The 288,358-nt window shown below is 41.2% G+C and overlaps 5 protein-coding genes and 3 long non-coding RNA genes across 16 annotated transcripts in view; 3 read left to right on the top strand and 5 right to left on the bottom strand.

The window, feature by feature from the left end:
• The window catches only part of spam1 (sperm adhesion molecule 1), an 8,778-nt gene extending 2,184 nt beyond the window's left edge, over positions 1 to 6,594 (top strand). For both annotated transcript variants that reach the window (XM_047383903.1, XM_047383899.1), the window contains exons 2-4: positions 1,519 to 2,431; positions 3,150 to 3,239; positions 6,116 to 6,594. In XM_047383903.1, the coding sequence (XP_047239859.1) occupies positions 1,529 to 2,431; positions 3,150 to 3,239; positions 6,116 to 6,445 (1,323 nt within the window). In that variant the 5' untranslated portion in view covers positions 1,519 to 1,528 and the 3' untranslated portion in view covers positions 6,446 to 6,594. The remainder of the gene's footprint in view (positions 1 to 1,518; positions 2,432 to 3,149; positions 3,240 to 6,115) is intronic.
• A 22,845-nt stretch (positions 6,595 to 29,439) lies between these two features.
• On the top strand, positions 29,440 to 32,144 carry LOC124883004. The gene is made up of 11 exons (XM_047389801.1): positions 29,440 to 29,713; positions 29,891 to 30,058; positions 30,260 to 30,396; positions 30,545 to 30,656; positions 30,727 to 30,807; positions 30,971 to 31,151; positions 31,230 to 31,319; positions 31,409 to 31,495; positions 31,713 to 31,773; positions 31,970 to 32,008; positions 32,108 to 32,144. Exons 1-11 carry the CDS (start codon positions 29,588 to 29,590, stop codon positions 32,142 to 32,144), a joined length of 1,119 nt encoding a protein of 372 aa, XP_047245757.1. The 5' UTR covers positions 29,440 to 29,587.
• A 4,921-nt stretch (positions 32,145 to 37,065) lies between these two features.
• On the bottom strand, positions 37,066 to 38,353 carry LOC124879379. The gene is made up of 3 exons (XR_007041024.1): positions 38,124 to 38,353; positions 37,549 to 37,659; positions 37,066 to 37,454 (listed from the first exon to the last, which is right to left on the bottom strand). It is a non-coding gene; the product is annotated as an uncharacterized LOC124879379 (long non-coding RNA).
• An 81,097-nt stretch (positions 38,354 to 119,450) lies between these two features.
• On the bottom strand, positions 119,451 to 126,803 carry gpr37a (G protein-coupled receptor 37a). The gene is made up of 2 exons (XM_047388435.1): positions 124,789 to 126,803; positions 119,451 to 121,255 (listed from the first exon to the last, which is right to left on the bottom strand). Exons 1-2 carry the CDS (start codon positions 125,650 to 125,652, stop codon positions 120,437 to 120,439), a joined length of 1,683 nt encoding a protein of 560 aa, XP_047244391.1. The 5' UTR covers positions 125,653 to 126,803; the 3' UTR covers positions 119,451 to 120,436.
• Positions 126,804 to 128,948: 2,145 nt separating this feature from the next.
• Positions 128,949 to 247,519, bottom strand: pot1 (protection of telomeres 1 homolog). 5 transcript variants are annotated; one of them, XM_047388399.1, is made up of 21 exons: positions 247,433 to 247,451; positions 243,778 to 243,929; positions 211,362 to 211,495; positions 210,902 to 210,974; positions 198,624 to 198,721; positions 194,126 to 194,233; positions 193,805 to 193,876; positions 191,902 to 192,028; positions 189,479 to 189,609; positions 188,558 to 188,854; positions 187,537 to 187,692; positions 150,110 to 150,294; positions 149,553 to 149,644; positions 147,313 to 147,339; positions 145,815 to 145,971; positions 140,300 to 140,508; positions 140,023 to 140,158; positions 138,197 to 138,279; positions 137,888 to 137,982; positions 129,418 to 129,523; positions 128,949 to 129,298 (listed from the first exon to the last, which is right to left on the bottom strand). In XM_047388399.1, the coding sequence occupies exons 2-21, from the start codon at positions 243,782 to 243,784 to the stop codon at positions 129,180 to 129,182; spliced, it is 2,412 nt and encodes an 803-aa protein (XP_047244355.1). In that variant the 5' UTR covers positions 243,785 to 243,929; positions 247,433 to 247,451; the 3' UTR covers positions 128,949 to 129,179. The 5 variants fall into 5 exon arrangements, with proteins under 5 accessions (XP_047244355.1, XP_047244346.1, XP_047244374.1 ...); XM_047388390.1 differs by having other exon boundaries at positions 198,624 to 198,724; positions 247,433 to 247,450; XM_047388418.1 differs by lacking the exon at positions 243,778 to 243,929 and adding an exon at positions 211,598 to 211,694 and having other exon boundaries at positions 198,624 to 198,724; positions 247,433 to 247,447.
• On the top strand, positions 140,712 to 149,063 carry LOC124882199. The gene is made up of 2 exons (XR_007041827.1): positions 140,712 to 141,739; positions 148,471 to 149,063. It is a non-coding gene; the product is annotated as an uncharacterized LOC124882199 (long non-coding RNA).
• Positions 247,520 to 282,710: 35,191 nt separating the features above from the next.
• On the bottom strand, positions 282,711 to 285,337 carry LOC124857467. Its single transcript, XR_007035604.1, has 2 exons — positions 284,992 to 285,337; positions 282,711 to 284,832 (listed from the first exon to the last, which is right to left on the bottom strand). It is a non-coding gene; the product is annotated as an uncharacterized LOC124857467 (long non-coding RNA).
• A 3,009-nt stretch (positions 285,338 to 288,346) lies between these two features.
• Positions 288,347 to 288,358, bottom strand: part of grm8b (glutamate receptor, metabotropic 8b) — a 348,353-nt gene continuing 348,341 nt past the window's right edge. For all 4 annotated transcript variants that reach the window (XM_047348689.1, XM_047348680.1, XM_047348696.1 and 1 more), the window contains one exon: positions 288,347 to 288,358. This exon is cut by the window's right edge and continues 521 nt beyond it. The gene's annotated coding sequence lies outside the window, so the exon portion shown is untranslated.

Raw genomic sequence — 288,358 nt, 5'->3', positions numbered from 1 at the left:
TTTTGTTTCTTCCCTTTCACAAATTGATTCTCTTGTTCTGCTGTTACTTCCTCATTGCATGGTGCATTAGGCATTAGAGACTGGGTCCTGGGTTAATTCAGAGCTGCATACTTTAAAGCACAATGTCAGAACATTGGAGAGAAAATGGCAATCTACACACCTTGAGGATTTCTACTTAATCTGGAAAAATAGTCTACTGTTGTATAAAAAGAATAACCCTAGGTTTCTTTTTAGTACAGTTGCTAAACTTACACAGAGTCATAGCTCTGTTGAGCCATCCATTCCCTTAGTTCTTAGCAGTAATGACTTTATGGGATTAAATAAAATTTTAATTCTATTAAAAATAAAACGATTGGCATACTCCTGAATATGATTACCGTATCCTTAGTAAGTGAGAGGAGATTGGAGTTAACTTCAGAAACAGATCGTGTTTCAATGGTTTTGATCCAGTGGAGCTTCCTGAGTTATCAAAAATATTATCTTCATCTAAACCTTCAACTTGTATGTTAGACCCAATCCCAACTTTGATTACCACCCCCATTTTAGATATGATTAACCTGTCCTTAGCAAATTGATATGTAATCTTCCGTTCTTATCTAAAATTCTTGAGAAAATAGTTGCTAATCAAGTGTTTGAGCATTTACACAGCAATAATATGTTTGAAGAGTTTCAGTCAGGCTTCAGAGCTCATGATAGCACTGAAACAGCTCTTCTGAAAGTCACTAATGATATTCTTCTGGCCTCAGATAATGGACTTGTGTCTGTACTTGTTTTGTTAGATCTCAGTGCAGCATTTGATCCCAAAATTTTGTTAGAAAGGCTGAAACATGCTGTAGGGATCAGAGGAACAGTACTAGGCTGGTTTAAATCTTATTTGTCTGACAGATTCCAGTTTGTTCGTGTAAATGATAAATCATTTTCAAACTCCGGGGTTAATTATGGAGTACCACAGGGTTCAGTGCTTGGGCCAATTCTCTTTACAGTCTACATGCTTCCAATAGGTAAAATTATCAGGCAGCATGGAATACATTTTCACTGCTATGCTGATGATACTGAGCTCTATTTTTTCTATAAATCCTGATTAGCCCAGCCAGTTGGACAGACAGCAAGCATGTGTTGAAGACACAAAAACTTGGATCACTTTAACATTTCTGCTTCTAAATTCGGACAAGACAGACATCCTGAAAAAGAAACTGCCTTGTCAATCAATTAATGTGGACCTTCTTAAAATGACCTCAGGTAATGAAGTAAAAAACCTTGCTGTTATGTTTGACCAGGACCTGTCATTTAAATCCCATATTAAAAAGGTTTCTAGGATTTCCATCTTTCACCTCTCGAACATTGCCAAAATTAAAAATATCCTATCCAGGAGTGACGCTGAAAAAGTAGTCAATGTATTTGTTACACCAAGGCTGGGCTATTGTAATTCTTTACTATCATGATGTAGTATCTTAAGTAGTATCTTATGTGATGTATAATTCCATCCTATTAATTTACTTTTCTGTTGTCTTCTCACAGTGTCATAACAATGGCACCTTTTCATTCTTGTTTTGGCCTCTGTATGATCATATCAGCCTTTGCATTACCACCTACTGAGCCACCTCTGGTCCGTGATCATCCCTTTGTGGCCATATGGAATGCCCCCACTGACCAATGCAAACAGCTTGAAATTCCACTGGATACCGCTGCCTTCCAAGAAGTGACTACACCTTCAGCTGTGCCAGGTCAATTTCTTACCATCTTTTATGAAGATCGCCTTGGCATTTATCCTAAAGTTGACATAATCAAGCAAAAGATCTACAAAGGTGGTATCCCCCAAAACGGCAACTTGACAGAACATCTTGCTAAGGCCAAAAGTACAATAGATCACTATATCTCCCAAGATTCCTCTCCTGGGCTGGCTGTGATTGACTGGGAGTCCTGGCGTCCTCTGTGGGACCAAAACTGGGGATCAAAACAAATTTATCAGAAATTGTCTATTACTCACGCTTTGCAGCTGGCTCCATTTTTGTCAACAAAGCAAATTTCCCAAATGGCTAAGAGCCAGTTTGAGGAAGCTGGGCGACGCTTCATGGAGAAAACTATTAGCTTTGGCATTGGGAAGAGACCAAGCCGCCGCTGGGGATTTTATCTGTTTCCTGACTGTTACAACTATGGATGGGACAAGCCAGGATACACAGGGGAGTGCTCCAGTAAAACTCAGAAGCAGAACAACAAGCTGCTGTGGCTGTGGGAACGAAGCACCGCTCTTTTCCCCTCTGTCTACCTCCACATGACTCTGGGAAACTCACCCCAGGCTGCGCTTTATGTCCGCAATCGTGTCCACGAGGCGCTGAGGGTGGCGGCACTTCCAAAACGCTCCTATACTGTGCCTGTCTATGTCTACTCTAGACCCCTGTACCGGGATCAGACCAAAAAGTTTCAGACTCAGGTGATTACTTTCTTAACATTACTTCTATAATGTTCAGATTTACTTTTAAATGTAAATATTCTTTTAGAACAGGATCTGATATCCCTCTGAAATGGGCTCTGGGTCTGTATTGGCTGCCCGTGGACTCCATACTAATTCAATATTAATTTTCTGTGCTTTTACATAGCTTAGAGCACGTTATTGTGTATCTGACTGTCGAAACAGCGCCGACAAAGACTTCGTTTTCTGCTGCACGTTGAGAACACTGTAAAGGATGGGAAGACTGTGATGTTATACACTAATGAATTATTGCTGATCAAAAACCATAACTATGTTGTTCAGTATCTAACCTGCTCTCAGGAGAGCATTTAATCCTTTCAACAGCTTACTATTTCTCTTTGGTGGTCAGTCGTAGATGAACCTCAATGTGGGGTAATGATTTTCCTCTGGGGGAAAATTAAACGTTTTGGCATCTCTGTCTCTCCGACTCCTGCCTCTCGACCTGTCAATCAGCCACACTTTATGACATCACCCCCATGTTCCTGGTGGTGGTTTGTAAATGAGTCTCTATCGTCTATCCCTTGTACTGAAAAGGAGCTGCTGCACATGTATAACTTATAACAATCAGACAACATCCTTAAACAAAACCAAACAAAACCCTCTTATCATGTGTCAAAGTGCCTGGAAGAAGCTGCTCTAAAAATGTTGTACTTGTTACCTGTTGTTTTTGCTCTTTCAGACAGATCTTGTTAACACTGTTGGAGAGTCTGCAGCTCTTGGTGCTTCTGGAGTTGTTATATGGGGAGCTACTAGGGACTACAATAGCAAGGTAACTTTAGGCTATTTTTATTAAAAACAATCTGTAAAATTCAACTGCCAGCATACATAATGAATAATTGTCATTTGCCTGAGTGAAGGAGATATTATTTCCCTCATCTCTAAAGCATAGGGAAAAAGATGAGCCACTGAAGGTTTCTGTGTTTGTTTTACGACATGATTACAAAACCTCTGTTGAAATATCTTAACAGGAACACAGATGACCAGGCTTTAATCAGCAATAATCTGAATGTCTTCATTTCCTCTTTTAGATCGGGTGTAGAGAAAAGACACTGAGGTGTTCTTATCTCTGTTAACAGTTATGTAAAACAGCCAGGCGAAATTTTTTCTTTCTTTCTTTTTTTTTTTTTCTGGCTTATCAATTAATTACTGTCAAGCAAACAGTTTTAAAACCTGAATTAGGCAGCTTTATGGTTTGGTAGTAGCACTAATGTCATACGGTTTTTACTAAGTTTTAGGAAATTAGTTAAAAGCTGCTCTTTTTACATAATCCCAATACACAAAGCTCAAACCAGATATTTACATATGAGTAAATGTTTTTCTGTTTTAGGTCAATTAATATTTTTACTTTGGCAAATTTCAGCTGGCAATGATTCAATAAAAAAAGCAAATAAAGAGCGTGAGAAGGGGCAGCCCTGTCTGGTCCTTTTTTAAAAATTCATTCTGTGAGAAATCCAGTTACAGGTCCTTCTCAAAATATTAGCATATTGTGATAAAGTTCATTATTTTCCATAATGTCATGATGAAAATTGAACATTCATATATTTTAGATTTATTGCACACTAACTGAAATATTTTAGGTCTTTTATTGTCTTAATACGGATGATTTTGGCATACAGCTCATGAAAACCCAAAATTCCTATCTCACAAAATTAGCATATCATTAAAAGGGTCTCTAAACGAGCTATGAACCTAATCATCTGAATCAAAGAGTTAACTCTAAACACCTGCAAAAGATTCCTGAGGCCTTTAAAACTCCCATCCTGGTTCATCACTCAAAACCCCAATCATGGGTAAGACTGCCGACCTGACTGCTGTCCAGAAGGCCACTATTGACACCCTCAAGCAAGAGGGTAAGACACAGAAAGAAATTTCTGAACGAATAGGCTGTTCCCAGAGTGCTGTATCAAGGCACTTCAGTGGGAAGTCTGTGGGAAGGAAAAAGAAGGGCCGATTCCAGACCTTGGGGGACCTGCGGAAGCAGTGGACTGAGTCTGGAGTAGAAACATCCAGAGCCACCGTGCACAGGCGTGTGCAGGAAATGGGCTACAGGTGCCGCATTCCCCAGGTCAAGCCACTTTTGAACCAGAAACAGCGGAAGAAGCGCCTGACCTGGGCTACAGAGAAGCAGCACTGGACTGTTGCTCAGTGGTCCAAAGTACTTTTTTTGAATGAAAGCAAATTCTGCATGTCATTCGGAAATCAAGGTGCCAGAGTCTGGAGGAAGACTGGGGAGAAGGAAATGCCAAAATGCCAGAAGTCCAGTGTCAAGTACCCACAGTCAGTGATGGTCTGCTGCTGGTGTTGGTCCATTGTGTTTTATCAAGGGCAGGGTCAATGCAGCTAGCTATCAGGAGATTTTGGAGCACTTCATGCTTCCATCTGCTGAAAAGCTTTATGGAGATGAAGATTTCATTTTTCAGCACGACCTGGCACCTGCTCACAGTGCCAAAACCACTGGTAAATGGTTTACTGACCATGGTATCACTGTGCTCAATTGGCCTGCCAACTCTCCTGAACTGAATCCCATAGAGAATCTGTGGGATATTGTGAAGAGAACGTTGAGAGACTCAAGACCCAACACTCTGGATGAGCTAAAGGCCGCTATCGAAGCATCCTGGGCCTCCATAAGACCTCAGCAGTGCCACAGGCTGATTGCCTCCATGCCACGCCGCATTGAAGCAGTCATTTCTGCCAAAGGATTCCCGACCAAGTATTGAGTGCATAACTGTACATTATTATTTGAAGGTTGACGTTTTTTGTATTAAAAACACTTTTCTTTTATTGGTCGGATGAAATATGCAAATTTTGTGAGACAGGAATTTTGGGTTTTCATGAGCTGTATGCCAAAATCATCCGTATTAAGACAATAAAAGACCTGAAATATTTCAGTTAGTGTGCAATGAATCTATAATATATGAATGTTAAATTTTCATCATGACATTATGGAAAATAATGAACTTTATCACAATATGCTAATATTTTGAGAAGGACCTGTATTTGTTTTCACACAGGCATTGGTTGAGCTAAACAATATTCTGATCGATGACAGAAAATTGTGTCCAAAACTCCTAAATTATTTAGGGTTGCAAAAATATAATCCAGTGCAGTTGTACATTTACTAAGGAATCGTTGTTGTATATGGAATACTTTGCTCTGGCTTTTGCCATGCCATCTACAGGTACTGGTCATTTTCCCATTTCATTCCTTTGCAGTTCTGGTCATTCTGTACCCAACTTTTTCAGATAAAAGTGCTGCTATCTACTGCAGAATGTTTCATGCTGTGCATTGGTTCTATATTCATGTCAAAGTCAGCTGTTTATGATCATTTGTTTGCATAATTTCTGAAAATACTGAAGTACAATGAAGAAAAACTGATGAGAATGAGATTATTTGTTTACAGGTATGAAATGGATGCAGGGAGAGATAAAATGTCAGTGCAAAGGTACAAAATCGAGTTACGAATTGGCACAGGGACAAGTAGACCCCTATTAAATTTGTAATGTCGGTGAAAATTTTAAATGAAATCTTTACCAAAAAAAAAAAAAAACCATATTTTCTGAATATTTAGGATTTAATACAAATATTTAATCCGAAGCCACAGTAAGAATGTGCACACTGATCCTCAAATTTCTTTCCAACGTTTAGGCTGCCTGCGAGTCTCTGTCTGAGTACCTGTCCTCCACGTTTAGCCCATATGTTGCCAATGTGACTGCGGCTGCAATGCTCTGCAGTGAGGTGCTGTGTCAGGGCAATGGCCGCTGTGTGAGGAAGAACTACAACAACCCTCACTACCTACACCTGAACCCCACCTCGTTCCGCATCCTGAAGGCTAGCGGGAAGTACGTTGCTGTCGGTCTCCCAACTGCCAGCGACCTTAACGACTGGGTGAAAAAGTTCACCTGTCAGTGCTACGCTGGGTGGAGCTGCTCTCCTAAGTTGCAGATTCCAACTGAAGTTCAACTCATTCGGGTGTAAATTGTGAGGGGAGTAAATAAATGCCCCTTTCTGCCTCTCAAATCTGGATTTGTAGTTATTCCTATAATAAAAATATTTCACATAAACATTCTGTTTTTACTCACAAAATAAAGATATGAGGCAAGATAATAAATTCATGTTTTTCTGCATATTGATTTTTTCTCTTTTTTACACAGTAATGCAGTGCACTGTCTGTTGAAATGTAAAGAGAACACTTGTTTTTTACTTCAGCTTATTTCTATAGCACTAATTCAAAGTACATTTAATCTCAAGACACTTTAAAACAAAAAAAACTGTTCCAGTAGTTAATAATTATTTACTCATATCAACACAACAAAACTGACAGATTCTAATTTCGTTAAATGCAGTCCAACTCACTCTTATATACAATGCATTTAAATTCAGTTAATTATGTCTTTCCGTCCCTCTCACCAAGCATGTGGTGACAGGGAGAAGAATGTGCGGCCATCGGCATGACTGAAGGGGCTTTAGAAGGACAAAAAGCAGGCACAGTAAAAATAGTAAAAATACAGAATCACTGGTCCAGGAACACTGTCTGTATACATTTCTACTCTGTGAGTTAATGGCAGCAGTAGTTCCTTCAGTGGCTTCATTCAGGAGAGAAACACAGTTAAACAGAGGAGTGCTCAGCCTTAAATGCTGCCTATGGGGTGAAAGAGAGAGAGTACATAGAGTTTCGTACAGCGTAGCTCCTACAATGGATTTGTCAAGGAAGGATATAAGGTTAGGCAGAATGACAAGATACATGGTATCTTGGACATGAATTTCAACTTTGTGATTTTCTGTAATTCTAACAGGTTTAGTATTATACATGCAGGCTAAAATACATACAGAAATCACCAGGAATATTTAGTTAAAAGTTAATTTTGAAGGTGAACCATGACAGCTTTCTGCAATAATGAACAAGCAGCAGCCCCCAGCACTCTATCCATTGTTTGTATCTGTTTATCTGTTCCTGTCTCCAGTGATCATTGGCAAGAGGTGGGTACACCCTTGACAGGTCACTGTCAATGGGTGTACAATGACAGGGCAACACAGGGATGAACATGACAAACAACCATGCACACACACCTAAGGGCAATTTTAGAAGGACCAATTACTGTAACATGCATTTTTTTGGACTGTTGGTGGAAGCTGGAGTACCTGGGGAGAACCCACACATGCATGGGGTGAACATGTACACTCTATGCATGTGTGGGTTCTCCCCAGGTACTCCAGCTTCCACCAACAGTCCAAAAAAATGCATGTTACAGTAAAACTAAATACAAAGGAATAAACCAATAATGTATTAGAGAACACAAGCAACAGGGATATAAAGAAAACAGAGGCACAAAGATAACATTAAACACCTAAGGATAATAACACAAGGGCCTTTTTGCTGCAAGACAGCAGGCCTAACACCTGCACCCCTTTGCACCCAGCCTTCAACAAGCTTCTGTCTTTAATAAGGCTGTGTTGGGACCCACAGCCACGGCTACAACATGAAAGATACGGTACAAACGTTTCTGGAACTTTCAAAATAGATTGCATTTAACCTACTTCCGGCACAGCCAATGGAGTGTAACAGCTGACTTCCCATGATGCCACTGGCCGTATAAAACCCCACCTTCCCAAGGAACTGATCTCTTCCACGCCGGTGATGATCGGGACAGGCGAGACAACGTGCTAATGTCTGTTTGCTGGCAAACAGACATAAACTTTTCAACTGGATCCAAGAGTGTCATACGATCACCGATCATATCCACAAAGTTAAGTACGGATGAATTACTGTCTGTGTATCCGGCATATTCATTCATGAAAAGGGGTGATAATTAAGGTATAAGCGTGGCTTGATTTTTCCCTCTGAGGTCTACAGAGATTACAGAGAGTTCCCAGCATGACGCCGAGGGAAGCAGTTTTCCAAGGAAGGACAACGGAACGCCTCACCATGGTAACGTGCAGTACGCCGGCAACAGACCAAAAACAACAGCTCGGGAGGTTAGCCGAAGCTAACCTTCGTTCAAAGTGGATGTTTCTTCAAACTTCGTCGTCGCCCGGACAACTCCTCCTCAGCACGGTTAAAACGAGGTTAGGGTTTGGGCAGAGAGAAGTGATTTAGGATTAAATGATCTAAAGGATTTTCATTTTATGAAGTTTGGTTTTGTTTGTGAAACTCTGCTATCTTGGTACTAACAGGCTATCTGCAGCACACGTGCTCAGATTTGTGTTCTGTGTTTGTGTGTTTTAAAGTTAAGACCAACTTTATTTTAAGGGTGATTTTAAACACAGAAGATTGATCATAACGCGCCATCGGCGCTTTGCATTTTAACCCTTTTATTGATGGTATTTTTAAAGGTTTGTGTTTGATTTTGGTGCTAAGCTATCAGCTTCTTTTGTTAGCTTTAACTGCTAACAGGTAAGAACAGATGCTTGCTGCTAAAGAATATTTACCCAGAAAGGTTGTTAGTTTTCAATCCAGTAAATAATAGTTCCCTAAACATTATTTTACTAAACTTGAAGTAAACACCATTAAGCCCCATTTCTTCAGAAAGATTTGGCTCTTTTCCAAAATACCTCCCTAAATATTTTACTATTTCCTTAATAATATTAGTTTAAATATTATTTCAATAAATAAAGGCAGCTTAATGAGACACCGTTGAGAATTGGTCATCCAGAAGGTTGGTTTTATTCAGCATATCATTCTTTAAAACATTATTTTATTAAAATAATATTTTATCTGATCTTGCATTGTGAATGGTAAATTCTTGTATGTTAAGAAAATGTGTGAATACATTCCATGTGTGTGCAGAGTTTTGCTGTTCAATAATGTCAGAACTTGGCTCACCCTTTTCGATTTTGTCCTAATACCACCGCCTTACTGGGCTGGTATTCACAGGACAACCCTTTACAGAGTGAAATATTATTTGATAAACTATTAAAGTCAGTCAGTCAGTCAGTCATTTTCTACTGCTTATTCCATAGTGGGTCGCAACCCACTAAAATATTAAAGTATTAATATTAAATATTGAATAATATATTCAGATTCATAGTCACAACACCTGGATAATGAAATCTATTTAAATTGAATGGCTAAGTTCAGGACTTTCGTCAGGTCATTCTAGAAGCAAATTGTTTGCTAGCTTTTGTCAGTTGATTTGGGCAGCCGTGGTTTTATGTTTTTTGGATACAATCCAGGTTAGCACCCGAACATCCCTTTCAGACAGCTTCCTCTTCCACAGTTAATCCTGTTGGATGTGGTTCGTCCTTCTTGGTGGTATGCTGACATTACCCTGGATACCGTGGCTCTTGAGACATCATAAAGACTTGCTGTCTTGGTCACAGATGCGCCAGCAAGACGTGCACCAACAATTTGTCCTCTTTTGAACTCTGGTATGTCACCCATAATGTGTGCATTTCAATATTTTGAGCAAAACTGTGCTCTTACCCTGCTAATTGAACCTTCACACTCTACTCTTACTGGTGCAATGTGCAATCAATGAAGACTGGCTACCAGGCTGGTCCAATTTAGCTATGAAACCTCCCACACTAAAATGACAGGTGTTTCAGTTTCATTGTCCAACCCCTGTATGTGTTGTCCACTGTCGAATTAAATGCAATGGAATGCTGATAGGTTGCAGAGTTGCAGAGATTTCCATTTCACTGTCAAGTACAGGCTTGGAAAGGAAAATGTGGATGCAGACAGTTTATCCAGAATGCCCTTTGATATGGAATCTTTTATGAAGGAATGTTTAGAGGAAATGCCATATGACATGATTGGAGCAACTACAGAAGCTGTGACGAATCAGGATGAATCCAATGTGTCATGGTCAATGTGTTTCTCAGCATAATCTGCAGGTATAATAATCTGACTTGTCCATCATGCCATTGACATCAGGGTAGATCAAGGATGACCAAAGAAATGATCCTGGCCTGGGACCAGTGATCCAGTTCAAGCCACCTGAAAATAAGCCAAGGTGTCCACAACTCAAGCAACTCAGTCACAGAATAGATGTCCTCTTAGAGAGTAGGATAAGTTAGAAAGTTTGGAAAGTGGAGTCTTGCACAAAAAGACAGTAAGCCGAAAACAACTCGTACTCCCAGTAAAACATAAAAATACAGTTTGAGGAAACTCCATGACAAAATGTTTCGACAGGACAACAACTATGATATGAGGCAGGTTTTATTGGTTGTATATGCAAAACAATATTGAGAGCTATGTCAACTGCACCTTGAGAAATGACAGGGTGCTTACGAGTAAATCTCGGTAATTATTGATCATTTCACCCATTATGCCCAGGCACCACTTCCAAATCAACCAAAAGCGTGGCAGTCAAGATCTTTAATGATGAGCATTGTGGTGAATTTGAAAATCAACTCTTCACACAACTGAAAAAATACTGTGGAGATGCTGGGTCCAGAACCACTCCCTTTCACTCGCAAAGGAATGGTCAGGTTGAAAGATTCAAGCCGATGTTACTCCAGTTGTAAACGACACTCACAGAAGGAGAAAATTAGATATTAATAGTTTTACCAATCTGAACACTTAACTGAACTTGACTGCATTGTTTAAAAGCTAGGGTCAAATTAGATTGTACATAACTGACTTATGATTGATTGAATCTGTGTGAATGATGATATTAAATTAACTGCATATTTTTGTTAATAAATTGGATTGGTTATTTTTGGTAAAGTGTCTTGAGATGACTTTTGTTCTTTTGTGGCAGTATATAAATAAACTGAATTTAAATGAACTGAAATGAGAACCATCTGAGAATCACTTGTTGAAAGCAAAACGGCCTCGTTTTGTTTTCATGCTATTAGTTCAGTTCGCATGTGTAACCATAAAAACTGGCATAACATGTATTGTGAGCCTGAGTGGGAGACGTCAGAGGTCACAGCAGGCTTCAGGTTGGAGAAAGGGTTCATCTCAGGTTAAGAGGTTCCCAGCAGCTGTAAGCAGTAAAACGCCGGCTGTATGGGCAGTAAATCAATAAATGTCGGTTGTTGGGCATGGTATAGATAATAAAGTACTCACATTGGGTTGGCTAATTTACAGTGCCGACAAAGACTTCGTAATAATTTTTGGAGGGGAGAGTCAGTCAGTAAGTGTGGAAGCAAAAGGTATAAGAGGTTTTAACATTTATTGTAAGACAGAGCACTCGGGTATACGGCCTCGTTTTGCTGACCGAGTCTCTCCAAGAGGGCCCTTTGGTAAACTCTTTTTTTGTCTGTATCCTTCTTTTGTATTCAATATGCATTAGGAATTATTGGACTTATCATTTACCAAATTAAACTTGTTTTAATCTTAATTTCCTGCTCTTCATCTGTTCTTTCTCACGACATACGGACTGGGGTGTTGAGGCTGTACTGTGATATCTGGTGGAATTATTTTATCTCAACACACTGCAATGTTAATTATAACTGAAGTGAATACTTCCTTACTTCAATGAGCAATATGTCAAACACAGACTTTCATTAGTGACAAAGTGGAGACAATACTCATATTTTCAATGTGAGCTACATAGATAATTGACTAACTTTTTGTGGAAAGCCTGGTGTGATTTGGAAAGATGGCATCCATATTTTGGACAGACCAGCCCTTCTCCATCCAAAAAGCCGAATTTATTAGTTCTCCAAAATATTGACCACCCACGGTCCAGAACTGGAACTGGGAGTCATAGTGGGTAGCTTAGCACACCTCTCTGCGGCTTCTGAAGTGTTAACAACCCATTACCCCATTGAGACAGTGTCTTGCCCACAGCCCACATTAAATAGATTAATAACCAACCTAAAAGGAGTAGTTCATAAAAATCTCATAATTGTAAATCCTTCTTTAACTAAACATAAACATAAAACAAATAACTGCTCTTCAAATACTTTTTAAGTTAACAACTTCTCGTATTCGTTGTACTCGTACTCATCGTCTTCCGCTTATCCGGGACCGGGTCGCGGGGGCAGCAGACTCAACAGAGACGCCCAGACGTCCCTCTCTCCAGACACCTCCTCCAGCTCCTCCAGGGGGAGCCAAAGGCGTTCCCAGGCCAGCCGAGAGACATAGTCCCTCCAGCGTGTCCTGGGCTGTCCCCTGGGCCTCCTCCCGGTGGGACGTGCCTGGAACACCTCCCGAAGAAGGCGTCCAGGAGGCATCCGGTATAGATGCCCGAGCCACCTCAACTGGCTCCTCTCGATGTGGAGGAGCAGCGGCTCTACTCCGAGCCCCTCCCGGATGGCCGAGCTCCTCACCCTATCTCTAAGGGAGTGCCCGGCCACCCTACGGAGGAAGCTCATTTCAGTCGCTTGTATCCGGGATCTCGTTCTTTCAGTCATGACCCAAAGTTCATGGGCATAGGTGAGGGTAGGAACGTAGACCGACCGGTAAATTGAGAGCTTTGCTTTTTGGCTCAGCTCTCTCTTCACCACAACGGACCGGCACAGTGCCCCCATTACTGTGGCAGCCGCACCGATCCGTCTGTCGATCTCCCGCTCCAGTCTTCCCTCACTCGTGAACAAGACCCTGAGATACTTAAACTCCTCCACTTGAGGCAGGAACTCCCCTCCAACCTGAAGAGGACAAACCACCCTTTTCCGGTCGAGTACCATGGCCTCGGACTTAACACAAGTTAACAACTTGATTTGTTATAATCAGTCTGATGAACATTCCAAGGAATGTTGTCTCAGTCACAGACATCAGATGAGATATTTCTCAGAGTGGAGCGACCTTCAATGCTGACTTGCACCACGAAGCTGAGGGGGTCAAACAGGTTGTTAAAGCATTCAATGTTTTGTAAGTGGTTCTTCAACAACATTCAACTGGAACATGAATAGGTCTGTTGACAGGTCCCATCTCCAACCTAGAGTACATTGCATGGATGGTGTACTTTCTCCAGGCTCCAGGCTCTGATGGTAAGATCTTCATCTGGAAAGGTGCTTGTGATGGTGGGCCTGTTGGGTAAAATCTTGTGCAGATGTATGTTTGACTGTGCCAGCAGTTTCTGAGTCTTGTGCAGAACATCAATAGCTTCAGTCTCAGAAGAGAATAATTTCAATCCATCATCCACATAAAAATTGTCTTCAACGAATAGCCTTGGATCACTTCCATACTCTTTTTTACTTTCAATGGCAGTCCTTTTCAGCCCATAAATGATGACTGACAGTGGTGGACATTTTCCAAATACATGGACCCTCATTCGAAACTCTACAATCTCTCCATTCAGGTCATGATTTTGGAACCACAAAAAAAAACGAAGGTAATCACGGTGCTCCTATTTGACAATAAAGATGTGGAACATTTGTTCCACAGCAGCCATCACTGCAAAAGGCTTGTGTCTGAATCGGATCAGCACACCAACCAACGTGTTGTTGAGGTCTGGACCCTTAAGCAGCACATCATTAAGGGATACATTGTTACACCGAACATTTGAGTCAAAAACTTTCCTGATTATCCCTGGCTTTTGTAGATGGTAAATCCAAAGACTTGGAGGATACCAGCATTCCCAGTCAATTCTGATGGGAGTAGTGTGTTCTGTGTGGCTCTTGCTAAACATCTTGTCCATGAATTCCACATAATGATCTATCATGTCCGTCTTCTTTTTCAGTGTCCAACGGAGTGACATGAAGCGATTGGCAGTTGGGCAGGCGTTGTCGAGTGAACCGAAAAAGGGAGAGGGGCCATTCAGTTGTTAGGTTTGTCTTTGTAGAACTCTCTGTTCATGATGTCCCGAAACAGCTGGTCTTCGACAGAAGGGGCCAACTTTTCATCATCTGCTGTTTGCTTGAAGATGAGTTTTCCTACATCCTCCTTTGCCTGCATCTTCCAGAGGAAAGGACAGGTGTCTGAGAGCTTCTCTCTGATATGAATTTTGCTGTCACAGGGGGTTTAAAAAAGTAGTGTAATGGAAAATTATTTTAAAGTGCTCTGATATTCCCTTCACCTCTCTCCTCTGACCTCTGTGTTTTATTAGTGTTCTGTTATTTAGAGCAGATGGACTCTAAATTCAAATGCTGGAGAGTTTTATGGTTAACACTTCCTGAAGTGTATATTTCAAGGGAAGGTAGATGGGTGCCCTCATAAATAACTTTGTTAACTCTGACCCGGGGAGGGTCTAGGGGCCATATTTCTAAAACTCTTTGCAGTTGAGATAACACTGTCATGTTCTGGTATAAATACTGTGTGTAAATGTTGATCGGGGCTCTGTTTCACTGACTAACCTCAGTGTCAGGGTCTTCAAACGCTGAATGCTTTTGAATAAAACTTATAAGACAAAGTCCGGATTTTCTCTTGTTGTGAGTCAACTTCTACCCACTTTGATAAGAAAATTCCACAACAATTTTAGCGTCACGAACAGGATCCAGCGTGCCAGAGGAGACCGCAGGATGGGACACGGACGCCTGGCCAGCCTGGAGACGTTGTCCTCAGTCCACTTCCATTTTACGGAGGGGAGTCCTCATGTCCGCCTGCGGCTTCTGGCTGATTAGATCCGAACAATTTGTCTTCAAATATATCTGGGTGAGAAGTTGCTCTGAATGATATAATGTATATTATTATTTTTATTACACATTAACCATCATCTCCTAACTAATTAATTAGGTTCCAGAGTTGCGAGAGGGAGGACATCAGCTGAGGGCCCGGTTACCCTGCAAAAGGAATTGCAGGGAGGTTCTTATTGGTAACAATAAGATAAAGCAAAACACAGGGTTTTGCGGGTGGTTTTTAGCAATTTTCTACACCTCATAAAGGAGAAAAGCCAGTGGGCAGACGTGCCGCTGAACAGGTAAAAAAAAATGGTTCCGGAACCTTGAGGCATCGGGGGTGTCTCCTTCTTCATACTCTGATTTATAAAATAATGAAAGGAAAAAGTGGGGATGATTGTGTTAAATGTGCTTTAATTTGGAAGATAAGTTTGGTTTTTCACAGCGTGGAAGTTTGAGTGTAAATAAGTAAAATAGTTTAAAAAGTTTCAAGTAAAACAGTTGATGGAAAAATAAATAAAAAAACATAAGAAAAGATTAAAAAGCACAGAGTGCATCAATTAAGGGGTTAAAGAGTTCAAACTTTCCTGAAGGAAGTTTTGTTTGTCTTAAATATTGCGATCAGTCGGAAAAGAAGGTAAAATTGAAAAGGGACATTAGAGATGCGAAAAGAAAGTTGTTTTAGAAAGGAGTATAGTTCATGTTGTGGAAGGAAGTGACAGGCAGGGGGACAACTGACTGACTGACTGATAATATGTATTTGTACAAAATCTGAACCTATACTAAACTTTTCTTTTGCCTCTCTCACACACAAATACACACATATATGGGATTTAAGTTCAACATCTGCGTTTTTGAGTCTGGACCTTAGAAACCTGCCCTTCTCCATGGCTACTCCACCAGAGACGCTTCTCCAGCACGGCCTGAAAGAGAGAGATCTGCCTTCCTGCATGTTGAAAATCGCAGTGTGACTTTCTACAAGGAAAAAAAAAAAAACGAAACTCAGAAGAAGTCTGGACCCACTGAGATGGACAACGATCCATGCTGTTTGCAAGAGCCAGAAGAGCGATACACTGGATTTATATTGAAAGCACATCTTATGCGGGCAGAAGAGAAACCGGAGCAAAGTTTCTTCTTTCTCCCTCCTGGAGAAGTTAAAGTGGACAAAGAATGATTGAATGTCTCACCAACAGACCTGAAGGGCCTGGTTGTTTTTTGGACTGATAGAGGACTGTGTGCCATGACAGTCTGACTCTGGAGCGATTAAGAAACTGATGGGGGTAACGTACAAACACACATTTGCATAAATCTTTTCCTATTTTCTGCAATGAAGAACGCTTATTAACCGCTGCTCATGTTACGCTTGCTTGACGTTGACAGATATAGCGGGTTAAAATATTATTTTAGGGTTAGAAAAGTATCTTTAAAAGGGTGATAACTTAACTCATTTGATACTTTCCAGTTAATTATTTCAGAGAAACAAGTTCTCTTTCGTCGTGGAATATTCAGGATCAATTATTATAGTTATTAAAAGTTATGAAAATGCAGAGGAAGTTACAACAACAAGTTACAAAACTCAGCAGTAACCAAGTGTTTCTATGTTATTCTCAGGACAGATCTCATGAAGGAGCATTTTTAAAACCAAGCGCATGCGTAAAACCTGATGGGTTTCTCCTTCAGATATTATTTTCTGTTGTCAGAGTTTGTATCCCATAAATCTAATGGGTAGAGACCTCATTAAAACAGGCTTAGTTCTACTGCAGATGGTCTTCATACAGTCTCTGACACAGTATTTACAGTTTGGTGCAGTTTTTGTCCACAAGTGTTAACTGACGCTTGTGGAAAGTACAAATTCATTGTTTTTCACAGCAGCTGCTGGGATGAGGTTATATTAGGTTTTTCTTCCCTCTTCTGATTCATGCAGCGTGTTTATTTACACTGTACCTTATATCAGGTCCTGACAAAAACTATGAAAGGTTTGGTTCTGCAGGTTCTTTTTTCTCCCTTTGGAGAAGGAAAGGACACCTGATCAGTTCTGTGTTGCATAGAAATATTAAAACACTTGTTGTTTTCTAAGATATCACCAGCTAAAAACTTTTAAAACTTTTGAGAGTAATTGGTTTTGTTAAACACATTTTCCTTGGTAAAACAAACCTTTAAAATGAGTATGAAAAAATTGGGTTATTTAGAAAGAATCTGTTTGGACAGTGGTACCACACAAAAATTAAACTAATCTCATGTTTCCTAAAAGACTCTGCATGAAAAGGCCTTCAGAACCGTGGAGTTATTTTCCACCACAGTATCAAGTTTTTAAGGATGCTTTTTCTTTATTTTAAAACAGATCTGGGTTTTGTTTGTTTTTGGCTTTTTAGCATAATGTTTGTCTGAAGCTTCTTATGAACTGGGTTAGAAGCAAATATGATCTGAGGTAAATTAGGAGCTGTGAACTAATGATTTTAAATCTGATTATTGTCCAAGCAGAAATAATATATTTAGCCAATCCTTCAATCTCTGCAGAAAGTTAACACCATTGTTCAATGCAGTAGTACTCAACTTGTGGTTCCTGGACTCCTGAAGCCTGTAAGCCATAGATTTTGGGTCCATGAAATTATAATACTTAATTAAAGGTAGACCGATTACCTATTAGAATAGATCTAAGTCAATGATGAGTTCCAGTCATTTTGGTGACTTTGAAATGCAATAATACTCAAAAATTCTACTCTGGGGACACAGATTGGGGTTGAAGAGTTTAGTTTTGGAACCAAGGTTAGGATTTTTATAACAGAATCAAGACAAGTAAAATTCTTTATTTTAGGAAAATAAAAGAAATAAATGCTCTCTTAACAGTAAGAGGATGGTCGGCTCAAACTCAAGTCTCCTTGTTTGATTTCTTAAGGTTTAAAGATTAAAAGAATACATATGAGTACAAAGATACACAAGGTAATTTCAGATTATTAAGAGATAAAATATTGAAACATTTATCAGCATTTGGATTATTAAAGAGGGGTTCTAGTAATAAGTTTTCCCCAACTCTCAAAATTTAAATAGCCAAATTAAAGAAAATGATGTTTGTTCTTTTTTAAACACTATGTGGGAAAAAGTCCAGTTTGGAGACAAGCTTCTTATCTTAATTTCTGATTAAGTCAAACACTGCAGTTTTGTTTAGTTTGGGTATAACATGAAAATGTCAATGCCGACTTTTCTAATTTCCCCTCGGGGATCAATAAAATATCTTTGAATTTGAATTGAATTAAATAAAAAATACTTCTTTGCATTTAACTTGAAATTCTGCAATGCAGCTGCGATCAAATTGAGCCAAACAAAAAGAGAACTATAACAATAACTCTCAGGATTGTAGTTATTATTACAGAGTTACAGTATAAAGAATTAGCAAAAGGTTTCAGCATCAGTAAATTTGGATTCATATAAGAGAAAACTGTTGCTGTGCTTCTAAATACTTTGAGATCTCTTTGGACTATGTGCACTCATTTTTAAAAAGGATCCTGACGATTGTCATAACAAAATTGATCAATTATAGCATTAAAAGATATGGCTGAGAAAATATATTCTGAAAAGAGATTGTTAAAAATTTCTTTGAATTCTTGAAGCTTCAAATTTGGCCATTTGTCTGTCTTTGATGTTTTGTCTTTGTTTTGTTGGACTGAATGTTTGATTATATGTTGCATGACAATAATTCATGTTTAGAATAATGTTTCTAAATCCCAGATAGATTAAAACTTTGAGTTTTCAGGAGAGTTAAGAAGCAGCTTGTTTCTCAGGTAGGTGCATGTTAATAGCTAAGCAGTTTAAGTTACACTAATGTGGGATGGGATGTAGAAACTGTGGGTCCGCCCATAGGCTGCCCATCAGAGGTTAGTTCTGCCTGACTCCGCCCACTTACTAGGTTGGTTCATGCCTTTGTTGTCATGGTAACGCTCAGCACCTCCCTTCCTGAGTTTTAACATTGTTTAAGAGACAATAGAGTCAAAATGCTTGTAGTGATTGTTGCCTTAAAAACATGTTTTTTTTGTATAATAATTAAGGATGTAGCATGACTTTTAGATTTATGTGTTTTATTACTAAAAGGTTAATGAAATAGTTTAAACTAGTTTGAAGAATTAGTTTTGCATGCAGAATCATTGGTGATTTATTAGATTGAAAGTTTCCCTGGTGCCATTAAGCTAGCTGACAGTTCAAGATATGCAAAAGTAAGGAATATATTTTTGATAAAGAATCAGAGTCGTGCCTTTATACTTGGTGGGAATTATTTATTTGATTCAATTTGTAGGGTTTATTCATCCAAATTACATTGGATGTCCATTAATCTAATACTCATCTTTGTACAAGACAAATTAGGATGATGTGTGACTAATTTCTAAGTGAGACATTGATGACGTGAATAACTAAAGTTTGTGTTTAGTTGTTGATGGAACTGAATTGCAGTTAAAAACATCTGGATTTTCTTTATGTTGCTTTTCTTAAATTCATAGTGACACATAGTTATGTCAGAATTCATTTCTTTGGTTCTATGTAATGTGATCTTGGTTACTAGAACATTTTTGTACAAACTTTTTGCTGGATTGTCGCATGGGTTGGACCCTGCGCCAGAAGAGGGGAATGTCAGAATAAAGTAACATGGGGTTCCAAAAGTTTTAGCACTCATGGGAAAAAGGGTAGCTCAGACCTCCAGTGAGGACTTAGTGACAATGCGAGAGAGACGTTGTACTTTGTTATATAAATGGTGCATAGCTCCCTAAGACCACATTCTGATAACCTCTCTGAAATTATGGTGTTGATTTTTTGTGAAATTTTACATCTCCACAGATTAGACCATTTTTGAAATTCTTTTCGGGTATTCTGAAACTATGAAATGTTGACCTGTAATCAGACCTTCCTCAAACATCATGTCACCCTTTTGATATTCAGAATATTTAGCTGATGGTCACTGCTAGTATATCAGGTGAAGTCAGAAGATCAATTCTTTGGATTTTGTTGGATGTTTTGATGGAGTTCATGTAGTTAAGCACTTAGGTTTGAGAATGGGACTTTGAATTGAAAATTAGCCAAGTGTTGTGAAGGCTCTACCTATTGTTCTCACTTATATGAGATTGAGACAAAGGACACAGGTAAATCTCAGTCCTTTTGAAGTGCTGTGTGGCAGGTCTCCTAATTTGGACATGGGGATATTGCCAAGATAATTTTCTTCCACATCTTTGTGTGAAGATAGGATGTTGTTTTACTGTCAAAACCTGTCCACTGTGTTTTCTCAAGTTTCACAGACGGTGAAGGCTGCATTACCAGAAACAGCCACTTCCACCCTCCAGTCCGTTATTCCTGGCGACTGGATTCTGGTCAGAGAATCTAGGAGAAAACACAGGAAGTCCAGGCGCTGGAATGGCCCATATCAGATCCTACTAGACACCCAGGAAAGCTGCAGGAAAGCTGCAGGAAAGCTGCAGGAAAGCTCCAGCTCCTCCAGCTTCATCTGGCTTCCAGGACACGAGTCATCTTCCAACTGGATCATCCACGGCTGAAAGGTGTGAGGACAGCGGACCACCACAAGACAAAGAACTGTAAGCTGATCACTGGCGAGTGATTGAAGAGGTGGTTGAAGAACACTGTTCTTACAAGGGCACAATAATCCCTTGGGCAGTGCAACGTTATTTCAGAATCTACTTAAGGCCATCGCATTGCCTGAAAGTTAGAAATCATAAGGTCATTTGCCTCACTGCACACACACCACAGTGAGAGATTCTTTCCTCCCACTTTGACAGCAAGACTGACTCTGAGGAGGAAATCTCAGATGCTTTTATCTAACTTTTATGTTTATTGCTTGATATTTATCATTATGGTATTATTACAAATTTGAATGTGTTCATTTCCACCGTTGTTTAGTTGGACTATGGAAGCCTAACTTCCAGCAGGTTAGAGTTCCTGTTTCTAAATATATTTCTAGAGGAGCTTCCTACGACCGCCCACCTGTACCAGACTGGTAATAGGGCAGCTTGGAGCCACTCAGGAGAGGCAGCAGGATTCTTTGTTTTTTAAGTTGTGTTTATAATTTGTTTTCTTTAAAAAAAAGAAACTGTTTGCTTTCAGTACCAGAAGAAAGGACATTCCACTTCAAGGTCACGATGCAGTTAAATGGAAGATAGTCTGTTCTGATGCTAATAATTGGTATTGCAAATATTTTTTATAACTCTTGTGTTCATTTTGGGAAAGGTACAGCAAAGACAATGTGTGGTTAATCTGACTAATAATATTCATCAGCAGATTCGAAGAGAGATTCATCACTTTTCTGACTACTATGAACATGCTGATAATGTCTGGTGGCAACTGATGCATCAAACCGTGAGGAAGATAAGAAATGATTGTTGTTATGTTTGTTGTTTGATTTCACGTGCTATTAATGATCAACCATTTTTGGTACCAGTTCCTATTGATACTACTTATGCTCTAGCTACTTTCTTTCCAGATAACAGGTTGGTGGAGGTCGTTTTTCCTTGGGTGATGGTTTTGTAGAATTTTCTTTTAGTTATGTGATTATCTTGTAATCAGAAGAAAGGAGTGTAATGGAAAATTATTTTAAAGTGCTCTGATATTCCCTTCACCTCTCTCCTCTGACCTCTGTGTTTTATTAGTGTTCTGTTATTTAGAGCAGATGGACTCTAAATTCAAATGCTGGAGAGTTTTATGGTTAACACTTCCTGAAGTGTATATTTCAAGGGAAGGTAGATGGGTGCCCTCATAAATAACTTTGTTAACTCTGACCCGGGGAGGGTCTAGGGGCCATATTTCTAAAACTCTTTGCAGTTGAGATAACACTGTCATGTTCTGGTATAAATACTGTGTGTAAATGTTGATCGGGGCTCTGTTTCACTGACTAACCTCAGTGTCAGGGTCTTCAAACGCTGAATGCCTTTGAATAAAACTTATAAGACAAAGTCCGGATTTTCTCTTGTTGTGAGTCAACTTCTACCCACTTTGATAAGAAAATTCCACAACAGTAGGCCACCCATTTTCTAGTATGTTGGTCTTGAAGGAGCTCACTGAAGGTTTATGAGCTTCTACAATCACCCACCCCAGATCAAGGCTTTGAGCGTATGGTGTGTTATGTGGGCCATTAACCTGGCTGCACACCTTGTGAGCTCGAATGATGTCCCTTCCTAGGAGAGGAAGTATCTCTGCTGAGGGGTCTAGTGGTTGTATGTGAGACACGATGGACTGCAAATGATGATGATTGGTCGTAACCTCAGGAGTCGGTATTTATTTCCTATTACTGGGAACCTGGTTACATTCAGTTAGTGTCAGCAGTGACATAAACACTTTTCCAGTCAATCCCTCAATAATGAAGCCACTCACCCTTATTCCAGTGGTGTACGTTATACCTCAGCAAATCAGAGACACATTGCCCTGGTCATCTAACATTTTTCTTTTCAGGGAACCCACTGGGATAAATATAGACTAAGCAGATTTTTAACCATGACTTTCCATGTAGTTCCTTTCCACATACCTCTATGCAACTGGATGAGGTCTCAATGGAGATTGGGCTACCCCGCTCCCCGCACTGACCCTCCGGAAGTTTTTGGCTCTTTCACTGACCACGGGGGTGGGCCACCATGTAGTGCAGTAGTGTGATTGTTGCTGTTGCAATCTGAACAGTGAATCACTGCTTTACACTCTATTGCCCGTACCAAACGCTGCCCGTGCCTGGACTGCAATGTGAATGGCTCTTGACTTGCTTGACCCACGTGAACTTGACGTTTTAGCTGATCCACAATCTGATCTAACCTCCATCTGGGAAACGGGGGGAGTGTCATCAACACAGGACATTTAAGCAGGTCATAGATGTAGTACTTTATCAATGGATCTTTTCACCCTTCTGCCCTGAGCTATGTGTCACTACATAAGCTAGGCAACAAGCTAAACAAATGGTCCAAGAGTCCGAAGAGCTTTTAAACTGTTCACTCAAACCACATTTTGTGGAACTGAAAGAAATTACAAAGAAACAAACATATATATCAACTCATAGTGCTTTCATTCTTGGAAATATTTCATTTGTGCATAGTTAAACAACATTCTCACTACCGTCCTAGCTTAAAACTATTTTATTAAAGTTAAATGAAAGTAACTACTTGAGTTATATGTAAATTTGTAACTCGCAGTTTCTCAACATCAATAGCTTGTTAGCTATTAGACACTGTTGAGGATTAAAATCATTTAGTTTCATATATGAGTTCAGTTCGCCTGTCTAACCATAAAAACTGACATAGAATGTATTGTGAGCCTGAGTGGGAGAAGTCAGAGGTCACAGCAGGCTTCAGGTTGGACAAAGGGTTAAACTCAGGTTAGGATGTTCCCAGCAGCTGTAAGCAGTAAAATGCCAGCTGTATGGGCAGTAAAGCAATAAATGTCAGCTCTTGGGCATGGTATAGATAATAAAGTACTCACATGGGGTTGGCTAATTTACAGCGCCGACACAGACTTCGTAATAATTCTTGGAGGGGAGGGTCAGTCAGTAAGCTTTGAAGCAAAAGGTATAAGAGGTTTTAACATTTATTGTAAGACAGAGCACTCGGGTATACAGCCTCGTTTTGCTGACCGAGTCTCCCAGAGGGCCCTTTGGTAAACTCTTTTTTTCTCTGTATCCTTCTTTTGTATTCAATATGCATTGGGAATTATTGGATTTATCATTTACCAAATTAAACTTGTGTTAATCTTAATTTCCTGCTCTTCATCTGTTCTTTCTCATGACATATGGACTGGGGTGTTGAGGCTGTACTGTTATATCTGGTGGAATTATTTTTACCTCAACACCACCCACCTTGACCAAGAGCACAACGAGCAGCACGACTAGCATGTTTCACTGTCTCCCTCCATGTGCACAATGAAACAAAAAAATACCTGACGATGATACCTCATGCGGCCACTAGTTGGGGGTGTTTTAACACAAAACCAGAGCATTACTCATCACCAATTTAGGGACAAAAAAGCCGTTGTAGATGCTGATGGCTGTGGGCGAGAAGGATCTCTTGAAGTGCTCTGTCTTACAGCAGATCTGAAGAAGCCTCTGACTGAAGACACTCTGTGGTTGTAAAACAGTCTCATGAAGAGGATGCTCAGGATTCTTGTTGGAAAATATTTAAAATATTTAATAGGGTCTGCATTGCTATGCTCAAGTTTGGTTTAATAATGTGTGAAATAAAATATATTGTGTAACTTAGTGGCTTGCGCAAAACAGTGTCTGACTTGGCTGTGGTCTGCCCGGCACCAGTGAAGATATTTCTGTACATGTCTGAAAATAACAGCCAAAAGTAGAATAACAGGAATGTTGTGAAGGTCGAACAGACAGCTGAATGCCAGGTGTAAGAGTTCAACTGACACTCAGCTAAAAATATGTGTTTTTTCTTTGTAATTGTACACGCCTTGCTTTTGAATAAAAACCCTGTTCTGGGGAGGAAAAGTCAGAAGTGTTTCTGGTGACTCAGCTGGAACACCTCTCCCCAGCCGGGCAGAAGAAACTGTGCAGACTCTGTGCTTCCTTTTATTATTTAGTTTTACCAAAACGGTATAGCATATGACTTAGTTTTTCCCACCCGCTTCGAATGTTATCAACTCATTAAATGGCCGTTATTAGCGGTTATCACTCCCATAATATGGCTCCAGACGGTACCTCCTGTACCTCCTAGTAGGTTAGAAGGTACTTATTAAGAACTCGTATCCTTGATAACAAGCATTTATAGCCCGACTCGAATCCAAAACCGGAAGCCTTTTTTTGTTTTAACTTTATTTAAAATCTTTATTTACAATCTAGCTACTAAGCGCTGTTCCAATCCACACACTCCTTACCAGATGGTGGTGGTGTTGTGCACTAAATGTCTGTTTGCAAACCGCCCAAAAAAACTTAAGAAGAAGAAGGCGAAGAAGAATCAGAATCTAGCTACATTAAGGGTGAGTTATATTTATATTTTGATAAGATTTTTATGTTAGATGTGCTACGTTCAATTGTCTTGTTAGCTTAGTTTGGCTTTTTTCAGTTCATCCCACTATTTAGTCTATAGTCCATTTGTATGATTAGCCTATATAATTCAAACTAAAGACAGCTAACCACATGTTAGCATGATTTTTCTGTGTCCATTTATTGGCAAAACTACGGTGGCCAGGGGGTGCAAACCAACATTACAAAATCTAAAACACTTTTACAAACCTATAGACAAATTAACTTTTCAGAAAACAATTTAACAAGATGCAAAACACTTTTACAAGTACTGAAACAAATTTACATTTGACAAAATCAACCGGAAAGGGAATGTACCAACACCGAGGCTGACCCGGAAATGATAATGATAAAGTGTTTTAGATTTTGTAATGTTGGTTTGCACCCCCCGGCCACCGTACAAAACATTTATAAATTTACAAGAATTGAATGTTAGCCTTTTTCAATTTTTTGTTTACCTGCACTGTTGTGTTAAAATGACTGCTATGGAGGTTGAAGCTAGTGGCATTGCATTAAACGACTGCCTTTCTCCTTGATTCGACTTTTTAGGTTTTTTCATTGGTATATCTGTTCAAATGATGTCAGCATGGATATATATTTAATTAACCAACAATCTGCTCAGCTGCTTACTGTAATTGTAATTGAGTAATTTTTTTCTTTTCTCTCCCACTTTAGAACCATGCCAAAACTCAAGAGCAGTGTCCGCCGCAGGACAAATAGGATAAAAGTAGTGCGGAAAACCATTGGTGGTGGTGTTAAATTTTCTTATCTGTCATCACATCCCAGCTCAAATCATACAGACTCCCCTGTGTCCACACCAATCACACCTCTCACAGAAAACCCAAATAATACCGTTTCTAACTCTTTTGATGAAGAGACAGCCTACTGTCAGGCTAAAAGAAAAGAACTAAACTTGTGGGATTTACTGAAATATGAGCTAATATAAGTGTCATATAAATCCTCAGCACCTTCCTCTAACATCTGCAGTATTTGCAAAGACCTTGCTGAATATTGCTGTTTGGAATGTAGCAGTACCAGTGTATTTTGTAAGACATGCATTGAGAAAATACATAAGAATTCTCTGCAACTTCCAAAGAAATGGAATGCAAGTTATTTTTTATGGGTTTTATTAAAAAAATGTTTGACCTATTTAATAAGTTCTTAATTACTCTTAAACGTATTATTCCCTTTGTCTCTTTAGAAAACCTACTATGGGGCAGCTTGGCAGCAGTTAGTTCTGCATTTATCAGGGGATCACACTACCCATGGAGTGTACTCCAGGGATATCAACATTTTTGTGAATACGGGTTTGTTCTTTTAAGAAATATTTCTTAAGAAGCTATTTTTACTAAACTTTAAAAGAACAACTAAGTTTAACTCAGAAACATTAATGACTATATTTACTTTATTCCACCTGAAATCTTGTTTAGGGTGTATTTTTTATTGTTGCAAGATATTTGGGATTACTAGTTATAATTTTTTTTATATTGAAAGTGATAAGGATAGAAAAGCGTATGAATTATATGTCGGAGGGCAAGCTCAGATTTGGAGACAAGGTAAGAGTGGGAAGGCTGAGGTGGATGGACATGTATAGAGAAGGGATAGATGTACTTGACAAAGGATTATTAAGATGTAGTTGCTAGGCAGGCGATAAAGCCAAAGCCCATGTAAAACATTCATGGATGTAGTGAAGGAGGAAATGCCGAGGGTTGGTGTGATAGCGGAGTATATCATAGACAGGTTAAAATGGAGTCAGAAGATCTGCTGTGTTGTTCGTTAAAGAGAGCAGTAAAAATAAGAACTCTATGGAGAGCATGGAGTTATTTTACAGCCTAGCAAAATAAAGCAAACATATAACTCACAACATGGTGCGGAATTAAATACAAGTTGCAGAAATACCTACATTAATGTTCTTTTATGTTCTCCTTTTTTTAGGACAGCTATGCAACTGTAGAGTTGCTTTTTGTGCGTGTGAACCCGAGGCTTGCACCTTGTTAAAGTATGGGCTTTGGCCTGCCACACCAGAGAAGCCTCAAACAGCCATTTCAGTAGCTCTTCTTGAGCTGTTTCATCATTACTCTTTAGAGTGCCAGGTCTCTGTTGAGGGATTTTGCAACACGTTATGGTGGAAGAACAATCTGTCTCTTGTGGAGGTAATGTAAAAACTGTCACTATTGACATTTCCAATATATTAGATGGTTAATCTATTAATAGTACATCAAAAAATGAGGACTGTAATATTTTTTAAAAATTTGAATGTCATCATTTCACAAACTGAAATTCATATATTAAATAGATTCATTACACTTAAGTGCAAACAATACTTTCATCTGAGAAGAGAACTTTTGACCACTGAGCAGCACTCCAGTTCTTTTCTCCTTAGCCCATGTAAGATGCTTGAAGCCAATGTGTAGGATTCGTCTGTCTGCAGTGGCTCTTGATGTGCTGACTCCAGTCCACTCCTTGTAAAGCTACCCCAAATTTCTAAATGGATTTATCTTGACAATCCTCTCAAGGCTGCGGTAAATTTTTTGAAACACTGAATTTTGGATTTTTATTATCTGTAAGTCAAAATCACCGCAACAACAAGAAATAAAGCCTAGCAATATTTCACTCTATGTGTAACAAATCCATATACAGGTCCTTCTCAAAATATTAGCATATTGTGATAAAGTTCATTATTTTCCATAATGTCATGATGAAAATTTAACATTCATATATTTTAGATTCATTGCACACTAACTGAAATATTTCAGGTCTTTTATTGTCTTATTACGGATGATTTTGGCATACAGCTCATGAAAACCCAAGATTCCTATCTCATAAAATTAGCATATCATTAAAAGGGTCTCTAAACGAGCTATGAACCTAATCATCTGAATCAACGAGTTAACTCTAAACACCTGCAAAAGATTCCTGAGGCCTTTAAAACTCCCAGCCTGGTTCATCACTCAAAACCCCAATCATGGGTAAGACTGCCGACCTGACTGCTGTCCAGAAGGCCACTATTGACACACTCAAGCAAGAGGGTAAGACACAGAAAGACATTTCTGAACGAATAGGCTGTTCCCAGAGTGCTGTATCAAGGCACCTCAGTGGGAAGTCTGTGGGAAGGAAAAAGTGTGGCAGAAAACGCTGCACAACGAGAAGAGGTGACCGGACCCTGAGGAAGATTGTGGAGAAGGGCCAATTCCAGACCTTGGGGGACCTGCGGAAGCAGTGGACTGAGTCTGGAGTAGAAACATCCAGAGCCACCGTGCACAGGCGTGTGCAGGAAATGGGCTACAGGTGCTGCATTCCCCAGACCTGGGCTACAGAGAAGCAGCACTGGACTGTTGCTCAGTGGTCCAATTACTTTTTTCAGATGAAAGCAAATTCTGCATGTCATTCGGAAATCAAGGTGCCAGAGTCTGGAGGAAGACTGGGGAGAAGGAAATGTCAAAATGCCAGAACTCCAGTGCCAAGTACCCACAGTCAGTGATGGTCTGGGGTGCCGTGTCAGCTGCTGGTGTTGGTCCACTGTGTTTTATCAAGGGCAGGGTCAATGCAGCTAGCTATCGGGAGATTTTGGAGCACTTCATGCTTCCATCTGCTGAAAAGCTTTATGGAGATGAAGATTTCATTTTTCAGCACGACCTGGCACCTGCTCACAGTGCCAAAACCACTGGTAAATGGTTTACTGACCATGGTATCACTGTGCTCAATTGGCCTGCCAACTCTCCTGACCTGAATCCCATAGAGAATCTGTGGGATATTGTGAAGAGAACGTTGAGAGACTCAAGACCCAACACTCTGGATGAGCTAAAGGCCGCTATCGAAGCATCCTGGGCCTCCATAAGACCTCAGCAGTGCCACGGGCTGATTGCCTCCATGCCACGCCGCATTGAAGCAGTCATTTCTGCAAAAGGATTCCCGACCAAGTATTGAGTGCATAACTGTACATGATTATTTGAAGGTTGACGTTTTTTGTATTAAAAACACTTTTCCTTAATTGGTCGGATGAAATATGCTAATTATGTGAGATAGGAATTCTGGGTTTTCATGAGCTGTATGCCAAAATCATCCGTATTAAGACAATAAAAGACCTGCAATATTTCAGTTAGTGTGCAATGAATCTAAAATATATGAATGTTAAATTTTTATCATTACATTATGGAAAATAATTAACTTTATCACAATATGCTAATATTTTGAGAAGGACCTGTAGTATGAGATTCACTTTCTAAAATAGGTGACAGATAATATTGAACTTGTATCATGATGAGATGTACCTGTAAATAAAAAAAATTATCATGAAACTAATAATCCACTGATTCCCACTGTAAAGTATATTGTATTTTAATACAATCCTAATTATTCAAGTACATTCTCTCGGGATTTCTTTTAAAGTAAAGATGTTTAGTAAGAAAACTGAAAATTTCACCTGTAGATGCTGAGTATTAAAAATATTCAGATAAATAGGCTAGTTTGGAGAAACCAAGTACATGTTACAATGATGGAACCTATTTTCACATAGGATTATTTTTTAGGATCATTGGAATTTTACAGTCTTGTGCTCTTAAAAAAAAGGTTGTTATAAAGTCTATCACCAAGTTTTTCCATTTTAGTTGTTTACCTTTTGCATTTACAAAATGAAACCTTTTTAATTACTCTTACTGTTTTTACCATAGGTTAATATGTTCTACAGAGCCCTGGTGGGAGAATCCATTTCCCAGTTTCGTCACTACCACTCCCGACGAAGAAGCTTAGCCGGTCTATGTGACTTATTTGATGATGGGACAGCATGCCCAGCATGTCCAAAGGTTGGACACAATGATAGAAATTGCATTTCATATTTCTTAGAAAGGATATATGTTAAAGTCTCATGCAAGGCTCATGTTTTATATCCTTTCAGGTGTCATCTAAATTATTTTATTCTTATTTGAGAATTTACTAATAAATCAGAAACTCATCAATCGTTGTTGCTGTTTATGTTTTAGGCTGATGGCACCATGATTGTGACTATGGATGCCAACTTTGGCCTTGTAAGAAAAAGGAGCTCCGGAAAAAGTGTGACAGAGCCCTTGCATGGTAACAGCATGTTTGTGAGGGATGAGGATGTAGAGGAATATCTCCTGTCACATCCTGATTGCACCAAACCAACGGAAGTGAGTAAATACTGTTATGTTTTTTCTTGTCATTCCTTTATCATTAGTCCTTATTACCTCTTAATTAACAAAGTTATTTCTACATTTGCAGATGGTAAGTGTTGGGATTTAGGATCTGAGTATGGGTGTCTTTGAGGTTTACAGTATGTTATTACGCTTATAATGGCTTGAATAAGTACCTCTGTTTTCTTAACTAATTAGGACTGTAGCAACTTCAAAGCTGGAAATTTACTTCAGTCGCAAAACCAACAAAGAAAAATAGATGTGACTGGTGTATTTGGAGCCTCATGCCGCCATGAAATACCATTAACGTTTTTGAACATGACTCATGGAGAAAGGTGCGTTAATTTAATTTAATTTTTTTAAGAAGCTTGTGTTCATTAATCTGTGCAGAAGTGGTAAAAAATCTAAATGCTTTCCAAAAATGCTGGATTCTGTGTTATCCATTTGTCTTATGTATTTATCAGACTTTTTCTCTTGAAACAGGCTTGCATATCCAAAGTTCATCATACGTGAGCTGGAGAAAAGATATAAGGACAAAAACGTTAATCTGCATTTCATATATGGTGTTGCATGTGTACTTTTTACACATATGCATGTGAGTATCTTCCTTTATAATTTACACAATATTTATTTTTTTGATAATAACACACTGAATTGTTGATCAGAAAACCGGAGAAGGAATTCCTCAAGGTATTTCCATGGCTGTACCAGCATTTCATGTTTATGGACATAAACTGCAGTTTCAGGTATTTATATATATATATTTTATTTTTTTTATTTTTAACTTTTAGCCAATTTGTAACAAACATTTAATCTTAGATACATGCCCGCACATGTGCAAATTATTCAATCCATACTTTGTGTGCACAGTTTAAAACATTGTACTGTGACGGTTTCTGTTATTCACAGATCATGTACAGCACACGAAGGCTTCCTGGATTTGGGCTAACAGATGGTGAAGGCATGGAAAGGTTATGGTCGTTTTTGAGAAGATTTTCACGAGTGACTAAAGAGATGACTCCTTCCCATCGGCTTGACCTTCTGACTGATGCCTTACTCTATTATGGAAGAAGAAAATCAACAGATCTAGGTTAATATATTTCTGTATTTGCTGATTAAACATAATTGATAAATTTGGATTCAAACTGAAACTGGTCACTACTTGCAGAAGTGCAGCTCATTCAGAGATGGGACAAAGCAGAGAAGGTCTGGAGTTTTGCTGAGAAGGAGATTTCTGCAGTTCTGAAAGAGGCACCAAGTAACTTTGCCTTTTATAGAACGTATGTTATTGCAAGAGTAGCCTCTCTGACTAATAAATTTTTTTATTTTATCTTGTCTTTTTCTAAGTGTGTATTTCAGAACGTGACGTACAACAGTGGATGGAAACAGAGATTGAAGTTGCCCAACCTGCACGTTTGAAAACAAGACCCACAGGTATGCTGATGTACTTGATTCTTTCATTTTGCAGAAACTGTATTAAGGTAGTTGACAGTGGCAGCTTCCATAAGTATGTTTTATGTATGTGTAAGTTTAAAGCTGTTTTATTAATATTACAGAGATGTATCAAGCTGGAAGCTCCATGACAATTCTCAAATTTTTTTTAATGTAATGCAATGTCTTGTCTGGAAATGTATCGTTCCCTTTTCTTTAGACACTGTTCCGAGATGGAAAAGGAATTATGTCATGAAGTTGACTAAATTCAATCAGCTCCGGTAGGAGCCTTTTTTTAAAAGTTTCTACAGTACCCTTTCACAGTAAACATTTACTTGTTTTACTATTGAAACGTCCTTCCACCAGAGGTAAAATTGTAGCACTTTAATCACAAAAGGTTTCAGTTGTGCACAATTCTGCAGACTATATCACTCTAAACCCTTGCTTTCAGTTTTCCATGTGCATTTGTTTTTCTAGATCCCTGAACCAGGAGTACCCAACTGGAGATGAAACACAGTAAGTTGGCTTAATGTGTATTGTTCTAAAAAAGACAAAGAGTACTGTCATTTGAAAAGCAAGTTGGGGTTGTTTTATTTTTGTGTTTATTGTGTTCAGGCTGGAGAGTGATCTTCAAGCAAACACTATGGAATAAAACAAAGATGGTGTCAGTCAGATGAGATTTTCCAGTCCACATTGAGAGACCTTGACCAGGAAGTCAGAGGTCACCTGATTTTACAAGCACAAAATGAAGCCAGGGAGAGGGTCACTCTTATCAACCTGAAAAGAAAATATCCTGGTACAGTTACATGTTTTTTTCTTCTTTTTTTTTTTTTGCTTTTATTTGTACATTATAATACTGTGCCTTTGATATTTAATTGGACATATTGGCTCCCTTGTTGCAAAGGGTTTTTATGCACTATGACAAATATGTAATCACAATAACAAATTGCTCTAGAACACTGTGGGTTACAACATTCTGAAAGTAAACTAGTCTTGGCACAAAACACAAATTCCCTTTGCAAAATTACATAGCTTAGTTGTCGTGTTTAAATTTAGTGAAAGAACAGGTAGCTTTTATCATTAACTGAAATAGTGTTCACCTAATTAGCCCATCTATAATTTTTTGTAGGCCTTTAATAATCCGAGACATAGATCACATATCAGTATTGCATGTCTTCATCATGTGTTGATGGTATTTATTTTTGGTGTTTATTTTTTAGCCATTTTCTATTTTTATTCTTTGGTTCCAGATGGACAGGGAATTGCTATTAGGCTGTCCAAGCAGGTAAACGCCTGCAACAGGAGACTGAAGAAGGTTATTACAGGGTACAATGGTCTGCAGTGGCCATCACATTTAGAATTTCCAGATGTGCGTGATGTCTCCTTGCCCCTATACTCATTCATTGATGAACCAGTAAGTATAATTTAAATGCTAGTTGTCAGTAAATTTATTAGTACTAATTATCCTGTTATTGGTTATTGATGCTTTGCATTTGAAGACCAGAGCAGCTGAAGAAAAGCTTCTGCTTCAGAGAGAGATGGACACTCTGATTCATCACCTCCATCAGCAACATGAACATTTACATTCAGCAATAAATGACACTACGGACCCTGGTTCCAAAGCTGTTCTTCATCACAGTATTATCCTGTTGGAAAGGAAACTGTACAATGCCATGATAATGTTCACAAATCATATTACAGTTGTTGTTCCTCCTCCAAATGTTCACCTGCCAGAGTTTACCTCCGTTTCCCAATCAGTTATTTCAGCTGATATGCATATTTTACTATGTGATGACAGCAGTCATGACAAAGAGGATGAAGCTGATGAGAATGATGTCGATGATGAAGTTGATAACTGCAATTAGTTTTGTAAAACAATAGCATGACCTCGTTATAAGTTTAGAAAGCGCATTCTCCAGTCATTCATGTCGATTCGACTTGCAGTCCATGGAGTTTGTGTATTTCTTTATTGTATTTAATTCCAGTGTTAAAAAAAATGAATTTGATGTTAATTGTTAACAATGGGATTTGCTGTTGAAAAAACAATTTTGTTAAAGTCAAACATGACTCTTAATATACCGTAACTAGAAAATAAACCTATCATTTTGATAGAGGTTTATTTTTAATCAATAAAGATGTATGATGTAGTTTTGATGTTTTTATTGGGCTTGTGTTGTGTATAATTGGTAGATTGAATTGGAAATACAAATCTCATAAAACACTGATTAATATAGATCAGGGATGGGCAATGTGTCCCTGCTCCAACACACCTAAATCAAATGGTTAGCAGGACTATGGAGAACTTGACTGCATACTGAAGAGGTTATTTTGAGTCAGGTGTGTTGGACCAGGGTCTCATCTAAACTTTTCAGGACACCAGCCCTCAATGGCTGGAATTGCCTATCCCTGACATACAGGTCCTTCTCAAAATATTAGCATATTGTGATAAAGTTAATTATTTTCCATAATGTCATGATGAAAATTTAACATTCATATATTTTAGATTCATTGCACACTAACTGAAATATTTTAGGTCTTTTATTGTCTTAATACGGATGATTTTGGCATACAGCTCATGAAAACCCAAAATTCATATCTCACAAAATTAGCATATTTCATCCGACCAATAAAAGAAAAGTGTTTTTAATACAAAAAACGTCAACCTTCAAATAATCATGTACAGTTATGCACTCAATACTTGGTCGGGAATCCTTTGGCAGAAATGACTGCTTCAATGCGGCGTGGCATGGAGGCAAACAGCCTGTGGCACTGCTGAGGTCTTATGGAGGCCCAGGATGCTTCGATAGCGGCCTTTAGCTCATCCAGAGTGTTGGGTCTTGAGTCTCTCAACGTTCTCTTCACAATATCCCACAGATTCTCTATGGGGTTCAGGTCAGGAGAGTTGGCAGGCCAATTGAGCACAGTGATACCATGGTCAGTAAACCATTTACCAGTGGTTTTGGCACTGTGAGCAGGTGCCAGGTCATGCTGAAAAATGAAATCTTCATCTCCATAAAACGTTTCAGCAGATGGAAGCATGAAGTGCTCCAAAATCTCCTGATAGCTTGCTGCATTGACCCTGCCCTTGATAAAACACAGTGGACCAACACCAGCAGCTGACACGGCACCCCAGACCATCACTGACTGTGGGTACTTGACACTGGACTTCTGGCATTTTGGCATTTCCTTCTCCCCAGTCTTCCTCCAGACTCTGGCACCTGATTTCTGAATGACATGCAGAATTTGCTTTCATCCGAAAAAAGTACTTTGGACCACTGAGCAACAGTCCAGTGCTGCTTCTCTGTAGCCCAGGTCTGGGGAATGCGGCACCTGTAGCCCATTTCCTGCACACGCCTGTGCACGGTGGCTCTGGATGTTTCTACTCCAGACTCAGTCCACTGCTTCCGCAGGTCCCCCAAGGTCTGGAATCGGCCCTTCTCCACAATCTTCCTCAGGGTCCGGTCACCTCTTCTCGTTGTGCAGCGTTTTCTGCCACACTTTTTCCTTCCCACAGACTTCCCACTGAGGTGCCTTGATACAGCACTCTGGGAACAGCCTATTCGTACAGAAATTTCTTTCTGTGTCTTACCCTCTTGCTTGAGGGTGTCAATAGTGGCCTTCTGGACAGCAGTCAGGTCGGCAGTCTTACCCATGATTGGGGTTTTAAGTGATGAACCAGGCTGGGAGTTTTAAAGGCACCAGGAATCTTTTGCAGGTGTTTAGAGTTAACTTGTTGATTCAGATGATTAGGTTCATAGCTCGTTTAGAGACCCTTTTAATGATATGCTAATTTTGTGAGATAGGAATTTTGGGTTTTCATGAGCTGTATGCCAAAATCATCCGTATTAAGACAATAAAAGACCTGAAATATTTCAGTTAGTGTGCAATGTATCTAAAATATATGAATGTTAAATTTTCATCATGACATTATGGAAAATAATGAACTTTATCACAATATGCTAATATTTTGAGAAGGACCAGTACATTCCAATTAATCCTAATCATTGAACAGTGCAGTTAGATTCAGTTATTTATTCAAATTGGATCATAAGTTTTTCTGTCTAAGGAAACCCAGCAGATTGCATCGAATCAGAGACTTGTAGCATTCACTCCTCCTGGATGAGCATGTAGCGACAGTGGACAGTCCCTGGAGTTGACTTTGCAGCAATCCCTCATACTGAGCATGCATGTAGCGACAGTGGAGAGGAAAAACTCCCTTTTAACAGGAAGAAACCTCCAGCAGAACCAGGCTCAGTGTGAGCGGCCATCTGCCACGACCGACTGGGGGTTTGAGAGAACAGAGCAGAGACACAAAAAGAACACAGAAGCACTGATCCAGGAGTCCTTTCTATGTAAAGGAAAAGTAAATGTTAATGGATGTAGCTCCTTTAGTCATTTCAACTAGAAAGAATGAACAGATAAACTCTGAGCCAGTTTTCAAGGTTAGAGTCTGAAAGAGAGCACATAGAGTTAGTCACAGTAAAAGATCAGTCATTTGCCATGTCTAGGAGAGAGAAAGGGTTAAACACTGTAAGACAGGGCCATGTGGGTCATCGGTAGAGGGTGAGCATTAAGTTGTTGCCCGCAGAAGCTCGGACAATTCCCCTCTCCAGAAAGGTGTCACAGTTAGACACAGAGTCAGGTCAGTTGTAGCTTCTAGGTAGAGAAAAGAGAGAGAACATAAAGTTGAAAACTGAAATAACAGCAAATAATGCAAAATTGGAGAGTAGTGTGAGAATGTAGGAAAGAGGGTGAAAGTGGTCATTATGTCCTCCAGCAGCCTAAGCCTATAGCAGCATTACTATAGAGATAGCTCAGGATAACCTAAGCCACTCTAACTATAAGCTTTATCAAAAAGGAAAGTTAAAAGCCTAGTCTTAAAAGTAGACATTTTGTCCATCAAGAGCCCACTGATGGCCATTGCTATACTAAAAACCACAACGATTGGGATACTTCTCTCTGTCAGATTGACCATAACCATTGGAAAAGAGAGGGGTCATACAGGTAGCAGAGATGGAGGGTGTGTTTGCACCTCAACCATAACTGAGCCGGTTTAGGCTAAACCTGACTCCCCCTTACTCCATCCAACAGGGAGGGAAGAAGATGGAGGTAAAAAATAAGGAAAATAGAGTGGCTTAGGTTATCCTGAGCTAACTATAAGCTTTATCAAAAAGGAAGGTTTTAAGCCTTGCCTTAAAAGTAGACACGGTGACTGCCTGCCTGCCTGTCCATCCTTATAGTGCATAGGAATAAACAGATATTATATGGGGACTGTTAAAACCTTTATTTTACGGTTATCAGGTGAATCACACGGGTCTGGGTGGGTTTTTTCAAACCCCCAGTTTGTCATGGCAGATGGCCGCTCACACTGAGCCTGGTTCTGCTGGAGGTTTTTCCTTTCCACTGTCGTTACATGCATGTTCAGTATGAGGTATTGCTGCAAAGTCAACTATCCACCATCTTTACATACTCATCCAGGAGGAGTGAATGCTGCAAGTCACTGACTCAAGCAATCTGTGTCATAGTTTTAGCTGCCAATTTGACCCACATACAGCGACACTCGAGACACTGAGAGCAGTTTAGGAGTTTATTTGACCAGACACAGGGGCGCAACAAAAGCCTATGGACTAGAACCACGTAACTGAAAGGGAAAAGGGCTGATCAAATACAAGTTCACTTAGAAAATGGTTCAGATTATTTGTAAACAGCTTACAGTGTGCCGGGAATGATCCACCAGGGAGTGAGGCTGTCGAGTCTGGGAATGATGTTTTGGTCCGCACTGCGGCCCGCCGGAGCTGAGAGTGATTATCCTAGCCGGGCAACGTTGGAGGGTGGACAGGGTTTGCTCGGACCGGGGGGCCAGATCTACAGACTGCCAGCTGGGACTGATCCAAGGCAACGGTTACGATTCAACTCTGACTGTGGTCCTCCTCCGAGTGGGAGTGTGGCTTGGTCCTGAAACCTGCCGTGAAGACAAAGCAATGTTAGTTAAAGGCTGTTTACAAAAAATAGCTCAAAGCTGTGGAACGGTCAGAAATCTGGCCAGACTGTGATACCCTGATTAGGCAAAACACCGTGTGCTGGCAGTCTGCCTTCTTATAGCCCCCCGGCTGATGAGGGAATGAGGAACACCTGCTGCTGCTTCGGCTGCCAGGCTTCGGCGGTACCTAGTGGTGGAGGGCAGTTAGCAGCAGGCAGACAAAAATCCCAGACTCTGACAATCTGCTGGGTTTCCTTAGATAGAAAACTATTTAACCAATTTGAATAATAAACTGAATCTGACTGCACTGTTTGATAGTTAGGATTTAGTGGAATATGTGAACCTGACTTGAAATCTGTCTGATGATTTGATTGGATTGACTTTGTAAATTGCCTTGAGATAACATGTGTTGTGAATTGGCACTATATGAATAAAACTGAATTGAATTGGGTATTTGTGGGCCAGCTTGTCTCTCTCTGCGTCAGCCTGCACCGTGTCACTACAGCATTCACTTACAATATACAAGCACAGAAATAGACCCATGTTAGAATACGGCTAACTGTTGGTTAGATAATATGCATGTTAGTAAAATTAACATAATTATCAGCTAGAACTAAATGGTAATACATAGTTTGTCAGCCTTTCACTCACCTCTGCTTCCTGTTTCTGGTGTTTTTAACGGGGAAAATTGTTTACCAGAACCTGTAAACTGTTTACCGGTTCTTGAGAGAGACACGGCCATGATAAAATGGTATGGGAATTGTTTTGTGGATTATCGTTCGTTATTATTTTAAATGTGTGGTGGTTTGTAAATGTTTGTACATAGTGGAATTTTATAAATATTTGTGGTATTATTAAAAATTTCATTATATCAGCTAGTGTGTACTAAAATGTTTAGTCCAGGGGGGCCCAAGTCCAGTCCTCGAGAGCTTATATCCTGCAACTTTTAGGTGCACCTCTTGTCCAACACACCTGAATCAAATGTCTGATTTGCCCCATCAGCATGTCATTTTGCATTGCAGAGGCCTGATAATGAGCCATTAATTCGATTCAGGTTTGGTGGACAAGGGACGAATGTCCCTAAAACACAAACCTTTATGCTACTATACCGCTAAACAAAGCACAATAGGAGCATTCAGTCATATTTTACAAATATATTGATATTTAATTGGATGGAAACAACAGTGGAAAAAGAATTGTTTATATAGCAAAAGCAACAATTCCAACCATAACATCTTTTTTTTAATTTCCAACATCAATGTCAATAATACATGTGTTTAGTTTAGTGAAAAGGTTAAAGCATACACTGTCTTACACTGATTTATCACCTTTTTCACCATGTGCGCGTCAGCAGATGATCACTGACAGCGATGTTACACTGGAATGATGTTGAAGGAAGTCTTGCAAGGAGTTTTACCATAGGAGAAATATCATGGCTTCTGTTTGTGATTGGCTCCAAATCAGAGCTTAGATAATCCTACACAGAATCCTCTATCATCGTCTATTTTTTATATTTTTATTTTTGAAATCTGTTGGCAAATGTACAGAAGATTATCTCTCCCTGTCATCTGTCATTCTGTCTACCCCTCCTTCTGGCCAAAGTAACAGCAGACATTTCTGTGTCCCAGTTAGCATCTGCATTTAAAATGTGCTAAATTAATTCACAAAAAGTGAGCCCGCAAATCGTTTCAGGCTTTGAAAATCCCCTTGAGGGCGGTAAGGAATTTGCATATCCTTCTCCCATGAATTTGCGCGTTTGGGTCATCATATGTTTTGCATAGTGATGAAGACAGAAATGCTAAAAAGTTTGCGCCTGTAGTTCCGCTGATTTTGCACACGCTATCCAATTACCACCTCGTTGTAGATCAGCTTTGCTGATGAAAACAGGTTTGCGTGCGGTTTTGTACACGTAAACCTTTTGAAGATCAGGCCCTCAGTGATCTGATTGAAGTGTAGACAGATTCATAAGAACTAGTTATTATTCTGTGCCCAATAGTACTCTATTCATTGGGCTTATCAATCTGTTGGCTAAACCTTGCCAACATTTTTCTGCAACTGATGCTTCTTCCCAAAATGTCCACAGTGGTTGTGGTGGACCCTGTGGTTAACGCTGTTGGCTCACAGATAAAAGTTTTTGGCTTTATTCTTTGGGCTTATTATGTCCTTGCTGTGTTTGCGTGGGTTCTGTATGTGTCCCATGTGTTTTGTGCCTAATGTTGCCTTGCTAATCCCCTGTTTAAAATTATAATTTTAGCTTTCAATAAATTCTAGGAAGTTTTAGCTTTCATATCTTTGGCTACATTTGGGGCAATATACATAGGACATTTTAATATGAGGCTGTATAGTGCGCAGCTCTACTCAGCTATTTCTTTTTTGGATTTTGCACAGTTGTGAAGGAGCTTTATAGTGCCTCCTGCCTGTGAATGGCACAGTTGCGCCAGGTCAGGTAGGGGAGGACACATTTTAGAAGGCCAATCAAGTTTCCCCACATCAAACTTTATACACCTGCAGCCATAGAAGTGATTGGAACATCATAATTAATTGATTTGGTGGTGTGAACGAATACTATTGGCAATATAGTGTATATATATTTTATGTTGCAGGACTATTATGAAAGCCCATCTTCATTCTACACTCGTGACTGACTGTTTTGCAGTTTGACCTTGTCAACACCATTGGAGAAGCCGCTGCCCTTGGAGCTGCTGGTGTTATCTCCTGGGGAGACATGAATGTCACAGATACAGAGGTAAAATTGACTTTTTTGAACTGATTTTTACTACTGTTTTACAGTTTCACCACCAGCCACTAACTGACTATGCAACAATTGTCTAGAACTCCTGCTTTGTTGCACTGAAATACTTCGAGCAGGTCATGAACCCATACATCCTGAACGTCTCCAAGGCATTGTGTCTATGCAGTGAGCCACCATGCCACAGCCAGGGTTGCTTTGTGTGGAAGAACTGGAACGATGACGTCTACCTTCATCTCAATTCACGTTATTACACAATTGAGCAGTGCTTTCAGGGAGGCCCACTGACTGTCACAGGAAGACACTGACTATTTTAACCTCAATTTCAACTGTATGTGCTACAGCAAGGCACTGTGTCACTCTGTCCTTACCTTGAATGTCATCTCTGAAGCTGTGGTCAACCCAAGGAGTGGAAGTACGGGCAGGATGTGCTCCTTTTTGTTGTTGTTTATACTAATATGCCTAAAGTTTTTCATAATGTGAATTCAGCACAAACTTACAAAGCAACCCCTCTCAATCCCAAACAGTAGGGGAAGTAATATGCATTTGTAACATCTAAAACTATTAAAAAATATTATTCAAAACACACAGTGCGGTTCTGTCCACAAGGAGCTAAAAGCAGCACACAGCACTAACATAAGCAGAAAGCACAATGAAACTGCTATCAAAACAACGACCAGGATGTCATTTTAACACACAATAAACTCATGTCTAAAATAAAGTTTGTTGTCATTTTAGCATTATTTGCAGCTTACCGCTTTGCTGTGTCCATCGTTTCCATAGACAAAAGGGAACTGACCCCTTAATCAGATGAATCCTTCTTGATACTGGCGGAGGTTACTGAAGCACTCGTCCTTGAAGTGCCAACAACCAAACATTTAGATTTATCCACTTGCAGCTTCGGAATATTTGAGTTTGAACTAAAAACATCGCCGCAAGAAATACAAATGGCAGATACGTGAAATTGGTAGCCGGATGTCCATGACCTTGTTTAGCTGTATAATAAAGAATAGAGAAAACTGAACGGACTGAAAAATATGACCCAAACGGAATATAATGATATCTATGCACCACCTGGAGAGACTAAATTAAACTTTTCTGAACTCCTACAGACTCCAAGTATACAACAAAATGTTTTTAAGGGCTAAAAAAGTGGATTTTGTATTATATGTCTGCTTTTACTCATCCCTTTGGGGATGAGTGAAAGCAGACATATAAGACAAGTTATTTTGAAAATAAAAAGCTACAGCAGTATGTTTTATTCTTTCTTTCTTTATATACTTATGTTTATATTATTCTTCCTTTGTATAAAAAACAGCTAGACATGTTTTCAACATCAAAAGAAATATTTGTTGCTTTATAAAAATAATTGTTCCTTTCCACTGTCGCTACATACTTGCTCATGAGCAGAGATTTGACTGTGTCATAACTAGGATCAAATTAAACTTTATATAGTTGAACTTGAATCTAATTGGACTCGATTGAACTAAACTGATTGAATAATATATTTCTTAAGCACATATGAATTTCATCTGTCCTTGTTTTGAGGGATTCAAGGAACATCTGACCTTTGACATGTGATCAGTGCTGTGCTTTGTCTTGTACATTGCTTTGAGATTTGTTGTGAAACTGTGGTGTGAAAATAAAACTGCATTGAAATGGATGCATATATTTGTCAGGAAGAATAAAAGCACAATCTTATTTGACCTGTCCTATTGGTAGGTGTCCAGCAGAGGGAAGTAAAGTTCTGTTACTAAATATACTGCAACTGTCACCAAACTCTCACATCTTAAGTACTTGTATGAAGGCATAAAAACCTAAAAATGTGAATGATTTCACAAAATCTTCAGCAAACCCACAGGGTCATTGCTCCAGTACTGACAACAGAACAAAGTCTTTTAGAACCTGGACAGTGTGACAGGACAGGTTAAGTGTTCAGCTTTGTTTCCATCCATATTACTTCCTGTGAGACAGAAACTCTAATCTATTTATCAGTTTCTTTTCAAATGTTTCTTCATATGTTTTTGGGAAGCTGTGTGTAAAAACTAAGCTTAGATTAACTGGTGTAAAACCAAGCAGAACTTAGTTTTCCCCGTCCATCCACCACTGTTCCTTTCACATGAATGTAACATCCACAAGGCAACTTTGATTTCCTCACCTTTGAGAAGAACGTACTCTAACAAAATAGACATTACACTTGAGTGGTCAACATAAACTACAGAAGTGTCTTGCAGGACATCATTTAATATACAAATGATTTGCTTCTACCCGTTGTGTTTCTGTAAAATCACTTCATCTGTGTTTCAAAGCTGTAATCCAGAAATATGAAGACAAATGTAACAGGTTTCCCCATGTTTTTCTCTATGTAGTTTCATGAATGAGGAGTAAAACATCTTTGTTAAAAATGACAATGAATTCTGCTGGTTTGTGGAGTGTTGAGAGAAGATCCAGAAAAACATACTAATTGTTTAACTGTGTAACAGGTTGAAGTTCAGTAACATTTGATCAGCAGCTCAGTTCCTCTCAACCCTGACTTTAAGTTCTGTCTTTGCTTAAATCCATCATTAATTTCTTCTCATTTGGTTAAAAAAAATTGGGAAACTGTGTTAGGAGTCACAAGAGGCATCCATTTTAAGTTTTGTGATGTCTCCATGTTCGCATTCCTTGTATTAATGTTATGTAGCTAAAAGGATTATATAAAGTTTAGTTTTAACACCTTTTCTGTCTTTACAAACTTGTGTTGGAATCGTAAGGCTGGACCTCTACAAAGTCAATGCAGATATTTTATGTTCGAGGGAACTGAAGACCTTCCCTTTGCACATTTCCAGAGGCTCACTCCATGTTTAGGATGGAGTAGGGATAAGATACTTTATCTGTTTTTGTTGCTGTTTGAATTGTGAACGGCTTTTTAGATGTTGCAAAAGCATATCACAAGCTGTGTGACTATTCACCTGGCAAAACATTAAGAACAATTTCTTATTTACAATGTTAGCCTGAAAGTCCTCAAACATTTCAAAGGGAAAATGGGGAGAGGACAACGAACATTTACAAACATACAGGTCCTTCTCAAAATATTAGCATATTGTGATAAAGTTCATTATTTTCCATAATGTCATAATGAAAATTTAACATTCATATATTTTAGATTCATTGCACACTAACTGAAATATTTCAGGTCTTTTATTGTCTTAATACGGATGATTTTGGCATACAGCTCATGAAAACCCAAAATTCATATCTCACAAAATTAGCATATTTCATCCGACCAATAAAAGAAAAGTGTTTTTAATACATAAAACGTCAACCTTCAAATAATCATGTACAGTTATGCACTCAATACTTGGTCGGGAATCCTTTGGCAGAAATAACTGCTTCAATGCGGCGTGGCATGGAGGCAATCAGCCTGTGGCACTGCTGAGGTCTTATGGAGGCCCAGGATGCTTCGATAGCGGCCTTTAGCTCATCCAGAGTGTTGGGTCTTGAGTCTCTCAACGTTCTTTTCACAATATCCCACAGATTCTCTATAGGGTTCAGGTCAGGAGAGTTGGCAGGCCAATTGAGCACAGTGATACCATGGTCAGTAAACCATTTACCAGTGGTTTTGGCACTGTGAGCAGGTGCCAGGTCGTGCTGAAAAATGAAATCTTCATCTCCATGAAGCTTTTCAGCAAATGGAAGCATGAAGTGCTCCAAAATCTCCTGATAGCTAGCTGCATTGACCCTGCCCTTGATAAAACACAGAGGACCAACACCAGCAGCTGACACAGCACCCCAGACCATCACTGACTGTGGGTACTTGACACTGGACTTCTGGCATTTTGGCATTTCCTTCTCCCCAGTCTTCCTCCAGACTCTGGCACCTTGATTTCCGAATGACATGCAGAATTTGCTTTCATCCGAAAAAAGTACTTTGGACCACTGAGCAACAGTCCAGTGCTGCTTCTCTGTAGCCCAGGTCAGGCGCTTCTGCCGCTGTTTCTGGTTCAAAAGTGGCTTGACCTGGGGAATGCGGCACCTGTAGCCCATTTCCTGCACACGCCTGTGCACGGTGGCTCTGGATGTTTCTACTCCAGACTCAGTCCACTGCTTCCGCAGGTCCCCCAAGGTCTGGAATCGGCCCTTCTCCACAATCTTCCTCAGGGTCCGGTCACCTCTTCTCGTTGTGCAGCATTTTCTGCCACACTTTTTCCTTCCCACAGACTTCCAACTGAGGTGCCTCGATACAGCACTCTGGGAACAGCCTATTCGTTCAGAAATTTCTTTCTGTGTCTTAGCCTCTTGCTTGAGTGTGTCAATAGTGGCCTTCTGGACAGCAGTCAGGTCGGCAGTCTTACCCATGATTGGGGTTTTGAGTGATGAACCAGGCTGGGAGTTTTAAAGGCCTCAGGAATCTTTTGCAGGTGTTTAGAGTTAACTTGTTGATTCAGATGATTAGCTCGTTTAGAGACCCTTTTAATGATATGCTAATTTTGTGAGATAGGAATTTTGGGTTTTCATGAGCTGTATGCCACAATCATCCGTATTAAGACAATAAAAGACCTGAAATATTTCAGTTAGTGTGCAATGAATCTAAAATATATGAATGTTAAATTTTCATCATGACATTATGGAAAATAATGAACTTTATCACAATATGCTAATATTTTGAGAAGGACCTGTACAAGAAGCAATGTGTTCATTCAACAAAACAATTACATGACTCCTTAAAAAGGTCCATTACTTTGTGTTTAAAAGCAGAAAATAAAATTTAAGATTGCAGATGCAGTGGGTTTTGATAAAAATAACAATAAACCAAGCAGAAATCTGCTAAACTAGTGAATTACTTTTAAGAATATATTAATTCATCAATACACCGAGATAGATTTTTCTCAAATTTGACACAAATATTTAAAAATTGGGGCAATAAAAGGCAAATATTACAGGCAGAAGATTTTTATTTTGCCGAGAAATATTTTTCCCATCTTGCACCTTGTTTTTATCTGGTCTCCAAAATAAATTGATCTGGGACCAATATTCAAATACTGCCCTAATTTAACAACTACATGGCATATTGACATGCCCCTCGTCTAAACAATTTGTAAAGGCTAAAAGGGTGTCCACATGAAGACAGATGTCTAAATGTGGTTGAAAGTTGTTAGGATTAACCAAATGAGCTAACCCAGCCTGAGTCCCTCCTTGGGGCTGGGCAGTCTCGCTCCCACGTGCTTCTCCATGACCCTGTCTGTTGGGGTGAGCCGGCCTCAGGGGTCACTGGGGGGTGACTGCAGTGCCAGGTTAAGAGCCTTGGTGTCCTGTGTGTTTCCGTCTGCCATTGGCATGAGGCTGCAGTTATTTTTCTTTGCCTTTGGTTCCCCACTAGGTTGTATGACTATCCTGTGGTAGTGCATGGGTTCCTGCTCTCTGAAATAGATGCAACGCTTGCAGATCCATGCCAACCTTGTGTTCCCTAAGCCTGACCTTAACTCAATTCACACCTTACTCCTAAACCTAACCTCTAGCAAAATAGCAAATAAGGACCATGAAAATGTCATTACTTTACAACTAATGGTCCACACTTTGATGGTGAAATACAAAAAATGGTCATCACTCAAAAAAGCAGGAGCACAAACACAAACACACCATAGAAAATACTATGTGATGCATTAATAATTTATGTCTATTTTTTACTCCTGTCTACTTTGATGCCAGAAGCAGTCTTTCTCATGAAAGTCACTTATGCAACAAGGGGACAGTCTCAGAATCCCCTTTAAGTAGACAAAAACTGCTCTGAAACAAGTAGGCAATCATGGTAGACCTGAAATGCCAGGACAGGACATGTGGAAAAAGAAATGACAAAAGACTGATGCACATGGGGATCGAAGACTGGCATGTGTGGTCCAGTCCAACAGCCAAGCTACTGTAGCTCAAATTATTAAGAAAATAAATATGTTCTGGTTCTGATAGAAAAGTGTAGTGTTGTGTATGGGACTGCATACCCCTGGCTACCACTTAGAGGACCAACAATGGACATGTGAGCATCGTAACTGGACGATGGACCAATAGGAGGAGGGAGCCCGGGGTGAAGAATCAAGTTTTCTTTTACATCATGTTGATAGCTGGGTGCATGTGGAGAATTGGGCAATGTTCTGCTGGTAAAACCTGGGTCCTGACATCCTTACAAAATTGAAAATAGGAGTTGCTTTTAACGGCAAGTTCCAGCTTTATTTCTTACTGCACACAAGATCCCGTTGAACATAGCTAGGAGCCCCGAACCTCCATGGATTACCATCCCAGTGGGAAGAAGCATTATAGCAGCATTAGTGACCAGCAAAGAAAGCACCATGACGCTGTGCACATTACAGAGGGGGACTTCAAAAATGCAGACTTAAAGGCAATGCTCCCCAAACTACACCAGCATTAAGTTTCTACCAGCGAAGCTAACACACTGAACAAGGTCCACAGCAACATCAAGTGGGCTAGGCCACTACCACACCTGGGCCAGTCTGACCACTGTCCATGTTTTAGTCCCTGCTTATGCCACCCTCAGGAAAACTGCTCCTACCATCAAATAAACTTTAAAAACGTATCCCATGATGCCTCTGAGCAGCTGCAGAACTGCTTTGATGGAACTAGCAGGGAGATTTTTGAATACAGAGACCTGGAGGTGTTCAGAGACAGTGTTCACATCAGGGTCTACCTCAACAAGAAGCCCTCCATGCTTTCTATATGGCTATAGCTCTGGATTCACTGATGGACAAACTGATGGACGTTGGACTGCTACACTCCACCTGCATGTGGGTCCACAGTTTCCTGTTGGGTCGCAGGCAGAGGGTCAGATGGGTCAACACACATCTTCAGCAATTATCCTCAGCACCAAATCTCGACAGGGTTGTGTGTACACCTACAACTGCATCCCCACTCACCACAACAACATCAAGTTTGCAGATGACACCACTGTGGTTGGGCTCATCTCTGGGCTACCTATGGGGACAAGGTGGAGCAGCTGACAGCGTAATGCACAGAGAACAACTTGATGCTCATCATCTCCAGTACCAGGGACATAATAGTGGACTATAGAAAAAAGAGGACAGACATTTTACCGCTGATCCTCAGTGGGGACTATGTGGAGAGGGTGGCTGACTCCTGCTTTCTGGGAGTCCACATCGAGAAGGATCTGACTTGGAGTGTGAAGACCTTTGAACAGCCAGCATATATTGTACTTCCTAAGGGTTCCTAGGAGAAATAACACCACACATAGACTGCTGGTGTCCTTTTATCTGTGCTCTATTGAGATCATAATGACTTACTGCATCTGTGTGTAGTACACCAGCTGTACAGTGGCTCGGGGGAAAGCGCTCCAGAGGGTCATTAGCGTGGCCCAAATGATTGGTGGCTGCAGTCTCTCCACACTTGCAGAAATTCAGAAGTTCCCACTGTCTCCAAAAAGCCCATAATATCAAAAAGAACACTTCTCATCCAGGTCACGCTCTGTTTGATCTGTTATTGTCAGACTAATGCTACAGATCAATAAAAGGAAAGACAAGAAGATTCAACAACAGTTTCTATCCATCAGCAAAACCTAAACTCATTACTGCCAGAATGTAAAGGATATGCAGTAATGGGAATGCGCTTCAGTGTCAATATGTGTACATGTGTTTTAATTTTATCTTTTTAACAAACTAGTTTTATTTTTCTGTTTTACATAAATTATTTACTCATGCACAGACCAGATAGCATTTTTTCCTCAATTTCATTGTACTTGTGACAATAACAACAAACGACCATGACAATATATAATTGTTCTTATGATTATCAGGCAGTTTCACAGCCTTTCACACCTTGGAACACTTTCTGTGTTGTTCCTTTAAGAAAATATCTAACAAGTGACTGGCAGGATGCAGAAGTGGGTCTGTGTGTCATATGACCTCATAGACCCCATTTGCGTGATTGTCCTAATAAAATGCCCAGCTCATAATCAGAACTGAGGAAGCCTTTCAGATGAGAGATAAAAATTACTTCAACAGAAATTTCAGTTGCATTTGATTTAAGCACTGAGAGGTTCCTCTAACCAGCATTAAAGTGATAATTGCAGATTTTTTGAAAATTAAACTTCATAAAATTAGGTAAGTTTTGGTTGGAATCCGCACTCAGCACATTCTTCAAATGCTCCAATGCTGATGAAGACAATGCTGATAAAGACAGTACAGATGTATTTATCAGCATTAGGGCCCTAAGGAAGCAAATTCAAAAATAGTCCAATTACAACAGTTTTGGATAATTCTGGGATCTTGCTGTAGATCAGTTCATTTATGCATAAATTGTGTGCATTATGAGTAATAATATTGCATTGGACTGTTGTAAAGTCCTACGTTGTGGAAGAATGTTTCTGGAAGTGAGCATACCTAATAAGCTGCAGGTTTTAGAAACAGCAGTTTGGCAGACTAAAAGGCTATTTTTAGGACTTGTTTCATTTTCCAATAAATCCAGGCAGTGATGATACTATTAACAGATTACCTGGTTTTTGCTCTATAAATATTTCAATTCTGTGATATCATCATGGTTTAAACTATGGTCTTCAAATCAACACTTGAAACTAGTATGACTACTTTTTTCAAGGTCTATCATCTCAGCAGACCTGAAACTCCTAAAGTTTGCAGATGATACTACTGTTATTAATCTGATCCAGGAACATGACGTGTCTGCATACAGACAGGAGGTGGATTGGCTGGTCTACTGGTGCTGTCAGAACCACCTGTATCTTAACCTGCACCAGACTGTGAAGATGATAGTAGACTTCCAGAAAATCCCCCACACTGCCTCTCTTCACCATCCTCAACATCACTGTTGATCACTTCTGATTCCTAGGAACCAACCTTCTCAGGACCTGAGATGGTCATCACACATAGACTCTGTTCAGAGGAAGGCCCATCAGAGACTGTACTTTCAACAACTGAAGAAGTACAACCTACCACAGGAGCAGCTGGTCATCTTCTACACTGCCATTATTTAGTCTGTCATATGTTTGTCCATCACTGTGTGGTTTGGGTCATCTGCAAAACCAGACAAGTCCAAACTACAACAAACGATCAGGTCTGCAAAGAGGATCATCAGGGCTCCATCCAGGAATTGTACAGGCCTAGGGTCATGTAACATCTCTACAGACCCCAGACATCCTGCTCACAGACTGATTAGACTTTTGCCTTCAGGTTAGCGCTGCAGAGCAGCTTTTGCAAATCTATCTACCACAGAGACAGTTTCTTCCCCCAAGCTGTCTATCTGAACACTCAACAGTCAGTGCTCAGATCAATACCATGCAGATTTGTACTAATTCAACTAATTTCACATTTGTAAAAACACTGTATAAATATATATTTACAAAAAATATGTTTTTATTTCCCTTCTTGAGAAGTTGAACCAACGTCAAATTCCTTGTGTGTGTGCACAAACATGGTGACTAAAGCTGATTCTGATGGTAATCGGCAACTAAGAAGTTTTGAAGGAAACTTTTCCTCTAAAAGGTGTGGTCCGAAAACTTTGAGAACCACAGATTTGAGGAAATTGTAGGTTTTGCTCATATCACAACAGTCGGCTAAGTCACAGTATCTTCTTATACCATGCCCCTCAGTACTCTGGCAGCCCAGCCGGACTTGGCTCGGCTTGGCTCAGCGACCCCTCTGCCAATATAATCTGCTCTGTCAGATAAAAGCTGTTTTCCGCTGGGAGAAATAAGAGCCTTATTGTCCTGATTCTTCTCCTTTTGTTGGGAATTTCAACAATACTTTCTAGGTCACTGGCTGTGACAGAACGCCCCACTGCCCCAATCCATGATTTTCGTAGGGAATTCACCCCCTTCTCAAACCAACTTCACCCTGCCAGTCTCATATTTTAGCCAACACTGTAGGGGGACCATAACAAGAAATCTGCTCTTAGCAACAAGTGAGCCACAATCAGTTAAAGGTTCCAGCTTCTGTTTTTTTGTCAGGGCACATACATTATGGATGCTGATTCAAACATTTGTCAAAGGGCTCTTTCATTGTGAAAATTGGGCAGACAAGTCCTGAGATCCTTTCACCATTCATATTTGTCCTCATTATTTTTAAACTTCTGCCATGCTCATTTACACCAGAGAAAGAGTAAGAACACAATGCAACAAACATCACTTAATTGCTGTTTTAGCTGCAAAGATTACAACTAAAATGATCAGACATTTTAAAGCTAATACTCTCTCAAGTTTTCAACCATCTTGATCAAAATAACAGTTCAACAGAAAATATAAACTAACACTGAGCACCTGATCTTTGCTTAAACTATGAGGTTAAAAATGCTGCACAGTGTAAACCCATTACCAGCTATCTGACTAAATGGATGCAGAGGAGACAGATTATGAACAGCAGAAATAAATTTATAAATACATTTATATTAAAATACATTTATAAAAAAATACATTTATACATTAAAATACATTTATATTTAAAGAGAGATTAGAGTCCTTTTGTTTAGTTTCGTAACTTCCTGGATTCCTATGTTTAAATATGTTAGTTTATTAGTTCCTCTCCTAGTTCATTGGTCCACTCTCCACTTCCCTCAGTATTTAAGTTCTCTAGTATTCATTGTTGTCTATTGGTTCCTCCTGGAAACTACCCAGCTTGCTACTCTGGTGCTGTCTAAGTCCATGTCCTCCGATCCCTTGCTCCTGTTGTTTTCCTGCTCATATCAGTCACCTGCCTGTGTTCCTGGTCAGATGTAAGTTTGTTTATACTGTAATTAAATCTTTATCATCTACTCCGCTGTGCTCTGCATTTGGGTCCTACCTCAACACACAGCATGACAGAGCCACTTTGTCATTGTTTTCACTAACCTCCCATTATCCTGGTAAATACACAGATCATCTCCAAATTGTGCCTGGACTGCTAAAAGACATTACTTCCTGAAGATGTTCTGATCTGGCTCTTTATTCAGTTGGATGAGATGAAACCACACACATGCACTGTGTCAGGATATAGACCAATCTAGAGAAGGCTGGCTATTTCTCTCTGAAGAACCAATCATAAACAAACTAAAAAGGAATCCAGGAATGCCAAAAAAATAGCAATAGCTATTCCGTTCTAGAGCTGAGTGAAATCAATTTACCAGACCACTATGCAGAATTTGGCAGTGTATTAGGTTGTCAACCAGCTAAACAGCTGACTGGAGCACTGCAAAGCAATAAACCACCACTGCCATCCACATTACCGGCCACTAGTGATGTAAGTGTACCACATTATCTACTTTTCTAAATGTTGTTTGTGTAAATGTGACATATGTTCATAGTTTCTGTGCATATATTTTTTTCTGCTGTAGTACATTACATTTACTTTTAAAATGTAATGTGCATTATGAATTATGAATGTAATTTATTGTGTGTGTGTGTGTGTGTGTTTTGACAAATTGAAACGTCCGTGCAGTGTTAGTGTAGCAAAAAATCTTGCCTGTATGTCCAATGAATATATTTGTACAAGGTCCTGGGTTCGATTCCCAGCCAGGGTCTTTCTGCATGGAGTTTGCATGTTCTCCAAATTTACATGACTTGTTGTCCATGATGAGAGGAATAAACAGGACTTGATGAAAAAATAATTTGTTCCAATGTTATAGAGGGGGAACTGATTATTTCAGCTGTCTGAAATATTCTGTTCCCCCCTGTAATTCTGGCAAATAAAGAGTAAATGTGTCCACATTCAGAAGAATAGTTGTGTATGATGTGCGGAATGACCAACCCAAAATATACGGTGATTGGTTAATCCCTGTCTCATGGGGCAACAAAACATTACGAGGTGTGAGCGTCAGGCTGGAATACTGTGTTCCCCTATGATGTTCCTATGAAAATGTTCCCCTCTTTTTAAAAGAGCGGAAATATGTTCTCATACATGACAGGGACAGTGTGTTTAATATGGGAATATGTAAAGTACTTAAATAATACTAGAGCGGATTATTTTAAACAAAACAACATCAGACAGTACCATTATCAAAGCAGTAAAATGTCTTTTATAAATCCAGTATTTTGTCATATTTTACATTAGAACGCAATTTACCAGAAAAATAAGCTACACTCTCATCTATTCAGGAAGCCAACAGAGTGAGCATCCATTGTTTTATATCAGTAATAAAAAGTATAAATAAACACGTCGTGTTGGAAAACAGTGTTTGGTGGCTGACTGATGTCTGTCAGGTTAAAGTGAACATGACACAAGTTGGAAAAGACATGGATTCTTTCGGTGAAACAACACGAAACTGTGCAAAAACAACCTCACAAGACCAGGTTCATTTTGTATTTATTTATTTTTTAGAGGAGCTGTTGATTAAAAATTAAGTAACAACATTGACATGAATATGTTTCGTCGTTTTACCGACAAATCGATCAGAAAAGCTGTGAAGACGTCGGATCTGCCTCTCTGGCTGCAGTGCGCGCTCCCGACACAGGGGGAACAGAATATTTCAGGGGGACAGAATTTTGCACAACACCTGTATTGTAAATCAGACATTCATATTCACCCTCACATTTATAAAAGCACGATTGGCTGGAATTTCCAGCATTTGTTTCCGAATCCGGACACAGATGCCTTCAGTTCACAAAAAACCTCCGACAGACTTTGGCGATAGGCTGATGACAACTGATTACAACCACACATTCACAGAATGGTGAAATTATCGTCCATTTGGCCTTTTTTAGGAATATTGATCGTACATCGTACAGAGCAAAATTATCGTACAAATACGATAATTATTGTACACCTGGCAACACTGAATACCGGTAATTGAATTGTGAAAGTGCTCTTGATTTATCACACAAGTTCATTGGACCTCTGTGAACTACTCATCAATTTGATTGGTCTACTGTTACCAGGCAAAATGTTTTTGGCGGCACGAAAAAAAACATGCATTAGCCGCACCGTTGTATAGGCTACGGAGCCCGGTACCCGCGATGGGACATAGGGGAATTTTTTTTTTCTTTTGCATCCCCACGCAATACTTTTGCGTTCACTCGCAATACTTTTGCGTTCGCTCGCAAAAATTGTTAATCACCTTGAGAAAGCTGTGCATTGGTATGGTATATTTATCATATGCAAGTTAACATGCAGTCAACAATGCGATTAAATGCTTAGGATAAGACAAACCGTTCAAATCACTATTAAAAACAAAAGTGGCGTGCAAAAAAAAGTACACGTCATGCAGCAGCAATAAGCAAATAAATTGTCACAGATGTGGTTTTGTGCAGTATTATTGTCCAGAGTTCTGTAGTTTGACAGCTTGTGGATAATAACTGTCTTTAAGTCTGATTGAAGATCATTTTATTTAAGGCCAATTTCAAAATAAAACTCAATAAATCTCAAGAATGGGTGTAGTGTTTGTTGCATTTTTGCAGTTATCTGGTTTGGAAACTATCCCAAAAAGTATTGCGAGATAACGCAAAAGTATTGCGTGGGAACGCAAAAGAAAAAAAATTCCCCCATGTCCCCTTGCGGGCACCGTAATAGGCCGCAGTGTTCAAAGTGTGTGAAAAAAGTAGCGGCTTATAATCCGGAATTTACGGTATACACAACCCAGTATATCTCAGTGCATCCGTGGCTTGTGGAAAACACCTGCTGGGGAAGCAGCATCAGAGCCAGGGATTTAAAAAAGCTGACCACCAGATGAAGCTTTTGGGATGAAGCTCTTTTGAGTTCATCTGTCTTCAGGTCCACTAACTTTGCTTCAGCTTTCATGGTCCTCTCCTCAACTTTTGAGAGCTCAAGCTTTGCAGCATTCTCTCTTTCAAGGGTCATCTGGTGGTCAGTCTGTAATATCTTTTAGCTTCCAGTTGTGATTTCTGCTGATACAACAAGGTAAGCCTACCAACAACATCTGAAATCAGAATCTCTCTAGTTGGATTTTCAATTAGGTCAAGTAATTCTTGAATCTTTTCATCACATGCAGCAAGGTCAAAGTGATTTAAACCATCCCGCAAATCTGGAGACAAACGGATGAAATCAGCAACAACAACCTTCTGCATCTCCACGTCTCCTGAATTCATAATTGTTAGAGTTAGATATAATGATAAACTCAGAGAAGGTATGCAATGAAGACACAAGCGAGTCAAAGTTATCATTGGCTGGCCAGGGAGAGACAGTTCATTTTCTCAAAGGACCTGCCCTGTGTCACAGCCTTTTATTAAAGAAAGAAAAAACACTCATGTTACAGCATCGTGGGTGTGGCTACATACAGTTTCACAAATACAAGTCCTACTGAATAAAACTGGTTCTGGCCAGATACTGATACAGCACACACGTCCACATCTGGCATCCAAGGCCACGGAGATTGTCTGGGGTGTGAACAGTATTCTTCCCAGAACTCCTACACACACACAAGTTCTTGTTCAGTCTGCATAGCAACCACCCAAATGCAACTCCGAGGCAAGATGACAGTTCTGTTAATAGTTCATAAAAGTACTTTGAAAACAAATGTGAAAAGTATTCAAACCATTTCTATCAAAGCTCACCCAACTAAATAAATGAAAATATCTTTTAATGGCAAGTCATAAAGATAAAAAACCTTTTCAAACTAAGCAATGATAATTCATGTACAAATCTTCCAACAATTCCCTCCTGTTTATTATTGATTAGTTTAATACAAGTCATCCATGTCTACACTTCCTTTCGGATTTATGCACACACTTCATTTAGTACTAAACTATTCCGTGTCGTCATCAGGATCTGGATCATCTCTCTCCAACAACTGGTAATCCTGGGACAGCATTGTTTCAACTATGCCTGCAATCATCTTGGAAATCATTACTCTGATACAAAGAATGATACACATGGTGAAAAGGCAGAACAGTGGTAATATTATAAGAAATGGTGTCATGATATTCAATAGCAGTTGCCACCTGTCAAAATAAGGTGAGATGTTTCCATGTAATCCATGCAACATTCATTAACTGCTCACAGTTAAATCCATAAAAATTACAATAAATATCCTTTTGTGTAATCCATGCAATAATTCTTAAAATGCACAGTTGAAGCAGGAGAGAGGGAAACAAGCATGTATTAATTTTCTAGAACTGAGAGACTGGAGAGGCCTGTGTGTCATCACATATTAACTGTCTTATATTTTGCAGAAGTATAACCAAGAAGCGTAACCAAAGGAATAATGTATGAAGATTTACCATTTTCTACAAGTATTAAATGAAATTAGTAATCTTTGATTTTCAAGTGAAAACACATATGATTGAAATATGATTGAGAACTGATAATTATTAAGGTTTGGAAATTCTCAATCAGCTATATATGAAAGAGATAATGTTGGGTGGTGTATGAATAAAAAGGATGAAGTTTAAGTAATGGTTTTAAACTGTAAATGAAGTAAACTAAACTAAACGTTTGAGCAGCACCGATGTAAGAAATAAAGCCTCTGTTTAAGAGGAAGTGTAATGTTGAGTGAGACAGAAATAGAGCAGATGTTCAGGAATTGGGGAAGAGAGACCTGTAGCTTACAGCACAAGGCTGATGACTGAGGTGGGGCTCAGGTCAAAGAAGAGGCCAGCAGGCATGGTGACCAATGGGACAGCCATGGCAACAACCACTGGTCAATGAGCACAAAGAGTTTGGTGAAAATGCTCTATAAAATGGGCAAGAATAGAGGAACTACAGGGTTGGAGAATGAAACTGAAACACATGTCATTTTAGTGTGGGAGGTTTCATGGCTAAATTGGACCAGCCTGGTAGCCAGTCTTCATTGATAGCACATTACACCAGTAAGAGCAGAGTGTGAAGGTTCAATTAGCAGGGTAAGAGCACAGTTTTGCTCAAAATATTGAAATGCACACAACATTATGGGTGACATACCAGAGTTCAAAAGAGGACAAATTGTTGGTGCACATCTTGCTGGCGCATCTGTGACCAAGTCAGCGAGTCTTTGTGATGTATCAAGAGCCACGGTATCCAGGGTAATGTCAGCATACCACCAAGAAGGACGAACCACATCCAACAGGATTAACTGTGGACACAAGAGGAAGCTGTCTGAAAGGGATGTTCGGGTGCTAACCCGGATTGTATCCAAAAAACATAAAACCACGGCTGCCCAAATCACAGCAGAATTAAATGTACACCTCAACTCTCCTGTTTCCACCAGAACTGTCCGTCGGGAGCTCCACAGGGTCAATATACATGGACGGGCTACTATAGCCAAACCTTTGGTCACTCATGCCAATGCCAAACATCGGTTTCAATGGTACAATGAGCGCAAATCTTGGGCTGTGGACAATGTGAAACATGTATTGTTCTCTGATGAGTCCACCTTTACTGTTTTCCCCACATCCGGGAGAGTTACGGTGTGGAGAAGCCCCAAAGAAGCGTACCACCCAGACTGTTGCATGCCCAGAGTGAGGCATGGGGGTGGATCAGTGATGGTTTGGGCTGCCATATCATGACATTCCCTTGGCCCAATACTAGTGCTAGATGGGTGCGTCACTGCCAAGGACCACCGAACCATTCTTGAGGACCATGTGCATCCAATGGTTCAAACATTGTTTCCTGAAGGCGGTGCCGTGTATCTGGATGACAATGCACCAATACACACAGCAAGACTGGTGAAAGATTGATTTGATGAACATGAAAGTGAAGTTGAACGTCTCCCATGGCCTGCACAGTCACCAGATCTAAATATTATTGAGCCAGTTTGGGGTGTTTTGGAGGAGCGCGTCAGGAAACGTTTTCCTCCACCAGTATCACGTAGTGACCTGGCCACTATCCTGCAAGAAGAATGGCTTAAAATCCCTCTGACCACTGGGCAGTACTTGTACATGTCATTCCCAAGACGAATTGACGCTGTATTGGCCGCAAAAGGAGGCCCTACACCATACTAATAAATTATTGTGGTCTAAAACCAGGTGTTTCAGTTTCATTGTCCAACCCCTATAGTTGGTTGTTTCCTCGCAGAAGACCGGCGAACAAGATCGGAGAGACGCTACAGATGAATCAGAGGACCAGAGACACAGCGCAGCTGATCGATTGCATTAAAAAGAGGATCAACCCGTTTGCCTTAGAAGGACTGTGCCTCAAGATGAAGAATCTGATTTCATCTAAAGCCTTTTTATCCAGACAACAGACGTTAACTTGATCGGTGAACAGCTGATTGCTCTAGGTTTCAGGCTTCTGGAAGTCCTGAATCAACCTCATTTATGTCTCCGGGTTTCCTTCAACTCTTCAACCTCTGGAAACTACTGTCTTCGGAGACATATGACAACAAAGTTTCTGTTTAACCATCAAAGCCTGGAGCATCAGTGCCTGCCACTTAAAGGAAGAAAACTGAAGATTGAGTCATATTCCCTTCAAGAAACCACTCGTTACCAGAAGAAATATCTCCATCAGGTGCATGGATGAGCCTCCGTCTTCAAAGCCTCTCCAACCTCATTAGTTTCAGCATCAGGGTAAGACAGGTTGAATTGATTGATTTATTTCTATTATTACACTTATTGAAATTATTACATGTTGCCAAATTGAAGCTGTTACTGACCCCTGCGTTGCTAATTAAAGAAAGCATATAAAATTCTAGATAAATCGTGGACATTCAATTAATTGACTCACCTTATTTTTGGTTTTTCATTGGTGGTAAAAAGTCTTGTTGCCTGGTTGTAAGAAATTTTAGGAGGTTTTTATAGGTTGCCTTAGCCAAGTTTATTAAAACAGCACCCTTGGGGCTCCTGCCGAGTCACTAAAATTAACCTAGCCCATATACCAAGAGCCAGTTGTAAAATTAGGGAATGAGCAGCCGTGAACAAAAGTGACTGTTGAAATGTGAATGACTGCGGTAGGCTACTCAGTCGTCCAGACCTCCAGTTGAAGAAGGGCGAGACTTTTGTATGAAGGCTGTCAGAGGCTAGGCGAGTCATTTCCCGACACCAGCTTAAACAGAACTTTCAGTAAACCTGCTTAGTAAGGTCTTTCAGGTTTAGGGAAGTCCGGACCTGTTGGATGGAGAGCTGGATTGAGCAATCCCTTTAGACATAGGGAAGTAGGAGGGAGGGGTTAGCACATCGGACAACGAAACACCACGGTCCAGAGGTAAGCCATGCGAGCAGGCCTCCTTGTCCCGAGTGTACATCCTGCTGCATACCTTTTCTTATCTCTTTGAACTGAGCTAACGCTTCATTTACAGTGTGACCATCTCCGGTTTCATCAGGGATGTAGGTGCAACAGGTCTCGTTCAGAAGAGCGCACACTCCCCTAGACGGGACCGTTACCAAATCCAACACCATCCTGTTTTGCAGTACTACTGTGCGGAGTGCTGTTATTTCCTTGGACATTCCTGTAAGAGCTTTATCAGAGATATTAACAAATAATCCTAACCTATGTTTCCAATCTAAGCATGTTTTTTCCTACTCCTAAGCATGGGAATAGACCTAACAAGATCTTATCTCCTGTTGATACCAAGATGGCGCCGCAGATGGTCGCCTCGGCGTGTTGGTGCGCACTGTTTTGTTTTGTTTTTTGCTTTAAAACAGTATTCTGTGATGGTACCCGGAGCTCTCTCACCAGAGAAGAACTCATGAACATCAGGGCTACTACACCAGAGGAGTTATTTCCCACTTTTCTGCCTACTGCTCTGGAATTTTTGGATATTCTGGTCAAAGGTGCGCTCACCTTTGTTCACGCGGTGAAATGCCGGAAGAGAGGGAAACGGGCTGGGGTGCTGGTACATCTTCGCCAGCGTGGACTACGAACACCGTTACCTGGAATATTTCTCTCTAACGTGCGCTCACTTCCCAACAACATTGAGGAACTACAACTGCTGTTGGGGAAAAACAGGGACTTTTATTCATCGGCAGTTTTGTGCTTCACGGAGACGTGGCTGTGTGGATTAATACCGGACTCTGCGCTGCAGCTGGCAGGATTCCAGCTCTACAGAGCGGACAGAGACACGGAACTCTCCGGCAAAGCGAAAGGTGGAGGAATCTGTTTTTACCTCAACAGTGGTTGGTGCAACGACGTGACAGTGATTCAGCAGCACTGTTCTCCAGACCTGGAATCCTTCATCATAAACTGTAAGCCTTTCTATTCCCCCCGTGAGTTCACTTCGTTCATACTGGTCGGTGTTTACATCCCGCCGCAAGCTAACGTATAGGTCGCACAGCGCATGCTCACCGACCAGATACTGAGTGTGGAGCGGACCAACCCGGACTCCTTAGTAATTGTCGTTGGCAACTTTAACAAAGGTAATCTCACCCACAAACTCCCCAAATATAGACAGTTTATAAAATGTCCGACCAGAGAGGACAACATTCTGGATCACTGTTACACCACCATCAGAGACGCTTATCACGCCGTCCCACGTACTGCACTGGGCCAATCCGACCACATCATGGTCCACCTGATTCCTGCATACAGGCAGAAACTAAAGCTCTGCAAACCTGTTGTGAGGACGACAAGGAAGTGGAGCAGTGAGGCTGTGGAGAATCTCCAGGCGTGTTTAGGCTGTACTGACTGGGATGTGTTCAGGACTACTACCAACAGTCTGGACGAGTACACAGAGGCTGTGACTTCCTACATCAGCTTCTGTGAGGACAGCTGTGTACCATCATGCACCAGGGTGAGTTACAACAACGACAAACCCTGGTTCAAAGCTAAACTCAGAAGGTTAAGACTGGATAAGGAAGAGGCCTTCAGGAGTGGGGACAAAGACATATACAGAGAGGCAAAGTACAAGATTGGCAAGGCAGTGAAAGAGGCCAAACGACTGTACTCTGAGAAGCTCCAAAACCAGTTCTCAGCCAACGACTCTGCGTCTGTCTGGAAAGGGCTCAAGCAAATCACCAACTACAAGCCGAAAGCCCCCCACTCCATCAACGACCGACGCCTCGCCAACAACCTGAACGAGTTCTACTGCCGCTTTGAAAGACAAAGGGACAGTCCTGCAACCATCCCCCACGATGCCCCCCAACAGCTGCAGCCACAATCCACCACCCCCACCTCCCCAACCTCAAGAGGGGCCTTGGCACCTCCAACCCCCACCCTGAAGTTCCCCCCCACCAGCCCCCTACCCACGCCGAGGACGGCTCTTTCCATCCAGGAGAGGGACGTCAACAAACTCTTCAGGAGACAGAACCCCCGGAAAGCTGCTGGTCCGGATTCTGTCTCACCAGCCAGCCTGAAGCACTGCGCTGATCAGCTATCTCCAGTCTTCACAGACATTTTTAACACCTCACTGGAGACATGTCATGTGCCAGCCTGCTTCAAGTCCTCCACCATCGTCCCTGTTCCCAAGAAGCCAAGGACCACAGGGCTTAATGACTTCAGACCCGTCGCCCTGACCTCTGTGGTGATGAAGTCCTTTGAGCGCCTTGTGCTCTCACACCTAAAAGACATCACCGACCCCCTCCTGGATCCCCTGCAGTTTGCCTACAGAGCCAACAGGTCTGTAGATGATGCAGTCAACCTAGCCCTTCACTTCATCCTCCGGCACCTGGACTCCACAGGAACCTATGCCAGGATCCTGTTTGTGGATTTCAGCTCTGCCTTCAACACCATCGTCCCAGTTCTGCTACAGGAGAAGCTCTCCCAGCTGAGTGTGCCCGACTCCACCTGCAGGTGGATCACTGACTTCCTGTCTGACAGGAAGCAGCGCGTGAGGCTGGGGAAGCACGTCTCTGACTCCCTGACCATCAGCACCGGTTCCCCCCAAGGCTGTGTTCTCTCTCCTCTGCTCTTCTCCCTGTACACCAACAGCTGCACCTCCAGTCACCAGTCTGTCAAGCTTCTGAAGTTTGCGGACGACACCACCCTGATCGGACTCATCTCTGATGGTGACGAGTCCGCGTACAGATGGGAGGTGGACCATCTGTTGGACTGGTGCAGCCAGAACAACCTTGAGCTCAACGCTCTAAAGACAGTGGAGATGGTTGTGGACTTCAGGCAGAACCCAGCCCCACCTGCCCCCATCACCCTCTGTGACTCCACAATTGACACTGTGGAATCGTTCCGCTTCCTGGGAACCATCATCTCCCAGGATCTCAAGTGGGAGCCAAACATCAGCTCCCTCATCAAGAAAGCCCAGCAGAGGATGTTCTTCTTGCGGCAGCTGAAGAAATTCAACCTGCCAAAGACTATGATGGTGCACTTCTACACAGCCATCATTGAGTCCATCCTCACCTCCTCCATCACCATCTGGTACGCCGCTGCTACAGCCAAGGATAAGGGCAGGCTGCAGCGTGTCATTCGGTCTGCTGAGAAGGTGATTGGATGCAGTCCACTGTCGCTCCAGGAACTGTACACCTCCAGGACCCTGAAGCGGGCGGGGAAGATTCTGGCTGATCCCTCCCACCCCAGTCACAGACTCTTTGAGACTCAGCCCTGTGGCAGGAGGCTGCGGTCCATCCGGACCAAAACCTCACGCCACAAGAACAGTTTTTTCCCATCTGCCACCAGCCTGGTTAACAAAGCCCGGAAACCACCCTGACACTCTCCCTTTCCCCCACACGCCCCCCCCTTTTGTTGCTGACAGGACACCTGTAACCTGTAACTCTATGCGTTACATTAACGCTCAGCATGGACTCCTGCTTTACTTGCACTGCCATACTTGCACAATGATCACCTGCACTGTTGTATTGCTCTTGCATCTTATACTGCTCTATATTTACTCTCACTCACTTAAAACTGTGCACATATATTTATATTATATTGTAGATATGTTTATACTGTTTAATTTGTACTATATTGCACTGACTACGCCAAAACAAATTCCTTGTATGTCCAAAAACGTACTTGGCAATAAAGCTTTTCTGATTCTGATTCTGATTCTGATTCTGATTCTTGATCTATGTTTAAACTCGTCAGGGACATCTCTTCCCCATATACTATCATGTGGTTTGACTTGAACAAGTTCTCTCTTAATTCTATTAAGTGTGGAAAAATCTAGGCTGATAATAAAAGTATGGTCATTTACATACACAGGTGCACAAACACCACTCCAATTATAAGGTAGCTGTATGTACAATGCATGGCCACACATATAACAATATCCATCCACAGCAAATGTACCTCAGTCTTCCATGGGTGTGTTATCATGTGCATTGTGATATGATGTCACATTACACAGACAGCTCGGGAGGGCACCTACTGGAACACAACCCCTTCCCCCTACACAAGGGAGGGAACCGAGAACCTGCTAATAGTTCAACATAGTTAGAGACAGGAGCAGTGACATTTAACTTCTTAAAATTGTGAAATTACAAGTGTGAAATTTAGTAAAGTTTACTCCTAGTACCAAACAAAAATTCTCACTGTTTCCTTCAAGGCTCTGCCTTATGAAACACATATCCTCTGGTGTCGGCACCGGTCTGCCTGTTAGTCTGGGTTGGCTGGAAGAAATGGGAAGTCTGGGGCACATATAACAATCAGAGACATTTCTTTTTTTTTTCAATGACTTTCCCATATTGATACCATATATTTGTTTCATATACATGTGCTATATCTTGATAAAAATGTCATGGAATCCTTCATCGATCCACCTTCTGACCTTTTTCATCAAACAAAATTAATAATGCTAAGGTACACAAACCAACTATGATTAATTGCTTCAGTAACATTTTTCAAAACCCTCTTCTGTTTTTGTTTTTTTTTTGTTTTTTTTCCCCAGGTGTTATCAGTCAACTACTTACCTCCCCTAAGCTCTAGGGAGAAGCGTTGGTTTCTTCACTGACATTGAGACGAAGCACCTCTAAACGGTTACAACCCCTTTGTAGTCAGACTTTGTCGCCCCCTTGTGGTCGGGAGAAAGTATTGACTGACCCACCTTTTCACAATGTGCCTTATGTATCCAAGTTGCTCTGTCCTGGATTTTCACTGCAGTGGGAGTTGTGAGAACCACTTGGTATGGACCTTCCCACTTCGGATCAGACCACGTTTTCCTCTTTATGCACTTGGCAAGCACCCAGTCTCCTTCCTTCACATCTGAGGTGGTCAGTGGGGTGTCAAAAACATCATTTGTTAGATTATTTGCACTTTCTATTTCTCTAGAGTTTAATGTTTTCCTCATATAATCTGCCAACGTTCTATCTGATTGTGGGTCTTTTAATTCCTTCTCCAAATCAGGAATGTAATATGGTCTGCCATGTATTATTTCAAAAGGTGTTAAACCTCCTTGAGTTGATGGAGTTATTCTCATACTAAGTTTTACTATATCCAAGCATTCAACCCAGTTTCTTTTTGTTACTTCCATTGTTTTTCTTAATTTATTTTTAATTGTGCCATTAGTCCTTTCTACAAGTCCTGCACTCCGAGGATAACAACTGCAACGTGTTTTTAGCTCAATGTTAAAACATTTTCCTAATTCCTGTATTATTTTATTTAGAAAACGCGTTCCATTATCACTATAGATTCTTCTTGGAATTCCAAAGGTTGGTATTATATTTTTGCACAAAGCTTTTGCCACAGTTATTGCATCAGGTGATTTACAGGAAAAGATTTCCACCCATTTTGAAAAAGCATCTATTATTACCAAGCAATATTTATACTGTCCTTATTGAGATATTTAGCTCAATAAAATCCATGTGGATTGTGTGGAACGGGTAAGGTGAGTGTGGAAACTTTCCTGGCCTAGGACGCAAATTTCCTTGAGGGTTATGTTTTACTTATGTCAAACAGGATGCACAAACCTTTTTTGAATAAGTATTGAAGCCATACGTAGTAAATTGTTTATTCACCAGGCCCACCATTCCTGTTGCTTTGCCCATGGCTGACATTAGCAGCCCAGTGAAACATTGGTTTAGGTAATATTGGTTTACCTTCAGGGCATCTTGTAATCTCTTCTTCATCTATTGTAGCACCTTGTTTTATCCAGTATTGTTTTTCACTCTATGGGGCTTGTTCTTGCATCTGTTTTAATGTATGATCTACATCTAACATGAGGTCAGATTGTTTTTCCTGTCAGGCTGTATATAGTTTTTTTGCTGCCATTTTTGCAGTCTTATCAGCAAGATTATTGCCTACAGATATTGGGTCATTTAGTTTTTTATGAGCTTCACATTTACACACAGCTAATTTAGCTGGTAATAGCACAGCATCTAACAATTTCAGTAATAACTCTGCATGTGCATCTTTTTGCCAGTGCTTGTTTTCATTCCTCTATTTTTCCATTGTGCTGCAAAGACATGTAATGTGGAAAATGCATATTGGCTGTCTGTGTAGACAGTAACTGACTGTCCTTGGAAAATTTCACAAGCTCTGATAAGGGCTACAAGTTCTGCTGCTTGTGCAGAGTGGGTAGATGGCAGGGCTTTAGCTTCAACTGTTTCTGTTAAAGTGACAACAGAGTATCCTACTTTATTTTTGCCATTGTAATCTTTTCTCGCTGATCCGTCAACAAATACTTTTAGTGAGTTAGGTATTGGGGTATCTGTGAGATCAGATCTTGGTAGAAAAAGTTTTGTAGTTTCTTCTAGATAATTCTGTTGTTCACCTTCTGCAGGGTGTGGTAATAATGTGGCTGGGTTCAAACAGGTACTTCTTTTGACCTCTATATGAGGTTGTGACATTAATATTGCCATGCACGAAAGATGCCGTGCAGGGGAGAGAAATGTAATTTTAGTCTGGAGAAGTAGAAGTGAAACTGCATGGGGAACCAGCAAGGTTAGTGGATGATATAAGACCACTTCTGCTGAACATGTGACCGCGAGTGCTGCAGCTACAACAGCCTGCACACAATGAGGTAAAGCTTGCGCTATGGGGTCTAACTTCGTAGAGTAATAAGCCACAGATCTATTTTTATCTCCATGTTTCTGCAGCAACACAGATGTCATATAACCATTTCTACAATCCACAGTTTGGGTAAATGGTTTCTCATAATTAGGCAATGCTAATGTAGTAACTGATCATAAGACCTTGTTTATTTTGCAAAAAACCTCCTCTCCATTTTCTGTCTATGTTATCTTCTCATTGGTTCTTGATAAATTAACTTCGAAAGAGGCTCAACTAATTCAGCATAATTTGGTACCCAATATCTGCAGTAATTGCACAGACCTAAAAAGGACATCATTTGCTTTTCTGTTACAGGTTTTGGTGCTCTCAGAATGGCTTGTTTTCTATCAGCTGTCACAGTTCTGCCTTCACATGAGAGTTGATGACCCAAATATCTGACTTCTGTTTTCCATAGTTGCAGCTTATTTTTATTAACTTTATGTCCTTGTTCTGCTAGATAAGTTTATAGGGACAAGATATCATTTTCGCACCCTTGTCTATCTGGGGAGGCTATCAAAATGTCATCCACATACACAAGTAATTGGCTTCCGTTTGGTGGGTCAAAGTTTGCTAGACAGTTTTGAATGGTGGTGGAAAAAATTGTGGGGCTTTCACAATACCCTTGGGGTAGTCTAGTGTATGTGTATCTTTTCCCTTTAAAGGTGAAAGCGAACCAAAATTGACTGTTTTCATGTAATGGGATAGAAAAAAATGCATTGCTTAAATCTATCAGAGAGAAATACTTAATTTCTGGCTTTAAAGAGTTTAACAAAGTGTAAGGGTCTGGTACCTTCGGTGCTCTCTGAATTACTGCTGCATTTATAGGCCTTAGATCCTGTAACATCCTCCATCCTACTGAGGGCGCTGCTTTTTTAAGTGGAAATATGGGTGTGTTACATGGTGAATCAGGGCATTCTATTATCACTCCAGCTTCTAATAACTGTTGAATAACTGGCTCTATTCCTTCTTGAGCATCAGGTTTTAATGGCTACTGTTTTACGTTTCTCATGTCATTTTTTGGTTTAACTTCAACTGGTTGACATTCTCTGATCATTCAAACATCTGCAGGCCCTTTTGTCCAGAGGCTGTCTGGAAGATTCTGTAACACCTGCTCTTCTTCTTCAGTAAGCATTAATCATTTTATTTGCAAGTCTTGTAAATGTACTGTTGGTTGTGTTATCACCACCCAGTTTAGCGCAACCTTACTGTAGCCTATTTGTTTTGACACTAGACAATGGCCTGTTTGTTTCCAATCCGTTGCTTGTTTCACTTTTTCAGCCTCATATCCTAAATTTTCCACCTGTGCTTCTTTGTCTTTGTCAGAGAAACATGAGGAGGAGTGAGGTTTCTCCTGATTTTCATTGCTTGGGGAGTTAAGGAGACTAAGCAAAAACTTTCTCCTTCAGGGGACCAGCACAAATCTGTGAGAATAACACTCTGAGGTCCTAATTTATGGATCTGTTTGTCATACTCATAACCTGGACCTGGGGTCTTTTTAAATCTCATTGTGACATGTAGCTCAGTGGGAACCATTTTGTCATGGCCTGTTCCCACTCTATCGAAGAGGTGTCCTTGTCACTTCGTCTTTTCATTTGTCCTCTGCCACATCCTCTAAAACCACCTCTTCCTCTAAAACGTCCTCGTCCTCTGACACCACCTCTTCCTCTGTTTACTGGTCCTGCATAAAAAATGTCATCCTCTACATAAAAGGTGTCAGTAGGAGACTTTTTTTTCTTTGAACTGACTACTTTTTCTGCATGCACGGCCCAATTCTGCCACTCACTCACAGTGCATGTGGGCAAGTCAATATTATGTTTTGATTCCCAGTTTCTGATTTCAGGCAAAGCATTTGCCTGTAAATTTTTTTTTAGTTGTTGTTGGTAAGGGCTATCATCTTTGTTATCATGTTGAACTCCACTATTTTGTTTTAAAATCTCTTCCATCCTCACCTTGTACTCTGTGATAGGTTCTCCCATTCTGTGTTTTGTTTGATTTATTATAGTGTAGTCTGCTCTTTGTTTGAACACGTCTCTAACGCTCTGCTCAAATGACCTTGCAGCTGCAAGGTCATTTGAGCCTTGAGGAAGCGGCTCATTGTTATTCCCCATAGGATTATAGTTTCCTTGAATTCTGCCCCAGTCTATTCCCAGTTTAGTCATGAGAACCTGCTGCATTTCCACTCCATTCAGGTGATAAGTAGTTCTTAGGCTATTAATCCCTGTGATAAATCCCTCTGGACCTCCCTTGGGATGTGGAATGCCTTCCACAGCCTATTTAACATCTTCTAATGTCCAGGTTCTATAAACTAGCACGGTAGGGCGCTTTCCAGGATCATTATTGGGATTCGGAACTTCAATCATGGGGTAAGCGTTCACTAAATCCTCTGTATTTTTTGTTATCAATTTTCCCCTAGTATGGTTTGATACGGGAGAAGGCTCAAGAAAAGGCTGAGAACATCTTTCACTGTCCTGTATATTAGGATGAAGCTTCTTCCCTTGTGCTTTCTCTTGTTCAGTGCGGGGTGATATGAGTAAAGGTGGTGCAGATGGCACTGATGCTGCTGCAGCATCCTGGGGTGGTGGTTGTCCACGCCTCCCTCTGGTTACACACATTTCATTATCTTCTTCCCTAGCTACTGCAATAAACGTTTCTCCTTTTCCTTTTTATTTTTGGTTTTCATTTTTCCTGTCTTTCTTTTGTATGCTTCAAGGAGCCATTTTTCAGTTCGAGTTGTACTTCTACTGGGCTGTCTTCTGTTTTTTAATTTATCTTTTTGTTTTAATCTGTTTACCAAATGTGTGCATGCAGGGACTGAGAGGTCCCCATTGAAATTATAATCTTTCTGCCATTTAGCAAGGTTTTTTACTGTATTTGTATCTTTTGAATGCATGAACTTTGCATCTCCCTCCAACGGGGGCTGCTTCTGGACGCAGCTGCCCATCTTTGGAGAAGTTATATACTTTGTTTATATTTTAATTAATAGTTCCTAATCAATAACTTTTAACTATTATTATTAACTTACTTTAACTAATTATTATTATTATCTTTTTTATTTTTTTTATTTAACAACTTATTATTATTATCTAATTTATTTTTAGAACATGTGCATCCACCAGCAAACAGCACGCCGCTCCACATGCAGTTCAGCCCCAAGAGGCGCCCTTCCCAACAACCACGGAGGTTAGCTACAAGCTAACCCTTTGTTTACCCACATGTGGATGTTTTCCTCAACGCCCATGGTAACTTCTCCTCAGTACGGTTCACATAAGAGGTAGTGTTCGGGCAAAGAAGATTAGTTTAGAGTTTAATAATCTAAATAATGTTGGTTTAACGACATTTGTTTTTGTTTGTGTTGAGAAACTCAGCTTCAGTAAGTACTAGCAGATTAGCACTTAGCTAAGGTAAGGTAAGGTAAGGTAAGGTAAGGTAAGGTAAGGTAAGGTAAGGTAAGGTAAGGTAAGGTAAGGTAAGGTAAGTTTATTTATATAGCGCTTTTCAGCAACGAGACACTCAAAGCGCTGTACATACAATTACAATACATTCACAAAGCAAATAAACACAGATACAGACACAGAAAAACAAATCAAATGATAAAATCAAACAACAGAAGTAATTTTAAAAAGTAAAATAAAAGAAAGAGAATAGAATGATGGACAAGAAATTGAAAGGATAATTGGACTGAAAACGCAACTAATCATGCCTAGATGGCACAGTCAAAGGCCACTCTAAACAAATAGGTTTTTAATCTTGATTTGAAGCAACTTAGGCGCTTTTACAGTGTTCTGGCAGTTTATTCCAGATTAGTGGAGCATAAGAACTAAAAGCTGATTCTCCATGTTTAGTTCTGGTTTTGGGTATGCAGAGTAAATTTGAGCCAGAAGACTTGAGGGGTCTGGGTGGTTGATACACTGACAACAAGTCTGTAATGTATTTTGGTGCTAAGCCATTCAGTGATTTATAGACTAACAGAAGTATTTTAAAGTCTATTCTCTGAGCTACAGCGAGTCAGTGTAGGGACTTTAGAACCGGGGTGATGTGCTCCACTTTCTTAGTTCTAGTGAGGACGCAGGCAGCAGCATTCTGGATCAACTGCAGCTGTCTGATCGACTTTTTAGGCAGGCCTGTGAAGACACCGTTGCAGTAATCAATTCTACTAAAGATGAATGCATGAATTAGTTTTTCAAGGTCCTGCTGAGACATTAGTTCTTTAATCCTGGAGATGTTCTTTAGGTGATAGAAGGCTGACCTACTTACTACCTTTATGTGCCTCTGAAGGTTCAGGTCTGAGTCCATCACTACACCCAGGTTTCGAGCCTGACTGGTGGTTTCTAGCTGTATTAACTTAAGCTGTGTGCTAACTTTTAAACGCTTTTCCTTTGGTCCAAAGACCAAAGCATCAGCGTTTGCATTGTTCTGGTCCTTTCTGTACTGGATGTCAAACTCAAAGGATGATAGTTGAGAAACTCAGTGTTGTCGTGTGGCATCAAGCTTGGCTGTGGTCATTACATATTTGAGGGGATTGTTATCAGTAAAGTTAGAGAAATTACGTCCATAAAGGTGGTCATAGAACTTGTCTGCGATCGCTCACTTCAATGCGAGAAATTCCAGTTTATGAGCTGGATATCTTGTCTCGGGCGGGCTTAAGCCTATACTGGCATAGGCTATGACTTTTTCAGCCCCATTCTGGACCTGGGCCAATACAGCACCCAGTCCCTCCCCAGATGCATCAGTCTGCAGCATGAATAGCAAGTTATAGTCCGGATAGCCCAGCACTGTAGCGGACACCGGCCTTTCCTTTAAACACTGAATCACCACCTCACAGTGATTAGTCCACAGAAAGGGTTCAGAATAAGAAGTGTTTCTGTGCCCCCTTTTTATTTCTTTTTGGGGTCCCTAGAGTTGAATTGGTAGAAGGGAGCCACCAGTGTGGAATACCCCATTAGATAACGGCTGTAGTACCCTGCAAATCTTATAGAACTGCAGGACCTCCTTGCAATTAATGGGGCTTTTCCAATCTTTAACCCTGCTGATCTTCTCTGGGTCTGTCCTAATTCCTTCTTCGGATACAATGTGACCAAGATACTGCACCTCCTTCTTCACAAGTTGACACTTTGAGGGCTTTAGCTTTAGGCCATGTTCCTTGAGTTGATCAAACACCTGCTGAAGTTGTTCCATATGGTCCTCAAATGTTTTAGAGAAAATTATAAGGTCATCAAGATAGCTAAGCAGGTGAGTGAAGTTAAAATCTCCAAAGCAGCAGGTCATGAGTCTCTGAAAGGCTGATGGGGCATTCTGGAGTTCACAGGGCATTTGGTTTGCTTGTTGGAATGTGAGTTGTAAATAAAAGGTTGGTGCAAGGATTTTCCCTTTGTGAGAAGGAAGTCGCTGTTCTGGCAGAGGACTGTCTCATCCTTGCAAGTCAAACTTACTTGGTTCACTTGTGTCTTATTTTACACTTGTCTGTATTTATCAGCTTTCTAACTAACATTTTTTTGGTCCTTCGAGCCGGATTGCTAGAAATCCACCGCCCGGTGCACAGCGGTCCGTGTGGGGTTCCAGTCTGTGCAGCCTCCAGAACGTATGGAGAACAAAAATCCTGCACAGTGAATTCTATGTTGGTAACCGCCAAATCGACCGAGGGGCACCTGGAGAGGGTGGATCAACGCGTTCCGACAGACAGTGTGAACGAACGCACAGGTAAGACAGAATCAACTAAGTATTTTACAAAAGTTTAGTGGTACTCGTAATTTCCCCTAAGGAGATTCAAAAGCAACCAACTCCATGGAAAAATCCTGAGTTTAAAAGAAATAGTGCATAAAATATGGAAAACCTAGTCTAGGTGATTTAGGCCTATGAGTGATTGTGTGTTGGTGCATGTGTGTGTGTGTGTCTGCAGAATCATACGGCACTCTCAGTGAGACAACCTGAAACCTTGCTGGTGTTAACATAAAGTTGTTGACAGCTGAGAGGTGTCGTAAGGAATTCTGATTTGGATATTAGGTGCCATAAAATCTCAGTCTAAAACCCCTGCATTCTCCGAGAGTAGAACTCAAAACCGGATCAAAACTAGGTGTTTATCTAGAAGCCTGTTTTCCGGGAGATGTTGGGGGCCCGTTTGAGGAATTCTGTTTTGATTTGATGGTACAAAAAATATATAGAAATACTATACCCCTGTTAGATAAAAACAAAAGAGCGGAGTCTGAATAATAATAATAAACTAGATTAAATAGGATAACAGTTTATATAATAAAGCACAAAGAATTAAATAAACAGTGCTAACATAGACTAGTAGAACTCAGTTCTTAACAATAGTTTTTAATAGATAAAAAAAAAAAGAAACAGCTTAAAATGGCGAACTGAGTCCAGAAGCAGCCCCCGTTAGAAGGAGATGCAAAGTTAATGCACTCAAAAGATCCAGATACAGTAAAAAATCTCGCTAAATGGCAGAAAGATAATAATTTTAAAGCACATCTTTCGGTTCCTGGTTGTACCCATTTGGTGCAGAGATTACAACAGAAAGACAAACTTAGAAGAAGGAAAAAACCTAGCCAAGAATTAATAAGGGCATAAAAATTTACTTGCTGAAGCTTATTAAAAAAAAGCAGGAAACAATAAAAAAAAGCAAAGAGAGGTTTAAATAGCAGTTGCCAGAGAGGAAGATAATGACACTTGTGTACTAAGGGGGAGGGGCAGGCAGCCACAGCCCGCTGCTGGAGCTGCGATAGTGCCTGAACCCTCAGCGCCAGTGGGACAAATAACTACCATATTCACCACCAGTTTTTTTTTTTGAGTTCACAAACTATGAGAGAGGGATCCCCAAATTTAATAACCAGCTTCCCAGTAGCAAAAATACTAGGCGGAGAAAACAGGCAATTAAACTGAATGGCCTCAATGATAATGCTGATGACAGTCCCTATCAACAGCAGTTAAAAGATGCCCTCCAGGCAAATGCTTTACCTGAGATTCTTAACTGGGTAACAAAACATAATATTGATCTACCCACCTGCTCAGTTAACAGTTGGCAGAACTGGGCAATGCATGTTGAAAAGGTGGTCAGTGGAAAGAAAAAACAACCCCCTACTGATAACTTCTATGCTGAAGATGAGATATTTTATCCAGGACCAGTAAGTAGGGGGAGGGGTAGAATCAGAGGAATTTTCTGAGGAAGAGGAGGCCTTAGGGGGCATGGACAGAGCCAAGTGAGAGGGAGAGATGATGGAAGAGATTATGTATGCTGGGCTTGTGGGCTAGAAACTGTCAAACTGGACAACCCAGTCAATAATGACTGGATAAGGGAGAACAGAATGTTGTTAAAGAAGGAAAAGGGGAAGTTGATGAGAACAAGGAGATGATAGACAATGCAGCAGCATACATGGATAAGATGAGATCCTCTCCATGTGCAACAATATATGTCAGTCTACATGAGATACTAATAACTTCACCTACTGCAATGTTTAATGATCTGATTGAATATGTGAAATAACTGACTAATATAATAATCAGGTTTTTCAACAGGTGATGCATATCCAGGAGGAATGCAGTGTTCTAGGAAATGCAGTTCATTTATTAATAATAAAATCTTCTCCAATAGGTGAAAGCTGGAGAAAAAACGTCACACTTTGTGAAAGTTTTGTTGACTAATCATAGGCTGGATCTATGAGACATTTTGTCCACAGACCAAATAACCAAGGTTTTGACTGACTTATGAACCTCGCTGACATGACAATGATAACCTGATACTTCTCCAGACTGAACGGACCCAAAAGACAACACCTTCAAGGTGGACCCCACAAACACCACCTTATTGATCCTTGGTGGATAAAAAAGAATTGAAGCATTCAAAACAGACCTAGTGGAAATAAAAGGGGTTATGAAAAAACAATGTGCATTTTAAAAATATAAAGAGGAAATTATATTGGAATTTTAGCAAATGAAATTGCTCTGATAGAGAAATAAGTAACTAAGTAAAATTTATTTGCATAGCACATTTCAGCGGCAGGGCAATTCAAAGTGCTTTACATTTATAAAAATACAAAATCCTAAAAACCATCAAGTGGATATTCATGACAATCATGGGGGAAAGGCTGTCAGTGTGTGAATGTGTGTGACTGGGAATGACTGATTTCATTATAGAGCATATATGAGGGACCTTAAAAGCACTAATAAAGGTCTGGTGTTCTAATGATCATTGCCAAACTTTTACCTCAATAAGGTTTCCAGAATTTTTCCAAAATCATATAAAGATAGCAAAGACTCTACCTGAATTGAAATACTGATAAACATAAGAAAGCTAATAGACCTGTCTTCAATTTTTCAAAATTCTTTTACAAACAAAGTAATTACATTTTTATGTGGCCAATGTCTGTCCATTTTGTCTGTTTGTTTTTGGGAAATGTCTGTTTTATGTTATGTAAAAATTAGGGTATATGTGCACGATAATAATTAAAGCCTACAAGAGCAAGTCTGATCCTCAACAGTACAATGATAATATTAGGTCAGTTCTTTATGGTAAAACAAAAGGATTTTAACAGATATTTGGACTTTTTTCCAGTCAGGTTCAGAATGATCAAATTTGACAAAAGATTTAACATAAGACAGAATTACTGGACTGGACTGAAATTGAGAAAACTTTAGTTACTTGAAATAAATACAAAGTGTAATTAAAAAGGGAAAAACTGTAGATGACTGAAACTGTACAGTGTGTTTATAAAACTAGGTAAGACAAACTAAGATTATAAGACATAACATGCTCTTCATTTTTATGTTCATCAATTTTATTAAGCCTTCTAAACTGATGAGGAGTGAGTTTTTTCCAGAACTAATGAAACCTAAACTAAACCAAGCATTATTAAAATACTAGCAACTAACAGAAATAGTGACCTCGTTCTTAAATTATTATAAAAGGAATTATTAGTATTCATCCAATCATTGTTAAAATTGTCATATACAAACAGAAACTTCTTGGTTATTCCAGTAAATGTTTTCTCTCCAGTGTTTATGTCGGGCCGAGGTGATCTGTATATTGAACTTATTATAACATTTCTACTTGTTTTTGTATTGATTTCTATTGTAATATTTTCAGGTATATTTTCAATGACAGTTGAAATATTATTAAGGACTCTGGTGTTAAATGACTTAACTGTATAAATTGCTTCCCCACCTCCACCTTTTTTTTTCTGTTCATAAGCCATAATTAATATCCATCAAGCTGAAAACAATAAGCATGAAAATATATGTAAATTTTCCTTGAGTTTGTTGAAGTTCAGACTTGAACCTGGTGGAAAATGAAGTTGTCTTCAGATGTAAAGCTGTGACTATATTCATTTGTGCAGTAACTGCAGCTAGTGTCGGTGGCTGAAATAAAGTTCATATCTGGGTCTATTTAACTTCCAAGATCCTGAGGGCTGTTTTCTGTTTACTCAGATGACGCTATTTCCAGATGATTGTGTATGTTGGTCAGTTGTTTGCTATCAGAACGTCCAGATGTGTTTATATTAACGGCGTTCATGTTAGGTATGCTTGTGTGTATAATGTTCGTACCTTTGTGTAATGAACTCTATGTGTATTTGTTTAGTTCCTCTAGACGTCTCACCACCAACACTTATGTTCGTTTAGTTTGATGGAGGTCTCGCAGCTTGATGTCCATGTGCTTTGTATTTTCCACTGTTTCTTTAGTTCCATTGATTTTCTGGTGTTGGTAGCATTTACTGTCGTTAGGTGTTTGTTCAGAAACATGTTAGTCCACTTCAGTATTCTTCCCTGTTTCAGAAGCGCTGTCTTGTGTTTTCTGTTCACAAACCCCAGGAAGACAGCAGGTCTCTACCCCTCTCTCCTGGGCAGCGGATGACAAGCCTCGGCATTGTTAAGGTCCAGCTTGATGACCTTAGACTGGAGGAATGCAGCCACTTGTTGCTCCATGTCCAGGTCTGCTGGCTCTTTCTCGCTGTCACCACTAACATCCTGAACATAGGAGCGCATCTTGATGATCGCATTGTTGATCTTTAAATACTGCTCTAGTTCAGACACCCGGGTCTCAAAGAAAGCTGGTTGCTTGTCTTTTTCAGCATTTTGGACCCTCAGGCCTTTCACCTCCTCCACCAGCTGTAGCTTTGTTCTTTGACAGGTGCTGCAGCCAAACTGACACCTCTGTCATGAGGAAATTCAACGACTTTTTTATATTTTCAACATTCTTCACTGGTTGCTGCTTCTTTGGCCTCGTGTCTTTAATGTCAGCCGTTCACCCATCACCTGTTAGGTCACACAGGATTTGGAACTATGCATCACTCAAATCTCTAACTGCAGTTAGCTTCGCTAGTGGTTATCTCCACTATTGCTTCTCCAGCCAACGCCACTTGCTGGTATAAATGAGATTTCTTTATTCTGATATCTGTTTGCCAACATGAATATGAAATATTCTGCTTTGTGGCCATTACATGTAGTTTTCTTACCAATTCTACAAAGAGTCACACATTAGCATCTCCAGGGATAATTAAATCTGCTCAGAATGTATTTTCTTTTCTTAGATGATATACAGTCTATTGCCAAAAGGATTAGGTCACACCACCAAATCGATTAATTCTGGTGTTACAGTCAGCTGCAGAAAGTTTGGTGTGGAGAAGTCCTGACCTGAGTCCTGACCTCAACCTTCTTGACAACCTTTGGGATGATTAAGAGTGAAGGCTGCACTTCTGGTTTTCTAATCTAACTGTGAACACACTCCTAAACAGTGGAAGATGTTTACACAATAGTTAAAGTTGATGTTATTGGTAATGATAGGTCTATCAACAAATTGGACCTTTTATATTAAGAATAGGATGTCATCAATGTACATGTAAAAGTAGACAGACGATACTTCCTGCAATATACAGGTCCTTCTCAAAATATTAGCATATTGTGATAAAGTTAATTATTTTCAATAATGTCATGATGAAAATTTAACATTCATATATTTTAGATTCATTGCACACTAACTGAAATATTTCAGGTCTTTTATTGTCTTAATACGGATGATTGTGGCATAGAGCTCATGAAAACCCAAAATTCCTATCTCACAAAATTAGCATATTTCATCCGACCAATAAAAGAAAAGTGTTTTTAATACAAAAAACGTCAACCTTCAAATAATCATGTACACTTATGCACTCAATACTTGGTCGGGAATCCTTTTGCAGAAATGACTGCTTCAATGCGGCGTGGCATGGAGGCAATCAGCCTGTGGCACTGCTGAGGTCTTATGGAGGCCCAGGATGCTTCGATAGCGGCCTTTAGCTCATCCAGAGTGTTGGGTCTTGAGTCTCTCAACGTTCTCTTCACAATATCCCACAGATTCTCTACGGGGTTCAGGTCAGGAGAGCTGGCAGGCCAATTGAGCACAGTGATACCATGGTCAGTAAACCATTTACCAGTGGTTTTGGCACTGTGAGCAGGTGCCAGGTCGTGCTGAAAACTGAAATATTCATCTCCATAAAGCTTTTCAGCAGATGGAAGCATGAAGTGCTCCAAAATCTCCTGATAGCTAACTGCATTGACCCTGCCCTTGATAAAACACAGTGGACCAACACCAGCAGCTGACACGGCACCCCAGACCAACACTGACTGTGGGTACTTGACACTGGACTTCTGGCATTTTGGCATTTCCTTCTCCCCAGTCTTCCTCCAGACTCTGGCACCTTGATTTCCGAATGACATGCAGAATTTGCTTTCATCCGAAAAAAGTACTTTGGACCACTGAGCAACAGTCCAGTGCTGCTTCTCTGTAGCCCAGGTCAGGCGCTTCTGCCGCTGTTTCTGGTTCAAAAGTGGCTTGACCTGGGGAATGCGGCACCTGTAGCCCATTTCCTGCACACGCCTGTGCACGGTGGCTCTGGATGTTTCTACTCCAGACTCAGTCCACTGCTTCCGCAGGTCCCCCAAGGTCTGGAATTGGCCCTTCTCCACAATCTTCCTCAAGGTCCGGTCACCTCTTCTCGTTGTGCAGCGTTTTCTGCCACACTTTTTCCTTCCCACAGACTTCCCACTGAGTTGCCTTGATACAGCACTCTGGGAACAGCCTATTCATTCAGAAATTTCTTTCTGTGTCTTACCCTCTTGCTTGAGGGTGTCAATAGTGGCCTTCTGGACAGCAGTCAGGTCGGCAGTCTTATCCATGATTGGGGTTTTGAGTGATGAACCAGGCTGAGAGTTTTAAAGGCCTCAGGAATCTTTTGCAGGTGTTTAGAGTTAACTCGTTGATTCAGATGATTAGGTTCATAGCTCGTTTAGAGACCCTTTTAATGATATGCTAATTTTGTGAGATAGGAACTTTGGGTTTTCATGAGCTGTATGTCAAAATATCCGTATTAAGACAATAAAACACCTGAAATATTTCAGTTAGTGTGCAATGAATCTAAAATATATGAATGTTAAATTTTCATCATGACATTATGGAAAATAATTAACTTTATCACAATATGCTAATATTTTGAGAAGGACCTGTAGTGTATATGCCTTTTAAGCAATTCCTGGATTTTTGTGTTAAAAAATGAGGGATCCCTAAATATCAAGTTGTCTGTTACACTGCTTCTTATGTTGTCATGTCATGTCACATATTCAGCTCTCCACAGGAAACGTTTTTGTAAAGAAAGGATTTTAGTTAAAACCGCAATGTTGGTTTAGGTGAGTCTCATGATAATCTGCTGTGCACTGTATAAAATGCTTCATAAAGTGAAAATTATTTAACAATGTACTTTACTGACATCAGCTGTTGCTCGGACAGTTATGGTAAAAGTTAAGGCTTTATTCGTTTCTTGCCTTAACTGTAACTCCAAAATGTGTTGCTGATATTCACCAGTACAATGTGTATAATTACCCATGTGTACAAGTATAGGTAATTATTAAAAAGCTTAATAAAAATATGTCAAGACAAAAAACGTCATTTTAATTGTTAAAAGTATTACTGCTTTAAGTTTATAGACATGACCACAGAAATCTTAACCATCGTGTACAAGTGGTTTGGTCATTGAGGAAGCTTGTCCAGGGGCACCAATCGCAGCACATGTCTCATCCCCAAAAAACAGTAATGGAAGCAGTTGGGAGAAGGTCAGTGAGCAGCTTGTTCAACATCACATCCTCAGTGTACCCATAGCTCTTTTGTTTCTGAATGAATGGCACTGTCTAATTATTGGAGCAGCGACAGGGGCTGCCAGCCTCATTTACAAAAGACACAAACAGCCAAGGCCAGAGGCAGAGAACAAATCAAAACCAAATGGGTGATTAGACAAGAATTTGGTTCACATACAAAGACAGCCCTTCAAGTGACTATGTAGACAACACAATTAAACAGGAATGCCATGTCCTTACCCAAAGACATGCACGGAAGATTTAAAAAATATATTTTTTTAACCAAAGGATGTTAATGAAATTATTACCAATCGTGGTACCACCTGATTATCAAGAATTAACAGCCAAACAGCTCTCAGCCTCTGTCAGTTATTGTTTCATGAATATCTGCTTGGTAATGTGTGATATTACAGAACAATAGATGAAGGAATAAATTTGCGAACTGGTGTTCTTAAATAGCAATCACTACACACATTTACATAATAAACACTAACAATTTCTCTCCAAACTACATACTTCAACTTCTAGGTAAAATACCTTGGTCAACTGAGTAAAAATGAAAAGAACAAGGAAAACTAATACACTACAAAAAATTGCAAAAAGGAACAAGTAAAAATAAAACTGAAACCAAAACATTGCAGGGATATCACAGTTTAATGTGAATTTGTATATTTAAGAACCAAGGTTTTTTATGAGGAATTTGGAATGAGGCCAAATTAGCTTTAAAAGCTAAACAAAGAACAACCGTTTCTAGGTGTAAACAACCAGCTCACAATTCAAAACAGAAGGGTAGAGAAACATTAATTTAATAAAACAATGTTTCAAAAATAATTTTCTGATTAGAAATCAATAACCCTTTGAACAATTTATTCTTAAAATTGAGTTAATTAACTCTCAGTTTCTGACTGACTGGAGTAGGGGACCACCACGATTGTGGCTTCAAACGAATATAGACGAATTTGGCCAGCGTTTGCCGGGCATGATGATGTTACATCTGGAATTAGTGACTCAGCTTAACAACAAAGAAAATAGGGGCTGCTGCAACATTTAGCAGCCCTTCTAAGTCCCACGTCTACTTTTAGGTACTATAACTACAAATATTATTGCGTGTAAGAGCGTTGGCAGCGTGGTACAATTGATCACCATATGAACAGAATGAGCTGTGTAGTAAACACTGCAGAACTAATGGTGGCTGGCATTAGCAGGGCTTAAGCAACTGAGATAATGGAGTCTCACTTTAGTGCATAACGCAGACATACTGTATTGTATGCAGGCAAGGAAGAGAAGAAGGGAAAACACAGGTGGGACAGAATAAAATCACATTGCAGGAGTAAAGTGACTCTTTACCTGCCATCAACTTTACTAAACAAATTTGTAGCATCATTCTCAGTGGTCTGACTCAAGCAGTTAAACACCACAAAAAAGCAACACACAATGAAATAAACAATAGTTAAATTGTTTTATCCTAAACCGTTTTTCTCTGCTCAGACACCATCTCTTAAGTGAACTTTCCGTCTTTTTTTTGTTTTTTGTTTTGACCTGTCCTGTCCGGCAAAGTCGCACTTAGAATTGTCTGAGTGCCAAGATGAAGCCCAACAGATTTCCTTTCACAAGTGGAGCATTACGGCTTTCGCTACAATGCTTCGCTTCATCTACACTACTGGTCAAAAGTTTTAGAAACACTTTCTCAAGTAAGGGTTTTCTTTATATTCATGACCAGTTACATTGTATGTTGATTCTCACTGAAGGCATCACTTGCCTTTCCAAGCTAATTTTTTTTCTCACTTGCCTTTCAGGGCATTTGTAGGGAAGACACACCTGTGAAAGTCTTAATCTTGAAAAAGACTGCATCTTCAAAGAAAACCTTGGATCCAAAGTAAAGTACGATATGCTGCATGTGTAACCAGTGACCGTTCCCCAGGAAAACATAACTATGTTATGACTAACCTCCTAAAACTGGCTGCCTGAGCTTCTGCAGAATGAATCTGAGAATAGATTTAAACTGTGATATCCCTCTTTTAATTTCCTTCTTTTAATTTTAGAAATTCCAGCATTAAGGCTAGGAACCAACAAACTGCAATACAATAATCACAACTATGCAGCTTGAGGCACTAAAAATCAATAGACAGAATGGTGATCTTTGTAGCAGGGTAGGTATACCTGTCAATACTGGAATGCACAGTTCGCACACTGCTTATAGATTTATGTTCAAGGAGAGTACATATTTCTATGTATCATAACATTAGGAATTTTCTCAGCTTAAACGTGAGCCATATTTTAAAAAGAGTGGATAAGCAATAAGGGCGCTATGACAATTTTTGTGACAGTTGCATGGTCATCCTGCATCAGAACAGCATGGTTTTGTTGACATTCTCAATGCAGAGCAATGACGCCTGCATGAGCATGTCGCTGTCTATAGCGGCTAATAGATGGCGATCAATCCAGGATAACATATATGAATGATAACCACATTAAGAATCACTTGTCTGAAATGTCATTGATTTCTGATTCAGCAACTCATTTTTGAATAATTACTTTACTAAAATACTATTCTATTTTCCCTTCTGCTCTGCATTGTGAACTGGTTTTTTGAACACCTATCAGCAGTGCTTTTTTTTTTTTTTGCTTTAAAACTAATTTGGTCTCATTCCTGATATCTTAAAACAAACCCTGATTCTTAAACATACTGTAAATTTTCACATTGGACTGTGACATCACTGCATGGTTTTTATTAGGTATTGGTGTTGGGACTGTGGAGATATATTATGTGTGTGCATCATTATTATTACTATGTTCATAACCAGTGTGGGAAATAAAATGTGTAACATGTGTTAGTATAAAACATGGTGTATTGTGTGGTCTGCAAAAGTATTTCTCACAGGAGAGGTGAAGTGGAAAATTACTGAAGAGCTGCAGGAGTGTGTGAAAAATAGAGATAGTACAACTGACTGACTTACTCCCTTCTCATATCAGTAGAAAACAGGGTGCAGGTGCAGGACAATAACTGGCTAAATATGGTCTGCCAGAACAATGTGTACATGACTATATGTGAGAAAATATTGTAAACAAGGGCGCTGCCCATTTTTCGTGTGTGTTTTAATAAAAGAAATGAGCCCAGTCAGGAGAGTCAGAAGAAGTCTCGGTGTATCCTACCTACATGAGCTTCTCTCACTGGGCCCATGTATTTTTGAATGACATACAGCTGTGTCCGTGTGATTTATTCTAATGTGTTGTGAATTCCTCCAGGTTACAGTGAATAAACAAACGCGCAGAAGGCCCCTTTAAAGGGGTACTTCAACAATTTGGTGACCCTCGACGTGGACAAAAACAGGGTGTGACAGACGGAATCTTCTAACACCGGGCGCCCATAAATCATCAAAGGGGAGGTAGAGCCTATTTTATTAAACTCTCCGATTGAATTTATATATAGGCTAAATTAACCAGGTGTCAGTTGGTTCTGTACATCATTTTACTCTGCAAAACTGTGAGGAATGTGCATTAAATTAATGCGCTAAAATGGAGTCAGATACGAAAAGCTGAAAAAGGTTAAAGTCCTTAAAGGTTAGAGGCCTAATTGCTGAGGTTGGCGTCTCAACTTATTTTTTGACGAAGCAGTAAGAAAAGCTGGGTTGAAGGCCCGTAGTTTGGCAAACCATAAAGTTTATAAACTGGGAGGTTAAAAGTCCTCACAGAAAAGAGTTAGAGGCTCATCTGATTTTTTTAACAGGTGATAAGCTCATACAGAAATCTCACGAAGGGTTAGAGGCCCATCTAGCGGACACACGGAGGAATTACACAAGCGACTGGTAGTGCAGTCCATGTTAAATTATTGAACACTCATTCTGAATTAAAAATGCGGTTGGATTTTTGATTATTTGAGGGAAAATAAAATGCATTTATTGAATATAGGGTGAAGTGGCTTGTAGTGGATTGTTTCTGCATATTTGTGCATATTTCCTGTGTGCGAGTGTCTGTCACAGACAGTTGTGTTGTATTGAGGAAGTACGAGCTGGAATGTGTGTGTGTGCGACTGAGCTGGATGATTATTTGGGGTAAAATAAAAGACAAAGTACTAGATATAAGTGTCTGTGGTGTGGATTATAGAAGAAATGTGAATGTTAAGTGTTTTTGCTGATATTAAACGGGAGTGACTGTCACAAGCGCTGACTGTGTGTGTGTGTGACCGGCTGAAGCAGCAAAGCGCTGTCTCAACATTGCGGTTGTGTAAAAGCACTGTGTTGTTAACAAGAACAATACAGTGATAAGTGGATTTTATATGCATATTGTGAAGCGTAGATTGCACATTAATTTCACAGGATTTTAAACAACATGGAAGGGAAATTTCCGGAAACATCAGGATGGGTGGATTTAGAAACCCAATTGACTAACATACAAGCACTGGTTCTCCAGACGAGAGGTAAGGAGGAAGGTGATAAAATCAAAAAGAAGATCGAAAAAAAGGTAAGACAACCAATGAAGGCGGATGGAATTAATTTGACGGACAACTAGAATTTAGGTGATTGGTTTAGAAAGAAAATGCACACAGCAAAGAAAAACAGACAGGACGCACAAGGTAAGTTGAATGAAGCTACTGTTTGGTCCAAAGGTAGGTACAAGAACAACAAAGATAAATGTGAAAAGGAGGAACGCTTCTGGGGAGACATGCTTTTGATTTACCAAGGAGGACTTCACACAATGCAGCGGAAAGAGACCAGAGGGGGAGACAAGAAGGAGGGGTCAAAATCAGCTCAGGAGATGGGCCCAGACACACCTCCCCCATATAGACCCTCCTCCCCATGCAGCTCCCTCACTGGTGCACCCACACCGCCCCCTGGTTGATTGTACCCCATATTGGAAATAGAAAATGGAACACTTGTACTGCATGGCTTGGAGATTCCAGAAGGGGGGACTGAATCTGTCAGTGGAAGTTCCGGATTATCAATGTCAGCATCTGTTGACTCATTTCTGGATGCAGAAAAAACACCATTTCAGGACAGAGAGGTAAGAGAAAGACAAGAACAACATCAAAGAAGCCTGAGCAAAACAAATCCCTTTCGCTCACCCCCACAACAATCCTCCCAACCTGCTTCTCTAATTTCAGAGGCTGGGGCACGGGGGCCACCCTGGACACCCAGCCCAGGCTCTGGCTTACAAGTAGCAGGGACTGATCCGGTGGGATCAGGGGGTTTACTGCTAAGTGGATCCTGGAGGCCAGATAGGGTTTTGTGTCCCAATCATTTTCTCACACCCACACCTTGTTACACCTCTACCCCAGCTGTAGATCTGCAGGAAAACAGGCACAGCATACCACAGGAAGATGGAGAAGACAGAGCTGATCCGCAGCAAAACCATCCTGAGGACGGATCCCCAATACGCAGTCAGACAGTTGGACAGTTAAGGGAACATTTAAACGGCAAATCTGCAGCTAAACCAGAAGGCTTTAGTTATGCCCCAAAAACCAATTATCCCCTTTTACAGCAACAAGGCTCTGGAGCCCCCCCTAGGTATAAACCTTTCTCTCTGGGCAACATTACGGCTCTCTGTGACAAGTTGCCCCCCATAACTGAAGGAGCAGCAGTGTGGCTCCAGACTTTAGACACCCTGACGGCAGGCACCACGCTAGCATTGGGAGATTATAGAGCAGTGGCAGGACGGTGCATGCCACACCACACATGTAGAGAGATTGAGACTGCTGCTTACACCTCGGGAGCCCCGGATTCTGACCTATTCACCCAGCATGTCCACTGGCTAGGTGATGCGTTGAGAACAGCATACCCTGTAACCAGGGGACGCACCATCCCTAAGTTTTAATGGGACCCTAAAATGAACCCCAGGGAATACCTGGACCAGTGCAAATCCATGTGGCAAACTCAGACAGGAACTAACCCAGCTAATGAGGGGGCACAACGAGACTGGTTCAGAGATGCTGTCCTTAAAGGACTACCCCAACAGGTGAAGGCCAGTATGGACGACAATCCTGTCCAAAATAAGAGAGGACCATAACAAAGATGAGGAGGAACTTAAGACCCTGCAGACCCAATTGCTAAAAATGCAGTTAGCTGAAGCAAAGCAGAAAGCAGGAGAAAAGAAGAAAGACAACAAAACTCCCAAAATAATGTATGAAGGTGAGGTGTCTCAGGTCCCCCAGACTCCTCCCTTTCCTGGCCATCAGGACACGATTGCACCGAGGTCTGCAACCTCTGGTCCTTATCATGCCCAACCAGGCCGGTTCAGGGGCAGGGGCGGGCCAAGGGGCCGTGGATTCCGTGGGGGACCAACAAGGCGATGGGGGGGTGCTGACGTTTGCTACTATTGTGAGGAGCAGGGTCATTGGAGCCGAGAATGTCCGTACAACCTTGAGGCATATGGGCGTGGGTATGGACCCAGAGGAGGCCCAGGGCGACGCCCGTATCGAGTACGGGGTGGTCCACCACCCGGGAGGAGTGAATGCTGCAAGTCACTAACTGGATGCAATCTGCTGGGTTTCCTTAGATAGAAAAACTTTTTATCCAATTTGAATAAAAAGCTAACTCCGACTGCACTGTTCAATTGTTAGGATTAATAGGAATGTATGTACCTGACTGTTGTGAAGTGCCTTGAGACAACATGTGTTGTGAATTGGCGCTATATAAATAAAACTGAATTGAATTGAATTGAGGTCAACAGCAGCAACCTTCACTTCAGCTGCCAGCCTGGGATGAACCCAGCTTTGGGCCAGACCACTACTGAGGGCCCCCACAGAACCCCCCAGACAGAGGGACATAGGACCCCTTACTTTCCGTGACAGTGTATGGACAAACTCTTCCTTTTTTGGTGGACACTGGGGCCACATGCTCAACTATTCAACGAGCCCCTCCTACCACCCTCTCCACAAGGACTACCACTGTCATGGGGTTTTCTGGGGCTAAACAGGTCCTACCTTACACCACACCCCTAAAAACCGAGATAGGGGGACAGACTTTGAACCACAGCTATTTGGTGTCAGCAGACACACCTGTCAACTTATTGGGCAGAGACATGGGAGCCACCATTTTATGTGGACCTGATGGACTGTCTGTGCTTCTGCTCAATGGAACTCAACTAGCCTGTGGCAACAATTCCCGCCTCTCTCACGGACAGTATCTCATACAACCCCTGGCTGACCCTATGGCTGACATATATTGGGCCCTCCTGCATCCAGAAACCACAGCGGGCGGAGGCATCCTCTCGTCCTTCCTACGGTGGAAATCCTGGATCTCGACCATGGCGCCCTACGTCTCTCCCACTGACCCGCCACATGTCACCCTCTTCTATGACAGGAATAACTGGGATTGTTATCAGGAAAGCTTTGCTGAGGAGCTAGAGGGGACTTCCTGGGAGATCGCCACCGCAGACATTTATGTAGCCCCTGAAGGTGTCGTAGCCTCCGTGCAGCTGTCTACAGAACAGGAGAACTGGTTTAAAATGTGGTCTGATGGTGTACCCCATGTTTCACTGGCGCTCCACCCTGCTCACGAAACGAAGCCCGCGAGCTGGGAGGAGTGTTAAAACGCTCCCTAGCTCTCACTGACTGGCATTCTTTATCCCCACCCAATCTATCTTATTGCCCCTCATGTAACACCTACCGCATTACTAACATGTCCACAGACATTGGCACCTTGGAACATGTGCAACTTGAAAGACATCATGGGAGAGAAAAAACAGATCATCCAATGGCTGCAGCTGTAGTTCAGAGCATGCCATCTTCACTTTGGGCTGAGGGCCCCACGGACGTGGGACTCATTCAGTGCTCTCCCATCACTTTCCAGCTTAACACTGACCGACCCATTTGGAAATCCCAGTACCCTCACAAACCACCAGCCGAAAGTGGAAATTCTGACACCATAGAAGGGCTGTGGAACGCTGGGGTGCTGGAACCAGCTGACGCTCTTCTTGGAACACACCCATCTTACCAGTAGAAAAGAAGGGCACTGGGAAATGGAGAATGGCTCACGACTTGAGAGCTGTAAATGCAGCACTTTCCACTCCTACAGTTCCAGTGCCCAATCCTTATGTTGCTCTTACCAATCTAAACCCCGAACATGCATGGTTCACCTGCATTGATCTGGCCAACGCTTTCTTCTGCCTGCCTCTAGCTGAGGAGTGCAGAGATATTTTTGCATTCACATATAGGTCAAACAGGTACCGCTACACTCGTTTGCCGCAGGGTTTTGCTCTGTCACCTGGGATATTTAATCCCAGGTGACTCCTTCCAAGACTGCCCCCTCCCACCGAACACCACATTGATTCAATATGTGGATGACATTCTTTTGGCGACACCAACTGTTTCTGAATGCTTGGAGGCCACAGCTGTGGTGCTCTCACACCTAGCTAAAGCTGAGTACAAGGTCAGCAAAGCCAAACTACAAATTTGCCGGAAACAGGTGGATTTCTTGGGCAGGATAATCTCCCAGCCTGGGACAGGAATGTCCCCTTCACATCAATCTGCTGTCCTTTCTCATCCAAAACCGGTGCGGGTGAAGGACATGCTTTCCTTCTTGGGACTCACCGGATACAGCAGGTCATTTATTCCAGGATACACTGACCTAACTGCCCCACTCCACGACTTAGTGAGGAAACAGGGCATGCGCCATTTGACAGCGCCTTTAGAATGGACAACAGAAGCAGAGGAAGCATTTATTGCTCTTAAAACCAGCCTTTCCCAAGCTGCTCACTTGGCACATCCAGACTACACATTGCCCTTTCACCTGGATGTTTCTGTAACAGCACACACTGCGAACGGAGTGCTGTTCCAGAAAAAAGGGGGAGTAAGAACAGTGCTAATGTATATTAGCGTGATGCTTGACAACATGGAATAAAGACACCATGAATGTACCAGACATGCAGCAGGGTTGGCAAAAATAATTCAAAAAACAGCACATGTGGTGATGGGACATCCACTACACATTTTAACATCACATGGGGTAGTGGCATTTCAATTCCAAAACTTTCACACTCTCGCCATTGAGACAACAGAGATTGAGTAAGGTGCTGGAGGCGCCATATATCATCTACAGCCATGAAGGGATCAACATGGCAGACAGAATGACAGAAGGAGAGCCCCATGTATGTGCCGAAAAAGTTAAGGTAAGTGAGAAAATCAGACCAGACCTACAAGGAGAACCACTGACAGAAGCAAGAAACCTGTACACAGATGGCTGTTGTTTTAGACATGACACAGAGGGTCTGAAAGCAGCCTATGTGGGGGTGGAAGACACAGGAACGAACTTTGTGACTCTTAAGGCAGAAGAGCTGACAGACACCCAATCAGCACAGAGAGCAGAGGTGCTAGCAGTAATAGCAGCCCTAGAACTAGGGGAAGGACAAAAAGTGAACATCTACACAGACTCAGCTTATGTCACGGGAGCAGCGCACGTGGAACTGAAGCAATGGATGAGAACAGTGTTTAGAACAGCAGGACAGAAACCCATTAAACATGAGCAAGAAATGAGAAGATTAGCTGAGGCCCTACTACTTCCCCAAGAAGTAGCAGTCATAAAATGCAAAGGACATGATAACAGCTACACTAGGGTGGCTCAAGGAAATCAAGCTTCAGACCAAGCAGCCAAAACCAAAGCTGGATATCTGCCCATACACATCTTGATGAACTCTGAAGTTGAATGGACACCAGAACCGACTCTGGAGGAGGTGAGTAGACTGCAAAAGGGGGCCTCACCGGAAGATAAATCAGTCTGGAAGGCAAGAGGGGGAAGAAAAGACCAGGATGAACTATGGAGAAGTCCAGACGAATGTCCCATCCTACCCCCAGGGATGTCCACAGCAGTGCTGGAAGAAACACATGGACCGGGACATGCAGGAACTGCACAAATGATGAAGAGTCTTGAGCAGTGGTGGCATCCATACCTGAAACAGACGGTAGGTCATTGGATAAGCTTGTGTAGCACCTGCCAACAATTCAATGTGAGACCCACTCTGAAGCCTGCACCAGGTAAGTTTCCTGTGGACCCGGTAGCAGGTAAGGAAATCCTCATAGACTGCACAGACATGACTGAGAGAGTGAATGGGTTCAGATATCTTTTGGTGTGTGTGGATGCGTTCACCAGTTGGCCAGAGGCCTGGCTAGCAAAAAAGGAAGACAGCAAAACAGTGGTGAAGTGTCTGATTAATCACTACATCCCCAGGCACGGTTTTCCTGCGAAAATCAGGTCAGATAACGGCACACACTTCAAAAATGAAGAACTTAGAGAGGTTGAAAAGTTCCTGGGACTGAGACATTCTTTTGGAACAGTGTACCACCCCCAATCCCAAGGGAAGGTGGAAAGGATGAACCAGACAATCAAAACCAAATTGGCTAAAATCTATGCACAGACCAAAATGAATTGGGTGACAGCATTACCTTTAGCTTTGATGTCAGTAAGGAGCTCAGTGAGCCAGAGACATGGGTTGACGCCCCATGAACTACAGACTGGAAGACCTTTTCCAGGCCCAAAAACCAGGTTACCTTTTCTGACTGAATGTGAACAATCTATGTCTCACCGTGATTACTATAGATCTCTCCACAGCTTGGTTGCAGCAATCTCAAAACAGGTGGCCGCCCAACCATCCGAGGCTTGAGCCACCACCTCAGACGCGGAGTGGATCATTCTGAAAGTCCTCAAACGGAAGTGGTCAGAGCCCAGGTGGACGGGTCCATTCCAGGTCACAGAGAGAACCTCACATGCGGTGAGGGTCAAGGGCAAAGGAGACACGTGGTATCAATGGAGCCCGTGTGCAGCAGCAGAGGCACCACAGAGATTGCTGCCAGAGGTCCAGCAGAACCTGAGGGACAACACCAGCACACCAGAAGACCTTTCTCACCCAATTCAAGGGGCAGAATAATCCCCTAGTGTGAGAAAGCATTCATTTACACCTAAAGGTTAGTCTACACCTTAGGTGCACCGTCAGATCAGTGGTCCCACCAATAGGGGCAGAATAATCCCCTGGTGAGACCACTTAGCTCCAGGTCAGTCTACACCTGTGAGTGAAGACCAGTACATCACACAGAAGAGGCGGATGTGATTGAGCTTTCCTCTCTTTCACTTGTGGTCGTAGCTGCTCTCCCACCGAAGAACTGAACTGAAAAAAAAAAAAAAAAAAGAGGTATTTTGTGTTTCACCATATTGTTAATCCTTATCTTCCTTTGCAGGTACCTTTGAAAAGAATGGGAGGTAAAAATCTAGGACCCAGGCCCCTTAAGGGTTGGGTCACGGGAGGTATAGGTGTTTTATCATTTTTCATTGTCACATTGATTCTAGGTTTGTATTGTGAACTGCCTTTCCAAACATGTACCAGTCATCATCAAAATAAAATATCCAGGCGGAGCGTGTCCCCTCCTCCCACAGACAAGTGCCTTGGAGATTTTGGCGGAATTGAGTTAAATTACACCCTATGATCGACTACCACCTTCCAAATTGACCTCTGCAATGTCATAAATTGTGGCGACGAGTTCACTCATTTCACAAAAGTAGAATTTTACTTATGCGCCAACGAACAAACCTCAGTTTATTGCGCGGATAACACCACCAATAGGGTAACAAAGTCTGGTAATCCTGTATGCGGAGGGACGTGGGGAGCAGTTATAACATGGAGCGGAGGCACCTGGATCCCCACCAAATCTTCCTTGAACACACAACAAAAAGCTCACTCTGAAAAATTCTTTCTGACCCGTGGAGTGCTCCCAGGGAAAGGCGAAGGCGTTAAGATCCCCTTATTACTGACCATAAAGGGTCTACAACAGGGTTTGTTGGAAGAATCCCATCAATGGAACAAAGTAGTATATCTGGCTCTAGGTATTCACTTCAACACAGGATGGTATATGGGGTATGACCCTCAGGGACTGATTAAAGTTAATTTCAATAAAAACACCACCACTGACCACGGTAAAACCATCAAAATAGATTATTCCACCCTACAACCTTTAGACATTATTCAGATGGCTACAGGATATTCAGATGATAACTTATGGTTTAAATGGATCGCTCAAACAGCAAAAGAACAAAGCAAAGCTGATTGTGTTGCCTGTGCCTCGGCCCGACCACATCTTACCACAGATCCCGCCCCTCTGTATCCAGAAGACACGTGGGGTTACAATTGTATGATACAACTAACTAAGGAGGCCACACCAGCTAGCTGCACCACACTAGCCAGCATTTTTCCTCCCATCCCCAATAACACTAAAACAGGACCATTTACCCCTCAATGAAGAAATGGCACATACACTTGCTTTAACTTCACTTCCACAACACCACAGGCAAATGTAGGACACATTCCTTGCGATTGGTGTAATATCACGGTGCCAGGCTCAGTGATAGGTCCCTGGGCAAGATCAGGACTCTACTATTATTGCGGAGACCATAGACTGCTCACTAATATCCCACAAGAGACTGTAGTATTGTGTGCCATGGTTAGGCTACAGGCACCACTGCTCTTGATAGGACCTAATATAACATCTGCCACGACCACTCATGATAAGACCAGGGCGTTAACACATAAAAGAAGAAGGCACGTCATGAAAAGGAGCACAGGAACCTTTGACCTGAGTCAAGGCTCCCCCACTTACATTGATGCCATAGGAGTACCACGGGGAGTGCCAAATGAATATAAAATTGCGGATCAAATCTCAGCAGGTTTTGAAAATATCCCAATAATTGCAGCCTTTTTTCAAATAAAAACATAGACCGCATCAACTACATCCATTACAATGTTTTACGTCTAGCTAACCTAACCAGGGATGCAGTAGAAGGCCTGTCTGAACAGTTGGCACCAACCTCCCTCATGGCTGTGCAAAACCGAATGGCATTAGATATGTTGTTAGCAGAAAAAGGGGGCATCTGTTCGATGTTTGGGGATATGTGTTGCACTTTTATTCCCAACAACACTGCACCTGATGGTTCCGTCTCAAAAACTCTAGAAGGGTTAAAAACACTTTCCGCGACCATGCATGAGCACTCAGGAATAGACAATCCGTTAGAAAACTGGATGACGGGCATGTTTGGACACTGGAAAGGGTTGATTATGTCATTGTTTATATCCATTGCTGTTTTTGTAGCTATTATGGTTACCTGTGGATGTTGCTGTGTACCATGTATAAGATCTTTGATTGTTCGATTTATTACTACAACCATTGAAGGGAAAACCGCACCTCCTCCTTCCCATATGATGCCTTTGCTTGTGGTTGATGCTAACGAGGAGGAGGACGAAGATTAACCCGTAAGACTAATTGACAGGGTGTCTGATATGTATTACTGTCTAGGGAGCAGAAGGATGGTAGAATATTATATTGGCATATTTGGACAGACTATGGAATAAAGCACGGATAGACACCCTCCAGTTAGAGGGGTCAATATTCCCTGTCAAGACTTAGAAGGTTGTAAGCATCCTTGGGACTACAAAGGCCAGACAGGCAATAGTCCCTGGGCACATGGCAAGGCATTGGAGGCAGGGTCAAAAGGCATGATGACAAACATTTCCTTCTGCTCCACAGGTTGTAATGATTGTTCAACTCTTTTATGAAGCATCTCCAAGTAGTGGTGAAGTCTTAGGAGACTTCAAAAGGGAGAAATTGTGGAGATATATTATGTGTGTGCATCATTATTATTACTATGTTCATAACCAGTGTGGGAAATAAAATGTGTAACAAGTGGTAGTATAAGACATTGTGTATTCTGTGGTCTGCAAAAGTATTTCTCACAGGAGAGGTGAAGTGGAAAATTACTGAAGAGTTGCAGGAGTGTGTGAAAAGTAGAGATAATACAACTGACTGACTTACTCCCTTCTCATATCAGTAGAAAACAGGGTGCAGGTGCAGGACAATAACTGTCTAAATATGGTCTGCCGGAACAATGTGTACGTGACTACATGTGAGAAAATATTGTAAACAAGGGCGCTGCCCATTTTTCGTGTGTGTTTTAATAAAAGAAATGAGCCCAGTCAGGAGGACCGAAGAAGTCTCGGTGTATCCTACTTACATGAGCTTCTCTCACTGGGCCCAGGTAATTTTGAATGACATACAGCTGTGTCCGTGTGATTTATTCTAATGTGTTGTGAATTCCTCCAGGTTACGGTGAATAAACGAACGCGCAGAAGGCCCCTTTAAAGGGGTACTTCAACAGGACCCAGCCACAGGTTACAACATTAAAGGCCATTAAGAACTTTTCTGAAACTTTCAAAATAAATCGCATTAACCTACTTCCAGCATAGCCAGGAACAGGAAAAAAAAAGGGAGTAACAGCAGACTGAATAAAAACCCCACGTTCCAACAAACAGACCTCCACACAGTTCCCCAGCTGGAAGGAGAGACAGCACATGGCTCCTTGCTGGCAAGTAGACATAACTCTTCAACTTGGAAAAAGTAATTACGATCACATACAACAAAGTTAAGTAATGATTTGCTGTTCAAGTATCCGGCATTCATTCATATAAAGGGTGTAATAAGACCAGCTTGACTTGACTTTTCTTCTGAGGCCTCCTGAAGCAGCCCTATTCGAATAGCCTGGAAAAGAAGGCCGGGACCACATCGCACACCTTCCTGTGTGCAAGTCCAGGTAGCAGGAGCTACCCCGGTGCATCGCGGCCACTCAAGGAGCCGAACGTGCCTTTGTGGTATGGTACGGCCGGGCCAGCTAAAGGCCCTTCCCCACAGCTACAGAGGTTAGCTGCAAGTTAACCCTTTGTTTATCCACACTTGGATGTTTTACTCAATGGCCAGGACAACTTATCTTCAGCACAGTTTACGTAAGAGGTAGTGTTTAGGTAGAGAAGATTAGTTCAGAGTTAAATAATCGAAATAATGACGTCTGTTTTTGTCTGTGTTGAGAAACTCAGCTACAGTAAGTGCAAGCAGACTAGCACTCAGCTAAGGATGTGTTCTGTATTGCCTTTCTAAAATTAAGACAAACTTTATTCAAAGGGTGGGTTTTAACTCAGAAGATTCGACCATAAGGCGTCGTCCACACTTATGCATTTCAACGCTTTTATTAGTTGTATTTTAAAGGTATGTGTTTGATTCTGGTAACCAGTAATATTTCCTTAAATATTATTTTACTAAATGTGATAACTAATTAGACACCATTAAGACCCATTTATCCAAAAGGTTTGGTTCTTATTCAAAATATGTTTTTAAATGTTATTTTAATATTTCTCTAATATTTTCTTAATTATTATTTTAATAAATAAAGGCAGCTAATTAAACACAGTTGAGAATTAATGACCCAGAAGGTTGGTTTTATTCAGCAAATCATTCTTTAAAATATTATTTTATTAAAATAAATATAAAATAAAAAATATATATATATTTTATACGATCTTACATTGTGAATGGTTGTCTAAAAGTATGCCAATTATTGCCTAAGTTGGTTCCAAGACTAACTTAACTTCATTTCCAGATTCTTCAAGATAATCCTTGGTTGTCAAACATAAACATTGCATGGTAATGTTGCATCACTGTTTCAGTCATGGTTTTCAATCATCTTTCATCAACTTGTTTATATTGTACAAAGCCCATGAGTCTTTGTTATTCTTTAATTCTGCTTGGTAGTTTGGTTGGATTGTTTTAGCATGGTGAAGAGTTTGTTGATTGAAATATGTTTGACTTTGAGTTGACTTATTTGTGTTAATAAATTCTTGTATTGTAAGAATTTGTGTGAATTCATTCCATGTGTGTGCAGAGTTTTGCTGTTCAAAAATGTCAGAGCTTGGCTCATCCTTTTCAATTTTGTCCTAATGCCATCACCTTATTGGGCTGGTATCCACAGGACAACCCTTAACAGACCAAAATATTATTTAATATAACATTAAAGTATTAATATTAAATATTGAATAATATATTCATATTCATAATCACAACATTGGTTTCAGTTTTATTCCAGTTTGTCCCTTTTTACTATTTTTGGTCTGAGGTTTATTAGTTTTCTAATTCTTTTCTTTTTTACCTATTAGTTTACGTGATTATTGCTAGCCTAGTTAAAGAAATTATCGACTAAAGTATTTTAACTGGAAGTTGGAGTGATTTTGGTAATAAATTCTTGTATTTTGGACAGAAGTTTTTTGTGTTTGTTGGACCACTTGTTGGCTGAATATTGGACTATTTGCACGGTGCTGGATGCCACCAGGCCTCCTGGTGTTTTCGGCCATTTTGTATCCAGGACAGTCCGCTCCTACAAAATCCCGTCGGACACTACGACTGATATGACAGGGCGTCCCAAGTCTGATGTCACAAGACGCTATACAAGTCCTTCTCAAAATATTAGCATATTGTGATAAAGTTCATTATTTTCCATAATGTAATGATGAAAATTTAACATTAATATATTTTAGATTCATTGCACACTAACTGAAATATTTCAGGTCTTTTATTGTCTTAATACGGATGATTTAGGCATACAGCTCATGAAAACCCAAAATTCCTATCTCACAAAATTAGCATATCATTAAAAGGGTCTCTAAACGAGCTATGAACCTAATCATCTGAATCAACGAGTTAACTCTAAACACCTGCAAAAGATTCCTGAGGCCTTTAAAACTCCCAGCCTGGTTCATCTCTCAAAACCCCAATCATGGGTAAGACTGCCGACCTGACTGCTGTCCAGAAGGCCACTATTGACACCCTCAAGCAAGAGGGTAAGACACAGAAAGACATTTCTGAATGAATAGGCTGTTCCCAGAGTGCTGTATCAAGGCACCTCAGTGGGAAGTCTGTGGGAAGGAAAAGGTGTGGCAGAAAACGCTACACAACGAGAAGAGGTGACCGGACCCTGAGGAAGATTGTGGAGAAGGGCCGATTCCAGACCTTGGGGGACCTGCGGAAGCAGTGGACCGAGTCTGGAGTAGAAACATCCAGAGCCACCGTGCACAGGCGTGTGCAGGAAATGGGCTACAGGTGCCGCATTCCCCAGGTCAAGCCACTTTTGAACCAGAAACAGCGGCAGAAGCGCCTGACCTGGGCTACAGAGAAGCAGCACTGGACTGTTGCTCAGTGGTCCAAAGTACTTTTTTCAGATGAAAGCAAATTCTGCATGTCATTCGGAAATCAAGGTGCCAGAGTCTGGAGGAAGACTGGGGAGAAGGAAATGCCAAAATGCCAGAAGTCCAGTGTCAAGTACCCACAGTCAGTGATTGTCTGGGGTGCCGTGTCAGCTGCTGGTGTTGGTCCACTGTGTTTTATCAAGGGCAGGGTCAATGCAGCTAGCTATCAGGAGATTTTGGAGCACTTCATGCTTCCATCTGCTGAAAAGCTTTATGGAGATGAAGATTTCATTTTTCAGCACGACCTGGCACCTGCTCACAGTGCCAAAACCACTGGTAAATGGTTTACTGACCATGGTATCACTGTGCTCAATTGGCCTGCCAACTCTCCTGACCTGAACCCCATAGAGAATCTGTGGGATATTGTGAAGACAACGTTGAGAGACTCAAGACCCAACACTGTGGATGAGCTAAAGGCCGCTATCGAAGCATCCTGGGCCTCCATAAGACCTCAGCAGTGCCACAGGCTGATTGCCTCCATGCCACGCCGCATTGAAGCAATCATTTCTGCAAAAGGATTCCCGACCAAGTATTGATTATTTGAAGGTTGACATTTTTTGTATTAAAAACACTTTTCTTTTTTTGGTCAGATGAAATATGCTAATTTTGTGAGATAGAAATTTTGGGTTTTCATCTGTATTAAGACAATAAAAGACCTGAAATATTTCAGTTAGTGTGCAATGAATCTAAAATATATGAATGTTAAATTTTCATCATTACATTATGGAAAATAATGAACTTTATCACAATATGCTAATATTTTGAGAAGGACCTGTATAACAGGGCCTCCATTTTCAACACTCGCCTTCAGCTGGAGACCGGGTCCAGTTACCAACATCTGAAGCATCACCTGGAGAAGAGTCCCGAGTGGATCTCATTTATTCTCTCTCGTTGGCCAACGAACAATTCATTACTGAGGTTTCTGGACTAAGAAGGCCAGAAATTTCACTTTGCCGGTTGAAGACGTGAGTTTAACACGTAACTAAAAACACGGAGTTTTGAGGAGACGAACCGCCACCGTGTTTTATCCTAAGTCGACTTTGATGGTCAGATCATATTTTTCCCTTTTGCCAAGGAGGCCAGAGGACGAAGATTGACCGCTTTTCCTGAAGTTAACTGTGGACGCACAGTAACTTCCAACTTTCCCCTTCCTCCTTCAGCCCCGCTCAGAAGAAAATCGACAACAAGTAATATCCATCCTTTAATTTTATTTCTTTATTAGGAATAGCCGGGCAGGGTAGAGGAGATTTTTAGTGCAGTTAGAATCTAATGTGTTCTGAATGATATGTGCAAGTAACCTTGTTATTGAAACTTTGATGTGCCGTGTTGATGTCTGGAAGCCGCTACGCTCACAGCTTTGTGTGTTTTGCGGGGTCATGGAGCCCCTGAGAGCAAGCGCAGATGTGAGACTGGACTGCTAAAATAACCTTATGGTGAAATTCCCCATTTTCTTTGTCTTCAACCTCACTGCTTGCTAGCTTGCCGCCAAAGGTTTTATAACTCTTTGTCTGCTCAGGAGTTGGGGGAGGTTTTATGACTGAGTATAACTGAGTTACAGTGGAGCTGCGCCCCACCCTCCTCTCACAACCATATCCATTTGTCATATTATCATTTTGGCCATAACTGCTGGTTGATCCCATTCGCACCCACTGCTGTTTTGCTTTATTTTTGTTTAGTTAGATATTTTACCCCTTTTGTGTAGAGCTTTGCGTGTTGAGTAGGTGAAGATTATTAAATCAGAAGAACGGATTGTATCAGGCTGTGATTTAATAAATATTCACATAGATAAAGAGGAGGCGTTTCTGGGTTTATTTTGTGCAGAGTGATTCGTCAGTCAAGATAAGGTTAAAAGTTCCACACGTTTCGGCGGAAACGGTTGATTAAACAGTGACATCTCTGGTAATAGTTATTAATTATTACTGAGTATTTAACGGTTGTAATTATCAAAAGGCGTTGAGCCACAATTACAACACCAGAAGACATATCTGGTCTCGATTCATAAATGAGGATTTTGGTGAAGAAATTAATTTTGTCAAATTATAATTTTTAATTATAATTATTGATAAGGATTAATCAATCAATAATCATAATTCCTAACAGTTTATTATGTATCTGTGTGCAGGGCTTGCTGTTTGAGAAGGTAACATACAGTAGACTCACTTCACTTGGCAGAAACGTGTTCTCCCGGATTGCTCCGGCCTGGGGGGGCCACTGCTTTTTGTGGACTCCCTCCTGGTGGGTTCCATGTGCTGAAGAGGGTGCTGGTGGGACAGGAGGGGCCCAGTTGAGGAGCTGGCCCCCAGGGGGATTCATGTGGGTCCTCATCCCTGCCTCATTTACATATGCAACAACACGTATGCAAAGGAGGGTCTTAATATGTAGGATTTTCATTATGACCTGCCTACTTTCATGCTGCATCGAATCTGGATTTAATGATGCAATTAGGATTTCGTCCTGAGATATTATTTTTCTAGAGCAAGTTTTGTGTAGTTATTCAGAGCCAAACCAAATCTATTATTGCACAACACCACCTAACCAGCATCTGTGGTGCACCAGCTTTTTAGGTTTGAGGTGTGGTCCTGAAGTCTATTTCTGCAAGATGACACTGGCAGGTCATACCTCTCATATTCAGCATGCGTAGAGGCAGCTCCAGCAGAAACATGTTTTTACATGCACTGTAGTAATTACAGTCGACAGAGCTTCAGCCATGGGTTCATCTACCTGTAATGTGTCTGTGTTTGTTCCCCAGTGACCAGGCCAAACTGGTTCAGACCAGAAACAATCAGTGACAGCTTGCCTCAGACAAAATGAGGCTCCATATTCTGTTTGTTTCACTGTAACTCTGTTCACTCCATGGGCGAGCTCACAGGCAGACTCAACTGGGTCGTTATGACAACAGCAGGCTAAGACAATGGTGCACTATGTCCTCCCTGGCTGGGTGGCGACTATGATGACGAAATGATGGCGAGAGAACAGCCAGCTAAGAGATGCAGTGAGAATGATGGTGCAGATCTATTATGAGAGGAGTAGAAGTGTTTTTTACAAAAAAAACAACAATGTTAAAACCTTGTCCCCACAGCGACACCCTGCTGCTTAATCATGCGTGACAAAGATTTTACAGTTTATTGGACTGACTAAGTCTCAGAAGGACACAGTGCTTTGAGTCTGAACTGTAAAAACAATGAAAGCTGTGTACTCTGGATAGACAGCGATGAGCTTCAGATTCTCTTCATCTGGACATGTGCTGTGCTTTCATCAAAGAAGGACAAACTGTTGTTGGCAGAATATTTCATACTTGTGTTAGAGTTAAATCAGAAAAACTTTTATTGTAAAGCTTCTTCATATAAATGAATGAATATTAATCAAAAAAGGAAACATCTTAATCGATGTTAAACATCAGTTCAGTTATATATATAGTGCCGATCCACAACAAAAGTCGCCTCAATTTACAGAACACACAGATCCAGTTTAAATATAGTTAGTTTAATTCAGTCATACAGACCGATTCAAAGTCAATTACATAAGTTCTGAACTGAGCCTAGTTATCAAACTGTACAGTAAAGTCCAGTTTATTATTCAAAATGATAAAAGGTTTATCACAGGAAACATTTTGCATCGAGTCAGTAATCTGCAGGAATCCCTCCTACTGAAAGAACATGTAGCAACAACAGACAGCTGGTTGCATCAAGTTATTCACTTTGCAGCAATCACTCATACTAAGCATGCTCAGTGTGAGTGACCTTCTGCCACAACTGACTGGGGGTTTGAGAAGACAGAGCATAAACACAAAAACTACAGGAAGACTGATCCAGGGATACTTTCAATGTTAAAGAAAAAGTTAAAAGTTAAAGGCAGCGGTATCCCTAACCCTTTAGTGGCTTCCTGTAGGAAAGAAACACAACTGCTCTGAGCCAGCAGTGAAATCTATGGGATGAAATGAAGAGTACATATAGCACAAGTAATATCTCCTTGAGTTACTTCATCCTGGGCAGAGACTTGGTTAAACACAGGAAGATGGAGCTGGGTGGATCACCTATAGAAAGAGAGTATTAAGTTATCGGCATCAATAGCTTACCCAGCCCCCGTTCATAAACAAACCTTTTTGATTGGTTAGAATAAATACCAGTTAACTGACCTGTAACAGTTCCTTTATCCATTCAAAAGAAAACATTAGTTACTGTAGAGCAGGGGTGTCTAAAGTGTGGCTCAGGGGCTATTTGTGGCCCTCAGAATGATTAAGAAGGGCACGAATGTGGTTGGCAGTTGATGCAGTAACACTGTTTAAACAACATTTTGGTGGGAAGTTTTCACTGATGCAAGGCTTTTCAAAAAAATTGCAGTCAAATAAAAATCAGTTCGAAAATGGGGGGGGGGGGGGGGGGGGGTCAGAAAGGTTAGGGTTCATGTCTTGATTTTAAGCAGAGAGAGTGTGAGTGAGGACTCGTACCAGTCCCTAGATGTTGCTGATAAAAGCATAACTCACTCTTCTGACCTATCTCCCTTTCTGTGACATGTAAGGAGGGAAAGACACTTAGAGCAGACATGAGTGATAAACAATACAAAAGTTTTCAAACCCCTAACAGTCCCCCCTTTTTTTATCACAAATATAGTCATGATTAAATACAAATAAAAGAAAACACTCTGTGTGAGCACAAACCCATGGACGAAAAGCAGATTATATTGTGGGAAAAATACTCACACGCCCCTCCCCCCAAGGGGCATGGTAGATTACAACACTAATAAAACAATACAATAAATCAAAGTAAAACAAAATGTAATAAAAGTAAAATAATTAAAACAAGCCTTGTTCATGTCATCAGTGTACTCTGTCTCATTTAACTTAAATAGCAACTTCTTTCGATTTTCTGCTATAAAATCAATTTATGAGATACAATTATGAGTACACTCAGGCGTCAAAGATATTTTCATTTACAACATGTCATCATAGGAGTAATGGTCTTTATTTTGTAGCTCGGTGAAATAAACCTTTTCTGTGTCTTCATAGTCATCTATCTTTGGGTTCAGTGTGGTGTCAACATTTACACACAGTATTTAAAGAGTATGTGGGTGTTATCTCAACTAAAAAGAGTTTGTGCTTTACGACCCTAAACCCTCCCCAGGTCAGGGGTAACAGACCATATGCTGGTTCCTGAGACATCACCCAAAAGGAATGGGTTTTAGCCATTAAACGTCTGATACTGGTTTTACAGCTTCCTCCTCTAATACAGATGTTCTGAAGAAAGAGAGGTAACCTAAAGGTCATACACTTTGGAACACCTTAGAGCACTTAATACAAGAATTTCCATTACAACTCCTTTCTTCTGGTACTGAAAACAAATTATAACAACGGCAGAAATGAACACATTTCAAATTTGTAATAATGATAGATATCAAGCAATAAACATGAAAGTTAGATAAAAACAGCCGAGATTTCCTCCTCAGAGTCAGTTTTGCTGTCAAAGTGGGAGAAAAGAATTTGGCTGACCCTTGCTGTCCAGGCAAAGGAGCGCCTAGTAGCCACCAAATGTTAAGAAATTAAGGAGAATAAGCATCATGGCGCCTGTTTGACTGTCTCTTTGTTGCAGACGTCACCAGTCCATCATCCAGAGAAAGGTTATGTGCAATGTGTAGAGGTCTTCCCTGTATGTTTCCTATGTGTCTCTCACTGTGGTGTGTGTGCAGTGAGGCAAATGACCTTATGATTTCTAACTTTCAGGCAATGCGATGGCCTTAAGTAGATTCTAAAATAACGTTGCACTGCCCAAGGGATTATTGTGCCCTTGTAAGAACAGTGTTCTTCAACCACCTCTTCAATCACTCGCCAGTGATCAGCTTACAGTTCTTTTTCTTGTGGTGGACCACTGTCCTCACACCATTCAGGCCGTGGATGATCCAGTTGGAAGATGACTTGTGTCCTGGAAGCCAGATGAAGCTGGAGGAGCTTTCCTGCAGCTTTCCTGGGTGTCTAGTAAGATCTGATATGGGCCATTCGCGCCTGGACTTCCAGTGTTTTCTCCTAGATTCTCTGAGCAGAATCCAGTCGCCAGGGATAAAGGACTGGAGGGTGCAAGTGGCTGTTCCTGGTAATGCAGCCTTCACTGTCTCTGACACTTGAGAAAACACAGTGGACAGGTTTTGACAGTAAAACAACATCCTATCTTCACGGAAAAAAATGTATCTTGGCAGTATCCCCATATTACTTTATTCTGACATTCCCCTCTTCTGGCACAGGGTCCAACCCCTGCGACAATCCAGCAAAAGGTTTGAACAAGAATGTTCTAGTAACCAAGATCACATTACATAGAACCAAAGAAATGAATTCTGACATAACTACGTGTCTCTATGAATTTAACGAAAGCAACATAAAGAAAATCCAGATGTTTTTAACTGTAACTCAGTTCCATTAACAACAAAACACAAACTTTGGTTATTCAGTTCATCAATATTTCACTTAGAAATTAGTCACATATCATCCTGATTTGTCTTGTATGAAGATAAGTATTAGATTCATGTAAATCTAATGTAATTTTGATACACTCTACAAATTTAATCTAATAAATAATTCCTGTCAAATATGAAATCATAACTCTGATTCTTTATCAAAAATATATTCCTTACTTTTGGCATATCTTGAACTGTTCGTTCGTCGTCTTCCGCTTATCCAGGACCGGGTCGCGGGGGCAGCAGACTCAGCAGAGACGCCCAGACTTCCCTCTCTCCAGACACCTCCTCCAGCTCCTCCAGGGGGAGCCCAAGGCGTTCCCAGGCCAGCCGAGAGACATAGTCCCTCCAGCGTGTCCTGGGCCTCCTCCCGGTGGGACGTGCCTGGAACACCTCCCGAGGAAGGTGTCCAGGAGGCATCCGGTATAGATGCCCGAGCCACCTCAACTGGCTCCTCTCAATGTGGAGGAGCAGCGGCTCTACTCCGAGCTCCTCCCGGATGGCCGAGCTCCTCACCCTATCTCTAAGGGAGTGCCCGGCCACCCTACGGAGGAAGCTCATTTCAGCCGCTTGTATCCGTGATCTCGTTCCTTCGGTCATGACCCAAAGTTCATGGCCATAGGTGAGGGTAGGAACGTAGACCGACCAGTAAATTGAGAGCTTTGCTTTTCGGCTCAGCTCTCTCTTCACCACAATGGACTGGCACAGCGCCCCCATTACTGTGGCAGCTGCACCGATCCGTCTGTCGATCTCCCGCTCCAGTCTTCCCTCACTCGTGAACAAGACCCCGAGATACTTAAACTCCTCCACTTGAGGCAGGAACTCCCCTCCAACCTGAAGAGGACAAGCCGCCTTTTTCCGGTCGAGTACCATGGACTCGGACTTGGAGGAGCTGATCCTCATCCCAGTCGCTTCACACTCGGCTGCGAACCGCCACAGCGCATGCTGTAGGTCTTGGCTAGGGGGGCCAGCTTAGTGCCGGCAATGCGGACCAAACTCCTGCTCCGCTCGTACAGGGACCGGATGGCCCCTAATAAAGGGCCCCCGATTCCATACTCCTGGAGCACCCCCCACAGGGCATCACGAGGGACACAGTCGAATGCCTTCTCCAGGTCCACAAAACACATGTGAACCAGTTGGGCAAACTCCCATGAACCCTCGAGCACCCTGTAGAGGGTATAGAGCTGGTCCAGTGTTCCACGGCTGGGACGAAAACCACACTGTTCCTCCTGAAGCCGAGGTTCGACTATCGGTCGGACTCTCCTGTCCAATACCCTGGCGTAGGCCTTACCAGGGAGGCTGAGGAGTGTGATCCCCCTGTAGTTGGAACACACCCTCCGGTCCCCCTTCTTATAAAGGGGGACCACCACCCCAGTCTGCCAGTCTAGAGGCACTGTCCCTGACCGCCACGCAATGTTGAAGAGGTGTGTCAACCATGACAGCCCTACAACATCCAGGCACTTGAGGTACTCAGGGCGGATCTCATCCACCCCCGAAGCCTTGCCACCGCGGAGCTTTTTAACCACCTTGGTGACTTCAGCCTGGGTGATGAAAGAGTCCAACCCCGAGTCCCCAGCCTCTGTTTCCACCACGGAATGCGTGATGGCAGGATTGAGGAGATCCTCGAAGTACTCCTTCCACCGCCCGATAATGTCCTCAGTCGAGGTCAGCAGTCTCCCGCCCCCACTATAAACAGTGTTGGCAAAGCACTGCTTCCCCCTCCTGAGGCGCCGGACGGTTTGCCAGAATCGCTTCGAGGCCAACCGGTAGTCCTTCTCCATGGCCTCACCGAACTCTTCCCAGGCCCGAGTTTTTGCCTCTGCCACAGCCCAGGCCGCAGCACGCTTGGCCTCACGGTACCCGTCAGCCGCCTCAGGAGTCCCACAAGCCAACCACAGCCGATAGGATTCCTTCTTCAGCTTAACAGCATCCCTTACTGCCGGTGTCCACCACCAGGTTCTGGGATTGCCGCCACGACAGGCACTGCAGACCTTACGGCCGCAGCTATGGGCAGCAGCATCGACAATAGATGCAGAGAACATGGTCCACTCGGACTCTATGTCTCCAACATCCCCCGGGATCTGGTCGAAGCTCTCCCGGAGGTGGGAGTTGAATACATCCCTGGCCGAGGGCTCCGCCAGGCGTTCCCAGCAGACCCTCACTATGCGCTTGGGCCTGCCGAGTCTGTCCGGCTTTCTCCTCCTCCAGCGGATCCAACTCACCACCAGGTGATGATCAGTGGACAGCTCAGCCCCTCTCTTCACCCAAGTGTCCAAAACATGCGGCCGAAGGTCTGATGATACGACAACAAAGTCGATCATCGACCTCCTGCCTAGGGTGTCCTGGTGCCAAGTGCACTGATGGACACCCTTATGTTTGAACATGGTGTTCGTTATGGACAATCCGTGACTAGCACAGAAGTCCAATAACAAAACACCACTCGGATTCAGATCGGGGAGGCCATTCCTCCCGATCACGCCTCTCCAGGTGTCACTGTCGTTCCCCACGTGGGCGTTGAAGTCCCCCAGCAGAATAATGGAGTCCCCGGGAGGGGCACTATCCAGCACCCCCGACAGGGACGCCAAGAAGGCAGGGTACTCTGCACTACCACTCGGCCCGTAGGCTGAAATGATAGTCAGAGACCTCTCCCCAACCCGAAGGCGCAGGGATACAACCCTCTCATCCGCTGGGGTAAACCCCAACACGAGACGGCTGAGCTGGGGGGCAACAAGCAAACCCACACCAGCCCGCCGCCTCTCCCCGTGGGCCACTCCAGAGTAGAAGAGAGTCCAACCCCTCTCAAGGAGATGGGTTCCAGAGCCCACGCTGTGCGTGGAGGCGAGCCCGACTATTTCTAGTCGATATCTCTCGACCTCCCGCACAAGCTCAGGCTCCTTCCCCCCCAGCGAGGTGACATTCCACATCCCTAGAGCCAGCCTAAGCATCCGGGGATCGGGCCGTTGAGGTCTCCACCTTCGTCCGCCACCCAATCCTCTTTGCACCGGTCCCTCACGGTTCCCCCTGCAGGTGGTGGGCCCACTGGGGGATGGCCTCGCGTCTCTCGTTCGGGCTTGGCCCGCCCGGGTCCCGCGAGGAGCAACCCGGCCACCAGGCGCTCTCCGACGAGTCCCGACCCCAGGCCTGGCTCCAGGGTGGGACCCCGGCTCCGCCGTACCGGGCGACGTCACGTGCCTCGATATTGTGTTCTTCTTGAGGGGTTCTTGAACCATTCTTTGTCTGACCCATCACCTAGAACCTGTTTGCCATGGGAGACCCTACCAGGGGCATTTAGGACCCAGACAACATAGCCTCTAGGATCATTTGAGCACTCAAACCCCTCCACCACGTTAAGGTGACGGTTCAAGGACTGAACTGTCAGTTAGCTTAATGGCACCAGGGAAAACTTTCAATCTAATAAATCACCAATGATTCTGTATGTAAAACTAATTCTTCAAATTAGTTTAAACTATTTCATTAACCTTTAATAGTAAAACACATAAATCTAAAAGTCATGCTACATCCTTAATTATTATACAAAAAACATGTTTTTAAGGCAACAATCACTACAAGCCTTTTGATTCTATTGTCTCTTAAATAATGTTAAAACTCAGGAAGGGAGGTGCTGAGCGTTACCATGACAGCAAAGGCATGAACCAACCTGGTAGGTGGGCGGAGTCAGGCAGAACTAACCTATGATGGACAGCCTATGGGCGGACCCACAGTTTCTTCATTCCAACCCATTTTAGTATACCTTAAACTGCAAAACTGTTAACATGCACCTACCTCAGAAACAAGCTGCATCTTAACTCTCCTGAAAACTCAAAGTTTTAATCAATCTGGGATTTAGAGACATTATTCTAAACATGGATTATTTTGTCATGCAACATATAAACAAACATTCATTCCAACAAAACAAAGACAAAACATCAAAGACAGACAAATGGCTAAATTTGAAGCTTCAAGAATTCAAAGAAATTTTTAACAATCTCTTTTCAGAATATGTTTTGTCAGCCATATCTTTTAATGCTGTAATTGATCCATTTTGTTATGACAATCTTCAGGATCCTTTTTAAGATGAGTGCACATAATCCAAAGAGATCTCAAACTATTTAGAAGCACAGCAACAGTTTTCTCTTAAATGAATCCAAATTCACTGATGCTGAAACCTTTAGTCAATTCTTTGTACTGTAACTCTGTAATAATAATAACTACAATCCTGAGAGTTATTGTTATAATTCTCTTTTTGTTTGGCTCAATTTGATCACAGCTGCATTCAAGAATTTCTCTGCTCAGGTTAAATGCAAAGAAGTATTTTAAGCCGGCGTTGACATTTTATGGTATATAAAAAAAAAAACTGCAGTGTTTGACTTAATCAGAAATTAAGATAAGAAGCTTGACTCCAAACTGAACTTTTTCCCACATAGTGTTTCAAAGGGAGAACACATATAATTTTCCTTAATTTGGCTATTTAAATTTTTGAGAGTTGGGGAGAAAATTATTACTAGAACCCCTCTTTAATAATCCAAATGCTGATAAATGTTCCAATATTTTATGATTTAGTAATTTGAAATTACTTTGTGTACCTTTGTACTCCTATGTATTCTTTTAATCTTTAAACCCTAAGAAATCAAACAAGGAGACTGGAGTTTGAGCCGACCATCCTCTTTAGTGTTGAGAGAGCCTTTATTTCTTTTCTTTTCCCAAAATGAAGGATTTTTTTATCTTTATTCCGTTATAAAAATCCTAACCTTGGTTCCACAACAAAACTCTTCAACCCCAATCTGTGTCCCCAGAATAGAAATCTTGAGTATTATTGCATTTCAAAACCACCAAATGACTGGAACCCATCATTGGCTTAGATCTATTTTAATAGGTAATCGGTCTACCTTTCATTAAGTATTATAATTTTATGGACTCAAAATCTATGGCTTGCGGAGTCCAGGAACCACAGGTTGAGTACTGCTGCATTGAACAATGATGTTGGCTCTCTTGGAGGATTGGCTAAATATCACCAGACCTGTTAGTGTATTATTTCTGCTTGGACAATAATCAGATTTAAAAATCACTAGTTCACAGCTCCTAATTTACCTCAGATCATATTTGCTCCTAACCCAGTTCATAAGAAGCTTCAGACAAACGTTATGCTAAAAAGCCCAAAACAAAACAAAAAACATAGATCTGTTTTAAAATAAAGAAAAAGCATGCTTAAAAACTTACAGTGGTGGAAAATAACTCCACGGTTCTGAAGGCCTTTTCATGCAGTCTTTTAGGGAACATGAGATTAGTTTAATTATTGTGTGGTACCACTGTCCAATCAGGTTCTTTCTTACCTTCAAAAATAACCAAATTTTTCCCATTCTCATTTTAAAGGTTTGTTTTACCAAGGAAAATGTGTTTAACAAAACCAATTACTCCAAAAGTCTTAAGAGTTTTAGCTAGTGATATCTTAGAAAACAACAAGTGTTTCAATATTTCTGTGCAGCACAGAACTGATTAGGTTTCTCTTTCCTTCCCCAAAAGGAGAAAAAAGAAACTGCAGAACCAAGCCTTTCATAGTTTTTTGTCAGGATCTGATATAAGGTACAGTGTAAATCAACACACTTGATGAATCAGAAGAGGGAAGAAAGAACCTAATATAACCTCTTCCCAGCAGCTGCTGTGAAAAACAATGAATTTGTACTTTCCATAAGAGTAAGTTAGCACTTGCGGACAAAAACTGCACCCCACTGTAAGTACTGTGTCAGAGACTGTATGAAGACCATCTGCAGTAAAACTAAGCCTGTTTTAATGAGGTCTCTACCCATTAGATTTATGGGATACAAACTCTGACAACAGAAAATAATACCTGAAAGACAAACCCATCAGGTTTTACGCATGCGCTGGGTTTTTAAAAAATGCTCCTTCATGAGATCTGTCCTGAGAATAACATAGAAACACATGGTTACTGCTGAGTTTTGGAAATGTAACTTCCTCTGCTTTTTAATAACTTTTAATAACTAGAATAATTGACCCTGAATATTCCACGATGAAAGAGAACTTGCTTCTCTAAAAGAATTAACTGGAAAGTATCAAATGAGATAAATTATCACCCTTTTGAAGATACTTTTCTAACCCTAAAATAATATTTTAACCCGCTATATCTGTCAATGTCAGGCCAGCGTGTCACATGAGCAGCGGTTAATAAGCGTTCTTCATTGCAGAAAATAGGAAAAGATTTATGCAAATATGTGTGTGTTTGTACGTTACCCCCATCAGTTTCTTAATCGCTCCAGAGTCAGACTGTTATGGCACACAGTCCTCTATCAGTCCAAAAACAACCCAAGCCTTTCAGGTCTGTTGGTGGGGTATTCAATCCTTCTTTGTCCACTTTAACTTCTCCAGGAGGGAGAAAGAACTTTGCTCCGGCCTGTTTTTCTTCTGCCCGCATAAGATGTGCTTTCAATATAAATCCAGTGTATCACTCTTCTGGCTCTGGCAAACATCATGGATCGTTGTCCATCTCGGTGGGTTTTGGCCAGACTTCTTCTGAGTTTCATTCTGGTGGAAACTCACACTGTGATTTGCAGCAGGCAGACAGGCTCCCTCTCTTTCAGGCCGTGCTGAATAAGCGTCTCTGGCGGAGTAGCCATGAGAACGGCAGGTTTCTAAAGTCCAGACTCAAAAACGCAGATGTTGCACTCAAATCCCATATATGTGTGTATGTGTGAGAGGCAGAAGACAAAGTTTAGTATAGGTTCAGATTTTGCACACAGAAATATTATCAGTCATTCAGTCAGTTGTTCACCATAACATGCACTATACTCCTTTCTTTTCCGACTGATCGCAATATTTAAGACAAACGAAACTTCCTGCAAGAAAGTTTAACTCTTTAACACCTTAATTGATGCACTCTGTGCTTTTTAATCTTTTTCTTATGTTTTTTTATTTTTCTCATCTCCATCCATCAACTGTTTTATTTGAAACTATTTAAACTATTTAACTTATTTACACTCAAACTTCCACTCTGTGAAAAACCAAACTTATCTTCCCAAGTTAAAGCACATCTAACATAATCAACTCCACCTTTTCCTTTCATTTTTTTGGAGATGATGGTTAATGTGTAATAAAAAAAATTAAAATAATAATAATACAGAGCAACTTCTCACCCAGATATATTTGTAGAGTATGAATGTCCCAGATAAAAAGTATTTTTAATCTGGGCAAAAGAAAACATGACCAATAGAATCTTGCTAAAATTCTTCCAAAAATGTTTAGTCCTCCAAACATACACAAGAGCATTCACACAGTTAGTATTTCAACATATTTATGTCCCTTCAGCAATATGTAGCTTAGTTTATGAGCTCCCTTATTATTCAACATTTAATTTCATTTCCTTACGGCAAAATGTTACCAACCAAATTATCCAGTTCACTTTACGGCGGAACCACCTAGTCGTTTTTAATCTCCTTGTGGCGAGATCCTAGCTAAATTTATCACTATTTCTTTGCGGTGAAATAAAACTTTCCCAATGCAGTGTCCTTACGGCGACACACTACCAACGACTTTTAAGTACTTTTCTTCTTTTATTTCTATAGCGCTTACTCTTATCTCATGTACTGTATTTTAAAGCTGTCTCACCTCGGAGTTGACTTCTAGGTGACTCTGTCGGATCCCCAGGGTCACCTGGCATCGAGCAAGACGATAACCCACCGGCCAGATGCGAATGTCACACACCAGGACTTTCAGCCACCAGGCCTAGGTGCAGCTGTGCGGCAGCGCTTAACTTGACGTCAGGCTGTTCCCGGACATCCGCCAGTCACTGCAAAGAAAGATAAAATCAGTTTAGTTCTTATAATCTCCGGCTCGAAGGACCAAATTAATGTTAGGTATTATTTAGTCAACTCAGAGGCAAGAATGATACAGTCAATTTACTTGCAAGGGTAGCTCTGCAGTACAGACTACTACAAAGTGTTGGCACCCCTGTCTCTTTATTTATACATGCTGGTTCACACACAGTTCAACAAACATTCAGGGTGTGTGTGTGTGTGTGTGTGTGTGTGTGTGTGTGTGTGTGTGTGTGTGTGTGTGTGTGTGTGCGTGAGGGGTCAGAAAGGTTAGGGTTCATGTGTCTTGATTTTAAGCAGAGAGAGAGAGTGAGTGAGGACTCGTACCAGTCCCTAGATGTTGCTGATAAAAGCATAACTCACTCTTCTGACCTATCTTCCTTTCTGTGACATGTAAGGAGGGAAAGACACTTAGAGCAGACATGAGTGATAAACTATACAAAAGTTTTCAAACCCCTAACACAAGGTAAAACACAAACCATTAATCTCATATTTGAAATTTTTATGTTTCAAAAAATCATTGAAAAAGGACCACAAATACTGTGGTAAGCCAGAGCTTATGAAGAAACAGAGACCCATAATCCTGTTCTTGTTGCTGAGCACACACACAAATCAAACCGAGATGACTATAACAGAAGGAAGTGACCCAAAACATTTGGAAAACTTAATTTGTTTGTTTCATTAAAATATCTGGTATTTAGTTTATTGTTGAGCAGGTAAAAAGAAAAACAAATGTTACAGTACAATTGTTTTTGCACTTTAAATACATTGTAATAAAAATCATATTTTTGAGGTTCTTTAAAAATGAAATATAGTTCAGGATCTGATTTCAAGATATGCCAAGGCTTTCTAAAAATGACTTAATAGTGGCAGAATGAACTGAAAACTGTCTTATGTAAAGACAGTAACTGAAAACTTTTTTGTTAAAGTAAATCAATGCAATCTTTCTAGAAAGTTAATTCATAGGCTTCCATAAGCCATTAAAAGGATTAATCTCTCTGTTTAAATCTTTTTTATTTATTTCCTCAATCTTTTCTATAGTCAGGGAGGTGATTTTTAGGTAAAGTTTGGTGAAAACTTGTGGCCAACAAAAGGGAATTTTATCAGGTTCTATTCAATAGATGACTGTATCTCCTGGACTGAGAACACCTCCCACCTGGTAAAGAAGGCCCAACAACGGCTCTTCTTTCTCAGAAAGCTGAAATGGACTGGACTCTCTACTCAGCTGCTCACAAACTTTTACAGGATCCCAACTGAAAGCATCCGTTGCCTCACTGTGACAGTGTGGTATGGGAGCTGCACGGCAAAGGAGAGAAATGACTAAGCAATATGGGTGGTGAGGACAGCACAAAGGATCATGGGATGTCGTCTACCGGATCTGGACTCCATTTATGCTGCATGAGTCCAGAAAAGGGCCAGAAACGTTGCTACAGACCTCACCCACCCGGTCATTGCACTATTTGTCCCACTTCCATCAGGAAAGTGATTTAGGAACATCACATCAAAAACAAATAGACTCAGAAACAGTTTCTTTCCCAAAGCAGTGAAGGCAATTGTCCCCCTGCAGGCAGACTAAACATCCCTGTTGACAATCAAACAAACAAAAGCCCATCTTATAGACTGTTTCAGCACAAACTGCACTTTATGTAAATACTAAATATAAATACTAGATGTCACATTCCATGTACATATGTTCTCTTTTTGAAATTTTGTAAGTGTTTTTAATTTATGTCTGCGTACTATATGAACCGGTGTCTCAGCAAAATTTCATTATGGTGACATAGTGAAAATAAAGACTCTGGAATCATAAATCTTGTATTTAAGAATCTTTCATCACCTACCTGTCCTGATTATCGGTTGATGCAAAACTTAATTTGCTTAAGCTGTTCAGGAAAGTAGCACAATCCAGTAATTTTTCACTATTTTTAATATAGAGGCAAAGAATATTGTCAGTGAAATTAAAGCACCTGATTATGTTAGATAAATGGATATTCACCAGTGGGTTAAAAACAAAATGCCTTTTCGTAAACCCAAATGAACTGAAACTGAAATGTTTTAGCCTTATTTCATGTCAAACGGGGCAAAAAGGGGTTATTTGTCTGTTCATATCTGGTTTCAGCTGTACCAGACATTTTATTAGAGGTGTTGTTTTGTTTAAAAGTAGCTGTTTCCGATTGGTTCTGATTGACCTTAAATAGAATCTGTCTCTGATTTATGAAAACTTTATCATTCCTGAGGAATATTCAGTGTATGTAGCTATTTTAAATACACAAAAATTCTGGGCAAGTTTATGTCCATGTCCATGAAAGAGGGGCAGTGTTTTAGAAACACCTCACTCTGTTATGATTGTCATTTCAGTCCTATAAATGAAAAAAAGAAAAATGAACAAATTAGAAAAAGTACATTGCAGCGGCATAAAGGTAATTAAATAATTAAAGAGAATAAAAATGAATAATTAAAAAGATGATAAGAAAAAATAAAAGATTTATGATAAAATGATCGATAAGAAAATGAAAGGAAAGTTGGACTGAAAACTGTAACAATGTTTAGATGGCACAGTCAAAGGCCACTCTAAACAAATACGTTTTTAATCTTGATTTGAAGCAACTTAGGGTTTCGGCGCTTTTAATTCAATTCAATTCAATTCAGTTTTATTTATATAGCGCCAATTCACAACACATGTTGTCTCAAGGCACTTCACAACAGTCAGGTACATACATTTCTATTAATCCTAACAATTGAACAGTGCAGTCGGAGTTAGCTTTTTATTCAAATTGGATAAAAAGTTTTTCTATCTAAGGAAACCAAGCAGATTGCATCCAGTCAGTGACTTGCAGCATTCCCTCCTCCCAGATGAGCATGTAGAGACAGTGGACAGTCACTGTCGTTGACTTTGCAGCAATCCCTCATACTGAGCATGCATGTAGCGACAGCGGAGAGGAAAAACTCCCTTTTAACAGGAAGAAACCTCCAGCAGAACCAGGCTCAGTGTGAGCGGCCATCTGCCACGACCGACTGGGGGTTTGAGAGAACAGAGCAGAGACACAAAAAGAACACAGAAGCACTGATCCAGAAGTACTTTCTATGGAAAGGAAAAGTAAATGTTAATGGATGTAGCTCCTTTAGTCGTTTCACCTAGAAAGAAAGAACAGATAAACTCTGAGCCAGTTAGAGTCTGAAAGAGAGCACATATAATTAGTTACAGTAAAAGCTCAGTCAATTTCCATGTATAGGAGAGAGAAAGGGTTAAACACTAAAAGACAGGGCAATGTGGATCATCGGTAGAGGGTGAGCATTAAGTTGTTGCCAGCAGAAGCTCGGACGATTCCCCTCTCCAGAAAGGTGTCACAGGCAGACACAGAGCCAGGCCAGGTGTAGCTTCTAGGAAGAGAAAAGAGAGAACAAGGTTAAAAGCTGAAATAACAGCAAACAATGCAAAATTGGAGAGTAGTGTGAGAATGTAGCGAAGAGGGTGAAAGTGGTCGTTATGTCCTCCAGCATCCTAAGCCTATAGCAGCATAACTACACAGATAGTTTCAGTTCAGATTATTTAGTTAAACGGCGCTTATTTACAACAATGTCGTCTTAAGGCACCTCACAAAGGGTCCCACTGATGGTCATTGTTATACTAAAAACCACAATGATTGGGATACCTCTCTCTGTCAGACTGATTATACCCATTGGAAAAGAGAAGGGGTCATACAGTTTTCTGGCAGTTTATTCCAGATTAGTGGAGCATAAGAACTAAAAGCTGCTTCTCCATGTTTGGTTCTGGTTCTGGGTCTGCAGAGTAGATTTGAGCCAGAAGACCTGAGAGGTCTTCACTGACAACAAGTCTGTAATGTATTTTGGTGCTAGGTTATTCAGTGATTTATAGACTAACAGAAGTATTTTAAAGTCTATTCTCTGAGCTACAGGGAGCCAATGTTAGGACTTTAGTACCAGGGTGATGTGCTCCATTTTCTTAGTTCTAGTGAGGACGTTCTGGATCAACTGCAGCTGTCTGATCGACTTTTTAGGCAGACCTGTGAAGACACTGTTGCAGTAATCAATTCTACTAAAGATGAACGCATGAATTAGTTTTTCAAGGTCCTGCCGAGACCTCAGTCCTTTGATCCTGGAGATGTTCTTTAGGTGATAGAATGCCGAACTTGTTACTGTCTTTATGTGCCTCTGAAGGTTCAGGTCTGAGTCCATCACTATACCCAGATTTCGAACCTAATTGGTGGTTTCTAGCTGTATTAATTCAATGAAGTTTTCAATACAGTTTATTTATATAGCGCCAATTCACAACATATGTTGTCTCAAGGCACTTCACAAAGTCAGGTACATACACTCCAATTAATTCCAACCATTGAACAGTACAGTCAGATTCAGTTATTTATACAAATTGGATAAAAAGTCTTTCTATCTAAGGAAACCCAGCAGGTTGCATCGAGTCAGAGACTTGTAGCAGTCACTCCCCCTATTAACTGAAGCTGTGTGCTAACTTTTAAACGCTCTTCCTTTGGTCCAAAAATTATTACTTCAGTTTTGTTTTGATTCAGCTAAAGAACATTTTGGCACATCCATGCATTGATTTCTTCTAAGCATTTACCCAGCGCTTGAATGGGTTCATAGTCACCTGGTAACATCATAACGTATAGCTGTGTGTCGTCTGCATAGTTATGATAACTTACGTGGTTGTTTATTAAAATCTGAGTTAGGGGGAGCATGTAGATATTGAATAGGAGGGGCCCTAAGATGGACCCTTGCGGAACGCCACATGTGATTTTTGTGGTCTCTGCTGTAAAGTTACCTACTGACACAAAAAAGTCCCTGTCCTTCAAGTAGGATTTAAACCAAGCGAGCGCTGTATCACAAAGGCCGACCCAGTTTTCCAGGGGCTCTAATAAAATAGTGTGATCAACAGTGTTGAATGCTGCACTAAGGTCCAATAATACCAGCACTGTGGTTCTTCCACAGTCTGCATTTATACGGATGTCATTGAATACCTTGACAAGAGCAGTCTCTGTACTGTGGTGAGCACGGAAGCCTGACTGGAAGACATTGAAGCGGTTGGTCGTTGTTAGGAAGTTGTTTAACTGTTGAAACACAGCTTTTTCAACAATCTTACTGATGAAGGGGAGGTTTGATATAGGCCTGTAGTTCTGCAGTAGCAGCTTGTCCAAGTTGCTCTTTTTCAATAGAGGTTTGATAATTGCTGTTTTTAGGGCATGGGGGAAAACACCTGACAAAAGGGACATGTTTATTATTTGTGTTAAATCAGATGTTATTACGGGCATAGCTTTCTTAAGGAAAGCTGTGGGTAAAACATCGTGACAGCAGGAAAAAGAGCTTAGTTGCTGTACGATTTCTTCTACGTTTTTGTAGTTTATTTGGTGAAAATGGGAAATTTTGTCGAAATAAGTTCTAGTTAGAGGCAACATTGGTAATGGAGTTGATGTGGATGCCCCTCTGATCTTTTGGGTTTTTTCAGTGAAGTAGTTAGCCAATTCATTGGAGGCCCTGGTAGAGTGGATTTCAGATGCTACAGTTACAGGAGGGTTTGTTAACCTGTCGACCATGGCAATAATGCACGAGCATGTTTTTGCTGAAGATCTCAGAGAAGAAAGATTCTCTCGCATTTTTCAGTTGTAACTTATATCTATATTGTCTCTCTTTATAGATGTTATAGTGAACCTGGAGTCCAGACTTTCACCTGCGTTCAACTTTTCGACACTCCCTTTTTTCACTTCTGACTGGTGAAGCTCTTCTCCATGGAGACATTTTCTTCCAAGAAATGTTCACTTTAATTGGAGCAACTGAATCAATGATGTCCGAGATTTTAGAATGAAAGTTATCTACCAGCTCATCTACAGTGTTACAGGGCAAAGTGGAGGTAGAAGAATAAATCTGGTTAAAGGTTTCAGCAGCACTGTCCTTAAAGATGCATTTTCTTATCATGTCTCTTTGGCAAACTGAGCCATTGAAGATGATGCTTTCAAAAATAACAGGAAAATGGTCAGATAGGGCAACATCAGTTACAGACACCTTGGAAATGTTTAGACCCTTAGTGATGATCAAGTCCAAAATATGTCCCTGTTTGTGCGTTTGCTGTTTAACATGTTGAGTCAAACCAACATTTCTAAGAGTGTCACATAGATCTATTGTACTTCTGTCTTCAGGATAGTCAAAGTGAATGTTGAAGTCTCCCACAATAATTAAACAGTCATAATCAACACATCACAGCTTAAAGTTCATTAAAGTCACTTGTTTTTGACTTAGGAGTTCTGTAAATATTCAAGAACATGGTTTGGACAGGGTTCTTTACCCTTTAGAACCATTAATTCAAAAGAGTCAAATTTGCCCAAAAATACCTTTTTACATTTTAGCAAAGCTTTAAACAAAGTGGCCACCCCTCCACCTTTTTTTTGCTGTCTGCTCTCACAAAGTAAATTGTAGTTCGGAGGCGTAGACTCTATCAGAATGGGAGCCTCATTAAATTCGTGTAACTATGTTTCTGTTAAAAACATAACATCAAGATCATGGTCAGTAATGAAGTCATTGATTAAAAATGATTTTCCTGACGGAGATCTAATGTTCAATAACGCCAGTTTATATGACTTAGTTGCTGATATTAACTCCGTGTCTGGTTGTACCTGACAGTTTATGGCTTTTAAGTTTGATTGTTTATTACTGTCTTTTATTCTTTTAGTTTTGTTCTTTCTGTGACGTATAAGCATAGAGATTTTACAACTATCTCCCACCAGGGGCCCAGGTTTTTCCTGGAAATGATCATTTATGATAGAGTTACCCCTGGGACCCAGACTGTATCACAGGGAAGTGACTTGAAGGTCCTGATTAGGAGGAGACAGATTAGGAGGTGGTGGGGCTCTGCGGCTTTTTTAAGATGTTGGTTTAGTAGCAGGGCCTTGGCCACGGGGGGTGTTGAAGGGAGAAGATGTCAGAGTCATTTGGGTCCCAATCTTAAAAACTTGTTTAATGGTGTCGTTGAAATCTCACAAAGCAAATACCAGGCTCCGTGGAGAGAGGGTATTGTTCTGTGTGGTCTGGGTCGGGGTCTGGGGTGCGGGTCGTTTGAGGGGGCCCACCTCCCCTGTGGAATTTGACTGAGAGACCTTTTGTGATGACCTCTCTTTCTCAGCCAACTGCCTGTTTATCTTTATCTCTGCTGGAGCTGTTGGCAGTCACCTTATCATTGTTTTTAATACTACATGTTCTCTGCTGGTTGAGGCTGCTGGCGGAATATTTATTGAATAGAAGAGATTAGATGAGAAACGTCTGGCTGCCGGCTCGTTTAAACAGAAACCATCTTGCTTGAAGAGGTATCTTTTTTCCCAAAAAATATTAAAGTTGTCAATGAAGTTCACAGCTGTAGTAGCACATGCTATTTTTCAAGCGTTCATTAATCATTAGAAGTTTTGAAAAAAATCTCATCTCCACAGAAAATTGGTGCAAAGGGTCTGCTGAGAAACACCTTGATGTTGAGACCTTCAATTTTATTCAGCAGACAAAATAAATCCTCCTTCAATACTAATGATATTTTCTTAGCTACGTCATCCATGGCTCCAAAGTGTAAGACAAGGTTTTCTAGGGTCGGGTGCTCTTCTGTTATTGCCAGAATATTGTTTAAGATATTGGACACCATGTCAGTGGTACCAATCACAATTTCTGTGTTTTTCTTAATGCAGAAATCTTCACAGCTGTGTTGCCCACTATTAGGGTTCTTGGTCCGGTGGGGCGCTTTTTCTCTGGCACCTTACGAGAAGACAGTGAAGAATGAAGATTGTTCTCTAACCTTTTATTGTTCTCAGAAGATGGATCATTTTCCTGGTTTTCATTCTGTAGTGAGGCAAATCTGTTTTGGAGGGGAATTCCATTATTTCCAGCTGGCTCACTGCTATCAGTTGTTGTGACAGCAGCTCGCTGTCAAAGTCTTCTTTTCCCAGCGGAAATGGGGGCATTGCTCTGTAATTCTGGTCATTCTGATTTATTTAATTGCAGAGATCTTGCAGTGAGTTGTCTTCCTTGATTTTTTGCCTTAGACCTAAAACATTCCAGGGGGGGCTGCCGGTGGGTTCATTCTCGGTGTTCTGTTTGCTGGCATTGAGCTTGCTGTCACTGTTTGGGATCACAGGCAAAGTTGAATTATTGCTGTACCTCATATTAACCTCCACATTCACTTCTAGTTGAAGGATTTTCATCTCCAAAACAGCCAATTTCTATAAAAGTTTGTCAAAGTCCTCTGTGGTGAAAGAAGGCATCTTGTGCTGGTTAGCTGGTGACTTGTCAACACCAGCACTCACCTCTTTATCTGTGATCAACGCCAATAGCAGTTCTGTCTTAAATAACATGTATTTCATACCAACATCTTCAGCAGGTTTGGAGGGATGATGGTAAAGGGTGTACTACACCAGACAACACCAGGGGTTTATAAATATGTAGCTGAACTCATGGTATGATGTTCCTTTTCTGAAATGCTGTGTGACTTCCATTCCAGATGTAACGAGACATATATATTCCACAAGGTTCAACTTTTGTCTTGTCAGTTCACAGATGATTTTCCCAAGAGTCTTGGCCTTTGTGTTCTTTTTGCTCAGCAGTGATTTTGACGTTGGAAGGGCCATCTCATGGAGGCCATTCCTTTCCAAAGGTTAATCCCGCTATCTCAACTGGAAATAACTATATATGGGTTTTATTTACTCTTTTATATATTGCTGATGGCTTATAAGCTTGTTTTCTTTAAAATTGTTCTTGTTTTATTCATTTTTAAATGTTATTCTTGTGCATTAATCAGCCATTTAAAATGCCCAAAATAATTTATATGTTCATAGATATAACAAATATCTGTTTAAATAAAAAACATTGATGACAAATACTATTTGTTTCATTTATTTAATTTTTAACAACTTAAATACTAACATATTAACTTTTTGAACAAAGTTTAAATCAATATATTTGTAGAGCATAATAATAATAGATAAAACGAACGTTACCCGTTAGATATCATCTGACCGATTACTTTCCACTCATTGGGAAAAGCCAGAGGGACAGCTGGCGAGGTGAGCTGGTTGTTAGCACAGCGGGAATGAACATGTCTGAACATTTCAGAGAACTTTTGCTACTATGCAATATCTTAATAAACCTAGCAGATATTTCAGGTTTCCAAAGCTACATTCCAAAAAATTATAAAAGATAATTTTCAAAGAAAGTGTAATATATTCAACTTTATTCACAGCTTTTCTCTCTCCTCTGCCATTGGTACTTCCGTTTCAACAATTTGCTTCAACCCACTATGATTCATGGGGTGGGCCACAAAGGATACACCGGACCCATCCTTCACATCTGGGGAGAAGGACACATTTGGAGGAGGCTTTGAATTTGGACAGCCTTCGTTGCATCGCTGTGATATAATCGGCCTACAATGTGGCCTTCGATGGATGTAGCCCCTGAATTTGGACCAGCTTTTCTTATGTTGCATCATGAACGCTGACCTTAACTGAGGCAGTGAAACCTGCAGAGATGTTGACATTGTTCTGGGTTCTTTTGGAGTAATTTTGGCCAATCCTGGGAAGTTTCTCCTCTGTTCTATGTTTCACACTTTGGTTTTGAGTAATCCCAAAGCCTTGGAAATGGCTTTGTAAACCTTTCCATTCTGATAGAGGTCACTGATTACTTTAGATCAGGGCATGGTGTGTCTTTTTAGATCTTTTGGCCTACTTCATGTTGTTAGACAGGTTCCTTTTAAGATTTTTATTGAATCTACAAGTAATTGAGTCTGGGTGTTGCTATTAACAATGATCCAAAATAGTTGGGTTAATCAAAGTTAATTTATGATTTAAAAAGGAGGGCAATTATTTCTTCATATCAGATCAGGCTGGTTTGGATAACTTTTTCCCTTAATACCTAAACTCATTTAAAAACCACTAGTTAGTCAGGGTTTGTCTAACACAAATATTGATGTGATGATTTGAAAGATTAGTGTGACAAAAATGCAAAATCTAAAGAGTACCTGTTTACTACTGTTTTCCTCTCTAAAACACTGGTGAAAGTAAAGGGGACTATTTATATGAAAACCACAGTTCAAAATGACAAAAGAGGCTTTTATAAACAGATATGTTTTAATTCTTGACTGTAAAAACAAAATAGAGATACTCAAACCATTCAAGAGGTAATTTACTAAAACATCAGCAAACAGCCAGTTTACAAACATAAATGGATAATTTTCTCAACAGTCTTTTTGTGCTTTGATATAGAATTAATGACTGATAAAAAGTGATAAAAATACAAGTAAAAGCTGTACAAACACTAAGTTAACTAATACTGACTGGATTCTTTCACGTAGAAAGTGAATCAACAAGGACCCAACACCTCAATTTTTATAAATTGAGGTTTTACTATCTATAAGTAAAATGCATTGCATGCTAGATGGTCCAACATCCAAGGCATACATTTATTTATTCATATATTTATTTATTCTTCATGCATTTTATCAAAACAGGCTGGAATTAGGGTACAGTTGAAGGTGTTTTTACATAGAAGTGGCAGCAGTGGCGATTCAAGTTGGCCGCACCCGAGGTAGGCTCCATGGATGTACATTTAATTATTTATGTATGTTTGGATATGTCTATTTCATGACTTCATCTCTGGTCAAATGTGAAATGAATTTTTTTTCCCTTCAAAAACAGAAAATGATCCCCTGTGATGAGATGAAAAATCTCAGCAGATGCAAATTAATGCTGAAAGTAATCTGTAGTTGACTTTCAAACTAGCCTCCATTTATGTGAAGTACCACCACACTGTGTAATTTATTGCCACTAGTAGGCTACAATAGATGACAAAGGTATGGTGCTAAGAGGACCGCAATACATTTAGAAAATAACAAAAACCTCCTGTAAAAAAAAAAAAAAGGTTTCATGGATTTAGGCGTAATTGAATCCACCTGTTCAATTCAGTAAACATTGGTTCAACAGACATGTGCATTATGAGTCTGTCAGCTGACATAAACAAGTTAAACTTTTGGAGAGTCTCAGAATTAAACAGCTTGGAGCTGTTCACCTAAAGATGTTCAGTCATGTAGCTATGATCTCAGCAGTGTGTCCCTACAGCAGAGTATGCAGCTGAGGTGGAGGGCTGCCTGTTGATGGTGTTGAATGGAGATAGCTCGAGGTCAGTGGTGGCACATTCATTTTCAACATCGCTGTTGCGGGGTGAGCCACACTCCTCGCAGCAGCAGCAGCAACAGTCCAAAAAGGCTCTGGTGAATGGCTGGCACAGGCAGAACAGCAGGGCGGGGGTTACTGCAGACTTGCAGAACAGCAGCAGCTGGCTGACCAAATGCAGGATGTCCAGGGTCCTCCTAGGAATGCCAGCCGCCATGTACACAGTGACAATGTTGCAGATGTTCTCAGGAATTATGCAAAAGCCATAAATGATGGCCAAGGCCACCACGGCACAGTTCATCTGGCTCTCCAGCTGGATTTGCTTCTTGCTCCCACGTACACAGGCTCGCTCAGCACGACGGATCTTTCTGGCAGTAATCAGTGAGCTGAAAATAGTGAACAGTGTTGGCAGACAGAAGTAGCAGCCGAAGTACCACCAAAGGCGTGCTCCGTCATAGGTAAGGCCCAGGATGTATAGCGTGTCTGGTAGCTCGGTGGAGATCCGAACCACACAGCGTTCACAGGGTGTCACATCGGGTAAATCACTGTCCTCAGTCACTAGCTGTCGGATAAGCAGCTCAGGTAAAGCCAGCAGCAACGCACCAACCCAAATGACTGCAAGCTTGGCCGTGGTAGATGCCCAGTTCTCAATCATCTCATAGTACATCTTCACATTGGTGGCTGCGCGAAAACGATCGATGCACAGAGCGCACAGCGTGAACGTGGTGACCCCGAGAGATGCCACCTGGTAGAAGAACAGAAACAGAATATTAAGTGATATAAACACCAGTCCATGAACATCACGACACTAGCCCAGATCTTCTGCAGTTTTCCACCAGCCACAAAACCTGTTATAGACATAGTTTTCTAGCGCCTGAAAGGTGTTTGCACACTCACAGGATTACACTCATTTTAACAAAGGAAAAAATAGAATTTCTTTACTTTTGACACTGACTGTCTGTGGGCACAGCAGCTTCTAGATGATGAGGAACAAAGAAAAGGAAACAATAGCTTCTTAATTTATGTGAAATCATTTAAAATATCACAGGACAATATTATGAAGGAAATCAACTGTCCCTAAAATAATGTCAGCATATTTTAAAATTCTAGCTTCTTGGAATGTAGAGGCATCTTACAATATTTATTTTAATTTCTTTCACAATAAATTATTTCACAGAATCAACATGTCAAGTCTTAATTTCCTTATTTTTGATCAATAGGACATTATTAGGTCTGAGCAGGGAATGAAGCAGGCTGGGGATGTTCCTGCAGTGATGAAGACCCAATTCTCAAGGGGAGGTTGTCCCAAACACAAAGGTTAGATTTTCACCATAGGAGGGAATAACAATCCACGTGGATGCAATTAGCAGTCAGCTCTGCTTCTGTTTATTCTTCCATGGTGTCACCCACCACCAGTGCTGGTCCCCATTTTTGGAAGAGGCTTCTTAATGTTAACGCTTAATTTTAATGTTTCACTTGTACACCTTTGCTATTTAGTCAGGCCTCCACTCTGATGACCACTGCAACACAGAGACACCAAGGACAAACAGGCATGCATGCACATGCTCATACCTACGGGCAATTTAGAGAAACCAATTAACCTAGCAGTCATGTTTTGGGATTATGGGAGGAAGGAGAATGAAGGAATGAGAATGTCTGGCCATCTGCTTGTCATCTTAAGCTCAAGCTCACTTGGGTTATGCAGCAGAAATATCCAAAGAACCACAAGAAGGTCCACCACTGAATAACTTTTAAACCCCCCAAAAGGAAGATTTTTAAGTGGCCTAGTAAAAGTCCAATCAGATGCTGTGGCATGAAAAGCCGTTGTTGCTGGAAAACCTTCCACATGTCTGAATAAAAACAACTCCGCAAAACAGAGGGGGTCAAGTTCCTCCACAGAGATGTTCAAGACACTGCCAGTTTTACAAACACTGTCGCTGCAAATGGTGAAGCAACCAGTTATTATAGGGGGTAATTACTTTTCCACATGTCAGGTTAGACTGAATAGATGTTTGCCCCTAATAAATGAAATCATCGTTTGAAAACTATTTTTTGCATTTCCTCAGGTTCACTTTGATATTAAATGTGTTTGATGATCTCGAAAATTTAAGTGTAACGAACTTATACCCAGAAGAAAGGTGTAAGATAACGTTTTCAGCACTTCCACCTTGATGAACTTCCAACTAGTGTGCTAGTGTGTTTCTTTGCTCTGTGCACTGCTGCTCTTTGGGATTCTTGTTTTACTCCTTCAGTTTACCTTCCTACTCAATCCCTCTCACAGTTTAGTTTTTGGGTTAGACAACAAGAAAAATAATGTCTGTGTGTGTGTGTGTGTGAACATTGAGTGACTGCAGCTCCCCCTTATACTGACTGTGGATCATTTTAGAGTTATCTTTAAATCTAGATGAATAAAAAAGAGTAAATGCAAAACAGATGAAGTAAATGCTTCAAATTTTGAGTCGATTCAATCTGCTGGGTTTCCTTAGAGAACTTCTTAACCATTGTCAATAAGAACCTGAACTTGACTGCATTGTTTGATAACTGGGGTCAATGTAACTGACTGAATATCTGTCTCTATGATTGGATTGTACCTGGATTGGAAAGTACCTAGAGACAATTTGTTGTAGACTGGCGCTATACAAGGAAACTAAAATGAATTGAAATATATCCTGTTAACAGCACTGATTTAAACCTCTTTGCATCTCATCTGTAGTGAGATGTAATCACTGAGAATCACAGATTTCTGGTTAAACTGGCTTCCAGACATTTGTACTTTCAGTTAGTGGGGTCTGGCACTGGGGTTCTGTGAAGGTTGGCACATTATTTCTAGCTGTTTATTCTAAATCTTAAAACCATGCTGTTGTTGTTGCTCTGAGGTTCCTGTAACATTTAATCCATTTTAGTGCTTAAGGATTGAGATGTTTTTACATCCAAAATGACATGGTCATAAATGACTGTTGCGTTGAAGCTAAATTACAAATGAGGCCTAAAGTACATTCAGAAGAGCTTATGGTTGTTTACAGTGATGCAGACAGTCCTGAGGCCAGAATGGGGTCATGGTCTAATCTCAGTCTGAGAGGGGACTCAGTAATCCCCCTCCCCAGTCTGATGGAAGAGCAGATTGTAACACATCCAGGGGTTTTTACAGTGTGATGTGCCACTAATCAGATCAACAACTCCTCATTTCATTTTGGACCATTAAACCCGATTTAGATCTGAATCCACTTATCTGCTCACCTACTTCTCTGATCTTTACATCTTCATAATGACTCCAGTTCTATTGCTGCAACAGTCAAACAGACTTTTAATCTGTCATATGTGACTGATCAGTTTAACACATTTAGAGGCTGAAGGATTGAGAGCAACCCTAAAACCTTACAGCATTCATACCAATGGATTCACTTTTCATAAACAACCTTTAACAAAAATAAGAAAAGAAATAGTCCATTAATGTTAGAATCATAAAATACTTTTAGTTTGTCTCCCTGATAGATAAAGTGAAGGAAAATTTACCTGAGCCCAACATGCGCTGCTGTAAGACGGCCTGTCAAGATATTACATGTCTGATAACACACCCTCAACCCTCAGGCACTGCTGCCTTCCCTATAGGTGAGTGTGTGAACCTAACTTTAAGTAACAAGAAATGCTCACTTTGGTAAATCTTTTTTGTTTATTGTGCATTCAATTACAACTAAAGTGCATATTTGAGAGAACATGATGCATTAATAGCATAGACAAAGTAAAATCAGAACTCCAGACTTTCCAGTCCTGAAGCTGAGTGAAATCAGCTGGATGTGATTTAGGGATAAGATACAGTGCTTTGCAAAGGTTTTCACATCCCATATACTTTTCCATGGTTGTCACATTCTAACCACAAATGTCAGCATATGTTATCAGGACCAACATAAAGTAGGCCATAATTCTGAAGTTAAAAGAACTTTAACTTCAGAATGAACAAATAAAAATCTTAAAAATGTGGCATTAATATACAGACCCCTTTATTCTGACAATCCCAAATAAACTCCAGTGCAACAAATTGCCTTCAGAAGTCATCTCAGTAGTAGACAGAGTCCAGCTGTGTCTGAGTAAAGTGAATCTGACAGCAGCTGTTCTGTTTCTGACCTCAGAGCTTTGTTAGAGAACATTAGAGATCAACAGCTCAGGTGGAAAAATCTGCCACTATTAATCATACACTGCACATATCTGGCCTTAACGTCATCTTACATTCAGCATTGTTACTCCCACAAGCAGACCCCCTTCCCACCAACCCCCTCTCACCTCCAGGTAGGGGACAATCCTGCAGGAGAACTCTCCCAGCAGCCAGTTCTCGGTGAGCTCGTGGAAAACTACGAGCGGTAGGCAGAAAAAGACAACGATGAAGTCCCAGAGCGCCAGATTGGCCAGGAGGGAGTTGGAGATGCTCCTCATGTAGTAGTTGTGACACACGATACACATGAGCGCCATGTTCCCGATAATCCCCACGCTGAATATGATGGCAGCCACCATTAGCACCGCGTAGGCTCCGTAGGACACCGGATAAAACGGGTTCTTCATCTGCTTGCGTCTGGTCCGCGGGTTCACTGGGCTAAACGGCGTGGTGTCAGGGATGTCCGACGGGAAGTGCTCCTCTTCATCATAGCTGCTGCTGTTAAACATTAAGGGGAACAGTGCACCCTGCTCCTGCGCCATGGCGACAGACAGAACCTTCGGTGAGTCCAGAAGGAGCCCACTCCGTCTCCTACGGTCCTGCATGTGCCTCGGATCGTTCTCATCGGTTCTAACTACGCATTTAGGTCCATTCACGGTTTGTTTCAACACTTCTCCCACATTACACTCGCCTTTTCTCTTACTTTTCTCCGTGCGTAAATCCCCATTTTTTGCAGAGCTTTTACGCACAGACCGTAGGGACTGTGCTCCCAGCCGCTCAGATGATTCTGGATTTACTCTACCCAGCGATGGGACCTTGGCAATGGCTCCTCCATTGTCCCACCAGCTGACTGGCCGCCATTCCTGGCTGTGCGCATTCCTGTCGGCGGTGGTGGATTCATAATGAGGACCGAGTCTCGACCTTTTGTTCCGGAGAAGCTGAATCGCGCCGATCTCGCCGCACAGCAACAAGCAGAGGACCCGCTGAGGCAGCATCTTGGTTCAGGCTAAACCGAGGGGGAGTTCTGGGTGACCCAAAATGCTCGACCCATCTCAAGACTGGTATCAGATCAAATACGTGTTGAGTTTCTAAGGATATCAACAGCACCACAAGAAGTATCCAGTACTGGAATAATCACGTAAAAGTGAGACGGCTTCCAGCTGCAGGTTGGTCCCGGAGCGGTTCAGTCCAGAGGTGACCTTTGTGGCGACACTCAAATCAATACCAGAACGACGGAAGTCACCAAGTTCCAACAGTTCCAGCTCCTGGAGCTCTGACCCGAAGAGGAGAGGGTCCTAGCGAGGGAAGATGGTCCTGGAGGAGGAGGGGGAGGAAGGGGGGCGGGAGAGAAGAGGAGGAGCAGTCATCTTCAAACTTCCCTTATCCGACATTATTTCTGTATTGGGCCGCCATTTAACAAAACCATGTCGGTAACTGCATGAATGCTGCGCAAACAGAACCAAACATAAACTCCCCTGCCAACCATTGTGCAAAACAGGAAAATGTTTATTATTTAACTTATGAGATCCATTAAGAACTAAAAAGCGAATCGACTGTCCCGACACTAGTCTTCTGCTTTACAAAAAGAAAAAGGTGATCCTAGTGCTAAATAAAAATAAAAAACTTATTGAAAATGCAACTGTCATGATTTTACAAATAAAATAAAGATTTCGTAAATCTATTTTTAACGATTTTGTGTCACTTGTAGCCAGTGATGTCTCTCATATAACGCGTTTCTATTTCATATCCAGTAATCAGATTAAAGTTACTTATCCAAATCACTATGCGTTACTATTTTTGTCATTTTCTCTTGTAATTTCATTTTTATTCCTCTATGCGTCTCGGGGAGTGACGTCTGATCTATGTGACAATTCAGTCACGTTATCATCACCTGTGATACTACGCCATCACAGAAACGTAAATAATGGAGGGAGGAGAGAGATACGCATTTTGTAGCTGGAAATACAGGAACTATTTTGAGTTTCTGTCAGCGAAGTATGACAATATCAAGGTTCGTTGTACCCTCTGTGCTGGCGAGAAAGTGCTGTCTAGCTTCAAAAACACCACATCAAATCTCAAGAAACATTTGGAATCGCAGCATGGGACAGTCAGACTGACGGAGCAAGTCCCGCCAGGTGCTTCGAAGCAGAGGGATGCGACGGGCCCTCCACTAATCAAACAACAAAATCTGGATTTCGGTGCAAAACCAGCAAGTGGGGAAGAGTTAAAGAAGTTGGTCGGACGGTATGTAGTAGAAGAAATGCTGCCCTTAAACACGATTGACTCGCCCTCGTTTCGTGCCATAATAAACAGAATCCCCACTACTGTAAATGCCGAACTGCCTCACAGAGGAGCTTTTCCTGCATATCTGGAGGAGTATGCAGAGATGGTGAGAAATCTGAAGGCCGCACTGAATGAGGTCGACTTTGTGTCAATATATATATGGACACCATAAGGGCTACAAGTTGTAGCCCTTATTCACAGTAATCAGACAGAAAGAAGGGAGGAAGATAGCAAAGCTGCTGCGTTAAGGATCAACAGCCCCACACATGGTGCAGCTCTACGCCATGCACTGCCCGGTGAAAGCAGAATCTCAGTCTACATTTAACCAGACCAAGTGTTTTGGATGCTTGATCAGATGTGGTACAAATTTATTTAAGAAACTCTAGCATAAACCTTTCATTTGTTACAGACTCAGAAGCTGTAAATAATAATAAAAACAAAATCATCATTGTAAACCAAATTCAGCTTCATCAGACAAGCATTGTACACACATATTCTCTTAGAGCCAACAATAAACCTCCTGAATTAAATTAAGGGGAATAGTGCACCACACCGTCAGGGGAATTGGACACTGCACCAAAATGGTTCTAGGTGCTGAAGCCTCTTAATGTAAACTGTTTGTAGATTTCTGTTGTTGGCAGGTTTGATCAAAATGCATTTCCTTCCTTGTATTTTGCAGAAAATATGAATGTCAACAGTCTGTCCTATTAAAATAACAATTTCATACCTTTTAAAAGCAAAGAGCCTTACACAAGTGTTCACACCTCTTGACCTTTTTTTACATTTGGTCTTTGTGTTGGGCAGTGGATGGAACTCAAAAGGAAGGAACATGGTTTTCACTTTTTGTGTGTGTGTGTGGTGTGCATCTAAACATCAGTCCTCAAGTTTTGCCACAGATTCTCAGTTGGATTTAGGTCTGGACTTGGGCCTTTCTCATACATTCATATGTCTTAGAATGGCCATATCTACTGTGGCTAAATGGGAAGAGTACCGTAGTTGTCTTGCAATCTGAAAGTTGTGGGTTTGATTCCAGCTTTCTCCCCTACCATGTGGGTGGGTGGGTCAGTAAGATTTCTACGGCACCTTTCACACCCCAAAGTGCTTTACAATAAAAACACATATAAAGACACAAGCAGTAAAAACATGCATAGATACTGGCAGCATGTTGCCCAGTGGGGAGGATGTTATTAGGGAAGGATAGGCCAGAAAGTTCAGTTTTGGCCTCATATCTGGACCACCATTCGAAATGAAAATAAAAAATTCAGATTAAGACTTCTTGTAGTTTTCTGTTATCAATGGCTTTCTTCATGCCACTCTTCCATAAAGGCCAGATCTTTGAAGCAGACTAAGTTTTGTGGACAGATTATTCCACCTGAGTTGTGGAGCTCTGCAGCTCCTCCAGAGTTAACATGGGCCCCTCAGCTATTTTTTTGATTAATGATGTCTGTGCTCAGTCAGTTTAGGTGGAGCTCCATGTCTTAGTAGGTCTGCAGTTGGTCCAGCCTTTCTCTATGTTCAGATGATGGGTTGAACAGAGCTCTGTGGAGCTTTAAACTTCTCCACAACGTTCTCCCCGACCCGTCTGCTATGTACCTTGGTCTTCATGATGTTGGTTGTTCTCCTTTGTTGTCTAACACACCTCAGTCTCAGAAGTCCGTAATGCTTCTTCACTTTATCTGAATCTCTCATGACTTTAGTTATTAATAGAATCACAGCCGGAAAAGAAACAAATTTTACTTACATTATGGTATGAAATCAGTAGCATCAAGTCAGGAATCCTCTCCACATGACTCATGCTGTGACTGACTGAGCTGCTCTGCAACATCATAGCTTTAGAGTTCTTCAGTTCTGATACATAGAACTGCAGCGGTGTTAGGATTATAGTACGGAAAGTTACAGCCAGCGATCCATGTTTCCTGGCCCTTTGATAAATTCAAACCTCCATCCACACTTATGAGCCAAAACTTTATGAACACCAATAAAAAATCTGATTCAGACAGACACCTAATTTAATACTTAAACTTACTGATTTACACTTTATTTGGAAAGTCATTACAAAGAGACGGTGAGGTGAAGAAAACCTTGGAAATGGAAACAATAACAACAAAAATAAAATCACATCAGTGCTTTAAACAGGTTTGCTATCAAACACCTCATCATACAAACCGACAGATCATTCGTCTATTTTCCTGAAGGATTCTGTTTGAATCTGAAACATGCTGCTTTGGGCAGGGTCTGATCATTTAGACGAAGGTTTGACGATAACAGTGTTGCAGATCTGGTAGCAGGTCTGGTTCGTGCTCCCGTCCTCCTCTGTGTAGTATGCCATAAGACACAGGTCGAGCCATGGGCGCTTACCTGTAAACGGGTTCAACATGACACTGTGAGACGTCATTAGGCTCATTGGACTCTCAGGAGAAGTAAAAATAAATCAGGCTTGAAGCTGCACAGTGCTTGTGTTGCCATAGTTGACATACCCATGCTGCCCTCTGCTGGACAGAGGATATCCATAATTTGATGAATGCTGTTCTGAGCCTCCTGATTGGCTGACATGTCCTCTGCTGTCACACTGAAGAAAAGCTCCTAAATTTGGAAGCACATCAACTTCCTTTCACTCAGACAGCAGGAAGTCATTCATTTTATCCCTACAACGAAAGCTTTATTTGATACTCTGAGCACTGTCTCCAGTTTATTTATTTATTTCAAATCTGTTTGAGGAGGGACAAGACATAAAACAATGCTACATTTAAAAGAAACCATTGTTAACTCAGAACCTGGTTAGGATTTTGGAAGTTAACCTTTAAAACTAATAATATAATAATGTTTGATTTTTTTCCTGGTCATGGCAAAGGAAATACACCTCTTAGTAATTTATGTTTATCTTGGAATGTGTAGCAGTTTATAAACGGCACCAAGGGGATTTTTTCCCAACTAGCAATATGTAACAACCAAAGCACTGATCAGAGAATTATAGACAAATTCTGATCTTTGGAATGCTTTGATCAACAATGCCCCAATCACAACTACAATTTACAGGCTTCACACAAGTATATACAGGTCCTTCTCAAAATATTAGCATATTGTGATAAAGTTCATTATTTTCCATAATGTCATGATGAAAATTTAACATTCATATATTTTAGATTCATTGCACACTAACTGAAATATTTCAGGTCTTTTATTGTCTTAATACGGATGATTTTGGCATACAGCTCATGAAAACCCAAAATTCCTATCTCACAAAATTAGCATATTATTAAAAGGGTCTCTAAACGATCTATGAACCTAATCATCTGAATCAACGAGTTAACTCTAAACACCTGCAAAAGATTCCTGAGGCCTTTAAAACTCCCAGCCTGGTTCATCACTCAAAACCCCAATCATGGGTAAGACTGCCGACCTGACTGCTGTCCAGAAGGCCACTATTGACACCCTCAAGCAAGAGGGTAAGACACAGAAAGAAATTTATGAACGAATAGGCTGTTCCCAGAGTGCTGTATCAAGGCACCTCAGTGGGAAGTCTGTGGGAAGGAAAAAGTGTGGCAGAAAACGCTGCACAACGAGAAGAGGTGACCGGACCCTGAGGAAGATTGTGGAGAAGGGCCGATTCCAGACCTTGGGGGACCTGCGGAAGCAGTGGACTGAGTCTGGAGTAGAAACATCCAGAGCCACCGTGCACAGGCGTGTGCAGGAAATGGGCTACAGGTGCCGCATTCCCCAGGTCAAGCCACTTTTGAACCAGAAACAGCGGCAGAAGCGCCTGACCTGGGCTACAGAGAAGCAGCACTGGACTGTTGCTCAGTGGTCCGAAGTACTTTTTTCGAATGAAAGCAAATTCTGCATGTCATTCGGAAATCAAGGTGCCAGAGTCTGGAGGAAGACTGGGGAGAAGGAAATGCCAAAATGCCAGAAGTCCAGTGTCAAGTACCCACAGTCAGTGATGGTCTGGGGTGCCGTGTCAGCTGCTGGTGTTGGTCCACTGTGTTTTATCAAGGGCAGGGTCAATGCAGCTAGCTATCAGGAGATTTTGGAGCACTTCATGCTTCCATCTTATGGAGATGAAGATTTCATTTTTCAGCACGACCTGGCACCTGCTCACAGTGCCAAAACCACTGGTAAATGGTTTACTGACCATGGTATCACTGTGCTCAATTGGCCTGCCAGCTCTCCTGACCTGAACCCCATAGAGAATCTGAGGGATATTGTGAAGAGAACGTTGAGAGACTCAAGACCCAACACTGTGGATGAGCTAAAGGCCGCTATCGAAGCATCCTGGGCCTCCATAAGACCTCAGCAGTGCCACAGGCTGATTGCCTCCATGCCACGCCGCATTGAAGCAGTCATTTCTGCCAAAGGATTCCCGACCAAGTATTGAGTGCATAACTGTACATGATTATTTGAAGGTTGACGTTTTTTGTATTAAAAACACTTTTCTTTTATTGGTCGGATGAAATATGCTAATTTTGTGAGATAGGAATTTTGGGTTTTCATGAGCTGTATGCCACAATCATCCGTATTAAGACAATAAGAGACCTGAAATATTTCAGTTAGTGTGCAATGAATCTAAAATATATGAATGTTAAATTTTCATCATGACATTATGGAAAATAATGAACTTTATCACAATATGCTAATATTTTGAGAAGGACCAGTATGTGTGGACGGACGGACAGACAGACGGACGGACCAATCGATCGATAAAAAGTGAAACTCATATTATATAGATTCATCACACACAGAGTAATGAATATTTCTTATAGCTCTGATTATTATGGCTTACATTATGGCTTAATGGTCTCAGTCTGGGTCAGTAGGAGACACAATCATGGGGAAGACTGCAGACTTGACAGTTGTCCAAAAGACGATCATTGACACCTTGCACAAGGAGAGCAAGGCAAAAAATGTCATTGCTAAAGAGGCTGGCTGTTCACAGAGCTCTGTGTCCAAGCACAATAATAGAGAGACGTAGGGAAGGAAAAGATGTGGTAGAAAAAAAGTGTACGAGCAATAGGGATAACAGCACCCTGTAGAGGATTGTGAAACAAAACCCATTCAACAATGTGGGGGAGATTCACAAAGAGTGGACTGCAGCTGGAGTCTGTGCTTCAAGACCCACCACGCACAGATATATGCATGACAAGGGTTTCAGCTGTCGCATTTCTTGTGTCAAGCCACTCTTGAACAAGTGACAGCGTCAGAAGCGTCTTGCCTGGGTTAAAAACAAAAAGGACTGGGCTGCTGCTGAGTGGTCCAAAGTTATGCTCTCTGATGAAAGTAAATTTTGCATTTCATTTGGAAATCAAGGTCCCAGAGTCTGGAGGAACAGAGGAGAGGCACAGAATCCACGTTGCTTGCAGTCCACTGTAAAGGTTCCACAGTCAGTGATGGTTTGGGGTGCCATGTCATCTGCTGGTGTTGGTCCACTGTGTTTTCTGAGGTGCAAGGTCAAAGCAGCCATCTGCCAGTAGGTTTTAGAGCACTTCATGCTTCCTGCAGCTGACCAACTTTATGGAGATGCAGATTTCATTTTCCAACAGGACTTGGCACCTGCACACTGTGGCAAAGCTACCAGTACCTGGCTTAAGGACCATGGTATCCCTGTTCTTGATTGGCCAGCAAACTCGCCTGACCTTAACCCCAAAGAAAATCTATGGGGTGTTGTTAAGAGCAAGATGCAATACGCCAGACCCAACAATTCAGAAGAGCTGAAGACCACTATCAGAGCAACCTGGGGTCTCATAACACCTGAGCAGATCCACAGACTGATCAACTGCATGCCACGCCGCATTGCTGCAGTAATCCAGGCAAAAGGAGCCCCAACTATTGGAGTGCTGTACATGCTCATACTTTTCATGTCCTTACTTTTCAGTTGGCCAACATTTCTAAAAATCCTCTTTTTGTACTGGTCTTAAGTAATATTCTGAGATACTGAATTTGGGGTTTTCAAAATTAAAAGAATTAACATTTGTAATATATCAGTCTGTGTAATGATTCAATATAATATACAAGTTTAACTATATATATATACATATATACAGTACAGACCAAAGGTTTGGACACACCTTCTCATTCAAAGAGTTTTCTTTATTTTCATGACTATGAATATTGTAGCTTCACACTGAAGGCATCAAAACCATGAATTAACACATGTGGAATTATATACTGAACAAAAAAGTGTGAAACAACTGAAAATATGTCTTACATTCTAGGTTCTTCAAAGTAGCCACCTTTTGCTTTGATTACTGCTATGCACACTCTTGGCATTCTGTTGATGAACTTCAAGAGGTAGTCACCTGAAATGGATTTCCAACAGTCTTGAAGGAGGTCCCAGAGATGCTTACCACTTGTTGGCCCTTTTGCCTTCACTCTGTGGTCCAGCTCACCCCAAACCATCTCGTTTGGGTTCAGGTCCAGTGACTGTGGAGGCCAGGTCATCTGGCGCATCACCCCATCACTATCCTTCTTGGTCAGAACGCAAACCGGATGGAATAGCATGCCGCTGCAAGATGCTGTGGTAGCCTTGCTGGTTCAGTATGCCTTCAATTTTAAATAAATCCCCAACACTGTCACCAGCAAAGCACCCCCACACCGTCACACCTCCTCCATGCTTCACGGTGGGAACCAGGCATGCAGAGTCCATCCGTTCACCTCTTCTGCGCCGCACAAAGACACGGTGGTTGGAAACAAAGATCTCAAACTTGGACTCATTAGACCAAAGCACAGATTTCCACTGGTCTAATGTCCATTCCTTGTGTTCTTGAGCATAAACCAAGTCTCTTCTGCTTGTTGCCTGTCCTCAGCAGTGGTTTCCTAGCAGCTATTTTACCATGAAGGCCTGATTCACACAGTCTCCTCTTAACAGTTGTTCTAGAAATGTGTCTGCTGCTAGAACTCTGTGTGGCGTTGACCTGTTTTCTAATCTGAGCTGCTGTTAACCTGCGATTTCTGAGGCTGGTGACTTGGATGAACTTATCGTCCACAGCAGAGGTGACTCTTGGTCTTCCTTTCCTGGGGCGGTCCTCATGTGAGCCAGTTTCTTTGTGGCGCTTGATGGTTTTTGCGACTGCACTTGGGGACACTTTCAAAGTTTTCCCAATTGTTTGGACTGACTGACCTTCATCTCTTAAAGTAATGATGGCCACTCGTTTTTCTTTACTTGGCTGCTTTTTTCTTTCCATAATACAAATCCTAACAGTCTATTCAGTAGGACTATCAGCTGTATACTTTATCTACCTCCTGCACAACACAACTGATGGTCCCAACCCCATTTATAAGGCTTGAAATCCCACTTATTAAACCTGACAGGGCACACCTGTGATGTGAAAACCATTTCAGGTGACTACCTCTTGAAGCTCATCAACAGAATGCCAAGAGTGTGCGGAGCAGTAATCAAAGCAAAAAGTGGCTACTTTGAAGAACCTATAATATAAGACATACTTTCAGGTGTTTCACACTTTTTTGTTCAGTATATAATTCCACATGTGTTAATTCATAGTTTTGATGCCTTCATTGTGAAGCTACAAGATTCATAGTCATGACAATAAAGACAACTCTTTGAATGAAAAGGTGTGTCCAAACTTTTGGTCTGTACTGTATATATATATATATATATGACTCTACATGATTCAGATCACTCTCCATGGGACGTGTGTGAGGGTAAGCTAATGATACCTGATGCTAGCTTGTTATGGTGGTCTTATACACAATAAGCCCAGTGTACGATGTAATGGTTAATTAGTTATCTTAACGTGTATGCTGTGTGTGTTTCAGAGGGCTGTCCTGTAGCAAATTTATGGCTGCAAACCATCAGTCTTTGTGTTTAACAGAGCCTCCCAGTGGTGGGATGTTTTTGTATAGTATTGTTTGCAAACAATAAACTATCAGGACCCCCTTCACTTTACTTGCCAGTCACTGTGGAGTTGGAGTTGAAGATCTCATCATACACCTGCTTCAACAAACCCACTGCCATCTGCACAAAGCCAGCAGCACTGTGAGGATCATGCTCTTAACACAATCCAACCTGATTTGCTTTGTCAGAAACTCCAGAAGACTCAGGTGGAGGCCTCAACAATCTCCTGGATCAATGACTACCTGACAAACAGACCACAGTTTATGAGAATGAAGGGTTGTGTGTCTAACCAGGTAGTCAGTAGCACAGGAGCACCACAGGGGACTGTACTCTCAACATTCCTTTTCACTCTGTACACACTCTGAATTTGAATTGAATTAACTTTAATTGAATTGTTATAGGTTTCAGGAACGTGCAATGCTTGCAGAATGTCAGGATGTCTGAACACGTTTCACTTCCTGTGCAACAAACTACATCCAGCTGGGGAGCAGCAACACACGACTCTCACTGAATATGTGTCCTTAAACAAGAGAGGGGCATTGCACTGTGGAAGCTAGCTACCGGCTCAGACTACAGGAGTATCTGGGCTTATTTTTGGAGTCAGCATCACTGTGTGCAGAAGACTTGTACTGCTGCAGATCTAAAAACATTCAGTTGCCTTCCCAGCCCTGAGCCCAAACATGAATCTCACTATGAATTGTGACAATAAACTTTAGTTTTGTCCATATTACAGAGACTTTATGAGAAATGAGATGCTTCAAGAAAGAAAATAAAAATAATCCAACACTTTTGATTTGGTATAATTTGTTCAACAGAATTATGAACCATAAAATAGTCGGTTAAAACTAATTAAATTCCATTTATTACCAGCGCAGTATCAGGAAATTCAGATGCCAATATGGCACAGAATTCCTTGACATAAAGGTGCTATCACTGAAGAGTATCGTTTCGTCTGAAATGGCACATTCAAGAAATGAATCGTTTGTTTGATGACTTCACACAGTAAGAAAATTACTTATTCAGAATCAGAATATATCCTATAATGTCTTTGTTACAAATACAATGGAATTGAGAAAAAGCTTTCTGGCCAGAACTGAGCCATAAATAAGGTTAAATTTACTTTGATAAATGCTTGGGCAGAAGGATAATAACTGATAATAATAATAATGATAGTTACATATAATTATTCAAATCTGATATTTATCTATAATCATCTTTTTATATAGTGTTTAAGACTAAAAAAAGTGTTATGTTTGGACATTGCTTAAGCTCCAAATTCAGACTGGTCCAGACCTTTTTCTTGTTCTAATCAGCGGTATTTGATAATGACATGTACCTCTAACCGCATAAACTCCTTCCCTTCTCTTGAATCATATTTGAATATTTTGCGGCAGTTTATTGTTTTTAGCTTTACACATTATTAGAGCTGTTTGTAGTTTAACTATGTCAGCCGCCAAGGACAAAAATGTCTGGACCACGGTGTTAATTTCAGTGCCGCCATTTTCTTTAAAGCTCAGAATCTGCTCAGTCACTGTTATGAGGTTTAACAAATGGCAGGTCTGATTCTTGTAATTGAGTAACTCGAGTGACACAATCAGTGACCCCCGACCCAAACGGTGACCGACATCGCATTTTCAGCCCAACTCAGCTCGCTTTGAAGCCCGGCCAAGTAGGTACTAAAAAAGTGCTGGTAAGCACTACTATTTGGAAAACCTAATAACTGAGTAGAGCCAAGTCAAGTCATGCTGTGTAAGTACTAGTGGAAAGGGCCAGAAGAGACAAAGAGTGGTCGTGGGTGGGAGAGAAATTTAAAACATGGACCTGCGCATGCCTCTAGTTTGCGTTTCATTTGCAAACCAAGGTCCTAGCATCTGGAAAAAGAGTGGAGAGGCACAGAATCCACGTTGCTTGAAGTCTATGGTGGAGTTTCTGCCGTTAGTGATGGTGCCATGTTTTCTGCTGGTTCTGGTCCACTGGGTTTTCTGAGGTAGAGTCTATTCCTGGTAGATAGCTGCACAGTCAATGCAGCTATCTACCAGGAGGTTTTAGAGCACTTCATGCTTCCTTCTCCTGACAATCTTCATGGAGATGCTGATTTCATTTTCCAGCAGGACTTGGTACCTGTCCACACTGCCAAAGGTTCCAAAACTGGTTCAGTGACCATGGTGTTACTGTGCTTGATTGGCCAGCAAACTCACCTGATCTGAACCGCACAGAGAATCTATGGAGGATTGTTAAGATGAAAATGAGAGACACCAGACCCAACAAGGCAGATGACCTGAAGGTTGTTTTTAAAGCCACCTGGGCTTCAGTTTCACCTCAGCAGAACCACAGGCTAATCTCCTCCATCCCACGCTGCATTGATGCAGTAATTCATGCAAAAGGAGCCCCAACCAAGTACTGAGTGGATAGAAATGAACATACTTTTCAGAAGCCTGACATGTCAGTTTAAAATATCATTTTTTATTGATTCTATGTAATATTTCAATATTCTGAGATGCTGAATTTTCACTGTGTGTAGAATGAATCTATATAATGAGTTTCAACTTCTAAAAAAAATATTGAACCTTTTCACGATATTCACATTTTTTAGATGTACCTGTGTTATATGTGGTCCATCTATTTTTTCCCTGGTTCTAATGGTAAAGCCCTTTTCTAAATGTGGAAATATAAACATATGGATCTCACACACACATACAGCATATCCCCGTTCAGACTAACACAGAACCTTAAAGACCAATTTATAGCACATTAGGAACTTTGAGGATCCTATCAGAAACATGTTTTGTTTCAGTTAATGTTCAATGGACAGTTTGTATTACAGTATTCTTTATTGATGTTGGTGATGTTATGTTAGACAGCTCTAGGATGGAGTGGTGACCTGTCCAGGCTGCACCCAGCCTCTAACCCAATGACCCTGCAGGATAAGCAGGGCATATACAGTGGATGGATATTAGGCATAAAGGTGCTGTCATCTTCTACGCAAGTCCTAACTCCTGCATGAAAATAAGTTTTCTGCTCTTGCAGGTAGATTTTCTAGCTAAGGATTGTGACTTGTATCTGATTGAGTGAGAAGGACATGAAAATCAGAAACTCACAGCATGTTTCCACAGGAAGACATCCAGGGTGTCTGTGGCATCCTGCAGCTCCAGCTTCATTAGTAAGACCAACTGCAGCAGCTGCACACCGAGAGCTGCAGAACACAGAACCAGACACAACAGAAGCTTCAAACTGATTTCAGAAAGTACTGACCTGAGATCACTCATGTTAAGCACTCTTGTTTTAGGATTTTAGTTCATTCAACATTCAGTTGTTTTTTTCTTTAACTTGTAGGCATGTTACTGTGGTTACTGCTTTCTGTCTTTTTCATCTTCCTACAACAATCCAGGAACTGGAACTTGTCTCACCCTCTGCTATGATCTTCTCATCGATCATCTGCATTCCTTCAGTGCTTGGCTCCCTTAGTGCAGCCTCAGAGCACCGTTTACACCTACAACACACGAAATTATTAATGTACAAGCTGCCAGAGGTACTGTCCTTTACACACACAGCTGTAAGACTGTTTGGAATTTCAGTTCTGTTATTATGAGACATTAGCAGGAAAGGGGAAAAATGAAGTTGTTGAGGTAGAGTCAGGTGTTTTCCTATTGTTCTCTCCTCTTTAAAGAAAGAGCTTACACAAAGCTGATTATAGAGCTTACAGTGGCTTTAACACTAACAGCGACAATCCCAGACAAACAGAAGGAGCAAATGTCAACTACACTGTTTGGTTATTATGAGCCTCCTAAACTGGTCTTAGTACTTGAGTCCATAAAGTTTTCTAAAGGTCTCTTTATATTAGGGTCCAAAAGCATCAAAGTCCTCAAAACATTTTTTGGTGAATATTTATACATCTAATACTAAAACAAATTGCAATTAAAACATTAATTATTTATAGTTAATATATCAGTAATTTCCCTTTTTCATCTTGATATTAATTTTAATGAATAAATAAAGGTTGATATTAATATTTCAAACATTAATTCATTATGTGCTGAAAAAGTATATTATATATAGCTATTTCAGTATTTACAAAATTATTTTATAATTTCCAAAATATACCATCATAAAATTATTTCAACTGTCACTATGGCTCATAGAACAGGGCCTTACATCTGATTGGGCAAAAAAAATACCAACTCAGGTGTAGACCAATCACCTTCTGTATGCTAAGGGTTGGCCCGCCCACCAACCTTAATGAAAAATCTGGTCACTCTCACAGGACAGGAAACTACCGAAGTCTTGGTTGGATTTACTGACACTGATGAGGTAAACAGGCAGACATGTTCGTGAAGCTTTGTCAACGCGTACTCCGCACACCCTTGCCCTCAACCCACCTGGCCAAAGTCCGCTCCCTGGCATACAAAATGGACAAACTGCTAATTCTCATTTCTAAAAACCGGGACGTTCGAGAGTCTTCCGTCATCTGTTTCACTGAAACTTGGTTCCAGAACCACCCTTTCTCGGGACCTGAGATGGTCTTCACACACAGACACTGTTCAGAAGAAGGCTCAGCAGAGACTGTACTTCCTGCAGCATCTCAAGAAGTACAACTATTCAGAGGAGCTGCTGGTCATCTTCTACACTGCCATAATCCCATCTGTCCTGAAGACCAAATAGTGTCCAGATTCCTTGCATATTTGCACTGATTCAATCTTGTCTTTTTCTTTGGTTAAATATATATTTATATTTAAAATGGAGAAGAACCAAAGTCAATACCCTTTTTTGTGTGCACAAATTTGATCAATAAAGCTGATTATGATTCATATCTTGAGGCTTTAGGTACCGAATCTGTGCTCCAGGATTTTCCAGACTTTAAAAGTTTTTATATTCAAGTATTTATTAATCTAAATATTGTCAAAGATCGAGACAAAGTCTTAACTGGCAACAAAAACAAGAAACATTATGGTTGACAGAGTTTGTTGTTTACCAGCAACTTTTTAACAAACTGTACTGAATGTTTCAGATACAACTGTTTCTTATTGGTCAGTGTTTCAACTTAGGCCTGGGCCTGGTTGCCTTACAGTGTTGGGACAGATTTGCCCTTTAAAAGGGGGATGGGGAATTCCCCCCTCTGGCATTACTGACTTTATTAAAACCAAGGCAACAAAGAAGACAGGCTGCAACTGGTATAAAGAGACAACAATAACAAGGAGAAAGGGTGGGGGGCAAGCTGTGTGAAGTTCTCTCAAACCCGTAGTATCTCTTCCTGCCTCTGAACAGCAAAGGCGCAGACAGATCCAGCAGTGCCAGCTGGCCCCCAGATGACGACACTGGAACAATGCTCTGGTAGGTGGCTGCAAGGTGGCATGTCTCCTCTAGAGAGCAACCTGGAAAATGATTTTGAAAAGACGATTTCATTTGTTGCAGATTTGATGAGTAGAAAAAGATGTAGACTTGTAAAGGTTTTATCTTGATAAAAACTAATGAAAGCAAGAAAGGTGCAGAGAATTTCTGAAGTCAATTGTTACCCATGAGAAAGATGAGTTGGTCAGTTTTGCCCTCTGTCATTAGCTTGGTGGATATGTGAACACTTCTAGAGAGCTGTTGGGCTCCTGAGGTGTCTCCTGCAAGGTCAACATGTCCAGAGAGAACCCATGGTGGAGGACTGTAGGCTTCAGAGCGCTTGGATGCCTCAGAGAAGATAGCTGCCACCAACTCATCATCTGGGATGTCCTGACTGAAAGAGAGCAGCAATGAATTGGACCTTTAATTCTATACTGGGCAACATGGGATAACCTTCCATTATTATGTTGGTGTTATCCAGCAATATTTGACCTCATATTCTTCTGCAGATCACCTCCACATTGCTTAGTTACCCTCCTAGGCATTATTTAGTCACCAGCACTAGGTGGGTTTGATATTTTAGGACCTCCACTCACTTAGACAATTTTGCCAAAATCAGAAACATTCGTCCGCTGGGCCATTTCTCTAGATTCCCGTAAAATCCAAATAAATCTAAATGAAATGGATAGAAATAGATTAATTTTAACATGCTGAAAAATTGCCAAGGAGCAGGAAAGAGGGAGGGAGAGAGCTTTTTTTCATGACTTCCCCAAGAACTACTCTCTGAAATTTGTCTGTTTAGTGTGCCCCCCCAAAGTAAAATGGGATTTTTGTCCCTGGTTTGGCAGTAACATAATCTGTCCTGGAACACGTTGAAGGACCACATACTTACATGACTTGACTCCTTCAAGCAGCAAGCTACCCGGACAACTCTAGGTTAAAAACAAAATAAAAATTTTAACTTCTAAAAACTATTGCTAAAATCAACCAATTTAAGACAGTTATACAGCTATCTGGAATACAGTAATGACTTCAATTCAAGTTGTACTTGCTTCTATGATCCTCAGTGGAAAAAATAGAGCTCTCTCGTGCAGCTGAAATTAGGACGCTGAGTGATAGCTTTGATATGTAGTTTACAGCGGTGGCTGGCCCATAGGGGGCAATGGGGCACCGCCCTCCCTGATCAAAGACTGGGAAATGTACTTAACAAGCGAAGTGCAGGTTCCACTGAATTCTGTGAGATCGTTATTTATCTACCCGTTCGTAAGGACAGTGGAGTAAGGAGCTGGGACCCCACAAGCCTGACATTATCATCAACCTGCAGATCAAGGGGAAAAATAAAGTCTACAACCGGAGTTTTTCGAAGAGTTGGTTTGAGTGCAAGTCGTGGCTGACCGGTGTGGAATAGCCAAGGCACTCCACGATGCAATATTTTCCCTGCATTCTTTTTAAAAGTGTCAAATATGATTTAGCGTGGACACAGTCAGGACAAACCGGCTTGAAGCGTCTCTCTGAACGCATTATGAAGCATGAACAATCAAGAGTTCATATGGAAAACTGTCAAGCTAGCTGTGCTCAGAAAGATTAGCATAACGGCACAGCTGGATGACGGACATTGTGTTGAGGTAAGCAGGCACAATAAAGAGGTCTATAAGAATCATCATATTTGATCTAAACTCATTGACTGTATTAAGTCTTGTGGTGCTTTTGAACCGGCATTGCACGGGCATGATGAAAGGGATGCTGTGCAATTGTATTTGTCATCTCACTGTTGATTCCATTTCATATATTGGAGTAGGTAGAGAAATGTATTGTTACATCAGCCCCACCAAGAATATTTTTCATCAGGCGCCAAGCTGAGGTAAGGTAAGGTAATTTATATAGCGCTTTTCAGCAACGAGACACTCAAAGCGCTGTACATACAATTACAATACAATCACAAAGCAAATAAACACAGATACAGACACAGAAAAACAAATCAAATGATAAAATCAAGCAACAGAGGTAATTTAAAAAAGTTAAATAAAATAAAAAGAATAGAAAGATGGACAAGAAATTGAAAGGAAAATTGGACTTAAAACACAACTAATCATGCCTAAATGGCACAGTCAAAGGCCACTCTAAACAAATAAGTTTTTAATCTTGATTTGAAGCAACTTAGGCGCTTTTACAGTGTTCTGGCAGTTTATTCCAGATTAGTGGAGCATAAGAACTAAAAGCTGATTCTCCATGTTTAGTTCTGGTTTTGGGTATGCAGAGTAAATTTGAGCCAGAAGACCTGAGGGGTCTGGGTGGTTGATACACTGAGAACAAGTCTGTAATGTATTTTGGTGCTAAGCCATTCAGTGATTTATAGACTAACAGAAGTATTTTAAAGTCTATTCTCTGAGCTACAGCGAGTCAGTGTAGGGACTTTAGAACCGGGGTGATGTGCTCCACTTTCTTAGTTCTAGCGAGGACGCGGGCAGCAGCGTTCTGGATCAACTGCAGCTGTCTGATCGACTTTTTAGGCAGACCTGTGAAGACACCGTTGCAGTAATCAATTCTACTAAAGATGAAAGCATAAATTAGTTTTTCAAGGTCCTGCTGAGACATTAGTTCTTTAATCCTGGAGATGTTCTTTAGGTGATAGAAGGCCGACCTAGTTACTACCTTTATGTGCCTCTGAAGGTTCAGGTCTGTGTCCATCACTACACCCAGGTTTCGAGCCTGACTGGTGGTTTCTAGCTGTATTAACTGAAGCTGTGTGGTAACTTTTAAACGCTCTTATTTTGGTCCAAAAATTATTACTTCAGTTTTGTTTTGATTCACCTGAAGAAAATTTAGGCCCATCCATGCATTGATTTCTTCTAAGCATTTACCCAGCGCTTGAATGGGTTCATGGTCACCTGGTGACATTGTAACGTATAGCTGTGTGTCGTCTGCATAGTTATAATAACTTACGTTGTTGTTTATTAAAATCTGAGTTAGGGGGAGCATGTAGATATTGAATAGGAGGGGCCCTAAGATGGATCCTTGGGGAACGCCACATGTGATTTTTGTGCTCTCTGATGTAAAGTTACCTACTGACACAAAAAAGTCTGTGTCCTTCAAGTAGGATTTAAACCAGTTGAGTGCTGTATCTGAAAGGCCGACCCAGTTTTCCAGGCGCTCTAATAAAATGGAGTGATCAACAGTGTCGAATGCTGCACTAAGGTCCAATAATACCAGCACTGTGGTTCTTCCACAGTCTGCATTTATACGGATGTCATTGAATACCTTGACAAGAGCAGTCTCTGTACTGTGGTGAGCACGGAAGCCTGACTGGAAGACATCGAAGCGGTTGGTCGTTGTTAGGAAGTTGTTTAACTGTTGAAACACAGCTTTTTCAACAATCTTACTGATGAAGGGGAGGTTTGATATAGGCCTGTAGTTCTGTAGTAGCAGCTTGTCCAAGTTGCACCTTTTTCAATAGAGGTTTGATAATTGCTGTTTTCAGGGCCTGGGGGAAAACACCTGACAAAAGGGACATGTTTATTATTTGTGTTAAATCAGATGTTATTACTGGAAAAGCTTTCTTAAGGAAAGCTGTGGGTAAAACATCGAGACAGCAGGAAGAAGAGCTTAGTTGCTGTCCAATTTCTTCTAAGATTTTGCAGTTTATTTGGTGAAATTGGGAAATTTTGTCAAAATCAGTTCTAGTTGGAGACAACATTGGTACTGGCGTTGATGTGGATGTGCTGACTGCCCCTCTGATCTTTTGGATTTTTTCAGTAAAGAATTTAGCAAATTCATTGCAGGCCCTGGTAGAGTGGAGTTCAGATGCTACAGTTACAGGAGGGTTTGTTAACCTGTCGACCGTGACAAATAATATACGAGCATTGTTAATGTTTTTGCTGATGATCTCAGAAAAGAAGGATTCCCTTGTATTTTTCAGTTGTAGGTTATATCTGTGGAGTCTCTCTTTATAGATAATATAGTGAACCTGGAGCCCAGTCTTTCACCACCTGTGTTCAGCTTTTCGACACTCCTTTTTTTTTCACTTCTGACTGGTGGAGCACTTCTCCATGGAGACATTTTCTTCCCAGAAACGACTTTCACTTTAATTGGAGCAACTGGATCAATGATGTCCGAGATTTTAGAATGAAAGTTATCTACCAGCTCATCTACAGTGTTACAGGGCAAAGTGGAGGTAGAAGAGTAAATCTGGTTAAAGGTTTCAGCAGCACCGTCCTTAAAGATGCGTTTTCTTATCATGTCTCTTTGGCAAACTGAGTCATTGCAGATGATGCTTTCAAAAATAACAGAAAAATGGTCAGATAGGGCAACATCAGTTACAGACACCTTGGAAATGTTTAGACCCTTAGTGATGATCAAGTCCAAAATATGTCCCTGTTTGTGTGTTTGCCGTTTAACATGTTGAGTCAAACCAAAATTTCTAAGAGTGTCACATAGATCTATTGTACTTCTGTTTTCAGGATTGTCCATGTGAATGTTGAAGTCTCCCACAATAATTAAACAGTCATAATAAACACAAATCACAGATAAAAGCTCATTAAAATCACTGATAAAGTTTGTTTTGGACTTAGGAGGCCTGTAAATATTCAAGAACATGGTTCGGGCAGGGCTCTTTACCCAGAGCCCTGTCCGAACCATGTTCTTGACAGAGAGCCAAATATTCAAAAGAGTAAAATTTGCCCAGAAATACTTTTTTACACTCTAATAAATCTTTACACAAAGTGGCCACCCCTCCACCTTTTCTTTGCTGTCTGATCTCACAAAGAAAATTGTAGTTTTACACCGAAAGGGAGCTTCATTAAATTCATGTAACCGTGTTTCTGTTAAAAACATCAAGATTGTGGTCAGTAATGAAGTCATTGATTAAAAATTATTTTCCTGACAGAGATCTAATGTTCAATAAAGCCAGTTTATAGGACTTAGTTGCTGATATTAACTCTGTGTCTGGTTGTACCTGACAGTTTATGGCTTTTGTTGATTGTTTATTACTGTCTCTTATCATTTTAGCTTTGTTCTTTCTGTCACGTATAAGCACAGAGATTTTACAACTATCTCCTATTAGGGGCCCAAGTTTTTCCTGGACATGCTCATTTCTGATAGTTACCACTGGGGCCCAGACTGTATCACAGAGAAGTGATTTGAAGGTCCTGATTAGGAGGAGATAGATTAGGAGGTGGTGGAGGTCTGCGGCATTTGGAAGATGTTGGTTTAGTAGCAGGGCCTCGGCCACGGGGGGTGTTGAATGGAGAAGATGTCAGAGCCATTTGGGTCCCGATTTTAAGAGCTCCTTTCATGTTATCAGAATCCAGTAAAGCAAAAAGCGGACTCAGTGTGGAGATGGGAGAGTTCTGTGCAGTCTGGGTTGGGGTCTGGGGTGAGGGGGGTTTACCCGGGGTGTCGGTCTGGGTTTGGGGGGATGGGGGTATAATGGGGGGGTCCACTTCTCCTGTTTTTTCAAACAAATGCAGCTCAGGTGAATCTTAACTATATGAATGTTGGCACAATAAAAGAACGCAGATGATAATGGGATTTTACAACATAAGTCCTGATGGTCCTGCTCACAGCTTACAGAGTAACTCGCCTAGTTGTTTATTTGCGTGTAAAGCAGGTAACTGAGATCTGAGTGAACGGGTCACACTTTTCAATCTGGTGGGGTCCAGTTTTAGCTAAACCCAGGACCTTAGCCTCAGTGTGTTCACCTACATTGATGTACACCTGCTGCAGAAAAGTTTCAGAGCCTGGTGCAGTCTGTGGGGCTCATAAGATCTCAGCTGGACTCTAACATGATGAACTTGACCCGCATCACTCTGCTTCACCTGGGACAGTGTTACAGGTTGGAGCTGATGTCTGCAGGTTTTCACTGAAAAACATAACAAAATTGTTACCTTAAAAAGTAGGATAAAAGAATTAATTATGAATCCTCTAATTTTGTTGATTAAACAATTGTTGAAGACGAGAAAACATCCTTCCATCCTTTTTAAGAAAACGTACAGAGCTGTGAAAAAGTTTACCTCCTTACAGATTTGTTCTTGTTACTTTCCTGTCAAAGTTAAATGTTTCAGATCATCAAAAACATTTTGATATGAAAGAGAGAAAACCTGAGTAAATACAAATAACAGTTTTCGAATGATGATTTTTATTATTGAGGAGAAAATCTATCCAGACAAACCTGACTAGGTGAAAAAATAAACCTAATGACTGGTTGTTCCACCCTTGGCAGCAACAACTCTAATGAATGATTTGTGAGAATTGGCAATTAGTCTTTAACATTGCTGTGGAGGAATTGTGGACCACTTTGCTTTCTAGAATTGTTTCACCTCAACGACATTGGAGGTTTTGGGATTTTCAGCATAATTTATTGTTCCATTAATTATTGGAGACTGTCCAGTTACACACTACCACCATAATGTTTGACTGTAGGCAGAATGTATCTCTTCTACAAATATTTTAGTTTAAGACCAGATGTAACATGACACACCCCTTCCAAAAAGTTCCCCTTGTGATTTATCAGTCCACAGAATATTCCCTCTAAAGTTTTGGGGATCATCAACATGTTTTTTAGGTAAAAGTGTGGAGCCTTCATGTTCTTTTTGTTCAGCAGTTTGTTTGACCTTGGTACTCTCATGGAGGTAATTTTTGCCACATATAGTTCAATCATGACCTCTGACCTTAACTGAGGTAGTGAGGCATGCACAACTTTAGATGTTGTACTGGGCTCCTGGTGAGCTCACCGATGAGTCACTGATGAGCTCTTTGAGTAACTTTTGCAGGTCAGCCTCACCTGGGACGTTTCACCACTATTTTGTCTTTTCTCCATTGGTCGATCATGTCTTTTGCTGTGGTTAGTAGTGGCTTTATAATCTCTTCCAGATTGATAGATGTCAGTGACTTTGTTTCTCATTTCTTCTAGGATTCCTTGAGATTTGGACAAGATGTGTTACCTTTCAGCCTACGTCATGTTGTCAGACAGGTTTTATTAAATAGATTTACTGCTTCTACAGGTCTGGCAGTAATTGGGCCTGGGTGTGGCTTTTTGAGATCCTACAGGGCTTTTTGATGATCTGAAACACCGAAGTGTGGCAAAAGGAAAAAACAGTTTACAGCTCAAGTCTATAGCCCTCTATAGACTTCAGCTGTAAGGATTTTCATGGTGCTATACATTCAGATTTTTCTAATCTGCTGTAATATTTAATTTTCATACCGGTTTGACAGTCCACTGCCTCACCATCTGAAACAGAAACAAGAAGACACAGGATGGATAATTACCAAGTATTACAGTTAGAAATCTTGGAAAAAACACATGTCAAATTAGAGGTTTTTACCATTAAGAAAGAAGAAAAAGACTGACTGTGCATTTCAAATAACTGTTCCAAATAAACTGGCTTTGTTGTCGTGCCGTCAGACCTTCGGCCGCATGTTTTGGACACTTGGGTGAAGAGAGGGGCTGAGTTGTCCACTGATCACCACCTGGTGGTGAGTTGGATCCGCTGGAACAGGAGAAAGCTGGACAGACAAGTGTATAGTGAGGGTCTGCTGGGAACGTCTGGCATAGCCCTCGGCCAGGGTTGTATTCAACTCCTACCTCCAGGAGAGCTTTGACCAGATTTCAGGGGAGGTTGGAGACAGTCTTAGTGGACCATGTTCTCCGCACCTATTGTCGATGCTGCCGCCCGTAGCTGTGGCCATAAGGTCTGTGGTGCCTGTCGCGGCGGCAATCCCCGAACCCGGTGTTGGACACCGGCAGTAAGGGATGCTGTCAAGCTGCAGAAGGAGTCCTATCAGCTGTGGTTGACTTGTGGGACTCCTGAGGCGGCTGACGGGTAACGTGAGGCCAAGCGTGCCATGGCCCGGGGTGTGGCAGAGGCAAAAACTCGGGCCTGGGTGGAGTTCGGTGAGGCCATGGAGAAGGACTACCGGTAGACCTCGAAGCAACTCTGACAAACCGTCCGGTGCCTCAGGAGGAGGAAGCAGTGCTTCACCAACACTGTTAACAGTGGGAGTTTGCCCAACAGGTCCACATGTGTTTTGTGGATCTGGAGAAGGCATTTGACTGTGTCCCTCATGGTGCCCTGTATGGGTTGCTGCAGGAGTATGGAGTCTGGGGCCCTTTATTAGGGGCCATCCGGTCTCTGTACAAGTGGAGCACGAGTTTGGTCCGCATTGCCGGCACTGAGTCGGACCTGTTCCCGGTGCATGTTGGACTCCTGCAGGGCTGCCCTTTGTCACCGGTCCTGTTTGTAACTTTTATGGACAGGATTTCTAGGCGCAGCCAAAGGCCGGAGGGGGTCTGGTTTGGTGACCAGTGGATTTCGTCTCTTCTTTTTGCAGATGACGTGGATTTTGTCTCTTTTTTTTGCAGATGACGTGGTCCTGCTGGTCCCCTCTAGCCAAGACCTACAGCATGCGCTGGGGCGGTTCGCAGCTGTGTGTGAAGTGGCTGGGATGAAAATCAGCTCCTCCAAGTCCGAGGCCATGGTTCCCGACCGGAAATGGGTGGCTTGTTCTTTTCAGGTTGGAGGGAAGTTCCTGCCTCAAGTGGAGGAGTTCAAGTATCTTGGGGTCTTGTTCACGAGTGGGGGAAGAATGGAGCAGGAGATCAACAGACGGATCGGTGTGGCTGCCATCCATTCTGCTGTGCATTGTGTACTGGTTGTATGAACACCTAGCAACTGTTGTACTTTGTTAGCATTTAAAGCAAATTTGGCCTCATTCCAATTCCCTCAAAACAAACCTTGGTTCTTAAACACTATATATTCACACTATTGCTTATTGGTGTTCTAGTTTTATTCCTTTTCGTTCTTTTTTACAGTTTTATCCATAATTTATTAGTTTTCCTTATTCTTTTCATTTTGCTTAGTATTTTAGTTGAATTTTACTAACTTAGTTAAACAAAGTTAAAAAGTATTTTACCTAGAAACTGAATGTTTTGTTAATAAATTCTTGTATTGTGGAGAGAAGATGTGTTTATTCCATATGTGTGTGAAGTGTTTGCCATTTGAGAACACCAGTGCGTGAATGCACCCCTTCATCTATCGTCCTGTAATACCACCCCTCACCAGGCAGATTTTCATAAAACACCTGACATGGACTGAGGGCTGTTTGGCTGTTAATTAATGATAACCAGGTGGTGTCCCGATTTGTGAAATTCTGATTAAAATGACTAACTTTGTTAATAGTTGCCTTTTGGCACTGTTAACAAAAGTCAGATTTGTTTCCCAGGGAAACAGGAAGTAATTGATTGCTAGTTAAAAGTTTCCTAAACACCCAATAAAATATGTTTTATTAGTTTTATTTCAAGTTACCCAGTAAAAATGTATCAGAGGAACGATGTTTAGCAGACCCTGGTTAAAACATGAGCCACTTCTTTTGACACTCTCTGTGACCTGCCGCTAAAGAGAGTAGAGGCCCCCAGAAAGTTTGATCTGCAGATGTCTTTCATACCCAAAAACTCTGGCGGAGTAGACCAGACCAGCTCTGAGTCGTTCAGCTCAGTGAATTCATCCTCTTGATCCTGTAAGAATTCTTCCATGACTCTAAAGAACACAAAATAAAAGAAAGGGAAGACATGTTTATTTATTTATTTAGCACCATTCAAACACAAGGCAATTAAAAGTGCTTTAAAGGACATCAAAAGGAAGACAGAAATAAAATTACAATACCTTTATGAATATAAAAGCAGATGTTAAAGGCAAATTTAAAACTTACTTTAGATTGAATCAATTTTAAATGTATATCCCATCCAAATCTAATTTTTAATGTCATGCTTCAAACAGGCAAATAGATTCTTTAAACAAAAGCTGCTGCAACCAAAAATGTTTTCAGGCCTGCTTTAAAGGAACCAACAATTTCTGACAGATGTCCCCCTGTAACGTGCAAACCCTGGAGTAATTTGTACTTTACAAGCAACTCAGAAAAATATTTGTGTATAAAGATCTTGGTTTTGTGGTTATAGGGTATGCCTGTTTCATCTACATTTATCCTGACCTTTGCTAACATACCTTTTGAGCTCTTGCACATCTGGGCTGTTTTCTGGTAGAACCCGGATGCCTCTCCCGTATGACGTTCCCCCATGAAGATGAAAAGCCAGGTGACCCATCTCCACAGGCTGGCTGCAGGTGAGGCCCGGCACTTTGCTGGATCCTAGGATCGCTCGCAAGTTGTAGATTCTCAGAAAAGCACCAGGCTGATGGGACAAACGGATCAGTTTAACAAATAGAAAAACAGCAAACCACAAACAGAACAATTCTTTTAGAGGAATGTTGATGCAAAAACAGATATCCACTGTTCTGAATCAACAGGCTCTGGGTGATGATTCGGATCAGAACATGTTCTCTTTGCAGTTCCTCTTGATCATGTGTGAACTAAACTTACAGTCAGAGCTGTTTTCCTGCTTCACAAATGACGGCCTTTGCTTTGCAGGCCGTAGTTAATAATGAACAGAGTTATGCAGCAGTCAGATTTCTGTCAGATGGCTGTCAGTCTGAGGAAGAGTCCCGGTTCTGCTGAGTTGGTCACAGAACAGGCTGAGCAGTAACAGCAGACAAGACCTGCTCTCTGTTACTAACCTATCACTGTAAATGTTGGTGTTAAGGTTCATTTACAGGACACATGGTTCTTGGGACAACTGTTATATCAAATGCACAAATTACCAAATTCTATGAAATTTCTTATTTTTAAAGGTCAAATTCTGTAGTTCAGCCCACACTCTCATGGGATCATGGCCAGGGTCTGGATTAATGCCCCATTTGATTGAGTGACCAGACTGAAGTAGACAAAAGGCAGAGGTAGAGTGGTGTGCGTCTATGACAGAGTTAACCTCCCTTCTAGCTGACAAATCTAGACTGTAAAAGCATTAATTAGTGACAAGCCAAGCTGCAATTATATTGTTAGACTAATAAATGCTTTATTTAAGAATGTGATTCTGACTTGCATGATTTTCAGTACTTCTAACCGATTATTACAGTAACAATTTTAATGTGTAAATGTGTTATTGTACTAAATTTAAAAATCATATCTCCCATTTAAAAAGGCTTGCTAAGGTTTAGGTGAAACTCTAACTCTTCTCTATGACAAATACCCAATATGTCTCATCAACTGGTTGGTTAGCTCTGCATGACATGGTATGAATCTTCAGGGGGGTCTTCAGGGGATGACACTTCCAGGGAGCAAAGACACATCAGTTTTGACCTCAAGATCCACACAGAGACACACTACGAAATGAAATTGTAACATTGCTTGTTTTATGTCACTGTTTTATGGTCAGATTAATTCTTAAAATTACATTTTTATGCTGAACAAAGGCAGGTATAAAACATTTTTAAACCAACTAAAGTTATTTAAATTAATTCAACGTAATCCTGTCACTTTAAACTAATATATATTTATGCAAATGAATATTGTCCACAGTTGCTTTCCGAATTCTGCCATTACGCCAGTTGCGTATGCCTCTTCTCGCAACTGCACGACTCACCACAAAAGACACTGCTTAGGAGTAACAGGTGGCTTTCATTTGCCAACATCCTCGTGAATACAAAACTGAAATCACCAGGATATTTCAAAGCAGTATTTTATTTCGTATATGTGATACATACTTATTCAATTGTACACTTTTTGTATGCGTTAAACAAAGTTTACTATTCCAGGAATGGCTCCTCTAACCGTTTAACAAAATTTTTCAAAAAAATTCAAAATCATTTTTATATTTCAGAGATTCAAAAAGATAATTTTGGAGTTTCCAGATTCTGAAGGGAAAATCCCAAGTGTATTTTTGAAGTGACTAGAGTAATATACTTAATTAGTTTGGACATTTGAAAATGACTGAAAGGATATGTGTGTCTTAGTTTAGTAGTTTTGGTTTACAAATATACAGGGGTGAATCGAGTAGCCACAAATTTTACTCAAGAGTAGCACTTCTTCCACATATTTTTCTCAAGAAAAAGCTAAAAAGTTAAAAGCTTTAAAGTAGACTTTGTTTTAAATATGTTAGATTTAACTCTTTGAATTATTGACAACGATACCAGACTACTTTGTTTCTAGTTTATAAATGTGGAGGTGCAAACTGTTCTTTCATTGTATCTAAGAGATCCAACTAAATAAAACATTACAAGTTAAAGCATTATCATTTTAGTCAAAGACATTCCTATCCATCCACATACTATCAATGCTCATGCACACTTAAAACATGGAATGCACTCAGAAGTCATCTTAGTCGTTACCATACTAGCATTTCACATACAACGAAATAATCTTTAACCTTTACATGTTTGCTATGCCCTGAAAGATGTCTAACATCAAGTAAAGCACACTTCAGTCATACTGGCACCCATCTAAAGCATTATAAGTCTATTACATGCATGTTTCAGACATGTTCTGTTCAGACTAATGCTTAAGGTATTTTTAGATCTCATGAGAATAGAAAGCGTGCAGATTTTGCATCAAGTGACTTTAAGCCTGGAATCTTCCCAGCTTGGTACAAGTCTACAATTTTCTTCCTGGTGTCCCTTCAACAGCTCTTTGGTCTTGGCCATGGTTAAGTTTGAAGTCTGACTGTTTGAGGCTGCTGACAGGTGTTTTTTATACAGATAACGAGTTCAAACAGGTGCCATTAATACAGGTAACAAGTGGAAGACAGAAGAGTTTTTAAAGAAGTTACAGGTCTGTGACGGGTCAGACAAAGAACCCCTCATGACGACAACGAAATCGAGGCACGTGATGTCGCCCGGCACGGCGGAGCCGGGGTCCCACCCTGGAGCCAGGCCTGGGGTCGGGACTCGTCGGAGAGCGTCTGGTGGCTGGGTTGCTCCTCGCAGGACCCGGCCGGGCCAAGCCCGAACGAGAGACGCGAGACCATCCCCCAGTGGGCCCACCACCTGCAGGGGGAACCGTGAGGGACCGGTGCAAAGAGGATTGGGTGGCGGATGAAGGTGGAGACCTCGGTGGCCTGATCCCCGGATGCTTAGGCTGGCTCTAGGGACGTGGAATGTCACCTCGCTGGGGGGGAAGGAGCCTGAGCTTGTGCGGGAGGTCGAGAGATATCGACTAGAAATAGTCGGGCTCGCCTCCACGCGCAGCGTGGGCTCTGGAACCCATCTCCACGAGAGGGGCTGGACTCTCTTCTACTCTGGAGTGGTCCACGGGGAGAGGCGGCAGGCATGGGTGGGTTTACTTGTCGCCCCCCAGCTCAGCCATCTGGTGTTGGGGTTTACCCCAGTGGATGAGAGGGTCGCATCCCTGCGCCTCCGGGTTGGGCAGAGGTTTCCGACTATCATTTCAGCCTACGGGCCGAGTGGTAGTGCAGAGTACCCGGCCTTCTTGGCGTCCCTGTCGGGGGTGCTGGATAGTGCCCCTCCCGGGGACTCCATTATTCTGCTGGGGAACTTCAACGCCCACGTGGGAAACAACAGTGACACCTGTAAAGGCGTGAACGGGAGGAATAGCCTCCCCGATCTGAATCCTAGCGGTGTTATGTTATTGGACTTCTGTGCTAGTCACGGATTGTCCATAATGAACACCATGTTCAAACATAAAGGTGTCCATCAGTGCACTTGGCACCAGGACACCCTAGGCAGGAGGTCAATGATCAACTTTGTTGTCGTATCATCAGACCTTCGGCCGCATGTTTTGGACACTCGGGTGAAGAGAGGGGCTGAGCTGTCCACTCACGTGGTGGTGAGTTGGATCTGCTGGGGGAGGGGAAAGCCGGAAAGACTTGGCAGGCCCAAGCACATAGTGAGGGTCTGCTGGGAACGTCTGGCGGACACCTTGGCCAGGGATGTATTCAACTCTCACCTCCGGGAGAGCTTTGACCAGATTCCACGGGATGTTGGAGACATAGAGTCCTAGTGGATCATGTTCTCCGCATCTATTGTCGATGCTGCCGTCCGTAGCTGCGGCCGTAAGGTCTGCAGTGCTTGTCGCGGCGGCAATCCCCGAACCCGGTGGTGGTCACCGGCAGTAAGCTGAAGAAGGAGTCCTATCGGTTGTGGTTGGCTTGTGGGACTCCTGCAGGGCTGCCCTTTGTCACCGGTCCTGTTCATAACTTTTATGGACAGGATTTCTAGGCGCAGCCAAGGGCCAGAGGGGTTCTGGTTTGGGGACCAGAGAATTTCGTCTCTTCTTTTTGCAGATGACGTGGTCCTGCTGGCCCCCTCTAGCCAAGACCAACAGCACGCACTGGAGCGGTTCGCAGCAGAGCGCGAAGTGGCTGGGATGAAAATCAGCTCCTCCAAGTCCGAGGCCATGGTTCTCGACCAGAAAAGGGTGGCTTGTCCTCTTCAGGTTGGAGGGGAGGTCCTGCCTGAAGTGGAGGAGTTTAAGTATCTTGGGGTCTTGTTCACGAGTGAGGGAAGAATGGAGCGGGAGATCGACAGATGGATCGGTGCGGCTGCCACAGTAATGGGGGCGCTGTGCGGTCTGTTGTGGTGAAGAGAGAGCTGAGCCAAAAAGCGAAGCTCTCGATTTACCGGTCGGTCTATGTTCTTACCCTCACCTATGGCAATAAACTTTGGGTCATGACAGAAAGAACGAGATCCCGGATACAAGCGGCTGAAATGAGCTTCCTCCGTAGGGTGGCCGGGCACTCCCTTAGAGATAGGGTGAGGAGCTCGGCCATCCGGGAAGGGCTCGGAGTAGAGCCGCTGCTCCTCTACATCGAGAGGAGCCAGTTGAGGTGGCTCGGGCATCTATACCGGATGCCTCCTGGACGCCTTCCTCAGGAGGTGTTCCAGGCACGTCCCACCGGGAGGAGGCCCAGGGGACGGCCCAGGACACGCTGGAGGGACTATGTCTCTCGGCTAGCCTGGGAACGCCTTGGGCTCCCCCCGAGGAGCTGGAGGAGGTGTCCGGGGAGAGGGACGTCTGGGCGTCTCTGCTGAGTCTGCTGCCCCTGCGACCCAGTCCCGGATAAAGCGGAAGACAACGAGTTCGACGAGTAAGAGTACGAGTTCAAACAGGTGCCATTAATACAGGTAAAGAGTGGAAGACAGAAGAGTTTTTAAAGAATCTTGCTCGTTTGTGGGTGACCAAATGCTTATTTTCCACCATAATTTACAAATAAATTCTTAAACAATCCTACAGTGTGATTTCCTGGATTATTTTTTCTCACTTTGTCTCTCATAGCTTTAATGAACCTATGATGAAAAATAAAGACCTCTCACATCTTTCTAAGTAGGAGAACCTGCAGTGCCAGACTAAATACTTTTTGGCCTCACTGTATGGCTACAAGAAAATATTTGAGCCTGTAATTCATTATATTATAATATTGGAGCATCAGGGATTGCTCATTCCACACTTTCAACACTAATCAAAGGCACTGTACAGTTTGTAGTAGCAGGTGACCTTTGGGCTCATGGATTGGCAAAATTTGTAAAAAGTATTTCAGCAAAAATATTTTTGTTGCTTTTGTACAGCACAGATGCCTGACATCCAGGACAAAGAGGTGAGGACAGGAGCATTTTAGTGTACAACTAAGGATGTTCATCATCTTCATGTCAGACAGACACAAGAAACAGGGATAAGCTGCTTCGGTGTGAAAAAGGCCTGCATCCTAACTGATAGCCTAACACACTTTGATGCACTGGCTGGTTTTCCTCCTGATATTGTCCACGACTTACAGGTCCTTCTCAAAATATTAGCATATTGTGATAAAGTTCATTATTTTCCATAATGTAATGATGAAAATTTAACATTCATATATTTTAGATTCATTGCACACTAACTGAAATATTTCAGGTCTTTTATTGTCTTAATACGGATGATTTTGGCATACAGCTCATGAAAACCCAAAATTCCTATCTCACAAAATTAGCATATTTCATCCGACCAATAACAGAAAAGTGTTTTTAATACAAAAAACGCCATCCTTCAAATAATCATGTACAGTTATGCACTCAATACTTGGCCGGGAATCCTTTTGCAGAAATGACTGCTTCAATGCGGCGTGGCATGGAGGCAATCAGCCTGTGGCACTGCTGAGGTCTTTTGGAGGCCCAGGATGCTTCGATAGCGGCCTTTAGCTCATCCAGAGTGTTGGGTCTTGAGTCTCTCAACGTTCTCTTCAAAATATCCCACAGATTCTCTATGGGGTTCAGGTCAGGAGAGTTGGCAGGTCAATTGAGTACAGTGATACCATGGTCAGTAAACCATTTACCAGTGGTTTTGGCACTGTGAGCAGGTGCCAGGTCGTGCTGAAAAATGAAATCTTCATCTCCATAAAGCTTTTCAGCAGATGGAAGCATGAAGTGCACCAAAATCTCCTGATAGCTAGCTGCATTGACCCTGCCCTTGATAAAACACAGTGGACCAACACCAGCAGCTGACACGGCACCCCAGACCATCACTGACTGTGGGTACTTGACACTGGACTTCTGGCATTTTGGCATTTCCTTCTCCCCAGTCTTCCTCCAGACTCTGGCACCTTGATTTCCGAATGACATGCAGAATTTGCTTTCATCCGAAAAAAGTACTTTGGACCACTGAGCAACAGTCCAGTGCTGCTTCTCTGTAGTCCAGGTCAGGCGCTTCTGCCGCTGTTTCTGGTTCAAAAGTGGCTTGACCTGGGGAATGCGGCACCTGTAGCCCATTTCCTGCACACGCCTGTGCACGGTGGCTCTGGATGTTTCTACTCCAGACTCAGTCCACTGCTTCCGCAGGTCCCCCAAGGTCTGGAATCGGCCCTTCTCCACAATCTTCCTCAGGGTCCGGTCACCTCTTCTCGTTGTGCAGCGTTTTCTGCCACACTTTTTCCTTCCCACAGACTTCCCACTGAGGTGCCTTGATACAGCACTCTGGGAACAGCCTATTTGTTCAGAAATGTCTTTCTGTGTCTTACCCTCTTGCTTGAGGGTGTCAATAGTGGCCTTCTGGACAGCAGTCAGGTCGGCAGTCTTACCCATGATTGGGGTTTTGAGTGATGAACCAGGCTGGGAGTTTTAAAGGCCTCAGGAATCTTTTGCAGGTGTTTAGAGTTAACTCGTTGATTCAGATGATTAGGTTCATAGCTCGTTTAGAGACCCTTTTAATGATATGCTAATTTTGTGAGATAGGAATTTTGGGTTTTCATGAGCTGTATGCCAAAATCATCCGTATTAAGACAATAAAAGACCTGAAATATTTCAGTTAGTGTGCAATGAATCTAAAATATATGAATGTTAAATTTTCATCATTACATTATGGAAAATAATTAACTTTATCACAATATGCTAATATTTTGAGAAGGACCAGTATGCTTAAGCACGAGATCTAAGTTTTTGTGTTCTTTGTTTAAATTAACTTTGAAAAACTTTACCTGTTTTGTGCATTTTATTTTGTCACCAACTGCCATGTTTGCATTTACTGTTCTTAAATTTGACTTTTTAATAAAGTTGTTAAGATTTAATTGATTTAAAGAAACAAAAAATTTAAATGTTACTATTACTTAATCTATTTGTCAACTGGTTCCACTAAACTAGGTTGTTTAACTGAAACATGAGTATATTTAATGCAATCAATAAAATCCAGTAACTTTAATGCAACTAAATAGTATTGAATAAACTGAACTAAACTGGCATAAGTAAATTAGCATCTGTTAAATTTAACTTCACAACATTAAGTTATACAAACTTAACTCAATAGTGCTTGATTTAGTTAACTTAATTTGTTTGTCCTTACTTTAATTATTAGGTTAAAAGAAAATTTGTAATACCCTTTACATTTACAGTGGTTGGACAATGAAACTGAAACACCTGGTTTTAGACCATAATAATTTATTAGTATTGTGTAGGGCGTCCTTTTGCGGCCAATACAGCATCAATTCGTCTTGGGAATGACATATACAAGTCCTGCACAGTGGTCAGAGGGATTTTAAGCCATTCTTTGATAGTGGCCAGGTCACTACGTGGTACTGGTGGAGGAAAACGTTTCCTGACTCGCTCCTCCAAAACTCCCCAAAGTGGCTCAATAATATTTAGATCTGGTGACTGTACAGGCCATGGGAGATGTTCAACTTCACTTTCATGTTCATCAATCCAATGTTTCACCAGTCTTGCTGTGTGTATTGGTGCATTGTCATCCTGATACACGGCACCGCCTTCAGGATACAATGTTTGAACCATTGGATGCACATGGTCCTCAAGAATGGTTCGGTAGTCCTTGGCAGTGATGCTCCCATCTAGCACAAGTATTGGACCAAGGGAATGCCATGATATGGCAGCCCATACCATCACTGATCCACCCCCATGATTCACTCTGGGCATGCAACAGTCTGGGTGGTATGCTTCTTTGGGGCTTCTCCACACCGTAACTCTCCCGGATGTGGGGAAAACAGTAAAGGTGGACTAATCAGAGAACAGTACATGTTTCACATTGTCCACAGCACAAGATTTGCGCTCCTCGGACCATTGAAACCGACGTTTGGCATTGGCATGAGTGACTAAAGGTATGGCTATAGCAGCCTGGCCGTGTATATTGACCCTGTGGAGCTCCCGACGGACAGTTCTGGTGGAAACAGGAGAGTTGAGGTACACATTTAATTCTGCCATGATTTGGGCAGCCGTGGTTTTATGTTTTTTGGATACAATCCGGGTTAGCACCCGAACATCCCTTTCAGACAGCTTCCTCTTGCGTCCACAGTTAATTCTGTTGGATGTGGTTCGTCCTTCTTGGTGGTATGCTGACATTACCCTGGATACCGTGGCTCTTGATACATCACAAAGACTTGCTGTCTTGGTCACAGATGCGCCAGCAAGACGTGCACCAACAATTTGTCCTCTTTTGAACTCTGGTATGTCACCCATAATGTTGTGTGCATTTCAATATTTTGAACAAAACTGTGCTTTTACCCTGCTAATCGAACCTTCACACTCTGCTCTTACTGGTGCAATGTGCAATCAATGAAGACTGGCTACCAGGCTGGTCCAATTTAGCCATGAAACCTCCCACACTGAAATGACAGGTGTTTCAGTTTCATTGTCCAACCCCTGTATATATCTAGGTTTAGAGAAACCAGTTGACATAATTTAAATAAATTCAACACTTCATTTCTCATTTTGTTTTGTATTTTTTACACTTCATTTCTTAGAGTGCATGTGCTACCTACGGACCTTTCTGGTCAGTCGCTAAGACTTTTGGGAACATTCGCAGTTTGCACCAATCCTCACAGTATTCCATTCCAGCCATCCTGAAAAAGGAGAGAGGGAGACATTCTTTGCCTTGCATTCCAATGTTGGGAGACTTTACTGAAACAGTTTCCCCTTTCGCCGATGGCTGCAGGTTGCTCTTGGTCTGCTGCTACAAACACTTGTGCTAAGAAAGATAAACTGTAGCTGGTCCTGTGTGGAGAGATGCCCAAGGCCAATTCAACTTCGTCCCAGTAATTCCCAGACTTGAGAGTTGGATGTGACAGAGTAAAGACTGACAACCCCCCCCGACCCCCCATGAGAAAAATAGAGATACATTTTCCACACAAGGTCTTGGAAAAAGTCTGATAAAGAATGTACAACTGTAGGAGTTTCAATTAATTTAATAATAAATTGTTGAACTTATTCAGTACTAGATTGTTTATTCTTCATTAATCACTATTATTTTTATGTTAGGTCTATTTGTTACCTATGTAAGTATATACTATATAAGTACATACATACTAATATAGATTACCGTATTTTCCGCACTATAAGGCGCACTTAAAAACCATTAATATTCTCAAAAAATGACAGTGCGCCTTGTAATCCGGAGCGCCTTATATATGGATCAATTGGTTAATTGGTTAATCCATACTGGTTGTACACGGCGCTCTGTCAAAATGTTTCAGTACGACTGGTAAACTACAAAGCCGCACCGCTTGCAGCATTACGGCTACCGTAGTCAGGGGTGTCGCCGAAGTAATAGCGGTAAACACCTGTACTGTGCTTACTCCTAGTCCAACACCACTTGTGTGTGTATAACGACCCCAAAATTGCACCTTTCAAGAGACACGCTTACGATGCTGAGTTCAAACTCAAGGCTGTCAGCTACGCAGTCGAACATGGGAATAGAGCAGCAGCGAGAGAATTCAACAGTTAACGCTACTATATTGTGAATGTACTAACGTTTGATTTAGTGCATCAAACTGTTTCTTTTACGTGTTTACTGAATCAGGGAAAAGTTCCCTTTCACGTTTTAACTAACGTTTGATTTCAACTTCAACTTCATAGACTCCAATGCATTCCTAACGTGCGGTTGGCTCTATTCAATAGAATTCTATGTAGAGGAGACCTTACCATGAGAGTGAATGGAGTTATCTGAACGCTGGTTTGTAGTGTATTAATAAAGTTTGACTGACTGACTTATCTGACTGTTTTGTTGACATTCTCTTTAGCACAGCTCCATCTAGTGGATGCATAACGCAACCCCAGTCAAACGTTTGACTGCAGTAGCTTCTATTCTATGCGCCTTATAATCTGGTGCGCCCTATATATGAAAAAAGTTCTAAAATAGGCCATTCATTGAAGGTGCGCCTTATAATCCGGTGCGCCTTATAGTGCGGAAAATACGGTAGTTCGATTAATAATATTCATACTTTGGTTTAGCTGACAGCTCCTGGTGATTTGTCTCAGTCTATGTTCATACGTTTTAAGTCTATGTTTTACCTTATAAGTAGCGAACGTCACCCATCACATGTCCAAATAACCATGGCAACGGTGCTATCAAAGAACCAAACTGGTTCCTTTTGGCGGAAAAATGCCAAGGGATCATGAGGGATGTTTGTAGTCAGTTACAGCAAACCAAAAACTACTTGAATGATAACAGCGACTAAAGCCTGACTGAAAATAAAGCGTTTGTCGGCTCGAACCCGTTTAGTTCTACAATGTCTGCATTAATCCAAACGGCGCTGTCTAGCTGCTGCTCAACGCTGATCATTATGACGGGAATATGTCTTCTATATTTCTATTAGGAAGACTGTCACCACACATACTATGTGAAGTACTTTAAATCTTTACAACCATTCAGGACGTCACATAAAAAATTTAAAAGTATCTAGAAACCTGCCATCGCACACGGGGCTTTGTTCCCAACACAACTATTATTTTGATAGTCTAAAGGAATCATGAGTTGAGGAGGCCGTCGTGCCACTGCATTAGTGAGACACTTTTTCGCATTACAAATAGGTTGCATAGATATTGAATTAAATTCATTAAAGCATTTTCACTCACAGCTGGTGCCCTTATAGCAGTATGAGTGTATGAGTGGGATGACTCGACCTGTCAGTCAGCTCCCTCTGAAAAGCTCCAGTAAAGGACCGCAGTGTAGTGAGACCTGGAACTGACACCGGTGACCCATGGTTCCTCCTGGTTTCCCTCTGTAACACTGAGGCCAGCTCCATTCAGAGCTCTAAAATAATTGCCCTGGGTAATCTAAATTGGCTGATAAGCCATGCATCATCATGTGCCAGTAGATCAGTACGATCTCTGAATAAAACGCTCCTTCCAACTTCTTTTAATGGGGATGTCCTCCAGCTGAACCAAAGCTGTCATCGTTGCACAATAACACGCAACTTTACGCAGCTATTTATGGACATGTGTGGTTGTCTCCAGCTTGCTCACCTTATGAATCATAAAACCTGGCTTGTTTGGAATTAATCAGCTGATCTGACACAGTTTTTTTCTCAGTGAGAATGCAAGTGCCCCTTAGATGATTCACATGCATTTTATGCTCCTCAGCACTCAGACCGATGCACATTTCCTTCTACAGGAGACAGAAACAGAGGAAGTTTCCATCATTTTCTGAGGTGTGTTATCTTATTGTATGAGGCTACATGTGATTTAGTTTAATCGGTCTGGTTTAAACCATAAAACCTCAAATTCATGAAAAAAACATCAAGTTTGATGCTCCATGAATTAAATAAAACTGAATAGAGTCATATTTTAGTTTTCTGTAGTTTATTATTGTCAATTTAAAAAGTATGTGTGGCTTCAGCACATTTTCATGGCAGGTCAAACGTTTGTGTGGATTTACGCACACTTTCACGCAATGTTCATTTTTGTACATGTCGAGTTGTGTGTAAAACATTGAGCAGCAAGACTTTTTGTGCGTAATTACGCTTCGTACATGAGGCCCCTGGTCTTTACAAATATAGAATAATTGATTGTTCAAGGGGGAAGGAAAATAATTAAAATGTTTAATTAATTGTGTCCTACATCAGCAACATAACCAGTTGTGTTTTCGTTGGAGTTTCAACATTCCGCTCAGAGGTTTTCAGGACCTGTTATGTGGCATCTTTTTAAAGCTGCTGGCTGTACAATAAAGAAATCAAAGCAAATTAAAAACAACCCTTAATGTCTGTTGGATTACTGGTTTTAAATGCACATTTTGAAATACCAACTTAATGTTGGTTTCATGTTAGGTTAAAGCAACTATGTTGGGTAACTAATCCAACTTTATTTTAATAAGATGCTTTGCAATGCAACTATGTGCGAGAGAACCATCACAAGATGGCGGTATTGTATCAGAGCAGAATCCAGCAGAAATTCCTCCTCAGTTACTTTTCTCAAACATTCACTGAGAACATCAGACTTTTTACGGAAAGGGGTTTCAACACATTCTTTTCCGTATAAAGTCCACAGCCTTTTAATTGCATTATTGCTGGAGAGCAGAATAAAAATACAAAGGGAATTCTCTCTAAACCGCAACTTATTTAAATCCATTGTGAAGGACGTTGGAGCCAAGGACAAGGTGGATTAGGTCCCCTGACACCCCCTGCACTCATCTCATGATTTAGTAAAATAAAAAAAGAAATGAACTGAAATGTCTGGAGAGTTAAAGTCACACTAAAAAGAAAGAGTGACTTTGGCATTCATGGAAAAAAATGCCCCCTTGCTTCTTTCATGGGATTGAAGATGAAAAGTAGTAGTATTCAATGAACTTCTACAAAACCAGGACTGGTCCAGATAAAACATTGCTTAGACAATGGCAAGAAAACAAGATGTCAGCATTCTATCATGAGAACAATCATTCACAAGTGGAAAACCTTTAAGACAGCTGCCAGTCCTCCAGGCACGGATGTCTCAGCAAACTCACTCTACTGTAAAGACCGTGCAATGCTCAAAGAATCACAAAAAACCCAAGAGCTGTGTCTTACATGCACCTCAATTAGCATATTAAATGCTAAAGTTAATGACAGGGCAATTAGAAAAGTTATAAATAAGCAAGGCTTATTTTTCTCCAGTCTGTCAGAAGAACAACTCTTCTCTCTACATGGCTACATGACTTCAGTTTGCAAAGTCGAATCTACGTCAAAGACCTGTGCATTAATGTTCTCTGGATTAATGAAAACAAAGTGGAGATATTTAGTCATTATGCACAGTACCATGTTTGGAGAAAACCAAACACAGCATATGGGCACAAACATCCCATTTCCAGTGTCAACCATGGTGGTGGACAGAATTCAGTGGCTGCTCTCTCACAATCATTTGATTACATGATTGCTTGATGACTTTAACACTCTTTAGCTAATGGTTTCATCATAAAACTAAAATAATACCATTTTATTATTTAGTCACATTTTACTGCTAAGCTTAAATTCAATTTAATTCAATTTAGTATATTTATTTAGAGCCAAATATCATATCAAGACACAATTTGTTAAATCGTTTTCAATCTAAGGAAACCCGGCAGACAGCATCGAGTCAGTGACTTGCATGTAGCGACAGTGGAGAGAACCGAATCAGAATGTCCTTTATTGTTCGTTCGTTCGTCGTCTTCCGCTTATCCAGGACCGGGTCGCGGGGGCAGCAGACTCAGCAGAGACGCCCAGACGTCCCTCTCTCCAGACACCTCCTCCAGTTCCTCCAGGGGGAGCCCAAGGCGTTCCCAGGCCAGCCGAGAGACATAGTCCCTCCAGCGTGTCCTGGGCCGTCCCCTGGGCCTCCTCCCGGTGGGACGTGCCTGGAACACCTCCCGAGGAAGGCGTCCAGGAGGCATCCGGTATAGATGCCCGAGCCACCTCAACTGGCTCCTCTCGATGTGGAGGAGCAGCGGCTCTACTCCGAGCCCCTCCCGGATGGCCGAGCTCCTCACCCTATCTCTAAGGGAGTGCCCGGCCACCCTACGGAGGAAGCTCATTTCAGCCGCTTGTATCCGTGATCTCGTTCTTTCGGTCATGACCCAAAGTTCATGGCCATAGGTGAGGGTAGGAACGTAGACCGACCAGTAAATTGAGAGCTTTGCTTTTCGGCTCAGCTCTCTCTTCACCACAATGGACCGGCACAGCGCCCCCATTACTGTGGCAGCTGCACCGATCCGTCTGTCGATCTCCCGCTCCATTCTTCCCTCACTCGTGAACAAGACCCCGAGATACTTAAACTCCTCCACTTGAGGCAGGAACTCCCCTCCAACCTGAAGAGGACAAGCCACCCTTTTCCGGTCGAGTTGTCACTATCACAAATATAACGAATGTTACTATTTAATTAATTTTAATAATAAACTGAATGTGACTGCAATTTTTAATAAGTAGGATCAGTCTGGAATGTACATAATTAACTCTGAATAATTCCTAAATTTGTTTTGTGCCTAGAACAACAGATAATTTATGTAAAATAGAAAAATAGAAGATGTTTGTTTAAAAGATAAAATAAAAACGCATTTACACACATTCATACTGATTGCACATTCCCATTATTGCATCTCCTTAACCTGTATTGAGTTTAGCTATTGCTGTTGGATAGAAACTGTTGAATCTACTTGTCCTTGCTCTAATTGATTTGTAGCGTCTGCCTGACTATAACAGATCAAAGAGAGCGTGACACAGATGAGAAGTGTCCTTTATGGTGTTATGGACTTTTTGGAGACAATAAAATTACTTATTTTATTGTCTTTTCTTTAAACAGAGGAACAAGCCATTGGGCTGATAGCCTCTCTTCCCATTCTGTGTTTGGACATTGTATAGTAACAATTATATACACTATTCTGTTTTCATTTTGCCTGCACCTGGTGGTGCTCAGGAGTAATTTTAGTTGAATTTAGAGTCAGTTTTATTTCATATTTTAGTTGTGCTCTGATTGGTAGACCACTACTAACTGCTAAAGAAACAGTGGACAATGTACCTTTTTAATGTAGGTTTAATATGGTAAATGACCTGCACTTGTATAGCTCTTTATCAAGTACCGAGAGATCCCAAGAAACCCCAAAAGCGCTTTACCCTACAATCAGTCATCCAACCATTCATACACACATTCACACACTGACAGTGTGAATGTCACATTGACAGTGTGAATAGAAAGAAACTGATGTGGGGGATTTGATGCTGTAAATTGAGCCTAACTTGTAAAAATCTTTATGAATAAGTCCAAATGTTTCAACGGGTTGTGAAAAGGAAACCAAAAACAAAGGCCTCAAGCAGAAGGAGGATCAGATATGGAAGTCTGGACAGAGCCCATTTAGTGAACAGATTTGCTTTGTCAGAAACTCCAGAAGACACAGGTGGAGGCCTCAACAATTACCTGGATCAATGATGATCTAAAACAACAGACTGAAGGGTTGGGAGTCTAACCAGGTGGTCAGCAGCAGTGAAGAACTACAGGGACTTAGAAATGCTCAACAAGCTGATAAAGGAGGCTAGTTCTGTTCTGGGTAATAATTGCGAAAGGAAGTATCTCCTGTAGTGGTCTGTTTTACAGCAGATCTGAAGAAACCTTTGATTGAAGACACTTTGTTGTTGTACGACAGTCTCATGAAGAGGAACGCAGGGTTCTCCATTATGTTCTTCATTTTATGAAGAATTCTTCTTTGCGCAATGATCTCCAGAAGTTCCAGAGTAGTCCCTAGGACAGAGCCAGCCTTCTTTATTAGTTTGAGTTTTTTTATGTATCTTTGCAGCACTAGTGGCCTTTATTTTTCTCATCTTTTTGACAGTAAGCTGACATAAAAGAAGTGAGGAAAGGGGAAGACATCCAGCAAAGGTTGCCTGGGCCAGGAGTCAAACCCACGACTGTTATTCTTGAGATTCAGGGAGCCAGTCTAAGGACTTTGGAACCAAGGTGATGTCCTCTACTTTCTTAGTTTTAAGTGAAGATGCGGGCAGCAGAGTTCCAGAACAGCCGCAGCTGTCTAAACAACTTTTTAGACAGACCTGTGAAGACACTGTTGTGGTAACAGGAGGCGACTGTGGCTCAGTGGGAAAAGTAGCCTTCTTGCAAATCGGAAAGTTATGGGTTCGATTTCAGCTTTCTCCTGTTGCATGTCGATGTGCTCAGGAGGCACATCCACAGATTGATTAATTATATGCATCTAGCCCATGCTTGAATATGTTCATAGTCACCTGGTGACATTGAAATGTAGGGCTGTGTCATCTTACGGTCTTATACACTTACTGGCCACTTTATTAGGTACACCTTGCTAGTACCGGGTTGGACCCCCTTTTGCCTTCAGAACTGCCTTAATCTTTCGTGGCGTAGATTCAACAAGGTACTGGAAACATTCCTCAGAGAGTTTGGTCCATATTGACATGATAGCATCAATCCCCCACACCATAACACCACCTCCACCAGCCTGAACCGTTGATACAAGGCAGGATGGATCCATGCTTTCATGCTGTTGACGCCAAATTCTGACCCTACCATCCGAATGTCGCAGCAGAAATCGAGACTCATCAGACCAGGCAACGTTTTTCCAATCTTCTATTTTCCAATTTTGGTGAGCCTGTGCGAATTGTAGCCTCAGTTTCCTGTTTTTAGCTGACAGGAGTGGCACCTGGTGTGGTCTTCTGTTGCTGTAGCCCTTCCGCCTCAAGGTTCGACATGTTGTGCGTTCAGAGATGCTTTTCTGCATGCCTTGGTTGTAGCAAGTGGTTATTTGAGTTACTGTTGCCTTTCTATCAGCTGGAACCAGTCTGGCCATTCTCCTCTGACCTCTGGCATCAACAAGGCATTTGCGGCCGCAGAACTGCCGCTCACTGGATATTTTCCGTTTTTCGGACCATTCTCTGTAAACCCTACAAATGGTAGTGCGTGAAAATCCCAGTAGATCAGCAGTTTCTGAAATACTCAGACCAGCCCGTCTGGCACCAACAACCATGCCACGTTCAAAGTCACTTAAATCACCTTTATTTCCCATTCTGATGCTCGGTTTGAACTGCAGCAGATTGTCTTGAGCATGTCTACATGTCTAAATGCATTAAGTAGCTGCCATGTGATTGGCTGATTAGAAATTTGCATTAACAAGCAGTTGGACAGGTGTACCTAATAAAGTGGCCATTGAGTGTATCTTAGTTATGGTAACTTATGTTGTTGTTTGTTATGATCTGAGCAAGGGGGGGCATGTGGATATTGAATAGGAGTGGGCCCAAAATGGAACCCCCTGCATGTGATTTTTATCAATTCCAATGTAAAGTTACCTATTGACACAAAAACGTTCCTGTCCCTCAAGTAAGAGTCAAATTACTCAAGTGATGTACCAGAAAGACAGAGTCGGTTTTCCAGGTGCACAAGTAATATACAACATATCAACAGTGTTGAATGCTGCACTGAGACCCAATAATACAAACACCGTGGTTCTTCCACAGTTCACATGTATGATAATGTCATTGAACACCTTGACAAGGGCAGTCTTGGTACTGTGGTAAGTACGAAAATCTCAGTGGAAAACGTCAAGGTGGCTGGGCATTGTTAAGAAGGTATTTAACTGTTGAAACAGACTGTGTGAAGAATAAATTAGATTTAGATGGGGTGCGAGTTGGGTTTTAATCTTAAGTAGGTTTTTCAAGTTTTCAGTGAAATCCAGGAGAGGAAAGTCTGCGCTGAGCGTTGAAAGAGGGCAGGGTCTGGGAGGAAGCAGAGATATTGGCTTGCAAGAGGTACAGTAAAGAGGATCCTTATCTCTTTTATGCAATAAAGAAATACAGGCCTTATTAAATTAAGCTGGGAGGGAGACAGAGTGAAATGAATCAAAAACACTTTAAATAAAAAGGAAGTTAATTATATAGAGAATTTCTTGAATAAAATCTGATGGGCAGCTGTCATGGCCATGGGCCTTTCTGCCCTGCATTCATGTTATTGGGGTAATGACTTTATAATGCGACAATGCTTTTACATCATCATCATGTCACCTCTGCTAATAATATAACTGCTCACAGAAGTTCATTGGGTTCCTTTTTGTATACTTCTTCAAGAGAAAACTTTGTACCTGTATTAGGGCTGCAACCAACAATTATTTTGCTAATTTATTCATCTGTAGACTATTTTTTCGATTAATTGATGAATAATTGGATAGCAAAAGGTGCTTGTTTTTCATCGTAAATGCAAAATGTATATATTTTTTATCCAATTTTTTGATTACTTAATTAGTTGACGATTATGTCAAGAATCGATTCATTCCGATTTTTGTTTCAGCCCTAATTGGTAGGGCAAAGCTTTATAGAAACCAGAGATCAAAAGCTGGCCACAAAATTTTGATTTTACTAGTAAAATTTAGTAAGTGTAGAATTTACTGCCACCTTGGGTTATTTTAGGCATACTGTTTTTCTCAGCTGGCCTAATATCATGTGAGACCTGTGTCAACATCAAGAGGATTGTCTCCTATAGAGTATGTATGCTATTTAAATAGGATTTTCATACATGTAGACCCAATTTAAGGTGGAAGGAAAGAATGACAGCAAACATACAGTTTTGAGGCATGACAGTCTGTCCTTGGTCAACTTCAGAGAAAATTATGTTTGGAGAAATCTTGCAAAAGAAAACAATCCTGTGTACCAATGAATCTGGCTGTGTACTCTCATTGCTACATGAGAGATTGGTAGAACTGAGAATTTGTGCATGGAAACAGATGCAAAGACAACACACTAAAGCAGACAGTGTGGGAGACGACACCAGACTGCAGAAGGCCGAGCAAAAACAAACAAACTAAAAAGGCAGTGCCATGTGGTGTTGGCTCTGTTCAAACCTTCAGCCTGTTTGCACATATTACATCACAACTATAGATACATATTACACACTCTAGTTCTGAAAAAGGTTGTTGGAGCTGAAGGTTTGAAATAACAAATACATTTTTTTCTTCAATACTCTTGGCAGATTTCTTTTATTTTTTTAATTGTCTGTTTTGTTTTCTTCCATCTGTTTCCATTCTTCCATTTTTTCACTTCTCTGGGTAACATTTATTTACAAGTCTATTTAATTCAATTATGTTTAAGTACTTTTTGAAAATGCCAATATTTTGGCAGGTATTAAACATAATGTTTATTATGCCTATATTTCCTCATTCAAAATGTTTTTTTATTGATTTAATGTAATGCTCTAATCCTAAATGTCATGTTTTCATTAGCTCAAAGCAGAAAATCATTATTATTAACAGAAATGATGGCTTTAAAACAGTCTTTGTTGAATGAATCTATATAATGTGTTTCACTTAGCAAATTGAGTTCCCGAGATAAATCAATTCTATTAAAGAAATTCTAAATAATAATCATATTTATTTAATTTGACTGTAGTGCCAATTCAATGCCAAAGGGATATTAAGTTTTTCTCTAAAGAGTCATTAATGGCTTTGGGCAGGTAGGATCTCCTGTTGCGGTCAGTACTACAGTAGATTTGAAGAGGCCTCTTACTAAAGACACTGATGTTGTACGACAGTCTCATGAAGTGAATGCTTAGGGTTATCTATTATGTGCATTATTTTTTCAAGCCTTCGTCTTTGCAAAGTCAGTTCCTGAAACTCCAGGATAGATCCTAAAAATCCAGGTTGCACTCAGACACCTGCAGAGAGACCAAGTGGACCCTAGAGGGTGAATCAGATAATGCTGTTTTCATCATATAGGCCACATGGTTGAGTGATCTGGAGGACATATGAATTAGGTCTTACACACCAAAAGTTTTGTTTTAAGGGAACATTAATCCAACTATACAAAAGTTGTTTTGTTATTTTCCCAAGAATATTGCTAAAACTCTTCTTCCAATGATCCTAATATCTTGTTTGGTCTTGACATTGGGAAGTAATTGCTACAGACCAGGGAACAAAACAAGTTTCTTTGTCAGGAACCATGCACATCTACAGTACAGAAGTTTGGACACACCTTCTCATTCAAAGAGTTTTCTTTATTTTTGCAACTATGAATATTGTAGCTTCACACTGAAGGCATCAAAACTATGAATTAACACATTTGGAATTATATACTGAACAAAAAAGTGTGAAACAACTGAAAATATGTCTTACATTCTAGGTTCTTCAAAGTAGCCACCTTTTGCTTTGATTACTGCTATGCACACTCTTGGCATTCTGTTGATGAGCTTCAAGAGGTAGTCACCTGAAATAGTTTTCACTTCACAGGTGTGCCCTGTCAGGTTTAATAAGTGGGATTTCAAGCCTTATAAATGGGGTTGGGACCATCAGTTGTGTTGTGCAGGAGGTGGATACAGTACACAGCTGATAGTCCTACTGAATAGACTGTTAGAATTTGTATTATGGCAACAGAAAAACAGCTAAGTAAAGAAAAACGAGTGGCCATCATTACTTTAAGAAATGAAGGTCAGTCAGTCCAAACAATTGGGAAAACTTTGAAAGTGTCCCCAAGTGCAGTCGCAAAAACCATCAAGCGCTACAAAGAAACTGGCTCACATTAGGAAAGGAAGACCAAGAGTCACCTCTGCTGTGGACGATAAGTTCATCCGAGTCACCAGCCTCAGAAATCGCAGGTTAACAGCAGCTCAGATCAGAGAACAGGTCAATGCCACACAGAGTTCTAGCAGCAGACACATCTCTAGAACAACTGTTAAGAGGAGACTGTGTGAATTAGGCCTTCATGGTAAAATAGCTGCTAGGAAACCACTGCTGAGGACAGGCAACAAGCAGAAGAGACTTTTGTGGGCTAAAGAAAACAAGGAATGGACATTAGACCAGTGGAAATCTGTGGTTTGGTCTGATGAGTCTAATTCTAACAGTCTATTCAGTAGGACTATCAGCTGTGTACTGTATCCACCTCCTGCGCAACACAACCGATTGTCCCAACCCCATTTATAAGGCTTGAAATCCCACTTATTAAACCTGACAGGGCACACCTGTGAAGTGCAAACCATTTCAGGTGACTACCTCTTGAAGCTCATCAACAGAATGCCAAGAGTGTGCGGAGCAGTAATCAAACCAAAAGGTGGCTACTTTGAAGAACCTAGAATATAAGACATATTTTCAGTTGTTTCACACTTTTTTGTTCAGTATATAATTCCACATGTGTTCATTTATAGTTTTGATGCCTTCAGTGTGAAGCTACAATATTCAGTCATGAAACAAAGAAAACTCTTTGAATGAGAAGGTGTGTCCAAACCTTTGGTCTGTACTGTACATGTAAATAACTATTCATTTCAATACATTTTCATTTCAAAAGATACTTTGTAGGGTTACAAATTGTAATTTATGGAACTGCTGTAAGGTTGTTAAAACTAGAGTTGGCAGACATGTGGTTGGCACCTTGAACCAGACATTAGGAGTATTATCTACTGCAGCTAAGACGTCGACTGGTCAGAAGCACCCAAAAGCACTGAAATTTTAAAAAATCTGAACTAATCTGAACTAAAAAATAACTTATTGGCAGAAGAAAAGGGGAAAGTAAAGTTCTAGCTTTCTGAACTCTGAGCTGTCAGAGGGACTACACAAAGACAAACAGGCATATTATAACTATCAACATGTGCCCAAGTGCACTCGGAGGCCATGTAACAAACATTGGTCCACAGTTCAGAGTGATAGTGGAGTCTAATAAAGAATGTTGCCTGCAGTCATGCCACAAACAAGCCATTTTTATAAGAGAGATTTAGCAAACAAGAGTGAAGCAGCCCACAGCTTTCTTTGTAAGTACTTGATCTGTATGAAAACTCAACAGTCCCCCATCCGCTCCCTGCCTGATAGCCAAGACACTGCTGCCGCCGTCTCATGGTATTAGTGCTGCCTGGATTCTCAGTAAAAACAGATTCCTTAAAATTCAAAAGATTGCTCTGGGCTTCCATAGCTTCTTGCAGAGCGGAGGCTCAATAAAGCAGCCAAAAAGCTTGTGGCCTCACTGAGAAGAAGAAACTGCTCATTTCACACTGGCCTCTTTACGGCACAGCAGGAAATGGGCTTTAAAAGCTGGATAGATACTGCATGACTTTACAGCATTCGCTTTGTGCCAGAACATTGTGTCAGTGGGGATGTGACTAGTGGAGTGGATCATATTTTGAAATAAACATATCACCTAAAGTCAGTGACACTGAGCAAAACAATGAAATAAGTGGATCAGATTTGAGGTGCAAATGGACACTACTTTTTAAACTTAGATTAGAGGAAATCCAATCTCCTTTACCTCAGAAGGCTATTTTTTGTTCTGTTGAGTTTTTCTTTCCTGCACACTACCATTTAATTAGCCTCTGAAAGATTTCAGTTGATAATTCTCCACATTCATTTTGACCAATTATTTTTCTTCCTTAATTTTATGCCAGCTGGGCATGTTACAACTAGAACATGCCTGACTAATGCAGTGTAACCCTCAGGAACCCTTAGGAAAACGCAGACGTACTTATAGTGGGAAGCTCTTGTCCAGTCCCTGGTTGCAGGTATTTGCCACTGTTGCTTTACTAATAAAGAAATTACAAAACTAACCAAGCCCTGCCAAGACAACCAGAACCCAAGAGCTGAAACTATCTGTCTTAAATAGAAATGCTTGATTTTCTTTAGCAATTTCCCTGTTTTGTACAGTGTTAAAAAGTCATCATAAATGACACTTTCTTATCATTGCAGAGTTTAGGGATTCTCTAGCGCTGTTAGAGACACAGCCCCTTAAGTCACAGAGACTAAAAAGAAGATCCCTTTATCTGCTGTCTGCAGAGATGTGAGGCCAAACACTCTCTGATCTCCCAATGCTGATCGAATCTCAACACCATCCATTCAAATTCCTTTCCCTACAAGCAACTTTTTGCCAGATGTGGGCTGGATAAAAGGATAAAATCCTATCTGATGGGTCGTTTGTCATAATTAGCTTTCTATTGGTCTAAATCCGTTCAAAATTTAAGTTGGAGAATAAAGTCTCAACTATTGGATCAGAATTTGTCCAATTTATTGATGCCACCTTTTAAATAAATATTGGCAAAAATTATAGAAATGTGAGAAAAGTGTATTGTTCAAACAACACTTAGCTTATGTGACCTTTCCAGGCTTGACCATGGATGCAGACATTACAGGATAAATTGCACTAATCAGATATTTTTACTATTTTGAAAATGTAACTTCGACTAACACTATAATACCTTTTAGGATTATTACAATATATATTATTGTACTTGGACACTAGCGGAATAAGTTCTGAAAAAAAGGAGTGAACTGTTGGGATGGGGGCTAACAGGCAGGATGAGATGAGTGTAGATCTGAGCAGGGTGAGCATCTGTGTTAAAGGGGGTTCTACCGACAACAACAAGGCCCATTACCTGAAAGCTCTATGATTTGACGATGCAGTTTCTACTAAGACGGGTGAAGTTTTCCTGACTTTCAAAACCACTGTTATACTGTTCTGTTTTAGTGAAATCCAACTGCTGTTCCATGGGATTCTCTTATTAAACCAATAATAAGAAATCATAAAAGGTCAACACTGACTAACTATTTCATTCTCATTAAAATAATCCAGAAATTGTAATTGTAAAGTGCATTGCTGAAGGTTGATTATGTCAAAACTTTTAAATTTAAAACTTTTATCCTATAAAATGGTTGCATGTTTAAAAAGTCTTTAATATGTAGAACAACTCGTAGCAAACAAAATGCTCAGTTAAAATTAGGGCTAGGTCTTAAATGCGTTAGTTTCGATTAATTAATTAAAGAAAAAACTGCTTGAAGAAATTTCACAGTGGAATTTAACCATTTGTATGCCATCTGAATTACTGTTTAAATAAGTAAATAACAGATGTCTGAGTGCAAGTGAATGCAGCACAGTGACCTGCGCACTACGTAGTGGCTGCCCCTCCTGTGATTGGCTGGTGTTGGTGAGCAACGGATACCAACCGATGGATGTGGGTTTGAGTTCCTAGTCTGTTTTCCCTACATTCTTCGGTTGCTGTTATTATAGTTCATGTTTAGATTCATCATTCTACCCTTGAGTTTAGATTACTTTCTTGGATTTCTATGTTAGTTGTATTTCCTGATTGATCTGGTTCCCATTGTATATGTCCTTTAGTTCAGTCATTGTTTTCTTAGATGTTTTCCTGTCACTCCATGCTAATCTGTGCTAATTAGTCGAACTCCCTCAGTTCTCCTGCATCCCCGGTGACCATCAGTTTCATATCCATTCTGAGTAGTTCCTCTCATAGTTTACTGGTCCATTCTCCTCTTTGCCTCTGTTATTTATAATCCCTGGTTTTCTGTTATCATCACGGGTTCATATTGCCAAGTTCCTTGATCCTTGTGTTCCTGCCTGCCTGAGTTCCGTTTTAAAAGTTTCAGTTAATTTATTATTTAAAACCTTTCAACTCACCATGCGTCTCCCTTTCTACTGCTCGTGCTTCGGTCCTGCAAGACCCGCACTTCCCATGACAGTTGTGATCGAATTAATTTGTATCTCAGGAAATAAAAGCGCAAAATATGTTTTCTCGTACTCGTCGTCTTCTGCTTATCCAGGAACGGGTAGCGGGTCAGCAGAGACACCCAGATGTCCCTCTCCCCAGACACCTCCTCCAGCTCCTCGGGGGGGAGCCATAGGCGTTCCCAGGCCAGCCGAGAGACATAGTCCCTCCAGCGCGTCCTGGGCCGTCCCCTGGGCCTCCTCCCAGTGGGACGTGTCTGGAACACCTCCCGAGGAAGGCGTCCAGGAGGCATCCGGTATAGATGCCTGAGCCACCTCAACTGGCTCCTCTCAATGTGGAGGAGCAGCGGCTCTACTCCGAGCCCCTCCCCTCCTGGATGGCCGAGCTTCTCAACCTCTCTCTAAGGGAGTGCCCGGCCATCCTACGGAGGAAGCTCATTTCAGCCGCTTGTATGCGGGATCTCGTTCTTTCGGTCATGACCCAAAGTTCCTGGCCATAGGTGAGGGTAGGAACGTAGACCGACCGGTAAATCTAGAGCTTCACTTTTCGGCTCAGCACTCTCTTCACCACAACGGACCGGCACAGTGCTCCCATTACTGCGGCAGCCACACCGATCCGTCTGTCGATCTCCCGCTCCATTCTTCCCTCACTCGTGAACAAGACCCCGAGATACTTAAACTCCTCCACTTCAGGCAGGAACTCCCCTCCAACCTGAAGAGGACAAGCCACCCTTTTCAGGTCGGGAACCATGGCCTCTGACTTAGAGGAGCTGATCTTTATCCCGGCAGCTTCACACTCGGCTGCGAACCACCCCAGCGCATGCTGTAGGTCTTGGCTAGAGGGGGCCAGGGGGACCACGTCATCCGCAAAAAGAAGAGACGAAATCCACTGGTCCCCAAACCAGACCCCTCCGGCCCTTGGCTCCGTCTAGAAATCCTGTCCATAAAAGTTATGAACAGGACTGGCGACAAAGGGCAGCCCTCCAACATGCACCGGGAACAGGTCCGACTTAGTGAGGCAATACGGACCGAACTCCTGTTCCGCTTGTACAGGGACCGGATGGCCCCTAATAAAGGGCCCCCGATTCCATACTCCTGGAGCAACCCCCACAAGAAATCACGAGGGACACAGTCAAATGCCTTCTCCAGGTCCACAAAACACTGGTTGGGCAAACCCCCATGAACCCTGTAGAGGGTATAGAGCTGGCCCAGTGTTCCACGGCAGGGACGAAAACCACACTGCTCCTCCTGAAGCCGAGGTTCGACTATCCAATACCCTGGCGTAGGCCTTACCAGGGAGGCTGAGGAGTGTGACCCCCCTGTAGTTGAAACACACCCTCCGGTCACTACCCCAGTCTGCCAGTCCAGAGGCACTGTCTCCGACCGTCACGCAATGTTGAAGAGGCGTTTCAACCATGACAGCCCCACAACATCCAGAGATTTGAGGTACTCAGGGCGGATATCATCCACCCCCGAAGCCCTGCCACCGCGGAGCTTTTTAACCACCTCGGTGACTTCACCCTGGGTGATGAAAGAGTCCAAACCCGAGTCCCCAGCCTCTGTTTACACCAGGGAATGCGTGATGGCAAGATTGAGAAGATCCTCGAAGTACTCCTTCCACCGCCCGATAATGTCCCCAGTTGAGGTCAGCAGCTTCCCACCCCCACTGTAAACAGTGTTGGCGAAGCACTGCTTCCCCTTCCTGAGGCGCCGGACGGTTTGCCACCACCGGGTTCTGGGATTGTCGTTGCTGCAGGCACCACAGGCCTTACGGCCGCAGCTGTGGGCAGCAGTATTGACAATAGATGCGGAGAACATGGTCCACTCGGACTGTATGTCTCCAACATCCCCCGGAAGCTGGTCAAAGTTCTCCCGGAGGTGAGCTTATTATTATTCTGCTGGGGGACTTCAACGCCCACGTGGGAAACGAGTTGGGGAGAGGTCTCCGACTATCATTTCGGCCTACGGGCCGAGTGGTAGTGCGGAGTACCCGGCCTTCTTGGCGTCCCTGTCAGGGGTGCTGGATAGTGCCCCTCCCGGGGACTCCATTATTCTGCTGGGGAACTTCAACGTCCACGTGGGAAACAACAGTAACACCTGGAGAGGCGTGATCAGGAGGAATAGCCTCCCCGATCTGAATCCGAGTGGTGCTTTGTTATTGGACTTCTGTGCTAGTCACGGATTGTCCATAATGAACACCATGTTCAAACATAAGGGTCCATCAGTGCACTTGGCACCAGGACACCCTAGGCAGGAGGTCAATGATCGACTTTGTTGTTGTATCATCAGACCTTCGGCCGCATGTTTTGGACACTCGGGTGAAGAGAGGGGCTGATCTGTCCACTGATCACCACCTGGTGGTGAGTTGGATCCGCTGGAGGAGGAGAAAGCCGGACAGATTTGGCAGGCCCAAGCGCATAGTGAGGGTCTGCTGGGAACGTCTGGCGGAGCCCTCAGCCAGGGATGTATTCAACTCCTACCTCCGGGAGAAATATGTTTTCTTTAAAGAATAAAATATATTTTTTAAAAAGGCTTTGTTTAGAGCATCTCTCTTTTTCTGTCTATATTTGAGGAGGCACTGAAGTGAGACTACACACTTCCTTTAATTAATATAGATGCTATGGTGGTAGGATTTTATTAACATATTTGATGGAAAACTATTTTAAACACTGCATGCGTGGGTGGGTGTAACTGTTTTTGTAAATATAGAACTCTGGTCATGAAAATTTACGTTAACAGAAACAATTTGAAGCTAGGGATATTCAGCCAGTGAGAAATATTTGATAACGTCCCATTATGAAGCTCCACCTTTACTCTAGGGTTCATCTAAACAGTTACACCTCCCTAGCTGGGCCATTTTCTTCCCACTTTTGTCTGATTTGTTCCTGGTTCGTGCAGTGGAAAAGTAGAAAACTACACTGGTTCCTGAAAATGTACCAGTTGAAAATTATCTTTATTAAAGTTGAACAATGCTTTTGATAGTAAGCTTCACAGATGATTATTATAACAGAATGCCAGCATTTAAAATCAGGCAGAAAATCTATCTGTGGTGCAGTGAGACATCCTGACGAGGTGAGAGAAAACACGTGTCTACTGTTGCTATGCCAACATGCTTTTAATCCAGGAACTTCCTTTGTTTTTACTTTATTGGCTTGTGGTTAATTATGCAGCAGTCAGACTCATGTAGAGGATGTAAAAAAAATCATATTTCCACTAAAATGCAGTGACTGTATAGAGTGACACAGAGAGATGATGAACACTCCTAAATAATGAAGTAAATGACAGAAACCCTGTTCTTTAAGATAAAAAAACATTGAACTTTATCTCCAATAAATAGTCACATGATTTAGAAGAGTATGAAGTGTAAACCTACTGGTTAAATAGAACTAAGGCATTTTGAATGCAAATGCAGCTGAATCTTTATAGTCGGATAAACCACAGCATAAAAAGTTTCCACTAAATCAAGGTATAAGTGGCTATAAGTCATCACAATACAAATTGTATATTTATATTTATACATCTTTATACATCAGGACACAGAGAAAGAAACTCTATGTATCAGGCTTTAAAATAATGTATATCCAACCTGCAACATGACTTATGATACAACACTATCTTTGTTTCCAAAGGTTACCACAAAATGAAGAAGCAATGCATGAAGGCTGTCCCCCATTCATGTCTATACAGGAAAAAAAGTGAAAATAGATTAAATAAACTTGATCAACTAATCTTTAGCCGGTGCAAAAATCTCATATAAAAGACAGAACTACGGCAGCTTGGTGGATGTAGAAAATTTGCTCAAAGAATCCTAAAGAAGAAATATTCTGTCATCCTTCACTTTGTCTTCACTACACATCTTCACAAAAAAGTGTGATTAAAGGCCAATTCTGCTGTTATCTTAATGGGAATTATACAATTGATTATAGATTTGTTATCAATTGTCACAGCCACTGTATATTCACTATTGGTAAAAACATAACGCATGTTCAGTTCCAGGGTTTGAATACCAGGGCATAGTTGGAATAATCTGCTCTTTAACAGGATCAAGATGTACTTAAATGTCACCTCCAATGTATGACCATTAGATTCAACACTTAAGTATCAAAAGAAAGATGAAGATTTAATGCAAAAGCTGCAAGTGAAAAACTATGTACACCCTGGATGCTATGTCAACAGGAATTAAGATGGAAAGTAGCAGCCGGGCGCCATTTAATTGGAGATGTTTTCAGGTGTAAGATTTTACTTTGTTCTGATAGACAATCACCTCACATGAACAAGCACAACAAGAGATAATTATGTTTCACAGCAAATACTTTGGAAGCTAATGGGGAAATACACTTCACTCAAGCAAACAATTAGAAAAGGATGAAAATGGGAAAGAAGCAGCCCAGAGTTTTAAAGCTATTCCTAATCACTTGCCACAGCAGTGGAGTAAGCTTCCCACTGTATGTTCTGAAAAAGGTCCAAAACAATCAACAACACTATATAAAGAGTTCACTTTCACATGTTCAGTCCACTGATTTAACAGGACAAACCAACCCACAGACCTGAACACACGGGCTAAACCTAGAATTAACACACCAAGTTTCAGCAGCTAGTGAGGTAATAGAAACCAGGACGTGAACTTGGTATTGAATAGAAAAGCAATCAAAACTGACCTCATCAGACTGATGGTAACTTGGATTGTCCATACGTTTTTTGGATGATGGCGTGTCAATTCTTACATGCCTTTGGGACATTTCCTCCCCACAACCTAGCATTTAAAGTAATGTCCTACGATTAACCTCTAGTCTACAGAAAGGCAATGAGGTTGGATGAGTGAAATAAATAATATCTACCAGCAGGAAACTGGTGAAAATTGTTTAGGTCTGATCAAGGGTCATAATCTGGCTAGTTGGGTGGAGATCTGTGTTCCAAGAATGCAGAGAAATCCTTGCAGGAGAAGAAGCTGCTAAGTCTAAGTGGCCTACTTTTGCACCTGTTGGAAATGCACATAAGGAACAACCCAGGCAAATAAACAGGTTCTGGGAAGTTCAGGTTAAAAAATGCTTCAGAACCCTTAGCTTTAAGGGGCCTTATTACACCTGTATTATCTCACCTTAAACTCCAGCCATTTTCCATACTAGCACTGAGGTACACAGATAAGGCTTCAACTTTAGCATGAGACAGAAGAAGGTTCCAGTGCAGAATAAGACCTTTTGTCTTCTTCTACCTGGAAAATCTCATCTATCTACCAATATGGACTAGATGAACATCCTTCAGGTCCAACTTCAGTCTGATCATTACCCCAGGTTTAAAACATGAGATAAAGTCATGTTTATGTTGCACCAAGATCACTTTCAGATTTCCTACAATCACTGGACATGACTCAGCTGGGCACTGCTGCGTGAAATACAAGTTAACGTTTCCATCAGATTCTGCATTTCTGAAAACCTTCCAAATGAACCATAATTTGTGAAAATAGAGGAATGCGTCTCTGAAAGCACCATACCAGACCATTGTTCTACTTCTCTTCATTCTGTATCGCTCAGACTTGGCTTCCTATACATAACCAACTACACTGAATATCTTCAGAGTCTGAGTACAGACAACTGTTTAGTGATCTCTGATATACTTTAGGATCAATTATTTCTTAAAATGGAAGAAGATAAATCTGAATCAGAGTTCTGCTGATTCTTTGTGACAAAGATTGCTCTTAAACTGACAGTCCGGATCTTCCCAGTGGAATTCCTTCCCATTGACATGAATCACCTTTTGGGTGTTATGGTTTCTTTAAAGTGTTGAACTTCCTCCTTTCTTCAGTTTGAATTTGGACACAGAATTTGATTTCTTTACAGTATAGGTTCATAAGGTTTTATTAATCATCCTAAAACACTTCATTTTGAGTGTTCACCATCATCTGAACACACACGAGCCTTTAAATATCTAATGGAAAGATTATAAACCACTTCTTGTGGCCGTTTTAATTTCCTTCGCCCCTAAGGGGGGGGGGGGGGGGGGGGGGGGGGGGGGGGGGGGGGGGGGTTAGTGTAATCTTATTAAATGTAAATGTCATTCATTCACTTTTCCATTTTAAACTTTTTTGACTGAGGAATTATTTGAGCACAATATTCATTAGGGTAGATGAATAACGGAATCATTTTTCCCCAGTTTTTGGTGTTCTAGGTCTGACTCTGCTCTTCTCTTGTCCTCCGCTTTTTCTGCACCCACAGCAGATTATGCTGTGATGATGAGGTACAATTTTGTTTACTTTATTGATATTGTGCCAGTTCACAACAACTGTTGAGGCAATTTACAGACAGGTCAAACCGGTTCATACCTACAAACATGAACTGGACCAAGGTAAGAAAAAAAGACTGGACAGATAATAACAGAACAAGGAGGCAACTCTGCAAGACATTCAGTGTAAATATTAAAGAGAAAAGTCCAAAGTAATATTTAAAAGTTCACATGTCCTTCTTTTCAACATTTTTGTAGCCAGTTTATCTTCTTGTGGTTCTCTAATTTTCTCTTTTTACTCGTCTGCTCTAACAGAAGAAATGTTCTCTGTTTTAATGAGTACTGAAGCAGAATTTCAGACCCCCTTATTTAGACAAGCTGCATAAAATCTGTCCAGCCTGATCCTAGGAAGAAGGCAGCTCAGCTCTGCTGGTTCTGTGGCAACAACTCCTCCATCGGTCTCTGCCCCACTTTGAATGAAAAACACCCAATAACTGGGTGACTGGATGCCTCTATGCAAAAATACCCTTTTTGGTTGTTTTTTTTGTCTCCAACTCAGAGTCAACACTGTCAGCTTTTATAAAGAGGACACTGGTTGTATGAAAGAAATGCAGGCAAATTAGCTTGTTATCTGAGGTAAACATATAAATATACTTATTACAGTATTTTAGGGGCTTGATGCATGTTTTCCATAGGTTTGTAAATGTGTTCCATTATAAAATCCTGTGATATTCAATACAAATCTGGAGCCTCATGCCTGTTTAAGTTTTACTATATTTGTCAAAACTAACAAAATAATAATATATGATTCTGAATGAAATTTTTCATCAGTTTCAGATTTTAAAAGCAAATACTGAAATAAATGTCAATGTCTTGTTGAAATTGTTGAAATGCAGCAGTACTTCAGCCAGACCAACCCAGTGAAAAAACAAAAAAGTCTTTGTCATTTAATTCTATTCTATAGCTTACATCTACAGTGAAGCCGTTAAATACACACGTATTTAATGCAGGACAAGAACTGGTCCGAACATTTTAGCAAATGTTATGATCTTGTTTTAAAGTAAAACATGTATGAGAAGCAGGGAAGAAAGAACAGATGAGCCCTAAAAGTACCTAGAGGACAATGTCAGGACAACAGCAGTTGCTGTGTGGGATTAGCCTTGCAGTAAGGGGTTCCGGAAGCTGCTTTCAATGGCTGTTATTTGGTTATTTGTCATTTTAGGCTTATTTGTCATTATTACAGGGTGGCAGCCCTTGCAGGCAAAAGGAGAAATGATTTCCTTCTTTCCTGTCCTCCTTCCTTCTCCACAGGGCTAGACGGATGCTGAGAGTAGATTATTGTCAGGCAGTAGCAGGTGAAGATGACGATGGAAGCATTCCATAAGAGACAAAGAGACAAGTGTTTGTCCTCATCTAGAGGACAGAGGTTATCTCATTCTATTGTTCTGGTTGCCTTAGTACAGCTTTATTCTAGTATTCTGGAATATGATACAGATTTTAACCAAAAATGTTTAACAGGATAGGTGCTACATAACCTGGTTACTGAACAGTCAAAGCTGCTCCTACAACCTGACATTAACTCATCTGAGATTATCACATTCATTGATGCACTCAGTGCTTTTTGGTCCATATATGTTTTTCACCATAAAATCAAACGTTTTCCCTGGAGAGGAGGGAGTTCTTTAGAACCTTTCTGGCCTATTTCACATCTGGGTAATGGGGGAATATTCCTTATAAACTTGTCCACGTCTGAACCAAGAGTCACAGCCTTCTCGGTGCTCTGTAACCTTCCCCTAACTATTGATAGGAGAGCCCAGCTCAGCCAAGGTCAGTCGGGGAGGGGTCTTCTGTAGTGAAACGCTTCTCACTGCAAACAGTGAGGTCCGGCTTGCTCAATTCTAAGGAGGAAATTCCCAAACACCTTTGCCCCCAGTAGATAACTTTATTATAATTTTCAAAATGTAATTAATTTAGCAGGACCTTTAAGACATTTATCACTTTAAACCTTTTGTAATTTTTGATTTTTGCTTTTTAGGCCTTTGGATATATATTGTGTTAATTTTATGCTTTTAGGCCCGTATTTGTTTAAGGAGGCAACTTCTTGGAACTGTTCTGACCCATTATACGTCTAGATTATGGGGGAATATTCCTTTTGAAATCACTGTTATTTTCATCCAGTGATGTAATTGTCATTTTCATCACTGAACTTGAACCAGAAGAACTAGACTTGAACCAGAAGACCTGAGTGGTCTAGAAGGTTGATACAACAACCATAAATATTTGATGTATTTTGGTGCTAAGCCATTCGGTGACTTATAAACTAACAGAAGTATTTTAAAGTCTATTCTCTAAGTATAGGAAGCCAGTGTAGGGAGCTTGGAACTGGGCTGATGTTCTCTACTTTCTTAGTTTAAGTGAGGACGTGGGCAGCAGAGTTGTGGATCAGGTGCAGCTGTCTGATTATCCTTTTAGGCAGACCTGTGAAGACACTGTTGCAGTAATCAATTCTACTAAAGATAAAAGCATGGATGAGTTTTTCTATATCCTACTAGGACTTTAGTCCTTTAATTCTTCAGCTGATAGAAGGCCAACTTAGTGATTGTCTTTATGAGCCTCTGAAGGTTCAGGTATGTGTCCAGGACTAAACCCAGATTTCGTGCCTGATCAGTGGTTTCTTGCTGTAGTAACTGAAGCTGTATTCTGACTCTTGATCGCTCCTCCTTTGGTCCAAAAATAATGACTTCAGTTTTGTTTTTATTCAGCTGATGAAACCTATGGCACATCAATGCATTGACTTGTTCTATGCATCTAGCTAAGGCTAGAATAGGTTCATAGTCACCTGGTAACATTTAAATGTAGAGCTGTGTGTTATGTGCATAGTTATGCTAACTTATGCTGTTTGTTATGGTGTGAGCTAGGGAGGGCATGATGATACTGAACAGAATGGGTACCAGGATGGAACCTTGGGGAACCCCGCATGTAATTTTTGTTAATTCTGATGATCACCCAAAGTCCCTGTCTTTCAAGTAAGACTCAAACCAGTCAAGTGCTGTACCAGAAAGACGAACTCAGTTCTCCAAATTACCAGCACTGTAGTTCTTCCACAGTCCGCATTAATGTGGATGACACTGAACAGCTTGAAAATACGGTGTGTGGTAAGCATGGACACCTGACTGGAAGACGTAAAAGCAGCTGGTCATTGTGAAGAAGGTATTTAACTGTTGAAACACAGCTTTTTCAATAATCTTACTGATAAATGGAAGATTTGACATGGGGCTGGTATTTTTGGAAGAACATTTTTCTGGATTATTCTTTTTTTAACAGTGGTTTAGTTTAATATTTGCTATTTTAAAGGCATGGCGGAAAAACACCTGATAAAAGGGATGAGTTCATTATTTGAATCAAATCAGACAATAGGCAAAACATTCTTAGGTTTTTGTAGTTGAGTTGGTAGAATTGTGTCATTTTGTCCAAATTTGTTTTGGTTGGACATGGCATTGTGCAGGGCTTGATACTGATGTACAGACTGCTCCTTTAATCTTTTGAATTTTCTCAGTAGAGTAGAGCTCAGATGCTACAGACAAACAAGGGTTTGTTAACCTGTCAACTGCAGCAAATGAGCAATAATAATGTTTTTGTTGATTTCAAAAAAGAAAGATTGCCTTGCATTTTCATATGAATGTTAATTCTGTAAAGTATCTCTTTATAGTAAACCTCGAGTCCGGTCTTTCACCACCTCGGTTCAGCTTTTCAACACTTCCTTTTTTCACTTCTCACAGGTGGAGCATTTCTCCACAGATATTTCTTCTTACCAGAGACAACCTTCACCTTAATGGGAGCTATGGAATGAATGATGTCTGAAAGTTTAGAAAGGAAGTTATCTACCAGCTTCATCTACTGAGTTACAGGACAAAGTGGAAATGGAAGAGTAAATCTGGTTAAAGGTTTCAGTTGCACTGTCTTCAAAAATGTGTTTTCTTCTAATATTTCTTTGGCTAATTGAGTCAACGGAAATGATGCTATCAAAGATAACAGGAAAGTGGTCAAATAGGGCAACATCAGTTACAAAGATCTTGGAAATGCTCAGACCCTTACTAATGATTAAGTCCAAAATATTTCCCCTGTTGTGTGTTGGCTGTTTAACATGTTGGCTCAAACTAAAATGTTTAGCAGTATCACATAGTTCTTTTTCCTCTTTGTCTTGAGGGTTATCAACATGGATGTTGAAGTCTCCCACAACGATTAAACAGTCATAAACAACACATTTCACAGATAGAAGGTCATTGAAATCATTAAAAAAAAGCTTGTTTTGGATTTCGGAGGCAGGCCTGTAAACTTTCATAAACATAGCTTGAGCAAGGCCCTGTACCCGGACAGCCAGATATTCAAAAGAGTCTAATTTGCCTAGGAACACTTTTTTACACTTTTTTTTTAGGTAGAGACATGTACATTTTTCATAAGCCATTCAATGGACACAAAAGTACAAGCAAATCTGTTGAAGTAAAATACAAAATAGAATGCGTATGGTTTTACAATTTACACTAACTTCCTTCTGTGTTTCTATCTTATTTTTATTTATATAACAAGAGAACAAATGAACAGTCAGACAGTTGAACTATAATAGATACTGCATTATATAAAAGTATGGTTCAACAATGAGACATATTATATCAGAGAATCTTGTTCCTAAAGTACAACCATAACTCCATGTGCATCTTGTCTATGCGTATTATTCTTATTCATTTAATACAAGTATTCAGTATCATTTCCAGCATTTTTGGTTTGGCATGCTTTTCTCATTTATTCCAGCATTTAAAGAATAAGTTCATCTTTAAAATGACAGAGAAGGTTCTTTTTTCCATTTTGTAAATATCCGCTACTATATGAGCCCATTCCTGGATGGTCGGTTTCTTCGGTACACTCCACTTTTTTGTAATAGCTTTTTTCCTTGCTGCTATAAGTATATTCCAGAGATAACCATCTATTGATTGCATTGTTTTACTTCTATAGCCCAGAAACATGGTTTTAAAACATGGTGGAATATAGATTTGGAAAATATGTTTAACTGCGTTGGTAATATCCTACCAATATTTTTGGATAATATGACAATCCCGGAATACATAATGAAGTGCACTCTGGCATCATAAGTTTCTCCAGCATTGGCTGTTTCCTTGTGAAAAATGAGCATTTTGACATGGGGTAATAAAATAGCTTGATACACTTTTACAGCAAAATTCTTTCCAGATATAAGACTTTGACCACCTCCAAAGTGATGCACATATTTGTTCCCATTCTTTATCAGTTATAACAAGTCCTGCTTCATTTTCCCACTTACCCTTGATGATTTTTTTGGTTGAGTGGGTATTAAAATTAATAATAATCTTGTTTATTTGAGCTATTAATCCTGCTGTAAGTTTTGATCTATAAGATTTTGCTAATAGTTCAATCAGTGGATTAAATTGGTCTGTGTTATGTTTGATTTCCTGATTATAATAATTTCTTATTTGTAGGTATCTATAGATATTAGAGGTCAACCGATATATCGGCCGGCCGATATTTTAGGCCAATATTTGAATATTTTTTTTCATGCATCGGCCCATACATGCATGCGCTCGCCGACCCATTAGCTGCATTCAGCAGCCATGCCTTGAGATCACGTGAAGCACATGCTTTGCCGTCCGCTCCCTGGCAGAGAGCAGCAGAATGAGTGGCAACAGCAACAAGGGTAAGTTTTCACCTATTAATGTATTTTTAACTGTCTAATTTAGCTGTATCTGCCCTTTGAAAGTAAGTCTCTGTCTCACTGAGCGGGAGGGAACAGCAGAGTGTGTCTTTTTCACTCTGAGAACGGGCCGAAAAGTTATCAGAGCGAAGTGTTTTTTACTTTATCTTTCACTCTGCCACTAAAATTAGCACGTCAGCGTTGTTTTTCTGAAAAGCTGCCATTGCTGCCTTTTCTTTTCAGAAAATCCACACGTTTTGTATCATTGATTTGAAAGGCAGACTTGCCACTTCCAATATGGCAAACTAGCTGAAGTATTGCAGCAACGGACCAACACATAATTCATTTCAGGTGGTTTCTCTCAACTGCTTTAAGTAGTAAATGTTTGTTCTCTCACTCTCTATCTATATTTTACAACAATAATAATAACCAGCTATAATAACAACCAGCCTTTATCTTATTGCTTGGTCATTGGTGCCCGCAGACGACGAGGAAGCCATACTGTCCAACTCCTGCCAGCCGCCGCCGCTGCAGTCTGGCAGATCATCCGCTTTACTTTGAGAGCATGGAAAATGTCCAACGCGGACTGAAAATGCTACGCAAATTTGTCAAGATCATAATTTCTCAAATTATATTTGTGTCGTGTGCTGACATAAATAGCTGGGATCAGTGAAGCATATTGTTTCTCAAGACCAATCACATAAACATAGAATATCGATGATGTTTTAAAGACATATCTAGTTCCCACGGTTCCTGAATGCAACACCAGGGAATATTTCCTTTAGGCGCCCAATCTGTCGATCATTCCACACCCCATGTCAACTATGTCCCACCCCCACACCAAGGGTAAAAAAAAATTGAATCTGAAAAGTAGTTTTAAACATTTCTTTTTAGTTTTAAAGTTTTTTTTTCAGTTTCAAATCCTTTTTTTCAGTTTCAAAAAAAATGTTTTCAGACAAACTTTATTGCCTCAATTTAACCCCATTGGGCTCAGTGATAATTTGCTGAACTCTGACCTTCAGCTGTCTGGCGAACTCCACGTGGTTATCGTAGACAAGAACATTTGCGATGAGGCTCTCTTTCTGCTTGGAGAAAGAAGACGCTCCTTCGGTGACATTTGGATCAACGATCACTTTAAGCAGAGGGTGAGGACATCTAGTCCCATCCCATACCTAGGAGATAGGGAAAAACACATAGCAGCAAACCACCAGCCCTTTTTAACACCTTGGTCAGAATAAGATGTCAAAGAAGTAAAAAACATTAGGAAAATGATTAAATAACTATTTAAATGTTTATACACTGTTATTTCTAAACACTGTAAATTAGCCCACTTAGGCATCAATGTTTATTCCAAATGACATTATTTCCAAAATAATTTTTTCTGTTATTTTTGTGAATTTCATGTTTTCCAAAGTTAACACATTATTTCACCAACAATGTTTCTGTGGTAGTCATGTGAATAAAGAATAAAATTTCTACAGTTCAATAGAAAATAAACCAAACTTTTTTGGGAATGATTGACATGTTTCTAAAGCTCCTACAATTAACCTGGCCATTATCAATAATTATTTTAATAATTCATAAGCAGCATGCCTTCTTGTGAAACTAACAGGCTAGTGACAGTCCAGGAAAAGGAAGTGAGCTTGACAGTCCCACTGGCCCATTGGCCTGCCCCATGTTAACAAAATCAGCACAAACATCTCTACCACCTGTCAAGCTTGATGGTTGGCACATCTGATTCTAATAACGGCTAAATATTAGAATGACCAACAGCCTCTTTATGAGAACCAACAAATCTGTTCAAACCATTTCAGGATGTATTTGTCCAGTAAACCAATCATTTCTTTCCACAGTTTTATGTATTTAATCTGTCCCTAACCTGAGGCGTTAAGATGACATGAAATGGTCTTCAGGAGAAATGAAGCATAGTTTCTAGGAGCGCTCAGTGTGCCCCTTAATGGATCCGTCTCTATCTTTTTTATGTATTAATGAGCGGTCGTGAAAAATCTAACTCCAAAAACAATGTGACCACCTTACCCTCAGCAGAGTGCAGGTGGTGTCAACTGTTGCTTTGGCCAGCAGTTGGCAGGTTAGGTCGAAGTAGGCACTGGGCTGAACGGCGGACAGAGGGACTGCAGCAGAAACTGATGGGAGCAGAGTCTGGCTGGCAGCCCAGGATCTCAGCTCCTCCACAGTGCGACGGTCATCCTCATCGAAGTGGAAGGTTTTACTGGACGTCCGAGGCTCAACGGCTCCACCCACTGTACCGTGAAATGTCACCACAGAGAAACCTGATGTGTTGACTAGGGTGAGGGAGTTGTTGTATAACTTTACCTGCGGAGAAAAATGCAAGATTAGTTTCAATTGGTGTTTTCAACAAGCGCTTTTTGCTCTGCAACTGGAAGACTTTCATTTTAGGATCAACCTTCCAGACCACTACCTGAGTGGTCTGGCAGTTCAAGTCTACTCTGCATACCTAGAACCAGAATCAGAACCAAACATAAAGGAGCAGCATTCGGTTCTAATGCTCCACTAATCTGGAACAAACTCCCAGAAAACTGTAAAAATGCTGAGTCCCTGAGTTATTTTAAATCAAGGTTAAAAACCTATTTGTTCAGAGTTACCTTTGACTTCTATTAAAACTGTTAACTGAAACATTATTAATTTCAGTCTGTAGTCCAACTTTTCCTAACCTTCCTTTATAAAGCCATTGTTATGTATTATTTTATATTTTCGTATGCTTTCATCATGTAAAGCACTTTGAATTGTCTTGTGCTACAAACTATTGTGCCTTTCCATTTAATCTAATTCAATTCAGTTAGCTGTCACTCATTCTGTTTGTACATTTTCACTCATGCAGTTCATATCTATGAGTCAGTCTAGTTACACACCGTCACATTAAGAACACTGGCAGTATTTTGGGTATGTATTTTATCAAAGACAAAGTCACTAAAAGACCTTGACTCTGTGCATGCGGACAATGTCTCCAGTCTGAAAGATTTTGGGGTGGTCTTCCAGCCTCTCACAGAAGATGGTGCAGCCAATCTTGTGCTCGGACTGATCAGTGATCTTCAGGCAGGAGCAGTAATCTGTGGATACAGAACTCTGTTTAGTTGCTGCTCTGTGGTGGACTTAGAGTCAGGGTTAAGGAAAGAAAAGGGAACAGTTTGGATGTCTCATTTATCTGATCATGTTTTGTCCATTGCTACTTGTACCTAAATTGGTAGTTTATGTGGAAAAGAGAAAGAAAAATTGCAGAACATTCAGTACTTTGAAAAGGGTAATAAAGATTTCTGCTGTTCTTGATTTTTATCATACTGAAATGTTTCAGATCATTAAACACATGGTTATATCAGACAAAGATAACATGAATACAAACGTTTTTAAGTTTTTAAAGGATTAATTTCTTTTAGCAAAAAAGCCAAACCACTTTAGCTATATATCAAAATATAATCACACCTTATGAAATTATGATTTAATTGTGTTTAACTAGGCCTGATTTCTGCCACTCCTGCAAAATCAAGAAATTACTGATGCACAATCTAAATCTTACCCATCTAAAGAACAGATGAGAAACAAAGTCTCTGACATCTGACACAAGCCATTATGGCGCCGTTAGAACCCAGTCACTGTCCACAGACTGAGATGGTAAAAAACCTAAAACAAGCCTTTGATTTTAAGCTGTGCTGAAATGTACAGCTTCCTGGGAGTTTCAATGAGTTAAATAGAAGCTTTCAAGCCTAAAACCACAATACCAACAGTGTGGTGGCAGCATCGTGCTTTGGGTGTGTTTCACTCCCAGCTGCACTGATGCACAGCACGGTGTTAATAATCTTAGTAAGACAAAAACCTTAAACTTCCCCTCAGATCAACAGATGTTTGAAACAAAGACACAAACACTAAGGATAAACTCAATTTCAACCCTGCTAAAAAGTTTAGGTATGTGCTTAAAATCTGGATTACAGCTAAAGTCATCTATAGGTACATCTAAAAAAATTAGAAAATCATGAACAAATTGAATATTTTTGTTTCAGAAATTGAAACTCACATTATATAGAATCATTAGACATAGAGTGAAATACTTTAAGCTTTTGTTTCTTCTAATGTTGATGTTTATGGCTTACAGATCATTAGAACCCCAAATTCTCTCAGAATATTAGAATATTACACAAGATCAATAAAAAGGAATATTTTAAACAGAAATGCCAGGCTTCTGAAAAGATTGTTCATTTCTCTGGAGATCAGCCTGTGGTTCTGCTGAGGTGGTCAGTAAGCCCAACAGGAAGCTGGAAGTACTGTACAATTTCATGCTAGATGGCTGCATTGATTACAGACTTCAGAAAACAGTGGGCTGAAACCAACAGATGACATGGTACTCCAGATCATCCCTGACTGTGGATTCTGTGCCTCTCTACTCTTCCTCCAGTAACTTGATTTCCAAAGGAAATGCAAACTTTCCTTTCATCTGAAGACGACTTTGGATGATTGGATACAGCACTCTGTGAACAACCAGCTTCTTTAGCAATGACTTTCTGTGACTTATCTGTCCTCTGTCCAGTCTGCAGTCTCCCCTATGATTGTGTCTCCTACTGACCCAGACTGAGATCATTTAGAGGCTCAGGAAACCTTTGCAGGTGTGTTGAGATAATTAACTGATTATAGTGTGACACCATGAGTTTTCAATATTAAACTTTTTCACAATATTTTTATAATACTAGATTTTGGGTTTTCGTCATAATCATCAAAATGACAAAAGATATTGAATCTTTTTACGGTATTCATATTTTTTAGATGCACCTGTATATATAATTTCAATCCAGTGTGGAATATAAACATAGTGATGTCAACCAGCCAATCCTTATTTTAAAACCTCATATAGGTTGTATCTTATTAAATGATCATTTTATGCCCCAAGAGAGGTTCACAAGTATCATTAACAGCTAAAAACTAATAGGAAAACATAATTAATTCCCATGATGACACATCTGTATATTGTTATTTAAATCACAAACACTGAAACGTTTTAATATTGAAACCTTACAGGATTATCTGTGTCTTTGTCTGGGAAACAACACAATATTACTCAAAATACCTTTGTTGTGAGGAGTGAGGCAAATAAGGATAATAGCAATAAACACCAGAACCATCAGCTGGAATTTTCTCGTTCAGACTTGTTTTTAAGGCTGAATTAATAACTAGCAAATACACGAAAAAGATGGTGAACATGACCAGGATGTATCCACTTTTAATGAAGTCATCAGTAGTCATCGTCACATTAACATTTAGTACCAGGATCCCATACACTTCCTCACAGAACTACAGATGATCACTTGTTTGGTCTAAGAGGTGTTCCAAGATAAGCGGTAAGGTTTCTAACTGACCTGTGCCACGGCTCTTAAACGGCTGTTTGAAGAACACCACCACACCATAAACGTTCACAACAGATTCATTCTTCAGTTCATCCAGTCGTACATATGTGTACTTTGGAGACTTGACCATCTTGGAACCCTGAAAAGAAACACAATGCATTAGAGAGCTGGCAGCCTCGGGCTAACATGAGCTTTTCCTCATGCCTATGATCATAGTCCTTATCACACAGTATTTAAAGGAAGGGTGTTCTTTAGGGAGGGGATCAGGCATTTTTATCTTATCACAAACCTGGTGAGAGCAGTGAAGAAACAGAAGACTCCCCTTCTTATTTCAGGATTCTGCTGATCACTATGTTATCTCTGCCTCTGACAGTTTTCTTCCTATATATAATCTGCTCATATGATGAACAAGCAGGGTGGACAGTCATAGACAAGAAGGTTTAAAAAATGATGAGCTGTCATTTGTCCAGTTTGATCCTTATATTGCTCTGAATGTGAATGTAAGGATTTCATTCATACAAATTCAGTTTATAGCTTAAATCAGAAGATGTGCGGAGTCCCAACCTCACAGAGCACTGCTCATTCTACCATCTGAAAATGGAGGACCTGCAGAGATCCACAGCTCAGATGGGAACTTCTGTTGTCCTAAATGCAACACAGTGTGGAAGAAAACGAACACTGCACTTTATTCTCAACACACTATTCCCAAAGTAAAGCATGGTTTAAACATCATGCTGGGACAGGGACAAGGAAACTGGTCAGAGTTGATGGAAGGATGGATGGAGGTCATTCCTGGAGGGAAACCTGTTATTTCAGTATAGAAGACTACTGAATCAATATCAGGAACTTCCCAGCTGTTGGCTGGATATAGCAATCAAGTAATGTTAAAAACCAAAATGATAAATGTGCTAAATAAAGCCAGGGGGTATTTAGGAAAGATTACTCAATCTAAATGACTAATTATGTTTAAAAGAGGGTGCAAAATGTTTTTACACTAAAACTTTGCATTGATTTAAGAGTAAAGTAAGAAATATGTGTATACAATGAAGCCCTCAATATTTATTACGTATTTACAATGTTTACATGTTTCTATTACATCCTGCCCTGCTATAATAGAGACTGACATGTATTTATTACCATGTACTATTTCTATGTCTGGTTTAAATTTCATTCATTCATTTCCCTACTGACATTGTATTCACAATGAAGTGTGATTAAAACTGGTCTGAGTCAAATTGATCTGCATGCGTTGATATAAAGCAGATCAATGTGCTAACATGATCCAAAGGTTTCCCTTTAGACCAACAAAGATCCAACGATAGACATTGCTTCCAGCAGTTTTCTAAATAAACTTAAAGTGACTTCATCAACTCCCAAGTATCTCCTGGGTATTGTCCCTGAATCTGCTCACCATACTGTGATGTCTCTTTATCATCGCCTAACTGGAAGGACTTTCAGATCTTAGAGCTCATCCACTTTATCCACCATGCTGGTTTTGATACTATAGCTAGCACCCACACCTAACCTTAACTAAATTCACACCTTAGTCCTACACCTAAGCCCACACACGTTGACTAAAAATATTGATATGAACGGCAGATTTAAGTCGACCTCATGAATTACATCAACTAATCACAACAGCCATTGAGTTTCATACAGATGGTAATAACATAATTTGACAGAATAATTCCTGTGACACAAACTAATATTTTAACCACAGACCAAAACCAGTCCTTAAAACATAAACAAATTTTTTAGCACGGCTTAAAGATACTAGTACTGACCTCTTACAGAACAAATGGGGTCTGGTTTGAACCTATGAGACCGAGCATAGAGCGTGAGGGACTCACAGGTAGGATGTACCCAAAACACTCCAGAAGCTTCTGCAGTGAGGAAACCTGCCCCTGACTCTCACCTCAGCAGAAATCAACGAGCTCCTCTTGCTGACCAACGAGGATCTGGGATGAGGAGGCTTCTGCTTGGAAACCTTCAGAGAACATCAGTAAAATAGTTGGTTTGTGCCAGTAAACACTAGAAACAGCACACAGACATGGGAGAGCTTAAAATTAAGTATAGCAATAAAGAAACATCAAAAAGATATTTTGGATTCAGATTTAAAAACATAAATATGTGGGGTTCAGATATGATTAAGACTACAACTCAGTTGGTGAGTGTTTAGTGTAAAATCAAATGCATGAGAACATCCACAGTGTATATCCTTTGAAGATATCCTCACATAGATGCATGCATCATCTCCTGATAGTTGCAGGTTACAGGGGTGAAGATTGTCCTTATTAGCTGTGGGAGATTTACCCACAGTAAAGCCAGAGAGCAAAACCACATCCTGCAACAAAGCACAAAAAACCCAACAACTGATAAATAAACAGGACAATACAACCGTTCAAACTCAGAGAGCCAAAAACATATCTGTCTTCCCATAGGAGAATGGACTGAAGCAGCAGAAGTAGAATATTTAGAGATATAAAAGCATCACAACAAGCCACAGATGATAAGATGGTTTGAAAACTAAAAACGGTCTTTTGTTTGACCTTTCAGATGCCCTCAAGCTGAATGTAACATATCCAGTCATGACTGAAAAAGGCACAAAACATATTGTGAATGATCTTGCTGCAGAGATGCTCAGCCTGAGCAGACATCTAATCCACTGCTGGGTGAAGCAGCAGCTTGGACTACAATAACGTTCGCTGAGTTTTTCACAGCTTTAGATTCCACTGAGGCACAGCTGAAGAGGAAGCAAAATGTACGGCAGACTTCAACACTCGCGGCTTGCCTGTTCCAGAAACAAACTCTCCCTGAACAGAAGGATCAGTATTGAAGGACAGAGCGTCCTAGTCAGCTACAGCTGTTAGGCAGACTCACTGTAACAAGTTTGGCAGAGATGTCAAAGGAGCAGAGAACAGCCTTTCATCCTCATTTATTGGTTGCAGCATACAAGACATTCCAAAGGTTTCCATACAACTTTCCACATTTTGTCACAATACAACCAAATACTTCAATGCCTTTTTGGATAGTTTCTGTTGAAACCAAAATAAAGTATAACTATCCACATTAACAAAAAGAGCAGGTATTTTTTAAAATAAAGACCTGAATAGGGTGGCATATACAGGTCCTTCTCAAAATATTAGCATATTGTGATAAAGTTCATTATTTTCCATAATGTCATGATGAAAATTTAACATTCATATATTTTAGATTCATTGCACACTAAATATTTCAGATCTTTTATTGTCTTAATACGGATGATTGTGGCATACAGCTCATGAAAACCCAAAATTCCTATCTCACAAAATTAGCATATTTCATCCAACCAATAAAAGAAAAGTGTTTTTAATACAAAAAACGTCAACCTTCAAATAATCATGTACAGTTATGCACTCAATACTTGGTCGGGAATCCTTTTGCAGAAATGACTGCTTCAATGCGGCGTGGCATGGAGGCAATCAGCCTGTGGCACTGCTGAGGTCTTATGGAGGCCCAGGATGCTTCGATAGCGGCCTTTAGCTCATCCAGAGTGTTGGGTCTTGAGTCTCTCAACGTTCTCTTCACAATATCCCACAGATTCTCTATGGGGTTCAGGTCAGGAGAGTTGGCAGGCCAATTGAGCACAGTGATACCATGGTCAGTAAACCATTTACCAGTGGTTTTGGCACTGTGAGCAGGTGCCAAGTCGTGCTGAAAAATGAAATCTTCATCTCCATAAAGCTTTTCAGCAGATGGAAGCATGAAGTGCTCCAAAATCTCCTGATAGCTAGCTGCATTGACCCTGCCCTTGATAAAACACAGTGGACCAACACCAGCAGCTGACACGGCACCCCAGACCATCACTGACTGTGGGTACTTGACACTGGACTTCTGGCATTTTGGCATTTCCTTCTCCCCAGTCTTCCTCCAGACTCTGGCACCTTGATTTCCGAATGACATGCAGAATTTGCTTTCATCCGAAAAAAGTACTTTGGACCACTGAGCAACAGTCCAGTGCTGTTTCTCTGTAGCCCAGGTCAGGCGCTTCTGCCGCTGTTTCTGGTTCAAAAGTGGCTTGACCTGGGGAATGCGGCACCTGTAGCCCATTTCCTGCACACGCCTGTGCACGGTGGCTCTGGATGTTTCTACTCCAGACTCAGTCCACTGCTTCCGCAGGTCCCCCAAGGTCTGGAATCGGCCCTTCTCCACAATCTTCCTCAGGGTCCGGTCACCTCTTCTTGTTGTGCAGCGTTTTCTGCCACACTTTTTCCTTCCCACAGACTTCCCACTGCGGTGCCTTGATACAGCACTCTGGGAACAGCCTATTCGTTCAGAAATTTCTTTCTGTGTCTTACCCTCTTGCTTGAGGGTGTCAATAGTGGCCTTCTGGACAGCAGTCAGGTCGGCAGTCTTACCCATGATTGGGGTTTTGAGTGATGAACCAGGCTGGGAGTTTTAAAGGCCTCAGGAATCTTTTGCAGGTGTTTAGAGTTAACTCGTTGATTCAGATGATTAGGTTCATAGCTCGTTTAGAGACCCTTTTAATGATATGTTAATTTTGTGAGATAGGAATTTTGGGTTTTCATGAGCTGTATGCCAAAATCATCCGTATTAAGACAATAAAAGACCTGAAATATTTCAGTTAGTGTGCAATGAATCTAAAATATATGAATGTTAAATTTTCATCATGACATTATGGAAAATAATGAACTTTATCACAATGTGCTAATATTTTGAGAAGGACCTGTATTTCTATTCAGTCCCCCTTACTCTGACACACCTAAAATAACACCAGGACAACTGATTGATATCAGAGATCAGTCCCCCTAATCTGTAAACAGGGTCCAGCTGTTTTTTAATCTGACACTAAGTTTAGCTATTTTGTTTCTCGACTCTGAGGTTTGTTAGAGAACCTTAATAAACACACAGCATCATGAAGACCAGAGAACAAGGAAAGGTTGTGGAGAAGTTTAAAGCAGAGTTAGGTTCTAAAACAACATCCCAAGCTTTCAACATCTCACAGAGTTCTGTTCAATCCATCATCTGAACATGGAGAGGATGGACCAACTGCAGACCTACCAAGACATGAACGTCCACCAAAACTGACTGGCTGGGCAAGGACAGCATTTATCAGAGAAGCAGCCAAAATGGCCCATGGTAATTCTGGAGGAGCTGCAGAGATCCACAGCTCAGATGGGTGTATCTGTTGACAGGAAATATATTATTTGTGCACTTCGCAGATCTGGCCTTTATGGAAGAGTGGCAACAATAAAGCCATTTTTCATAGAAAACCCAAATAAGTCTTGTTTGTAGCTTGCTACAAGCCATGCAGGGGACAGACAAAATGTTGAAGAAGGTGCTCTGGTCAGATGTAACCAAAATTAAACTCCTTGGCCTGAATGCAAAACTGAATATCTAAAAACTCATCCCCCTGATCACACCATCGTCACATAAAAGCATGGTGGAGTAAGAATCATGCTATGTAGATGCTTATCTTCAGCAAAGACATGGAACATGGATGGATCTAAATACAGGAGAATAAATACAGGAGAATCTGGAATTTTATTTACTGATGAAAAAATAGAAAACAAATCAGTTTGCAGATCAAATATATACCAAGCTGTTGTTAAAGACAGGAAATAACAGTTGAAAAGCATTCCAATTAAACTTGATCCTGCTCAAACCTTTGGGCTTGTAAAGTAAAAACGGAGACATCCTGGAAGAAAACCTGGACTGGAAGACTGGGGCAGAGCTTTACTTTCCTGCAGGTTGATGACCCTGAACGTACAGTCAGAGCTGAAGTGGAATGATTAGATCATATTCAGGTGCTAGAGTGGTCCAGTCAAAGTCCAAGTTTACTTTCTCATCCAGTTTTTATTATTGCTTTCGGAGCATGGATGTCATTTCTGAATGAACCATGGAAGTTTGTTAACAAATCTAACCAACTGCAAAGTAGATTCAGCATCCAGAATGAACAATTTGGACAATCATTCTCATTCACACACTTAAATCCTATGACTTATAACTTGAATCAGCCATGTTATACATTGCCTTTTTTTATGTGTGCGGCTTAAAAAACGATATTATGGGTAGAATTTCGATCGGTAGAGGAGGTCACCGAACACCAACAAAGAAGAATTTGCAGGAAGTGTCTGCGCAACCATGGATAAAGTGCGGCGGCTATCCAAAGTGTGGCTTAACTTTAGTAAAAGAAATTACCAGTCAACTCAGTGTAATACAATATAGATGATAGCACTACACATTAGTCTGAGGCAGTCCTGCTGTCACCCATGTCCTCTGTTGTGGTTGTATGAGCCTTTGTCTGCACATGGGTTCCCAGACACTGCATGTGACCTGTCTTTAGACCATGTGTCAAAGTTAACTTCAGAGCTCTGGACAGCAGTCCCAGATCTCCTGGCCAACAGACTGTGCAAATGTTTTCACCGCTACATGTAATTGTTTCTGCGCAGCAAGGCCCTTTGCATTTATCCCAATATACTTGTTAAAAAAATGAAATTATATTTTTTTGTCTCCAAGAAAGCAGTTCAGGACAGGTTTTGGACACAGATGTCCTCAAAGTGCATCATTTAACTGATTTGTAACTGAGTTTAAACACACCGAATTCAGCAACACTTTAGCCGCTCAGGTAAAAACCTGTTTATATCAGAGATGGAATGTCACTGTGTTGTATTTTAATAGACCCAGGGTCGAACAACAGACCAGCCCTTCGTTAAATGATTAAACAAACGTACCCCTGGACTGACTCTGTGACTGAAGCTCTCAGCTAGTGCTCCAAAAATAACAATGTTGATGGAAGTCTTCTGAGAGCAGACACTCTGCATGGCATCATCTTCTGAAAAAAAAAAAAGAAATCAACAAACACTTTATTACTAGAGCACATCACCTTCAGCCAATTATGAAGAAACACAGGTATAACAAGGTTATATTAGCTGGTTAATAAGTGAGGCTATTTAGGCAGGTAGAAGAAGTGTTTTTTACAGACATGTTCCTTTGCCGACTAGAGTTATAATAAGAGTGAAGGCTGTTGCTTCTTTAAGCCAGGTTCACACGGTATGGTTATAAAAAAAATCTTTGATCGTGAAAATCCTAAAGAAATCTCTAGTGGTGTATATTGATGCAAATATTAGTGCCTTGTTTTTTGACCTGATACTGTGCATGACCCGATAGAACTATTTTGTTCTTTCTTGTGCCGACTTGATCTATAGCAAGGTTTAGGGAGATGGCTTCTCAGCCATCTTCAAAGCTGAAGTATGAGGTACTGTGTTATTTATGTACTCAACATTTCTGGGAAGAAATTACAACAGGTTTGACCTCGGCCCCTCCCAGGTCTCATGGGAATGATCTTGAAGCTGTTATAGGGAGAACTCTTTACTTTGTGTAGTTAGAACGATTTGGCGGCACTCCTGAATGCATGTCTGTTGCTGTGAAATTATTCTCCCTTGCAAGGTTTTCACAACATGTGCAAAAATTGGTGCTCTGTGGCCCTTCAATGTGACTGGCTCATCAACTGCAGATTTAGCTGTCAAGACCAAAGACCACTGATGTCAAATATCAAGTAGTGATTGAAACTTCCTGGGAATGTGGTGCAGCAACAAATGTCTATAGTCATTTGTCCCAATCATGAGTGCTTTCACAGAGGTGTTCGTTTCCTCCTCCTCTCCAGCTTTTTAAAGTCAAGTTCGATTAAGAGCATTGATTCTTGTAAGTTGCTGTCCATTTATTGTTGGACTGACATCTTGGTCAAGACTATCTGTTTTTTGTTTCACATGTCCAGTCAGCTTAGGCAAACTGTATGATGGGTCTGGTTGCCTTTATAATAATAATGCATGTTATTTTAAAGTGCCCTTCAAAACACTCAAGGACAATGTACAGACTAGAGGCTGACATTTTTTCGGGAATCCCACGGGTCACAGGATTCGGGACGGGAGACAGCATTAGTAAAGATCACGTGATTGGGAAGGTACAGGATAAAAAATGAATGGGAGCAGACGGGATCGGGAGCTAACCAATAGGAGGGAAAACAAACTAGGATCAATTGTCTTTGGAAATGTAAAACTGAGACTTTATTATAAACTTTAAGAAAAAAAAACTTGGATCGACGCCGCCATTTTATAGTTTTTTTCCAAGATGCCTATACTATAATGCGAGTCAAACGAACTACACGACCCACAAGCCAACAGTGCTTCTGATCGATGTTTTCCACCTGCGTTCAGAATGGAGGGAGCAAACGCAGGTGGAGAACTGGACGTGGTAAAATTGGATTTGCAACGTAATGTCAGAAGTAAGAACTTATCTATTAAACTCATAGAGCTGACAGGAAAGTCGCAAATATTACCGAACTTCAGGAGAGTTGAATGCAGCGGTGTTAACATGTAGTCTGCTGCTTGTAAAATGTATTTAGTCGTAATCAAGTACATCAGTGACTAAGGGACACTTGTAAGGCAAATTCTGGATTGAATAAGCCCTGCATCTCTTCATCAAACCAAAAGTACCATCACGTGTCAAGTCTTATCTGACCAACAAAATTGCTCGCACTAAAGATTTAAGAAATAAGGTACGGAAGCCGGCAAGAGGAATTTTTTTTCTTTTGCGTTCCCACGCCATACTTTTGCGTTCCCTCGCAAAAGTTGTTAATTTTGGAACAGCAGCACATTTGACAAACTGCTCACAAAACAAACAGCACTAATATGGCATTGGTATGGTTTATTTGTCATATGCAGGTTAACATGCAATCAACAATGTGATTAAATGCTTGGGATAAGAAGAACCGTTCAAATCACGATAAAAACAAAAGCACTAATGGCGTGCAAAAAAAAAAGTGCACATCATGCAGCAGTAATAAGCAAATAAAGTGTCACAGATGTGGTTTTGTGCAGTATTATTGTCCAAAGTTCAGTAGTTTGACAGCTTGTGGATAATAACTGTCTTTAAGTCTGATTGAAGATAATTTTATTTAAGGCCGATTTCAAAATAAAACTCAATAAATCTCAAAAACGGGTTTAGTGTTTGTTCCATTTTTGCATTTTGCATTTTTGCGGCACGTCTACAGATGTTTTCCTAAATGTCCGGGTCTGTGTTCTGTCCCGCCCCCGTCATTTCTGTCCAATGGGAACAATGATCGTCACCCGCGTGGCTTTGTTTACAAGTAATAGTTCACTTGCAAAAGTACAATGTGAAAACAAACCGCACCAAATGAAAAAAAAAAAAAAGTTAGCTTTTGGTCCGGACCAAACAAGCGGATCAAATGACTTTCCTGGTGTGAATACAGCCTTAATTGCATAATAGTCAATTTCATGATATTGTTTCTAATGATGTATTAAATAAATAAATGGTACCTTTAATTTAATGGCACATTTAATGTTACATTTACTTCACTTATGGGACATTCACAAAATTTATTTATTTAATGATGATTTTATTGTATTAATTTTGTCCAGTTTGACCCACCATTCTTGATGCCTGTATAGGAGGTCATGTCCGAATTTGAATCAGGTGTTCTGGAGCAGACACACATCTAAAACTTGCAGGGAAGGGGTCACTGAGGACCAGGGCTGTGAACCATTGAGGTACAGTTTTTAAATTGTGAAGGTAATGCCTTTTTGCACTTTTGTTCACCAAGTACAGTTCTCTTACTAGGTGCATTTTTCTTTCGTTTTAGCAACTTGAAACATAAAAGTAATGTAATTGTTCAAAGGAAACAATCGCTTAATAAATGAGTAAAATACAACTATGTACAATTTGTTTATTCAGCTAAGATAGGCATGGTCTGTTTCCTTGTTAAATATTTTATTATTTCTTCATTATTATTCTTTTTACTTTAACTGGCCTTTACTACAGCTAAAAACAGGGACCTAACTGGTCTTCCAAAGAAATTGCCAAAAGACTAAATGAAGAAAACAAAAATGGGAGTGGCACAGGAGTGGGAGTCGTTCTAAATGGGAGCGGGATGGGAGTGGGAGTCAATTTACCAGGAGTGGGATGGGACAGGATTTTTTTTGTTATGCTGGCCTGGGATTGGGATGGGACAAGACATTTTTCTGTGGGAGCGGGATGGGACAGGAGAGAAAATCCACTCCCGTGTCACCCTCTAGTACAGACAAATGAGGAACAAACACAAAATTACAAGACACAGAACAGATCAATCATAGCATATAAGCAGTTTTGAACAGATGGGTTTTGAGTCTAGACTTAAACAGAGGGAGAGTGTCAGTGTTACGAATGTACGAATGAGGGAGGGAATTCCAGAGTTTGGGAGCAAAGCGGGAAAAAGCTCTGCTTGTGGATGGCCTTGAACGCATACAGAAGGATTTTGAATTGGATTCTGAATTTAACAGGGAGCCAGTGGAGCTGCTGCAGGACTGGGATGAAGGGTTGAAATGAGGGGGTTTTGATAATGATATGAGAAGCTGAATTATGAATCATTTGAAGCTTATTGAGAAATTTTAAGGGAAGACCAAAGAGAAGAGTTACAGTAATCAATGCGTGAAGTGACAAGGCTGTGGATAAGAATAGAGACAGTGTTGAGAAAGAAAGGGGCAAAAGCGATTAATATTACATAGGCTGAAATATGCAGAACATGTAATGTTTCTGATGTGAGAGGTGAAAGACAGAGTGCTATCGAGGATGACACCCAGGCTCTTGACCTGAGGTGAGGGAGAGGCAGAAGAATTGTCAACTGAAAGTGAGAAATTGCCAGCTTTGGAAAGTACAGATTTGGTTCCTACAAGGAGGATCTTGGTTTTGTTGCTGTTAAGTTTTAGGAAGTTAGAGGTGAACCAGGATTTAGTCTCGGAGAGGCAGGAAGTGAGCAAAGAAGGAGGGAGAACAGAGTTTGGCTTACTAGATAAATAGAGCTGGTTGTCAACCAGTCAAAAGGGGTGTGAGAGATGCCAATTGAAGATAATCTGTGGAGAAGGATAGAGTGAGAAATTGTATCAAAGGCTGCACTCAGATCCAGAAGAACAAGAATAGATAGCAGACCCAAGTCAGCTGCCATCAAGATCAATATTGGGTTTCAATACTGTGGCGAGGACAGAAACCGAACTAGAATTGTTCGTACAGGTTATTGTGATTTAAATGGGAGTGAAGTTGAGAGACAACTGTTTTTTCAAGTATTTTGGAGACAATAGGTAAATTAGAAACGGGGCGAACGTTATTGTAGTTGTTCAGATCTGATTCAGGTTTCTTCAGTTTAGGAGTGATACATTGCCTGGCCAAAAAGAAAGTCGCCACCTGGATTTAACTAAGCAAATAGGTACGAGCCTCCCATTGGATAATTACTGCATGGGCAATTATGTTTCAACTGGCAACAACTGGTGCAATTAGTTGCTTCTCATTTCTAAAACAACCATGTCGTAAGTCACATCCCATGGTCGTGGAAAAGATGTCTGTCTGTTTCAGAAAGGTCAAATCATTGGCATGCATCAAGCAGAGAGAACACGTTTGATTTAATCTAAGGAGATTGCAGAAACTACCAAAATTAGGTTAAGAACTGTCCAACGCATTATTAAAAACTGGAAGATAGTGGGGACCCATCGTCTTCGAGAAAGAAATGTGGCCAGAAAAAAATCCTGAATGATCATGATCGGCGATCACTTATCATTTGGTGAAATCAAATCGAAGAAAAACAACAGTAGAACTCCAGGCTATGTTTAATAGTGAAAGTAAGAGCATTTCCACAGGCACAATGTGAAGGGAACTCAAGGGATTCCGACTGAACAGCTCTGCAGCCTTAAGAAAACCACTAATCAGTGCGGCTAACTGGCAAAAAAGGCTTCAGTTTGCTAGGGAGCATAAAGATTGAACTCAGGAGCAATGGAAGAAGGTCATATGGTCTGATGAGTCCAGGTTTACCCTGTTTCAGAGTGATGGGCGCACCAGGGTAAGAAGAGAGGCAGGTGAAGTGATGCATCCATCATGCCTAGTGCCTACTGTACAAGCCTGTGGGGGCAGTGCTATGATCTGGGGTTGCTGCAGTTGGTCAGGTCTGGGTTCAGCAACAGTGTGTGTTCAAAGAATGAGGTCAGCTGACTACCTGAATATACAGAATGACCAGGTTATTCCATCAATGGATTTTTTCTTCCCTGATGACACGGGTATATTCCAAGATGACAATGCCAGGATTCATCGGGCTCGAATTGTGAAAGAGTGGTTCAGGGAGCATGAGACATCATTCTCACACATGGAATGGCCACCACAGAGTCCACACCGTAATCCCATTAAGAATCTTTGGGATGTGCTGGAGAAGGCTTTGTGCAGGGATCAGACTCTACCATCATCAATGCAAGATCTTGGTGAAAAATTAATGCAACACTGGGTGGAAATAAATCTTGTGACATTGCAGAAGCTTATCGAAACAATGGCACAGCTAATGAGTGCTGTAATCAAAGCTAAAGGCGGTCCAACGAAATATAAGAGTGTGTAACTTTTTTTTTGGTGGCGATTTTTTTTTGTCCAGGCAAAATAGTAGTTTTGAAGAGGGCAGGGACAATTCTAAAGGTAAGTGAGGAGTTAATAATGGCAGTTATGAAGGGGAGGAGAGGAGAGGCTGAAGGCAAGACTTGACCAGAGCAGTTGGGACTGGATCAAGCAGACAAGTAGAAGTCTTAGATTTACAGATTAAGTCAAAGATATTGGAGATGATGGGAAGTTAAAAACTGCACAGTGGCTAAGTGAGGGTAGGGATTTCAAAAGATGTTATAGGTGATGACTAGGGAGACAGTCGCTGATGAATCATGTGGATTTTCACACAAAAAATAGCATTATAAGTGGGAGGGGAATAAATCCGGGGTTGGTAAAATGTTACTGAACAGTGAAAACAAGGTCTTGAAATTACCTTCATTACAGCAGATCAAACCCGAAACATGACTGGACCTTGAGCAATAGACTTCTTATAATGTGCTTTGTGAGTTTTATACATTTCTTTATGAATTGGAAGACCAGTTTTCTTAAGGAGATGATGACATTTAGCCTTATGGACCAGAACTCAGGGGTAAACCAGGGGGGAGTGTGGGAGAAGGTAACAGTCCGAGTTCATTTAAACAATTGTTATATTGAGCTGTAAGTTCATCCGGGGTGGAAGAAGGATGTGGAGCCAAGGTTCTGAGGATGTGAGAGGAGACAGAGTCAATGTTAATGTTCTTAATACTCCCAAATGAGATGAGTCAAGGTATCTTGGTTATAGACAGACAAAGAGAAACATGAAATGACAGGAGGAAATGATCCGTTATCTGAAGTTCATCAGCAGAGCAGTTGGAGGGCTGAGGCCAGAACAACAAATTAAGTCTGGGGACTGTCCTTTTATGTGTGTGGGAAAGTCAGTGAACTGGTTAAATCCGAAGTTTTCAGGTATGATATGAAGTATTTGGTAAGTGGAAGATTATCATTGTCCATTGTATATTGACAAATGGCATTAGGAGAGAGAGAGGACAGGTGAGTGAATAAATAAACCAGGTTTTTAGAAAGTCACTGTGTGGGTTAGGGGGCCGATAGACTGCACCGATGATGGTGGGAATGGGTCCAAGGAGTTTAAATGCGAAGCATTCCATAGATGTGAAGGTTGGCAAGGACACGAGCAGCACTTTCCATTTCTCGCGGTGAATTATCGCCAACCCGCCTCCACATCGTGTAACACGAGCTTGGCAGATGTAAACAAAACCCGGAGGGGTAGAGTCATTCAGTTATGAGCAGTCATTGGGTTGTTGCAGGGTTCTTTCAAGCAAAGAAATCAAACTCAAATTCAGCGAGGAGATATATCTATATATCTATATCTATATCTAGATATAGATATAAAGGGGTTAGACAATGAAACTGAAACACCTGTCAATTTAGTGTGGGAGGTTTCATGGTTAAATTGGACCAGCCTGGTAGCCAGTCTTCATTGATTGCACATTGCACCAGTAAGAGCAGAGTGTGAATGTTCAATTAGCAGGGTAAGAGCACAGTTTTGCTCAAAATATTGAAATGCACACAACATTATGGGTGACATACCAGAGTTCAAAAGAGGACAAATTGTTGGTGCACGTCTTGCTGGCGCATCTGTGACCAAGACAGCAAGCCTTTGTGATGTATCAAGAGCCACGGTATCCAGGGTAATGTCAGCATACCACCAAGAAGGACAAATCACATCCAACAGGATTAACTGTGGACGCAAGAGGAAGCTGTCTGAAAGGGATGTTCGGGTGCTAACCCGGATTGTATCCAAAAAACATAAAACCACGGCTGCCCAGATCATGGCAGAATTAAATGTGCACCTCAACTTTCCTGTTTCCACCAGAACTGTCCGTCGGGAGCTTCACAGGGTCAATATACATGGCCGGGCTGCTATAGCCAAACCTTTGGTCACTCATGCCAATACCAAACGTCAGTTTCAATGGTGCAAGGAGCGCAAATCAGGGCTGTGGACAATGTGAAACATGTATTGTTCTCTGATGAGTCCACCTTTACTGTTTTCCCCACATCCGGGAGAGTTACGGTGTGGAGAAGCCCCAAAGAAGCGTACCACCCAGACTGTTGCATGCCCAGAGTGAAGCATGGGGGTGGATCAGTGATGGTTTGGGCTGCCATATCATGGCATTCCCCTTGGCCCAATACTTGTGCTAGATGGGCGCGTCATTGCCAAGGACTACCGAACCATTCTTGAGGACCATGTGCATCCAATGGTTCAAACATTGATCCTGAAGGCGGTGCCGTGTATCAGGATGACAATGCACCAATACACACAGCAAGACTGGTGAAAGATTGGTTTGATGAACATGAAAGTGAAGGTGAACATCTCCCATGCCCTGCACAGTCACCGGATCTAAATATTACAGGTCTTTCTCAAAATATTAGCATATTGTGATCAAGTTCATTATTTTCCATAATGTAATGATGAAAATTTAACATTCATATATTTTAGATTCATTGCACACTAACTGAAATATTTCAGGTCTTTTATTGTCTTAATACGGATGATTGTGGCATACAGCTCATGAAAACCCAAAATTCCTATCTCACAAAATTAGCATATCATTAAAAGGGTCTCTAAACGAGCTAATCATCTGAATCAACAAGTTAACTCTAAACACCTGCAAAAGATTCCTGAGGCCTTTAAAACTCCCAGCCTGGTTCATCACTCAAAACCCCAATCATGGGTAAGACTGCCGACCTGACTGCTGTCCAGAAGGCCACTATTGACACCCTCAAGTAAGAGGGTAAGACACAGAAAGAAATTTCTGAACGAATAGGCTGTTTCCAGAGTGCTGTATCAAGGCACCTCAGTGGGAAGTCTGTGGGAAGGAAAAAGTGTGGCAGAAAATGCTGCACAACGAGAAGAGGTGACCGGACCCTGAGGAAGATTGTGGAGAAGGGCCGATTCCAGACCTTGGGGGACCTGCGGAAGCAGTGGACTGAGTCTGGAGTAGAAACATCCAGAGCCACCGTGCACAGGCGTGTGCAGGAAATGGGCTACAGGTGCCGCATTCCCCAGGTCAAGCCACTTTTGAACCAGAAACAGCGGCAGAAGCGCCTGACCTGGGCTACAGAGAAGCAGCACTGGACTGTTGCTCAGTGGTCCAAAGTACTTTTTTCGGATGAAAGCAAATTCTGCATGTCATTCGGAAATCAAGGTGCCAGAGTCTGGAGGAAGACTGGGGAGAAGGAAATGCCAAAATGCCAGAAGTCCAGTGTCAAGTACCCACAGTCAGTGATGGTCTGGGGTGCCGTGTCAGCTGCTGGTGTTGGTCCACTGTGTTTTATCAAGGGCAGGGTCAATGCAGCTAGCTATCAGGAGATTTTGGAGCACTTCATGCTTCCATCTGCTGAAAAGCTTTATGGAGATGAAGATTTCATTTTTCAGCACCACCTGGCACATGCTCACAGTGCCAAAACCACTGGTAAATGGTTTACTGACCATGGTATCACTGTGCTCAATTGGCCTGCCAACTCTCCTGACCTGAACCCCATAGAGAATCTGTGGGATATTGTGAAGAGAACGTTGAGAGACTCAAGACCCAACACTCTGGATGAGCTAAAGGCCGCTATCGAAGCATCCTGGGCCTCCATAAGACCTCAGCAGTGCCACAGGCTGATTGCCTCCATGCCACGCCGCATTGAAGCAGTCATTTCTGCCAAAGGATTCCCGACCAAGTATTGAGTGCATAACTGTACATGATTATTTGAAGGTTGACGTTTTTTGTATTAAAAACACTTTTCTTTTATTGGTCGGATGAAATATGCTAATTTTGTGAGATAGGAATTTTGGGTTTTCATGAGTTGTATGCCAAAATCATCCGTATTAAGACAATAAAAGACCTGAAATATTTCAGTTAGTGTGCAATGAATCTAAAATATATGAATGTTAAATTTTCATCATTACATTATGGAAAATAATGAACTTTATCACAATATGCTAATATTTTGAGAAGGACCTGTATTGAGCAACTTTGGGGTGTTTTGGAGGAGCGAGTCAGGAAACATTTTCCTCCACCAGTATCACGTAGTGACCTGGCCACTATCCTGCAAGAAGAATGGCTTAAAATCCCTCTGACCACTGTGCAGGACTTGTATATGATATTCCCAACACGAATTGACACTGTATTGGCCACAAAAGGAGGCCCTACACCTGTGTAGGCACAGCATGGGTGGTGGAGGCTCAGTCAGCAGGTAGTGGATCCAAAGGAGCTTAGCCTTGAGGTACAAAAGAAGGCCCGACCCAGGTTGGAGAAGGAGTAGCAGAAGAGTCCAGAGTACTGCAGACCAGATGTTAAGTTGGGAAGCCCACATCGTTTACAACTATAGCTGTGCGAGGATGCCATGCTGCGGTGAATGACGCAGGTAGGGATCCAGAACAACAAAGTTTCCGGTGAGTAGCGGCAGCCAAATGCACAAGCGTCCACTCAACCACAGGACTTTACTGTGTCAGGGCAGATTTGGTGGCATCATCCAATATTCCCTCTGTTGTGTAAGGGATTTTATTCAGTAATAGGAACAACAGCCCACATCTTGAGATGTTAGTGTCCTAATGCGTCAACCAAAAGATAAGACTATGTACAAGGGACATTAGTGAGGAAAGAAAAATGCTTGTGTTATTTTTCGCATCTCAACAAAAAATACCATTTCCATAATTATTCTCAATAATGAGTGTAAGAACGTTTACTTTGCTATTACAACAACAAAACCCTTTTTCTAATTCATGAGCAGCTTGTTGCATGTTTACACTGCTACTCTGACCACTCGTCTTTAGGGCTTTTATCTATAAAGGTTCCGGTTGTTAACCAGGGCTGGTGCTAGAGCCTGTTCTCTACTGCCTCTAGCACTGGCTCTTATATGCAGAGAAATCTCATTCCAGAGCTTTGGGGCCACAACAGAAAAAGCTCGATGACCTCTCAAGTTCTTGATGTTTAGTAACCACCAGTGGTTTCTGAGGGAACGAGATGGGGCATAGGATGCAGCAGGTTGGACAGATATGCTGGCGCAAGGCTATTAAGAGACTTAACAACAAATAAAACAACTTTAAAATGAATCCTGAAATAAATAGGCAGCCAGTTCAAAGAGGCTAACACCAAAGTGTCATTGTACCTTTTCAAAAATCGCACTACTGTGTTTTCCACTACTTGAAGGTGAGACAGACTGACCTGGCTCTTTCCTTATAAAAGAGGGTTGAAATAATCCAGCTATGTTCGTTTCATCATTGTCATATTCTTACCAAGTATAATTTTCTCAGTTTTGACAACTTAATCAGGTACACAAACTTATGTCTGCTTTTTAAGATTATTCATGGTCTTGCTCCCCCTCCGTTATAAAAATTTGTATTCCTCAGTTAAAGGAAAACATTTCGAGTCACTTGCTAGACCTTACGCGGTGAGTGTAGGGTCCCCAAACATAGAACTTCTTTTGGGAAATCAGCGTTCTCAAGTGTGGCCACGCAACAGTGGAATACTTTGCCAACAGATCTACTGCTATGTACAGATTCTTATAAGTTCTCACACATGACAAAAAATGGCTTCTTTTGAATCAAACTTGTTCACACAATATGAACTGATGTCAGTGGATTCACCTGCTTTGAGGTTTTCAGAGTATGGATGTGATGACTTGTTGTATAGAGATTGTGTTTATCTGTCTGATAGTGTATTGCATTTTGTTGAATGGTGTCAGCCTGTTTTAATTTCTTTTTCTTTCTTTTTCAAATATTTTGAGATGTTTGTGAGTGGTGTCTGTGGTAAAGTCTTTGGAGTACGGATATTATAGATTGACTATAGAGGGTATATGTGTATGCTCTTGTAGTGTATATTTGATGGGGTTTTGTTTTTATGCATTTATTTTCTTTTTTTGTGTTGTTTGTTTGTACCAGCTGGGTAAGGGACTACAGGTGGAAATTAGCACTTAGAGCTATAACCTGATACAGTGCATCTTGTGGTTGTATACTGTATATTGTCCCTGTTTTAAATAAAATTTATTATTTTATTATTATAAGAATGAGTTTATCATAGCATTACCATTGTTATCAAACCTAGCGGCAGCATATATTTTAACACCTAAGTTGGTGACAACAAACTTCAAATGGGGGCTAAGGGTGGAAAGATCACTTCGGTTTTATGTTCATTAAAATTAATGAATACGTTTGGGCTATGCATTTTTGCTATACCCAAAGCTATGGAAGTAGCTGTGACACAGTTTGTGCCGAGCTTTAGTTTCAGCAACATGACTATGTGTTTGTTAAATGGCCAGAATTCATTTTAAAACAAGTCAAGTTTTCAGCCTGCTGACCAACAGTGCATACCAACATAAAGGGAGAGGTGGGGGCTTACTACCAGGAATATGGTGCTTTTCAAGTTTTTCTGACAAACTAATTCACAGATCGGAGGCTTATTTAGGCTGAATGCGTAGTTCGTAGGCTGGAACCAAACTGGCAACCTCCCAAATGACCAGTGACTACCCTTCTTTGTGAGCCACAGCTTCCATCAACTACTTCATCTTGTCAGATAAGAAAACATTGGGTGAATAAGAGCAATGTTAAAGAAAATGTTACCCTTAATGACAGTTTTCAGGATGAAGTCATCTGCCTCCACCCTCACCAGTGGTCCTTTATGAATCACTTTACCCTGGATAAGAAAACCCACTTTAATAAACACTGAAACATGTTTCGTTCTTACTAAAACTCAGCAGAACTCCAGCTAGAACTTCAGAGCAGAAGAAGGCAGAAAAACTACATCTCAATTAGCTTTTTAGGTGTTATAACAATTTTTACGGCATTGCAGGTGAATAAAGCAAAATAAACAAAAAACAGAGATCCTAGAACTTGGGATCTATGATGCATATGGATGATGGGTTCGACGGCAACACCATTAGTCCCATAATCAGTCACCCCTGAATGTAGTCAAGAAGACAAATGTCTGAAACAAATGCTGTGAAGTCTGTTCAAGCAATGCCCATGACATTCTGCAGTTCCAATATTTATTAGAGCTGGTAAACAGCTGAGCTAAACAAACCTTGACTGTTTTGTTGGTGCAGTTAATTCCTGGGCTGAGGAGAGAGATGAGAATCCTGGTCAGGTGTGGAGGTACCTGGGAGCCTGGCCCTGACCCCTCTGAGAGTATATACACAGCCATGATGTTAAGGTGACCTGAAATGCAAACCACAAATGGCAAAATTGGAGTGCAGTATTATCCACACATCAAGATCTTGGAGGTCAGAGATATGTACATATAAATACATACATACATACATATGGTGTATTATGTTAGAGCAGCACTTTGTCTACAGCAGACAGGAAGAGGTTAGACAAACTCCTTAGGACTGCCAGCTCTGTCCTAGGATGCCCTCTGAACACAGTGCAGGGGGTGGGAGACAGAAGGAGAAGATGATAATTTCTCCCTGCAGCTGTTGGACTTTATAACCTTCACTGACTTTAAAACAAACAAGCTCAAAGTGCTAACATCCATACTGTTATTTGCACAGTTTTTGTTCTGTCCTTTTTTACTGTGAATTGTTGGTTGTTCTTTTCTCAAACACAGCCAGAGATGTGCTTTTTGTTGGCCTTTAGTCACCTGTTGCTAACAATTTAATTTAATCTGATTGTCATTTAGGTAACTGCACAGCACTGCTCTCCTGTAATGTGGGTTTTCCTTTTAATGTGCAGTCTACTGTGATTTTCACTGTGATTTTGTTTTATAGTTCTTAGTGATGTGTGAAGACAATATAGGATATTTTGGAAAAGTTCATTGTACAGTGATATTATGTCATGAAAGTTGGGCACTTAAGTAGAAGCATGCGATCTCATGTTTACAAGTCAACTTATTGTCTGCTGAGGCATGGCATCCTCCTCTTTTGAAGGGCAGCCCTCAGGTCATTGAGGTTCTGGGGTACAGAGTGATTTATGTACCTGTATACTGCACTAAATCTGGTTTGGAGGGGTTTCTCCTCCCTCTGAGCTTGAGAAATCTTAAAAATTGGAGAAACAATTTCCTGAACATTTGTTCCTAATTCTTAATAGTGCAAATGTTCAAATTAATGGTGTAACTTACAACATAGACACGTTTCAGCTAATTTTTAGTTGCTGTGATACCAATGTTCAGTGTGTTGTGAGGACATTGTGTAATGGCTAACAAAGAAAAATGTGAGTTAATTGTAATCAACGGCATTTACTTCTTTGCTCAAAGTAGTGCAGTCCTAGTCTTATGTGTTCTAACAGAACTAATATAAATACAGTTTTAGGTTTAGTTCTATTAGATAATATGCAGTTTGGCATTTTAATGCTGAGAAACAATTAGGTTGACAAAGAATGGACCAGTAGTGTGAAGATTGTTAGACATCCTTTGCTGAGTGAGATCAGGGAACAGAGATCTGGGTAATAATTTTCCCTAAGGGGAAAAATGAATTGTCACAGCAGTAAGATTGAATAAAAGAAGCATATCTGGGAAGATAATTTTGAAAAAATATTAACACATATTAACAAAAACAAATGCAAGCAAAGTAACAAAACACATAGTAAATAAAAAAGCGCGATGTCTAAAATAAAATCACAACAAATGTGTATACTATATACATAAGATAGGAGATATAAATGAGTGAAATAAAGATATATTGGCAATATTGTACATGTATAGGTTACAGTCCAGTACTTAGCTGCTGCTTGTTTAAGTTTGCAGAACTTATTCTTAAAGTTCTTTGTCAAAGAATAAATTACTTGTCGATTTGAAATACGTTTAAACCATCTAACAGTTTTTTTTAACTACTGCTGTAATCAGGTTGGGGCTCCACTTTGTATGTGTCTATTTACCACAGACCCCTGTGCTTTAACTTCTGTCCTGAGAAAGTAACTGCTGGTTTGAGTGATAGTCCATTCAAAGAGTAATGAAACATCTGGAGCAGTCAGCTTATGTTCTCCTACCTTAGACAACAGGGAATGTCTGAGGTTAGAGGCTTCAGCCTGTTGTATGTCTGAGAATAAACAACACCAAGCTGCTGACAAGCACCGATCCGACCTGTGATCTGAGGTTTAATCCAGCAGAGTTGTCCTCCACAAAAGACCAGTTCATTACCAGGACAACCCTCTGTCAGGAAACCCCGGATTCATGTCGACAGCCGAGCGGGAGTGCTCCAGTCTGTCAGGCATTTTACAGGGAAAGAAGCCAGAAAAGTGTTGGCCATGTTCCCAGCAGGTAGCACATTGCTTCCTGTCAGAGTTCATTAGTTAGATATCGAGCAGATTTGACTGCCAGGTCCCTTGGTGGTACCTCGCCAGCCGAGGACAGCGGAGTGGGAACACCCCACAGGGCATAGGAGCTGATCGCTCAGGTGTAAAGTCAACAACGCAGTCAGGCAGAAAACACAGACAAGAATATAAAAAATGGAATCAAATAAACTTTCCTGATGTAGGCCAGAGGGGAAAATCTACAGGCTTTAATTAAAAAATGGCCTGTGGTGTAGAACCTGGTAAAAATTGATAGAACCTGATAGAAACTGCATCTTCTGTTCTGTTACTCCTGGAACTCTTTCTCATTTTTTGTGGCATTTTTCATACAGCAAAGAATATCTGCAGATTTATTACTGACAAGCTGCTGGATGGTTTTTCTGGCCCCTGAACATGTTTTTAGAGTTTATTAAAATAATACAAGGGAACTAAAGAAATGCTGATCATGATACACTTTTTGTTGCACAAATGCAAGTTCACTCTACAAAGATCCCTTTTATTTTCTTCTATGAATCCTACAATCCATTTCCTGTACAAACGAAACAAAAAACATCATCATCTTTAGTCCCCCATTGGAGACAACTGTTGTGCAGCATAGTAGGAATAAAAGAAACCCAGTCGGCCTGGCATGACACCACACCATACTTTCATTAAATATATAAAAACATTTTGGGTCATTTTAAAAGATTGTTAAGACATTTTGAGACTGTAGGACCACATCTAAGAACTAACCTGCGTCCAGATGGAAGCCACCAGAAGTCATTATTGAGAGAGTGATCCTGTTACACCAAAATCTGTTTTGCTTTCAGAGTTAACCTAGACTTGTACAGGGTTAGGGGTTAGTGAGGTCCCTCAGGTTTATCCCAGCATTTTGTACCTAATTTAATAATATTCTGCAGTCTCTTTGACAGTTAAAAGTCCAAACCAGCAGACTATGTTAAAAGTGAGAACTGACTCTATACTCTATTCTATACAAGAATAAAACACTTAATAGCCATTGCCAGTAATGACATCATTATCAATGATAAATGGAGTAAGTCATTCAGAGAAGGACGTGCTTTAGTTTCAGGAAAAGGGACAATGACAGTCATTCCAAAGCAGAGGAACCTTGTGAGTTTGGAGTGACATATTAAAAATAAAGTAAAAGATATCTCCTAACTGAAGTGTGCAGTTCTACAGAATATACCTTCCAATTCCATCAGACCCAGGACTTTTCCTTTCTTTGGTTTTGTAAAAAGATTCAAACCTGTGATACTATCAATGTGCTTAGAAACATCCGAGAGTGCGACAAAAATGAAAAAGTTCCTCACTAAAACCCTGAATATTAAACCTATTATAAAAAAGTTTAAAATCATTACTCAAATTGAAATCAGACTGACCATTAATAGAAATGAAAGTCCTTTTAGTCGGCTCCTTTTAGTCTTAACTGTCTCCAATGCCAGGCGAAAGTTTGAAACATGTTCTGCAACCTCCAATTGTAATTCAGTACTGCTATCTTGAGCTCTTTCTTTGCCCACTTCCTTAATGCACGATATTCCACAGGGTAATTATGTTTTTTTATGGATTTTGTGAGCAAAGGTTTATTGTTGAATGAGCTTCTCTTGACCCTCACAATGCTATTGCAGCTGTACTAATGGCACAAATTAACAGAACAGAGGTGCTGCACGCAGAACATTCACAGTTTTTTCCTTCATTTCCTGGTCTGTGCTCTGTCCCGCCCCCATCATTTCTCTCCAATTGGAGCAATGATCGTCACCTACATGGCTTTTTAACAAATTATAATTTACTTGCAAAAAGTACAATATGAAAGCCAACTGAACCAAAAGAAAAAAAAGTCCACTTCTGTGGACCAAATGATTTTCCTGGTATGAATACACCCAAAGATATTATTCCGGGCCAGTGGGACCTTATACCTTCTGCCAGGTGGGAGCAGTCGGAATAAGTGATGAAGAGGGTGAGACAGATCATCTACAGGTCCTTCTCAAAATATTAGCATATTGTGATAAGGTTAATTATTTTCCATAATGTAATGATGAAAATTTAACATTCATATATTTTAGATTCATTGCACACTAAATAATTCAGGTCTTTTATTGTCTTAATACGGATAATTTTGGCATACAGCTCACGAAAACCCAAAATTCCTATCTCACAAAATTAGCATATCATTAAAAGGGTCTCTAAACGAGCTATGAACCTAATCATCTGAATCAACGAGTTAACTCTAAACACCTGCAAAAGATTCCTGAGGCCTTTAAAACTCCCAGCCTGGTTCATCACTCAAAACCCCAATCATGGGTAAGACTGCCGACCTGACTGCTGTCCAGAAGGCCACTATTGACACCCTCAAGCAAGAGGGTAAGACACAGAAAGAAATTTCTGAACGAATAGGTTGTTGCCAGAGTGCTGTATCAAGGCACCGCAGTGGGAAGTCTGTGGGAAGGAAAAAGTGTGGCAGAAAACGCTGCACAACGAGAAGAGGTGACCGGACCCTAAGGAAGATTGTGGAGAAGGGCCGATTCCAGACCTTGGGGGACCTGCGGAAGCAGTGGACTGAGTCTGGAGTAGAAACATCCAGAGCCACCGTGCACAGGCGTGTGCAGGAAATGGGCTACAGGTGCCGCATTCCCCAGGTCAAGCCACTTTTGAACCAGAAACAGCAGCAGAAGCGCCTGACCTGGGCTACAGAGAAGCAGCACTGGACTGTTGACAGTGGTCCAATGTACTTTTTTCGGATGAAAGCAAATTCTGCATGTCATTCGGAAATCAAGGTGCCAGAGTCTGGAGGAAGACTGGGGAGAAGGAAATGCCAAAATGCCAGAAGTCCAGTGTCAAGTACCCACAGTCAGTGATGGTCTGGGGTGCCGTGTCAGCTGCTGGTGTTGGTCCACTGTATTTTATCAAGGGCAGGGTCAATGCAGCTAGCTATCAGGAGATTTTGGAGCACTTCATGCTTCCATCTGCTGAAAAGCTTTATGGAGATGAAGATTTCATTTTTCAGCACAACCTGGCACCTGCTCACAGTGCCAAAACCACTGGTAAATGGTTTACTGACCATGGTATCACTGTGCTCAATTGGCCTGCCAACTCTCCTGACCTGAACCCCATAGAGAATTTGTGGGATATTGTGAAGAGAACATTGAAGACTCAAGACCCAACACTCTGGATGAGCTAAAGGCCGCTATCGAAGCATCCTGGGCATAAGACCTCAGCAGTGCCACAGGCTGATTGCCTCCATGCCACAACGTATTGAAGCAGTCATTTCTGCAAAAGGATTCCTGACCAAGTATTGAGTGCATAACTGTACATGATTATTTGAAGGTTGACGTTTTTTGTATTAAAAACACTTTTCTTTTATTGGTCGGATGAAATATGCTAATTTTGTGAGATAGGAATTTTGGGTTTTCATGAGCTGTATGCCACAATCATCCGTATTAAGACAATAAAAGACCTGAAATATTTCAGTTAGTGTGCAATGAATCTAAAATATATGAATGTTAAATTTTCATCATTACATTATGGAAAATAATGAACTTCATCACAATATGCTAATATTTTGAGAAGGACCTGTATCTCATAACTTTCCTGATCACTGTGTGGAATTTAGTTCACTGTGGATCAGGTGGTAGCTGTTTGTTGTAACCGGTGGCTTGCTGGTTCGAACTCCCACTCTGTCCGTCTCAGTCGTTGTGTCCTTGGGCAAGACACTTCACACACCTTGCCTGCTGATGGTCAGAGGGCTCGGTGGCACTGACTGCATCACAGCCTCCCTTCTGTTTGGCTGTCCCAGGGCAGCTGTGGCTACAACGTAGCTCACCACTGTCAGTGTGTGAATGTGTGTATGAATAGGCGGATGACTATTTGCAGTGTAAAGCACTCTGGAGACTTGATAAGGTGTGTTGGGTTTATGATTATTGATTGATTAGTCTTGATCAATAATTATAATTACAGATCATAACCTGACAAAATCAACTTCCTAACCAAAATCCTCATTTATGAATCGAGACCAGAGATGTTTCTGGTGTTGTAATTGTGGCTCAACCCCTCTGACAATTACAACCGTTAAATACTCCGTAATAATTAATAACTATTGCCGGAGATGTCACTGTTTAATCGACCGTTTCTGCCGAAACGTGTGGAACCTTTAACCTTATCTTGACTGACGCATCACTTTTGCACAAAATGAACACCAAACGCTCTCTCTTTATCTATGTGAATATTTATTAATTTTCACCTACTCAACATGCAAAATTCTACAAACACAGGGGTAACACATCTAAATAAGCAAAAATCAACAAACGGCAGTGGGTATGTATTGAATTAACCAGCAGTTTATGGCACAACAGACGAAGGAAATGAGAATATGAGTGGTGGTGTGGTGGCGAGTGGTGGGGGGTTGGAGAGCAGCTCCGATTGTCCTTTATGATCTTCTGATCATAAAACGTCCCCCTAACTCCTGAGCACAAAGGATTCTAACTTTTGGCGGCAAGCTAGCACAGTGAGATTGAAGACAAAGGGGAAATGGAGAATTTTACCATGAGGTCATTTTAACAGTCCAGTCTTACAACGTGCCCGCGTTGACTCTCAGATAGTAAACACAAGCAGCTCTAGGACCGCGGCGGATCCCGATATCAACATAACACATCAAAGTTTCAATAAGCAAGGTTACATGCACATATCATTCAGAACACATGAGATCCTAACCAGCGATTCTGATCGCTTCTACAACCTCTGACCCTGCCCAGGCCTTCTAATAAAGAAATAAAAGATTAAATAAAAGATGGGTTTTACTTGGTGTCGTCTTCTTCCTGAGCGAGGAAATTCGAGCGAGGAAAAGTGGGGGTAAGTTAATTGTGCGTCCACAATTAACTTCAGGGAAAGCGGTCAGTCTTCGTCCTTTGGTCTTCTTGACAAAAAGGAAAAATATGATCTGACCATCAAAGTTGACTTGGAAATGAAACACGAAACTCTCCGAAACTCCGTGTTCTCAGTTACGTGTTCAACTCACGTCTTCAATCGGCAAAGTGAAATCTCTGGCCTTCTTAATCCAAAAACCTCAGTTATGAATTGTTCGTTGTCCAACGAGAGAGAATGAATGAACTCTGCAAAGCTCTCTGCAAAGGTCTCCCCTCTTGAAGTGGCGCACTTCGATCACTAGTCCGGTCCTAGCAGAAGGCGAGTTTTCAAAATGGGCGCCTTCCTATATAGCGTCCTGTGACGTCAGACTTGGGACGCCCAGTCATATCAGTCGCAATGCTCGATGGGATATGTAGGAGCGGGCAGTCCTGGGTACAAAATGGCCGATGCCATTGGAGGGGCACAGTGACGTCCAACAACGTGCAGATAGTCCAATACTCAGCAAACAAGTGGTCCAACAGGTGCTATACAAATGCAGGCCATTAACCATTTCAACAGTTCAAAAAGAGGGTTAGGGTTAAACCGTAACTCCTAACTCGTGACATCATCACGTCTGTCTGTTCATTTGCAATCTCATGAGAGGTTAAAAAGATTTTCTCGCCACCAATTTTAGTAATCCATCACTCCCTGTGATGGCTGGTTACAAATATTAAGAATCAATTGCCCAAAAGGTTATTGATTTCTAATTTGGCAAAATCTTACTTAAATATTTTATTTAGCCCTCTTATTTGCATTGTGAATTGGTTGCCTGAATATGCACAAATAGTTGCTCTCTTGTTCCTCATCCCAAATTCCTTAAGGCAAACTTTGGTACTTAAGCAAATATATCCACACTGAACTGTGATTTCATTGAATCATTTCATTGGCAATTAGTTTCAGTTTCTCCTCTTTTCTTTTTTGTTGTTTATTAAATTTTCGTATTCTCTTCATTTTTGTTTTGTAGTTTTAGTGGAGTGTTACTAATTTAGTTAAATAGTTTGTTGAGTGAAATAATTTAACTTGGATTATTCTATAAGTAAATTCTTATGTTTTTGAGAGACGTTGCTGTGTGTTTATTCTGTATATGTGTGCAGCGCTTGTTTTGAATGTCAGAGCTCAAATCTCCTCTTTCGTCTCCTGTTTTATAATACCATACCATATTGGGCTGGTATTTACAGGATAATATTGGACAGACTGAAGGTTGTTTGGCTAAAGATTCCAGATCAGGTGGCGTCCTGATCTGTCTGACAAAAATTTTTATTTTCTAACTTTATTAGTAAGTCTGTTAATAATTAATTGTTAATTAAGTTATAGGCCAATCACTGTTGCCCAACAGTGGTGCTCGGATTTGTTAGTCTAACAAATCAATTTAATAATTTTTCTGTAATTGTTAATTATTCATTATAATGCTAAACGCCAAACCAAACCTATTGTTACAGAACAATAGTATGCAGGGTTTAAATATGGAACCTTATGACAACTGGAAGGAAGAAAGGAAGGACACACGGGAGGAAATGTGAGCGTATCATACAAAATGAGTATATGTTTCATTGATTGTATCCTCATAATATAGACGGGAGCCAAACAACTGAAAGGAATATCAACAAGAAGCCACCAGCTGGCTGGACACAGTCGGCTGATCTCCACAATAGGCCAGCACTATAATCTCTCCCACATGTCAGGCAGACCACCTGGGCCGCCTGCAGCCTTTCTGCTCTTCTGAGCACAACCAAGTCTCAGCACTCATCTGCTCTGCAAAATCTATTCATTGTAAAGAGCTCTAAAACCAGTTTATTGTGGATTCCTGGCCACACACAGGCATAGACAAGGTTTCCGCTACATGTAATTGATTGTGGCGCACCGCCATGGCAAAATGAAAGCCGCCACACCTTCAGAATAAATTTTTTTTAAAATACATAAACACACACACATATATATGGGTTGTTATGCTTTATTTACGCACTTATACTAACCATAATCAGGGAGTTTGAAATTTAAATATCATGAAACTTAAAATTTACTAACCAACACCGCCAGCTCCTTCCAGCATGCGAAGCTGTTGCAGTTGTTCATAGAGGGAGGCAAAAGAATTCCGCATCCTCCATTCCTGCTCTGCTCTGTTCTGACTGACGGAGCAACTCCGTTGTTATGTTAATTAATGGTTAATTAATGGTCAAATTTAAGGTGGCCTGTTTTCATTCACTGCCGTGATTTTAGCACCTCCACTTTTACAACTTCAGTTTTATCGTTCATTATGTTCACAGTATAATTTTTGTTCGTACTTAGGGTAAATTGGAATACGGCAGCAGCCCCGAAGCAACAGCAATGTTTTGTAGTCCGTGACCCACAAAGTCCCATGATTCATTGCGGGTCGAATCAGATTGGTCGGGCTCGTGCAGCAATGGCGGATGATGGTGGCAAACATTGTGAATAAAAAGGTAAATAATACGTGTTCTGTGACCCCAAGGAAAACTTTAAAGATGTTTGAGGCGGGAATGTAGGTTTGTTGGACTTGAAATATCTACACGGTATATTAAGATTCCACTTATTTTAAAAAAATAAGTTGGACGTTTCTCGGTACCAGCTAGCTCCGGCAGCTGTCAGCCGACCGAGCAGTGTTTCCTCCCTCTTCCAGAGAAGGCACCGGATTCCCGGCTGTTAAAGAGAGACTGAGGTGGAGAATCTGGAGTCTCTCTTCTCTTGGGCGCTTTTCGCTTGTGACTCCCAGCTGCTCCACCCGTGGCAAACGATATTACTGCCATACTATTCAAAATGCATGCGAATGGCTATGGACTACAGGTACTCCGCAGTCGCGTCGGGGCTGCTGCCATATTCTGACCTACTGGAAGTAAGAAAAATTACACTCTGAACGCGATGAATGATAAAACTGAAGTTGTAAAAATTGAGGTGCTAAAATCAAGGCAGAAAATGAAAGCAAGCAACGTTAAATTTGTGCAACAGAGCGGTGACTACAACGAAAAGCAGATATACATATCTGGCAAAGCATCTAAATAACCGACACCCTTTTTGTTTATCAGGACTTTAAAAAAGGTCCATAAAGCTCCAATAGCTGCGACATTAAACATGCTGAACGACCTAAGCTAACGTAATGTGATCAATTATTAGCAACTCACCAATAGACCCTATACAGTGCACAAGCAATATATATATATATATACAGGGGTTGGACAATGAAACTGAAACACCTGTCATTTTAGTGTGGGAGGTTTCATGGCTAAATTGGACCAGCCTGGTAGCCAGTCTTCATTGATTGCACATTGCACCAGTAAGAGCAGAGTGTGAAGGTTCAATTAGCAGGGTAAGAGCACAGTTTTGCTCAAAATATTGAAATGCACACAACATTATGGGTGACATACCAGAGTTCAAAAGAGCACAAATTGTTGGTGCACGTCTTGCTGGCGCATGTGTGACCAAAACAGCAAGTTTTTTGATGTATGAAGAGCCACGGTATCCAGGGTAATGTCAGCATACCACCAAGAAGGACGAACCACATCCAACAGGGTTAACTGTGGACGCAAGAGGAAGCTGTCTGAAAGGGATGTTCGGGTGCTAACCCAGATTGTATCCAAAAAACATAAAACCACGTCTCCCCAAATCACGGCAGAATTAAATGTGCACCTCAATTCTCCTGTTTCCACCAGAACTGTCCGTCGGGAGCTCCACAGGGTCAATATACACGGCCAGGCTGCTATAGCCAAACCTTTGGTCACTCATGCCAATGCCAAATGTCGGTTTCAATGGTGCGAGGAGCGCAAACCTTGTGCTGTGGACAATGTGAAACATGTATTGTTCTCTGATGAGTCCACCTTTACTCTTTTCCCCACATCCGGGAGAGTTACAGTGTGGAGAAGCCCCAAAGAAGCGTACCACCCAGACTGTTGCATGCCCAGAGTGAAGCATGGGGGTGGATCAGTGATGGTTTGGGCTGCCATATCATGGCATTCCCTTGGTACAATACTTGTGCTAGATGGGCGCATCACTGCCAAGGACTACCGAACCATTCTTGAGGACCATGTGCATCCAATGGTTCAAACATTGTATCCTGAAGGCGGTGCCGTGTATCAGGATGACAATGCACCAATACACACAGCAAGACTGGTGAAAGATTGGTTTGATGAACATGAAAGTGAAGTTGAACATCTCCCATGGCCTGCACAGTCACCAGATCTAAATATTATTGAGTCACTTTGGGGTGTTTTGGAGGAGCGAGTCAGGAAACGTTTTCCTCCACCAGTACCACGTAGTGACCTGGCCACTATCAAAGAATGGCTTAAAATCCCTCTGACCACTGTGCAGGACTTGTATATGTCATTCCCAAGACTAATTGATGCTGTATTGGCCGCAAAAGGACGCCCTACACAATACTAATAAATTATTGTGGTCTAAAACCAGGTGTTTCAGTTTCATTGTCCAACCCCTGTAAATGTAAAGGGTATTACAAATTTTCTTTTAACCTAATAATTAAAGTAAGGACAAACAAATTAAGTTAACTAAATCAAGCACTATTGAGTTAAGTTTGTATAACTTAATGTTGTGAAGTTAAATTCAACAGATGCTAATTTACTTATGCCAGTTTAGTTCAGTTTATTCAACACGGACACAAAATTCAGTAGAGCAGCACACCGCCGGGCCTTCCCAACCACCTGGCTAACCCCGCAGCCTCAGCCCGCCCATCTATAAGAAAGAAACAAAAAATAAATTGCCCAACCGCCCCTGGCCAAGCACAACCCACCAGCTGCCCCAGTGCAGGTACAAGACACGCTCCACCACCCCACCCAACCGACTGTGACAGCGAGCCAAAGACCGGGCACCCTGCCAACCCCACACTTCAACCCTTGAGGCGCCTCAGTATGCCAGCCGCACATAGTCCGCACATACCCCCGTCGCACCAAGCAGGCCGGCCAGCCCCTCCACCAAGGCAAAGCCATGCCCCCAATCACCGCCAAACACTGCCCAGCCGAAAACAACTTCAGTTGCCGCTGGTTTAGGAGGCTCCTAAACCCACCAATGGACCAAAAGCCCCCAGGCCAGGGCCAGGCATCAGCGCATGCACTGGCCCAAAGCCCTAGTGACACACCCGCCAGGACCCAAGCCCCCCAGGCCCATGCCAGTAACCCTTCCCGGGGGCGACACCCCCAAGAAACCCCAAGCCCCAGAGCCCACCCTAGACCTACCCAGGAGCAGCACGCCCAATAGGCTCGTAACCCATGTCCGCCGGCACAGCCCCCCCAGGAGAGAAAGAAGCCACCGGATGTCACCCCCAAGAGTCTCAAAAGTCCCCAGCCCAGTTGGGGCCACAGCCCCCAGTGCTGGATCCCCCAGCGACCCAAAACCAGGAACACCCCAGATGCCCCAAAACCAGACACCCCTTTGTATCAGCAACAACGCGCCAAAGGACAAATCCAAAGGTACCCCATCCCCACTAGGTGATGGAGCCGATCAAAGGAGCCCAGAGAAATTGGTCTGATGTGGAGGCAGAGGCAGTCTCCAGACTTATGTAATCCAACAAAAAGTCTCCATACTGGGTAATACTAAGAACATTTTTATTTTCCCATTTCATGAGGATAGGTTTTTAGTGATACATAAGACAGTGAAAACCATGTGAACTAAATTGTCTCCCTGGTGACATCATCTAAGTTGCAAACAAGCAAACTGAGGGGGAAGGTGAAATATTACATCTCAGGCACTTTGATAAGTCTTCACATATCTGGCACCAGAACATCTGAACAGGTGTACATAAAAAGTGTGTGGATGTAATTGTCCGGTATATTGCTTGTGCACTGTAAGCAAGTATTAGACAGTGCAAAACCCATCTTGAACATCTGTTGACCTGTATAGTGTACTCTATGAAGGATTTTACATTGTATTAATTGTAAACTGGGGTTACTAGTCATTTTAAAAGTTAAACATATCTAAGACCATTTATGTCTAGTATATAATTGGTCAAAGTTGACTGATAAATTTGCCTCCCATTTTGTAATAGGAAGGGATATTGATTCATATATTTTAGACAGTGTCCTGTATATTTAAGACAGTAATTTGGGGGGCTTGAGATTGAGGAACTCTAATACACATGATGGCGTTTGTAACTCGATGCACCAAAGGCCTCCAAATCCAAAGTATAAACTTCCATTAAGGAATTATTTAATGTACACTGGAATCCCTGCAATATACAATACAGTTAAACTCTAACTGACCAGCTTGAAGGAAACACATACTTCTCATGCGTCACAGATTTCTGGACCTGTAAAGCTGCAGCCTCATTATAATACTAACTCTGCAAATTTATAACCAAATCCTAGGAGATGCAGAGCTTCTGTTTGGGCTGTGTGGGGCAAGGGAAAATATGAGATAAGCTTTGGGGGAGATTTTACTGGAGACTGAACCTTGACATTAGCCCATTTTCCACCAAAAGGCCCAGGATTTGTTTTACCCGGGTAATGGAAATCCCAGGAAATCTCTGACTTTCTTTTTCCCATTGCCACGGACCATTTATTTAAAATCAGCCTAGTGATGTGCTGGGAACTTGTGAAGAAAACTGCAACACACCTTCATTCCAACAGATGGCATTACTCCTTTACTCTGTTTTAAAATTAATAAATCATGTTTTTTGTTTCAACTGATAAATAATAGATGATGAGCAGCTTTAGCGTTATACAGTTGAATAATTCCTTTCATTATGCCTTAAGTTGCTCTGGATCCATAAGAGTTTAAATCATTATTTAACATTAAATTGTTTACCAACCTGCATCTCAGCAGAGTTGTGGCCTTCCAACTGCATGATTTATTTACAATAACTACTAAGTACTGATTAAGACACTTAATTTTCTTTAATTATCATCAAGTAAACTCAGTCAGTCAGTCATTTTCTACCACTTATTCCATAGTGGGTCGCGGGGGAGCTGGTGCCTATCTCCAGCAGTCTATGGGCGAGAGGCAGGGTACACCCTGGACAGGTTGCCAGTCCATTGCAGGGCAACACACAAACAACCAAGCACACACTCATTCATACACCTAAGGGCAATTTAGAGAGACCAATTAACCTAACAGGCATGTCTTTGGACTGTGGGAGGAAGCCAGAGTACCTGGTGAGAACCCATGCATGCACCGGGAGAACATGCAAACTCCATGCAGAAAGACCCCCGGACGGGAATCGAACCCAGGACCTTCTTGCTGCAAGGCAACAGTGCTACCAACTGCGCCACCATGCAGCCCTCAGGTAAACTCATTTAAGATAAATACAGAACATGTCATCAGCACCGCATTAAAATATTTGTCTTACAGAACTGTGGCGAAATATCTTGTAATTAATGCTAACAATAACTTATAATGTCACAAATTTCTGGCAAAAAATATTCAGTTTTATATTCTGGTACTTGTGGTTATTCACTACATACCTTGTAAGCGCTTAATATTCACTTTTGCTTTATGTTCACGTTTAGCGGTTAGTAGGGAAGTCCCAGTCCAGCCCCTCACTTAGCTTAGATTAGCTAATAGCAGCCAGACCAGCATGTAAGCGGAGCTCCAATACACTGAAAACTCAGAACAAACATTTTAATGTAGGCTCATTCTTGGATAACTGACTGCACAGATGAGGTTTTGTGGTGTTCTTGCTTAAAAACATCTTAAAACTACTTTTTGTGACAAATTATTGGTATAAAAATGATTAATTCGTAACGACCTACTCCAGACCAGGACCATTTACCCATGAAAGTGAAGCCCCGGGAAAGTGAAATTACCTGGGTAAATTTGTATCGAAACGCGACCTGGGCTTTCCAAAGCCTGGGGCTTCCTACAGGAAATGGAAAAGGGGCAATAAACTGTATGGCTGGCATTAGGGCATGTAACGAGTCTTCGAATGATTTGAAGACTCGTTTCATAACAAAAATTCCTTGAGGTAAAGATCTGCCTCATTAAATTCTGTTTAACTATTAAGGGCACTGTGTTCCAGCCAGGAAGGAATTTTGTATTGGACAACGCTCACCCTTCTGATAGCATTCCTGATAGCCTACCCCGCTGGTACGTAGAGGCCAAGTACGATTATCAGCTATGGAGGGAGACAGTGAGGGGCCTGAGAACAGAGCTGAAGAGGACCCTTTAACATGGCGGAAAACGGATCAGCCAACTATACCTCATCTTGCCTGCCTTGCAAAAAAATAACTTTATATAGCTGCTTCAAGTTGTGACTCAGAGCGTGTGTTTAGTCATCTGGACTTATTTGCAGCGGCAAGACTGACAGAAGAGCATATTGACATGTTTATGTTTATTGCGAAAAATTAGCAAATAGCAAAACAGGTTTAGAGTAGTAAAGTCACTCTAATATTCTGTGTGTGTACAGCTTAAACTGGACCATACTGCATTGTGAACATTTGTGTGTATTTCACTTAGCTTTTATTAATTTTACCTAAATAGCGACTCGCATCTCCTCCTTGAACCACCACCTGGTGGAGGTGGTGATAACCCAAAGGTCCAAAAACACCCAACACCCTGTGCTTTTTGGGCCATTCTTCATACATTTGACCTCCCTCAGACGTAAGGCAAAAGTCCCTAGAGCCCTGAGGTTTTGGGCCATTCCTCATACATTTGACCTCCCTCAAACGTAAGGCAAACGTCCCCAGAGCCCTGAGGTTTTGGGCCATTCCTCATACATTCAACCTCCCTCAAACGTAAGGCAAATGTCCCCAGAGCCCGGTTTGGGGCATTCCTCATACATTCGACCTCCCTCAAACGTAAGACAAAAGTCCTGTTGCCCTCCTGTTTTGGGCCATTCCTCATACATTCGATCTCCCTCAAATGTAAGGCAAAAGTCCACAGGGCCCTCCGGTTTCGGGCCATTTCTCATACATTCAACCTTCTTTAAACGTAAGGCAAAAGTCCCCAGGGCCCTTCGGTTTTGGCCCATTCCTCATACATTAGACCTCCTTTAAACGTAAGGCAACATTCCGGGCCGTTTGTCAGACGGCGTTTGGCGGCGTCTAAGAAACAGCCGGTCGTTTGGATTGCACGGGCCCTCCCGGCCATTCGGGAACGTTCCAGCCACGAGGGCGGTTCCTTCGGGAACAATCTGGCCATTCGCAATGTAAAGGTGTGCCAAAGGGCCGGCGGGCCGTTTGCCTGATGAGTGTGCCCAAAGGGCCGGCTGGCCATTCTGGAACATTCGGGATAAGCTCCTTGCTCCACCTGGTGGCGGTGTTCGGTAGTGCGACATTTGGGAACACACCTCGAAAGCTTTGGACGGGCGCCCCACGTCCCCAGGGGGAGCGGGAAAAAAGATCGAAAATCCGGACTTGAGTTCCCTAGCGCCACAATGGGGCGTAGGGAGTTCCCTACGGGGGTGGAGAAGTTCAAGTATCTTGGAGTATTGTTCATGAGTGAGGGAAGAATGGAGCAGGAGATTGATCGGTGCGGCTGCCACATTAATGGGAGCACTGTGCCGGTGGTGAAGAGGGAGCTGAGCCGAAAAGCGAAGCTCTCCATTTACCGGTCGGTCTACGTTCCTACCCTTACCTATGGCCATGAACTTTGAGTCATGACCGAAACAACGAGATCCCGGATACAAGCGGCTGAAATGAGCTTCCTCCGTAGGGTGGCCAAGCACTCCCTTGGAGATATGGTGAGGAGCTCGGCAATCCGGGAGGGGCTCGGAGTAGAGCCGCTGCTCCTCCACATCGAGAGGAGCCAATTGAGGTGGCTTGGGCATCTATACCGGATGCCTCCTGAACGCCTTCCTCGGGAGGTGTTCCAGGCACGTCCTACCAGGAGGAGGCCAAGGGGACAGCCCAGGACATGCTGAAGGGACTATGAATCTCGGCTGGCCTGGGAACGCTTTGGGCGCGCCCCAGACGAGCTAGAGGAGGTTTCTGGGGAGAGGGATGTCTGGGTGTCTCTGCTGAGTCTGCTGCCCCCGCGACCCGGTCCTGGATAAAGCGGAATTTGGATATAGATCATCTTTAAATCTTCTTAACTTTTCAGACTTTATTTTTCAAAAAAATTATAACCAGAAATATTTATAAACATATTCATAGAAACACTTTGAGAAAGTTGCATTAATTTTAAGTTGATAATTTATTTCTTTTTTCTACCTGAATAGTTGCTGACATGCTACTTATTGGTTTAAATATCTTGCATGAATAACTTATTGATTTTCTTTATTTATTTTAATTTGCCAGCAAAATAGCATCATGTTTATTCATCTAGTAATGTAACCTCCCCTCCTCCTCCCAAAAACGTGGTATCACCCAACCCGCGTTCTCTACCCAGCATTCACCATTTGCTGTTGTTTAGACACAGTTGCTGTTGAGAGGGGTAGTACACTGGAAACATAAAAAAAAGCACCAACAAGCGGACAAACAACAATTTTCCACCGTTGGTCAACAAGCCTTTGTAAAAAAAGCAAAAATTAAAATGAGGCGAATATAAATGTATTGTTAAGTTAGGTGATGATTTGTTGACTCACACACGCCTGTACATGCAGACACACTGTGAATGTCAGTGCATGTGTTTAGGCTAGCACATTGCTCATTACCTGAAAAGTTACACTGAGCGCTTCTTACAGGGCTACAATAGGGGAGACGGCTCATTTCAGAGCAGCCGTGGAGCCAGTCAGAGAGAGGGAGCCTAGTGGGTGTGTGCCCAGGAACAGGTGGAAGCACAGCGACTGAGAGTCCAAAAAAGGTCCAGGATGAGGCTCTAAGTTATATTTTAAAAACCTTTTTTTGCACAGAAAGTGTTCAATAGTAAAGACTGAACCAATTGCTTACATGCTCAGTGGAGAACAGACTGGGTTGTAAAATGTTTTATTTATTATTTTTGGTCAAATTAACTTCTTCCACTTCTTCGTAAGTGGAATGAAGGGCTGGAAAGATGGCAGTAAAACAACAGGTTATTGAAAGACGGAAAATATTTAGAAAATCAATTTTAATCAAATTTTTGGAAAGCTCTCATCATAATTACAATAAATACATATGTTTTTAGGATCTTACCATTTGACTAAAATTTCAGAAAATCAACTTTATACCAGTTTCCTTTTTGGAAATGTAAGAAATGACAACCCTGAAGCCTCAGGAGTGGAACAGTTTGATGAGAACGTAACGTTTAAAAAGGTGATTTATGTAGATGAGATAAGAAGCACACTTATTTGAGCGATAATGAACATAGTTTCTCTGAATTTAAGAGCTATGTTTGTCAGACGAACTGAGCAGAAATTTAAATCGTCTTTTTCAAAATATCACAAAATGTATTGTCAGCTTCAGCAAAATGCTTTTTCATCAGTTGTAAACTGTTTCTCTATGTAAAATTATTAAGCTTTTTGATTCACAATAATTTAAATTTTATGAAAAGCCAGCCAAGGCAGATAACTGGTAAAACATCTCCTATTTTTACTTTAAATTACTTATAAACTGGGCCGCTGTCCTCTAAAAATTTAACTATTTTGGGCCTGGGCTAAAGTCACCAATGGTTCAGACCCTAATAATAATAATAATAATAATTTTATTTGTTTCGTGATGGAGCTCTTAACTGGAATTAGTCATATGTGGAATCCATTTTCCTTATTGAAATAAATTAATAATGAAAAAATACAGTTAATCTGTTTCAAACCCCCTGAAACACCACAATGCAGCACTCATGAATATGATGAGGGTGCAGTTTTTCCACAGAGAGGAGTGGATAGGTATTTCTCTGTTTTTATCAGAGTGTAAAGGAAACTTGCGATGTAACCCAGTTTTCTTACACAATGCTTTCCAACTTTTTGGTGATACATTTGAACATTAACTGAGCTGTTTATATATCAGGTTGAAGAATATGATAGCAGAACAGGGAATCAAGGTGATCACAGAGAGAGAGGAGGCAACAGAGGAAGTGCAGCAGTTGAAGAGAGAGAGCAAAAAGTAGTCTACCGAGGGTCAAGTGACAAAAGAGAGGGAGATAGAATACAGAGAAAGACAGCGCAGGAGGCACAGATGACCAGGTAACAGACCCAAAAAATATATAAATCGTGCATGTACACTGTCAGAGCACTGAACTAATTTGTATTGCTTTGTGTGGTTACCTTACAGAGGGACACATGGTGAAGGCAGCAGTCAGGAAAATGAGCAGGTTAGAATGCAAGAAAACAAAAATAGTTTTTTTTTTAATTTATTCAACTATGTGAACAATGTTTTTGATACACTGTATTGCCTAAAGTATTGGATCACACCCCTAAATCAATGAATTCCAGTGTTCCAATAACTTCCATGGCTGTAGGTGTATAAAGTTTGGTGTGGAGAAACTTGACTGGCCTGCAGAGAGTCCTGACCTCAACCATCTTGAACACCTTTGGAATGAATTAGAGCAGAGGCTGCACTTCTGGTTTTCTTATCTAACTATGAACATACTCATAAACAGTGGAAGATGCTTACAGTAGAGTTAAAGTTGATATTGCTGGCAACTGTGGGTCCATCAACAAATTCGACCTTATAGATTAAGAATAGGATGTCATCAAAGTTCATGTAAAATTAGACAGACAAATACTTTTGGCAATACAATGTATGTACAATACAATGATTGTATTGTACATACTCTTGTACAGTGACCTCTTAACTAAGAAGTCAGTGTGTAAATAGTTCATTTGTTTTACACCAAGATGCAAACAGGTATTTATTGCTTTCATTTGAACTGCTCACAATAACTATAGTCTGCTACCTTAATATGTGGTTTAAAGATAAGCCTACTTTTGTATTTACATGGTTGTTTGTTGTTTAGTTTTTTCAGAATCGTGGTGCAATCTGCACTGCAGTCTGCCACACTGTATTCTTTGATGTATGGAGTGTTGTCATGAATTGTGCATAAAACATTTGCTGTGTGTAGTTTATTGGTATTAATACATTGATGTAATTAATCTTTAATGTTTTTGTCTTTCCTTCATAGTTAATGGCCACACACAAAATCAAATGAGTGGAAGCTGCCACAGTCAGCAAGTGCACACAATAGGAATTAATTATGGCTAAGTACACAGCTGAAACTATACTAACTCTCCTGTTGTCTTTGAGTAAATTTGACCCAATTTCAAAGTTTACAATGTAAATATATTCATTTGTGAATAATTGCTGAAAATGGCATGTAGGGTTTCAGTCTGCTCTTGTCTGATTACTAATGGCTGCATTTGTTGAATGACGTGTTGTCAATTTTTCCCAACCAAATTATCCTTCTGAACACCATTAGCAGGAGGTTGTGGGGGATTATTTCAAGGTAGTAAAAGACTAGTCTATGTAACGATTTTATCATTTTAGACTATAGTTTACAGATTGGTAAACTAATAATATATAAACTATAGAAACAGTGCCACAATCAGCGCAGGTTCAGAGACAGGGAGATGAGCCAAGTGCCCAGTGCCCAGCTATAAACCCAGCAATCCAGCTCACTGGCAGGAGAGAAACTACAAATCAAGGTACTAATAATGGACAAAGAAATAAACAATAAGTAAGGTCATAGATATAGTAGCCCAGTAACAACAATCCATTCTGCGCTTTACAGCGTTTTCATCACATGACGAGCGCACACTTAGGAAGGAGGAGGAAATAGGAATGGATGGCACTGTGTGGACAGTGGTAGGGGAGGAAGAAAGTAGAGGGAGGCGTCAGAGCCAGAATACGTTGACAGAGCGCCAGATCCAAGATGCCCAGACCGCGTTCCTCTGCTCGGTGGACGCCGAAATGCTCATCCACGTTCAGGGCTGCGCCGTGGCTGAGCCCCGCTGAGTTTTAGGAGATGATTCCTCCTGGGACATGAGTGTGGATGAGCTGAAGGCATTTTTAGCACTAGTTTATGTCCGCGAAGTGAAAGGGGACGTAACATGGAGCTGTCCAGCTTTTGGTCAGATTAGTAAAACCTTTTTTTTTTAATGTACCCGCTACTCTGTATTATTTTTCAGTACTATTTATAAATAATAATAAAACATAATAGGTTTTGATCAAATACTATTATTAATTCTTGTCAAAACCATAATTTTATAGCGTGCAAGAAAACCTTTAGTATTCTGACCTCACGTAATGCGATGATGTCATCACCGCCCTGGAATCCAGAATGCTCGTTGTCAAATTGACTGGCTTGGGAGTTCTAGTAGTGTTAGACTTCTGGGAGTCGTAGTGTTAAGTGACTGAGGTTGGAAGGCCTCCTTTCCATGACCCTAATCTGTAGCTCCCTCCATTCATTCTCTATTAGATACAAGTCAGAGCTCTGGCTGAGCTGCTCCAAAAAGTTCATATTACTTCCAGAGAGAAAAAATATATTTATCAAAAGATTTAAATATAAATCTGCCAGGGGTATGAATAATTTAAAGCTTAAGTTTATAGCGGGCACCTATAGGATGATGAGAACCATTTGAATGCCACAGCCACATCAAAGAAAAATGTCTACCCTAACTCACCCAGATGCCCAGCAGGAGAGTTGTGTGATTTACCCCACAGCAAGTGGCCAATGCTTCAAAAGCACAGGTGGAGCAATCGGTTTTTAGCTTTTTAGAGTTTCTGATGAAACATATCAGGAAAAGGTGGCTAAGTTCTGTCTCTACTGTCCTAATATTATATATCCAACTTCAGAAGGATAATAAACCCTAAGATGGTGAAGCACCATGGCTATTTTTTCCAGAAAGAAATAAGATTATTGTCTGTTAAATTTATTTGTCAATTATGGTAAAAACAAAAAAAAGGACCAAAACCAAAATTTCCATAAATCATATTTATGTGTATCAGCATCAACGGTGACTTCATCTCCTCTAGTTTAGTTTTATTTTTCTATGTGTTTATCATGGCGTAGTAACTACACTATTAAAGATTTTAAACAACCTCAACATTCAGAACTAGTATTCGATCTGCAACTCTAGGCCACACCATCCTACTAGATGGGCTTAGAGATTGGACTTTCTGAAGCAGTCCTATATAGTTGTTCAACTCATATATCGGTCACAGGGAATTCTTTGTCATTACAGCGGACTGTTCATCAGAATGTTTTGACCTAAACTACGTTGTTCCACAGGGCTCCATTTTAGGTCCCACACTTCCTAATATTTATAAGTTGCTGTTGGGTGGTGCCATCAGGAGACAGGGCAATAATATTCATACAGCGATGACACACAGCTCTATATTGTAATGTATCCTGATGAACCAAGACCCATTGATGCACTTTTTAACTGTATTTTAGATATTAAGTCATGGATGGCAGAGAATTTCCTTCAAGTCAAACAGGACTAAATCGGACGTTTTAGTTATGAGCACAGAAAATCAGAGAGCGAAGCTACCAGTCCAACTTCAAACACTGTCAATGAATGCTTCAGATCAGGTTAAAAACCTCAGTCGTATTTGATTAAAAATGTAGTTTCGCAAACTACATCAACAATGTTACAAAAACTTCATTCCATCATCTGAGGAACATTGCCAGAGTTAGATGTTAGAGTTAGTTTCTCTCCTAGCTCAATGCAGAGACTTTATTTTTTACAACTTGTAGAATACAGTAATGCTCTACTTTCTGGCCCCATTTACACAACAAAGATTTTTGATGAAGAAGGAAAAGTTTAGTTGTGTTTCTACTGTTCATTTACACGACAACGGCGAACGTTTTCTCTGAAAATTGCACGATTTGAGAACTGGAAATTAATGCTCACGCACACAACATAATGGCTGCCGACCAGGTTAAAACCCATAGTATATGAAGATATTACCAATAACGATGGCAGATTGCAGAGTACTTACATGTGCTGCTGACTCTTTTCATTCTAACGACAGTTTTCCAACAAAGTGCTAATTTTACCCCCCATTTTGTAACCAAGAAGTGTTTGCGCATGTTGTTGAGTTTCAAAGAACACACCTCCAACTAGGGGAATTATGCCATCTTCACGTCTCTACTGTTGCCATGTGAACAGAGATTAAAATTAAAACTTTGTCCTTTAGACATATTAACAGAAAAGGGAAAAAAATTTGTTTTCAATGGATCGTTCTCGTGTAAACGGGGACTAACTTTAGCTCCACTCCTGCAACTTCAGAACTCACCTGCTAGAGTGCTGAAGAGGATCAGAGAGCGAGGTCATATAGCACCAATGTTAAAAACAGATACTACTGACTATCTGTCCATTTTAGAATTGGTTTTAAGGTACTCTTACTGCTATTTAAAAAATCATATTTTCTTAGCTCACCTAATTTATTAGACCCGCTTATATCCTATAGCCCATCCAGGCACCTCAGGTCTTCTGGAACATGTCTTTTGTTAGTATCTTGAGGGAAAACTAAAACACACAGTGAGACGACTTTTTCTTATTGTGGCTCTCAGCTGTAGAACAGTCTTTCGATAGTTTAGGTTTATTATCTCTTATAGTTTAATATTTTAGCTCATTTTTTGAAACTCATTATTTTATTGCTGTTTAAAATGTATTTATAATGTATTATAGGTATCATGACAAGTGGAGTTATATTTCTTAATATTGTTCTTTACTATTCTAGATTTTATTGTTATTTATGTTTAGTAGTGGAGTGCACCAAATGCAGTTTTCTGGCCAATCAACAGTTATCGATCTTTAAAAAGCCTGACCTGCCGATTCAGATTTTGGCCAATACCGATTTGTCTTTTTAAAAGACACTGTCGAAATCAGTCCAGATGGCAGCAACATGCTATGTATGCAACCAGCCACCAATTTTTGGAGAGGAAGACAGATGATAAAGAAGTTTTCCCTTTATTAAAACCTATTCTACTGCTCTTCTGCAACCTTCATTATCCAAAATGTCACTGTCAAAAAGGAGAAAAGTGGACATGGAGTGTAGAGTTTTCCAAGAAAAATGGGCTTCTACCCATTCTATTTATTTACAGAGGTGAATGGGAACCCAGTGTGTTTGGTGTGTTCACAGTGGGTGTCAGTCATGAAAGAATACAACATTCGGCACCACTATGAGAAAAATCATGACCAAAAATATAACAACTTGCAAGGTGACCATAGACAAGAGAAGATAAATAAATTGTTAGCAGGTCTGAGAAGACAGCCGTCAGTTTTTATACATAGCCGAGATGTAAGTGATGCAGCCGTGAAAGCTAGCTACTTTAATGGCAATGAAATAGCATCGACATTAAAACGGTTTTATCACCAAAACGTGCATGCTAATGGCTGCAGTAATCATGTACCCTGAGGTGACAAGGTTTTGCCAACATAAGCCTTATATGAAACACTGTGGCAGACAGGATTTCTGTACTTTCTGCAGATTTGGACTGCCAAATGTCAAACTGATAAAGTCAAGTAATTTATTGCATTTTCAGTTGCAATTGATGAAAGTACAGATATTACAGTTGCGGCTCTACTGGCTGTATTTATTCGTGGTTTAGATGAGACTTTGGCTGCCACCGAGCAGTTGGGGATGCTGGACATTGTAAAAAGCCATTGTAAAAAGCATTTACTATGGCAAATTCGGCAAGCAGATGTTCTGTGTCCAACCTCTAAACAGCGTTAATTCCTCCAGTCTATTAGCAGCTTCGCTTAAGAGGTCGGAAACCGTTGGAGGTGGGACACCGGGAAGCTGAGGTTTTCACGGCGCATCGTGTGGTGGGGGACAGACATCAAACGTCTGTCTGCTGAGTTTGCCATTACTAAATGCTTTTTGATGGGGAAAAGCCATGCAGATTCAAGCAGGCTAATGCTAACCAACCAATAGGCAGGAGTTGACCTGCGAAAGGAAGCGGGAACAGACTCAGCACATGCGCTATATTTGACATAAAAACCACACATAGGGAGCACAGATGTCAGTCAAAGTGCCGATACGCTCATAAAAAATAAGCACATCGGCCAAAATTTCAGTCTAGCGGTGACCATTTTCAAAATGTGCTGGCGAGAACCCTGAACAGTAAAGGTAAATTGCGGCCTACATCTACATCATCTACATCAGGTGTGAGAGTGCAGCTTACTGAAGTAGGTCACAGTGCTGAGTGCTTGGTTGCAGTGCAGAGTGATGCCATCCAGCTCAGAATCAACTGATCATCTCACGGTCTTGGCAGACTTCTTTCCAGGGTAAGGGCACTGGAACAGAGTGCTTGCCAAATCAGGAAACCCCTTGTTCAGAGAGTCTTGCTGACTTCTGAACACTTCAATTAGAGAAATGTTCCCTATTAACAAAGTGGTGCTTGTAATTCCAGTCCCTGGTGTGGCGGCAGAGCATAGATTCATCCTCCAGAACAACATCCATGTTAAGTCGTCTGTCTAAGGCAAAAGTGCTAACCCCATGACATATAGCCTCTCCATCACTCCCACTCGAGACATTTAATATACGCACAAGCGGCTGGGCAATTCAGGTCTATGTTGACAAGGAGAAAGTTGTGAGGCCATGGGCGTCGCAACCGTGGGGAATGTGGGTCTTTTAACACCCACACTTTTCCTTGAGAGATGGTTGAACACCCTGACTTTTCCCACAGCACTTCTGGTCTCTTTCCTCCGTATTGCGCTCGCTGTTTTTCCCCCTCCCTCTCCTGTTGAAACCTGACACCGGCTGCTGATTGGCTGCCCAGCCTTGAGTCCCGCCTGTCTTATGTTTTCTAATGGTCAGGTCATGCTGAGGAAACATGGTATGTAACGACACAGAAGTAGCTTAATGCTAACAGATTGTTTCTCCAGACGTGCTAGCATATGTTAGCCAGAATAAACAGTCTCTCTGTCATGTCTGTCAGATTCATGACACTGTCAAGCTTTTAATTGTATTTTTGTTATTTAGCATAATCAAGGTGCAGAAAAGAAAAAGACAACAGAAGACAATGTTTTCAAGAGAAATCCTTTAAGTGATATTACTTTAAAAAGCCAAAAGCCTTTTTTTTTTTTTTTTATAAAATATATATATATATATTTATTGTGAAATTACTTTAAAAAGCTAAAAGCCTATTATTGTCAGGATCTGGAGTCATCTGCTGCCTGCTGCTAACAACTTTCCAACACTAGGTGCCGCCAGTAGGAGAGTCCTGAGGCGACATGTGTTGCGCATCTATTCATCAGCTGAGAAGCATAAAGAGGATGGTTGCCAACACTTCGTCGCCTGAGTGTTTTGCCTCCGTGGAGCGATTTCTGCCTGACCTGTCCCAGTCCTCCACTGTGGTATTGGTATTTCCTGGAATTGGACTGATCCTGGCAAGCGGGGCTTCTTTCCTGTCTCTTATCCTCTCCCTGGCGGTTTCCCCGGAGTCTCCAGTAAGAGAATGTTTCAGTTGGGTCATGTTCTGAGGTTCAGCCAGTAATCATTTCTCTTTGTGCTCTTTCAGTGACGGGAGATTAGATTCGCCGCTTCTGTTGTGCTTGACCAAGTTTTCAATAAACTTCTTTATTTAACAAGTTATGAGCGTCTCTGCATGTGGGTTAGGTACATATATATATATATATATATATATATATATATATATATATATATATTTATTCAAATAGGCTTTTAGCTTTTTAAAGTAATATCACAAAGTATTTCAATCATTTTGAGCCCAATTTGTACGACTGTACCCATTTGGTTTAGGATAGGTGGTTGCAGGAGGCATCAGTTTCAGAGAGAGCATAGGTTCTGGGGTCAGTAATTCAATAAATGTAGCTTTAAACTACATTATGTTTTAGTGACAGTTTGTGAAAGTCAATTGAAGCAGACAGTGTGTGCGTGATGCTTGTTTCCATCCTAGATGCATGTGTGCAAGTGTTTATAAAGATCCCAGTTTAGTTTTAAATGTTTTCAGGATGTATTTTAGGATGTGGCCAAGAGTGATGATGACAGAGGCAGAGAAAGTTATGTTAAAATGAAAACAAACACACCGCCATTAAGAATCTCAATTCATAGCCAATGCCCCCCACAAATATCCCCCACATTTTTGAAAAGCTTGCTACACCACTGTGTGAAACTTGACACCAGAGAAAATGCATAAGGTTAAGCACGAACTACCAAATAAATGTTTCCAATGTACCACAGATGTGGGCTCTCTACACTGTACTTGTTTGTGTACCAAGGTGAGAAACGGATTGACCTCTGTGACATCTTGACTAAAATTACTCAAATATTATTATTACCTGTTGATCCAGAATTTTGCTTGTTTGGAAATTTTTTGAAACTTGAGGAACCTCTTAAAAATTTTCAGATAACTTTTGGAAATTGCCCTGACAGTGGCCAGAAAGTGCATTACTATCGCATGGAAGTCTGATTCCCCTCTATTAATAACTAAATAGCATTCAGAGATGAACAGGTGTGTACCCTTAGAACAAATAACATATAACCTTAGAAAGAGATATAACATCTTTATTAAAATCTCACAACCCCATCTAGATTATGTGGGTAAAGTGAAATTGGAATGTGATTGACCAATCAATGTATATCCATCTTAATGGAGCATCCTTTTGGGGGGTGGAAAGCAGGGGGTTTGTATTTCAGGCTGGTAGACTCTTATTTAGTATGCATGTTTTTAACCTTTGTGTTTTTTGTTTATAGTATTTTATTATTCTCTCCTTATACAATATAAATACATATCCAGTCCTTCCTCGCCAAGTAATCTACATGATTGATTTTCCACTGTTCCTCATCCTCTAGAATTGTTTTATGTCTGTTTACTTGATTTGATCATTGTGATCATTTCAGTGTGAGTCTCTAGTGGTTGAATGTCTCTTTCTGTTTTTAACCTGTGTTAAGAGGTTTGTGTTACACTTGACTGTACAAAATGTTTGTTTGTTTGATTGATTGCTTTATTATGTTATGATTAATGCTGGAATAAGTGACAGAATTAAAACAATGTACTGGCACATTTTCTTGACCTTGGTCACAGCTTGCCGATAAAGGGGGATGGTAGGTTCTGAACCCTGACCAGTTGAGAACAGCTGGGTTAGTGGAACAATTTCTGTTTTGCATTGAAGACACAGGGGAAAGAGTCATGCATCCAAAGAATGCCTGGGAGTTGGGATATATGCAGCCGTTGCAATATATCATAATGACTAACTCCAGTACAAGCAGAAATAGATATCCTTTATAAAGCACAGTTTCACACAATTTCTCTTCTCACCAGCAGCTGAACTCATGAACATCAGCTGAATATAAAACTAACTCAAATATTGTTTTTCATCCATCCAACCATCCTCCATATCTGCTTGATGATGTTGGAGGGGAGCTGAATTCTATCCCCACTAGAGGCTGACACTTCCAAGAAATCTAACAAGCATATTTTGATTTATACTTTTATTATTCAAGCTGGTCAGTCTGCTACTGCAAAGAAGAAAGGTATTACAGTCTGTATTCCTAAAGTTAAAAAAACAAAATGTTGGATTTGTCTCCTTTTATGCTAAAGTCAGGGATGAATTTCACTACAATCTGCATCAAATGTATTTTAACTTTCCAACAAGATGCTTATATGGTTATGTTCATGATAATATCCTTGTGTAATTAATACAATTCAATTCAATTCAAAAATACTTTATTAATCCGAAAGGGAAATTAAATGTTGTTGTAGCTCATTATGAGGGTTTCTTCAAAGAGCCGTTGTAGATGCTGATGGCTGTGGGCAGGAAGGATCTCCTGTAGCGTCTCTTACAGCAGATCTGAAGAAGCCTCTGACTGAAGACACTCTGTTGTTGTAGGACAGTCTCATGAAGAGGATGCTCAGGGTTCTCCATAATGTTCTTCATTTTATGAAGAATCCTTCTTTCCACAATGATCTCCAGAGGTTCCAGAGGAGTCCCAAGAACAGAGCCAGCCTTTTTTAACAGCTTGTTGAGCTTTTTTAAGTCCCTGGCTCTGATGCTGCTTCCCCAGCAGATGATGGCAGAAGAGATCACACTTTCCACAACAGACTTATAGAAGATATGCAGCATCTTGCTGCAAACCCCAAAGGACCTAAGCTTCCTCAAGAAGTACAGTCTGCTCTGTCCCTTATTGTAGATGGCTTCACAGTTGCATCTCCACTCTGGTCTGTTGTCCAGGTGAACACCGAGGTTTTTATACTCCTCCACCACCTCCACTTCTACTCCCATGATAGAAATAGTTTTTGACTTATTCCTGTTTCTCTTAAAATCTACAATCATCTCCTTTGTTTTAGTCACGTTCAAAATGAGATAATTGTTTCCACACCATACCACAAAGCGGTCCACCACCTTCCTGTACTCAGCTTCTTGTCCATCTCTGATCCACCCCACAACTGCAGAATCATCCGAGTATTTCTGCAGATGACAGGAGTCCGTCTTGTACTGGAAGTCTGAGGTGTACAGAGTGAAAAGGAATGGTGAGAGTACAGTCCCATGTGGTGCTCTTGTGCTGCTGACTACCTGGTTAGACTCATAACCCTTCAGTCTCACAAACTGTGGTCTGTTTGTCAAGTAGTCTTTGATCCAGGAGATTGTTGAGGCCTCCACCTGAGTCTTCTGGAGTTTCTGACAAAGCAAATCAGGTTGGATTGTATTAAATGCACTGGAGAAATCAAAGAACATGATCCTCACAGTGCTGCTGGCTTTGTCCAGATGACAGTGGGTTTGTTGAAGCAGGTGTATGATGACATCTTCAACTCCAACTCCACAGCGATAAGCAAACTGAAGGGGGTCCTGATGGTTTACTGTTTGCTTAACAGGAGTCTCTCTAGGACCTTCATGATGTGAGATGTCAAGGCAACAGGTCTATAGTCATTGAGGACTGATGGGTGAGTTTTCTTTGGTACCGGAACAAGACAGGAGGTCTTCCACAACACCGGAACCTTCTTCTGGGCCAGGCAAAGGTTGAAGAGGTGCTGCAGAATCCCACAGAGCTGCTCTGCAGAGGCCTTCAGGACTCTAGGGCTGACATGATCTGGACCTGCAGCCTTATTCCAATTCAGTCTCTCCAGTTGCATCTTCACTTGACTTATTGAGACACACAGGTGAAAGGGGGAAGCAAAGGAAGCATCAGCATCTTCTGATATGGTTGAAGGCAAACATGTAGAAGCAGAAGGGTCTAGGGCTGAGGTGGAAGACAAAAAATGTGAGGTGTTATTGGACAGCTGTGGGTCTTGTGGGTCAAAGGAAGGTGGAATGTCTGTTTGGCTGTGAGCAGGAGAGGAGGGTGCGAAGTTTGTTTCTGAACTGAACCTATTGAAGAATGTGTTCAGTTCATTGGCTCTGTCCAGACCTTCATCGGTCTGATCATCCTTCTGCTTAAAGCCTGTGATCTTCTTCATCACTGTCCACACATCTCTGATATTGTTTTGCTGGTTGATTGCTCTCCAGCTTCATCTTGTACACCTCCTTGCTGTCTCTTATCTTGACTTTAAGTTGCTTCTGTAAACTCCTCAATAATTCTCTGTCTCCCTCTCTGAAGGCTCTTTTTTTCTTGTTAAGCAGGTCCTTCAGGTCACTGAAGGTCCAAGGTTTGTTATTGGGGAAGCATCTCACGGTTCTGGTGGGGATGATGTTATCCACACAGAAGTTTATACAGGTCCTTCTCAAAAAATTAGCATATTGTGATAAAGTTCATTATTTTCCATAATGTCATGATGAAAATGTAACCATCATATATTTTAGATTCATTGCACACTAACTGAAATATTTCAGGTCTTTTATTGTCTTAATACGGATGATTTTGTCATACAGCTCATGAAAACCCAAAATTCCTATCTCACAAAATTAACATATCATTAAAAGGGTCTCTAAACGAGCTATGAACCTAATCATCTGAATCAACGAGTTAACTCTAAACACCTGCAAAAGATTCCTGAGGCCTTTAAAACTCCCAGCCTGGTTCATCACTCAAAACCCCAATCATGGGTAAGACTGCCGACCTGACTGCTGTCCAGAAGGCCACTATTGACACCCTCAAGCAAGAGGGTAAGACACAGAAAGAAATTTCTGAACGAATAGGCTGTTCCCAGAGTGCTGTATCAAGGCACCTCAGTGGGAAGTCTGTGGGAAGGAAAAAGTGTGGCAGAAAACGCTGCACAACGAGAAGAGGTGACCGGACCCTGAGGAAGATTGTGGAGAAGGGCCGATTCCAGACCTTGGGGGACCTGCGGAAGCAGTGGACTGAGTCTGGAGTAGAAACATCCAGAGCCACCGTGCACAGGCGTGTGCAGGAAATGGGCTACAGGTGCCACATTCCCCAGACCTGGGCTACAGAGAAGCAGCACTGGACTGTTGCTCAGTGGTCCAAAGTACTTTTTTTGGATGAAAGCAAATTCTGCATGTCATTCGGAAATCAAGGTGCCAGAGTCTGGAGGAAGACTGGGGAGAAGGAAATGCCAAAATGCCAGAAGTCCAGTGTCAAGTACCCACAATCAGTGATGGTCTGGGGTGCCGTGTCAGCTGCTGGTGTTGGTCCACTGTGTTTTATCAAGCGCAGGGTCAATGCAGCTAGCTATCAGGAGATTTTGGAGCACTTCATGCTTCCATCTGCTGAAAAGCTTTATGGAGATGAAGATTTCATTTTTCAGCACGACCTGGCACCTGCTCACAGTGCCAAAACCACTGGTAAATGGTTTACTGACCATGGTATCAGTGTGCTCAATTGGCCTGCCAACTCTCCTGACCTGAACCCCATAGAGAATCTGTGGGATATTGTGAAGAGAACGTTGAGAGACTCAAGACCCAACACTCTGGATGAGCTAAAGGCCGCTATCGAAGCATCCTGGGCCTCCATAAGACCTCAGCAGTGCCACAGGCTGATTGCCTCCATGCCACGCCGCATTGAAGCAGTCACTTCTGCAAAAGGATTCCCGACCAAGTATTGAGTGCATAACTGTACATGATTATTTGAAGGTTGACGTTTTTTGTATTAAAAACACTTTTCTTTTATTGATCCGATGAAATATGCTAATTTTGTGAGATATGAATTTTGGGTTTTCATGAGCTGTATGCCAAAATCATCCATATTAAGACAATAAAAGACCTGAAATATTTCAGTTAGTGTGCAATGAATCTAAAATATATGAATGTTAAATTTTCATCATTACATTATGGAAAATAATGAACTTTATGACAATATGCTAATTTTTTGAGAAGGACCTGTATAGTCCGTTACACACTCAGTGATAGTGAAAGAAAAAATGTCCAAAACCTCATTCTCAAGTTAAAAGGTGAAATGGGTCCCTCAATCATCATGTCAGTGTTCTCAAAGAAATGTTGCCTCCATTATTCATTGTTCAGTGTATTTCTTAAAAAAAAAAACGTCTTTCCCCTTATTTACTAGATCAAAAAGAGTTTTGTCATATAAAAACAGTTTCTTGCTGAAACCTAATAAGTACTCGCAACATATTTTGCAGCTGATGTGTAGTGTAGTGTAACACCTCTGAGCTGACCAAAGTTAAATAATGATTTGCTGTTCGAGTACCTGGCATTTATTCATAAATGGGAGCATTACGACGAGCATGGTTTGACTTTTCTTCTTAGGCCTCCAGAAGCAGCCCTAATTGAAGCAGATTTTCCCCCATGGCCCAAAGAACCCCTGGAACACCTTCTTCAGCACGGTTCATGTAAGAGGTACTGTTTGGGCAGAGAAGATTAGTTTAGAATGAAATAATCTAAATAATGTTCGTTTTATGATGTTTGGTTTTTGTTTGTGTTGAGAAAACTCAGCTAAATGCTAGCAGACTAGCTGCTCAGCTAATGATGTTTTCTGTGTTCTGTTTTTAATGTTAGACAACATTTATTTAAAAGGTGGTTTTTAAACACTGAATGGCCATAATGCGCTGTAACCCATGGTAAAAACTGTTATTTAGGAATATCTAACAACCTTAAACGCATCACCATTGTAAACTTGGTGTGCGTCAGTTACGTGATCACGATCATGAAGCCTAATACAATCCTGCTCCGGTTTTCCTGAGTCAGGTGTGAGGGGGAAAGCTAGAGAGACAGTGTGCTACAGGTTCGTGCCTATAAACAGCTATTGGGTTTACTCTTTTCCATTTTATGTACTGTTAAGCTCACTATACCATTATGATTTAGATATCAACTGCCAGAGAGTCTGGTGCAGTGCGGGTTCGTCGTGCATCGAATTGAGCTGAATTGGTGAGTTGTGAATGAAATGTTTGTTTTGTTAGTCTGTAGATGTTAGCAGCTTACGCCAATGGTTTAATGCAAGCATTGGCAGCTAAAACAAACAGTTTAGCTTAGCAGGCTAAATGCCAATATTTGTATTTTGCTTTGAGTCTGATATTGCATTGGGTATAAGCTGTGTAGTGTGTATATGGCACTTAAATCTGATTGAATAAGCCTTAATTGAGTATGTTTACAAGTGAAATGTACATTTTTGATTATAAATGCTATGTATATTTATTTGTTTTGATTGTGTACACAATAATTATTAATTGCTAAATCTGAGGGTAAATTGATTAGCAAAAATAATGAAATGCAACTGGTGTTGAGTGTCTAATGCAGGCCAGGTGAACCTGTTTCTGGGTTAAATGATGGAGATCTACTGAAATGCGACCAGGACCAGAAGAACCTTCAAATCCTTTCCTACGGGTTTGGAAGGAGACAGTCACAGCCGTGCTCTGTTCCTTTCAGTCCTACCATACTGATTCACACAACACACCACATATTCTCCCTCGATAACGGACAATTGCACATATGGAAATACTCCCTTCAAACATTATGGACAATGGACTGCATTTGTGTCTCAGTTGCTACTTGTGCCAACCAGCACTATATATTAATGGGATTATATTGAGCTTGTTGTGAACTACTGGATTGTGCATTTTACTGGAATTCTGGAATTTCAAATATTTGGGGTATTCATTTGTCTTTTTGTTTGTTCATATTTTATTCACTTTAATTTTCCAAATATATGGTACCAGCACCAAAACAATTTGCAGTGTCAACTTATTAATTACTAACCTACAGCTCCAATAATCGTTTCCTAGCCTTCTGATTTATTTGTATCTAGTCTGGATATTATTTACCAAAGCAACGTTGTTGTTTACTATTATTATTATTCCATTTTTATTATTATTGGTACTACAACAGTGCTAAATGCATAAGCGTCACGCTTATGCATTCAGATCCTTTTATTGATGGTATTTTAATGATACATGTTTTGATTTGTGATTATTTTAAAGGGATGATAACAAGCTATAAGTTTCTTTTCTCAGCTTCAACCGCTACTGGCTAAAGTAACACGTGACTTTTGAATCTATTAAGAATCATTTATCCAAAAATGTTGTTAGTTTCAAATCTAGTAAAATAATATTTCCCTAAATATTATTTTACTAAATGTGAAAGCTAATTAAACACCATTAAGACTCATTTATCCAGAAAGGTTTGGTTCTTATTCAAAATAATATTTCCTTAAATATTATTGTACAAACAAAGGCAGCTAATTAAACACCATTGAGAATTAGTCATCCAGAAGGTTGGTTTTATTCATTAGATCATTCTTTAATAGGAAATAGTAATTTCCTCACGGATGTGGGAAGATTTCCATGAAAAATAAAATTTAACCAGGCCCTTCAAATAGGTTTTGATGCTGGGGGACAGTGTAATGAGTTGTATAGGTTAATACACCCAACAACCAAACCGGACTTATCCTCTTTCACTGTAGGCATATTTGAGCTTGGACTACAAAATTTCAGCATAAAATAAATATGGCGGATATGTGAAACCGATCAGCCAGAAGGCCATGACCTTGTTTAGCTGTTCCGCAGCAAATGCTGTGACGGAATGGTTGAAAAAACGTAACAGATGATAGAGAAAACTGAATGGACCAAAAAATATGACTCAAACGAAACATAAAGATATTGCCCCAACACCTAAGGAGACTAAATTCAACTTTTCTACACTCCTACAGACTCCAAGTACACAAAAAGTATATTTAAAGGCTAGAAAAGTGGATTTTGCATGATATGTCTTATCCATTTATCTTATCCATAGTTGTTTATAATATGTTCTGGGCCAATAGACAGAAAGATGGAGAGAAACAGACAGATGACAATAAAACGATGTTGACTAAAAGATAGATATAAATACATAGACAAAGATAAACAAAGAATAAAGAAGGGAACACCATTACAGAACTGAAGCAAAGAGTGGCATCATAGGCTCACCAAGTCTCCATTATCAACCATGTTATGGAGTCTTGCAAAACCCAGGTAGCTACACTGTGACACAACACCTAAAATATGTGTTATTATGGCTAAATCATGAAACAATCCTCCTCATAAGAACATTTGTGCATCTCCATCTGTCCTGACCCTGTCAGATTTCCTCTCTACAAAAAGCATTACTTCACATCAGCATCATTACACTTAACCTAAAGCTATGCAGTAACACAGTTCATTCTTAGCTAATTGGCGCCACTGTTGAGGACAGTTTCTCTACTGCTGTGAGGGGAACGTTCACTAAGTTTCATTTAAAGAACCTGGGATATTATTGTAGAACCTAACCCTGCTTTAAACTAAACCACAACTTTCTCTGACCTGTCTGCTGGGTTCTTTGGTCTTCATGACGCTGTTTGTTCTCCAATGTTTGTCTAACGGCAGACGTTGCGAACACTAAACATTGTATTTACAATGTATAAACGATGCTGTTCGTTTCGGCGATTATAGACAGATTGAGACACGTTATAATGTAAATATTTTTAGTATGGCAGCAGTTAGATCCTAGCGTCCTAACAGACTAAAAATGACCAACAGGTTCCCAATAAAGACGTAGTTTGGATCTTTAAAAAAATCCCAGTTCAACTTTTAATGTAAGCCGTAGGCAAGTATGGTATGTAAAGATTATTAAAATCAATGTAGTAGCGCTTAATATCTGTTGCTGGTTTGTCAGCAACTCCTTCAAACTAAAACATGAAGTTATTCAAACCGAGTTTGGTGTCACGCGCTCCTTATCGAAGGCGTAAGCTTAACTAGCGTCAAACTATCCCCGAATAAGCAATATACTGAACAAAACTTCATGTGTACGTAATAATAACAACGAGGGTCCGTCTATATGACTCATTACGTGGAAACATTGTAAGCTAGGGTGAAAATAGGAAGAGTACAACTTACGGCTGCAGGAAATGTCTTCGTATTCCCTCCCTTGGTTTCGAACACACTGGAAACTCTACATTTGCGCATGCGCACAAGGGAGCAAAGCAGGCACTCAAAAGGGACGTACAAAAAAGGTAAAATATAGTTCGGGAGATTTAAATACATAAAGGTAGACAATAATGTACACAATCCACATATAGGACAAACACAACAAAACCATTTCTTTAACTACGTTTATAATCAGTGCAGGTGGTGGGAGACAGAAGAACTCCGGATAAAATAACATGACTGTTGGACAGTGTCTCCCACCCCATCCATGAACTTGTTTCAGAACTGGAGAGTTCCTTAAGTGACAGACTGCTGCATCCCAGGTGCACAAAGAAGCATTATCACAGACCCTTCCTCCTAGCAGCTGATATACTTTATAACAATCACTGCTCCCAACAAACTCAAACTCAGTGTTTTCATCCCAGCTGTTATTTTCAATTTTTAAATATTCTTGTAAAGAGTCTGTTGTTGTTTTAATGCATAAATAAAAGTAACAACAATAACAACAACAGTTTGTAAATTTTTGTAAATAATCATCCTACTCAGTTGCAAATTTCTTCGAACTTGAGTATGCCATTGGTAATAACTGTTTTACAAATACTGTCCAAATTTCTTATTTTTAATTATATATCACTTCAATGTGAATCTGCATGCTTCCATTTGAAAGAACCCAGAAATGCTTTAAAATTTCCTGGAAGATGACTGCTTTGACTGTGAACTTCAGAAAACACAGTGGACCAACACCAGCAGATGACATTGTCATCCAGAACCCAGGACCTTGATTACCTCTGCCAATGAGGTTGTGTTTTTATCGGTGTCTGTCTGTCTGTTTGTTTGCAAAATATCTCAAAAAGTTATTAAAGGATGTAGTTGAAATTTTCAAGGTTTCACACCTTGAAAACCAGTAAAAGATGATTTGATTTTGGTGGTAATGTAGAGCACCATCTGGATCCAGGATTTTCTTTTAAGGATTCTATATCATTGCAAGACCATTGTGCAACAACTTGGAATTCCCGCATGGTTCGTCACCCCGTCCGTAGGTGACATGCAGTTCCCAGACGTCAGAGTGTAGCTGAGCAGTATAGAAAAAAGCTGACATGCTTATTTACCACACTTTTACCTTTCACTCAACTTTTTATGAATATGCAAGGATACAGAACTCTGTGAACAACCTTCTTTAGCAATGACCTTTTGTGGCATACCCTCCTTGTGGAGGGTGTGAATGACTGTCCTCTGGACAGTCAGTAGTCTTCCCCATGATTGTGTAGCCTACTGACCCAGAGTGAGACCATGTAGAGGCTCAGGAAATCTTGGCAGGTGTTTAGAGGTAATTAGCTCATTAGGGTGTGACACCATGAGCTTTCAATTCTGAACTTTTTCATAGTATTCTATTTCTCAGAGACACCTGAATTTTGGGCTTTTATTATCTGTAAGCCATAATCATCAAAATTACCATAAATAAAGGCTTGAAATATTTACCTCTATGAGTAATGAATCAATATAATATGAGCTTCACTTTCTAAGATTAGTGATGTTTTCGTGATATTCTAATTTTTGAGATGCACCTGTATGTGTGTAATAAGTGAGTGTGGCATAAGGAGATCAACATACTGTATCAAAGTGAACATAATTATTAGGCAGCTTCTATTCCTCAGGAAAAAATTGACCAAAAAAGAGATTTAACTATAATTGGCTCTGAAAAGTCAAAGTTGCTAAAGGTTTCGGAGGGGTGCAGCACTCTTGAAATAGTTAAGGTATTGACAGGCTGATGACAGAAATATCAAACAATTGTTACATATAGTGGACAAGGTCCCAAGATATATGTAAAAGAAAATAAACAAATTAACTGATTTGAGAGGACCAAAACGTGAAGCTAACAGGAACCCATTAGGACAAGGTAAGGCAGGCTGGAGCCCAGTCACCAATGACATGGGGTTAAAATGTTAAGATTGGGCCAAAAAATATCTAAATACAGATATTTCAAATATTTACAGATATTTTTTATGGACTAATGAGATGCGATTTTTGAATTGACTTGGAGGTCTATGGTTCAATAATAAAACAAATCATCAGAAATACAAATTGTCTATTAATTGTGTACACAATGTAAATAAAAAACATCATATTCTCACCATAACTATGTACATCCAAAAATAAAAACCAATGCAACCTAATTATATACTTTTAATTTAAATGGAGGAATAATAACTTTAACTGACTAGTCAGGACAATCCTAAGCATGGGCAGAGTTACAAGCACAACTACAGGGTAACAGGAAATACGGGCATGTTAATGTTAGGATCTTGTGGGCAACAATGAGAACAGATGAGCTTGAATACTGAGCAGGGGTGGAGAAATGATAAGCACATTAAATGAGTAATCAGAGAATATTTGGAGCAGCTGTGACCAAAGGAATGTAGAGCAGCTGAAGGAAGGAGGCTGATAAACATAGATGAGCTAAACAGAAACATATAGAAAAAAAAAGGAATTTAACAATAAAGAGCATAGGGAAATGAACTAAAGAAAAGCCTAAGATCATAATAATAGTCTAAACACAAAAAACAAAACTGAAACACCTCAGGATTTCTTAATTTTTGTATTAGTTTGCTAACAGAGTAAACCATATGGTGTATACAGGTCCTTCTCAAAATATTAGCATATTGTGATAAAGTTAATTATTTTCCATAATGTAATGATGAAAATGTAACATTCATATATTTTAGATTCATTGCACACTAACTGAAATATTTCAGGTCTTTTATTGTCTTAATACGGATGATTGTGGCATACAGCTCACGAAAACCCAAAATTCCTATCTCACAAAATTAGCATATTTCATCCGACCAATAAAAGAAAAGTGTTTTTAATACAAAAAACGTCAACCTTCAAATAATCATGTACAGTTATGCACTCAATACTTGGTCAGGAATCCTTTTGCAGAAATGACTGCTTCAATACGTCGTGGCATGGAGGCAATCAGCCTGTGGCACTGCTGAGGTCTTATGCCCAGGATGCTTCGATAGCGGCCTTTAGCTCATCCAGAGTGTTGGGTCTTGAGTCTCTCAACGTTCTCTTCACAATATCCCACAGATTCTCTATGGGGTTCAGGTCAAGAGAGTTGGCAGGCCAATTGAGCACAGTGATACCATGATCAGTAAACCATTTACCAGTGGTTTTGGCACTGTGAGCAGGTGCCAGGTCGTGCTGAAAAATCAAATCTTCATCTCCATAAAGCTTTTCAGCAGATGGAAACATGAAGTGCTCCAAAATCTCCTGATAGATAGCTGCATTGACCCTGCCCTTGATAAAACACAGTGGACCAACACCAGCAGCTGACACGGCACCCCAGACCATCACTGACTGTGGGTACTTGACACTGGACTTCTGGCATTTTGGCATTTCCTTCTCCCCAGTCTTCCTCCAGACTCTGGCACCTTGATTTCCGAATGACATGCAGAATTTGCTTTCATCCGAAAAAAGTACTTTGGACCACTGAGCAACAGTCCAGTGCTGCTTCTCTGTAGCCCAGGTCAGGCGCTTCTGCCGCTGTTTCTGGTTCAAAAGTGGCTTGAGCTGGGGAATGCAGCACCTGTAGCCCATTTCCTGCACAGGCCTGTGCACGGTGGCTCTGGATGTTTCTACTCCAGACTCAGTCCACTGCTTCCGCAGGTCCCCCAAGGTCTGGAATCGGCCCTTCTCCACAATCTTCCTCAGGGTCCGGTCACCTCTTCTCGTTGTGCAGTGTTTTCTGCCACACTTTTTCCTTCCCACAGACTTCCCACTGAGGTGCTTTGATACAGCACTCTGGGAACAGCCTATTCGTTCAGAAATTTCTTTCTGTGTCTTACCCTCTTGCTTGAGGGTGTCAATAGTGGCCTTCTGGACAGCAGTCAGGTCGGCAGTCTTACCCATGATTGGGGTTTTGAGTGATGAACCAGGCTGGGAGTTTTAAAGGCCTCAGGAATCTTTTGCAGGTGTTTAGAGTTAACTCATTGATTCAGATGATTAGGTTCATAGCTCGTTTAGAGACCCTTTTAATGATATGCTAATTTTGTGAGATAGGAATTTTGGGTTTTCATGAGCTGTATGCCAAAATCATCTGTATTAAGACAATAAAAGACCTGAAATATTTCAGTTCGTGGGCAATGAATCTAAAATATATGAATGTTAAATTTTCATCATGACATTATGGAAAATAATGAACTTTATCACAATATGCTAATTTTTTGAGAAGGACCTGTAGATGCTATTTTGTAGATTTTAAAGGGAACAATTGAAATATAAATATTTAGTTAAACCAATTTGCACAATTGTGAACGGAGGTTACGCTGTAACTATGGTTCTGTGAATTCCTGGATGACTGCCAGTGGCAGTAAACAAGGTGGATATGTCTCTTCGCATTCCGCGCAGGTCGAGATTAAATGTAAACAAAGTCACGCACGTGACACGTAGCCCACCTGGGCGTGCGTCTATAAGTAGCACGTGGAAGGCTACGTTCGGTCTCTGGGATCTTCTCGCAGGGAGAAGTTCCAAGTGACCAGTGTGACTGGCAGTCATCCAGGAATTCACAGAACCATAGTTACAGCGTAACTTCCGTTCTGTTTCATTCCTTCCTGACTGCCAGTGGCAGTAAACAAAGTGGATGACTTATGCCAGCAATGTCACGAGGAATGCAGTAGTCGCGCACCTCTCAGTTAATAGAAGGGGCCAGAGGCAGGATTGCCGAGGCCAGTGCGGACTCATGTGCCACATTGAGGTGGTAGAAGCGTGCAAACGTGCACGGTGTTGCCCATGACGCCGCCGCGCAGATATCGCCCAGCGGCACGCCCCTCAGTGCCGCCCAGGACGTAGACACACTCCTGGTGGAATGGCACACAACACCAGAAGGGGCAGCTGCCCCCACAGACTCATAAGCCAGCGCAATAGCATCTACGACCCAATACGACAGCCTGTGCTTAGAAAGGGCTTGCCCCCTGTTCTGTCCCCCGTGCGCATAAACAGCTGGTCCGACTGGCAAATAGCGCCTGTAGCCACCATGTTCAGCTGCAATGCCCGGACCGGGCACAGCGTGTTAGCCAGCCTCTGTTCCTCGGACTGAAATGGGGGAGGGCAGTATGCCCCCAGTTCAATGGCTGTATTCATGTAGCCTGGGGGCAGAACCTTAGGGAGAAAGGCTATGTTCGGCCACAGCGTTACTCCGGACCCGCCTGCCTTCCAACGCAGGCAGGTAGGGGTGATGGCGAGTGCGTGGAGCTCACTGACCCGCTTGGCTGTTGTTACCGCCAACAAAAAAGTTTAACAGACACCAGTTTCAATGGGGCAGCCCCCATAGGCTCAAAAGGTGGCCCACTCAGGTCCTTCAACACCAGTGGGAGGTCCCATCCTGCCGCCGGTCTCCGTAACGGGGGGCGCAGCCTCCTTGCACCCCGGAGCAAGTGTGACACCCAATAGTGTGTCCCCACTCGTCTGCCATCCACGACGTCGTGGCTGGCTGAAATGGCAGCCAGGTGCACCTTCAGGGTTGATGCTGCCCCTCCGGCATCCAATAGACCCTCAAAATATTATGCAGGGAACACGAAATTGGGTCAACTGCTCTGCGTCTGCACCACTCCGCAAAACGCTGCCAGTAACGGGCATAAGTCTTCAATGTGGAAGGAGCTCTGGCATTCTGCAGTGTCCGCTGAATGGAGGGCCACACCGTGAGGAGAAGATGGCCCGGAGATGGATGCCAAACCTTCTCCTCCAACTGAGACAACAGGTCTGCCCTGACCGGGAGCCTCCATGGCTCCCCGTCCAGCAGACTGAGGAGCAGTGGGAACCAGACCCTCATGGGCCACTCAGGGGCTACCAATAGAACCTTCAGGCTCGACGACCTCACTCGGTGGAGAGAGGGCAGAAGGAACGGAAGCAGGGGAAAGGCATACAGCAGGCCGGCTGGCCATGCGTTCGCTAGGGCATCCATCCCCAGTGGGGAGCTGGCCTCCGTAGTAACCACCTCCCGTCTTGCAGGGACCATACCGAGGGGGACCCCACCCTGCAGATATGCCCTGTCCCGCCAGCGATGGAGGAGCACTGTGCAGCCGGGTGTAACCCGCACCTCGACCTGCCGGTGCAACCTGGGGTCCATGTGGAGGCTGTTGAACCACCTCTGCAAGGGCCGTAGATAAAGCAACCCCAGAGGCGTCAGAGCCGAGGCCGCCACCAGCATCCCCAACAGTCTCAGCCACAGTTTGACTGGGGGTGCCGCCCCCGCCCGAAAAGACTGGAGCAGGGACCGAATCCTGTCCACCCTGTCCGGGGTTGGCTGAGCCAGCATGGCCACTGAATCCAAGGCCATGCCGATAAAGACCATCTGCTGTGCCGGGATGAGATAACTCTTCTGATAGTTCACTGCTATCCCCAGTGCTCTGACGTGGGCCAGGACCTTTGACGTCGCCCGATCCTCCCCGCCGGAGGTGGGGGCACAGATTCAATTCAATTCAATTCAAAAATACTTTATTAATCCCAAAGGGAAATTAAATGTTGTTATAGCTCATATTATGAAGGTTTCCTCAAAGAGCCGTTGTAGATGCTGATGGCTGTGGGCAGGAAGGATCTCCTGTAGTGCTCCGTCTTACAGCAGATCTGAAGAAGCCTCTGACTGAAGACACTCTGTTGTTGTAGGACAGTCTCATGAAGAGGATGCTCAGGGTTCTCCATAATGTTCTTCATTTTATGAAGAATCCGTCTTTCCACAATGATCTCCAGAGGTTCCAGAGGAGTCCCCAGAACAGAGCCAGCCTTCTTTATCAGCTTGTTGAGCTTTTTTAAGTCCCTGGCTCTGATGCTGCTTCCCCAGCAGATGATGGACGAGCCAATCGTCCAAATATGGCAGGATCTTTAATCCTGACAGGCACAGAGGGCTCAGGACCACCTTCATGCACCACGTGAAAATCCGAGGGGCTAAGGAAAGGCCGAATGGCAGGACTGAAAACTCATAAGCCACGCCGTGGAAGGCGACTCGCAGATACTTCCTGTGTCCTGGGTGGATCGGAACATGGAAGTACGCGTCCTTCAGGTCCACGGATGTCAACCACTCGCCTGGACTGATTACCCGAAGGATGTCGCAGGTGCGGAGCAGCCAAAATGGCAGCGCCTTCAAAAAGTGGTTCAGCCCCCTGAGGTCAAACACCGGCCGAAGGGAACCGTCCTTCTTTGAGATCAGGAAATAGGTTGAGTAAAACCCGTCGGCCAGTGAATGTGGCAGGACCACCACTATGGCCTCCTTGACCAGCAGAGTCTTTATTTCCTGCAGCAAGATTGCAGTTCATGCAGGATCTGTGACGGGAGTCACCCTGACCCCCGATGGGGGCCTGTTCCACCCCGGGCTGCCGCCAAGCTCCTGCCACAGCACAGCTCCGCTGCGCAAACTGTGCAGGAGTGGCGGTTCGAAACTGACGCTGCGGTTCCTGCATGTCACGTCTGCTGGGTTGCGGAGCAGGGGGTCCCATGGCCCCGCTGCGACCACCCCAAGCTTCAGGGGCCTGGCTGGACTGCTGACGGCGCTCCAGTGCCCTTTCGGCCTCCGGTCCAAACAGCTGGCCCAGTATCACCGGCAGCCTCCGCAAGCTCTGCCTACAGTCATCCGAGATCAGGGCCTGTGCCAACCAGACCTGGCGTCGGGTGACCACCAGAGTGGACAGAAGGTGACCGAGTTCCCTGGACATGAGTCCAAAGGCCTGGAGAGCTGCGTCATTTGTGTCACCCAGTGCTGCTCCTGCCATGCCCGGCTGCAGCATCTGGGACTGTGCCAACAGGAGGACAGAGAGGGAATTGCCAATATGTGCCATACGAGCCGCAATGTCGTAGGCACAGCACAAGAAGACGTCCGTCACCCTACAAGTTCAGACGGAGAAACTAAGCTTGGATGGAAAAGGAACAGAGACACAGCCCAACTGATCGACTGCATTAACAAAGAGGATCAACCTGTAAGCCCAGAAAGGACTGTGCCTCAAAATTGAGAATCCGATTTCATCTAAAGCCTTTTTATCCAGACAACAGAATTAAACTTGATCGGTGAACAACTGATTGCTCCAAGTTTCAGGCTTCTGGAAGTCCTGAAACAACTTCACTTATTTCCCCGGGTTTCCTTCAACTCTTCAGCCTCTGGAAACTACTGTCTTCGGAGACATATAACAGCAAAGATCCTGATTAACCATCATAGCCACTTAAAGGAAGAAAACTGAAGATTAAGTCGTATTCCCTTCAAAAAACCACTCGTTGTTACCAGAAGAATTCTTCTCCATCAGGTGCATGGACGCGCCTCCGTCTTCAAAGCCTCTTCAAACCCACTAGTTTCAGCATCAGGGAAAGACAGGTTGAGTTGATTGATTCATTTCTATTATTGACATTATTTTGTGTTGCCGAATTTAAGCTGTTACTGACCCCTGCAAAAGCATTACTACTTAAAAAAAGCATATACAATTCTAGTTAATTCGTGGACATTCAATTATTTGAGTCACCGTATTTTTTGGTTTTTCATTGGTGGTAAAAAGTCTTGTTGCCTGGTTCTAAGATATTTTTAGGAGGTTTTTATAGGTTGCCTTAGTCAAGTTTGTTAAAACAGCGCCCTTGGGGCTCGTACTGAGCTACTAAAATAAGCCTAGCCCATATACCAAGTGCCAGTTGTAAATTAGGGAATGAGCAGCCGTGAACAAAAGTGACTGTCGAAGGTGTGGATGACTGCGATAGGCTACTCGGTCGCCCGGACCTCCAGTTGAAGAAGGGCGAGACTTTTGGATGAAGGCTGTCAAAGGCTAGGTGAGTCATTTCCCGACACCAGCTTAAACAGAACTTTCAGTAAACCTATTTAGTAAGATCTTTCAGGTTTAGGGAAGTCCGGACTCGTTAGATGGAGAGCTGGATTGAGCAATCCCTTTAGACATGGGGAAGTAGGAGGGAGGGGTTAGCTCATCGGACAATGAAATATGGCTCCACTTTTCAAAATGTGATGCAGATTACGCTTGCTGCAATGTTTGTGATGCAAATGCAAGACCAGCAGCGGGAATACATCTAATCTGAGGAAGCACCCGCGTTTCTCCACCACTATTCAAGGGGGCTGTTCGGCACCGGCAACCAGACTACTCTGTGTCACCAATGCTGATGCTAACACACTGAGTTACGTGCGCTTGCATGCAGGTGAACACAAGCTCCTGACAGCGGACAGAAAAACATGCGCTAAAACCTAGAAAGAAGGCAAGGATATCTGCAGTTTTAAAAAGCACCACATTTAGTTTTGATGGCAGCACTTCCTCTCCTGCGAGCAGCAGCAGGGCTAACTCTCCTACTCTTGTCATCCCCGAATAAAAGTTTTTCACCTTGTGTGACTCCCTCCACGTGGATAAACGGACACAAGGCTTTCTTGATATTTACTGGCATTTAATCAGACACTTTGTCATCAATGATGCTGTGAGAACTGTACAAAAACACAAATAATACATTTCACACAGAAAGCATTCTCATAGAGAATAAACAAAAAATACCATTTAACAACAAAACATTCACAATCAGTAATTTCACTTATAAAAATATCAACATTCTGTACCTCATTAGCCGCACCAACCCAAAGAGGTCAACAAAACACCTCACAGAGTATGTCTTCTTTACACCTTCGCTGCATGCTTCCTCAAGTCTCTCTGTCTTATTCAAAAAAAAGAAACACGGTGCCCTCTACTGAGCATGGCGTGCAACCAAAAAATAAATCCAAACCCAACAACAACTTAAACATTGGTTCCACCCTAAAACATTCATGCAACCCTCAAATATGCATTTTGCAACAATATTACACTCAGATATTAATAAACCTGTATCATTTTACATTAAGTTATTTATTTTAAAATCTATGAAACTGACCAAAAAATGCATAACTGTCAATGATGGCAGCCACCAAATCATTAATGATTTCAAACCAAACTTGAATACAAAGAAAAAATAAATGGTGTCTTGGTCTAACATCAGTCATAGAAACCAGAGTTCTGAGCTACTCAGCTTCAAGTAGAGTAACTGTTTTGTGGATAGGCTTCTCAAGATATACTGGCTTGTTAACTCTTTTTCCTTGGTCAATTAGTGTCGCATCACTCATCAGCAGTTCGAGTTTCCTAATGACTCCATCTTCACTAGGGTACACTTTAGTGACCTTGGCCAGTTTCCAATAATTTCTGGGTAGACTATTGTCCATCAGAATCACAATATCATTGATCTTGGCATTTCTCTGTGTCTTGTGCCATTTGTCTCTCTGCTGTAGATTCAGCAAGTATTCCCTTTTCCATCTGGTCCAGAATTCATTGGCAAGGTATTGCACCTTGCCCCATCTTTTGCGAAGATAAAGGTCTTCTTTCACAAACTCACCAGGTGGTGATAAAACAACTGAAGACTTTATGGTCAGGATGTGATTCAGTGTAAGAGGCTGTGGAGAGGTGGGATCACTGAGCAAGTGAGTTGTTAAGGGCCTACTATTTATGATTGCCATAACTTCATAAAAGTATGTACGTAAAGATGAAATGTCAAGTCGTTTGGAGGAATGATCCAAAATGGACGTCAACACACTTCTTATCGTCCTGATGTGCCTTTCCCAGGCTCCACCCATATGGCTAGCAGATGCTGGGTTCATGACAAATTCACAACCTAGTTGTTTTAGGCCTTCTTGATCCATTTTCTTTACAGATTCCAGAACTCGTCTTGCTCCAACACAGTTGGTTACCTGGTCTGACCGAAGCTGCCGAACATTTCCACTTATGGCAATGAATGTTCAAAGAGCATTAATAAAAACATCAGAGGTCATGTCGTCAAGTAGCTCTATATGCAGAACACAAGAGCACAGGCATGTGAATAATGGACCGTTGCATTTAAGTTCCTTTCTACCCTCCTTAACGTTGTTGGGACCCAGCCATGGATTTCAACATTAAACTCTGGTACAGACTTTCCTGAACTTTCAGAATAAATTGCATTTAACTAACTGAGGAAAGGGGGGGGTAGCAGCAGACCTCCCATGATGCCATTATCTGAATATCCACACGGCATTTGAGAGGGACCGGATAGGGGAGACAAGTGCGCTGATGTCTCTTTGCTGGCAAACAGACATAAACTCTTCAACTGGATCCAATCCATCGATCATATGCAAAGTTAAGTACGAATGAAATACTGTCTGTGTATCTGGTATTTTCATTCATGAATGGGGAAATTAAGGTGTAAGAATTGCTTACTTTCTCTTTGAGGCCTGCAGAAGCAAACTGTCCCAGAGAAGTTCACCGTGGTTACGGTAACATGCAGTGTGGTTGGCGGACAGAACGGGCCGTCTTTCATACACAGCTACGGAGGTTAGCAAGAAGCTAACCGTTTGTTCACAGACCAGCCGACAGAACAGCCGCCACTCCCCACAGCTAAGGAGGTTAGCTGTGGCTAACCGTTTAAAGACTGTGGACGTTTCTTCAAACTTCTCCGCCTTGGACAACATTCCTCACCACAGTTCGTGAAGTATTTTTGGCAGAATAACATAGAAGTGATTTAGATTGAAATGATCTAAACGTTTTTCATTTTATGAAGTTTGGTTTTGTTTGTGTTGAACTCAACTATCTTGGTGCTAGCAGACTATCTGCAACACATGTGCTCAGGTTGTGTTCTTTGTGTGTTTTTAAAGTTAAGACAAACTTTATTTAAAGAGTGATTTTAAACAAAAGGTTGATCATAATGCGTTGTCCATGCTTATGCATTTTAACCCTTTTATTAACTCTGGTATTTTAAAGGTATGTGTTGCAGGAGTTGCCTGAGCTGTGTGTTGTTGGAGGCTCAATGTGTGGGGTGTGTGTTTTGTGTGTGTGTTTGGAGGATGTTGACGTTGCTCCTCCGGACGGAGGTGGCGCTGTGTGCTGCCGTGGCTGAAGGTCGGGAGTGGGTAGAGACGGTGACCGGAGCAGCGGTGTATGAGTCTGTAAGCCCTGTGTTTTACGTGCTGCAAAGTCATTAAAAAGAACCCCGAATCTCGTCAACAACTCAGTGTTTTGATGCTGTTTCTTCATGCTCAACTCAGCAACGTATGAGTGAGGGAGTTAACCCCGAGGAAACTAGTAACTTCGGCCCTGGAGAAAGCGTCTCCCCTGTGTCATCAGACTACGGTCAGGGGACAGAAACAGGAAAGGTTAACACTGGCGACCACGAAGGGACTCGTCACGTTGCTGAATGAGAGGTGAGCACTGAGTTGAACATAGGATGAAGTGGCTAACAGTAAAAGTAAACGGGAAGCCGACCGACTGCATAGTTACACGTGTTTTGGCTCGTAGTGGATAAACTAGTTCAAGATGGCTGCTGCCCGTTACCCCCGTGAAAATTACGGGTTTGAAACGTATTATTCCAACCCCTCTATGTTGCTGACCAATGTTTTTGAGAGTGCTGAGGGCATCAGGGAAGCTCATGAGGACGGAGCTGTGACAAAATGTGAACATTATAACCCGTTTCTGTGTGATGAAAATTGTGCTAACACACAAACTAATGGAAGGGAGAGATGTGTTCTGCCTAGCAGCCCCGCTCAGCCCAGCCTTCCTGCAGAAACCCCTTTATTGATGATAAAAGTCGAAGTTGTCAGCAGGTGGGGACTGGGCACAGCTGGAGTCAGAATTATTCAGCTCCTGCTCTACAGACAACTGTTCGGTGTCCAGATTCAAACCCCTTTTCTTCTGCTCATGTGAGAAGCTTTGTACATAGTACACCAGCACCTTTTAGCTCCACAGCATGTACACCTGCACAGCATACACCCTCCCACGGTCTAAACGGAGCCATAAGCTACGGGTAAACCCCTGTACGCCGCCAGCCCCGATCAAAATTGAGCAAAACCCGTTTTCTGTCTCATCAGCCCCTATCTGACAGTGAAGAGGAGAGTGATCCCAGGGAGAGGGTCCCCACCTTAAGTCCGGGCCAATACGATGGCACCACACCATGGAAGGAATTTCTGCACAGGTTTGAGAGCTGTGCTGAAGCCAACTACTGGTCTGAAAAGACAATGACAGTTCAGCTAAAATTCTGCCTTGTTGGGGCGGCAGGTGCCATTGTTCACAGGAACCCTCGTTCATCCAAATGGGACTACCGCCGCCTGGTGGATGAGCTGGAAATTGCATATGGCCCTTCTTCTGATCACGCAGCTGCAGTTGCTGTTGAACTAAGGCAGCAGGTACGTAAAGCAGGTGAAGCCCTGCATACTTTCAGAGATGACATTTATGGGAAAGTGACAGATGGTGACAGAGCAGAAATTGAACAAGACTTAATAGCTGTAACTGTCAGGGTTGGGGTCATATACAGAAGCAGTGTCCTTCTCCCCATAAATTCACTAAAACATTACCATTTGCTAGGACCTCTTGTGACAACCAGGAGCCCACCGTACTCCACCTTAAAGGCCAGAACCGAGAAATGAGTATTCACATGCGGCTCTTCGAGCTGGAGGTGTGTGCTGTGTTGGACAGTGGAGCACGGAGAAGCGGGTTGCCATTACATTACTATAATGCCATTCACCCTGACATGAGACCTCAACTACAGCCATCAATAGTTGAAACTTTACTTGGCATGGGGCCCGGGGATGTTCCTGTGCTGGGTGAGGCTCAGTTAGCAGTCAGCATAAACAACCGACAAGTGGATGTTGATTTCCTTGTAGCGGACATAGCAGGAACTGAGGCGCTGCTTGGGCATCCTTTTCTCACACAGGCTGGAGCCCGCCTTGATTTTGGCAACCACCGCATTATCCTTTTTGGTGAAGAAGTGCCTTACTACCAGACTGAAACTAGCCCAAAGTCCCATGCTGTGAGAATGGCCAGGACTGTGGTGGTGGATCCGGGGTAGGAGTATCTTGTGAAAGGCCATGTGCATTTAGGGGCTGTAGCTCATGGGGACATGATGCTTAGTCCCACCAAAGGGTTTGTGGAGAAGCACAAAGTACTCATTGCCAGAGTCCTGGTTGGTGCCCAGCCTTCTAAGGCTGTCCCTCTTCGCCTCTTTAATCCCGGAAATGAAGCTGTAACTATTAAGGAAGGCTACTGCAGCCAGCTGAAGCCGTACAGCCCTCCCATGTCTCTCTGGCTACGGACTCACTGGCCAGCCCTCTTGTGGTCCCCCCGCACCTGGAGGAGCTTTATGTTCAGAGCTCCAGAGAACTCAATGATTGTGAAAAGCTCCCACTCAAACGACTGCTTTGTACTTATGGACATGTGTTTTCCGCAGGGCCGGCTGACCTAGGCCGAACCAGCCTTGTCCAGCAAGACATTATAACCCGACCGGGTGTCCCAGTAAAACAATCTCCGCGGAGAATGGCAGGGGAAAAGCAGCAACATGCAGACCAGCAGATCTCAGAGAGTCTGCAGAGCGGTCTTGCCAAGCGTAGCCATAGCAGCTGGGCCTCACCTATCGTTATGGTGCGCAAGAAGGATGGAACATACCGTCTCTGCATTGACTAAAGGGCTCTCAATGACCGCACCATACCGGATGCATACCCCCTGCCCCGTATCCAAGACACGCTGGACACCCTTTCCACTGCAAGATGGTTCAGCACATTAGACCTTGCTTCGGGTTACTGGCAGGTGGAATTAATGCCAAGAGCGCGCAAAGCAGCTGCATTTTGTGCCAGGACAGGCCTCTTTGAGTGGAATGTTATGCCGTTTGGACTATGCAACGCCCCAGCGACGTTCCAGCGGCTGATGGACCGCGTTCTGGCTGGCATGCAGTGGGAGACCTGCTTGGTCTATTTGGACAATATTATTGTGCTGGCTAAGGACGTGCCAGAGATGCTCCAGCGGCTTGGCCAGGTGTTTTATAGACTCCAACAGGCTAACCTGAAATTGAAACCTGCCAAATGCTGTCTTTTCCACCGCCAGGTTGCCTATCTTGGCCACATAGTGTCTGAACATGGTGTGGCCACTGACCCCAGTAAGGTTCAGAAGGTTCAACTGTGGCCCACACCCAGGTCTATTCAGGAAGTCAGACAGTTTATTGGCCTGGCCTCATACTATCGCCCGTTTGTGAAAGACTTCGCTTCTGTGGCTGACCCCCTCCACAACCTCACTAGGAAAAATGCTCGTTTCCGATGGCAGGCCGAGCACCAGGCTGGTTTTGATGAACTAAAGAGTCGCCTCACATCAGCCCCCATCCTTGGTTATCCATTGGACGATGGTGAGATGATACTGGACACTGATGCTTGTGACACAGGCATCGGCGCTGTGCTGTCGCAAATGCAGGAGGGCGTGGAACGTGTGTTGGCTTATGGAAGTCGCAAGCTGGCAAAGGCCGAACAAAACTACTGCACAACGAGACGTGAACTCCTTGCTATTGTGGATTTCACGTCTCGTTTTCGCCAGTACCTCCTTGGACGGCCTTTCAAAGTGCGCACCGACCACAGCAGTCTGCGATGGCTTACAAAGATGAAGGAGCCGGAAGGACAATTAGCTCGATGGCTCAAGAAGCTTGCAGAATATGACTTTCAGATTGTCCACCGTGCAGGTCGAAAGCACACCAATGCTGATAGTCTGTCCAGGAGACCATGCCGCCAGTCATGCCCATGCAAAGTGCAGGACCCCGCCACACAAACTAGGGGCACCAGTCATCGGGCTGTCCAGTGCGAGATGGACTCTGACATCTGCTCCCAGTTGCTGAGTCCAGTGGGGGTAGAGGGACCTACACCTACTACTATGGTTTGTCCAGTGGGGGTAAGTCAAAACACCTCTACCAACCCAGACACTGCATCACAAACAATTCATACTCACACAAACAGGTCGCCCCAGAACATTCCCACTGATAAATGTACTATAAAGCTAACTGAGAAAGCATATCTGACTAAGACTTTTGATACTGCTTCTTTGTTTCATGGCTGGACCATGGGGGAGCTGAGCCAAGCCCAGGTAGCCGATGAGGACATTGCTCCCATATGCACCTGGATGGGGGCCAGCAATGAACGCCCCCCATGGACTACTGTCTCGCCATGCAGCCCAGCCACCAAGACGTACTGGACTCAATGGAACCAACTTTATTTTCGTGATGGGGTCCTGGTCCGTCGATTCTATTGCCTTGATGACACCAAGTTCTACCCGCAGATTGTGCTGCCACGCAAGCTTCAACCAGAGGTGATGGGCCAGATGCATGAAGGGCCAGTGGGTGGACACTTTGGTGTAGAGCGAACCTTAGCCAGATTAAGAACTCGATACTACTGGTACCGTATGAGGGAGGACGTTGCTCTCTGGTGCCGAACCTGCACCAGTTGTGCATCCAGGGCTCGACCCCGGAAAACACCACAAGCTCCTATGGGGACTGTGCGGGTAGGGGCTCCTATGGAGCGCATTGCACTGGACATTATGGGACCTTTGAATGAAACTGAACGTGGAAACCGCTATGTTCTTGTGATACAAGATTATTTCACGAAATGGACAGAAGCATTTCCAATAAGCAATAGACTCTGCTATTGCTTCAGCAAGAACTGTGACACTTTCTGCCTGGTGTGTCACAGGATGCTCAGTGAACTTCTTTTAGCTCCTGAAGTTCGATGATGCTCAGCTGCATGATTATGAAGTAACTCTGTTATTTCTTCATCTGAGCCTGCTTCTTGTTCAGAAATTTGCAGCCATGCCTTTGCTGCACTTAACATCTTAACAGTCTGAAGGAGCTCTATTTGTCTGCGCATCTCTTCTAGTGCTTTCTTTCTTGCTGCATTCTCTTCTTGTTGTAATGCAGTCTTTTTTCTGTTTTCTTCCTCAAGGTTTTCAAGTTCTTGCTGTTCACTTTCAATTTCTTGCAGGACCATTCGAGCAGCCTGCGTGGCAGCTAACTCTGCTGCAGCCTCCTGTCTCCTAGCAGAGGAAAGGCTTGACTGACGTGACTTCATGCTTAAACTGCTCGCAGAGCTTAAGCTTCTTTGAGAACCATTACTTGTGCTTTTAAAAGCTGAAGATGAAAACACAGAACCAGACTCAGGCCAGATAAAATCCTCTTTCTGATAATCTTTGTTATTCTTGTTATGAAGATAAGTGGATGCATTTTCTTAAATTATTTTGGATACAGCATCACAGGTGTCAGCTCTGCCACGGATCTCACTTCCTGGGTAAGCACATTTGCGCAGTGCTTCATAACTGTGGTTCATATCTGCGGATGCACAACTTATCTTACTTATCAACTCCTGCACGACCTCAATAGTGGAAACTCCCCTTATCAATCTTTTAGTTTGCTTTGCAGCCACTTTCCATTTATCGTAAGCAATGGTAAAATGATCCCGCAGTTTTTTTGTTTTATTATCATGCAGTTCTTGAGCCTTCTCGGTAAACCTTTGAGTTCTTTGGCTTCTTCTTGGCTCATTTTTCTGTTTCAGATGATTGCTGTAGATCTGCATCATCACTATCATTTTGTAAGTCATCTTTCTTAGGTTCACTGTCAGTCATTTGGTCCATTCTGCAAAGTTTACTTATTACTTGGGCCAAACTTATAGCTGTATCTTTGACAGACTTGGGGCTTAACCAACTCAACTAAATGATATAATAATAGCTACAACTTAGATTAACTTGTCTGACAAAGTTAGTTATTTAGCACCTTTTGCATTCAAAATGACTGATGTATATCAATTGGCTTCACCTAAAAAATCTTAGAAAGAACCTTAAAATTGGAAAAGAGAGAAAAGAAAACGAAATATGTACAAAACCCCAGCTTACTTAATTTCAGCACTTGCAGTGTCCCTATAAGGTAATTAATAAAGTTGATCCACTTCCTAACATTTAACTTGTTTCAAATGTACACTTATTGGAACATCAATGTAAACTTCCACTGCTGGCTGCTTGTTACTGGTGTAGCATAGTCTTATCTGTCTTATGCTGGAGTGCGATGAATCTTCTAATTCCTTTGCCGCTCAGTGGCTGAAGTTCCTCGTCTCCTCACCTCATGTCGAGCAGACAGAGTTCTCACCGTGACTCCCTCCAAGTGGATAAACAGTGCTGTGGAAAATTATTTTTAATGCTCTGAACTTCCCTTACCTCTCTCCCCTCTGACCTCTGTGTTTTGTTACCTAGAAGAATTGGTCTGTAAATCCAGTATCAGACATTTAATGGTTAAAACCCATCCTTTAGGGTGATGTCTCAGGAAGAGCAGATGGTCTGCTCGTAAATAACTTTGTTACCTCTGACCCGAGGAGGGTCTAGGGCCATAAAGCACAAACTCTTTTAAGTTGAGGTAACACCCACATACTCTTTAAATACTGTGTGTAAATGTTGCAGATATGGAGGATTAAAATATTATTTTAGGGTTAGAAAAGTACTTTCAAAAGGGTGATAACTTAGCTCATTTGATACTTTCCAGTTAATTCTTTTAGAGAAACAAGTTCCCTTTCATTGTGGAATATTCAGGGTCAATTATTCTAGTTACTAAAAGTTATTAAAAGCAGAGGAAGTTACAACATCTCCAAAACTGAGCAGTAACCATGTGTTTCTATGTCATTCTCAGGACAGATCTCATGAAGGAGCATTCAAAACCCATTGCATGCGTAACACCTGATGGACTTCTCCTTCAGGCATTATTTTCTGTTGTCAGAGTTTGTATCCCATAAATCTAATGGGTAGAGACCTTATTAAGACAGGCTTGGTTTTACTGCAGATGGTCTTCATACAATCTCTGACAGTACTTACAATGGGGTGCAGTTTTTGTCCACAAGTGTTAACTTACGCTTATGGAAGGTACAAATTCAATGTTTTTCACAGCAGCTGCTGGGAAAAGGTTATATTAATTTTTTCCTTCTCTCTTCTGATTCATGCAGCGTGTTTATTTACACTGTACCTTATATCAGGTCTTGACAAAAAACTATGAAATGCTTGGTTCAGCAGGTTATTTTTTCTCCCTTTGGAGAAGGAAAGGAAACCTAATCAGTTCTGTGCTGCATAGGAATCTTAAAACACTTGTTTTCTGAGATATCACCAGCTAAAACGTTTAAAACGTTTGAGAGTAATTGGCTTTGTTAAACACATTTTCCTGGGCAAAGCAAACCTTTAAAATGAGAGCGGGAAAAATTGCGTTCTTTTTGAAGGTAAGAAAGAATCTGATTGGACAGTGGTACCACACACAAAAATTAAACTAATCTCGTGTTCCCTAAAACACTCTGCATAGAAAAGGCCTTCAGATCTGTGGAATTATTTTCCACCACAGTACCAAATTTTTAAGCATGCTTTTTCTTTATTTTAAAACAGATCTTTGTTTTTGTTTTGTTCTTGTTTTTTTTTAGCATAATATTTGTCTGAAGCTTCTTATGAACTGGGTTAGGAGCAAATATGATTTGAGGTAAATTAGGAGCTGTGAACTAGTGATTTTTAAATCTGATTATTGTCCAAGCAGAAATAATACACTAACAGGTCTGGGGATATTTAGCCAATCCTCTCTTCAATCTCTGCAGAAAGCTAACACCATTGTTCATTGCAGTAGTACTCAACCTGTGGTTCCTGGACTCCTGAAGCCCGCGAGCCATAGATTTTGGGTCCATAAAATTATAATACTTAATTAAAGGTAAACCGATTACCTATTAAAATAGATCTAAGCCAATGATGGATTCCAGTCATTTTGGTGGCTTTGAAATGCAATAATACTCAAAATTTCTACTCTGGGGAACAGATTGGGGCTGAAGAGTTTTGTTTTGGAACCAAGGCTAGGATTTTTTATAACGGAATAAAGACAAATAAAAATCCTTTATTTTAGGAAAAGAAAAGAAATAAAGGCTCTCTCAACACTAAAGAGGATGGTCGGCTCAAACTACGGTCTCCTTGTTTGATTTCTTAGGGGTTTAAAGATTAAAAGAATACCTAGGAGTACAAAGGTACACAAGGTAATTTCAGATTACTAAGAGATAAAATATTGGAACATTTATCAGCATTTAGATTATTAAAGAGGGGTTCTAGTAATAATTTTCTCCCCAACTCTCAAAATTTAAATAGCCCAAATTAAAGAAAATGATGTCTGTTCTCCTTTTGAAACACTATGTGGGAACAAAGTCCAGTTTGGAGTCAAGCTTCTTAGCTTCATTTCTGGTTAAGTCTAAAACTGTATAAAATTTCAATGCTGACTTAAAATACTTCTTTGCATTTAACTTGAGCAGAGAAATTCTTGAATACAGCTGCGATAAAATTGAGCCAAACAAAAAGAGAATTATAACAATAACCCTCAGGATTGTAGTTATTATTACAGAGTTACAGCACAAAGAATTGGCAAAGGGTTTCAGCATCAGTGAATTTGGATTCATGTTAGAGAAAACTGTCGCTGTGCTTCTAAATAGTTTGAGATCTCTTTGGATTATGTGCACTCATCTTAAAAAGGATCCTGAAGATTGTCATAACGAAATTGATCAATTACAGCATTAAGAGATATGGCTGAGAAAATATATTTTAAAAAGAGATTGTTAAAAATTTATTTTAATTCTTGAAGCTTCAAATTTGGCCATTTGTCTGTCTTTGATGTTTTGTCTTTGTTTTGTTGGAATGAATGTTTGTTTATATGTTGCATGAAACAATAATCCATGTTTAGAATAATGTTTCTAAATCCCAGATTGATTAAAACTTTGAGTTTTCAGGAGAGTTAAGAAGCAGCTTGTTTCTAAGGTAGGTGCATGTTAACAGTTTTGCTGTTGGAATGAATGTTTGTTTATATGTTGCATGAAACAATAATCCATGTTTAGAATAATGTTTCTACATCCCAGATTGATTAAAACTTTGAGTTTTCAGGAGAGTTAAGAAGCAGCTTGTTTCTGAGGTAGGTGCATGTTAACAGTTTTGCAGTTTAAGGTATGCTAAGATGGGTTGGAATGAAGAAACTGTGGATTCCGCCCATAGGCTGCCCATTAGAGGTTAGTTCTGCCTGACTCCGCCTACCTACCAAGTTGGTTCATGCCTTTGCTTTCATGGTAACGCTCAGCACCTCCCTTCCTGAGTTTTAACACTGTTTAAGAGACAATAGAATCAAAAGGCTTGTTGTGATTGTTGCCTTAACATGTTTTCATATCATAATTAAGGATGTAGCATGACATTTAGATTTATGTGTTTTACTTTTAAAAGGTTAATGAAATAGTTTAAACTAGTTTGAAGAATTTGTTTTGCATGCAGAATTATTGGTGATTTATTAGATTGAAAGTTTTCCCTGGTGCCATTAAGCTAGCTGACAGTTCAATATATGCCGAAAGTAAGGAATATATTTTTGATAAAGAATCTGAGTCATGACTTCATATTTGGTGGGAATTATTTTAGATTAACTTTGTAGAGTTTCTGCGTAAACTTACATTAGATGTCCATTAATCTAACACTCATCTTTATACAAGACAAATCAGGGTGATATGTGACTTATTTCTAAGTGAGACATTGATGAACTGCACAACAACTGAAGTTTGCATTTAGTTGTTAATGGAACTGAATGGCAGTTAGAAACATCTGGATTTTATTTGTGTTGCTTTTGGTAATTTCATAGTGACATATTTTTGTCAGAATTCATTTCTGTGGTTTTATGTAATGTGATCCTGGTTACTAGACATTTTTTAAACTTTTTTCTGGATTGTCGCATGGGTTGGACCCTGCGCCTGGAGAGGGGACATGTCAGAATAAAGAATGAAGTAACATGGAATTACAGAGGTTTTAGCACTCATGGAAAAAGGGTAGCTCATACCTCCAATGAGGACTTAGTGACAATGCGAGAGACGTTGTGCTTTGTTTATATAAATGGTGCATAGCTCCCTAAGATCACATTCTGAAAACCTGTCTGAAATTATGGTGTTGATTCTTTTGTGAAATTTTACATCTTCACCGATTAGACCATTTTTGAAATTTTCTCTGGGTATTCTGAAACTATGGAAATAATGACCCGTAATCAGGCCTTCCTCAAACATCATATGTCACATTTTTTTATATTCAGAATACTTAGCTGATGGTCACTGCTAGTATACTTGGTGGAGTCAGAAGATTAATTCTCTTTGATTTTGCTGGATGTTTTGATGAAGTTCATGTAGTTAAGCACCTAGGCTTGAGAATGGGACTTTGAAATAAAAAAATTGGCCAAGGGTTGTGAAGACTCTGCTTATTGTTTTCACTTACGATTGAGACTTTTGAAGTGCTGTTTGACAGGTCTCCTAGTTTGGGCATGGGGATATTTCTAAGATCTCTGCCTTCCACATCTTTGTGTGACGAGAGGATGTTGTTTTACTGTCAAAACCTGTCCACTGTGCATTCTCAAGTTTCACAGATTGTGAAGGCTGCATTGCTGGAAACAGCCACTTCCAAACTCCACTCCTTGGTTCCAGGAGAACACACTTGAAGTCCAGATGCTGGAAGGGCCCATAGCAGATCCTACACTGTTGTCAAGGTAACAGAGCATGTTACCCGGGTCTATGCTACACTGGAAGGTGTTCATGGGAACACCACCTGAGCAGCATCCTGGTTCTGAACCTCCTACTTAGAGGAGCTTCCTACAACCGCCCACCTGTACCAGACTGGTAACAGGGCAGCTTGAAGTGCAGAAGCCACTCAGGAGAGGCAGCAGGATTTTTGAGTTTTGTTTATGATTTGTTTGCTTTGAGAAAAAACTGTTTTCTTTCAGTACCAGAAGAAAGGACATTCCACTTCAACGTCACAATGCAGCTATATGGAAGATGGTCTGTTCTGATGCTAATGATTGGTATTGCAAGTATTTTTATGACTCTTGTGTTCATTTGGGGAAAGGTACGGCAAAGATAATTTGTGGCTAATCTGAGTAATTAAGCCAATAATACTCATCAACTGATTCGAAGAGAGATTCATCACTTTTCTGACTACCATGATCATGCTGATAATGTCTGGTGGCAACTGATGCATCAAACTGTGAGGAAGATGAGAAATGACAGTTGCTATGTTTGTTGTTTCATTCCACGTGCTATTAATGATCAACCATTTTTGGTACCTGTTCCTATTGAAACTGCTTCTATTCTTTCCAGATGGGCCACATAACCAGCTGGTAGAGGTTATTTTTCCTTGGGTGAGGAATTATATTGTAAGGCAACGCAGAAATGTTAGTAGATTTTCTAGTGAGCCTACTTTAATATGTGCTACTACAGGAATTCTTTATAGATTTTGAGGTAATATGAATCAATAAGATATCCAGATATAGGTACAGATATTTGTATTGCACAGGAGGAAAACACACGTTATTTCCTTGGAAACACAGAGGGTTGCAAAACTATTATATCTGTTTCATGTGCTTTAATCAACAGACATAAATTTGAGTCATGTCCTATCAGAACTGCTGCTTATAACATTTCAGGATCTTCGGCCCCAGAGCCTTTGTGTTAACTCTTAATCTTACAGCCTTACCGAATGGAAGTAAATTGTATGGCCAGGCAGGTAAATTAACCAGGGTTCTTGTTACTTTCCTAGTAGAGATGGGTACTCATGTCCTAAGAACATGGTTTGGATGTGTGGAAATAGATCATATCTGTATCTGCCTGCTAATTTGTCTGGAGTATGTTATCTAGCTCATTTACTACCTACAGTCACAACTTATAATTCAATCAGCCCATTATTAGAGAGGAAGACAATGCTCAAATGGTAAAAGAGAGCTAGGATTCCATATTGGAAAGGGATTTTGGGTACACTTGTTCCTAGTTATGGTGCTGCTAATGCCACCCATAGGATTAATGAGTTGTCAGTTGAGTTAGAAAATCTTACTGCTTTCACAGAGTAAGGTTTCACTGTTCTGACCAAGGAGCAGCAAGCTCTTAGAAGGATGAGTTTGCAAAGTAGAATGGCTTTGGGTTACCTGTTAGCTGAGAGGGGTGGTGTTTGTCATTTAATTGGGGAACAGTGTTGTACTTTTATTCCTGATGTGTCTAACAACATGATAAGTATCCATGATAAATTAGGAGAATTGCTGACGGCACAACAGAAAGAAAATGTGAGCTCCTCTTGGAATCCTTGGTCCTGGTTCATTACTGGTGGTTGGACATCCTGGGTAATAAAGATTGGAGTAATTTTTCTTTTTCTTTTAAAGTGTTATATATAATGTTTTTCTTGGTTTTATTTTGATTATTATCCTGGGTGATGGTTTTGAAGAATTTTCCTTTTAGTTGTGATTATCTTGTAATCAGAAGAAAGGGGTGTTGTGGAAATGTTTTTTTAATTTTTTGAACTTCCCTTACCTATCTCCCCTCTGATCTCTGTGTGTTGTTACCTAGAGGAATTGGTCTGTAAATCCAGTATCAGACGTTTAATGGTTAAAACCCATCCTTTAGGGTGATGTCTCAGGAAGAGCAGATGGTCTGCTCGTAAATAACTTTGTTACTTCTGACCCGAGGAGGGTCTAAGGCCATAAAGCACAAACTCTTTTAAGTTGAGGTAACTCCCACATACTTTTTAAATACTGTGTGTAAATGTTGATCGGGGCTCTGCTTCACCGACTAACCTCAGTGACAGGGTCTTCAAACGCTGAATGCCTTTGAATAAAACTTATGAAGACAAAGTCTGGTCTTCGTCTTTTAATGAGTTAATTTCTACCCCACATTGATAATAGAATTCCACTACAACAGACACAAGGCGTTCTTGATATTCAATCAATTTTTCGTTATCCGATGAGCTAACCCCTCCTTCCTACTTCCATATTTCTAATGGGGATTGCTCAATCCAGCTCTCCATTGTCTGGATAAAAAGGCTGTAGATGAAATCAGATTCTTAATTTTGAGGCACAATCCTTCCAGGGCACACGGGTTGATCCTCTTTTTAATGCAGTCAATCAGCTGAGCTGTGTCTCTGGTCCTCTGTTCCATCTGTAGCCTCTCTCTCCGTCCGATCTTGTTCACTGGTCTTCTGCGAGGAAACAACCGCAGTTCCCTTTTTTGGCATTGCTTTTATAGTGCAGATGCTCTCACTGGTCAGCCCTTTGTTAGTCTTCTCAGCTATTGCACAATATACTTTTGCCCAGTACGTTATTGCTCAATACTTGGTCATGGTCATTGTGACTTTCTGGTGCTGTTTTTCGGCCTTGAAGATTCCAGTAATAGCCACGCAGCTGGCCGTAATCTCGTCCTCCCTTCCTTGCATTGCTTGTTGGTCTTCAAAAGATTTGCTGTCAGCATGCAGCTGGATTTATCCTGTTCCTCCCTTCTTCGTGTTGTTTGTTGGCCTTCAAAAGGTTCGCTGTCAGCCCGCAGCCGGCTCTCGTCACTCCTAGCCATCCTAAAATTCTCTTTCTAATCTGCTCATTCTTAACATTTACACAGTCTTACACATGGCATACTCAGCTTTCTGCATTTACCTTTAGACAGTTATAAAACCATCACTTCATTCTTTTTATTTGTACTTCACAACTGATCAACATTATATCTCTTTGATATATAGCTGATTGAGAATTTTAATTTTAATTATCAGTTCTCAATCATATTTCAATCATACGTCTTTTAACTTGATAATCAAAGATTTACTCATTTTATTTAATTCTTAATAGATAGTTGTAAAATCTCTGTGCTAATACGTGACAGAAAGAACAAAGCCAAAAGGATAAGAGACAGTAATAAACAATAGAAAAAACCCCATAAATTGTCAGGTACAACCAGACAGAGTTAATATCAGCAACTAAGTCATATAAACTGGCTTTATTGAACATTACATCTCTGTCAGGAAAATTATTTTTAATCATTTTTAACAGAAACATGGTTACATGAATTTAATGAAGATCCCATTCTATAATTTTCTTTGCGAGAGCAGACAGCAAAGAAAAGGTGGAGGGGTGGCCATTTTGTTTAAAGATTTACTAAAGTGTAAAAAAAAGTATTTCTGGGCAAATTTGACTCTTTAGAATATTTGGCTCTCCAGGTAAAGAGCCCGGTCCAAACCATGTTCTTGAATATTTACAGGCCTCCTAAGTCAAAAAAAAACTTTTTCAGTGATTTTGATGAGCTTTTATCAGTGATATGTGTTGATTATGACTGTTTAATTATTGTGGGAGACTTCAACATTCACATGGACAATCCTGAAGACAGAAGTGCAATAGATCTATGTGACACTCTTAGAAATTTTGGGTTGACTCAACATGTTAAAGAGCAAACGCACAAACAGGGACATATTTTGGACTTGATCATCACTAAGGGTCTAAACATTTCCATGATGTCTGTAACTAATGTTGCTCTATCTGACCACTTTTCTGTTATTTTTGAAAGCATCATGACTCAGTTTGTCAAAGAGACATGATAAGAAAACACATCTTTAAGGACAGTGCTGCTGAAACCTTTAACCAAATTTACTCTTCTACCTCCACATTGCCCTGTAACACTGTAGATGAGCTGGTAGGTAACTTTCATTCTAAAATCTCTGACATCATTGATTCAATTGCTCCAATTAAAGTGAAAGTCGTTTCTGGGAAGAAAATGTCTCCATGGAGAAGTGCTCCACCAGTCAGAAATGGAAATAAAGGAGTGTCGAAAAGCTGAACACCGGTGGTGAAAGACTGGACTCCAGGTTCACTATGTTATCTATAAAGAGAGACTATACAGATATAACCTACAACTGAAAAATGCAAGGGAATCTTTCTTTTCTGAGATAATCAGCAAAAACATAAACAATGCTTGTGCATTATTTGCCACGGTCGAAAGGCTAACAAACCCTCCTGTAATGTAGCATCTGAACTCCACGCTACCAGGGCCTGCAATGAATTTCCTAAATTCTTAACTGAAAAAACCCAAAAGATCAGAGGGGGAGTCAGCACATCCACATCAACTCCAGTACCAAAGCTGTCTCCAACTAGAACTGATTTTGACAAAATTTGCCAATTTCACCAAATAAACTAGAAACATTTAGAACAAATCGTACAGCAACTAAGCTCTTCTTCCTGCTGCCTTGATCTTTTACCCACAGCTTTCCTTAAGAAAGCTATGCCTGTAATAACATCTGATTTAACACAAATAATAAACACGTCCCTTTTGTCAGGTGTTTTCCCAATTATCAAACCTCTATTGAAAAAGAGTAACTTGGACAAGCTGCTACTACAGAACTACAGGCCTATATCAAACCTCCCTATCATCAGCAAGATTATTGAAAAAGCTGTGTTTCAACAGTTAAACAACTTCCTAACAATGACCAACCGCTTTGATGTCTTCCAGTCAGGCTTCCGTGCTCACCACAGTACAGAGACTGCTCTTGTCAAGGTATTCAATGACATCCGTATAAGTGCAGACTGTGAAAGAACCACAGTGCTGGATCTTGGTGGAGCATTCGAAACTGTTGATCACTCCATTTTATTAGGGCACCTGGAAAACTGGGTCGGCCTTTCTGGTACAGCTCTCAATTGGTTTAAATCCTACTTGAAGGACAGGGACTTTTTTGTGTCAGTAGGAAACTTTACATCAGAGACCACAAACATCACATGTGGCGTTCCCCACGGGTCCATCTTAGGGCCCCTTCTATTCAATATCTACATACTCCCCTAACTCAGATTTTAATAAACAACAACGTAAGTTATCATAATTATGCAGACGAAACACAGCTATATGTTACGACGTCCCCAGGTGACTATGAACCCATTCAAGCGCTGGGTAAATGCTTAGAAGAAATCAATGCATGGATGGGCCAAAATTTTCTTCAGCTGAATCAAAACAAAAGTGAAGTAATAATCTTTGGACCAAAGGAAGAGCATTTAAAAGTTAGCACACAGCTTCAGTTAATACAGCTAGAAACCACCAGTCAGGCTCGAAACCTGGGTGTAGTGATGGACTCAGACCTGAACCTTCAGAGGCACATAAAGATAGTAACAAGGTCGGCCTTCTATCACCTTAAGAACATCTCCAGGATTAAAGGACTAATGTCTCAGCAGGACCTTGAAAAGCTAATTTATGCGTTCATCTTTAGTAGAATTGATTACTGCAACAGTGTCTTCACAGGTCTGCCTAAAAAGTCGATCAGACAGCTGCAGTTGATCCAGAACTCTGCTGCCCGTGTCCTCACTAGAACTAAGAAAGTTTAGCGCATCACCCCGGTTCTAAAGTCCCTACACTGGCTCCCTGTAGCTCAGAGAATAGACTTTAAAATACTTCTGTTCGTCTACAAATCACTGAATGGCTTAGCACCAAAATACATTACAGACTTGTTGTAAGTGTATCAACCACCCAGACCCCTCAGGTCTTCTGGCTCAAATCTACTCTGCATACCCAGAACCAGAACCAAACATGGAGAAGCAGCTTTTAGTTCTTATGCTCCACTAATCTGTAATAAACTCCCAGAGAACTGTAAAAGTTGCTTTAAATCAAGATTAAAAACCTATTTGTTTAGAGTGGCCTTTGACTGTGCCATCTAAACATTATTAGTTGCGTTTTCAGTCCAATTTTCCTTTCATTTTCTTGTCCATCATTCTATTCTCTTTATTTTATTTTATGTTTAATTTTCTTTTAATTACCTCTGTTGTTTGATTTCATGTACCATTGTAGTGTTTTTCCGTATGTACAGTGCCTTGAGTGCCTTGTTGCTGAAAAGCGCTATATCAATAAACTTGACTTGTAGAAAATGGAAAATCATTATACATCATTTCCTTGGTTACACTTGTTTATACTTCTGCAAAAGATAAGACTGTTAATATGTGACTCCATACAGGCCTCTCTAGTCTCTCAGTCCCAGAATATGAGAACATGCTTGTTTCATTCAACTGTGTATTTTAATAATTGTTGCATAGATTACACGAAAGTTTTTTTTTTGTCATTTTTATGGATTTAACTGTGAGCAGTTTATGAATGTTGCATGGATTACATGGAAAGATCTCACCTTATTTTGACAACTGGCATTTAATCACTTTGTCATCAACGATGCTGTGAGAACTGTACAAAAACACAAATACTACATTTCACACCGAAAGCATTCTCATAGAGAATAAACAAAGAATACCATTTAAAACAAAACATTCACAATCAGTAATTTCACCTACAAAAATATCAACATTCTGTACCTCATTGGCCGCACAAACCTGAAGGGGTCAACAAAACGCCTCACAGAGTATGTCTTCTTTACACCTTCGCTGCATGGTTCGTCAAGTCTCTCTGTCTTATCCAAAAAACTGACCGAAAAATGCATAACTGCCACTGATGGCAGCCACACCTGGCTTGGTGAAATTATACCCCAGGACCTATAAGACTGACTTGGTAATTAAATACATACATGATCAAAAACAGATAAAAGATGTAATAAAGAGACAGAAAGATTAAAGGAGACAATGTTTGTGACTCCATTGAGAAGAACCTTTATGTTGACAATACAGTTTTTCTTATCCAGATGTAGCAATGGAGGTTGCAGATAAATTGAGAGGATTGTTATTGGAGGGAGGATTAGAGCTCAGACAGTGGCTAGCAACATCCCAGATCCCATTAGTCATCTGTCCAAGGAGTTAAGATCAGAGAGCAGCGAACAGTGGTTGAATCCTACTGACATGGATCCCTAAGAGCCAGCTCTGGGCCTGCGCTGGAAGTACAACTCTGACACTTTGCAGGACAAGTCCAACAAAGGTGAGAGCAGTCCACCAACAGTCAGGAACATCTACCAGGTCTTGAAGAGTCAATACAACCCACTGGGGTTTCTCATCCCCTTCACTACAAGAACTAAAGTGCTAGTCCAACAGTTGTGGGACAGAAAACAGGACTGGGATGATCAACTTTTACCAAGTGACCTGCCCTCTGCATAGAAGAAATGTGAAGGTGAGCTGCAATACCTGGATAATTTCAGTCTTCCACGTTGTCATGTAACCTCAGACCTGGACAAACCCGATAGTAGATGAGAGCTGCACATTTTCAGTGATGCATTTCAACATGCATATTGTAATGTCGCATACTTACGGACAAAAGATGCTGCTGGAAATGTGGAAGTTGCTTTCTTGACCACCTGCTCCAGAATAGCTCCCAAACGGCAGTTATTCATACCACGTTTGGGACAATGTGGAACCTTAACCGGAGCTCAACTTGCCAGTATGCTGACCAAGGAACTTACCTTACCACTATCCAGAGTGGTGGTGTGGGCAGACACCACCACTGTTCTTACATCAGTCAGATTCCTGTCACTTCAAGGTGTTTGTGGGAACTCGGAAAACTGATATCCAGGAACTAACGCATAGCTAATCTTGGCACTATGTAATGACATCTGACAATCCTGCACATGACCTCATGAGGGGTAAGAAAGCTGCAAAACCTTATCGGCAAATTCCAGATGGGCATGTGGACCTACCTCCATAATAATGGTTACAGTACCTTATTCCATCATGTACAGTTTGTACTGAGGAGCAGTTTAGACCAGTAACTTGCTTAGTTACATCTACCGACTTCCCCTCCCTGCCTGATGTGTGGACGTTTACCAGCTTTAACAGCCTTTTGAAAGAGACTGTTAAGTGCCCTCATTGGGCGGCTGATGACAACCCTACAGCAGAGCACTACAAAAAGGCGGAATTTATTCTCCTACAATCAGTTCAGAGAGATCATTTTACAGACAAGATTCCGTGTTTAACCTCAAGAAATCCAGTTCGCTCATGCAGCCATCTAGTCACATTGGCACAGGAATTTGATGAGTCACTCAAACTCATAAAAGTATGTGGTCGACTTAGATGCTGCCATGATTTGGATGCTGCTGTGATCCAGCCATTAGTATTGGATCCAAAACATCCAGTGACCAGACTGCTCATTCAACAGGCCAGCAGTGACCTTAAACAACTCGTTGCAGAGACTTTATGCAGAGCTGAAAAGGAAATATTGGATTCTGTGGGGCAGTGAAGCCATTGGACATGAACAGCATTTATGCCCTGAGTACCAGAAATGGAGAAGCCATCCAGTCAACCCAAATGCTAGGGCCTGCTCTTTAAATGCTCGACAATTTATGCCATTCATATTGAGGTGCTGTCTAGTATTAACACTGATTCATTTTTGATGGCACTGCGACAATTCATCTCTCGTCGTGGGAAACCAGGTGAGAGCCTGTATGATCAGGGCACCAATTTCCATAGTGGAGACCGGGAGTTACAGGAAACCTTCAATGCCCTGCATCCCCCATTACAAACTCAGTTAGCAGAGTATTAAATCAAGTTCCATTTCAACCCCCCCAGCACTCCCCACTTTGGAGGATCCTGGGAGCGAGAGATCGGGTCAGTCAAAGCCGCTCTCACCTCCACTCTAGGTTTACAGGCTGTGGGGGAGGAAGTCCTTCAAACGGTTCTGATTGAGATTGAGGGAATGCTCAACTCAAAACCTTTAGGGTTTGTATCCTCAGATCTAGCTGACCCAGAGCCCATTACCCCAAATTTGCTGTTAATGAGACGGCTAGACCCTTCCCTACCACAGGTGATATACCACAATCCAGAGCTCATCAGTTGACAGGATTTGAGGACCTGTCAAGTGTTCTCTGATAGATTTTGGACACAGTTTATACGTCACTACAAACTCTTTCTAAGTGGCAGAAAGACACTTCTCCAATCCAGTTGGGCACTGTAGTGATGATAGTGGGTCCCCGCCTTCCCAGAGCATCATGGCCAATTGGAGAGATAAGCAGAGTTTTCCCTGAAACAGACGGCAAAGTGAAGAACTGTACTTACGTACGGCCAGTAAGCCATCTCATCTGACTACCTGCTGTACACAATGCACGACTGTTCTGAAGGCAGTACTGTGGTGTAGTTTCAAGGCTTGCCACATGGGGCCGTGGCTGTTTATTTGTTGTAAGTAATGTTCAGAAGAGTTAAAAAATGGTGTTCCTGTAAGCACTGAGGAACCTCAGAAGCTGAGTTTAGAAGCAGTTTTTGTGGTGTTTTTTGAGAGTGCATCAGTGGCAATTGCTCTAAGACTGCAAGGTAAGCTCAGCTTCCCCTAAAATGTCAAAAAGTAAGTGATCAAATATATACTGTTGTGTGTACATGTCATTGACTAAATATGCACTACAACGTGCTCAACTTTTGTTCTGAATCAGCTTCTTATCACTGGTAACGACGCGGCTTTCCTCTCACTCAATCCCGCAGTGCTTTAAACAGTGAGTTCAATAGCAAAGCAAAAATGCTGTGCTTTGTCCCGCCCATTGGACGCAGTGGGCTGGCCCGGACGCTCAGCTTCTGCATGATGATTGGATGATCTGTCTGAGGCTGAATCCCTTTTTGGTTGACAGCGAAATGAGCGAATCAGCGATCTTAAAATTGAGCTTCCCCTCCTTGAAAGACCAGCATCTGCCACTGGAGTGCATCCATTAGACTGGTGACTTTTACACTGCTCAGTAAGGATACTAGATAGGAGATTTAGCTAATCAAGCTAAATGTTTTTTTCTTTCAGTTGATGTTTCTTATTACATTTAGTTTCTTTCCCTTTACTTAATCTTCACATTATCAGTGATTGAAATGGATAGATATTTTATTTGTTACTAAATATTCTTTAGGCCACCAGTTAAGGCTTTCAGGCCTCAGTTAGGCCTACAAGACAGCATGTTGCTGTGCTATGCTATGTAACCTACTGATATGCAAATGGTGATTATTGAATTGTAATTTGTGTTTTATTTTGTATTTAGTTGGACCACACCCATGTATGCAACACTCACATGCATCTGCTCATTAAAGAAACCAGAAAGGCATCACCTGGACTAGATATTGAATTACGGGTCATACAAGCATCTAACTGGTGCTTTCTCTGCGATCACCACCACGACGTTAGGAGCAAATTCATTTATTCATGGCAACACAACCTAATCAGTACAAGATGCTTTCCTTTTCCACAGAAGACTATGACAAACATCTCCAGAAAATAGCTGTGATGGGAATGAAAATTCATCGGCTTGAAGTAAATGTGGAGATAAACGCTGGGTATGAAAATGAAACCCTGGTTATATCCCACTGATATGATCATTTTCAGTCTCTGGTGCTTTAAATTGTCAAAAATCTGCTAAAACAGATGATTTACATCTGAACATGCTTGGTATAAGGGATTGGTGCAAAGTCAATACAAGCAACTGCTCACCCTATCTACATGCTCATCCAGGAGGAATGAATGCCACATACTATAGATACTGATGCTCCCTTTGCCTGCACCTTCCACCTGTGTGTCTCAAGAAGTCAGGGGAAGCGACAACTGCAAAGGCTGAACCGGAACAAGGCTGCAGGTCCTGATGGTTTTACCCCTAGGGTTCTTAAGGCCTGTTCAGAGCAGCTCGGTGGGATTCTGCAGCACATCTTCAACCTTAGCCTGGCCCAGATGAAGGTTCCAGTGTTGTGGAAGACCTCCTGTCTTGTTCCGGTACCAAAGAAAACTCACCCATCAGTCCTCAATGACTATAGACCTGTTACCCGGACATCCCACATCATGAAGGTCCTAGAGAGACTCCTGTTGGCCCACCTGAGTAAGCACACAAAAAACGTATCAGGACCCTCTTCAGTTTTCTTATCGCTGTGGAGTTGGAGTTGAAGATGCTATCATACACCTGCTTCAACAAACCCACTGTCATCTGGACAAAACCAGTAGCACTGAGGATCATTTTATTTGATTTCTCCACTGCATTTAACACAGTTCAACCTGATTTGCTTTGTCAGAAACTCCAGAAGACTCCGGCAGAGGCCTCAACAATCTCCTGGATCAAAGACTACCTGGCAAACAGACCACAGTTTATGAGACTGAAGGGTTGTGTGTCTTACCAGGTAGTCAGCAGCACAGGAGCATCACAGGGACTGTACTCTCACCATTCCTTTACTGTACAGCTCAGACCTCCAGTACAAGACAGACTCTTATCATCTGCAGAAATACTCGGATGATTCTGCAGTTGTGGGATGTATCAGAGATGGACAAGAAGCAGAGCACAGGGAGCTGGTGGACCGCTTTGGGGCATGGTGTGGAAACAATCATCTCATCTTGATCGTGAATAAAACAAAGGAGATGATTGTAGATTTTAAGAGAAACAGAAATAGGTCAAACAGTATTTCCATCATGGGAGAAGAAGTGGAGGTGATGGAGTATAAATACCTCGGTGTTCACCTGGAAAACAGACTGGAGTGGAGATGCAACCGTGAAGCTACCTATAAGAAGGGACAGAGCAGACTGTACTTCTTGAGGAAGCTTAGGACTGTCAGGATCTGGGTTGTGTTTGTGTTTTTGTGCTTGCTACATGTGTTCAGTGTTTTCAGATGGTGCTGGAGTTCTCAGGTGTGCTGGGTAACAGGTGCAACTTACTCTACTGATTACTTTGAGGAGTACTTAAGCAGGAGGCTGCCAGCACTTCGACGCCAGAGTGTTTTTTCCTCAGTGGTAACAAGCTCAAGCCGAACACTAAGTATATGCTTTGTTCTTCGACCTCGTGTAACTTTGTTTATGCTCCTTCGCAGGCTAAGTAAACCTAAACCCTGGATTTATGTCACTGAATACTGACTACGTGTCCGGAAGTCTTTCTGGATGATCAAGACTATCTATGTTCTGAGGACTTAATTTCCCATCTCATGTCACGTCCTGCTACCTTCGTCTCCTGGACCAAGCCATAAGCGTACCCTGTCCACCCTGCAACGTAAGCATCTGCACACCGAACTCATTCCTGTTTGCTCCGAGCTCACACAGAACAGCACCTAAAGAACCTTCTAAAAACTCAACCTCGACAAACCTGGTTCCTGAATTCCTCTACCCCTGGCGACCTGACCACACCTATTTAGTAAGCTGTTCTCTTGATTACATTAATTCCTTGTTCTTAGTTCGATATCATTTAGTTCCCTGTTTTCACCAGTTCTCTTCCCCTCTTCCCATACAGTTGGAAAATCATCCGTTACGTTCCTGATTATCATTGTCTCAATAAATATTCTTTACTTATTCTGTTCTCCGGAGAGTTCTCTGTATGTGGGTCAGATCTATTGCAAACAAAATGACAAGGACCTTCAGTGTTCACAGCAATATGCTGCATATCGTCTATAAGTCTGTTGTGGAGAGTGTGATCTCTTCTGTCATCATCTGCTGGGGTAGCAGCATCAGAGCCGAGGAATTAAAAAAGCTGAACTAGCTGGAGATCATTGTGCAAAAAAGGATTCTTCATAAAATGAAGAACATTATGGAGAACCCTGAGCATCCTCTTCATCAGACAGTTGTACAGCAACAGTGTCTTCAGTAGGGCTGCAACTAACGATTATTTTAATAATCGACTAAACTGTCGATTATTTTTACGATTAATCAGTTTTTATTATTTTTGTTAGCCTTTATTTCCCTAAATAAGTTATTAAGAACAAATTTTCATTACGAAAAAGGAAAACAAGAGAATTGTGCAGTTCACTGCAATTTATTTAACTCAGTTTAGGAAGAAACAAATGAGCTCAACAGTGTAAAATATGTTCATTTTTAGGCATAAAATACAAAAATGGGATAGAATACCATACAAATGAGTGTACAGCAAATAACAAAATTATCTCACCCCTTATTATGCTGTACATATAAATTTAAATAAATGGCCATGAAATGAAAATCACATTTTATTCTGAATGTTCTTAGTTGGGCAGTATTTTTACAAAAATAATATAAACTGCTGTCTCTACCTTGTCTCAAAAGTGAAGTGCACACTGAAAGTGAAATTTGAAACCAGACCGATGGAGTTTGTTAGAGGAGCTCTAACAAACACACTCCCACTTTCCACTCTTTACATATAGTAGTGCAAATATCAACATCAACATCATTAAAACAATAAATGTGCAATAGAACAGGCCATGCATGAACTGGCATAGAAATACAATCTGCCTGTTGAAAACATACTGCAAGGTAACACTTATTTAAGAATTTTGCATTGCAGTGCAAAAATGTCAACATGTCAACATGCTCAGGCCTTAGGCTTGCCCTTTTTTAGAGCATATGTTGCCTGCTTCCGAAAACAGGTGCTCAGGTGGAGTTGAAGTGCTTGGGATACAGAGATATGATTTAGCTAACTTTGACAAAGAGGGAAATCTAAGCTCATTTGTCTTCCACCACTGTAGAGGATTTTCTTATTTGGGGATGGGCTTCTCTCCAAAGTAAGTAAGTATTTCCTTCCTTATTTTCACAGCAGGTTCCTCGGTATCGCTGCCCTCCTCTTTACTGCTGGTGTCATAGTCTATAAGATAGTCAAGTAACGAGGCGGCAGGTTTCTCCCAACAAGCAGGAAGACAGTCAGTTGTGTCATGCTGGGTAACGGGGGGCTCTACTCTACTGCTTCAACTGCTTTCATCCTCACCTTTACTCTTTACTCTTTACTTGCACTTTAAAGCTGTCCTCAGTAGACAACAACTTTAGTTTTCTGAAGCGTGGATCTAGGGAAGAACTAATTATGATGGTGTTGTGTGAGGTGTCAGAGAAAGTGATTGCATCCCTCCACTGTTCGAGTTGCTCTTTAGCCGTGTGTTGGAAGGCTTGTGCACCACCTGTTTCAAAAGCCATACTTTGAACTGACTTAACTAACCCTTTTATTAAAGGTGGCAATGAGGAAATTGTGATGTATTTCTCACCGCTCATGTATTCAGTGGCAACAACAAAAGGTTTCAGGGCTGTCGAAAGCTCCTCTAACAAACTCCATTGGTCTGGTAGTACTGTTTGGAGGTTTTTGTCACATGTGAATCCGACAGCATAACAGACCACCGTTGTTCCAGCAGATGACTGATCTTGTGATATGTGCTGTTCCATCTAGTACTTACGTCTTGGATAAGTGTGTGTTCAGGGGTGCCCATTTGTTCTTGTTTATGTTTCAGTTTGGTGGATGCAAGTTCACTTTTTTTAAAATGTTCTATTAGGCATTTTGCAGCGCCAACTGCTTTGGCAATGACTTGATGCTTAAGAGCTGGGATGAGAACTAGCTGCAACGTGCATCTAATGGAGGCCCAGCCATATCGCTCCTCCAGTATTTTCCCAGCAGCCACAATTTTTTGAGCCATTATCATGTACAATTGCAGAGACTTTGTGTGGATCAATTTCAGATTTTTCTAGTGTTTCTTGTATCCACAATACAATGTTTTGTGCCATATGTCTGTCCTCCAGCGGCAGTGTAGAAACGCAGATCGATTCCATTTGCCACTCACCTCCAAAATAGTGGCATGTGATGCCCAGGTATGCCTCAGTGGCTACACTTGTCCAGATATCTGCTGTAAGGGCAATTTTGCCATATATGGCTTAGAGAGTAGCTTTTACCTCATCCAATGTGGCTTGGTATTTCTTTTCTAACAACTTAGCAAAATGTGTTCTAGATGGGATGGTGTAACCTGGGTTAAATTGTTTTAACATGAGTTGGAAGCCTGCTCCTTCCACCATGTATAGTGGTCTCATGTAATTTACTAGCATGTTTAGAAAAGAGTTTGTAAGTGGTATACATTGCTGGGGGGTCAGGGTCTTGTTCCACATGTATTCATTCATTGTTGCTTGTTTTTTTCTGCTTAAGAAACACAAAAAGACCAAAATAAGTACATGTTACTGTCATTAACAAAGCAGCGCCCACATCTGCAAAAACTGAATTAATATTAATTAAATTAATTAACAGTATTTAGCGTGTTTAGTTTCTTATTAGGTATATGTTTTAGTTTTTTTTTACCGTGCTGGCTCTTTCTCTCCTGCTTCAACTCCAACATGCTTTTGTCTCAGATTTTCATGTAGAGAAGTCGTGCTTCCGTGCCATGCCAGACTGTTTTTGCATATCTTGCAGGTCACTTGTCTTTGTACTGCATCTAGGGTGAAGTGCTCCCATACTTTCGATGTCTTGGTTCGTGTTGTTTTTTCTTCTGTTTTCTCGTTTGTCCCCCCTTTTCTTCCGTAACTGTTTGTGCTCCGCCATCTCGTTCAGTGCAAATGTGTGTAAATTCAGGCGAATGGAATGTCATGCAAAACAAGGCCAACTATTAGCTGATTTCTTCTTCTACTGCTCTAACGGTAGATCACAGCGTTCGGTGGCTCATTCCTGCCACACATTGGCCTCAAATGTAACAGATCGTGTTAAAAAATAGACTGCATATGGTAAAACGTGATTACAAAACAACCAATCGATGACTACATTAGTTGACAACTAGTTTAATAATCAATTTTAATCGATTAAATTGATTAGCTGTTTTAGCTCTTGTCTTCAGTAAGAGGCTTCTTCAGATCTGCTGTAAGACACACCGCTACAGGAGATCCTTCCTGCCTACAGCCATCAGCATCTACAACGGCTCTTTGAAGAAACCTTCATCATATGAGCTACAACAACATTTAATTTGAGCAAAGTATGTTTGAATTGAATTGAAATCCCTGAGTCGATGCAATCTGCTGGGTTTCCTTAGATAGAAAAACTCTTAACCAATTTAAATAATACACTGAATCAACTACACTGTTTAATGGTTAGGATTAATTGCAGTGTATGTGCCCATCATGAACTTGGGGCCTTGAATTCAGGCACACGTACTCAGTTTTGTCACAGGGTAATGTTGGTGCATACTTAACTTAAGTGCTGTTTATGAGGTCTTAGGGCTTTAGCCCAGAACCTTCATTCCTCCTGTTCCTTCTAAAGTTGTTCTTAACAGTCTCTGTTTATGTTTTTTGACCACTATCTTTATTTCTCCTGCTACCTGCTGAGTGGGACTCACCCCGGTCTCACTGAGTATAAATGATGTTGAGAATGGATAAACGGTTCCCAAGTAAATTTTTTTTTCTTCAGCCTTTAGGACCCAGTGAAGCCTAGACCTTAGGGTGTGCCTACTCTCATTGAATCTTGGGTTTTATTATGCAGTGGAACCCCGTTCTATTTCTAACCTTTTAAGGCTAAAGGTGAAGCAGAGTGTTGTCTTTGCCTCACTGGGTCCGTCCGGACCACAAAGATAAAACTTCTGCTCGCAAAACAACTTCAAACTCTGTCTTCGGCGCACTGAAATGCCCCCTGGCCCCCCCTATTTTGGCGCGAGAGCTGGTGCCTATCTCCAGCAGTCTACGGACGAGAGGCAGGGTACTCTCTGGACAGTTGGCCAGTCCATCGCAGGCCAACACAGGGACAAACAACCATGCACACACCCATTTGCACCCAAGGGGTATTTAGAGAGAGCAGTTAAAAGTCATATTTTTGGAGTGTGGGAGGAAGCCAGAGTACCTGGAGAGAACCCACACATGCACGGTGCAGCCCAGCTTAACATAACCTTACATCAAACACATTCAAATTAATCCTTCAAACTCTGTATCTTTCTCTTCTCAAAAGTAGTAACATACAACAGGGCACTGGTCCTAATTTAAATTGTCTGATGGAACAGCTCTTATTGAACAGCTCTTTTCTGCATATGGAAGTTCAGCAGAGCTAATTCATCTGCAGTGTTTTCTTTAGCGAGGACATAAAGAGTAATTTGATCAGTTTTCAGCACATCCAAGAGATCAGGGAGGCAAGGAGGAAATAAAAGCAGAAAATATCAAGGCTTCATTACTCAGCCTCAACTGTTTCTGGTCTTTTTTTCTGCCAACACTTGTGCAAATATTCATTACATGCACATGGAGTTTTCTCCAGCTGCTCATATTGATCTGACCTCTCCTGTTGCACAGCATATATTGATCATATTGATTGTCATTTTTTTTAACTCCATAATGAGGCACATACTTTGCTGACTTTCCTGCTAACATTTAAATAATCTTAAAGGTCAGATCCAGTGCTGACAGGTATGCGATTTATTTTCTTTCCTGAAGCTTTTATGACTTTTGTTTACTGTTGTGTTTTTTTCTGTAACAGTTTTATTTTATTCTCATCACACCTAAATCTGACTTTTGATCACCAAAGCTGAACTTCACTTTGAACTTGATATGATCCAATGGACTTTGTCATTTACTTTTGTCTGAGTATTATATTTTGGGTCTTATATTGTGAGTTATTTCTGGAATTACTTTATTACTTTATTATTAACATTGTTCAAAGTGTTGATTCTTCTCCTAGTTATTCCATGTTTGTGATGTCAATTGCCTGATCTCAGTTCATCACATCTCTACAGTTTTTAAGCTCCTTGGTTTCTTTCTCTCACTGCAGGATTCTACTGTTCCTGTCACCATGGTTTCTATGTGTATTCTTTATGGTTTGGAAGTTCATCAGTTCCTTCATTATATCCTGTTTCCATCATATCCCGAGCCCCTGTCTGCAGTTTGGTCTTCTTAAAAACCCAACATGACAGTTGTACTTTCTTGGGTCTTTAAAGTCTTGCGGTGTTTATGAAGACTAAATATTTCTTTGAGCAAATAATTGAATCAAAACCCTAGCCCTTCTCTGCCTGTTACATCATATGGAAAAAAATACCCCATGTCATTATGTCCATTTAGGATTCTCCTAAATCCATTGTTCACCCCGTAGCAGAGCGCTATTAAATGGGGTTAAAATGATCTGCATTATCTTCTTGTTCTTCACTTTAAAAAAAGCATCTTTCTCATGTGAGTTGCACTCATGATTGTGTTCAGTTGAACTAATTCACTGATGAACACTGATATAGATTATGTTTATAACAACTAATGACTCGCCTGTAAAGCATTTAATTTTACATTGTGGGAACAATTTTGACCATGTCAATATATGTATTAGATATATGTGAAAAGCAGAGGACTATAAGGAACCATGCACACACTCATTCACACAGGTTTTTGCTGTTTTAAATAAAAAGTAAAAAGATTTTGACCAAGAAAAAAATAACTGAAAACAGCTTGTATTTCAAATATATTTTTAGAATTTTAAAGCTACAATCAAATAATCAACATTTGTATTTGGTTTTTATTGATTTCAAATTGAAAAATCGGATTACTAAAAATGCACAGACCCTTGAAAAGCTTATTGGATTGGTGAATAAAAGAGAGACTTTAAGAAGAAAGCAAACCAAGACACATGTTCCCCAAACATACACATATGCCATTGCTTTTATATTTCTGTGTCATCTTAAGCAAAAAAAAAAAAAAAAGACAGATGTGTGAAACAT

The sequence above is a fragment of the Girardinichthys multiradiatus genome, chromosome 2 (genome assembly GCF_021462225.1).
Source record: "Girardinichthys multiradiatus isolate DD_20200921_A chromosome 2, DD_fGirMul_XY1, whole genome shotgun sequence".
Taxonomy (NCBI): Eukaryota; Metazoa; Chordata; class Actinopteri; order Cyprinodontiformes; family Goodeidae; genus Girardinichthys; species Girardinichthys multiradiatus.
Note: the sequence above shows the minus strand (reverse complement) of the source record. Positions and strands in the feature narration are given on the sequence as shown.

Bases quoted from the DNA above. Each gene is read 5' to 3' on its own strand.
- LOC124883004 (XM_047389801.1), top strand. From the start codon at position 29,588: ATGTTCTACAGAGCCCTGGTGGGAGAATCCATTTCCCAGTTTCGTCAC. The intron at 30,657-30,726 runs GTGAGTATCTTC...ATTGTTGATCAG, and splicing joins TACTTTTTACACATATGCAT to AAAACCGGAGAAGGAATTCC. The intron at 30,808-30,970 runs GTATTTATATAT...TGTTATTCACAG, and splicing joins GACATAAACTGCAGTTTCAG to ATCATGTACAGCACACGAAG.
- gpr37a (XM_047388435.1), bottom strand. From the start codon at position 125,652: ATGCTGCCTCAGCGGGTCCTCTGCTTGTTGCTGTGCGGCGAGATCGGC. The intron at 121,256-124,788 runs GTGAGAGGGGGT...TTCTTCTACCAG, and splicing joins GGATTGTCCCCTACCTGGAG to GTGGCATCTCTCGGGGTCAC.
- pot1 (XM_047388390.1), bottom strand. The intron at 194,234-198,623 runs GTACGTTTGTTT...GCTTTGTTGCAG, and splicing joins GTCACAGAGTCAGTCCAGGG to GATGTGGTTTTGCTCTCTGG. The intron at 129,299-129,417 runs GTATGTCAACTA...ACCCGTTTACAG, and splicing joins TCCAGCAGAGGGCAGCATGG to GTAAGCGCCCATGGCTCGAC.